General features: G+C 31.9%; 25 protein-coding genes and 1 long non-coding RNA gene across 43 annotated transcripts; 10 read left to right on the top strand and 16 right to left on the bottom strand.

Annotated features, from left to right (window-relative positions):
• Positions 1–2,532: 2,532 nt before the first annotated feature.
• Positions 2,533–4,867, top strand: LOC101209797 (probable L-type lectin-domain containing receptor kinase S.7). Its single transcript, XM_004148235.3, has one exon. It carries the CDS (start codon positions 2,692–2,694, stop codon positions 4,705–4,707), a length of 2,016 nt encoding a protein of 671 aa, XP_004148283.1. The 5' UTR covers positions 2,533–2,691; the 3' UTR covers positions 4,708–4,867.
• On the bottom strand, positions 4,745–8,698 carry LOC101222826 (poly(A)-specific ribonuclease PARN). 2 transcript variants are annotated; one of them, XM_004148204.3, is made up of 7 exons: positions 8,278–8,698; positions 8,002–8,132; positions 7,527–7,855; positions 6,959–7,072; positions 6,531–6,657; positions 6,177–6,444; positions 4,745–5,722 (listed from the first exon to the last, which is right to left on the bottom strand). In XM_004148204.3, the coding sequence occupies exons 1-7, from the start codon at positions 8,652–8,654 to the stop codon at positions 4,966–4,968; spliced, it is 2,103 nt and encodes a 700-aa protein (XP_004148252.1). In that variant the 5' UTR covers positions 8,655–8,698; the 3' UTR covers positions 4,745–4,965. The 2 variants fall into 2 exon arrangements, with proteins under 2 accessions (XP_004148252.1, XP_031738618.1); XM_031882758.1 differs by lacking the exon at positions 8,278–8,698 and having other exon boundaries at positions 7,527–7,836.
• Positions 8,699–17,621: 8,923 nt separating this feature from the next.
• Positions 17,622–34,043, top strand: LOC101223063 (E3 ubiquitin-protein ligase UPL1). Of its 3 annotated transcripts, none has more exons than XM_031881816.1 (17): positions 17,622–17,780; positions 17,958–18,061; positions 19,620–19,715; positions 19,803–20,009; positions 20,245–28,251; positions 28,337–28,654; positions 29,221–29,422; positions 29,498–29,778; positions 29,905–30,188; positions 30,418–31,537; positions 31,623–31,769; positions 31,861–31,941; positions 32,076–32,301; positions 32,406–32,545; positions 32,976–33,082; positions 33,242–33,403; positions 33,519–34,043. In XM_031881816.1, exons 2-16 carry the CDS (start codon positions 18,029–18,031, stop codon positions 33,342–33,344), a joined length of 11,352 nt encoding a protein of 3,783 aa, XP_031737676.1. In that variant the 5' UTR covers positions 17,622–17,780; positions 17,958–18,028; the 3' UTR covers positions 33,345–33,403; positions 33,519–34,043. The 3 variants fall into 3 exon arrangements, with proteins under 3 accessions (XP_031737676.1, XP_031737675.1, XP_011650478.1); XM_031881815.1 differs by having other exon boundaries at positions 20,242–28,251; XM_011652176.2 differs by having other exon boundaries at positions 20,242–28,251; positions 33,242–33,424.
• A 14,360-nt stretch (positions 34,044–48,403) lies between these two features.
• Positions 48,404–51,261, top strand: LOC101203753 (protein NOI4). Its single transcript, XM_004148210.3, has 3 exons — positions 48,404–48,615; positions 49,719–49,898; positions 50,886–51,261. The coding sequence occupies exons 1-3, from the start codon at positions 48,610–48,612 to the stop codon at positions 50,928–50,930; spliced, it is 231 nt and encodes a 76-aa protein (XP_004148258.1). The 5' UTR covers positions 48,404–48,609; the 3' UTR covers positions 50,931–51,261.
• A 3,015-nt stretch (positions 51,262–54,276) lies between these two features.
• LOC101202792 (WEB family protein At5g55860) lies at positions 54,277–57,937 on the top strand. 2 transcript variants are annotated; one of them, XM_031881637.1, is made up of 4 exons: positions 54,277–54,939; positions 55,041–55,106; positions 55,542–55,761; positions 55,899–57,937. In XM_031881637.1, exons 3-4 carry the CDS (start codon positions 55,579–55,581, stop codon positions 57,678–57,680), a joined length of 1,965 nt encoding a protein of 654 aa, XP_031737497.1. In that variant the 5' UTR covers positions 54,277–54,939; positions 55,041–55,106; positions 55,542–55,578; the 3' UTR covers positions 57,681–57,937. The 2 variants fall into 2 exon arrangements, with proteins under 2 accessions (XP_031737497.1, XP_004148254.1); XM_004148206.3 differs by lacking the exon at positions 55,041–55,106 and having other exon boundaries at positions 54,278–54,939.
• A 376-nt stretch (positions 57,938–58,313) lies between these two features.
• LOC101203263 (phosphatidylinositol/phosphatidylcholine transfer protein SFH2) lies at positions 58,314–63,377 on the bottom strand. The gene is made up of 12 exons (XM_004148208.3): positions 63,359–63,377; positions 62,843–63,261; positions 62,711–62,739; positions 61,778–61,861; positions 61,618–61,671; positions 61,199–61,276; positions 60,957–61,010; positions 60,554–60,613; positions 60,376–60,471; positions 60,025–60,126; positions 59,815–59,895; positions 58,314–58,931 (listed from the first exon to the last, which is right to left on the bottom strand). Exons 2-12 carry the CDS (start codon positions 62,895–62,897, stop codon positions 58,611–58,613), a joined length of 1,014 nt encoding a protein of 337 aa, XP_004148256.1. The 5' UTR covers positions 62,898–63,261; positions 63,359–63,377; the 3' UTR covers positions 58,314–58,610.
• Positions 63,378–70,328: 6,951 nt separating this feature from the next.
• LOC101203505 (DNA-directed RNA polymerases I and III subunit RPAC1) lies at positions 70,329–80,899 on the bottom strand. The gene is made up of 10 exons (XM_004148209.3): positions 80,740–80,899; positions 80,408–80,634; positions 79,956–80,141; positions 77,897–78,023; positions 77,668–77,748; positions 77,363–77,559; positions 76,396–76,491; positions 76,234–76,324; positions 71,175–71,291; positions 70,329–70,710 (listed from the first exon to the last, which is right to left on the bottom strand). Exons 2-10 carry the CDS (start codon positions 80,582–80,584, stop codon positions 70,607–70,609), a joined length of 1,176 nt encoding a protein of 391 aa, XP_004148257.1. The 5' UTR covers positions 80,585–80,634; positions 80,740–80,899; the 3' UTR covers positions 70,329–70,606.
• Positions 80,900–85,288: 4,389 nt separating this feature from the next.
• LOC101203028 (oligopeptide transporter 1) lies at positions 85,289–88,761 on the top strand. Its single transcript, XM_004148207.3, has 7 exons — positions 85,289–85,446; positions 85,762–86,207; positions 86,323–86,420; positions 86,505–87,077; positions 87,187–87,451; positions 87,572–87,754; positions 87,902–88,761. Exons 1-7 carry the CDS (start codon positions 85,353–85,355, stop codon positions 88,520–88,522), a joined length of 2,280 nt encoding a protein of 759 aa, XP_004148255.1. The 5' UTR covers positions 85,289–85,352; the 3' UTR covers positions 88,523–88,761.
• Positions 88,762–92,823: 4,062 nt separating this feature from the next.
• On the bottom strand, positions 92,824–96,299 carry LOC101203997 (nucleotide-sugar uncharacterized transporter 2). Of its 5 annotated transcripts, none has more exons than XM_004148211.3 (7): positions 96,023–96,292; positions 95,504–95,682; positions 95,179–95,387; positions 94,586–94,679; positions 94,335–94,501; positions 94,061–94,231; positions 92,824–93,255 (listed from the first exon to the last, which is right to left on the bottom strand). In XM_004148211.3, exons 1-7 carry the CDS (start codon positions 96,099–96,101, stop codon positions 92,970–92,972), a joined length of 1,185 nt encoding a protein of 394 aa, XP_004148259.1. In that variant the 5' UTR covers positions 96,102–96,292; the 3' UTR covers positions 92,824–92,969. The 5 variants fall into 5 exon arrangements, with proteins under 5 accessions (XP_004148259.1, XP_004148260.1, XP_031739078.1 ...); XM_004148212.3 differs by having other exon boundaries at positions 95,504–95,655; positions 96,023–96,291; XM_031883218.1 differs by lacking the exon at positions 96,023–96,292 and adding an exon at positions 95,795–95,997 and having other exon boundaries at positions 95,504–95,655.
• A 1,695-nt stretch (positions 96,300–97,994) lies between these two features.
• Positions 97,995–101,572, bottom strand: LOC101210296 (coiled-coil domain-containing protein 22). 3 transcript variants are annotated; one of them, XM_004148236.3, is made up of 6 exons: positions 101,192–101,572; positions 100,274–100,714; positions 99,898–100,094; positions 99,599–99,745; positions 98,579–98,803; positions 97,995–98,422 (listed from the first exon to the last, which is right to left on the bottom strand). In XM_004148236.3, exons 1-6 carry the CDS (start codon positions 101,453–101,455, stop codon positions 98,161–98,163), a joined length of 1,536 nt encoding a protein of 511 aa, XP_004148284.1. In that variant the 5' UTR covers positions 101,456–101,572; the 3' UTR covers positions 97,995–98,160. The 3 variants fall into 3 exon arrangements, with proteins under 3 accessions (XP_004148284.1, XP_031739326.1, XP_031739327.1); XM_031883466.1 differs by having other exon boundaries at positions 100,274–100,743; positions 101,192–101,329; XM_031883467.1 differs by having other exon boundaries at positions 100,274–100,737; positions 101,192–101,328.
• Positions 101,573–105,477: 3,905 nt separating this feature from the next.
• Positions 105,478–106,394, bottom strand: LOC101204878 (protein TIC 20-v, chloroplastic). Its single transcript, XM_004148215.3, has one exon. The coding sequence runs from the start codon at positions 106,331–106,333 to the stop codon at positions 105,695–105,697; it is 639 nt and encodes a 212-aa protein (XP_004148263.1). The 5' UTR covers positions 106,334–106,394; the 3' UTR covers positions 105,478–105,694.
• Positions 106,395–107,323: 929 nt separating this feature from the next.
• On the bottom strand, positions 107,324–110,930 carry LOC101210545 (inactive beta-amylase 4, chloroplastic). The gene is made up of 10 exons (XM_004148237.3): positions 110,485–110,930; positions 109,872–110,000; positions 109,412–109,661; positions 108,935–109,155; positions 108,778–108,855; positions 108,518–108,677; positions 108,010–108,263; positions 107,855–107,924; positions 107,664–107,732; positions 107,324–107,584 (listed from the first exon to the last, which is right to left on the bottom strand). Exons 1-10 carry the CDS (start codon positions 110,658–110,660, stop codon positions 107,429–107,431), a joined length of 1,563 nt encoding a protein of 520 aa, XP_004148285.1. The 5' UTR covers positions 110,661–110,930; the 3' UTR covers positions 107,324–107,428.
• A 1,199-nt stretch (positions 110,931–112,129) lies between these two features.
• On the bottom strand, positions 112,130–112,708 carry LOC105435067 (extensin). Its single transcript, XM_011654427.1, has one exon. The coding sequence runs from the start codon at positions 112,706–112,708 to the stop codon at positions 112,130–112,132; it is 579 nt and encodes a 192-aa protein (XP_011652729.1).
• A 2,281-nt stretch (positions 112,709–114,989) lies between these two features.
• LOC101204640 (nuclear transcription factor Y subunit B-3) lies at positions 114,990–115,947 on the bottom strand. The gene has a single exon (XM_004148214.3). It carries the CDS (start codon positions 115,728–115,730, stop codon positions 115,176–115,178), a length of 555 nt encoding a protein of 184 aa, XP_004148262.1. The 5' UTR covers positions 115,731–115,947; the 3' UTR covers positions 114,990–115,175.
• Positions 115,948–121,222: 5,275 nt separating this feature from the next.
• On the bottom strand, positions 121,223–130,125 carry LOC101204393 (midasin). Of its 2 annotated transcripts, none has more exons than XM_031881805.1 (12): positions 129,931–130,125; positions 127,297–128,458; positions 127,178–127,211; positions 126,642–126,721; positions 126,384–126,443; positions 126,113–126,223; positions 124,968–125,048; positions 124,775–124,858; positions 123,465–123,957; positions 123,135–123,250; positions 122,166–122,196; positions 121,223–121,793 (listed from the first exon to the last, which is right to left on the bottom strand). In XM_031881805.1, the coding sequence occupies exons 2-12, from the start codon at positions 128,395–128,397 to the stop codon at positions 121,630–121,632; spliced, it is 2,355 nt and encodes a 784-aa protein (XP_031737665.1). In that variant the 5' UTR covers positions 128,398–128,458; positions 129,931–130,125; the 3' UTR covers positions 121,223–121,629. The 2 variants fall into 2 exon arrangements, with proteins under 2 accessions (XP_031737665.1, XP_031737664.1); XM_031881804.1 differs by having other exon boundaries at positions 127,297–128,387; positions 129,931–130,114.
• Positions 130,126–142,325: 12,200 nt separating this feature from the next.
• LOC116402501 lies at positions 142,326–143,217 on the bottom strand. Of its 2 annotated transcripts, none has more exons than XR_004214901.1 (2): positions 143,081–143,217; positions 142,326–142,577 (listed from the first exon to the last, which is right to left on the bottom strand). It is a non-coding gene; the product is annotated as an uncharacterized LOC116402501 (long non-coding RNA). The 2 variants fall into 2 exon arrangements; XR_004214900.1 differs by having other exon boundaries at positions 142,326–142,580; positions 143,081–143,212.
• Positions 142,544–143,479, top strand: LOC101203275 (heavy metal-associated isoprenylated plant protein 34). Its single transcript, XM_004151478.3, has 3 exons — positions 142,544–142,675; positions 142,767–142,842; positions 142,923–143,479. The coding sequence occupies exons 1-3, from the start codon at positions 142,643–142,645 to the stop codon at positions 143,336–143,338; spliced, it is 525 nt and encodes a 174-aa protein (XP_004151526.2). The 5' UTR covers positions 142,544–142,642; the 3' UTR covers positions 143,339–143,479.
• Positions 143,480–143,503: 24 nt separating this feature from the next.
• On the bottom strand, positions 143,504–144,328 carry LOC105434788. Its single transcript, XM_011652168.2, has one exon. The coding sequence runs from the start codon at positions 144,090–144,092 to the stop codon at positions 143,757–143,759; it is 336 nt and encodes a 111-aa protein (XP_011650470.1). The 5' UTR covers positions 144,093–144,328; the 3' UTR covers positions 143,504–143,756.
• Positions 144,329–151,188: 6,860 nt separating this feature from the next.
• LOC101205290 (caffeic acid 3-O-methyltransferase) lies at positions 151,189–164,746 on the bottom strand. The gene is given in 5 exon segments (XM_031882719.1): positions 151,189–151,648; positions 157,803–157,867; positions 157,934–157,948; positions 157,951–158,246; positions 164,201–164,746. Coding segments are annotated over 5 exon segments (1,098 nt in total). The 5' UTR covers positions 164,608–164,746; the 3' UTR covers positions 151,189–151,333.
• Positions 164,747–180,426: 15,680 nt separating this feature from the next.
• Positions 180,427–184,994, top strand: LOC101214916 (caffeic acid 3-O-methyltransferase). Its single transcript, XM_004150887.3, has 4 exons — positions 180,427–180,981; positions 183,791–184,104; positions 184,171–184,235; positions 184,539–184,994. The coding sequence occupies exons 1-4, from the start codon at positions 180,575–180,577 to the stop codon at positions 184,836–184,838; spliced, it is 1,086 nt and encodes a 361-aa protein (XP_004150935.3). The 5' UTR covers positions 180,427–180,574; the 3' UTR covers positions 184,839–184,994.
• A 7,702-nt stretch (positions 184,995–192,696) lies between these two features.
• LOC101214675 (caffeic acid 3-O-methyltransferase) lies at positions 192,697–196,385 on the top strand. Its single transcript, XM_004150886.3, has 4 exons — positions 192,697–193,237; positions 194,601–194,917; positions 195,219–195,283; positions 195,951–196,385. Exons 1-4 carry the CDS (start codon positions 192,801–192,803, stop codon positions 196,248–196,250), a joined length of 1,119 nt encoding a protein of 372 aa, XP_004150934.1. The 5' UTR covers positions 192,697–192,800; the 3' UTR covers positions 196,251–196,385.
• Positions 196,386–211,515: 15,130 nt separating this feature from the next.
• LOC101205528 (proteasome activator subunit 4) lies at positions 211,516–229,172 on the top strand. The gene is made up of 35 exons (XM_011652166.2): positions 211,516–211,994; positions 213,090–213,192; positions 213,281–213,393; positions 214,041–214,163; positions 214,916–215,017; positions 215,105–215,270; positions 216,089–216,205; positions 216,288–216,355; positions 216,459–216,557; positions 216,635–216,851; positions 217,254–217,487; positions 217,571–217,698; positions 217,801–217,918; positions 218,182–218,382; positions 218,453–218,608; positions 218,727–218,803; positions 218,904–219,115; positions 219,435–219,648; positions 219,728–219,807; positions 219,926–220,043; positions 220,191–220,361; positions 222,771–222,939; positions 223,019–223,062; positions 223,142–223,184; positions 223,297–223,442; positions 223,620–223,711; positions 223,799–224,697; positions 225,928–226,182; positions 226,265–226,360; positions 226,692–226,870; positions 227,072–227,153; positions 227,304–227,428; positions 227,874–227,966; positions 228,575–228,728; positions 228,805–229,172. The coding sequence occupies exons 1-35, from the start codon at positions 211,834–211,836 to the stop codon at positions 228,844–228,846; spliced, it is 5,397 nt and encodes a 1,798-aa protein (XP_011650468.1). The 5' UTR covers positions 211,516–211,833; the 3' UTR covers positions 228,847–229,172.
• Positions 229,173–233,683: 4,511 nt separating this feature from the next.
• LOC101211032 (transcription factor MYB80) lies at positions 233,684–235,386 on the bottom strand. Of its 2 annotated transcripts, XM_011652165.2 has the most exons (4): positions 235,072–235,386; positions 234,872–235,001; positions 234,598–234,686; positions 233,684–234,396 (listed from the first exon to the last, which is right to left on the bottom strand). In XM_011652165.2, exons 1-4 carry the CDS (start codon positions 235,202–235,204, stop codon positions 233,987–233,989), a joined length of 762 nt encoding a protein of 253 aa, XP_011650467.1. In that variant the 5' UTR covers positions 235,205–235,386; the 3' UTR covers positions 233,684–233,986. The 2 variants fall into 2 exon arrangements, with proteins under 2 accessions (XP_011650467.1, XP_004148287.1); XM_004148239.3 differs by having other exon boundaries at positions 233,684–234,686.
• Positions 235,387–235,768: 382 nt separating this feature from the next.
• CAX5 (vacuolar cation/proton exchanger 5) lies at positions 235,769–240,709 on the bottom strand. Of its 5 annotated transcripts, none has more exons than XM_031881589.1 (12): positions 240,302–240,706; positions 238,755–238,889; positions 238,596–238,687; positions 238,447–238,475; positions 237,685–237,881; positions 237,380–237,592; positions 237,138–237,272; positions 236,934–237,050; positions 236,801–236,854; positions 236,374–236,490; positions 236,154–236,250; positions 235,769–236,073 (listed from the first exon to the last, which is right to left on the bottom strand). In XM_031881589.1, exons 2-12 carry the CDS (start codon positions 238,869–238,871, stop codon positions 236,042–236,044), a joined length of 1,200 nt encoding a protein of 399 aa, XP_031737449.1. In that variant the 5' UTR covers positions 238,872–238,889; positions 240,302–240,706; the 3' UTR covers positions 235,769–236,041.
• A 2,329-nt stretch (positions 240,710–243,038) lies between these two features.
• LOC101211283 (enhancer of mRNA-decapping protein 4) lies at positions 243,039–254,379 on the bottom strand. Its single transcript, XM_004148240.3, has 12 exons — positions 253,241–254,379; positions 250,349–250,398; positions 250,034–250,193; positions 249,687–249,905; positions 249,201–249,329; positions 247,481–249,091; positions 246,879–247,238; positions 246,683–246,802; positions 246,385–246,555; positions 245,523–245,687; positions 245,319–245,444; positions 243,039–243,917 (listed from the first exon to the last, which is right to left on the bottom strand). The coding sequence occupies exons 1-12, from the start codon at positions 254,075–254,077 to the stop codon at positions 243,612–243,614; spliced, it is 4,254 nt and encodes a 1,417-aa protein (XP_004148288.1). The 5' UTR covers positions 254,078–254,379; the 3' UTR covers positions 243,039–243,611.
• Positions 254,380–263,188: 8,809 nt separating this feature from the next.
• Positions 263,189–263,977, top strand: LOC105434787. The gene has a single exon (XM_011652162.2). The coding sequence runs from the start codon at positions 263,391–263,393 to the stop codon at positions 263,589–263,591; it is 201 nt and encodes a 66-aa protein (XP_011650464.1). The 5' UTR covers positions 263,189–263,390; the 3' UTR covers positions 263,592–263,977.
• The last annotated feature ends 1,837 nt before the right edge of the window (positions 263,978–265,814 follow it).

Below are 265,814 nucleotides of genomic sequence, written 5' to 3'. Positions count from 1 at the left end.
CCACTTCATCTTACAAGCACCTAATTTCAAGTAAATTTTCAAACAATGAGTTACAAATGCTTTGTTTTTTGTATTATTTTAGGGAGTTGTGTTTTTATTAATTTAGACTTTGATGTAGATTGATGCATTGATGAATAAGACTAGGTGATTGTACTGAAAATGAGTATTGTTTGGATCTCACAAGCACCTTATCATTTTTGTCTGTGCTAACTTATGCAACTTAGCCATGTCTTTTACTGTTTCTTTGATAATTGATTGTTGGTTCAAGCGATTATATATATATATATATACATAAATGTGCCTAACGATTTGGTACTGTGATGGATGTTTAGTCAGACTTGCTGTCAAATACACTAGAAGGACTAAAGAAATACGGAAGAGAAGAGCTCAGGAATCAGCAAATAATTAAATGGGTACAAGTGCCATTTGAACCACCATAGGACATACGAGATGGAGTCTTTTTATTTATTAAAGTGAAAATATCAATGTGGACAAGCTTTTTCTAAAGCACCGTGCAAATTTTAAGTGAAACTCTAGATGAACAAGATTGATCTCTAGAAAGTTTGAACATAAAGACCTCTCATTCAATAAAAATAAAACACCAATAAAGTTATCATGGCCAAATTATATATAGTGGCTAGTATTGTCAAACGCAATAAAGTTCTTCACAGATCGAACTATTACGATTCAATTCTTTCGGTATGTTCATAGATTCATCTGGGGAAAAATATGTTCAACCTATGCAGAAGATATAGTAAAGATAGTATTTTAGCTTCTTACAGTCTACATGACCTTTTGACCATCATCTGTATGTAATATGCTTTAATCAATCAACAAAAATAAAAATGGAAAGAAGTTTCAAATAATATACTTAATTCAGGTTGCAGTATAATGAATGAGGAAATAATCATGTTCAAATATTGTATCTCTAATCTCAAAATTTAAATGTGTTTCCTAGGTTCTACAGGAGATGCACATTTGATTTTAACTTTGTAGCTTGATGTAAAAAAGTCACATTCTTAGGAAATATTAAACTAGACCTAGAAACTATTAAGTGGAGTACGCAATCAAACTTTGTGGATGGTAACCCTCTAGCAGCTAAATTGACATCAACCTTGGGATGCAACAACAACTTTAAGGCTCTTGCTTTTATACTAATAATGATATTCAAAACTCAAATAGTAAGTATCATTTGAATTGTACGGTCTTAGGAAATATAACTTTTCAGGCTATCTTCATTAACGCTTGACATTTATAAAGAACAAATTGACTGCATATAAATTTCTAAAAGAGGACTCGATTAAGAATGTATTAGATTTTTTCTCGAACAACTAGCAACAAAATAGTTGAATTCAAGCATGACAAGGACCTTTTCAACATGGGTTATCGATATTTTGTAACATAAGCTAACAGAGAAGTTAGAAAACACATAATAGTGTCTATTAATGTGATCTAAAAAATGAATTCTATTTATTTGTATTTGTTGTTGTTTATAGGTATGAGGTATTTTTAAAAAGAAAAAAAAAAAAGTAAGACTAAGTTTTACTATAAATTAAACATGACCCAAAGTTCCAAATTTGGAGCTAAAGACTTAGATTTATGGAAGAAAATAATAGACATGGGAAAGTGGAGAAATTGCAGGTTGGACCCATTTCCCACAATTGTTCATTTACAACGGCTATATGACCGTACAATTATATTTGCCTTTTGGTCCCTATTGGTATTGCCCTATTGGGTCACATGAGGGATGCCTTTGTAATTTTCTAAAAGTTCCAATTGGCGCACAAATCACTCATACCTCATTTTTTTCTATAAAGATTTTCCACTCACAATCTTTTGGTATTCAGATTTCCATTAACCTAATTAAATAAAAAAAATACATAATTTGGAAGGATTAAATTTAATTTCGCTTAAAGTATTAAATTGAATAAATTGTTAGATAGAAAGATTATGTTTATTTGGCACATGTTCACTCTTTTTTTCTTCCTAATTTTCCACTTCCTTTTCTCCTTTTAGCTGTTTGCCATATTGTGTCATGTTAGTCAACTTTGTTAAATAGACATCATTATTCTCTCAATCTGTTGTCTTATTGGTAAAGATTAGATTGCCCAAAATCATGGTGATAACTAAGTAAAAGAGTTTATCAAGTTTTGAATCTATATAGACATAATCATCCAATTTAAAGACTATATTTATTGAACAATTTGATGACTAATTATCCTTCTAAAGACTGAAATTTAATTTCTAAATTTGGAGGATGTTTGTTAATTTTTTGTTTTCAGATGGACGTAATTGTAAGGACCAATGGTGGATTACCTAAAAGTTTAGAACATATTTTAGTATTTACAAAATTGAAAATAGATATCATCAAAAATGTTTTTTTCTTTATTTTTATTTCCTCATTCAACAAATCAGAATAATTATTTATTACTGACACAAAAAACATTATAATAAAAACTTTAATATAATACATTATTATCACATTGGTCATACTTTGACCCAAACGACGTCGTTTTCCTGTTCTCTTCTTCCATCATTACCGTTGCCATACTCTGCTCTTTTTGCATTATTTTCAAAGCCCCATTTCTAACCGTTTAAACTCCATTTTCTTTCAATCAAGAACATTGAAATTCTTCAATTCAATCCTCTCAGTTCTTGAAAACCCATTTCCGGTTCCTTAATTCCTTTTCAATGACTCCCAAAATTATCCTTCCTCTCACTCTTTTTCTCCTTATCTTCACTACCCCAAGAACAGAGTGTATCGGCTTCGATTTTACTTCTTTCAATATCAGAAACCTGACTCTCCTTGGCGATTCCCATCTCCGAGATGGCGTCATTGGTCTCACTAAAGAGCTCGGAGTTCCTTCTTCAAGCGCCGGCACCGTAATTTACAACAAACCCATCGGATTTTACGACGCCGATGCTAACTTTACTGCTTCTTTCTCTACAAGATTCTCTTTCTCCATCACCAACATCAACCCCACTTCCTCCGGAGACGGTCTATCCTTTTTCCTCTCCCCCGATAATCAGACTCTCGGCAGCCCAGGCGGGTATTTGGGTCTCGTCAATTCTTCCCAATTGACCAAGAACAAGTTTCTCGCCGTTGAATTTGATACACGGCTTGATTCTGTCTTTAAGGATCCGAATGCTCATCATGTTGGCTTCGACATTGAGAGCTTGATTTCGATCAAGACAGCTAATCCTGCTAGTCAAGGTGTTAATCTCAAGAGTGGGAAGTCGATTACGGCTTGGATTGAGTACAAGAATGAGGAATGTAGGTTGAGGGTTTTCTTGAGTAATTCTAGTTTGAAACCTTCTAAGGCGCTTCTTGACGTCGGTATCGATCTTTCGAGCTATCTTAAGGAGGTTATGTTTGTTGGGTTTTCGGGGTCGACTGAAGGGAGTACTGAGCTTCATTTGATTGAGAATTGGACTTTTAATACTTCTGGGTTCGTTTCTGCTAGGCCTAGATTTAACCCTCATAATGTTTCTGATAGCTCTGTGATTGTTTCTCCTAATATTTCTTTATCTGATTCTGGCAACGGTCGTCACAGTAGGCTCGGATTAGGTCTTGGGATCGCCGGACCGGCTTTTTTTTGTGCTGTGATTGCTGTTTTTGGTTTCTTTTCACTTATGAAATGGAGGAGGATTAGGACTCAGAAAAGCATCAAGGCAGAGCTTTTGACAGGTCCTAGAGAGTTTAGTTACAAAGAACTAAAGACAGCCACAAAAGGATTTCATTCAAGTAGGATCATTGGCAATGGGGCTTTTGGGACTGTCTATAAAGCTTTTTGCATCTCATCCGGAAACATTTCTGCGGTTAAAAGATCGAAGCATTCCCACGAAGGGAAGACCGAGTTCCTTGCCGAGTTGTCGATCATAGCTCGGTTGAGGCACAAGAATTTGGTTCAGCTCCAAGGTTGGTGTGTTGAGAAAGGTGAACTGCTTCTTGTTTACGACTTTATGCCGAACGGGAGCCTCGATAAGCTGCTTTACCAGGAATCTAGTGAAGCTAGCTTGTTAAACTGGTCTCACAGGTACAATATTGCTGTTGGATTGGCGTCTGTGCTGACATATCTACATCAGGAATGTGAGCAGCAAGTCATCCACAGAGATATAAAGACGGGTAACGTACTACTCGATGGGAACTTCAATGCGAGATTGGGCGACTTTGGATTGGCAAAGCTCATGGATCATGACAAGAGCCCGGTTTCAACTCTAACGGCAGGAACAATGGGATATCTTGCACCTGAGTATCTTCAATATGGGAAAGCAACTGAGAAAACTGACGTGTTCAGCTACGGTGTGGTTATCCTTGAAGTAGCGTGTGGGAGGAGGCCGATTGAAAGAGAACCAGGTACTCAAAAGATGGTCAACCTGGTAGATTGGGTTTGGGGATTGCATTCTCAAGGCAAGATCATTGAAGCAGCTGATAGCAGATTGAATGGGGAGTTCAAGGAAGACGAAATGAAGAAGTTGTTACTTGTTGGATTAAGCTGTGCAAACCCAGATAGCTCGACAAGACCTTCAATGAGGAAGGTCCTACAGATTCTCAACAACGAGGCAGAGCCAGCGTTAGTGCCTAAAATGAAGCCTAGTCTTACATTTTCTTGTGGCTTTTCACTGACCGTGGATGACATTATAATAGAGGAAGAAGGTGGAGGAGAGTGGGAAACTTCAAGGCCAACCATTGTCCAAATAGACTGAAAAGTAATAACTTTTTTGTATTTTTTCTTGCGCCTGATTGTTAAATTCTTTTATTGGTTTATCACACAAGTGTTGCCAACATGTAGTTTTCAAGTATCTAGAAACTGAAGGGGAGTTCAATACAATCTATTTGAACTCTATATTGGTGGTTTCTGCTTAACTATCCCACTATTACAAATTAGGCTTTCATTTTCCATAAATATGCAATGTACAATCCCAATTTGCAAAAAGAAAAAAGAAACCCGATACATTTTGAGTTTACATTGAAGAAGATCGTAAACTGTGGTAGTTAGTGTTGCTTAGATCATTTGCTTCCACCTCCGTTCCCTGTATTTCAGTAGTTTCAACAGCTTGGTGCATCCGGCTCCTTTTTTCCTCAGATTTTATCGATGTCGTCTTTCGGTTAATCCCAACTGCCTCTGCCTGATCAGAAAACAAGTGTTTGGACATGGGAGAGCTGCAAATTTTCTTGTATGCTTCGTAGCCTGCAGCATGAGTGGTCCTAACATCGAAAAGTTCAGTGAGAGGATGCAAAACTGATAATGGATCATCACGCTTCTCCAGCTTCTCCTTTAAGTCGAGAAATTCGGAAACCATTTCTGGCTTTGTAAACTGCACAAACACAGCACTTTCATCTAAATGGTTGACACTAGAGACATTGGTCTGGCCGAAAGCTTTAGAGATGCAAGCTTTGATCTTTCTTGCAGTAAGGTTGGTGGGAAATCCCCAGATTAGAACAATGTTCTGAAAAGATACTTTCGCTCTATGCTTTCTAGTCGTGAAAGACTCAGTCACTTGGTTACCAGTGCTTAGATCAATAATATCTCCTCTGGCCCAACTCAAATACAGACGATTGATGTGCTTTTGCAATATCTCATTGCCAAGCAAATTTTCGGAAGTTGAACGATCTACAAAATCAATTCCCATAAGATCACATGCTTGAGCAAATACACATCCTGTCATAAAAGCATCGTACCCAGCTTCATGTGTATCTCCGGAGTTCCATTTGGAGGATCTGCATAGAGATTGTAAGAGAAACACACAAATGCAATGAGATTTCAATAATTTTTAATCAGTGTTTAACTTCAGTTTCTAAATAATCCCAGAATGTCACAAAATGGACCTATGTTCTTCAAAGATAGTATATTATATGTTTGAAAGTGATTTTAAAATTATTAAAATAACGTTTTTTATGCTCAAAACCACTATGAATCACACTTTTGATCACTCAAAATTAACTTGATATTCAATTTTACGCTGTTAAGTGCAAGTTCCATTTCATCAAAAGTGGTTTTGAATCATTCAAAACATGTTTCATAATTGTGAACTTAACCTTTTTAGAATCAATCCTAAACCTGCACGATCAGAAATTCAGAATTCATGTTGACAAGTTAGGATTTCACCCATGAGTTTCGGCAGCATTCAATATAGAAAATAGTAGTAATCCACATGTGTTAGGAAAAACCTACCTTAGATCATCTACTTGAACCTCCACTTGCACACCAGAGTTCCAGGCACTAACCCTCTGAGAGCTGAAGGCAATATGCGGGCATAATAAGCCAAAGGCGGAGGATAGAGATGTGTTGGACTTATTCATCCGTCGTATAAGAATGTTATTGCCATTTAAGAGAATTTTGGTATCCATGATGTACGGAAAGTGTTTTCCCAAAGAAGAGACAAATTCTTCAGTGGTTGAAGGAAGTGAGCCAATAAATTTTCTGTGTATGTGAAGCATATCTGGTCCAAAAACAGAAGTGTCAGCTGACAAGGGGAATTGTTCAGTAGCTATTACCTATGAAACCTAAGGATGAATGTCGTCTTACCAAGGAAACAATTATGACCAACAATTAGCTTCTTTTCCGATGAAAGAAGATCAATAACATGACGAAACCCAATTGCAGATTGTATCTTCATTTCATTTACTTCCTTCTGGTCACGGTTTACCTCTTGCTGCAATAATTGTGACAATTCATGATATTAGGGTAACAAACAAGGTTATCGATTTCACATATTGTTTTCCGCTACTGACAGAATATGTAACATACGGATTTCCACAACAATCTTTCAGAAAGCATACCCAATTCGAGCACTTATTTTATGCACTAAAACGCCAAAGAAGCATGGATTTAAATATAAACTAAAAAGTTAGAAAGTAAAGTAACCAAGTCAAGAGAGTTGTTTTCATTTCAACTCCCTCGTTTGTTAGTTTCAAGTCCAAATTCTGTGATGGCATAAAAGGGAAGTGTCTAACCATGAGCAGCTCTTTATCGTCTCTAGAATCCACAAACACGACTAACTGTTGTAGATCTGCATTACCATCATTCACGACAACAAAACAAAGATCCTCAAAATGCTTCTTAATTACCTGCATATGTTCACCTCCACATGATCATCACTCAAAGAAATAACATCAAGTTATCTCAAAGAAAGAGCATCCAATGATTAATATTCACAGTTAAATTAACTAGCATGCTGCCAAACATAGATACAATTGCTGACTAAGTGCAAAATATCGTAATAGAAAAAAGAAATGTGTCAGAGACAGATAGTTTCTCCAAATAACAATAAAAAGAAACAAGTACAGAGCAATATGACCATCTTTGAGAATAATAAAATCACATTTCTCTCTACTCTAGTATTTATAATATTTCAATCTCCATTTTAATTAACCACACAAACTTATGCATTGAAGTTTAAAATTTATGTAAAATATGTAAGGCTTATTTATCGTGACATGAAAGATATATTGGTAGAACAACTTTATCAATATCTGAAAGTTTCAACCTCCCTTGATTGAGGAAAAAACAATGTTATCTTACCAGCTGAATCAATTTGATCTGATGAGAGGTGAAATCACTCAAAGTAAGAGCAGGTCGCATCTTGAAGAAAATGGTTTGAAATTGTCGTTTGTGATCATTTGAGCCTTCTTGGCCTTGAAACTCCATATTTCTTTCAGATAGTAATCTGTCCCGCCATTCATGTAATCTGTTTTTCATTCTTTCCTTGAATAAGACATCAGGAATGCCGACCCTCTTCTTATCCATAACATTAGTCACATTAGAAGATGCATCCAACATTTCATCCCCATATGCAAAATTCAAACGTTTACGTGCTGCATCTTCATGTGCTCTGGACAAATAAGATATTCCTGTGATTAATTGCAATTCAAGTTCTCAAAATCCGAGAGGAACGAAAGAGTCGAGCAATGAAACGACTAAAAGTTTACGATTATGCTTGGAAATCAGACTGAACAATCGTATAAAATGACGTGAAAACACATGAAAACAAAATTACCTTCATATATACAAGCGTTGAAATCAAATTGGTATTTAGCTAAGAATTCCATGGAGGTTGTCTGGCAGAGGAACTCGGAAGAAGGGCCATCGACTTCAATTTCATGGCGTGGGAAAATAAAAAAGTTGTGCCTGCAGCTCAAACAGCGAGACAATGTCAAGTTCCTAGAAGAAATCATTTCCCCCATCACCGTAAGCTGGTATAGGAGGATTCTTCACACGAAATTTCACAGTAATTAAACGAAAACAAAATGAAACAACGAAGAAAAGCAATTACGGGTGAGCGACGAATGAATTTTTGGCGGAGTCCCAGCGGAACGGGCAGATGCCGAATTGAAGAACGGCGAACTTCTCAGCAGAGTCCTTGACGTTGAGGTAACGAACATCAAAGCGATCGAACTCCAACAAGTCGCGCCAAGGGGCGCTGGTGATGCCGGTCATTTCGAGGTCGATGGCAACGAAGTCCGCAGCTCGGACATGGCTTCGAAGTTCCGATAGTGCAGCTTCGAAGTTCGACTTGGTCACGTTCTTGAGGGGAAAACTGGAGTTTGAGGCGGTGGACGGAGCAGTAACGGCGGCGGAGGAGTAGTTTGTAGTTCTGATGAAGCAGAAAAGCCGCCGCTGAAGGGCCCAAAGAGGGTGAGATGGATTCATCGCTGAGTCTACCGGGGGATTTGCATCACTGAGGTTTAAGGGTAACGAGACAACGATGAAATATGGCCAAAAGCCGACTTGTCGTGTTAGCCTCCTGGCTACTCTTGTAAAACGACGTGTCGAACTTCCCTTCCCCTAAACTATTGAATATTTTCATATATACCCTCAAATTAAAAATTAAAAATTAAAAATTATTTTTATTAATCTAATTTTTACCCCAAATTTTTTACTCCCAAAATCATAACAAAAAATTTTTTAAGTTAAAGTGATAGTTTAATTTATATCCATTTATTGATATAAACTTTATTGATATTTCAATATGTTTATATTTACATGAAGTTGATATTGATATTGATAAAGGGAGAAAATCAATATTTTTATTTGCTCGTACGGATATGCACAAATAAAAAAGAAATAAACATCATTAATATAAATACAATATATATAATAGACATATTTACTTCTTTGAACGTAATAAAATATGTATTTATTAACTTAAGTTTATTTTCTGAATTGTTTGTTCTTATAATTTTTTTATAAATATTTCTCTAAAATAAAATTTATGTAAAATTAAGACTTTCGTATACTATCAACCTCCATATTTTAAATATTGGTTAAAATATAAAATTCCACTAAATTCCAAAATGAAAACTTCCCACTAAAACATACTAAAACAATAATTATTCAAATAAAAAATCACTTACTCATAGATCTATCAAGTTATCACTTTGATAATAGTCAAGTACGTTTTTTATTTGACAATTGATCATAAATTAATTACGACAATACTAGTGAGATTGGTTGTGTTCATGATCTATCACTCTGTGTTAATAATAAAATAAATATAAAACTATGGTTTTAACTTAATATTTTGGTTTGTGAGAAAATTGGTCTAAATTTTGGATCACTTTCTAAAGCTCAATAGTATTTATTAAACAAAACTTTAATGGTTTTGGTGTGACAAAGGGCATTGATAGAACTAAAAATGCAATTAAAAAATGAAAACTTTCAAAATAAAACGTTCTCTAGTCTAAGTGGAAGTGCACATTGTCAAATAAGTGGTAATAGAAAAGTGTTTCAAATGTGTAATCATTTCTTAGGGAAATAGACGATGTAACAATTTTTCTCAAGATGGACAAAGATGTTTCTAAAAAGAACAAACAATCTTTAGGTATTTGGTGTGAAAAATGTTTTCGAGGAGTGTTGGCATTTAGAATAATGAAAATATAGCGATATCAAAAAGGGATAAATTGGATTTAATGCCTATTTCAACCTTATATGAAGTATTTTTAGGAGTTTAAGTCATAGACATATATATGTCTATAGTTAATGTAAATTTAAATGAATAAAAACATAGTTCTCAGTCACGATTTTGCCAATGATGAAAAACAAATTCAACAAAGAAACTTTACGGTATGAAAACCAGTAAGAATTACTAGGAAAATTATAGCAAATAGCATAATTTAGAAATTGAATTAAAAATTTATTTTATCAATTTTTATGCTACACATTCAATTATTTTATTTTTGTGTTATATATATTATTATTTTTGGCTTAAATAACATTTATGCATCTTGTCCAAATTACTATGTAAATATGGTAAGTTTATTTTCAATCTTTTTAGGTTGTTTGCCCAATGTATAATTTGCATTACAAAAGTTGAATAATAATGATAAACTTGGTGAGTTTGAGAACTTAACAACATAAATGAATCCCAAATCAAACTGATTTGAAGGACAATAACTATGCATTATTTTAATTTTTATAATATAAAGACTAAATTGACTAAATTGTAAAAGTTTATGTTATTCATATGAGTAATAGTTTATATATAGAAACAAAGTAAGTAGAAAATTATATAGACTTGCATGTGGTGGCCATATTGAAGCTTAGATTCTCTCAAATTCATCAAGTATTTAGTAAAAAAAGTTAATTAGTTTTTTATTTTTTTCCCTTTTAAAAATTGTATGGGAGCTCCAAAGTATGACTTAAATACTAAGAAAAGAATAATTATTGCCTTTATTTTCACCTCTTTCCTTTCCCTTTCTTTTTTCTAGCTTTCTTGTGAGTAAAATGTGAAGAAAAAAATATATAAAATAAAATGGTGTTTCCTCGTGTATAAGAAACTTTTCTTAGGTACCATGGATACTTGTTAGATTTTGAAACGTATCGAGCTTTGACCCTTTCACTCCACAAAATTTGTTTGTTGTAAATAATTTCCAGAACTAAAACCTATCATCCCTTGTCTGAATGAAGGTATACACATAAGTAACTTGCACTTGTATCACAAATAACAATTTTAGGAATAAACTCACGATTGATGTATGAATGAACCATAAGAGGAGAGTCTTTGTTGACAATATACGACTCTTTGAGTTTAAGGTGTCAGTGTCCATAAAGAGAAGTTAGTACATTCTGAGTGATTCCTCCTGGTCTAACCAAGATATATAAATGTGAAAATAAACTTGTTTTTAAGAGATAAATAAATCTAATAGTTGTTGTTTATGCTAAAGTATATGTCTGCTCGATATTTGAAATTGAAAATTTTAAAGTAATTTACGTTGACAAGAAGCAATTGTTTGTGGAAAATTTATATATCATCGAATCTCGATTCATTCATTTGTGTATGAGTGTGATCCAAACTATAAAGGTATAAAATACTATAATCTAACGGTGAAGATGTAACTAAAACATTTAAATTAACATTTATTCTAAACCATGTATGGAAGGAAAGAAGCCAATTGGTTGGTAGACAATATTCTCTTTTTTTTTCCTTTACCCAAAGATTTTGTATTAGAAAGAATAAAAATGAAGTGTTTTTGTTATCTTATTGCTAAGGAAAATATTGAATATATCCTAATTAATGAAGATAATTTTTAAATTTTATTTTAGTTGAGAAAAAAAATATAATGTAGCATTATATATTTAAGTTTGAATTTAGAAGATTCTAACTTTATACCACATTTCAAAATATATATATATATATATATATATATATATATATATATATATATATATATATATATATATATATATCCATTTGTTTTGAAGTCGCATTATTCAAAAAAGAGAAAAAGAAGAATTGAACTAATAATTATAATAATTTAAATTATAAACTTTCCTATCTGTAACCATACATTTTTGTAGTCTTCTTTTGATTTTAATTATTCATCTACTTTTTATCATTTTGTTACTTTTTAATTCTAGGTTGGATATTTACTTGAAAGTATATTCATTACAAATTTAAACCTTACCATCAACAAAAAAAAAAAAATTATGAATTATAATTTTTAAAATTTTTTATAAGATAAATAAGTTGAAAGTTAATTTGTGGGTAAATGTTATTTTAAAAGTTAAAAAATTAGCAAGAGTCAGACGAAAAAAATATTTGAAGTACTTAAAAAGATAAAAGATGTTAATTGTAGTTCATATATCTTATAAAGAATGTAGATTGTGATAACGATAGCATTAAGAAAACAATGTATCAACAAGACAGTAAATAAACACGATCATAATATATATATATATATATATTTAAAGTATTTTTTTTGCATAACTTCAATGTGAAGAAACAAAAGAAAAAAAACGTTCACATTTGAAGGACAAATTTTAAAAATTAGAAAAATCCAAAGTTGTACTTTTTTTGGGTACTTGAATTTTGTTGAACATGTATAATACCAAAATTTCATGTCATGGGGCCAATTCCCATGCAATACTTCTCAATATGACAAATTAAAAAAAAAAAAAAAAAAACCATGTATGATATTGCATCGTGTTTACCAAAATCGTAATAATTGTAATCGAATTTTATTTATGAATAAATGGTAATGAGTTTGAATAATCAAAAATTTAATTAAATTGCTTTTCATTTTGTATACTTGAAATTATAAGTTTTAAGTTTGGTAGATTTACTGTTGTTTTTATTGTTAATTTTATCTTCGAAGGTCAATCATAATCTATATCAATAACAGTAATAGTAAATATGTTAAAATTAAAAAAAAAATTGAATGTAATGTTCACGATAGTGATAGCAGTAATGGTAACTATATCAATAGTGGTAATAATGATAGAACATAATTCTCGACGTAAGTTAATTGATCAGCCTCAACTCATCAATCAATTGTGTTGCTTCAACTTGTGGACTCCATATTTAAATACAATTGGATAACTCAAGTATATGGATTCCATTTTATTTTATTTCCAAAATCTATTGTGTTTTTATTGGAGTAAACGTGATGTTAGTTACCATTTTGCATTTTCAAACTTTTAATAGTAAGACTGAGTCCTCGAAGTAAAACATATGTTAATCTAACAATTTTTTTTTCCAGATTTTTTTGAAAATTTAGCCTATTTCCTCCTCATATCTTACCCTCTTTTGCATATATTTTTTTAAAGTACAACATTTGAATTATTAGTCCAATTCCAAAAATAAAAACAAGTTTTAAGAAGCTAATTTTTGTACTATCTAAAATTTGGCTTGATTTTTTAAACAATTGGTAAAAGGTAAATAGCAATTGAATAAATTTGAAGATGAAAGTAGTGTCTATAGACTTAATTTTCAAAAACAAAATATTTACTAAATGAGTCCTTAATTTTTACCATTCAAATTAAGTTTGATGGTATAATTATAACTATCACCTTATATATATATATATATATATATCCTCTTCAACAAATTATGATGGAGTGGATATTCTAAAATATCAATTGATACCATGTCTATTTATGGGCATTAATTTTACTTCTTCACCTTCTTGACAACTTCTAATTAACAACAATGCTACATTTGGTTTTAGTATATCAACAATCTTCAAAAGTCGCTTGCTAGATGATCTTTAAGACATTTGGTCACAATGCTCTCCAATGTTAGAGTAGAATGAACTTCTTCTATTAAGGTCGTCATCCACTAGCAAAACTCACTCTCTTATGGCTATTTTTACATTCTATGTGTTTGTTTGATTAATAATGAAGTTTTTTTTTTAACAAGAATCTAATGTTTGCTGGAGTTAATTACTTTTGCATAAAAAAAAAATAGAGTTAATTAAAGCTCTAAATTTATTGTCGATTCGAGCATAACTCAAATGATTAAAACATCATATTCAACTTGAAACTTAGAGGTTGGAATTTTGTTTTGACATTTTATTGAGGTAGTAAGACATTGATGTATTTGCTTTGCTTCTTTATCTCATTAAATTAATAAGAAAACTCATAAAAGATTTATAATAATTTGAAAAATAAGCCATTATTACCAAACTTGTTCGTGTTTTTTTTTTGGTAAGGGAGAGAGCAACATGCCTCATAAAAAAGTTCAATGAGGTGATCGACTTTTATTTCAAGTTGTTTCACTTAAAAATATTTTAAGCTCGAGCATGTTAACTCTTATTAAATTTTGTATCGTGTCTTGTGTTCTCTAATTTAAAAATGAAATTAAAAGATGAGAATAGAATAAAAGCTTTGGAATAGTGTTTGTGTAATTGGGGTTGGGAACAATTTATTTAATTTGTATGATTCTAATAATATTTTTTGCATTTTTTCTTCATATGGATTGTGTGCTTTTTTAAATTATATTTGGGAGTTACTTAATTTTGTGTGTTTTCTAATTTTGTTGTATTTTTAATTTTTCTCTATTGTTTTTATGTTTATTATTTTTAGGTGAAGGTGTGTGAGGTTTTTCTCCAAATGTTATTAAAGTTTTAGATTTGTAGTTTCTTGAATGTTTTAGTATGGTATGTGGTTGCAATATTGTCTACATGCGGTTAGAAAATAATTTTTGAAACATTTTATGATATTGTGGATAGTGTGGGTTATTCACTCGTTTTTTACTTGCTAAGAGTGAAGTAAATTTGTTAAACTTTTTTTGTCCATTAGAGTTTGATGTAGACAATTTAAGTCTAGAACGTGTTAATATAGTATGAGCTACACGAATTTTGTTAAGCGCCAATGATGGTAGGCCGGTGGAGTCGAGGGGATTCCAACAAAGATTCAAACAAAGAATGTGTTCATATACTCGATAAGGTGTTTGGAATGTGAACAACCTAAACGAATGAAAAATATAGCACATTCATCCAAAGAACTTTATATTAATGTTGACGTTGTATTTTTTGTTAAGGGAGATAATGACTTATTCTGAAGAAAATGAAATTCATCGGTGTGGTACATTTGGTTTACCATAAAATAGGATATTAGCAGTGTTCTACAAGTATGCATGCAAGCATTGACTTGACTGTTATGCCAAGTGTGTAGTGGAAGTTGTTTCGACGATTGAAGAACTTTTAAGTGAACCAAGAAGATTAAAACTACTCTACAGTCTTCAACAAAATTTATCAGCTTGTGACAAAAGAAGAAAATTTATGAAGTGGTCTATTCTTTATGGTGGAGCGAGTTATAATTCTGTAAGTTGAAAATTATGATTACACGTGAAAACAATGGTTGCACTAGAAGTTGTGGATACTTTAAAGTTTATTCTTTATCTTGCCAATGTAAAGTTTATTTGATTTTTTGACAAAATATTAGAAGAGTTACAGTCTCATTTTAAAACAGGCTCAATTTTGAAGGAAGTAATGGACCCCAAACATTATAAAGTGATCTTATGGCTTTTGTTTCGAGCCGTCATAGTTATAAACACTTCTTAACTTAAATGTGCTAACTCTAGATGAATTAAAACGGTACAAAACCTTATTTTCCTCCCTTATTTTTTTTGTTGTGAAATAATGATTGCATAAAAGCTTTTAAAGTGCTTTATAATTTAAATTGGAAGTAAAATTATTCTATCTAATTGTAACTATTTCTCGCTATTTTATAGTTTTTCATTTAAGTTATCATTATATTTTCTAATTTTGGTGTTTTCTTTCACGTTTATGTATTAGATGATACAATAAACACTTTGAAAAAAAATAATACAAGATTTATGATTGATTTAAAACAAAAATCATGATTTTAAATAAATATTTTTTAAAAATTGGAGAAGAAGAAGAGAGGAAAGAAGATTCACCTTTTGATTTTGTTAGCTGAACGCTAAATATTTTGATGTCTGGTTATATTTATGAAAATTAACCTAATTTAAAAGCTTTAACTTTTAAATTTCTTATTGAAACTTTATTAACTATTTTGTAATCTAAAAACATTACTTTATTTTGGTTCGGACATGGAAAATCTTAACTTATAATTTTTTTTCTATACATATGTATGTCTTTTATTTTTGTATTGTCTTTAGTAATTAATATATATATACACACATGTGTGAGTTTTTTTTAAATATAACAAAACACTAAAATATTAAATAATTTTAAAAATGGCTACAAGTTCACGATGGAAAATAACAAAAGTAAATGTTGTGATTAATTGACATCCAAACTAATATATTTGAAAAACTTTTAGATTTGACTATTTTTTGTCGCGTTTAAATTCGATGAAAATGAAGAGCAAATCCAAAATACTTTTTAAAAAATGATCACTTTATTTGACTTTTCACATGTATATAAATATTTGGACCATTTGTTATATTTATGAAAATTAGTATAGTAATTTGAAAATTTCTTATGGGAAATGACATTTTTCAATTAAGGAAACAAACTAAGCTATGTGATTTTCAATTTTAAATCTCTCTAAAACCATATAGAAGAAGTTACAAGTAGATATATTGACCATGTTTTAAGGACGTTTAAAAAAATACACAAATAGATAAACAAAAATAGATCAAAATAAGGAATATTATTAGAATGACATTATAAAAATACAATTACATAAATAAAAAAGGTAAAAATAAAGTACATGAAAACACTAACCTTTAAGTTATGTTGAATAATCATTTTGTTTTTCCTTTTAAATTAAATTTACAGATACGACTCTCACCTTCAACTTTATTTCTTCGTTATCTTTAACTTATCGATGCTTTTAAGAATTCAAGTCAATTTTTAAAAATTGAAAAAAAAGAGTAGCTTTTGTTATTTAAATTTGGCTAAGAATTTAACCAATTTATTTAATAAATAAGTAAATCGTTGTAAGACTGGAGAGAAAATAGACTTGATTTTAAAAGAACAAAAACAAAAAACGGAATAGTTATCAAACGTTGTCTTGTTTTTTTTTTATTGTGTTTAATTTTTATCTCGAAGAACTAGAGTTGCAATTATGTCTTTCTTTCCGAGATGAATCAAATGTAATATATTTACAAATTTAAAAGAAAAAATTACAAGAACGATAAATTGTATCTAACTACCATAGGGAACAATGGATCAAATTGAAAGTTCATAACAATCACCGTAACAATTTATAGTTTTCTTTTTAACAATATGTAAAAGAGAGAATTGTCATTAAATTAGTAGAAGCTTTAGGTTTTTACCAAATTTATTTGGCCTTGATAAGGTTGAACAAATGCCTTTGGTATCTAAAGTTTCACGAAAGTAACAAGTTAGTCCCTAAAGTTTAGTTAATAACGATTTAATTTAAGTACTTGCAATTCTGTAACAATCTACCGTATAAAATTTAGTATCTATTTTGTATTTTCAAATTTTCGATAATTAGTCTCCAACATAAAAAAAAACTAATCAAAGTTAGATATCAAATTTTTACTATTCTATAAATTAGACCTCTAATTCGTTTAACAATTTATTTATATAATAAAACTCATAAAATATTAACATTTATAATAATTGATACGAAAGGGATAAGTACTAAATTTAAAGTATAGTCCTTAGATGGATTAATAGTTATAAACTAAAATTGAGGGACCTTAGTCGATTTTAACATTTTAGTAAGTTTGTAAATAATATCTAAAATAAAAAAAATTGTATATATCAAAACAAAACCCTTATTTTGCTTAAGAAAACAAACCATATTTGGAGGAAATTAAAAAAGCAAAAAGAAAAAAAAAAGAAGAAAAATAATAAAAACCAAAATTATTCTATAAAACTCTTTTTTTTTTTTAATGCAAAATTCTTCTCTACCTCTTAGTTGTTTACCCATATATATATCTCAACACTCTCAACTTCCTTCTGAGTTGGAATTTCTTCTTCTTCTTCTTCTTCTCTTTTCTCTCTTTTTTTATCTCCTTTTCTTCTTCCGATCTTCGTTCATCTTGATCGTCGCCCTCGAACCTCCAAATTCTTCACTCTGCCCGTTTAAATTTCTGTATACACATCTTCCTTTCTTTTAAATTGATTCTTTTTACGATCTGATCATTGCCTAATTAGATTCAAACTCCTCGTTTTTACTTCAGTATTTTCATTCTATTCACTTCGATTATCTTAATTTTTCCCTTTCAAATCCCTAATTTCATTTTTTTTCTCCTCCTTCTTCTTTGATCAGTTCTCCGTTACTAGAAAAGTGATCGGTCATCTTAGCCGTTTCTCAATTTCTGCAATGCTTTCAGTGCCAATATGAAGATGAAGAGGAGGAGGGCGCTTGAAGTGGTATATAGAAATTTCGATTCCTTGCCGCTTAGGGTTTTGTTTTTTCTTTTATTTACTTTTCCCCCCCTTCTTTTTCATGAATTTAAGGGCTTATCGGTCTAGGGTTTTCGTTATTATTTATATGTTTTTAAAATTTTCTTTATTGTGTTTGTTTTAATTGTTTCGTGGTTGATTATAATTCTTTTTGTTTGTTTATTGGTTTTATGCTTCTTTAAGTTGGTTATAGGACTTTGGCATGGTAGGAATGCCAAGGATTAGGATTGAGTTTGTTTAGTGTGTTTTGGGTGATTATGATCATTCTGATGGTTAATGTTTTAATTGCTTTTACTCCACGCCAGTTGCTGTTTTCGTGATTATGTTTTTCAGTTTTTTCTCATACACTTCCACTGAATTATACATGTGCTCCTACATTTTTGGGCACCTCTGTTGCCATTTTTGTTAGCTACCGAAGTCCTAATTTAGGATGGATTTAGAATATTGCATATGTCTGTTGTTATTGTTTCTAGTGTCACCGTGCATCTGAGTTTACTTTTCGTCAGGATTCCTAATGGATATCTCTTCCGTCTATAACACCTGTATGTACTCGTGCTAAGTAAATAACTTCTCGAGCTCAATGAGTCCGAAAAATAATGGAAAAAGATAAAAAAGGATGATGAAAAAACTATGATGAAGATTTCCAGAACATAAGGAAGAAAAAGCTTATTTTTGAATGTCTATCTCATGTTGGTTTTAGTGTTGACATGCTGAATATACAGGGCTGTGATTCCTAGTGGATTTATTTTCATGTAACCACATCTCCTTTTTTGTTGTTAGTTTATTTCCGAGGCTCAAGAAGAGAAGGGAAAGAAAATAAAGGACAAATACTTATAGATATTATGAATGGCTATGCTATATTGACATGCAACTGTTGAAATTTTATTAGTGTGTCTATAGGGGATTAAGTGGTTATTTTGGTCTAAGAACTGTTTGGCAATGATCATTGGAGTTATTGGCTCTATTGAGAATTGATGTCTATGCCTTATCGAAGCACCTACTGGATTTGTTTTTCAATTCATGTAGTACTCTCATTTTCTCTAAAAATTGATTGAAGAAATCATGAAATTTCTAGTTGAAAAGTTTTAGCATGGGATTTATTGTGAAATCATATTAATCCAATCCTTGTAAGTGTTGTTGTCAGTATTGATCTAAAGAGCCCTGTGAGAGTTTTTATATTAAAGCTTTAGGTGTCGATAGTCTGTTATGGACATACGCTAGTTATTTTAATGGAATTGTATGTCTAATTCTTTCTACCGTTTCGTAACCCTTAGCTTAGTAAAAATTTAAACACTATTAATGTAATCAACTTATGCTATTTTTAGTTGCTTTCTAATGTAAGTTTAGTTGTTTGGGTGTCTACCGTGCATTTAGATTCTAATCTTCTTTTACGTATTGCTTTCTTGTTCCAATTTATTTTAAACGTTTTATTTGTATTTTGTACTGTTTGATTGTTTTGGATCAATTTTTTTGTTTGTTAACTTTCTATAGAACTGTTTGATAATTTATTTTTTTTGTCTGTTAGCCTCCAAAAATTAGATCATTCATCAATAATGTCACGTCCGTTCCGCTTGAGGATATCGAAGAACCTCTAAAAGGTTTCGTTTGGGAATTTGATAAGGTAGCTCTGAAACTGGATCATCATTTTGCTTTATGGTTACCAGACAGAACATTTATGACCTTCTTTATTTTATTTTTTAACATGCAGGGGGATTTCCATCATTGGGTTGACCTCTTCAATCATTTTGATTCATTTTTTGAGAAGCATATAAAGACGAGGAAGGATTTGCAGGTTGAGGATAATTTTTTGGGATCCGATCCTCCATTTCCAAGAGAAGCCGTTCTTCAGATTCTGCGTGTCATAAGAATAATTTTAGGGAATTGTACTAATAAACACTTCTATAGCTCGTATGAGGTTTGTTTCTATTTGTAGTAGTAGTTTTCCATATTTTACTCTCCTAAGTACTCATTGTCTATTGATGACAGTTGCTTATTATTTTAAGTTTGTAATTTCATAGTTCAGGCATGAAGGCACATCATATTCATCTGTACAGAATGTCATTAATACTTTCCAGTTAGCTTCACTATAGCACTCTCTTCCATTAGCATTTCACAAGTTAATGTTTTTCGTTAATGTTTCATTGCAGCAGCATCTGTCATGTCTTCTAGCTTCAACTGATGCCGATATAGTAGAGGCCTGCCTGCAGACTTTGTCTGCTTTTTTGAAGAAATCCATTGGGAAGTACTCCATTAGGGATGCTTCTTTGAACTCGAAGTTATTTGCTCTTGCACAAGGATGGGGAGGAAAGGAAGAAGGCCTTGGATTGATTGCATGTGCGTTGCAGAATGGTTGCAGCCAGGTTACTCATGAGTTGGGTTGCACTCTGCACTTTGAGTTCTATGCTTTAAATGAATCTGGAAGTGACATCACAGAGCAGTCGACCAAGGGTCTGCAAATCATTCATTTACCTAATGTGAGCTCCTGCCTAGAAACTGATTTAGAACTTCTAAGCAAGTTGATTGCAGAGTTCAATGTGCCAACTAGTTTGAGATTTTCTCTTCTGACAAGGATGCGATTTGCAAGAGCATTTCATTCTCTATCTGCTCGGCAGCAGTATACCTGCATTCGCCTGTATGCCTTCATTGTTCTTGTTCAAGCAAGTGGCGATGCTGAAGATCTAGTTAGTTTCTTTAACTCTGAGCCTGAGTTTGTAAATGAGTTAGTCGGCTTATTAAGCTATGAAGATGAAGTTCCTGTAAAAATACGAATCCATTGTCTATTATCATTGGTTGCACTTTGTCAAGACCGGTCGCGCCAACCAACTGTGTTGTCTGCAGTGACTTCTGGTGGGCACCGTGGCATCTTGTCCAGCCTCATGCAGAAGGCTGTCGATTCTGTGATTACTGATACTACAAACTGGTCGTTGCTTTTTGCTGAAACTTTGTTATCACTCGTTACTGTTTTGGTCTCATCATCATCGGGCTGCTCAGCCATGCGTGAAGCTGGGTTTATTCCTACTCTTCTGCCGCTCCTTAAAGATACCAATCCGCAACATTTGCATCTAGTCAGTACTGCTGTGCATATTTTAGAAGTTTTTATGGATTATAGCAATCCAGCTGCAGCATTATTTAGAGACTTGGGGGGATTGGATGATACTATTTCTCGCCTGAAGGTTGAGGTATCACATGTTGAGAATGGTTCAAAGCAACAGGGGGATGATGTTGAATATGGTGGGAGGAATTGGCAAGTTGGCATTGCTGCTGCTTCAGATTTGGATGACTTGAAGCCTTTCTACTCTGAAGCTTTACTATCATATCATCGGCGTTTGCTGATGAAAGCTTTACTTCGTGCTATATCCCTTGGAACTTATGCTCCTGGAAATACTGCCCGCTTCTATGGTTCTGAAGAGAATCTGTTGCCTCATTGTTTGTGCATAGTATTTAGAAGAGCCAAAGATTTTGGTGGAGGGGTTTTTTCACTTGCGGCTACTGTTATGAGTGATTTAATCCATAAAGACCCAACTTGTTTTCCTATCTTAGATGCTGCTGGTCTTCCTGCTGCCTTTCTTGATGCTGTAATGGATGGTGTTGTCTGCTCTGCAGAAGCGATTACATGCATTCCTCAGTGTCTGGATGCTTTATGTCTAAACAACAATGGCCTTCAAGCTGTTAAAGACCACAATGCTTTGAGGTGCTTTGTGAAAATATTTACTTCGAGAACTTATTTGCGTGCCCTTACTAGTGATGCTTCAGGATCGTTATCTAGTGGGCTTGATGAACTAATGCGTCATGCATCTTCTCTTCGTGGACCTGGAGTGGATATGTTGATAGAAATCTTGAGTTCCATAGTAAAAATTGGATCCCCAGTTGATGCTTGTACATCAACTGACCCGTCAAGCTCTTCTACTGCAGTTCCCATGGAGACTGATGTTGAAGAAAGGAAATCTGTCCTATCAGATGATAAGGGAACTGCTAAGATGGGAAACCTGGAGCAAAGTGCTGCTGAGGTATCTCTTGATCAATCTGTGACAAATCCAGAGTCGTTTCTCCCAGATTGTGTGAGCAATGCTGCTCGTCTTCTTGAAACAATTCTCCAAAATGCTGATACATGTCGCATATTTGTTGAGAAGAAGGGCATTGAAGCTGTTTTGCAGTTATTTACATTGCCTTTGATGCCCCCATCCGTGTCAGTTGGTCAGAGCATCTCTGTAGCCTTCAAAAACTTCTCACCTCAGCATTCAGCTTCTCTTGCTCGTGCAGTATGTACATTTTTGAGAGAGCAGCTGAAATCAACAAACGAGTTCTTGGTTTCTGTTGAAGGATCTCAGCTTGCTCTTGTTGAATCTTCGAAGCAAACTAGGGGCTTGAAACTTCTTTCCTGTCTTGAAAGTATACTGTGCTTATGCAACTTTTTGTTGAAGGGGACTACAACTTTGATTTCTGAGCTTGGAATTGCAGATGCTGATATATTGAAAGATATTGGATGCACTTATAGGGAGATAATTTGGCAAATTTCTTTGGATAATCATTCAAAGACAGATGATAAAAAAAGTGCTGATCAAGATCCAGAAAGTTCAGATGCAACTCCTTCGAATACCGGTGGAAGAGAGAGTGATGATGATACAAACATGCCAGTGGTGAGATATATGAATCCAGTTTCTCTTAGAAATGGTTCTCAAACTTTGTGGGGCGGGGAGCGTGAGTTTCTCTCTGTTGTTCGCTCTAGTGAAAGTCTCCATCGCCGTAGTCGACATGGGTTGACGCGTTTACGTGGTGGAAGAAGTGGACGACAACTAGAGCCTTTTCATATTGATTCTGAAGCATCTGGAATTTTAGAGACATCCTCTACTCCAGAGTTGAAAAAGAAAAGTCCTGAGGTTCTTGTCTCTGAAATTTTGAACAAGCTTGGTTCAACAATGCGTGCTTTCTTTACAGCTCTTGTCAAGGGCTTTACATCATCCAATCGTCGTAGAGTTGACTCTGGCTCATTGAGTTCTGCTTCAAAAGCTATCGGGACTGCTCTGTCCAAAATATTTCTTGATGCTCTTAGTTTCTCTGGGCATTCTGGTTCATCAGGGCTTGATATTTCCTTGCCAGTGAAGTGTCGATATCTTGGAAAGGTAGTGGATGATATGGCAGCACTTACATTTGATGGCAGAAAGCGAACTTGTTATTCGGCTATGGTTAATAACTTCTATGTTAATGGTACGTTCAAGGAGCTGATTACAACATTTGAGGCTACAAGTCAATTGTTATGGTCACTACCTTTTTCTGTTCAAAATTCGGCAGTTGATCATGAGAGGACAAATGAAGAAAGCAACTTGTCTCATAGTCCATGGCTATTTGATACGATACAGAGTTACTGCCGTGTACTTGAGTATTTTGTTAGTTCTACGCTACTTTTATCTCCAAATTCTGCCTCCCAAGTACAACAGCTCATTCAACCAGTGGCTGTTGGGCTGTCCATTGGATTATTTCCTGTGCCAAGGGACCCTGAAGTTTTTGTGCGGATGCTGCAGGCCCAAGTTCTAGATGTGTTACTTCCTGTCTGGAATCATCCCAATTTTCCAAACTGTAATTCATCATTCATTGCTTCCATTGTTTCTCTTGTTACACACATATATTCTGGTGTTGGAGATGTTAAACGCAATCGCACTGGAATTGCTGGCACCACTAACCCACGGTTCATTCCCCCACCACCTGATGAAGCTACTATTGCTACTATTGTTGAGATGGGTTTCACAAGGGCAAGAGCAGAGGAGGCATTGAGAAGGGTGGAAACAAATAGCGTTGAGATGGCAATGGAGTGGCTATTTAGTCATGCTGAGGATCCTGTGCAGGAGGATGATGAACTTGCTCGTGCACTTGCACTTTCATTGGGAAATTCATCAGAATCATCTAAAGTAGATAATGGCGACAAGCCTATGGATGTATTGGCAGATGTGGGACATGCAAAGGCACCTCCTGTTGATGATATTCTTGCTGCGTCAGTGAGATTATTTCAGAGCAGTGACACAATGGCATTCACATTAACAGATTTGCTTGTGACTCTTTGCAACCGGAACAAGGGTGAAGATCGCCCCAGAGTGATGTCTTATCTTATTCAGCAGTTAAAGCTTTGCCCCTTGGATTTTACAAAAGATAATGGAGCTTTAAGTATGTTGTCACATATTATTGCATTGCTTCTTTTTGAGGATGTGAATGCTCGTAAAATTGCTGCACAAGAGGGTATTGTGTCTACTGTTATAAATATCCTGACAAATTTCAAGTCTAGAAATGCTGCTGCACCTGAGGTTTTATTACCAAAATGTGTTAGTGCTTTATTGCTGATCTTGGACAGCATGTTACAGCGCAGACCCAAAATTAGTTCTGAAAATACTGATGCTTCTCCAGTGGGGCCTTCACCTGACTTGTCCGGTGGGGGGCAAACACCCATGTCTGCACCAACGTCTGCACCCATGTCCATTGGAGATGATAAATCTGACAAAAATGATAAAATTGCTTTAAATGCTGTTGATAAACAATCTGGGTCAGCATTTGAGCATGTACTGGGAAAGCCTACAGGTTATTTAACTGCTGAGGAGTGTAATGAGGTGATGTTACTTGCTTGTGACTTGATAAAACAACGTGTTCCAGGAGTGATCATGCAGGCTGTCCTACAATTATGTGCACGGTTGACAAAAATTCATGCTCTCGCTTTGCATTTTCTTGAAAATGGAGGTCTGGTTGAACTCTTTAATCTTCCAAGAAGTTGTTTCTTTCCTGGTTATGACACTCTTGCTTCTGCTATTGTTCGGCATCTTCTTGAAGACCCTCAGACACTTCAAACAGCTATGGAATTGGAAATACGACAAACCTTGGGTGGAAGCCGACATGCTGGACGCACATCTGCCCGCAATTTCTTGACTTCAATGGCAGCTGTTATTTCCAGAGATCCCATGGTTTTCATGAAAGCCTCAGCTGCAGTTTGTCAGTTGGAGACATCAGGTGGCCGTACCTTTGTTGTGTTATCAAAGGAGAAAGAGAAGGAGAAAGAAAAGGAGAAGGAGAGATCAAAAGTATCTGGAACGGAAGTTGGTTTATCTTCCACTGAAAGTGTGAAGATGTCTGAAAATAAGATTTTTGATGGATCGGCGAAATGCTCTAAAAATCACAAAAAGATTCCTGCAAATCTCACTCAAGTGATTGACCAACTTATTGAAATTGTTCTCAAGTACCCATTGACACAAAACCAGGTGGATTCTGTTAGTAATGTCTGTTCTATGGAAGTTGATGAACCTAATACCAAGGTAAAGGGGAAATCAAAAGTGGTGGATAAAAAAAATTCAGAGGATGAATCTGAAAAATCTACTGGACTGGCTAAAGTAACTTTTGTTCTCAAATTATTGAGCGACATCCTTCTGATGTATGTACATGCTGTAGGAGTCATTCTTAGACGTGACTCTGAAATGTGTCAACTTCGAGGCTGTAATCATTTGGATGGTGCTGGGCAAGGTGGGATTGTTTACCACATATTGCAACGGTTACTTCCTCTCTCAATTGATAAATCTGCAGGACCTGATGAATGGAGAGACAAGTTATCTGAGAAGGCTTCTTATTTTCTGGTGGTTCTTTGTGGTCGGTCTAGTGAAGGACGTAGACGAGTAATCAATGAGCTTGTGAAAGCCTTGTCTCTGTTTACCAACTCCGAAAGCAACAACTCAAATAAGAACATTGTCTTGCCTGATAAAAAGATTTTTGCTTTTTCTAATTTGGCTTATTCTATATTGTCCAAAAATTCGTCTTCCAGTAACATGCCAGGTTCAGGCTGCTCACCTGACATTGCTAAAAGCATGATAGATGGAGGAATGGTTCAATGTCTGACAAATATTTTACAAGTGGTTGATCTGGACCATCCTGATGCTCCTAAAATTGTTAACCTTATATTGAAGGCCCTGGAAAGTCTGACAAGGGCTGCCAATGCCAGTGAGCAAATAATGAAGTCTGATGGAATGGCCAAAAAAAAATCTTCAGGGTTAAGTGAAAGGCTTGATGATCAGGTAAATACAGTGTCAACTGATGAGACTGTTAGGGAAAATCAGAATGCTGGCAGTCAACAGTTAGTCAGAGAGGCAGTGGACAATAATCAGCAAGAGTTTGCTGCTACTCAAAATGATGGCAATATTAACACTCAAACAAATCGGTCCCTTGAGCAGGAAATGAGACTAGAAGTGGAAGGGACAATGGCTGCAAATGAACACATGGAGCTTGGAATGGAGTTTATGCGTGAAGAGATGGAAGAAGCTGGTGTCTTGCACAATTCTGACCAAATTGAGATGAACTTTCATGTAGAGAACAGGGCAGATGAGGAGATGGGTGATGAAGATGATGATGTGGGGGATGATGCAGAAGATGATGATGATGACGATGACGACGGAGAGGACGAGGATGAGGATATAGCAGAAGATGGTGGAGGAATGATGTCCCTTCCAGATACTGATGTGGAAGATCACGATGATACTAGACTGGCAGATGACTACAATGATGAAATGGTAGATGAAGAGGATGATGATTTTCATGAGAATAGAGTCAATGAGGTCAGGTGGAGGGAGGCTCTTGATGGACTGGATCATCTACAGGTACTTGGGCAGCCTGGAGGTGCTAGTGGGCTTGTTGATGTTGCCGCCGAACCTTTTGAAGGTGTAAATGTTGATGACCTTTTTGGTCTTCGCAGACCTTTAGGCTTTGAGCGCCGCCGTCAGACTGGTAGGTCCTCCTTTGAACGATCTGTTGTTGAAGTAAATGGTTTTCAACATCCCCTTCTTCTAAGGCCATCCCAGTCAGGAGATATGGTCTCAATGTGGTCATCTACCGGGAATGCATCTCGTGACTTGGATTCTTTATCAGCTGGGAGCTATGATGCATCCAACTTTTATGTGTTTGATGCTCCTGTTTTTCCATATGAACATATGGCAAATAGTTTATTTGGAGACAGATTTGGTGGTGCAGCTCCACCACCTTTGGCTGACTATCCTATTGGTATAGACTCATTGCCGTTAGCAGGAAGAAGAGGGGCAGGTGATGGCCGTTGGACTGATGATGGTCAACCACAAGGAGGTATTCAGGCTACTGCAGTTGCTCAGGCTGTTGAGGAACTGTTTGTATCTCATATGCATGGTATTGCGCCTGCTGAAAGACTACAACAGAATTCTGGAATGCATGATAAACAATTGGATACTCTTGCATCCAATAATAATCTAGTAGTAGCAGAATCTGGTAATGCTAGCAATCAACAAAACGATGACCAGAATCCAGATAACTCTGTTGAAGCCTTACACCATGAAACTAATATAACTGTTGAGAGTGGTATTTCCCATGGAGTTAATTCAGAATCTATAATTGAAGAAGCTGGGGAAAACGTGCAAGAGGATGAACCTATGTCTATTCAACCTCATGCACCGGATATTACATTGAATGAGCATGATAGGATGGACATGGGAGAACAAAATGGTGCTTCTGGTGAGCAGATTGAGACATTACCTCAGTTCGACAACCTGGAATGTGATGGAACTTCTGAAGTGCCTGCAGATCTTCATGAAATGCCGTCTCAGGGCATAGACTGTCCTGGATCTTCTGAAATGGATGCTGAGGCTGGGAATCATGTAATATCAGACTTTGGATTAGAGACATCCAATCTTGGTGATTGCCAGGTCTCTTCTGCTGGTGCTAGTGTTGATGTTGACATGAATGATAATGATGCTGAAGAAATTCTTACTGAGCAGCCTATTCTGACAACTGACGATAGTAGAGGTGGGTCAACTTCAGAGCAGAATGTGCTGGTTGCTCCGGATGTTAACCAGGCAGATCAAAGTAGTATGAGTAATGAAGCCTCTGGTGCCAATGCTATAGATCCTACATTCTTGGAGGCACTACCTGAGGACTTGCGTGCCGAAGTTCTTGCTTCACAGCAAGCTCAGCCCATTCAACCTCCTACTTATGCTCCACCCTCAGCAGATGATATTGATCCTGAATTTTTAGCTGCACTTCCTCCTGATATCCAGGCAGAAGTCTTGGCCCAGCAGAGAGCACAGAGGGTTGCTCAGCAGGCAGAGGGACAACCAGTTGACATGGATAATGCTTCGATCATTGCTACATTTCCTGCTGATTTGCGGGAAGAAGTTTGGATCTTGGACTTTATCTCAGTGTTCATTTCTCAAGATGCTTTTGTTTCTGAGTTTGACCATTTTCCTTCTTGTGTTCCAGGTTCTGTTAACTTCGTCAGAGGCAGTTTTGTCAGCACTCCCTTCTTCATTGCTAGCTGAAGCTCAAATGCTTAGAGATCGAGCAATGAGTCACTATCAGGCTCGTAGTCTCTTTGGTAGCAGCCATAGACTGGGCAATCGGAGGAATGGCCTGGGATTTGATAGGCAGACAGTGATGGACAGGGGTGTTGGAGTTACAATTGGTCGTAGAGCAGCTTCTGCCATTGCAGATAGCCTGAAGATGAAAGAAATTGAAGGCGAACCACTTCTGGATGGGAAGTCGTTAAAAGCTTTAATACGACTGCTAAGATTAGCTCAGGTAATGTATTATCATATGGATGATGAATTGAGTGATTTATCCATTGGAGGATTTGTGAACTAAATGCACATTTTATAGTTATGGACCGATTTCTGCTGTCAAGTGTGTATTCTTAACTCAGCCCATGCTAATATCTGCAGTTCTGCTCATAGATTTATTAGTTTTGCGTATATTTGATTCTGATCCTAGGGTTTAAGTGTTTCATGCTTTCTTTTTTAATGAACTGGGGAAAATCAAAGCTATGGCCAAATTGTCTAGGAATTATATATGTAGTTTTGATTCCTGTCACATGATTGATTAATTAGATATTTCTCTTACCGTTTGGTTCTTTTTATGTGGTAACTTAATTGGATTTCCATTTTTTTTCATAAGAAATTGTTGGCTTCGTTCTGTTCCATTTCCTATTGGATAGTTTCTTTCAATTCATGAAAGGAGATAAATGCCTTTTAGTGAAGCAGCCATGTTTAAAATTGTACTTTTTAACTGTATTGAAAATTGTAAATAAAGTGGTCTGCTGCATACATTCTCCACCTAATGTGGCATTTTACTCTTCTTATGTTGTCCAGCCGCTTGGAAAAGGACTATTGCAGAGACTTTTGTTTAACCTTTGTGCACATAGTGTTACAAGGGCAAGTCTGGTTTATCTATTACTGGATATGATCAAATCTGAGGCTGAAGGTTCTGTGGGTGGAGTTGCAACGATCAATTCTCAAAGGCTTTATGGTTGTCAGTCAAATGTTGTTTATGGTCGATCACAGTTATTGGATGGTAGTACTTTCTTCACTTAATTTTTGTCTCCTTTTGTCATTTCTATATTTATACTTTTTATGTATGTCTTTACAGGTCTTCCTCCTTTGATGTTGCGTCGTATACTTGAAATTTTAACTTATTTGGCAACAAATCATTCTGCTGTTGCCAATATGTTATTCTACTTTGATTTGGAGACTGTTCCTGAGGATTTGAGTTCTTCATGCATGGAAACTAAGAAGGGCAAAGAGAAAGTTGTGGAAGGACTTCCAGCAAGTAATTTAAAAACCTGTCAAGCTGTAAATATTCCTTTGGTTCAATTCTTGAAGCTTTTGAATCGACCGCTTTTCTTGCGTAGTGTTGTGCATCTTGAACAGGTATGGACGATTCACAAGAGAGAAGCATTGTAAAAATGACGCACTTTGCAGATTTTGGACATTCTTATGTTTAACATTTATGCTTTTCCCTTCCCCATTTTCTAATTAAGAATCCGTATGCTGCAGGTCGTGAGCCTCCTTCAAGTAGTTGTTTATACTGCATCATCAAAACTGGAGCATCAGTCCCGATCTGAACAGGTAACAGGAAATTCCCCTATGTTACCTGTTGATGAAGCTAGTGGTGCAGTTTCAAAGGATCCTTCTTTGCCGGAAGGAGACTCAAAGCAAGATAATAGTGATGCTGCTGGATCTACTTCAGGTGGAAAAGGGAGTAATGACATACACAACATCTTTTTGCAACTGCCACATTCTGTTTTGTGCAATTTATGTGCACTGCTTGGCCGTGAGGGGTATTCATCTTCCAGTCTAATGTCTTTTGAGTTATCTGCTCTATCCTATTGGCTTATGATGATAATTAATTAGTTACGGGTTCTTTTTTGCTTTTGTATTGACTTTGGAGGAATTATTTTTGAGAAAGATGTTGTAGGTTTTTTTTGGTTTTTTTCCTTTTTGATTTATTTTGTCTTTTTGTTTTTTTCCTCTTGAAGAAACTAAATTTGTCTACTAACTGGTATTTAGGCTTTCTGATAAAGTATACACACTTGCTGGTGAGGTACTGAAGAAGTTGTCCTCGGTTGCAGCACCCCACCGAAAATTCTTCATGTCAGAGCTCTCAGAACTAGCTAATGGGTTGAGCAGCTCTGCTATCAGCGAGCTTGTTACCTTGAAGAATACGAACATGTTAGGTTTAAGTGCCAGTTCAATGGCTGGGGCAGCGATTGTTCGTGTCCTGCAGGCTCTTAGTTCACTTACTTCCCCTTGTGTGAGGGAGACCAAAAGTTCAGAGTGTGATAGTGAATTAGAGGAGCAAGCCATCATGTGGAGGTTGAATGTTGCGCTAGAGCCATTGTGGCAAGCATTAAGTGACTGTATAAGTGTTACTGAGACACAACTGTCTCAGAGCTCCTCTTCAACTACCCCAATTAATGTTGGGGAGCAGCTTCAGGGCACTATCTCTTCCTCTCCTCTACCTCCTGGAGGTCAGAGACTCCTTCCATTTATTGAGGCTTTCTTTGTTTTGTCTGAAAAGCTTCAAGCAAATCTGTCAATTTTGCAACAAGACCATGCTAATATTACCGCAAGAGAGGTCAAAGAGTTTTCTGGAACTTCAGACACATTAAGCACAAAGGGTGCTGATTATCAGAAAAAGTCTGATGGTGCTGTAACGTTTACAAGGTTTGCTGAGAGGCATCGCCGTCTTTTGAATGCTTTTATCAGACAAAACCCGGGCTTAATGGAGAAGTCACTTTCGATATTGTTGAAGGCTCCTAGACTGATTGATTTCGATAATAAGAGAGCTTATTTCCGTTCAAGAATTAGGCAACAGAATGAGCAACATATTTCTGGTCCATTGCGGATTAGTGTTCGTCGGGCCTATGTTTTGGAGGATTCATACAATCAATTGCGTATGCGGCCAACTCAAGACTTGAGAGGGCGATTGAATGTGCAGTTTCAAGGTGAAGAGGGTATTGATGCTGGTGGCCTGACAAGAGAATGGTATCAGTTACTCTCTAGGGTTATATTTGACAAGGGAGCCTTGCTATTCACTACAGTTGGAAACAATGCAACTTTCCAGCCAAATCCAAATTCTGTCTACCAAACAGAACATCTTTCATACTTCAAGTTTGTCGGCCGCGTGGTAATTGACTAAAACTGGGATTTTGATCTTTGCTAGGGATTCTTTTACTGTTTCAATTTGACTTACTAGATTCAATTTTTTGTAGGTTGCAAAGGCCCTGTTTGATGGGCAACTTTTGGATGTTTATTTCACAAGATCCTTTTACAAGCACATTCTTGGGGTTAAGGTGACTTACCATGACATAGAAGCTGTCGACCCTGATTACTATAAAAACTTGAAGTGGATGCTGGAGGTTAGTGGTTCTCTGTGTGTATTAGTTATTACCGTTGACTTGGGTTTATATTTCAACATTTCATTTTCTAACTGTTGGACCTCTCTGTCAGAACGATGTGAGTGACATTCCTGATCTCACATTTAGCATGGATGCAGATGAGGAGAAGCACATTCTTTATGAGAAAAATGAGGTCACAATCTAAAATTTGGCATCTGTCAATCTTGTTTTTGTGTGTGTTGTGCATGTGGTAAACACTTCCTTTTTGGTATGAACTCTGGTACTATTTTTGTAGTATTTTAATATTCTTTCCATTAAACTCTGTAGGTCACTGATTATGAGCTTAAGCCTGGAGGAAGAAATATAAGAGTTACTGAAGAGACAAAGCATGAATATGTAGACCTTGTTGCAGATCATATTTTAACCAATGCTATCCGCCCTCAGATTAACTCATTTCTAGATGGTTTCACTGAGTTGGTGCCCAGAGAACTTATTTCTATTTTTAACGACAAGGAGCTTGAGTTACTCATCAGTGGACTTCCTGAAATTGATTGTGAGTTCTCTCACACAAGATATAATCGTGGCATCTGGTGCTTCAGTTTTATTTTATTTTATATGAGGTTTTAATGTAATTTAATTTTTGTATTGTCTTTCCAGTGGATGATTTGAAGGCGAACACAGAGTACACCGGCTACACAGCTGCATCAAGTGTTGTGCAGTGGTTTTGGGAGGTGGTTAAATCCTTTGGTAAGGAAGACATGGCAAGATTGCTGCAGTTTGTGACTGGAACATCAAAGGTAGTGATGCATTAGTGTGTTTGCATCTATTTTTTCTTGTCTGTAAGATGCCATTGTTAATTTTTATTGTGGTTCCTCACGTTCTTTGCCCCAATCTGATTCTTGGGCATCTATGTCATTGACAATTAGCTTTCTTTTGAATATAATGAGGGTACCAAGAGGGTGTCAACCTGGTCGAGATGTTTGGGTGCCCCTATTTATCCGTTTGGGTGCCCCTATTTATCCATATATACTTATGTATTATCTTTTCATTATATTAACGAAAAGCTAGTTTCTGTTTTAAAAGAAAAATTAACAACTTGCCTTTTGCTTTGCAAGTGATGAACATAACAAATTGATTAAGGAAATGTTGAGTACTCCCATAGTAGGACAGGAACACGAACGCTGAAGGTTTTTTCTTTAAGTCACCCTTTATTTCTGGTTCTTTCAGGTTCCACTGGAGGGCTTTAAAGCTTTGCAAGGTATATCTGGACCTCAAAGGTTTCAGATTCACAAGGCATATGGAGCTCCTGATAGGCTGCCATCAGCCCATACATGGTGGGAATCTAAACTCCATTCCATCTTAATTCTTATTTATGCTTTGTTGTTATGAGCAGAAGTCTACAATCAAGTTTAGTTTTTTCCAATGATTCAATCTCCTCAAAATATTCGTTTCTCCTGCCTTAACTAACAAGATCACACATCTTCTCTCTTCAGCTTTAATCAACTAGATCTCCCTGAGTACTCATCGAAGGAGCAGCTTCAAGAACGCTTGCTTCTTGCCATTCATGAAGCCAGTGAAGGATTTGGCTTTGGCTAAGCCGCCTCCTTCCATTTTGCGTTTTGAGAAAAATGCACATCTGAAATTGCCATGTACATGTTAGTTCAGAATCCACTCAGGTTTTCCGTATCTGATTGTTTGTTTGTTTTTTTTGTAATGCGGCTGGTTTATTTGTAATTTAATATCGACGTTTGTTATTCTAAATTCAACCAGATGAAGGCAAATGCTGCGGATCAAAACATGACACATTTGAAAGGCAGGGGCGTTGAGAAAACTTTGCAAGGAGCAGGTCCTGGAAAATAAATGAAGCTTGCTTGATCTTTAACGGAGCCAGCCGATTACTGTGATTTTTATTGAGGTACCAATGTGCTCCTCCTCCAGAGTGTGACCAATTGGTTTGAGAAAGTGATTCTTTTGGTTGGAATCCTCACCATTCAAATGAGTTTCGATTCGGGTAGAATAATACACAGGGTTGATAACAGAAATGAGCAAAATTCCATTGTCTTGTCTATAATGAGTTTTTTTTCTTCTTTCCTTTGCTAGTTCAGTTCAGTTTAATCACTCCTTTTGCAGCCAACAAACTGCATTTGAGGAGTAAAAAGCCTTTTTTTTTTTTTTTTAATGTTTTTTGTAATTAATCTTCAGGTTGGTTGGTAATAAAACACTGAATGTATATCTTTTTCTGAATGGATCTTTCATCAATTCTTAGAAGCAAAGAGCTTCAATGCTGTTTCTTCATGTGATTCTTTTTATTATGTTGGTGATATAATACTATATAATACTATTGGAGGAGGTGAGCCTGAGGTAAGCTAGATAGATCCTTGATCCAATCAAGTGTAGTTGGCGAATTGGAAATTATTTTGAAACCCTTAACACCTTTCTTATTCGAAGATAAAATGTTTAGGAGTGTCTTTTGGATGCTGCTCAACTAAACTATCTCACTCTATTACTCCTGCATAATAATAACTTTTCTTTTTTTTTATAAACATACATGAAACCATAATATTGAATCTCCTTTCAAAGTAAGAATAATAAATAACAAATATATACACGTACGGTTATAATTATAAAACTAAAATAAAAGTGATAACATAATCCACCAAGGCCTTAGAAACTTCAAATGATACATTATCTATCCAAATTTAAGTGCGTACCCATTCATTTACAATCAAAGTTTGTGGTTTGAAATTTTCAATTCCTGATGTTTGAAGAAAGTCAGCATTTTCAAGTATTTTCTTTTAGAAATTAATTTTTTGAATTTTATGCAGAAAAGAATAATCTTCTCTTAAAAGCACTCCTCATAAAATTATATCCCAACCTAAAATACAATTATATATTAACATATATGGTTAGTTATAAACTTCTTACCATTTATATATCAAACATTAGAGTATATGACTTAATTTACTCTTTCATCACTAAAAGAAAAAGGAAAACAAATGTAAATCATTATAGTTTACAGGTCAGATTTGGTGGATAACAACAGAAACAATAGAGGCAGAATCTATGACAAACACAAATAAAATGATAATAATAAAAAATAATAATAATGAAGCAGCTTGTGCTTGTTCCAAGGTGGAAGATGATCAAATAGGTAACAAAACTAATTAATTATATTGTCAGTTTTTGTCTCCTCTAAACTGCTTTACCTTATTACAAGGGCCATTGTTATTGCCATTGTAGACAGAATCTAGCACTCTTAATATGCCACTACCCATTCCCATTCTTTACATTCAACTGTATATTTCAATCTTATTCTTCCCTTTCTTGTTTTTCGTAATAATGTTACTGTTGTCACACGTACGTCGTGTTTATTTTTTCTTTCCAGATTTTTTCAGATTTTGGCATCAATGTATCTATTTGATATAAAATTGAAGTATGTATCTAGTACAACCATATACTCTAAATCATATCTAGTAAATCCATATACATTTTTGTATAAAATTTTTACTTATTATACATTTTTTTTTGGGTACTTTTTGAAACTCTAAAACCTAAAGACACCCCAATGAAAGTCTAGGAAGCATAAAACGTAATTTAATTTGATGTTTTCTTTATATGTTGCATAAATTGATTTGAGTGGTTTTATTTTTTTCTTTTCAATTAGTGGGAGGTTAAGGGATAATGTTTTTATTGGTTGTAGAACTTTGTATTGATATTTGTAATAATTCAGTTTCTTATTGATTTGAGTTGAGAAAGAGTGACAATTCACAAAAGAGATATGTCCCCCTTGCTTATATCATAAGTTATATTAAAGTACTTACATGTTTTCTTTTTAAAAAATAACAATGGTGTTTTTGTCATTTAATTACATTACTATTTTGAATTAAAAGTGATTATAGTTAAACAATAATAATCGACGTGTATTCTTTTTTAAAACAAGTAGTTCAAATTCGCATAACTTCTTGCATTTTTTAAGACACGTGTCAAATAAGACTATAGATTAAAATTATTGGACATAATTTTCGATCTTCAAACTTCAAGAAAAAGTGAATAGAAAGATAACGTGGATAAATGCATTAAAAACAAAAGAAAGAAAAGAAAAGTATAATTAATAGTGTTATTGATAAGCTTGTCAATTGACTCTTTGAACGATACCCAATGTGTCTTAATAATGTTTTTTTTAAAAAAAAAATGAAATTCACTTCTATTATTAATACTTTAATAAATGAAAATTTTGTTTATCAATAAAATACTTCATTATTTTGTTCCTAATGTTTCAATGTGCTTTTTTATTTGATTGAAATGATTTTGAATAATCAATAATTATTTCTAGAATTAAACTTCTTTAAATAAAAAATATTAAAAATAAAACAAGATAATTAAAATGAAAGAATTAAGTCTAAGAAATAAAGTATATATGTATGGAAAGTAAATAGGAATGGAAGATGTGTTTCACAAGAAATAAAAAGAGATTAAAGGTAAAGTTAGAAAGAAAAGAAAAGAAAAGAAAAGAAAAAAAAACCTTTTTAAGTGTGTGCTTTCCAAGAAAGTGTGTAAATTCAATAAAGAAATTTATGTTTAGTTGAATTATATAAAAGGAAGTAAAATTATTGAAAAAAAAGTTCTAAACCCTAAACTCCAAATCCTAACAGTACATCGTCTACCTACACTACATGACCTCCTCCTTCTTTTACTTCCTTTCGTTTTTCGTCGGTTTCAATATACAGAGGAAATGGATGTAAGAATAAGATAGAGGAAGAAGACGTAAAACAAATAGGATGTTGGCTAAGGGTTATTTTCAAATGGGTTATTTTTCCAACTATGTATTACTTAAAAAAGTATTGACTGTCATGATGATTTTGAAATTTATAATACTTATGTTTGATTATATAAGTTTTAATCATGACCTTCAACTTTACAATTTTTCATTTTTATTTTTAAAGAAACCCAAAATAGTTAAACCTAGGGACCATTTTTCTCAATTACTTTCTATTTTTTAGGATGAAAATTGACTTCAATCATTTTTGTTATTACTATTTTAAATTTTTTTTAATTTACTTAGAACGATGTAAAAAATAGAACCATTGATAGAAATATTTATCCTTCCTACACAAAAATTATACTTAATTTTGTATTTTACTATTTTTGAAAAAATTCTCCAACTCTTTTCTATTTTTCTAAGTAGTTTTTAGGACAAAAGTTTATGAATAGTATTTATGATTTGATCAAATTCTTGTAAGTAGTTTCTATTATGGAAGTTATTTATGAGATTCTTACCAAACTAGAGATTAAATTCTAATTATAAATTATATAGACTAAATTTTAACTTTTTTACAGATCAAATTTACAATTTAACTATTTTCCTTTTTTGTTTACAAATATAATCTCCTTCACGGAGCTTTCTTGCTTGGCCTTTTCTTTTGATTCTTTGTAGTGTTTAGCTTTTTTTTTTTTTTTTTTTTTTTTTACTGTTGGAATTTTTTGTCCTAAAACTCGTAGTTTGTAAATCATATTCTATTCAATAAAGTTGTTATTGAGAAATTAAATATTATAATCTTAAATCCAATAAATCAAAGTTCCAAGGCTATTTTTTGAATAAACTTGAACTTTATGTGTAAACATAAACGTGGATCAAGTTCGAGTATATAGCCTAAATAGTCTATAGTATATGAAATAAAGGTTGGGCGCCTTATTTAGAGAAACTATGGATGCGGCCCACTTTGTAGTACAAACGAGGTGATCCTAATCGTTCATGTAGAGACATGAAAGTGGGGGCATCCTATGTAAAATGTTTACATAAGACTGAACCATGAATTAGTCATTTTTACGTTATAACACCGTTTACTGTTTAAAACTGACTATCTCAATTATTGATGACCTAGGTAACTTAGTCTTAATCCTGAGTTAACTATGAACTCCTGTTCATACGAGATTATCCTTAGATCTGCATAGGTGAGGGCAGCTCATCAGCGTTGGCCCAATAAGCCTCCCATTTCAGGGGTAAGATCGGGTGGATAGCTGGGAACATAGGGTACAAGATGGAATTCACTCCTACCCGCTTTAGGGTTAGTAGATAGGTTGCTCTCTTAAGCACTGAATCCAAGTCTTGAACAAGGGGCCCCACCCTCTCATTGGCCCGAGAGGGATTAAGTTTATAGGTTGAACCTTAAACCAATTGTTCAATAGTGGATTAGTGGGACTTAAGGAGCAAGATGTAATCTTGGGGGTAAAACGGTATTTTGACCCAGCCAAGGTTACGAGCAACCTGTGAAGGATTAACTTACTGATTATGGTTTTATCAAATGGACACAAATATATCTATAGTGAGGGGAGTGCAACTACGGGACTTTAGTGGAATGACCCGTTAGTTAACGAATGTTGATTAACTCGGTTTAAAAGAGTTTAGCTAGTTAATCTTGAATCGTTGGAGCCCATGATCTATAGGTCCATTAGGTTCCTCTGCTAGCTCATATGGATTAAACTTAGAACAGTGTGATGAAATAAGTCGAATTGTTCGAATAGGGAGAAGAAAGGAAAACCGACATATACAGTGATATAATCGTCGGTCTTCTAATTAGAAATAGAGCTTTATGTTTTACATACTATAAGTATGAATGCGGATTCATACTAAGAAGCTCGGAATTGGTCAAAAATAGTAAAAAGTCAAAATGTTGACTTTTGACTTTGAAAAGTCAAACTTTGACCGGCCTTATATTCAAATGTGATTTGAATTTTGGAAAAATGAATGCGGATTCATGCTCGGGAGGTTGGAATTAGTCAAGACGGACAAAATGGTAAAAAGTCAAAATATTGACTTTTGACTTAGAAAAGTCAAAGTTTGACTTTTGACTAGAAAAATCTAATGACCATTTTACCCTTGGACTAAGTTAGTGGGAAAATCCAACATTTTGTTGGATAATCCCACTAACTCTTAGTGGGATATGTGGCTATATGAGATATAGACACCTAGCCCACTAAGTTCCACTAATTGTTAGTGGAATATTAGGTGTTGAGATTTGGCAATTGAATTGCATGCATTTTTGCATGTAATTAGGCTATAAATAGAGATGTTTTCAAATGTTGAAGGACTTTTGCCTCTTTTATCATTTTCATAATCTCAACAAAAGAAAAAAAGAAAGCTTCCAATCTCATTTTATCTCCATTACTTTCTACACCAAAATTGGGTCCCACAACCCGGTTCTTTGTCTAGAGGATAGCAGTTGAGTACTAGTGGTGGTCTCGGGTAGAATTGGTAAGAAGACATCAAACCTTTTGAAAGCTTCAAAGGTAATACTTCTTAAAACCCTAATTTGATTAGTTTATGGTTACATGTTAATTGTGGCAATTAGGGTAGAAATTCGATTCTTTTTCCGCTGTGCATGACTTAGTTCTATCATGTGGTATCAGAGCATGCTTCATTTTTACCCAATTGCATGTGGTGGGTTCATATTTATTAGATAAATTTTGGTTTGAACTAAAATGGATATATTATGATTTTGGCTCTAGATTAAGTGTTTTTGTTCTAATTATTGTAATTAGCCTTGTTAATGGCTTATTTTTATTGTTGCAAAGTGTTTGTAATTTTTTAAAAAAATAAAAAAAGTCATTAGAGTTGAAGCTAGGCTGTAATTGGTTCAACCGGGTGAGAGAATTGAAAAAAATGAAGAAAAGAAGGTCACAGACCCGAAAACCCGGTTTTGACCCGCTTCGCGACCCGCACGCGCCCGCGCGCCCGCGCGCCCTCCTGCGCCCGCGCACCCTCCTGCGCCCGCGCGCCCTCCTGCGCCCGCGCGCCTCCTGCGCCCGCGCGCCTCCTGCGCCCGCGCGCCTGCATGCGCCCGCGCGCCCGCATGTGTCCGCGCGCCCGCATGCGCCCGCGCGCCCGCATGCGCCCGCGCGCCCGCACTTCGCCTCGTGCGCGCCGCCTTCGCCCGCGCGCCTGCCTTCGCACGACCCGTGTGCGCCTGGGCCGGTTCAAGCCAATAAATTTGGTTTTTGGGCCGGTTCAAGCGGTTTCGGTTGGTTTTTTAGCCGGTTCGAAATTTTTGGGAGTGGTTCTGTACTACACCAAATTAATTATGTAATAATTTAGCACTTAGCTTAATTTAGGAGCCAAAAATCAGTCCATTTTAGGGTGTTTTTTTTTATTTATGCATGTGATGTATGATTAAATTACTTTAAATTTGTATGTGCATTTTGAATGTCATATAGATTTAAAATCCCACCATAGGTTAACATGTTCATGCATTAAAATGTATGATATAAAGGTTATATTGTATTGTATGCATGTTAATTGATTAATATGGAAATTAATTAATATGATTAATTAATTATTTAATTAATTAAGTTATTCTTGATTAATAATATGATTTAATCAAATTAATTAATTATTGTTTGATTTAATTTAATTAAATATGATTTAATTAAAGTTAAATAAATTAAAATCCATATTAATTGATTGTTTTTATTATATATTGATAAAATGATTGATTAAGTTTAAAAGTTTTTATAAGTGTTATAAAATAAATTAGACTTTTAAAATCAATAACAAAGATTAAATGCATGCTCACTTAGGTTAAACATATCTTCCATTTTTCATAGAAATAGGTCGATATCTTGTAAAACTGGTTACAAAAGGCTCACCTGGTTCAATCTTGTCAACAAGTCAGATAAGATGACTAAGGTTGGAGGTTCTTAAGTTGACGGTTTACGGAACACCTCCTACCTGGAGATCGTAATCAGTTCTTGAGCCTAGTTAACCTAGTTTTATGAGCATTCGTGAGAGGTGTGAGGTAATAAAAATGGTTTTTCACCTAGACATCATAGGTTAAAATCCTGTATAATGGTTATACTTGGATGTTTTATCTAGACTTAAGATTTGTTTAAGTTAGCCTAAATATAAATCTTGAAGTTTGGATTACCCTATTTTTTTCTTTTAGAACACTTCAACTAGAGAAAAATAATGTATTTTAGCTCTAGTGTCCCTAAGAGTTCACACCGTGAGGTCCATGCAGGGCTTTGTGCCGTGCATAGGAGCGGCCTCCCTTCGGAGAGTGTTTGCATGGATCAAAATCAAGGTGAATAGGGGAAGTAGTTCATAGTAAGTGGGTGAGGGATTTGTGGCAGCACATCCCACGGTCTCTTCCATTAGGTCGCACCGTGAGATTTCTATAATATGCCTGCTTGTCTGCCCTGGAGCGACGTTCCCTTCGGAGGGTTGTATTATAGGATTCGGAACACCGCGAACTCCAAAACTGGATAGGATTTCTTAGATTAGTTTTCATAAATGATTCTAATCTATGAAATCTGAAAATGGTGGGTAACACTTACAAGAATTACTAAGTTGTTAGTATATTCTTGACTAAAGTAGCGATAACTAAGTGCTATAAAGAATAAAGAGTTATTCTTGAGATAGCATCTAGTCAAGATTGTCTTGGTTCAAAGGAGGAATAATCAACTACCCTTCGGAGAAGGTTGTTCTAAACCTTTGAAATATTGTTGCAAAATACAAATAATGAAAGGGTACATTATTAGTAATTGCTAAATTAGATTGGATATTTTTTATGATTATAGTTTTTTTTCCTAAAAGGAATATGTTTGTTTTTCAGCATGAATAGCTCAATAGTTCGACTTTTAGCTTCCGAAAAACTTAATGGCGATAATTATGCGGCTTGGAAATCAAATCTTAACACAATACTAGTGGTTGGTGATTTAAGATTTGTCTTAACTGAGGAATGTCCTCAAAACCCTGCCTCTAATGATAACCGAACTAGTCGGGATGCATATGATCGATGGATAAAAGCTAATGAAAAAGCCCGTGTCTACATTCTTGCCAGCATGTCTGATGTATTGGCAAAGAAACATGAATCCTTAGCCACGGCTAAAGAGATTATGAATTCATTAAGGGGAATGTTTGGGCAACCAGAATTGTCCTTAAGACACGAGGCAGTCAAATACATTTACACTAAGCGTATGAAGGAAGGGACCTCTGTTAGAGAACATGTTCTGGACATGATGATGCACTTCAACATCGCTGAAGTGAATGGTGGTCCCATCGAAGAGGTTAATCAAGTTAGTTTTATCTTAGAGTCTCTTCCGAAGAGCTTCATTCCATTCCAAACGAATGCGTCTTTGAACAAGATAGAATTTAACTTGACAACCCTTCTGAATGAACTCCAGCGATTCCAAAACCTTACTATGGGTAAAGGAAAACAAGTGGAAGCAAATGTTGCTACCACAAAAAGAAAATTTATAAGAGGATCGTCCTCTAAAACCAAAGCTGGACCCTCAAAACCTAATGCTCAAATAAAAAAGAAGGGAAAGGGAAAGACTCCCAAACAGAACAAGGGTAAGAAAAGGTGCAGAAAAGGTAAGTGTTACCATTGTGGCCAAAACGGGCACTGGTTAAGAAACTGCCCAAAATACCTTGCAGAAAAAAAGGCAGAGAAGGAAACACAAGGTAAATATGATTTACTAGTTGTAGAAACATGTTTAGTGGAATATGAAAATTGTACCTGGATACTAGATTCAGGAGCCACTAAACCATATTTGCTTCTCATTTCAGGAAAATAGTTCTTGAAAAAGCTTTCAGAAGGCGAGATCACTCTCAAGGTTGGAACAGGAGAGATGGTCTCAACTTCAGCAGTGGGAGATTTAAAGTTGTTTTTTAGAGATAGATATGTCATACTTAAGAATGTCTTATATGTACCTCAAATGAAAAGAAATTTAATATCTATCTCTTGTATTTTGGAACAAATGTATAGAATATCTTTTGAAATTAATGAAGCGTTCGTTTTCTATAAAGGTATTCTAGTTTGTTCTGCTATACTTGAAGACAACTTATATAAGTTAAGACCAACTAGAGCAAATTTTGTCTTAAATACTGAAATATTCAGAACAGCTGAAACTCAGAATAAAAGACAAAAAGTTTCTTCTAATGCCTATTTATGGCACTTAAGACTTGGTCACATAAATCTCAATAGGATTGGGAGATTGGTTAAAAGTGGGCTTCTAAGTCCGTTAGAAGATAACTCTTTACCTCCTTGTGAATCTTGTCTTGAAGGAAAAATGACCAAGAGATCTTTTACTGGAAAAGGTCTAAGAGCCAAAGGACCCTTAGAGCTCGTACATTCGGACCTTTGTGGACCAATGAATGTCAAAACTCGAGGTGGATATGAATATTTCATTAGCTTCATTGATGATTATTCAAGGTATGGTCATATTTACCTAATACATCATAAGTCTAATAGTCTTGAAAAGTTCAAAGAATATAAGGCTGAAGTAGAAAACGAATTAGGTAAAACAATAAAAATACTTCGATCAGATCGAGGTGGAGAGTATATGGACTTACGATTCCGAGACTATTTAATAGAAAATGGAATCCAGTCACAACTCTCTGCACCTAGTACACCTCAACAGAACGGTGTATCAGAAAGAAGAAACTGGACCTTGTTAGACATGGTTCGCTCTATGATGAGTTTTTCTCAGATGTCAGATTCTTTTTGGGATATGCTTTAGAAACAGCTGCTTATATTTTGAATAATGTTCCCTCTAAAAGTGTTTCAGAAACACCTTATGAGCTATGGAAAGGGCGTAAAGGCAGTTTACGTCATTTTAAAATTTGGGGTTGTCCAGCACATGTGTTGGTACAAAATCCAAAGAAATTGGAACATCGTTCAAAATTATGCTTTTTTATAGGTTATCCAAAAGAATCAAGAGGTGGTTTGTTTTATGATCCTCAAGAAAATAAAATATTTGTGTCAACAAATGCCACATTCTTAGAGGAAGACCACATCAGGGATCATCAACCTCGTAGTAAACTAGTATTTAAAGAAATTTCCAAAAGTGCTATAGATAAAACCTAGTTCATCCACTAAAGTAGTTGATAAGACTAGGAAATCTGGTCAATCACATCCTTCTCAACAGTTGAGAGAGCCTCGACGTAGTGGGAGGGTTGTTCATCAGCCTGATCGCTATTTGGGTTTAATTGAAACTCAAGTCGTCATACCTGACGATGGCATAGAGGATCCATTAACCTATAAACAGGCAATGAAAGATGTAGATCGTGACCAATGGATCAAAGCCATGGACCTCGAAATGGAGTCTATGTACTTTAATTCTTTCTAGGACTCTAGTAGATCAACCAAATGACGTAAAACCTATTGGTTGTAAATGGATCTACAAGAGAAAACGAGACCATGCCGGTAAAGTACAGACTTTTAAGGCTCGACTTGTGGCAAAGGGTTATACCTAGAGAGAGGGAGTAGACTAGAGGAAACTTTCTCTCCCGTTGCCATGTTAAAGTCAATTAGAATACTCTTATCCATCGCCACTTTTTATGATTATGAAATTTGGCAGATGGATGTCAAGACAGCTTTTTTGAACGGTAATCTTGAAGAGAGCATCTATATGTCTCAACCAGAGGGGTTTATAAAACAAGATCAAGAACAAAAGGTTTGTAAGCTTAAAAAATCCATTTATGGATTAAAACAAGCTTCTAGATCCTGGAATATAAGATTTGATATTGCGATCAAAATCTTATGGCTTTGAACAAAATGTTGACGAGCCTTGTGTTTACAAAAGGTCGTCAATTCCATTATAGCATTTTTTAGTCTTATATGTAGATGATATTCTACTTATTGGAAATGACTAGGATATCTTCCTGATATCAAGAAATGGCTAGCTATGCAATTTCAAATGAAAGATCTGGGAGATGCACAATACGTTCTCGGAATCCAAATTGTTCGAAACCGTAAGAACAAAACACTAGCCATGTCTCAAGCATCTTACATAGACAAAATGTTGTCTAGATATAAAATGCAGAATTCCAAAAAGGGTCTGCTGCCGTACAGATATGGAATTCATTTGTCAAAGGAACAATGTCCTAAGACACCTCAAGAAGTTGAGGATATGAGAAATATTCCCTATGCTTCCGCTGTTGGAAGTTTAATGTATGCAATGTTATGTACTAGACCTGACATTTGCTACTCAGTAGGGATGGTCAGTAGGTATCAATCCAATCATGGACGTGATCACTGGACAGCCGTTAAAAACATTCTACATGCTCATGTATCGTACAAAGGATCTGATCCTTACTGGATACACTGATTCAGATTCCCAAACTGATAAAGATGTTAGAAAGTCTACATCAAGATCAGTATTTACTCTAAATGGAGGAGCAGTAGTTTGGAGAAGCATAAAGCAAACTTGTATAGCTGATTCCACAATGGAAGCTGATCATTTTACAAAAGCCCTCACGGCTAAAGTGTTTGAGGGTCACCTACACAGTTTAGGTGTACGATGTTTGTAAACTAGGACAAGTGGGAGACTTATTGGCCATGTGCCCTAGTTTCATATATATTCTCTCACACCACATCTCTCATACCACTAGGAATTTTAGTCCAAGTGGGAGTTTGTTGGAATTTTTTGTCCTAAAACTCGTAGTTTGTAAATCATATTCTATTCAATAAAGTTGTTATTGAGAAATTAAATATTATAATCTTAAATCCAATAAATCAAAGTTCCAAGGCTATTTTTTGAATAAACTTGAACTTTATGTGTAAACATAAACGTGGATCAAGTTCGAGTATATAGCCTAAATAGTCTATAGTATATGAAATAAAGGTTGGGCGCCTTATTTAGAGAAACTATGGATGCGGCCCACTTTGTAGTACAAACGAGGTGATCCTAATCGTTCATGTAGAGACATGAAAGTGGGGGCATCCTATGTAAAATGTTTACATAAGACTGAACCATGAAATAGTCATTTTTACGTTATAACACCGTTTACTGTTTAAAACTGACTATCTCAATTATTGATGACCTAGGTAACTTAGTCTTAATCCTGAGTTAACTATGAACTCCTGTTCATACGAGATTATCCTTAGATCTGCATAGGTGAGGGCAGCTCATCAGCGTTGGCCCAATAAGCCTCCCATTTCAGGGGTAAGATCGGGTGGATAGCTGGGAACATAGGGTACAAGATGGAATTCACTCCTACCCGCTTTAGGGTTAGTAGATAGGTTGCTCTCTTAAGCACTGAATCCAAGTCTTGAACAAGGGGCCCCACCCTCTCATTGGCCCGAGAGGGATTAAGTTTATAGGTTGAACCTTAAACCAATTGTTCAATAGTGGATTAGTGGGACTTAAGGAGCAAGATGTAATCTTGGGGGTAAAACGGTATTTTGACCCAGCCAAGGTTACGAGCAACCTGTGAAGGATTAACTTACTGATTATGGTTTTATCAAATGGACACAAATATATCTATAGTGAGGGGAGTGCAACTACGGGACTTTAGTGGAATGACCCGTTAGTTAACGAATGTTGATTAACTCGGTTTAAAAGAGTTTAGCTAGTTAATCTTGAATCGTTGGAGCCCATGATCTATAGGTCCATTAGGTTCCTCTGCTAGCTCATATGGATTAAACTTAGAACAGTGTGATGAAATAAGTCGAATTGTTCGAATAGGGAGAAGAAAGGAAAACCGACATATACAGTGATATAATCGTCGGTCTTCTAATTAGAAATAGAGCTTTATGTTTTACATACTATAAGTATGAATGCGGATTCATACTAAGAAGCTCGGAATTGGTCAAAAATAGTAAAAAAGTCAAAATGTTGACTTTTGACTTTGAAAAGTCAAACTTTGACCGGCCTTATATTCAAATGTGATTTGAATTTTGGAAAAATGAATGCGGATTCATGCTCGGGAGGTTGGAATTAGTCAAGACGGACAAAATGGAAAAAAGTCAAAATATTGACTTTTGACTTAGAAAAGTCAAAGTTTGACTTTTGACTAGAAAAATCTAATGACCATTTTACCCTTGGACTAAGTTAGTGGGAAAATCCAACATTTTGTTGGATAATCCCACTAACTCTTAGTGGGATATGTGGCTATATGAGATATAGACACCTAGCCCACTAAGTTCCACTAATTGTTAGTGGAATATTAGGTGTTGAGATTTGGCAATTGAATTGCATGCATTTTTGCATGTAATTAGGCTATAAATAGAGATGTTTTCAAATGTTGAAGGACTTTTGCCTCTTTTATCATTTTCATAATCTCAACAAAAGAAAAAAGAAAGCTTCCAATCTCATTTTATCTCCATTACTTTCTACACCAAAATTGGGTCCCACAACCCGGTTCTTTGTCTAGAGGATAGCAGTTGAGTACTAGTGGTGGTCTCGGGTAGAATTGGTAAGAAGACATCAAACCTTTTGAAAGCTTCAAAGGTAATACTTCTTAAAACCCTAATTTGATTAGTTTATGGTTAGATGTTAATTGTGGCAATTAGGGTAGAAATTCGATTCTTTTTCCGCTGTGCATGACTTAGTTCTATCATTTACAACGGTTGATGTTAAGATTTGGGTAGAGGAAAATGCACGTATATTATTCACGTACATCAACAGAAAATTTATAATTAGAAAAGATGTGCACACTAATATTGTGCTCGTGATATAGGCTGTGATTCTATAAGTTAGAAAGTGTATATGTATAGCAAATTGAGAGTTTGAGTATTAGAATGAACTTACTTCTCTTTAAAGCTATCATGATGTATTTAAGGAGACAGTTGACCTAAACCATTTCACTTAGAGTTTTTGAGTTGCATTGGGGTTATCTTTTGATTTATTAGGTTGACGTGCGTGAAAAGTGTGTCTTATTTGACATTTAACCATAATCGATTTAGGCCAAGGCGTACCTCCCTTTTGCCATGTTCCAAGCCTAAGATGATCCATTTGGTTAGGGCATTCCCCATTAGGTGTTTTGTGAGGCTCAACCTCAACCTTGGCTAAGGTTGAACATGCTGATGTGGCCAAGCCTAAGCCAACTTCCTTTTTCTAGGCCCATTTGAGTCTTAGGTTGACACTTTTAGCTTGTATTATTCTATCTTCTTGACTTTGTTATTTTGGTTGTTTGCTAAATGCATATTATTTCATTTGGTCTAAAATCATTCATAACATTAGTCCTACTCCTAAGTTTGAGATTATAGGTTGATTATTTCATAACTCGAGTCATCTTGATACAAAATTAAGGAGTGTATCTCTAAATTTTGTTGCTTCCTTGTGACTTTTAGCCTCATTTCATGACATACCGATCTTGTTGCATTATTATAGTTATATAGAAATTGGTCTTCTCGAGATCATTCTTTTAAGCTTGGGACATGCTTGTAACATTTAACCAAACATTTTGCAAAAGTTAGAAGTTCAATATGATTTAGTTATGAAAGTTTGGGAGTTTACTTAAAACAATTATCAATCTCACCACTTTTATATATATATAATTATCAGTCATAATTTTAGTTGATATAAACTCTAAAGTTTAGTATAAATTGATATTTTTCATCAACATCTTAAAGCTTATATTATCAATCTCATTTTTCATCAACATCTTTAAATTTATATTATCAATCTCAAGATTAGAGGTTCGATTCTTCCATCTCACATATCACTCCTAATTTGTTATTGATGTTTTAGAAAAAAAATTACTACAAATTTATCTGCCTACTATAATTCTTTAAATAGAAAATATTTTAGGTAGATTTATATACATGTAGATTAGAATTTAAAATTGTGTTATATTTGGTAAATGATTTCGAATAATTTTTATATTATTTTTTATGTATTATTATTATTATTATTATTGATGAGAAGACACAATAAAAAGGCGATGTCCGTTGTGTAATAAACACGATTTGGCCCAAACAAAAATCTCATCTTTTTTTTCTTCTTCTTCTTCTTCTTCTTGTCTCTCTCTCTCTCGCTCTTCTCCTTCTTCTGGTGTGGCCATCCTCTTTCTTCCCTTCTTCGATTCTTCGTTTACTGGCAAAACCAACTTCTCCCTTCTTCCAGCTTTCTCGTATTCATGTCGGTATGTCATTCTTCTTTCTTCATTCCTATTTCTCTATTTCCCCCCCTTCTCAATTTATCGCGATCCCTTCTTCTTCTTCTTCTTTTTCTTGATTCGATTTGCATCCTATCCTAATTTTCCCTTCCTCAATTGTTCTTTTTCCTTCTATTTGTTGATTGTTGATTTTCCCATTTCATGATACCCTTTTTCTTTGTTTCCGTTAGATTCACTGTCCTGATTGTTTCTTCCCCCCTTTTTGGAGATTTGCTGATGCTTGTCATTTCTGGATTTTTCTTTCCTTTTTTTATTTTTTTTTTATTTTTTTGTGAATCCCACGTCTTTGATTTATTTGGAATGTTTCCTCTTCACTCTGATCTTATCATCTGGTGGGATTATCCACTGGGACTCACCACTTTTGTTTGTTTGAATTGAGTTTTCATTATATGATTCATGGGGGCAATTTATTTATTTATTTATTTTTATGGAACTGGAACATGATCGACCAAGTATTGTACTTTTGACAGAGTTCTGATAGATAAAGGATGATTTAAATTTAAATCAGTTGTAAACAAACATTGCTAGTTTTTCTGATCTTTTTATATTTCACTTATTTTTCCTATTTCTGATGTCTGCTATCAATCATGGATTATCTTGTTTTTAGGTCATTAATGGAAGAAAGAGGAGTTAGTCCTTCAGTTTTGTACTTTGAAATTCATGATCTATATATTTTAGGAGACCAAAGGTTCAAAAATTGAATCCTTATTTTCATTATTCAGTGTATGACTGCGTTTGATTGACACGACAATGACTTGTTGCGAGGAAGATGGTTTCGTTGGGTTGAATTATAAATTTAGTTTATGTATATTAGCTCTGTTCACTGCTTTGATCTTCTAAAATTTTCTTTTTGGTATGTAACTTTGGACTATGCTTTTGTCTAATCCATGCCATGACATTAGTAATAGATGCTGAATGGGTATGCTATCTAAGCATTCCTGTAATAGTGTTAATTGTTAATGGTTGGAACTTGATAGAGCATAATCAAAGTTTAGACATAATTATTTTAATGTTTAGAATCAGATATGCCTTGAATTCCAAGTATGGGGACTGAATGTGTATTCTAACAGGAGAAGGGTCAGCCATTGCCGAAGTTCGGTGAATGGGATGTTAATAATCCTGCTTCTGCAGAGGGCTTCACTGTGATATTTAATAAGGCAAGAGATGAGAAGAAAACCGGTGGCCAACCTGAATCACCTGGAAAGGCACCTCGGGCTAAAAATGTAGCAGATCCTGGCAAGCCTCAGGCTGTAAGATGCTATGGACATAATTTTTTTCCTTGCCTTGTTTATCATGCTTGATATATAATTCTTCTTGTTCATTGTGATATTTACTGCTCATCTATGCCTATTCCAAATACCATCAGGTTAAAAGGGGTTGGTCATAAATAGAGAGAATTTTGAGAGAATGGATGTTAAGAAAAGGGGGATTGGTTATAAATAAAGAGAATGGATAGAGATGAATGTAAACGATAGTTTAATTTGTTTAGGATGAATTGGAATATTCTTGTGGGATGTTAAAGTGTTGATACAATATTAAATTTACCTTCGCCCATCAACTTAAGCTTTTGGGTTAAGCATTCTTTTAAGCTTTTAAGTCTTTTGTATCTTCTCTCGCATTGACATTATTTTCTATAATCACCTTTTGGTGTTTTTGGCTCCAGTCTTTATTTCATTCTATCAATGAAATGTTTCTATTTAAAAAAATAATAATTACGCTTTTGGGTTAATCAATGATTTAACTTAGTATCATTTATAGCTCTACAATGTTAGTTCCTCCCCAACTTATATTGATGTCTACTTTTAGGGTCTCGTTGCTGTCTTATACAAGTCTATAACACCATAAGTGAGGACAGAGTTAAAATTTTAATGCAATATTAAATTTACCTTCTTCCATCAATCTATGCTTTTGGGTCGATTAATGATTTATTAACAAGAGATGGTCTCTGAAAAGTACCTTGAATATTTATAAAGCCATTGTATTTCTCTACCTTTTATATTTCAATATCATTTCAGTTCTTTGGTTTCTCTCAAAATACAAATGTTCCTTCTAAGAGTTATCTGATAACCAACTGCTCCAATTAACTAGACTTCAGTATTTGTCTGTTCTTGAAAATTCATCAGTATCGAAATGCATTCATTTGTCATTGAAATGCAATAGTGCTTTTGGACTTTGGCATTTCTTTATGAGCTGTTACACCTTTCCCTCATGTAGATTTTTTTTCTGCTGTTTTCCAGAAGAAATGGTTCTGCTGCATTCAGAGCCCGCCTACACAATCTTGATGGTATTACCTTTCTGTAGATAACCACCGTATTGTGCTAAGATCGTCATCACTGGTTTTCGATAGAATATGAGATTTTTAAAGCTGTGATCAGCTTGCTATACTATTTGCTTCATAGTCTGAGTCATGGAGGAGAAAAGTAGAAGAATTTTACGTTCTTTATTTGTGGTGCTGATGTGATGAATTAGCTGAGCTATGCCATCCCTGCTCCCTTTTGGTCCCTTTTTTGTTGTCTTTTTAAATGCATTTTGTTCCCTATATCTGATATTGAATCTATATTATTGTTTGTGAAATGTTTTCTTCTCTACTTTTTACATTCATTTTCCTCTGCAGATGATGTGTTGCAACTCCAAGATAACCCTTTATAGAACTCTTAGACACTGTTGTACAACTGTATAGAACAGTCGTTGTTCAAGTAAGCTCGTCCAAAATAATAACCCTTCATAGAAATACATGCCTCAGTTTGGATCTTTGGGTTGCCAATAAGACTACTTTTTTCTAAAGCTTGAAGTATAGTATGTAGGTTAAATCTAAAAATTGAGAGGTTTAAATTGGGTGTGTAAATTGATATCTGATCTTTGATTTAATATTTGCAGAACACAACATTTCTTTGGATAGGCCCAAAGTTGTTTTGTTGGTACCTTTGCCCTCTTGTTCTGTCTAACAATGTCTCTGCAGTTGCTCCCAACAAAAGACTCAAGTTTTCTGGGAACTAAGGAGAGATTATGAAAATTATACCATGTCTTTGAATTGCTTTATTTTTCCATTGCATATATATATATATATATCTGTTAATTTAGTTATTTAGGGGAATATTATATTTTTAGTCCTCTAAGGTCTGAGGTTTTAAGAATGATTGTGTCTGCGCTCTAATCTTTCACTGGCTATAAAAACTCACTAGATGTGCTTTGGAAGAATCTGATAAGAAAAACCATATAGATGATTAAAATGAAATATTGAAACCTCTCATCGTTTTGAGGTGTTTTGGATAGAATCAAAATCAAAAGTAAAGTTAGAGAGAGAATGTCCATGGAAGTTTGTTTTCTTGAGTCTAAACAACAAGGGTAACACAAGGTTGGTCAATAATGTATGCTTTAACAAGTTGAACATAAGATACTATTTAATTTCAAACACTAACTCTATTTCACTTGTTGGATTTGATAGTGTTGTTTTAAGAAAACAAATAAAAACAAAGTATATTTATGATAACAAGGACAAAGAGTATGATAGGAGAAGTATAAGGTAAGAATTGCATTAAATAAAAATTCTAAAAGTTTGGTTACTCAATTGCCTTTCTGTGCATAAAATGATGGACAAGTTTGCAACTTCAGTGTTAATTAATGAGGTTGATAAATAAAGAGAAGATGGACCCTCTACTTAGTGCATTTTATTTTGGGTACAAACATTCAAAAATAGATTTCAATCCAAACTTCTTAATATAAAATTCATTCTTTCTATACATATATTTTGAGAGATAATTTGCTTCAATGTTTCAGCATTTCAATTTCATCCACATTCATTTTTAGTCAAATTTTGCCTATACAGAATTGTTAAAATTTGATAACAAGTTGTTATTGTCTCATTTCAAATGTAAATATGTCGCTTTAATATCAATGTAACAAAAATTAATTTCTTGCAAGTGAGATATATCCAAGGAGTCCATATATGACAAAAATTCATTTCTACTACCAAGTTTTAACTTATTTTTCTATAACATTATTTCATTTATAAACTTTAAAAAATAAGGGTAGCATTGAGAATTTTGACAGATTAAATATGAAATGTTATATATATATAACATTTGAAAGGTATAAAATCTTTGTTTATAGAAACAAATATTATAAGCTACACTACAACTATAAAGTTAGGGACGAAATGATAGAAACATAATAAAGAAATTATAATTGCAAATTTGGAAAGCAAACACTTTTTCTTTCTAATTTAGAAACTATATTTTTTTTTTAAAAAAAAAATGGTAACTATAGGTTGCTATATACATTAAAGTCAGCATGGGAAGTTTTAAAGACTAAGGATGAAATATAGAACACTTGAAAGAGACTCTTTCATTTTTTAAATTGTAGATAATTGAAATCTTTATATGTCTTCTAAATTACAAACGTGTAACATTCTTAGTTGACTATTTTTATTTTGTAGAATATTTTTAAAAATATTTGAGAATATTAGCATAGTGTATTTGTTTTTTAAGCTTTTTCCTTTAAAATGTCTTAAATTTACATAATGTTCATTGGGTTTATTTTTGTTATTTGTATTAACATGTCAAATTCGTAGAAAAACAAATATGTTTATCTAAATATATTAGACAACCCCAATTTCAAGCATTTGTAAGTATGTTGATTTGAAAATTTAAAACAATAATAAACAACCAAATGTTAGTGTATAACTCACTCCCGCATTTGAGCCACTAAATAATTTAGGCATTGTAAGTTCAAACGACTTAAGATTTTAGTTATCTAAATTTAAAAAATAAAACCGATCACCAACTTGAAGTTAGTACATAACTCACTCGAGCGTTCGAGCCTCTAATTATGGTAGATGGTGTTTCTAACGATTATAACTACTGCTAGTTAAATATTACTATTTTAATTTGACGTTTGCAATAATATTTACTCTTTCTTTGTTACAATAATAATAATCTACTTGTTGTTGTTGTGTTGGAAACGCCTCCTACAAAATTATAAACTATTTGAATATGGAACCTAGGAAATATTAAAGATCTATACCTTAGATCATAAGAATAAATGCTTTATCTCATATGTATGTAATATATATATAATACTTAAACCTTTGTGCATAGAAGACAAGATTGTAAATGACAGCACAACTATAAAGTTAGAGAGGAAAGTGTGGAAAGAAGTAATAAAAACAAAGGGGCAAAAATGGAATGTAAAGACTTCCCACTTAGTTGCTTTATTTGTTTAGTTGTTTATTTATTGTTTAGTTAGAAAGGTAGATGTTATTATTATAAAGAAAAAAATGGTAAAGAATGGCAACCCATATTTAGAGGAAGCGAAGGGTAAGAGAATATGATAGCTCCATGTAATAAAGAAACAAGAGAGGTTTGTCCCATGTCCATGTTGGTGTGACAAAATAAACAAACTCTAATATACAAAAGCAATGGCTCCACTCCATCATCAACAAATGAAAACAAACACTTTTCTTTTCTTTTCTTTTTCTTTTTGCTATATACAATAATCTTTCAAATAAAGAAAAAAAGGGAATTATTATTCAATACAATATGATTGAGATAAAACCAAAATTTCACAAGTTTCTTGCATCTACCTATAAAGTGAAGTGAAAGGGTCCAAGTTTTCAAACAATCCATGGGGAGTTATGATCATGTGAAAGCAAGTGTACCCCATGATCTATGAGCCTTTCTTCTGTAAATCTTGTAATGGCTGAATTGGATCAATGATGTGGGTCATGATTGTCCATTATTAGGTGTAAAAGATAAATACTTTTTGGTAAAATCACAGCGATGATCACGCGTCAGCATGGAGGACATTGTAGAGGATATTGCCTCTTCTTCATTTCTTCCTTTCTTCTCCCCCACCTTCATGCGTCTCTGACTATTCTCTGATACAAAATTTGTCTGAATTTAATTTGAAATACCCATTTTCAATTGAAGCTCCCTTCGACGAGCAACAAAAGAAACTCTCTTCTTTAGCTTCTTTTTCTTCTCAAATCGATACTGGGTTTCACGTTTTGTATCGTTTTGGGAATACCCCATTCTTGTTTTCTTGTGATACGAGTTTTTTGGGTTTGAAATACCTAACGAATCCTTTGTTTTCTAGACCCAGATTTTTTTTTTGGTCGATCTTTTGTGGGTTTGTAGGTTTGATGGAGCTTCTTTATGAACATGGTGGACGATTTGATTCTGTGATGATTAGCTGACTCTTCTTTTGGCGCTTTGGTGTGGTGTTTTGATTGCTTCTAGGGTTTGACGTTTTCTTGGCTTTGGTGTTTTGTGGTTTTGGCTGAGTTATTTTGAGGTTTGTTTCTGGCTTTTTCTTTTGATTTCTCTTCTGTTTTTATGGGTTTCTTTTTGTTGACATGATTTTTCATCTAGTTTCTCTCATATTCTTGTGTGCAGCTGGAAGTTTTTAGTCATTTGGTGCTTGAAATAGCTTTCATGGAAGTTTTTTTGTAGTTTAAAAAGGTTAGGCTGATACGGGGTTTATTTTGACTAAAAAATTAATTGCGATTGGTGGGTGCTTTTCTGATATTGATATTGTAACTCTTGGTCCTGATATTTTCATGAAAAATTGTAAAAATTGTTGTGGATCATTGACTCAAGTTTAATGCAAGCGATGTAGCTCTGTTATTGTCCTAGAAAATTTGGATTTCAGTTTCATAATCTTCTGGATTTCTGTTAATTGATATTCAATGTTGAAAGCCTGGTAAGTTTTTCCAGCTTCGTCGAAATGAATAATGGTCTTTTGAACATGTCCAACCACCTTTCTAGCTCTTAGAGAATTTATGCTTTGGGCATGTCGGAGGATTCAAGTGGATTGGTTGTCTCATGTCTCTGTACCTTTAAGATGCTCGCACATAGTTTGTTCACCCTGAACTTGGTGTTAATTTGTTCTAACAGGTAGAACTTGCATAATACTTGGAAACTGAAAAGTAAAATGGGTGTGAAGGGCCATCAAATTGCGACTCATCATTCACCTAATGCCAAAGTAGAAGTAGGAGAGATTGACACTAGTGCACCTTTCCAGTCTGTTAAAGATGCAGTCAACTTGTTTGGTGAAGGTGCTTTTTCGGGAGAACGACTAATTGTGAGGAAGGCGAAACAACCTCACTCTGCAGAGGTGCTTATTTTTGTGCATCTAAAGAATTTGTTCATCTTGCAGCTCTTGGTTTGAGGATTTGTCATCTTCCACTAGGGTAAAGTAAAACAGCTTGTATTGTGTTGGTAATTTTTTCTTTTTTTGGTTCTTGTCTTCAGAAAGTGTTTGCAAAAGAGACTCAACTCCACTTGGCTGAAAAGGAACTGAGCAAACTAAAGGATCAGCTAAAGAATGCTGAAACTACCAAATCTGAAGCGCTTGTTGAGCTTGAAAGTACTAAAAGAGCTGTTGATGACCTAACCAAGAAGCTGCAATTGCTGAGGGAATCAAAAGAATCAGCCATCAAGGATTCGGAGGTTGCAAAGGCTCGAGCAAAGCAGTTTGAGGAGGCAAATGGAAGTAATCACTCTGGAAATGATTATGGTTGGAAACAAGACTTGGAAACTACACGAGATCAGTACATGGTAGTGATCGGAGAACTAGATGCTGCAAAGCAAGAATTGAGGAAAATTCGTCAAGATTCTGATGCATCTTTGGAAGCGAAAGTAGCTGCATTGAAACAGGTGTCGGAGGCTGAGGAATCAGTCAAAACACACAAGCTGAAAGCAAATGAACTTTCTAAGGAAATCTTGGCTGCACGGGAATCCATTGAAAAGCTCAAGCTGGCATCCCTACAAGCACATAAAGAGCAAGAAAAGATATTTGTGGAGAAAGACATCCAGAGGCAGTCTTATAAAGCGGCTCTTGAGGAGTCCGCAAAAAAACTGTTTTCTTTGCAGAAGGAAATTGACCCTGATCTCACCAGGAATCTCGAATTGCAGTTGAACGAGACAATGAATGAAATTGGGAAACTGCAGAAACAAATGGAAGATAAAAAAGCGTTGGATATAGATTCAGTGAAGAATGTCACCTCAGAGCTTGATGATGCAAAAGAGTCCCTACAAAAAGCAGCTGAAGAAGAAAGATCTCTCCGTAACCTGGTTGAAGCTCTTAAGTTGGAACTGGAAAATGTGAGGAAAGAGCATTCTGAACTCAAGGAAAAAGAAGCTGAAGCAGAATCTACTGCTGGGAATTTGCATGTCAAGCTCCGGAAGACCAAATCTGAACTCGAAGCATACCTCACAGAAGAATCTAAAGCAAGAGGTGCTTGTGAAGATATGCTCTCAACTCTTAACCAACTGTCATCAGAAACTGAAAATGCTAGACAGGGAGCAGAAGAGATGACAAATAAAGCAGAGGATTTGAGGAAGGAAGCAGAAGGCACCAGAATAGCATTGGAAGATGCTGAGAAGCAGCTAAGAGTTGCACTAGATGAAGCTGAAGAAGCCAAAGCAGCTGAAGCTAGGGCCCTTGATCAGATTAAAGTACTATCTGAAAGAACCAATGCTGCACGAGCTTCGACATCTGAGTCGGGGGCTAACATCACTATCTCCAGGGAAGAGTTTGAATCCCTAAGCCGTAAAGTTGAGGAGTCTGACACATTAGCAGAAATGAAAGTAGCTGCTGCATTAGCTCAAGTTGAAGCTGTGAAGGCTGGTGAAAATGAAATTCTAAAAAAGCTAGAAGCATCCCAGAAGGAAATTGAGGATATGCAGACTGCAACTGAGGAAGCTTCAAAGAAAGCCAAAATGGCAGAAGCAGCTAAGAAAGCTGTGGAAGGAGAACTAAGAAGATGGCGTGAGCGAGAGCAGAAAAAAGCGGTTGAAGCAGCATCAAGAATTTTGGCTGAAACAGAGGTGTCTTTGGAATCATCTCCAAGCCACAATAGGATTCAAAAGCAGAGCACAACAGTGAAAAGAGTTGAGTCCAAAAAATTGGAGAAAGATAAAACCTTCTCAAAGAAGGTACTTCTACCAAACCTTAGCGGCTTATTTGTTAGGAAAAAGAACCAGGTTGATGGTGGATCGCCCTCCTACTTGCCTGGTGAGAAATCTGCGTGATGTTTTCTTTTGCTTGACTTTCATTTTACTCTTAGCAGTCAGGTGGGGGAACATAAAATCATTGTGTGTACATTTGTTGCCTGTAAATTTGTGCTCAGGTAACCAAAAATGACCTTGTAAGCAACATGGATGAGTGATTTTGTATATGGGCTGGTTTGTTAGATTATTGATCAAAGCATATATTGTATTGAGATTTTCTATCTGTTATCGGAAATTTGTTTGCCAATCAAAGTATGATTAAATCTCTGAGCTGAAAAGGGGTGGATGATTTGTTATGACTAATCATATCAATCTATTGCCTTCAACTCCCATTGCATAATCTGGAAATGAAGGGCTAGTTTGGCAAGCCAAAAGATCTTGTCAAAAGCCCCAGATCTAGTAGTAATAGTGTTGTGCATAGATTAGTCACAGTTGTTTTCTGTAATAGTGATTTTGTGTATTCTTTTGTTGAAAGTCTCTTCTTTTGAAGAGAGCCTGGTGGGGTTGGGGCTCCTTTAGCCCAGCTGGTTTGCCTCTTGTTTACCGGAGACTTTTGACATGTTCCGGGTTCAGATGGTTGAATAAAAGGAAAAAAAAAGCCCAAAGATCACATTTCAGCTAAAATTCTCTTGGTTTGTTGTTGTACTCAGTTGCTGATGATAAATTTCAGTTTCAATGAAAAATGTCTCTTCTCGAACAACAAAGAAATGTTTTTGGAAATTCTTGATGACCATGTCTGCGAACATCAAAATAAGAGGATTGAATCATTTCATTTTATGGCATCTCGAACAAGAACTGCCTTAAGCATAGGTTAGAGATGTGCACCAATGCAGCAGAGAGTGTAAATAAACTTTCTATTACATGAAATTGGAAGCAGGAGCTTATCCTATGTGTAATAATAGCACAATGGGCTTGTAGTTTCCAAGAGACATGATTGGTATTCTACATTCATCATTCTCCATTGACTTGAAGGCCATTCATAGAATAATTGAGTGCATTGTGATTTTCCAACTTATGGAACTCTGTTTCTATTGTTTTTGCGATTTCGACATCTCTGGGATCTGGTTCAGGGAAATCCACGTGAAACGATCCCTGTTTTATTGGTACGATTGGCTCCCTAACAGCACCTTGTTGCTGAACGTAATTGTAAAGTTGTTGATGGAATGCAGTATCAAAGGAGAAACAGTTTTCTGCATTTCCATTCTCGACACGCCGAGATGATCCTGATCGTTCTTTTCGACAAAAATGTGGTAGTGATGCATAATCCATTATCTGCAAAAAAAAGTTCCAGTCATTAAAACTAAGACCATTGATGGTAAACATGAAATTAATGCACTAAATAATAGCACATAGTTGTTTCAAATTCTACGACTAACATGGGGGTGATGAAGCTATCAAGAGTTGTAAAGCATGAGAGCAAGTAACAAGCGACAGGTCAACTCAGTCACCACTAGAATTATAACTTTAAAGTGGTGCAATGAAGTTTGAAAAACTGACAAGCCAATTGAACAGGCTGGTCAGTTATAATTAGTGTCGGTTGATTTAGTGCCACGCAGCTTGATCAACGTTCTTGGTTACTTTTTATCATTTTTGGCTGGACAGTTAGTTTAGTTTCTAGGAGAATCAATATTTGGTTGACAGTTGTAATCTTTATAAAACAAAGGTATTGTTTCTAAGAAAATTGAGCCGTATTGTCCAGCTTAAACCCTTCAACTTTATGCAGTTTCCAAATTAAAAGAGGCAAGGATGAACCTAGTCAACTTGGAATGGACACATCTATATCAGCAGGCTAAGTTCGGCATTCACTGTATAACCGCCAAGAAAGCAGCCATCCACAGTTGATGACTCAGTTCCATCATAAGGAATCACAGTATAGTAGCATTAGCATATATTATGGAGTAAGAAATACAATGATCATCCATTTTAGATTGAGATTTTCAAGATTCTCTATGGATAGAGAGATACGGTGATGGTGTAGTACCAAACGTGAGTTTCAGCTTAATTGAACTAACTTTCAGTGAGAGATGGTTCTTGATGTCCTTCCAACTAATATGGGTGACTTTTTTATTTTCTAAAAGGAAGGAGAGAGAGCAAATGTCATGTCCAAACGGTAATCATACTGGGGGAAAAGTAACAACAGAGAAAGGAAGCTTGCCTTTAGTAATTCATCTCGCCCACAGTTCTGTAACACTTGGATTTTCTTCCTTGTCCTTTCTTGCAAAAGAGGTTTCACAACCTGTCATCAAGGTCAACAAATCATATTCACATTCCCTTCAGATGGCTTACTGCCCCAGAATTTTTTTTTTCTTTCCGATATAGAAACTATACTAACAATACTTCTATATGACTTAATATAAGTGCACACCTTCCAACAAGCAGAAAATACATATGGAACGTTCACAATGTAATAAGTATCAGTCTTCTCGGGATAATTTAAGTCATCAATGGTAGATATGACAGTCAGAAGCTGCATTAACCGGGAAAAAAACATAATTAGCATTACTAGCTCCAAATGTTTTTGTATATGGAAGCACCAACTGCAAATGCTGACGAAGAAAAAAGATCAAAGAGTAAACAAGCAATTGTAAACTAGAAAATTCATTCTATCAACTGATGTTTGACTAATTTAGGGTTTGACAAACTAGTGAATGTTTGATTCCAAAAAAAGGGGTGAAGATTAAGGAAATGTTGTTAGGACGCATAAAGAACTAGGTACCTTTATTTGATTCAATGCTGAAAGCTTTAAGCCCGTCATATCCAAAACCTTGAGGCAGGTGCTTATATGTCGCCCATGTTTCTTTGTCGCAGCAGGCTATAGCAAACAGAACATGTTATATTGAATAACATTTATAACTTATAAGTCATCGAAATGATAAACAGTCTTGCATACTCACCAACACAACACGATCTCTATATTCATTCATTTGGATGTGCGACTGCACATAATAATGAACCTAAAACGAAAGAACCCTTGTAAATATCCTTTGAAAATTTAATGGAACAAATTTGTTTTTGTAGTATTGTCCTTCTAGCAGATCTGATGTGACAGCAAATAACCTTATCCACGATATCACAATAAATGTAGTGAACATGCAAATTGCACAATTTAATGAATTCTGTCCAAGATCTAGTTAATGTGCACACAGTTGCAAAGAGTTTCATAGGTGCAATTCGATGCATTTGATCTGTGCATATTGTTTGACCATGTTCTTCAAAGTTCAAAACTAGAGTTTCAGTTTTCTAAGCTTTAAGAAAAGGCCAGATAGAGATGGTACACAGAGGAAAGTAAATCCTTACAGATGCCTTGTCAAAGGTGCTTTGACCAACACCAACAGCAATGACAGGAAGACCCTGGAAAAGAAAAATGTACAGTGGAAAAGAGGAGCAAATTAACGAGGGAAGAACAAGGAAGCAGCCTACTCGAGGAAGAAAAACTTGTTCACATTTTGGTAGTAAAATAGAATTCATTTTGCTAGTTGGATAACTGGAAATGTATTAAAGATCAAATATTGAAAGACAAGATGATCTTATTTATGTACCTCTTTCGAGTATCCAGACAATCCTACCAACTGAGAGTCTCTCACTGCTCTGTATAACTCAGTTGGAATTATTGGTTTCTGTGATAATAGGAGATAAATTAAATGTTGCAGAAGTATATAAAGCCAAACATAACCTGAAACATCTTCAAGATATTTGACCTCTCCTCCTGCTTCCTAGTTTATTTTTGTATCTATTTGTAGTGATAATTGCCAGAAACATAATGACCTTTCGGTTCTTTATACATAGTTTCTCTGGTATTTATCATTGCCATTTAAAGTGGTAGAGGCGTATCTCGTAATGGTTGTCTCTACATTTATATTTTACAATTTTCATCTACTAATGAAAAACAAAAATGTATTACAATAGTGATAAAAGATGACACATCTATTTCATAACAGTAGGAGGAAAAAGAACTCACTGCCAATATGTTGTCAATCTCATTTTGTATCCTCCAATGTAGACAATCTATTAACTGAAGATTCCGAAGAAAAAAAAACCAAAAGTGAGTGAAAAAGATATTAAATGCTAAGAGAATTTAACCAAAATTTGAAACAACGAAGTTAACTGACTTATCTAACCATTTTATGGGCTTTAGCTAAATTCCAGTCCCTGGCCTTCAGAAACCGTTCCAAAGTTTCAGCTGGATGACCTTGATGCATAATCTGGAGATATAAGATAATTAACTCAGTTAGTCATGCATTTTAAGTACAATTTTTATTCAATAACAGCAACAAAATGCAAATAATTTCCAATGTGAGGATGTTTATAATCACCCCAGTTACGTTTTGGAATAAAATATTATAACTGAACAAGTTTCTTTCTCATTGTTATTAGTAATCCTCAACAAGCTCAACTTCTTTACCAAAAAGTAGCTTGCATTATCATTTTCATATCCAGAAATCTCTTATCCTTCATCTTTTGTTGCCAATTCAAACTTCAAATCTAACTTGAGTGCCTACAAGTTCCAATCAGCCTAAAAAGCCTGGAGAAATTAACTTGTAAACCTTTGTAAATTACTTCATCCAGAAATCAACAAATCTTCATTCCTCCAGGCAGTTAAGTTAACAACAATTTGATCTTCAAATCTACTCATAAGACTTGATCCCGTATCAACCAAATCATGAATTTGATTCAGAATGATATGGAAAGAAATCAATCCGTTTCTCTGGACTACACAAATTTATTCTAGCTTCAACTGCAAGGCAGCTCCATTTCATACCAAGAATGAATACCATTCGTGATAATAAAATATTACGAAGTCACAGTCTCCAAGAGCCAAAAGAGTAGATTCAAAATAGTGTGAATACAGAAACAGATCTAAGGCTCAGAGAAATTTACGATTCAACAATTGAAGTTGCGATTGAGCAATTAACCGCCAATAAACTAGTATCCCTTCATAAAGCTTTGAGATCGAAAAAAAGCCCACCAATGTCGCAATACATTTTGTTTTATTCACATCACCCAATAAAAAAAACAGATCCAGCAGTAAAGATCAAAATCAAAGAACAAACCTCAAATGTGTTCTTCAGTGATCCATCGACTGTTGGGCGTTACAAAAAAGAAATTAGAGAAAGAAAAATGTTAGGTAACAAACATACATCACAAACCAAAACAAGATGAAACTCCAAGGAAATGGGGATCACCTTCCTCCATTAGCAGCTGAAACTGCTTCATAGCTTCTCGATTAGCAATACCCATTTCCTCCTTCAGCTTCCTTTAGCAGAAACTTAGTGAGAAAGAATCTCAAAATCAAATAATGAGAAGAAAAGGGAAAGTGGGTTTGTTTCAAATTCAAATTTGATGGTCGGTACAAGTGATGCGATTCAGAGTTAGTTCAAAGATGGAGGGATGATCAGAGTGAGAGCAACAACATTGTTTGCTTCGAAGAAGAAGAAGAAGAAGAAGAGAGTGAGATTGAGAGGGAGAGTTCAATTGGGATTTTTGTTTTAAGCTTCAAAAATTGAAATTTCAATTTTGAAGAACAAAAGCGTTTGTTCTACAAAATCAAAAAAATAAACACAAAAATCCTCTCTCAATCAATGCTGATTGCAGAAAACGGAAGCTGCTGACAAAATCAATAAATAAATCAGTAGTAATTTAAATAAATAAGGGCAAATTGCATAAAAGTTCAAATAATAAAAGTAGCAATTAAAGCCTACCGTCAAACTTATATAATTGTCACAGTTTCTAGTTAGATACAAGCTCAGTTGTCATAGCTTCTAGTTAGATATAAGTTTAGGTGGTCTAAACTTATATAACTATATACCATTCATTATATTGACAAGTGCATCTTCAAGGATCGATACGAAGTCTATGGAGAATTCTCTCTAGACGTCTTTAGATATATAAAATTTGAAAAACTTTCGATAATTAAATCACTATTCTCCAAACAAATTAAATCAACTCACAACTACATTACACAACGTTTAAGACGGTGTGGCTGGCTGCCTACCACTCTTTCCACCATCACTTGTCTACTGTTGTTTCGTAGTCTTTGGAGTTTCATACCAAAATAAAAAATACAACAATCTTCATACTTTCCAAAATCAGGCTTCAACCTCATTGACTAGTTAGTGTTTTTTCTCTTTTTTTTCTCTTTTATAAAAAATTAGCAAATGATTGTCGACTATACGTTATATCAGTTGAAATCTATCCTAATTTATCAATTATAGAAAATAAAATTTTATTATCTTTCTAAATATATTCAACAAAATAGCTCTATTTTCTTTTTATAATTTTGAAAAAAAGTATAGATTGATATCAACATGTTATAGATATTTTGGTGAATGTTTTCATAAAATTGATACATTTAACAAATTTGTCGTATCACCATTGACACCTTATACTCAAATATAAACTTTGTTTGTAAGCATTTTCCTTTATTCTTTCACCAAAATTTTGTACCCTCAAAATTACTCATAAGACAGAGATTTGGTAATGCAATTGGGAATCCAACAAATAACAAACACTTAAATATATAATGGAATTGAAGACATAAATATTCCTATCTTCATATCCATATTGATTGAATTGAATATGCTTTCATATATATATTTATTATTAAATTAAAGCACTTCTTTTACTAAAGTAATTTTAGAAAATAATTATAATGAGAGAACAAAATATTCGGAATTTCGGTATAGATACGTTCTTTATTCATTTAATTTCTAGTCTTAACATTGCAAGACTCATTTAAACCCACCAATTCTTTGTACACAACACTAATGCAACTATTCATTACTCTATGTTTTCTAAATTGTTATTTTCAAATATATCAAAAATAAATTACCAATTCTTTGATACATTTTTTTTCTTTTATTGATGAATTGTGTTATGTAAATTTTTTTATGGGAGGAGTGAGTGAATTTGCGTTTTTATTTTATATTTTAAAGAACGTTTTCTCATCAATAATAAAATTGGATTATTATACTACAAGTATTTTGAAAAAGAAAAATTATTGTAAATATAGAGTTGTTGAAAATATTTACAAATATAACAAAATTTCAAAATCTAAGTTTATCAAGACTATCATCGATGGATTCTAGAATTTTACTATATTTAAAAAATATTTTTGTTTATTTTTGTTGTATTTGAAAAAATTCCTATATATATAAAAAATTCTTAGAATCTTCGAGTTTGTTGGTAATTATCTCACAATGAAGTTTTGAATTCTTAGTTAAACTAAAGAAAAAAGCTTTACAAAAACTATAAAATTTAATTGGAATTCTAAAAGCGTTGTGTGGTTGATAATAGAACAAAGAAATTCATAAGTGAAAGCAATGCTTTATAAGCTTAACTTTTTTTATAGGGATTACAAAAATGGTGACATTTTGAATATGTTATTTCGTAGAAATTGTAACAGGTCACATACATTCGATATTTTGTAATATGACAAAAACTTCAAATATTAATTTTAATGACTTTTTATTCTAGATTTGCCCTAAACAATCAATTGATAAAGTGAAGAAAAAAAAAACGACAATTGGTGATCAAACGTGCAACAGACGATGAAGGTAAGTAGCAGGGGAGGTGGAGCAGTGGTTGATGACAAATGATGTGGAGCAGTGTTAGTTGGTGAAAGAAAGATGTCGAGGAAAAGAAAAATATATAGAGAGAGAAGTGGCGACCAACGGTCAACGACCAAAACATTCAGTCCTCAATGAAGGTAGGCAGTGGGTGGCAACAAATGTGTGGAGGAGCGTTGGTTGGTGAAAAAGAGATGTTGGACCGTCCAAGTGCATCATTATCAAATTTATCTATATCCGTAAAGTGTATCAACATTATAAAAGAGTGCATCATATTGTCAAGTTCATTCGTAGTATATCAGTTAAACGTATCATTAACAAGTATATCGCAATCAAGTTATATCAAGTATACCAATCACAAGTACAACATTATCAATCAAGTGGATCAAATAATATATATGAGTGGTGTATCAAGTATATATGAAAAGAAAAAAGATTAACTGGTTTCAAATGAAATAAAAATATGAATTAAATAGATGATTATTTGGAATCAATATTGGGACTATTGAAAAGCATGTGGAGAAAATTTTCCTAATTTCCCCAATTTAGAAGACTAAAAAATTAGAGATTGAATAAGGCCAATGATAAAAGAGACTAAACTCACATGGCATGTTACATGCATCTTGTCATCATCTTCTAACATTTGTCCCCAACAATTCAAATTAAATATAGTTTGGTGCAAAATCTTAGAATTGCTTCCATGCATTTGGACTAATATTAGACTATATATCTAAACTGGTATTATTAATATTCAATAATTAGTGGTTCCTATAGATTTTAATAATAGGTGTGACAATAAGACATACATAAGTGATAGATTAGAGATGTTCTTTTGGTCACTAATATAAAGTTGTTCCATGTGACTATATACATATGGAGTAAAATTTCCATAAAATTTCAATGAAAGGATATTGGAAATTTCATTTTGAGAAACCTCCAAATTTCAAGAAATGTCAAAGTTTCAAGCAAATTTTGTGTTTTCTTTTCCTTTTCTTTTCTTTCCTACATTAAATGTTCATTAAATGTTCTTAGGTGTCTTTTAATTTTGATATTAGACACATTTTACTTTATTTTGCATCCTAATATTTAATTTCTCGTCTGATATTATTTTGTAATTTTTTTTCCATTTCTTTAATATACATTTAAATGGTTGTCCTATTTTATTAACTAATTATAGCAATTTTCTTAAACATATATATATATATATGTTTATATTTGTAAATAACCTCAATTACAATAGATCAATTAGTAAAAAGAACGATCATACATATTAAACAACGAAAAATTCTCTATACGAGCCAACGTGTATGTGTCTGAGTAATATTCTATTGATCTCTTTGTACAAAATGAAAGGTAACAAGATCAAAAGATATAGACAATCTTTTAATTAATTTTATCAACCAGATCTCCAACAACAAGTAGGTTGAATAGATAAGAACCTAGCGTTGAAAGATTAAGGTCCCTATTATATTTTCATAAAATTGTGATTTGATGTTTACAACGACATTGATATTTTGAACCGTGGTATACAACTATCAAAATATACGTTGTTTTTCTCATACATTCAACTGCACACCACTGTTAATTAGAATGTAAGTTGGTCTCTTGGATGATCATATTTTTCAGTGACTTATTCTTGTGTTTGAAAATTTCAATTCAGTATTGTTAATTAATAATATACTTTTTAGGTAATTGAAAGAATATTAATTTTGGATTATTGATGAAAAATCAATTGTTAAGTCTTTGAATTTAATTTCATCCTTCCATTTTAAAAAAGTTAAATTAAATGGTCTTATTCTTATTTACTACCTTAATTAAGTGTTTCTTTAATTAGAATTTAAAGATATCATTAGGTATTTGAATTATAATAAAAAATAAAAATAAAACATCACATTAATCTATAGAAAAAATTAGGTTATGACAAAAAAAAAAATAATCTAAAAAAACGAAAAAATAGTTTCACTTCTAAAAACTCAACGACTAGAGATATGTTTTATATAAACTTAAAACTAAAAAGGTACATTTTTTAAAATTCAGAAACCAAACACCGGCACTCTTCGAAACTTCGAGACTAAAAAGGTAATTTTTCGTTTTTTTCTACCTTTTCTAAAAAATAAGTTTTGAATTCAATACTTTATAATTTTTTATAGTCACTTTTGGATCTATCTATTAATTTACGAACGCGAAAGTTATAATATAAAGATATATTAGAAAAAAGAGAGGGATGGATGGAGAATACATTCTCGAACCCTATTATCAATCATGGTCCCGAAATGAAATCGGAAAAAACAAAAAATTACATACTCAATATCCTGAATTGGATTCCCCACCCTTTGGAAAAAGAAAAAAATGTGCATATGAGTGCCTAAGCTAGATTTGATTTGTTTAAAATACATAAGATTTGTAAATAATAATATTCCCTTTTCAATAATAAAGACAATTGACAATCACTTCATTATTTTCTTGTTAGAATATATGCTCTCAAGTTTGATACTCCCTACCCATCTAAAGTATATTAGACGAAGAAACTCATTCAATGCCTCCAAGAATCCACTTCCCCCTCGCCATCACCTTTTCAACTATTTGAAATACGTTTTTGTTTTATATATATCTATGAGTCAATTCCACGTATCTCTGTTAATCTTAGAGATGACATGTCTAATTTTATACCGTTTTGAGGTTAAGAAAACTAGTAAGATATTATAATTTTAATAAATTTTAAGTGATGTTTTTACCTGAGGTGGTTAAAACGTATTAAGTAATGTATTTCAAACTATATCAATAAAATAATATGATGTGTTTTTATGAGAGAAAATAAAATAATGTGTTTTGATGTTACTTTCTATATATATATATATATATATTAAATTAAAATGATGAACGATAACCGTTGTTAATATAACAGTTAGATTCAAAATAATAATATATTTTTAGTCTTAAAATATGTAAAATATTTGACCTCCACGTTTTCAAGATATACTATTTTTTAGTCTTCAATTTTTAAAAACTTGTTTTTAAAAAAAAAACAATTCTAAAACATATTTATTTTCTACATTATTTTTTAATTTAAAATGTCATAATTAATTTGATAAAAAAAAATTAATTCAAAACCTATTCTTAAAACCTTGAAAACAACGTACATTGTGAAGATTAAATTTAAGAACCAAATATACTTATTATAAATAACTTGAAGACTAAAATAGTATATCTTAAAAACCTTCACAAATAAAATATAACTATGGTTTCAAAACTCGATACTAAAAGATATCATTTTAAAAATATAAAGTTATAAATGATGCTGAAGAAGGTTCCTCATGAATGCAAGTGGGTTCTTTCACTGTTTGCTTGTGAGAGTAGGCCTCAACTCATGTGATCCTTTTTGAAGATTCTTATGTGAGGAAGATTTCCATTAAACCATCAAAATTCACTTCTTCTTCTTCTTCTTCTTCTTCTTCTTTCTTTTTTCTTTTTTCTTATTATATTGGTAAGGAATCAAATGTCACATTGACTTTAAAACTAATGACAATAACAATGATATCATCTTCCCCAATAGACTCCAAAGTCATTGCAACTTTTTCTTTTCTAGAAATACCAAATGTTGTTTTCAAGAATAATCCATCAATTTAGTTTGTCAACTCTATATGTTTTTTTTCCTTAAAATAACTAATTAGAAGAAAGCTTATAGTATCTATTGTTTTAGGCCCCCTTACCTTGTTAGATTCTTTGCTAATATGTCAAATATAAATATTATTTTTCAAAATGGTTAACAAATACAATCTTTATATTCTGTTTTTATTTTTAAAAATTAATTTTATTGACACTTTCTTTCTATTTGTTACTTAGATTTATCAAAGGCTTAGAAAAACAAGCCAAATTTGAAAACTAAAAAAAGTTGATTTTAAAAACTTGTTTTAGTTTTTAAAATTTAACTAAAAAATTAAACATGTACTTAAAAAAAAGATACAAATCACTTGATTTATAAACACAAAATAATTAATAAACACGACTTAAATATTATGAAATGAAGCTTAAGTAATTTTTTTTTATAATTTTGAATCGCGTGAATTGTACGAATAGCATATGTGCTAGAAGTAGTTCCTATTAGATAAACATAAACTTAATAACAATGAAAGAATGTAATTTACGACTGTAAAAGTATTCTTTTTTAACTTTTCGAATCCTTAACATACCCATTCATGTGTCATAAAGCATATTATTGAACTAAAAAAAAAAGTCTGACCTAACAAAGGATAAATCCAAAAAGATACCAACCACTGAAAATCCTACATAAGAAATATAGGAAGAACTCAAAATCTTTATATGCTATACAACTTACCATTCTCATAACCAATTAATGTGAGAGAAACCATGTTTATCTAATTGGATATTAGAACTCATGATGCCCAAATGAAATTTGGCTGAAGTACGTTTAGTGCATAATCGTTGAAGTGTAATAAGTTGTCGATTTTTTAAAATACTATGCAATGTCTAATAAATCTTTAGGACTTTTTTTAGTCAAATAAATACTTAATCTATTTGACATTTTTTAAAATTCACCAACTTATTGGACACTAAATTAAATAAAGACGTATATATTATTATTTTCTTGAACGGTAAAAAGAGAAGAAAAAGAAAAAAGAAAAAGCTAACAACCCAATTTGGTAATCCATTGTTAAGTCATTCTCAAGTCTCATTTGTGAGAAATAGAGAGATCCAATATCCCCACAACTAAGCTTCTTTCAAAAGTGTGAGAGATCAACCCTTTGCTTCACACACACTATTGGCTCCAATTGATTGTTCTTTTTCTTTAACAACCAACTACAAATATTATCATCAGAATTATTCCAAATGTATAGTAGTTAGACTCAAAGTATTGATATTACTGGACTAAGCTTATCAACGATAAGTCTTATCATTGATAAATCATATAACAAATATTGGTCTATCACTAATAAACTATAAGTGTCTATCCACTATTTCGTTAATAGATTTTGTTATATTTGCATTTTTTAAAAAAAGAAATATAGCTATTATCTTCGTTATTAATTCTTAGAATTGTAACCTATTATAATTTATCGCCTGAAGCAAAGAAGAGAATAAAGAGTACCTTAAAAGAGTCTTGAGAGATGCATATCCTTCGTTTCACCGGTTGGCTCCAAAGAAAACAAAAATTGTTCAAATGACAATTTGACAGTCCTAACTTCCTATATCTGTACTTAAATTAATTCAGGTTAGATATACTTTTTTTTTTTTTTTTCCAGTTTCAGTTAAAATAGATTGTCAATTGAAAACAAAAACTTGCTAATCCATTCATATGTTACAAAAATTGGCGACCTATAAATATGATAAAACAATAGTCTGCGACTTTCAGATTAAGAAGAATTAAGACAGCTCGGCAATTAAACGTTCGCACTTATCTTCCAAAATCTTTACAGCTTCAGTGAAGAGAACCTCGGGAGGTAAAGCTCCTGTTGATTCAATCTTAACTGCATAGGAAATGAAAGAAAATATAAACCTAATCTCAACTAAAAGTAACTTTCTTCAAACAATAAGATGATGACTTGAGCGTAACTAAGAGCCAACTTGATGTTAGCTCAATTAGTTAGGAGTAAGACATTATGTCTTTTGACCTAATGGTTAGAGATTCAAATCTCTAAATGTGAGATAGTAATATGATGATAACTAAGTTTAGGTTTTTTTGGTAGCATGTTTGGCACAACTAAAAGGACTTTTTCATGACAGAAATACTTACCTACTTAGAGTTATTAGGTTTAGAAGTAATTTCTAAGTTTTTTTTATAGAAGTTAAAAGGCACTTGAAGTACTATGTAAATAAAATACTAGTAGGGTTCTCATTTAAAAAAAAACATAGCAAGTAGAGTGTTTTGGCCAAAATACTTGTATCAGGCAGTTCAAGCATCTTAAAAAAAGTAGAACCAATCATTACTTACAAATGAAATGGTCTTTCACACGACGCAATGCGACACGTTTCTCCCATGCATCTCCTCTAATGCATTCTCTACACAATGTGCAATCTCGTGGGCGTGCTACGGTTGCCCTTTTCTTACCTACAAAATAAAAATTGTCCATAAAAAGAAATGCAATTTGAGCTCAGTGAAAAAAGAGTAATAGCATACAACTTGGAATCCATCTTTCGAGTATCAGAAACAACAAATAACTCTACTTTTATTCATTAGAAATGCAAGGGATATAACATACACTGAGAGGACAAAATCTTTAACTCTCTTCTCCTATTACCTTTTTTTTATAAGTATTGTAAAAGAAACGAGGAAGAAGAGAAAGCACAAGTTATACGTTAAAAAACCCTAGTAAAGGGAGAAAAAACTACGATAGAAATAAAACTAGGGTAAAATAAATTATACAAATACCCTTAGGGCTATAAATACTCCACTAGCCCCTAATTTCCAACACTCCCCTCAAGTTGAAGCGTAGATGTCAATTAGACCCAACTTGTTAACAAAATAGTCAAAACTCTGCCTCGCTAACCTTTTGGTGAGGACAACAATTCATTGATCATAAGGAATGTACGAAATATAGATACTATCATTGTCAAGTTTCTCCTTTATAAAATGTGTCTATCTCCACACATTTCGTTCTGTCACATTTCTTTTCTTACCATTTGGTGGTCAATCATGTAACTTCCAACAATTGTCTTTCTTATGCCCAAGCTTCTTGCCATGTTCACACACCAGGACAGGCTTCCCATTTTGCTTTTCATGGTCAGAACTGGAGAACTTCGCATTGAAGGTTGCAGAGTCAATATCAGAAACAGTCACGATGTTTATTGCATTTGTGCGATCTTCCTCTAACCAAACCTCAAAACATACATCCATCAATGAAGGAATAGGCCTATGACCTAGTACACGATCACGAACTAAGTCAAACTTGGAATTCAAACTCACAAGAAAACCATATACACGATCAATTTTCTCAATTTTAGAGTACTGATCACCTCCACAAGAGCAATTCCAGATGATCTCTTAACACAAGTCCATCCTTGCCAAATTAGGGACAACTTGTTAAAATATGAAGTGACATCCATTGTCCCTTCTTGCATTTGTGAACCTGCTTGCGCAAAGTATAAAGGAGCACCTCATTTTGCCTTTTTTTAAGAACAAAATTGCTTTTATTGAGAAAGAATGAAAAAATACAAGCGCGTACCAAAAAAACCAGCACACGAAAACACCCCAACTAATAGAAGGAGGATCAACTAAATAAAATGTTACCAATAGAATAACTCCAAAAGTGCTTCGAAATCGAAGCCTAAAGGGAAACATGAAATCTAGTCAAAGACCACATCTCGCTAAGCTCCCTCTCCCAACCTCTAAAAACCCTCTCGTTCCTCACCCTAAATGTGTCCCAAACAATAGCACACACCCGAAACATCCATAAAAAACCTCCTTTATATTTGAAAGGCGAATGGAGGAGAAACTCCTCTTGTCGCTCTGACACTTCTAAAGCTAACAAAATTCACACTAAACTCCTGCAAGAATGAGCTCCACACAACCCTCCATAACAACAGTCCCAAAAAAGATGATCAAAATCTTCCTCCACCTTCCAACAAAGCATGCAATGATACAACAAAAAGGCCCAACAAGTGAAGTCCTCTTCCTAACAAGCCTATCCATAGAGCTTACACAACCAAGCAAGAGTTGCCAGATAAAGAACCTAACTTTTAGGAACCTTAGTCCTCTAGACCACATCAAAAACCGACTCTGTATGGGGGGAGGGATGAAGCAAAAGGCTAACAAAGATTTACACATGAAACCCTACTAAGATTAGGAGTCTAAACCACCGACTCCCCTCCCTGACATTACTCCCCTCAAGCAAAGAAAGAAAATAGGCCACTTCCGTCGCTTCCTTATTTGTCAAATTACAACGGAAATCAAAGGAAAAAGATGCAAAAAATTTTGTACTAACCAAAGAATCCAAAAAAGTATAGTTTTTTAAAGAAAATAAATGAGACGAGGAAATAAAGAGCAGAGGGTATACACCCCTACCCACTGATCCACCCAAAAGTACGTATCCTTACTATCCCCTACTAAGCAACGAATGAACTAAGAGAAGTGAGAAACTCAAAGGAAACATCCTTCCAAGGATTTTGGTTTGTGCCTTTAACCCCTTTCAACGTCCAGTCATAGAGATGGACACCATGATCCTATGACAAAAAGAGCCTAATTCAAGAGAAACAAACCAGAGTCACTTAGCCAACAACGCTCTATTACGAATTCAAAGATTGCAAATTTCTAACTCCCTTTGATAATACCCCACCATCTCCCAACTCATAAAATGGCCTCCATTGCCTTCGTCGACCCCCTCCTCCCAAAGAAAATCTCTCTATGTACTTCTCCAAACTTTTACAAACTAAACATGGGACACAAAATAACGCCATATAATAGTTCAAAATACCACTAAAGACCGATCTAATCAAATAATCTCCTAGCTTTAGAAGAAAAAAAATTCTTTCAACCATTCTCCTCAAAGTAAGCAACCATAATTTTGTCTTTTTTGGTATAACTTCTAAACTACAGTATCCCATATGCCGTGGGCAACATAAAACAAAGGATTCCCAATTTGAGGTTCCATTCTGCTGATTCAAGGTGAGCATGATACACCTAAAAACCAACTCGACCGACCAAACCAAAGTCGGTCGGTCGGAGTTGGTTTCGAAAAGTTTCAAATCGATAATTTCTAAAAAGGATTTTTAAGTGTTAAACTGACCCAACCAACCGGTCCTTACTCATCGATATCGAGGTCGGTTTGACACTTTACTAAACCAACTATGGTCAGTTTGAGATCGGTTTTGTCAAAAAACCAACTGATGATCACTCATATTTTTAATCAACACATACCGAAGAAGAGAGTCCTCCCCTCTCCAAATTCTCTCTTAAGGGTCTCGTTACCTCTTCAGTTAGATAATTGAATTTGTAATGCCCTTCGAGTGCCATCTTAATGGATTGAGACCATGAGAAATAATACTGGCCATTCAATTTCTCCCCTCCAATTACACCTGTAGAATTTCCCATAGAGCTAGATAAATAATTTGCCATAGTTATGGAAGGAAAGGAAGTTACTGGGTTCCCTGAATACATCAGTAAGGCTAACAGAATAACAAAATTGTGGAGGTGGAAGCACCCAAGCTACTCCAAGAGCAGCTACTGAGCAGCTGCAGGTAAAAAAACGATGACATTGTACAGATCTCACGATAGTCGTACGGATGAGGTAGTAGGAAGCGTAAGGAATATTGGTCGACAACAGCTCCGATATGAAAAACGACAGGAGGGGGATAAATATAATGATGCAATGAGACAAAAAATGAAAGATATTTAGGACATCTCCCATAATTTCCCCATGGGCCAAGCCCACTAATTCAACACCCCCCTCAAGTTGGGATGTAAATATCGATGAGACACAACTTGCTAACATATAAATCGAAGTTTGGTCTAAGAAGCCCTTTGGTGAGAACATCAACAACCTATTGACTCGAAGAAATGTACGAAATGCAGATGCTCCCACCGCCAAATCTTCTTTGATGAAATGTCAATCAATCTCAATATGTTTGGTTCTATCATGTTGAACTGGATTGTTGTTAGATACATAGATTAATATAGGGTAGGGGTATAAAGGTAACTAGATTTTTTGGTAGTTAGTTATAAATAGGAAGTTGGGGAGAGAAGAAGGGCATGAGAAATTTGGAGAAGAAATAGGGCTGCAACATTTCTTGAAAGAGAGGAAGGGCAGAGGGTTAGGGTTCTTTTACTTCTTCTATATTATAATTCTGTTGAAGGTATCAATAAAATAGAATAGTGTTCTATCAAATTGGTATCAGAGCACATCGATCTTGGAAGCGAATCTAAAAATGGTTCAGATGCGAATCGAGGAGAGATTGGAAGCACACGAGCAATAACCAATCAAAATAAAGAAAGAACTCAACATGACATCGGCCATGGAAGAGAAATGGCCATCGATATTGGAAAACATTATTACACTAAACGAGAAGACTCAACAAATGATATTGTTGTTTATGGAAACAATGGAGAAGGAAGAGATAAAAAGAAGAGAAATCGAAGAAGCAAAAAAGAGAGAAATGGAAGAAGCAAAAAGGAGAAAAATCAAAGAAGCAAAAAAAAAGAGAGAAATCGAACTAATGAAATATTTTGAAAACATGACTTGTGAGAAATCTAGAACTTCGAGCGAAATAGAAGATTCAATCAGCCAGTCGAGCAAGAAGATATAGAGAAGTTAGAGGATCAAGCTGAAAAACAACCACAAAGATTGGGCGGTGAGGCAGATTCTGACCACTTGGCTGCGTGGATGTCTCTGACGGTAGGCCATTGAGATTGTCAACATCTTCTGAAGTTGGTGGAGCAACTTTTCCATGGCAGCAGCGCCAGCAACATCCATGGCAGAGGCGGCAACAACTACAGTTGTTTCTTATGTCTCTTTTTTGACTTCATCGATAATAGTGTCTAGGGTATCATTTTTACCTTGCTTTGATACCATATTAAAGCTATGAACACAAGAACACCAAGTTACGTGGAAACAGTAAGAAAAACTATGATATATTGTTCTTATTATTTTCTAATAAACACAATAGACACAAGAGGGGGAATAAATAGAAAAACACAATGAGTTACAAAAGGAATCATATTTAGGGCAAATCTCTCATAATTTTCCTATGGGCCAAGCCCACTAACTCTAATGCTAAGAAACAAAGACATTCTTAAATAACCAAAGAACAACCTAAAGGCAATAGGTAAAGATAACCCCACCACTGGTTTTATTGGATAACACACCATTGATGTTTGAAAGGTTACGAGGCTTATAACTCCATCAAGTATATAAACAAGACTCCCAAAAGTAGAAAAATTAGTTATATACATCACAAGAACTTTATTCTCAAGATAACCTTCCCATCTCCCAATCATCAACATCATAGGTCTTCCAAGTATGTACATAATTAATAGCAAATGTAAGAAGGATACTAACCAGCTATGTCTTCAATGTCAAATACATTAACAGGACATTTCTTTTCTAGTTCTTCAGCTAGCTCATCCTCTATTTCTTCCATGAGTACAACCTAATATCATAAGTTTCATCAGTTCAATATACCAATGCATCCTTGAGTAACACGTTAACATATTTACTCACCTCAGGAAGCATCCTGTACCAAGCAGTGGCCACAGGGGACCACTTAGCATGCGTTTTACCCATACCTTTAACAGCATGAGCTTCAAGCTCAATTTCCTATAAACATTGGAAGCAAAAATTAAGAAACTTACTAACTACCAAGCAACAATATCCCATTAAGAACTGAGGCAATTAGCCTTATAGCATAAGCACTGCATTCAGAGGAACTTGCATTATAAATAATTAGTCTTATAGCACAAGTACAACATTTAAAGTGATATCTTTCCTGGGATAAGAAACAATGTTGATGGTACGAAATTTCAAAGGGGAGGGAAACCCCCAAACAAAATATTTACAAAAGACCTCGCACCTCCCTCATAGGAGAGAAGGGAAGAACGGCTATAATGATGAACAAGGGGGGAGCATTTGCTCCAACAGACAACTTTATGAACAATAGCATAAAAATATCTATAGAAAAGAACTTCCTTATTTTGGAAATGATAGCAACTCCAGTTAAAATTTATATATGTCAAATTCCTATTTGTTTTTTAGTCGAAATCTATCTAATGAGGAATTGAAGGAATGACTTGGCATTATGAAACCACTAAACACTACCCACTTGACACGTTTAAGAGATCAGAGGGCTTGGAGGTTGACTACAAAATACTCTTTCTTCAAAGAGCCTTTTGGCAGACCTAGAAAATATTTAGCCAGCAACTATTCACACTCTACATTAAGCGATTTGGATTGATATTATCAAAGTAAAATTATTCCTTCTTTTGTAAATTTAATACATCAATGAAATTTGTTTCTTATAAAAATAAAATAAAGTAAAAAACCTATTCGTATGTAATAGCAATAATTTTACTACAAGCACAAGAACCATTTCAAATTCAAAACATGTTATTCAAAGCATACATCTATCTACCTATGAACACTTCTTCCCTATCTTTCAACAGATAAGAAATAAATTCTAGGGTTCAGTTACCTGACCCGGGCCAAGTCTAGCAAGTATAATATCACTGTCCTTTGGACCAATTGGATTGTTGGAAAATTCTTTCGACAGTGTGTTCTGGCTGCAACTAAAAGAAGTATAGGTTTTGGGTTTTGAATTTGAAACTGATTTGTCTGACACCAAGGGAAATTCACTACCATTTGGCAACCACGTCAATGCTTTTGATGTCACTGAATCACCAATTATACACTCATCATTAGTAATGAGAAAAGAAAATTGTTGTGAACAGTTAATAATTAAGAAAAGTTGGTGAACTCCAAAAGAAACAAGAAAAATACCTGTAAGACGTGGTTTTCCTCGTTCACAGCAAGCATGGAGTCTAAAAACAATGGTATTGTTCTCATTTGGTGCGTCTTTATCTAATTTTAAACCAAAATCATTAGTCAAAGTCCTTGAAAAGTTCAAGGATGATAGTCAAATTTAAAGTATTTGACAACAAGCATTTAGAAGTTTTCACCATCAATATGCATAAGCACATTAAATTTACATATATACACACCGAAATACCTGAGTACTTGAAAAGCCTTGGATCAACACGAATCGGAACGAGACCTAACCTATGGGCAAGCACTTCATCTTGAACTATTGATGTATTGTTGGCAAAAAGAACTTTTTCAATAGCCATAGTGGGAACCTACATAAAAATACAGATCAAACCAAAATCAATAATGGCAATGATGTAAATGATTCAATAAAAAAACAAATATACGAAAATACAAACAAATGGCATATATTAAAACCATTTTAACCATCCTTAACCAAGGCAATGAAAGAATATACAAAGAACACCGTACACAAAAAAGACAAAGACCCGACAAAATTGGGAGTTTGAACCGACAAGAATGCCCAGTGATCAACGCCCACAAAGAAGCATTAAACCTAGCCACCTCCCAAACTTCCTCTCACCTATCTCTTCACCTACGTAAAAATTCTATTGTTCATCTCATCACATGCCCCACAAAACTTCAAAAAAGTAAAAGTGCAAAAAAACTTTACCCTGCTCCTTGAATGGAGAGCGTGAAAGCACCTCCTCCACCAGGGTGCCATCTCTATTCCAAACCAAACAGACACTCAACCAACAACTTCAAGGTGATGAGTAAACTGAAAATCCCAAAACAAAAGAAGAAGTCCTCCTTGTACTGCAGAGAGTGCACTGTTGATGGTTGCATGAACAAAACATAGGAAGAGAGAAAAGAGAGGCAACCAGAAGTGGAATGACATTATAATGCCAAAAGAAACCCCTATAGGGTTCGGAGGACCAAATACTAACATTTCTTCTCCTTGGAATGACATGCTGGTTTCAAAGAAGAGAAAAAAGATCAGCCAATTTCATTGTACCCCTATCATGCTAAGGACGCTAGAACCCTCTACAGGAATCGAAGAAGAGGGGTCTATTGAAGGCAACACTAAGGCCACATAATGCAACCTCATTATTCGAAAGACTATATATATTACCTCCAAAACAAAGAACAAAGAAGTTCAAATCCCACTAGCAATCCTCCCAAAAATAAACCTTCAAACCTTCACCAGCAAAGTGATAAATTGAGAGAATAATGGAAAACAAAGGGGATAGCTTCACTGAAGATTTTGCAAAGGCCTCTTGATCCACCACTTGCACCCACCAGTGGATTTACTATAGGCCCAAGGGGACCTTGAGCCCCCCCGTCAACCTTATGCTATTTATATATATATAATATGTATATAGAAAACTGTAATTATACCAATTCCAGTTGCTAGTCCAGTGGTAAAGCTGTCATCCAGCCCCCTCTAGACCTTGATTCAAGCTCCATTCCTTACATTTTTTTTCAGATTACTTTTACTAAACTAAAACACCCCCTTCAACAAAACTTTTGGATCTGTCACTGCTTGCACCCCAAACAAATGTATGAGGGTCATATCTACACACTCTCAGTTTCACCCTCTACATAAACCACTGAGAATTGATATTTTCTAATGTTCAAGGAAAAAAAAAGTTTGAACTGTCAGTTTTCACATCTAAAGATTCTGAAAGACATTCTCAATATAATCATCATTATAGTTAACAGGGGGTTGTCTCATTCCTAATGTTTGTCACGACAGTAGTGTTTCTTTAAGCCAAAGTAGAAAAAGAAATAATAGGCAATTACAAGACAGAATTCTTTTTCTTTTTAACCAAAGTATGGGCTTGCACCCTGGGCCATGTCTGACAAGAAAAACTCTAAAACATTCAAAGCCATCACCATCAATATCCCCATTTTATTAGCTTTTGATACATGAACAAACTTGCAATTTTTGAACAATAGAAAACAACCATCGTAATTTATAACCATTCATAAACCATAAAGACTACAAACATTCATACATTGTCATCAAAAGCATACATCTTTTCCCTACGAAGCACAAGCTCTATGTGAAGGAAAGAAAGCTAAGAGCTTGCAGCTTGGGCTAAATCTTGAGCGTTTATATATATTGGACACACATAACAACACCAGAAGTAGTGGCAAGGAAGTAAACACCAAGAACTCAGTAAAGTCTCACTAAAATAATCAATTATTATAGTTTCAATTCATTCTGCTTGGTTACCTACCTCGGATATCAGGATTCTTCGAAATGCATTAGCAAGTGCTGGATCAATGCCAATCATGTCAAACTCAATGTCATCCTCTTTCAGATCAATAACTTCAATTTTAAAGTTGTTGCGAAAATTATCCAGACGTAAACTGTTGTCAAAGCCCATGGAAGCAAATGCTCCAGAATACTGTATGGTATCTGTCTACAGAAGTCCACGTTTTCCACAAGGACCATGAGAAGAAAACTAAGGTAAGCTAATTACAACATGAGAAATAGTATGTACACGTACTATGAATAAAAATCAAGTAAAGTAAACAGGTTCCATTAAATTCACTTCTCTCCAGAAGCATGAAACGTAATTTAATAAATTCACATTAAACATACAACTACAGTAAACATACTAAAAAGGATATTTCCCATTCTTAGAATTTGAATAACCAAATTATGGGAAATGGAAACGAAGAGTACATGAATGGGAGCATCGGCTTTGCATTCGACTCGAGTTCTCTGCAATTCGACATGTGGTGGGAGCTTCATGGGCACGTCTGGAAGATTCATTATCCACTCAATGCCTTCTTTGTCAACGCCTTCTTGCTCGGATTCCGACTCCGACATATTATGCAAATTCTTATCTTTGCCGGACATTGTCAACTTCCGATTCAGTGTGCGCAGAGTTATTTAGTCGGTGGGCTCGGCTGTAAGTTTAAACAAGGAGGTGGGAGCAAAATCCGACAGATAAGGGTCAAGTAAAGCTTTAAGAAGCTTTGCTTCGAAGAGAATAAGAACAACAATTAGAATACCTGAGACCAAAACAAGGAAGAAGTGTCCGGCGGAGAAGCAAAATCGAGAAAGACGGCGGCGACGGCACTCAGGAGCACGGCTGAGAAGGTTTTAGACGGGAGGGGAGGGTTTAAGAAATAGTTATTGGAAATAGAATTGGCTAGGGTTTATTATTGGAAATTTAGTTCTAACATTTATAAATAAATAAATGAATGGAAAAAAAAAAAAAAAAAAAAAACTATGGATCCTTTTTACCCCTATATTTTAGGGAGTATTTTCATAAATAATGTTTTCTAAAAAAAACAATGAAAAAAATGAGGTAATATTAAAAGAAATTTTAGATGTAATCGTGAATTTATATTATGGACGAGGATAGTCGAATTGTTTGCAACGCTTAAGAGAGGATAAGTGTTGATGTGGTGTCTAGTCAACACATACTCTAACACTCAATTAGTCTTAGGTTTGTAGGTAATTGGATTCTAAATAAGTAGTAGGTTTTTGGGCTACCTTCAACTAATGACTTTGGTCGCTTTTATAGAGTAATAAAGTATAATGGTCACTTGGACTCATAGTGTCCTTTAACACCACTCAAATTTTTAATATCTGCGTCATGGGCTATTTGTTATGAATGTGGATGACTTCATCTTCAATCACTCAATCGAGTTCTTTGAAGCTCCTATAGATTCCATGGATCCTACAATCTCCTCTAGGCTTAGACTTCTCTAAGCTTTTTTACGCTCCTCGTGCCTAAGCTTCTTAATTAGATTCTCCTAACCTCGCCATGCCTAGAACTCCTTTAAACTTTCCTAAAATGAGCTCTCTTAGGTTGCTCTAAACTTAGGCTTCTTATGCCTAAACTCTTTTAGACTCTTCTAAGCTCTCTAAACGTCCTTTGAGCTCTCTTGAGCTTTATTAAGCTCAACGTATGGATCGCATTGAGCTCCTGATCTCTCGTATGTCATCTTGATATTTGATCTCTTATGCTCTCTAAGCTCCACCTAAACCCTTTAAGCTTCGCTAAGCTTGCCTCATGAGTTGCATTAAGCCCTCTTAGTCTCTCTCATGAGACCTTTGAGCTCTCTCACAAGTTTCTTTGAGTCTCATCAAGCTTAACTCATAGATCTCCACTGAGCTCTCACAAAGCTCTTTTAGGATTCCCATTAGTTCTCTTTGAGTTCTCTCCTAGACTATTATGAACTCCACTAAGCTCACCTCATAGGTCGATCTAATTATCTCTCTAACCTCTCTGTAGATTCGCCCATGGACCCTCTTTAGATTGAACTTTGTTAAGGTCCTTTATTTCATTTATATTTTTTAAAAAAAGAAGGGATAATTGCAAATTTAGCAATTAGATTTTAAATAATTAAGTATATAGCAACATTTTTAAAAATTTGTAAATATAGCCAAATTTGTCAAATTTTATCAATGATAGAAGTCTATCACCAATAGACCGTGTTGTAAATATTGATTTATCACTGATAGATCATACGAGTTTATCAGCAATACAAGTCTATCAACGATTGTTTTGCTATATTTGCATTTTTTTTTTTAAATGTTGTTATATCCTTCATTATTATTCTTAAAAAGAACTAACAATCGATTACAGTTATACAAAAAAGAACTAAAACAATTTGATCCATTTTATTTCATTTCACAAACTCATATATTAAGTTCATTTATCATAACCACCACGATGAATTTTGCAATTTTCCAAAAAGAAAACCCTTAACATTGTCCATGACTACGATTACTAAATTTAATAAATCAAATTAGAATGGGTCAATAATGCGTCAAAAATGAATATATAGTTCAACTAACCTAAAACTAATATTATAATTAGAGATTCGATTCGTCCAAGTATGGTCAAACAACAACAAATCAATGATCAATGGGATGAAAACAAATTCTTAGGGTAGTAGGTAATAAATTGGGTGTAAGAAGGCTAATGCAAAAAGAAGCAAGAAATGGTGTACACAAAATTAATGTTTTTTTATTTTAATTTAATTAAAGAAAAAATATTAATAAATATATTTAATGAAATTAAAGAGTATGGTTGGTCTTTCTGGAAAAAGGTAAAAATAAAAAGAGGAAAAATTTATAAAAAAAAAAACTAATAAAACAAAAATAAAGTATGATTGACATTTTTGTTTAAAGCACCTATTATATAACTTTATTGTAACATGTGCATTGTACAATTGATTTTATCATATTCTTACTCTTCATTGTACATGTATTGTTTAATTGTTTTCTCAAACAACAATGAATACTTTTCCAATTAATTTTCTCAATAAAAGAAAATCAAATTTTAAAAGTATTATTCAATTATGGAGTTCATTTCAATTATAGCATGAACTCCCAAAAGTTTTATATTTAATTTTGATGATGTAAATATTTCGTTCTATTTTTGACAATTTTCAATGTTCTATTTTTTACAATTTTCAAAAATTAAAAATAGTGTATTTCTCGATAAATTTTATATAGAGAGCACTACACACTATATAATAAGTACACTAAAAAAGTATAAACAAAATATCTCAACATTTCAATAATGTTCCAATAACATTTCACTAGCAATAAAAAAAGATCGACATCTTTTACATAATTTTTTGTAAGGTAAACATGTAGATTTAAAAATTGCATAAAAAAAAAGAAAACAATAACTATTGTCAATAAGATTTGAACACATAATCTCATGGTTTTATAAGAAGCACGACCACTACATCACTATAACTAAAATTTAGTTAATTAAGAGCTTTATTTGATATATATTGTAATATGACACTTCAAAATTAATATTAAAATACAAAAATCGAGAATGTGAGGGAAGACACTTGCTCCTATCCTTTAATAAATGGGATAATTGCAAATTTAGTAATTAGATTTAAAATAATTAAGTATATAACAATATTTTAAAAAATTTGTAAATATAGCAAATTTTGTCAAATTCTATCCATGATAAAAGTCTATCACCGATAAACCACGTTGTAAATATTGGTCTATCAGTGATAGATCATACGAGTCTATCAATGATACAAGTCTATCAGCGATAATTTTGCTATATTTACAATTTTTTTAAAAACATTGTTATATCCTTAATTATTATTCCTCAAATGGTCATCAATATTTACAATATGGTCTATCGATAATAGGCTTCTATCATTGATAAAATTTGACAAATTTTACTATATTTATAATTTTTTAAAAAAATTGTTATATATTTAATTATTTTGAATCTAATTGCTAAATTTGCAACTACCATTTATTATAATTTTGTTAAAATGAATTTTAGTAAAACACAATTCTATACCAACGTTAGTTCTACATAGAAAACACACATGAAAAACAAAAGGTAATAGTATAAATAATGATCATGTGTATGTGTTTAACTTATAAGGTAAGTGATTTTAGAAAAAAAGTTCGACTAACCCCTCCAAAATAACTTTTGCATTGTTTTCAAAGTTTATTTTAATTAGTTTCTATTCAAATATATAGTTTAAATAAAACGATTTTAATAATCTTTTTTTATCTAATCTAATATTCTAAACAGACTATGAAAAGCGAACTTATAATTTCATATTATTTTTTGCATAAGGTGGATAAATTTAAACCAAAGTCCCTACCCAGATTAAAACCATACAATAATTGTTTGTGTTATAAATTCAAATTTCCCAGAAAAGCAACGACAATCAATTTCACACGTAGCCATCCATTTCCAAATGGACGATGAGCATTTATATATGCCAAAGTAATGATAATTCGAGGAATTACTCGTCAATTTTGTAAAGATATATTTTGATTTTTCTCTATTCTTTCAATGTGAAACTTTTAACAAATATAAATTGGCGCGAGATAATATTTTTGTTTACCACCTTAGACTTTTGAAACCTTTTTTTTATTATGTTCTTCATTCCAACCATAAACTTTTGATATCATATTAAATAAATGTATATTCTTATTCGAAATTAATTAAAAGTTAGATAAGTAATGATTACGAGGTTTCAATTTCTTTCCAATTAGTTATGATTTGGGTTCATTATTTTTTGGGTGACAAACAAAATCAACAATCAAAGACCAAGCATATAGATAGTAAATAATAACACATAAATTTGTATGATTCATTGAACATGACAAAATTTGTATGATTCATTGAACATGACAATATGTTAGCTATGTGTATAAAAAGAAAAAGATAATAAGGTCAGAAAAATTTGATATAAAAAGAATGGCTTTGCTATGACAAATTATATATGACATGAATGTGACAAAGCTAATAAGGTCAGAAAAATTATATATGGCTCATTTCGAATGATCACTTGAATTTTATAGCCTTTGCTATCGTGTTAATATGAATTGACAACAAAGAGATACGCTTTCTCCCTCCATTTTTCCAAAGGTGGGATGGATGTTTGGGTAAGAAAACTGTGACAGGCTGAACTGAAAAATAGGCTTTATTGGTTATCGATTTCTTTAGAGGTAAATGACAACTGGAGTGTTCTAAAAATAGAAGAATCTTTGTCAGCCATGACATGAATGTGGCCATACTGTGGTTTTTGTGTTCGGTATAAAAAGAATGGCTTTGCTATGAACAATTTGACACAAGGAGGGAGGGCAAGAGAGAGTAACAAAGAGAGTTATGACAGGAAATCACGCTGAGGATGTAGCCCCTCAATCCAAGCTCACAGATGACATGCATGACCACAAGAATCACTCCAGCTTCTCCATTCAAGGTCAACTCTAATTAAACTTTCCATAACTCATCAACCTCTTCAGACGTACCTAACTGATTTATAACAATGTATGATTTTGTGTCATCAACATACGGTCTCTTGTTTTTCATCGATTTTACTAAATCTAGACTCATCAGCTTGAGACGTATGTATTTGATTTACATCGATGTATGATGACTGACTTTGTGTCATTTATAAACTACCGTTATACCCTATGATGACACTCGTCTTCATACATATACAATGTGAAATTGTTGTAGTGATCATCTCATGTTCTTTTGGTATTTACATTGATTGTTGGATATATGTTTGTAGGAGAAGTGGAAGAAAATGATTGTCCGATTGAGGAAGTTAGGCTGACAGTTCCGATCACTGATGATCCATCGGAGGCGGCACTGACATTCCGAACATGGTTTTTGGGGCTGGTTTCATGTTGTCTTCTGGCATTTGTGAACCAATTTTTTGGGTATCGTCAAAACCAACTTTATATTTCATCTGTATCAGCTCAAATTGTGGCTTTGCCTCTTGGAAAGTTGATGGCAACAACTCTTCCAACCAAAGTTTTCAAGCTACCCATCTTTAATTGGTCATTCTCTTTGAATCCTGGCCCTTTCACCTTGAAAGAACATGTTCTCATTACCATTTTCGCCAATTGTGGATCTAGCAGTGTTTATGCTGTTAACATTATCACTATTGTTAAGGCATTCTACCATAGAAATCTTCATCCTGCTGCTGCTCTGATGCTTTCTATGACTACTCAGGTATTGTTTTTGTTCAAGCTGATATGAACTTTTGTAATATTAACCTCGTGGTCTGAGTTTTTCGATTTTCCATTAACTACTAACTGATAATAACAAAAACTCTCTTTTGCAATAGATGCTTGGCTATGGATGGGCTGGAATATTTAGAAAATTCCTTGTGGATTCTCCATACATGTGGTGGCCAGCAAATTTGGTTCAGGTTTCTCTTTTCAGGTTATATATACTTTTCATATTATTTTCTAGTAAAAACTATATTGTTGTGTTACAAAATTTAATGTTGAGCATATGAAAATTCAGGGCATTGCATGAGAAAGAGAAGAGGCCAAGAGGAGGACATACAAGGCTCCAATTTTTCCTCTTAATTTTTATCTCAAGCTTTTCTTACTACCTTATCCCTAGCTATCTCTTCCCCTCCATTTCTTGTATCTCTATTGCTTGTCTCATTTGGAAAGACTCCATCGTTGCTCAACAGATAGGTTCAGGTTTCTACGGTCTCGGTATCGGCTCGTTTGGTATCGACTGGTCAACAGTTGCTGCCTTCTTGGGCAGTCCATTGGCCACTCCTGGCTTTGCCATTCTCAATATCTTAGTTGGGTTTTTCTTAATTGTTTATGTTATGCTTCCCATTGCATATTGGTCTAACGTCTATGAAGCCAAGCGTTTTCCCTTCATTTCTTCTCACACTTTTGACTCCTTAGGCAATCCCTACAACATTTCTAGAGTTCTTAACAGCAAAACCTTTGATCTTGATCAAGTTGGCTATGAAAGCTATAGCAAACTTTACTTGAGTGTCTTCTTCGCCTTTTCTTATGGCTTGAGTTTCGCTACTTTGACCGCAACTATTTCCCATGTTGCTCTCTTCCATGGAAAGTAAGTGACGACACATTAGTTTTTATAGTTTCGAGTTCAGTTATGATTAATCGAGAGATGACATATGGTTCAATAACTAATTCTCATATGATTCTGGTTGTTTTTACAGAACAATTTGGCAACTATGGAAGAAAACCACGACGGCGATGAATCAAATTGGAGATGTGCATACAAGGATAATGAAAAAGAACTATAAAGAAGTGCCTCAATGGTGGTTTCACATTATCTTGATTGCAATGGTTGCTCTAGCGTTGTATGCTTGTGAAGGTTTTGACAAACAACTCCAATTACCATGGTGGGGAATATTACTTGCTTGTGCAATCGCACTCTTCTTCACTCTGCCTATTGGAATCATTCAAGCCACAACAAATATGGTAATATATATATACCTTATATTCACCGGAAACAAATTTAAAACAATGATATTAATTAACAAACATATAACATATAGTCAAATAATTATTCTGATTATTTCACTTAAATGTTTGGTGCAGCAACCAGGATTAAATGTCATAACAGAGTTGATCATAGGTTATATTTATCCAGGAAAGCCTCTTGCAAATGTGGCTTTCAAAACTTATGGTTATATTAGCATGGCACAAGCTCTTAGCTTTGTTGGTGATTTCAAATTAGGACATTACATGAAGATCCCACCAAGATCCATGTTCACTGTTCAGGTAAAAATGATTAAGATCACTTTTGTCATTTTCAACACCATTCAAAAGATGCTTTTAAATAGTATGAAGAAAGGTAATTGCACTGAGTAGCACAATCTACTATATATTTGCAACTGTTTCGATTTTAAACACAACCCACTTTCTCAGCTTGTAGGAACGGTTGTATCGTCGAGTGTCTACTTTGGCACGGCATGGTGGCTTCTAACAACCATACCAAACATTTGCGACACAAACGTATTACCAGAAGGAAGTCCATGGACATGTCCAGGCGACGACGTATTCTACAATGCATCAATAATATGGGGTGTAGTAGGACCATTACGAATGTTCACGAAATACGGCGTCTACGGACAAATGAACTGGTTCTTCCTGATCGGATTACTGGCCCCGTTACCAATTTGGTTACTCTCTCTCAAATTCCCAGAAAAGAAATGGATTAAACTCATAAACATGCCAATCATAATAGGAGCAACAGGAGGAATGCCACCAGCAAGAGCAGTGAACTACATAACATGGGGAATAGTTGGAATATTCTTCAATTTCTATGTGTACAAGAAATACAAAGGATGGTGGGCAAGACATAACTATATCTTATCAGCAGCATTAGATGCTGGGGTTGCATTTATGGGGATTGTTATATATTTTACACTACAATCGAAGGATATTTTTGGACCTGATTGGTGGGGTTTAGGAGCTGATGATCATTGTACTTTGGCTAAGTGCCCTACAGCACCTGGGGTTGTGGCCAAGGGATGCCCTGTTCTTTAAGGGCGTAACAGCACATTATTATAATTTAAACATATTTAAGTTTACTGACCTTAATCTGCTAACAATATAGAACCTTCTAATTATTATGTCAAATCCAAACTTGTACAGTTTATGTTTAGTTTTAAGGATCATATATAATCTATGTATGTAATAAGCTATTAGTTGTTGTTTTTTAAATTAAACTTGGACTTGTGTATTTGTTTCAAAGTGCAATAGAAGACTCATTTGGTTGATTTGTATATAATACTATGTTGTTTAATAACTAGGGACACTCGCAAAAATGACAAAATAAGTTATAATAATTAAATCCATAGTACACACATTTTATTATTTGCAAAAATGACAAAAACGAAGTCTAGCCCACATATCAAACCGTAAAATGTCACTAATGTCCTCGTTACTAATATACGTCTCGTACACCTTATACACGTTTTGTACACCTAATACACCTGATATAATACTCTTTGATACACTCGATACATTTTGATACACACCTGAAACATTACTAATATATGTTTGATACACTGCAGATACATTTAGTATTCTTCACTTATAAAATTGATTGATTAAATACACTTGATATGCTTGAAGTCCTACTTATACATTTTACCAAATTTACAAAATTCTAAAACAATGTGGTGTAATTACTATATCATATTATCAAAATTCTATCATATGCAATTTACCTAGATTTTATACTCAAGATTCTATTATATATACACATTTTTATTTTTGTTTGATTTAATTTTCTTATTTATCTGTAGTTTATTCTCCGATAACTTCTAAAAATAGATTTTAGCAATTTGGAAAAAAATATGAATTATATAAAATGAAATTGAGTTTAATTTAAATATATAAAAATAATTAAATCCAATTTCTACGTATTAATATTTTACTTTCTCTTTATTCTAAAAAGAAAGAAAAAAGATAAATGATCCAAATGAACTAAACCAACCTAACCCAAATGTTTCATGGTTGGGTTGTGTTTGGTTCATTTTCTAGCGAGAGTTATTTGGGTTAAAAAAGCTTAGCTTACAACCCAAACATTCAAGTTGAGTCTAAAAATGTACTTCAACTCAACTTAACCCAACCCAACAAACACGTTTAAGTAATAGATTAAAGAGTTTATCATGTCTAGTATTAATAAAATGCTTTAGGATTGTTTTCTTGTTAGTTTGATTATGTTATAAGTTGGTTCCTATTGTTTTAGGAATTAATTATTTTAGTATTCATGATTTGTAATGGGCAGTTCCTATTGTAGTTTTTGTTTGAATGAATTGACCTGCATTTTTGTGTCTTCAATTGTAAGCTTTATTTTTAGAAAACAACACCTAATAACACTATTTATATAAACAATCCATATGTGAAGATACGTTAAAGAATTAGTGAAACAAACACTTTGTAACCAAAAACTAAAACAGAAAAACAAAGAGTTAACTCACCAGATTTTTGTATTTGAAGAACTCAACCCTCAACGAACGTTATTTTCCTTTCGTCGTGATCCTCACACATGAGTTGTTCATAAAATAAAAGAAACAAGTTAGAAAAAAATGAGTGATGAAAAATGATGCGGAGAAAATTCTCCCTTTAGTAAAAACTAAGAGAAAAAGTAGAAGTCTTATGCACTTATTTCTGTATCGTGAAAGCCTCTGATGAATGAAAACTTTGACGTTCTTGCGTTGTTGAGGTGAAAATTATTGAACCCTAAACTTAAAATTAAAACACTTCTATTCGACAACACAAGAGAGAAAAAGTGTTAAAAGTCGATCGAGATTTCACAAAGAAAGCTAATAAAAAAGAATGGTGGATTGTGGTTGATCAACAAACTTACAAAATTCAAATCTCGATAAGAGAAAATGGAGTGAAAAAAAGAAGACAAAGCCTCAAATCCTTTCGTCGAAATTGAAAGGCAAATAGCTCTTCTTTTATAGTACCGGTAGGAAATGAATTAAAGGGATGTAAAATCAATGAACTTTTATAATTAGAAAGAAAATCACAATCTAACATAAATTATAGAGTTTAAAATTAAAGCAAAAATCATCCACACATACCTTTCAATTATTTACTATATTTATTAATGCTTTTTTTTTTATTGCCTAATTTTTAATTGTCTAATTTATAAGAAATCCCTACACACCACACTAATTCAAAGGTTGGCTACATATTTAGTAAAGTCTATCATCTAATTTGAACCTTTTTTTTATATATATAGATGAACTAATTTATTGATATCTAATATTTTTATCATCAACATTTTAATAATGCTCAATTTTAGTTATTGAGATAACAAAATCATTGATAACTCAAGGAAAAGTTGACTAGGGTGATGACTAGATTAATTTTAAACAAAAAGGTAGGTCACTTTTCTCCCACTTCCTCCATCTTCATGTTTTTCATTCTCAAAATCTCTCATGCACAAGTGGATTTTAGAGTTGGGATGTAGCACTTTTTGCGAGGTTAGGAGTGAAATGGTTAGCCATAGTGACGATACTTCTTGTTCCAAAATGTGGTAAAGTAGCCAACTCAAAATTTTTAAATCATGCATTGAGTTGGACTCAAGTTTATTTGTTTTATTCTACACATTTTTGTTTTGCAATATGCTCAAATAATGTACTAAGCTTCTCACCTCTCAATCTTCCTCAAATGGTCGTTAGAGAGAAGTAACTCAACATGATTCCAAGGAAATTGGGTGATTGGTGGCTACAAAAGAGTCGTGGTGGTTCATCACAATGATCACAACACCAATATACCAATAGACAACTTGTTAGATTCAATATACTCTATTGGAATGTTTTGTTTGTGGTCACGTTTTGTTTATCTAATGAAATTGTATTAACTTCATTTTGTACATATGTTCATTTGTGTACCAAATTTTAGTTTGTCTAAAAGCTCGTAATGATCACCTAATAAACTTAAGAAACATGCATTGAATCACTTTAAATGGCTTGGGAGGGATAACAATTTGATTTTGAAACTCATCCGGAAAAAAAGTAATATGCTAGGAAACAAAAGAATAAATAATATAAGTTCCAAAAAATGGACAAAAATAAAAAATAAAAACTAACCGATTCAATCATCAAATAGGAATGGAAGAAGAAAGAACGGGAAAGAAAGATTATGTGCATTGGATTTAAATCCTCAAAATCTTAATATTAGAACCAAATTAAAGGCCAAAGTTTGGAAATTAGGTGAGATTTCAAAAGAATATTCAATATCAACCTTGACGCTTTTGGACGGAAGCAAGTCTAGAGAATATTCAATATCTTTGCATAGCATGTCAACGACTATGGTGCAAATGCTATCATTTGGTGACACATTCCTTTGAACCATCTTATGGAGAAGTTTAATCACCTCTTCTGATTTACTACTCTTCCAAAAACCAATTTGGTGTATAACCATTTTCTTTCATCTTTTCAAACAAAATATATATTTGCCTTATCTACTTGCCCCACTTTACAAAACCCATTGATCATAGTGTTATAATAGACCACATCTGATTGTTTTGTTTTGTTTTTAGGTTGAAGTTCAGAAAGGAAGGAAAAATGAACGAAGGACAATTTAGACATTTCACACACACTTTATCTCAAAACTCAACGTTTTCAAAATCAATCCTAAAATTCTTTTATTTCTCTTTTTCTCCCCTTTCTTCCTCTTCCACTTCTTTTTTATCATCTCTCTCCTCCATCTCCATGTATTCTAAGAAGGTTTATACTAAATAAACACCCAAAGAGGAAGAGATGACAACGCCCCCTTGCTCTGTTCTCTTAAGCTTTCAAAAATGACCATTTCTAGAGAGTGAGGTATGAAGATGATAATGGCAAAGGAATATGAAGCTTCGTGTTGGTTAGTTGGGGTCTCATGTTCATTCATAAGTCTTTTTCTTAGAAGTTGTTAGAGAGAAGATACGAGAGGATATCGATGAAAAGGAAGAAAGAGATGTAAAAAATACATCTTTTTCAACATTGATTCCCAAGAGTCTATCGAGTTTCTTTTTCCTTTAGAAAAAATCATTCTCTATCAATAAAACTAATCACATCATCAATATATTTTAGTTTAAAATTTGTTAGTCATAGTGTTCTAGTTAACTTCTGTTTAATTACTAACGATTTTGTTATCTTCGACACTAAAATTGAGCATTTTTTAAATCTTAAACAGATTTAAATTTTGAAATCAAAGATCCAAATAGAAATTAAACTCAAAACTTAAAATTACAAAAAAAAATATTTTTCCCGAACATTCACTTCAATAGCTATTCTAAATGATCTTATAGATGTGATTTGAACTTAAATCGTTAAGAAATGTTTTAAAAAGAATAGAAATGCATATCTTTGAATAATCATATATGAAGAAAGATATTTACTACCCTCAATTTACCATTAAAAAGGAAACAAAAAAAAAAAACCTTTAGATCGAACTCATGGTAACTCAAATCGTTCATTAAAAATCTCTATACAGCAACATCAGAATTTTGTACATCTGACTTCGGAGCATCTTCTACAACCACGTTGTTTTCAGGTTTCGGTATCGCCAAGTTATGCTTTGGAAGTTGTTGCTTGTTGTCAAGTTGTTGCTGCAGGTTAAGGGATGTGTAAGCAGACATTCCACCGAGTGCTGTAACCGCTCCGCAAATGCTGACGAACCCGGGATCGGACCCAAAAACAAAATAGCTTCCAAGCAGAATTACACAAGTCTTGAACTGTCCCAAAACAACATGAGATGTTGCAGAGGTTGCACTGCACAAAATTGAACAACAACACTGCTAATGAAGTAAGAAGATTATTGTTACTATATGGAATAGTCTTTTAAACGATGATATAGTATGTTTATTAGAAAAATGTTGGTGATTTGGTACAATTGTCAAATGGTTAAAATAAGTGGGACAGTTTTTATATATAAAAAGAGCTTTGATGTGATGTATCGAGAAAGGAGAGTATATTGCAAAGGCCATGTTGTTCATCTATATGCTATATCGTGCTAAAAAACGGGCCTAAAGAACATATCTTCTATTATGCAATCTATTTTTTAGGAGTATTTTCGAAAACCATACCAAGTTTTGTAAAGTGGGTCTTATCAATAAATAGTTTGTTTTTGAAAATTAACCTTCTAAACCCTACTCTTACCCCAAAATTTCTATCTTTCGTTATCCACTTTCTACTCTTGTTTAAAAAACAAGCATAAATTTCAAAACTAACAAAAGAACATTTTTCAAAAAACTAGTTTTTGTACCTTTGTCTAACAAACCATATCAAGGAAACAAACATAAATTTCAAAAACAAAAAACCAAAACGAGCTCATTGTCTAAACTTGTTTTTGTTCTTGGATTATGACTAAGCATTCAAATGTTCAACTAAAAAGATGAATACGAAGGGAAAGAAATTCAAAAATAACCAAATATTTCAAAAACCAAAAAGTACTAAATGCAAAAATAACCAAATATTTTAAAAACCAAAAACTAAATGGTTATCAAAAGGAATCAAAGATAGAGCAGTCCAAAACAAAAAAGAAGGGAAAGGAAAAACAAAATAACAGAAGTCTCACCCAAGCGCCAAAGCTCCAGACCATTGCAAGAGAAAACCAAGAAGAGCTGATATCAAAATAGCAGTTGAACTACCAAGATCCCATTTAAAAGATAAAACTCCTGGTGGATCCAGCCAAGGCATGAGAGCAAGTAAGAAAAATATTGTAATTGGTGTAGTTTTCCACATCAACCTAACACACACCACAAGTTGAAACTACATATTGTGAAAAAATAGGTCTCCTCAATGGGGAGAGATGAGAGGTCAAATGTAAAGTAATAACAACAAGAACTCACGCTAATGCCGTCCAACTCGCTTGTTGTTGCAGATTCGACCAAAGTATTTTGTTTATGGCACTTGGGATTATCCAAGCAATTGCGATCAAGGCACCAAATAGGTTGAACTCTAAATCTGTTACGGTTGCAATCGCAACACCGATGGAGACGACAGACAAAGCCAATACCTGAACAAAACAAACACATCATGAGGAAGTAGGCAAATTTCTCTATGGATAGATATATATTGTATTTTTTTGTTTTGTTGGGACCTTTTTGAAAGAAATGGTTTTCTTGAAGAGTATGAACTCTGAAAAAACAATTGTGGGAGTTACTGCAATTTTAGCCATCTGGTAGAATCCAACACTGCACATCGAATTCAAAAGTAAGAAACCAAAGAAAACGCTTCCCCTCCCAAGTATTTTAAAAAGCTAAAAGCAACCTTGAGGCTTTTCTTCTTAAAGAGGTGAAGTGGAAGTTTCGAGACTGTATGAGACGTAAACCTCAAATTGAAATGAAAACATTTCACAAATCCGGTATTTGATGACATTTTAATTACACCAGTAAAAAGTAATAAAAGAGTTCAAATTTTCACTAGTATTTTTCCAACCATTACACGAGGTGTAGAGATTTTAATCCTTGATACACTTTTACAAAGGTGTAAACCCCTTCTATGGGAGGCGTAAGCCTCTTATGGTTCAACAAAGGCTTAAATTTCAAGCTAAAAGTTAGAGCCTCGCCTCGAGGCGAGCCTTAAGCATAAGCCTCAATAGCTTTTAAAAACAATATCCCCCCCTCTTGCGCAACCCGACCAACGACTCGTTGTGAAAGACAAAGGAAAGGAAAAAGAATCCGAGGGGGAAACCTGTTATGCTTTAGACTTGTATTGGCAAGACCTGAAGCAAAAGCCATGACAACACCTAAGGAGAAAAGAGAAGAGAAGGGAGTGGTTTTGGTAGGAGGAGAAACAGGAAGCAAAGAAAGTGCCTTGAAAATTGCTAGTAAAAACCATGCAATAGTGTAATGTATTAATGTGAGAAATATTGGAAAGTTAAATCCAACTCTTCCCATTACCTGCAAAACAAAACAAAATAAAAATAATAAACACACAAACGTAAAGAGCCTCGTCTATTCCCAAACACAATAAATATGTTCTAAATATGTTCAAATGGTTAAAACATTTTTCTTACTAATTTGTTTGCCATTATAATTCCAACAGCAACCATGAAATTGAATGTCATTGCCACTACAGGTCCGCAATATCGCTGCTGTTGCCGTTTCGCCCCATCGGAAGTTCGTAGTTCATTATAAAGCGAACCTCTGATTTCTTCGAGCGCTCGGCCTGTGGATTTATAGAGTATGAGAACTTCTGTTCATGAAAAAACATAGATAACAACACCAATGATCAATAGGAAACAGCCAAGGTATCTCATATTTATTAATAAATGAAATCTTCATACACAGAACAATTCAGAAATTACAATGTAAAACGGAACCTCCAATTCCAAATATCAACTACAAGAAGAAGATGCAAAAACTATGAAATCCCCAAATCAAACCAATGAATTTGGATTTGGAAACCACAATGCAATCGATAAGAATAAAAAGGAAAAAGAAAAACACAAGCCCAGATGCCAGAAATCCAAGATTGAACTAAAGAAAAACATATACAAACAAAAGAGGATTAAAAAGGGTGAAAGTGAAATCACCTGCTTCACCAGCATCGCTATCTTTTCTTTTGATAAACTTTCTTGAATCTTTTCCAAACAGAGAATCAAGAAACCCCATTTCTGTGTAAGCAGAGTTGTATTGAAATCACACATCAATGGAGGAAATGGAGAAGCAAAAGTGATGGCAATGTGGCAACCTCTTTTAGAGAAAATCAATGAGGGAAGAAGAAAGAGACCCTTATAAAAGAATTTTTTTTATTTTGAAAGGATGATTGGGGAAATTCACCCAAAAAAGAACACACACAAATTACAAAAAGAAAAGAAATGAAATGATTTGGTTATAGTTTTGCTTTCATTGTGATTGATTGTATGGTTATATTAGGGTGGTGGGTCCAATGGTAGATACCACTTGGCAGGTTCTTAGACGTCCACGTGTAAAGCGTTTGTCACAGTTGGGTGACAAAATCAGAACCGACATTGGTTGTTTACGGAGAAGTTAAGGTTTCATTAATTATATTTAATGGAAATAATAATAATAATAATAACAATAATGATATATTAGTCAATTCGAGCATAACTTAGGAGATGAAAAGATTAACTATCGTTACTAAAAGTTTCATTTTTCTTTATTATTATTGTTTTGAAATTTTAGCATATAAATATAAATTTTACATACGTGCTCGTGCTTCTTTTCTTTCTTGTCTAAGCCAAACTTTAAGACAAAAGAAAACAGTCTTTGTTTAATAATGGAGTTTTTAAAAAAATATAATAAACGAGCCAAATACAAAAAATGACACATGATTAATTGGCTAGATGCGAGTGTAATTCTTCTTTTAAACAATCATGATATGCAATATTATAGGAAACGATACATCATCGCATGGTTCATGATCCACGATTGTTAGTTCATGATAAACGATGGTTTTGAAAAAAGAAAAAAAACTTAGTGAACGATCTTGTGATCATACATGACCATGCGTAGTTCATGATAAGCAATGGTTTTGAAAAGCCCTAATAAACGATCGTGTAAATTATGATACACAACTGTGTATGCTTATGATACAAGATCGTGTTGTGCATGACAAACGATGGTTTTGAAAAGCTCTATGATAAACAATTATATAGTTCATCTGTGTCCATGACATATTGAAAAGAATAATTCAAGATTGAAGATTAATTGAAAATAAAGATAATAATAGCAGAAGTATGATGGAAAATAATAATAATAATAGTAGAACAATGATCGTGATTTCAAAAAAATATAAAAGAAAAATTGCAGAAGAAATCGAAACCATCTAAAATATTTTGCAATTAGTTTTTTGTTTTGTTATATGAACTTATTTACGGTGTTTTGTTATATTTATGAAAACTAACATTTAATAATTTAGCTTTTAATTCCCTCGATTTTACCGTACTTCTCATCTTTTTTTAGGTTAATATTCGAATTTTTGATCAAATTTTCAAGTTAAAAACCAATTTTTTGAAAGGAGCTTTTTCGAATATATCATAATAAACCAAAATAGTTATCAAATATAGAGATAAAAAAAAGGTAAATTTTCAAAGTTCTATCAATAATAGACATTGATAATTAAAGAAACGTTTCTATAATTGTTTAATAAAAATATATGACATCCTTGTAAGCAATTTTAATATAATCATTTCTCCACTTAAAAACTTTTTTTTTTGCAACCTTATTAGATTTCAAACGAGACCTTATTTAATAGAAATACAATAGTGAAGTAATAGTTTTATTTTTAAAAGAATTATCAAGTAATAAATTTTTGGACAACAAGTAAAAACTTATTCCCTTAATCATTATGGAATTTGTTAAGATTCTTCAAGTAGAAGAAGCTTCAAAATGTTAAAAGGGAAGAAAAATGCCTAAAACTGCTTAACCACCAAAGTTCCAGTGGAGTACGTAACTTGAAAATCAAGGAATCCCCTACCCTAAAAATGATGATGCTATCTTCCATTTCAATACACATCTAAAATCACAATAAAAACCCAAAAGTAGAAAACTTATATCATAAGCCATCAAATTCCAACTCATTATTGAAATCCCAATTTAGTAACAGCAGTGCCATTTGTATTGTATCATTCTATCCTTTACACTAGAATGTAATCGCTGCAAAAAGCATGATGAATGATTTACGCTAAACAAAACCCCAGAAAATATTCTACACTTTGTCAATGGTTTTTTTATGGCATAGATGTTGCTCCAGGTGACCATTTTCTCTCCTGATAGCATCCAGATCAGCTTGTAGTTTGTTAAAGTTTAAGCTTCGGGATGCCGAGGCCGCTATCTTCTTCTCGTATTCTGCAGTTTCTCTTCTTAGTCTATCAGTTGAGAGGATTTTGTTCGAGATCTCGCCAAAATTCTCATGGATATTAGTTAAAAGCTTGTGTGCTTGTTTGCCTGTGTCATCTTTTTTTGCTTCCCTGCATAGACATGAATCACTTCAGCTAGTTTTCTCAGCAAGATAAAACCTCGAATTTTCTTTTTCGGGTTGAGAATGAAATGTAAAAGAGGGACGAGAAAGCGAGACGTTAATACCACCACATTAGTCAACGATGCAAGAGTTCTGTGATGCATACCTGAGAACTAGCTCATCCACAACTGCATAGGTTCTATGGAGGCGTTCTTGAATATTGTTACTTTCTAGTTGAAGCTCTCTAGTTTCTTTAAGGATTCGATCAATGTCAGCGTCTTGTTTCCGACTGTTTTTTGTGATCTCTTTTACTCTATTGATATAGGATCGTCTCGATAATTGCTTGGGCTGCTTCTTAAGATCTATTGCGATATTAGAATTTTCTTCCTCCCTGAAGAATGGATAACAATATTTGATCAGGAAGAATTAATATGGTTCTAGGCATGCAAGAAATTTTTATGTTGCATATTATGATCAGGAAATTTTCTTGGAGTTGGGGTAGAAAAACTATATAATCTATCGTGTTTAAACCAAAAAATAAAATATGTAAAACTTGTAAATGTTGAAAAAGACACCATGAACTGTATTTTGAATATAAAATACTAACATAACACACAATAGATCCCTAAAAACTATCTCCACAAAAGTACAGATTACTTCCCGTTATCAGTAACATCAATGTTCATATGCCAACAAACCCACCCACCCAAAAAGGAAAAGCCCTCATTACGACATCACTTTATATAAAGATAGGTTGATACTGATTTTCAAAACCTAGCTTGCTCAGGAAACCACTAATCTATAATGATTAAGATTTAACCTAAGGGATTGATACTTGATGGTAAGTTCAAGATGATTTTTGACAAATATGCAAACCAGTTAAGTACTTCTAAGGACTAGTGCTTACATTTTATAAAAGCATTTTTGTTAATGTAATAAAATACCGAAATAAATTTTAAAAGTAATTTTTAATTAGCTACAAGTACTTTTCACTCTTCAAAAGTAAAGAAAAACTCAATTTATAACTAAGACGTGGAGGGTATTCTCCAAATAACTTCTAATCTAAAACATCTATTTCATGTGACAGTAGTTCATTTTGAAAAACTATTACTAGAAATACTGAGAATATTTCAGAGATTTCAGTAAGGATTCACTTCCTATTTAATATTAAAAGAAAGTAGCATACCGCCTCCTGATTTCCAACTCAATGAGCTTCTTTTCCGATTCAAACTCCCTCAATTTTTGCAGCTTTTCTTGAGCCTTTGGATTACTTGCACATAGTGATTCTTGTAGACTTCGCCTTTTAATTTCTAAAAGCTCCCTCTCTGCATCCCTGTAGAGATCAATGATAAAGAAAAAAACAAATGAAATCTACATCTTTGTATTAGAATTTAATATCTACATGACTTCGTTTTTAAACTAAATATAATGCCAAAGCAGTAGTATAAAAGTTAATCCAGCCATCAAACTGAAATGATGCCCCACCACCGTGACTTCATTTCAAGAAGATCCAGTTTTCTAGAATTTATTTGCTCCTCCAGCTGCCGAAGATGAAATTCAATCGAATGGTTGTCATCAAATACAATACTGGTTACTGCCTTCAACCTTTCCAACTCCACTTGAAAATGCTTTAGTTCAGAAGCATTTGTAGTGACCTCTTCCAATGGTCCGATCTCTTGATCCTGAAATTCCTTAGTCTCAGTTCTCATTCGAAAAAAGAAGATATCATATATTCGTTATATCATCCAATCTAATACCCTTTTCCAAGGGGAAGACCATTTATTTGTTCTCTCATATGTCTAGTTGATGTCTAAATCTAGATTTTAATAATTGTTTGAAGTTAAGAAACATATGTACTTACTTCAAAGGTCTTCTGAATGTAAGTACCAACTTCGTGTCTATTATTCCCCTGCAGTTCAACTGATTCATTTCCAGACACCTCAGACTGATCCTTGGAAGCGTTAACAAGATTGTCGACCATAGCTGCTTCACCCGAACTTTTTCGGTCGAGATGGAAATCAGAGAATCTATCAACGATGGAATCTGGAGATTTTGTCTCTTCAGCAACAATATTGAGATCAGCAAGTTTGTTCTCAACCTTCTGATGGGTAGAAACGGAATCGTCAGTATCGATCTTGTTTGATTGGTTCTCCACATAGTAGCATTTCGAAGTGTCGGCTTTTGTTTCTTTCCTACCATCACCATCTTCCAAAACCTTAAATTTTCCATCTGAAGCTTCAGGAAGCCTCTCCACCAAGAATCTTATCAGCTTGTACAAGTCCTCTTCAGATGGATACAAGAACTGTTGTAAGCAACACATGTAGTCTGTTTCTAAGTACAATTCCAAAAAAGTCTATTAACCTCAGATTCACTACTTCCACATACAGTTTTTTTGCTTTATCACTTACTTTTTAAAACCGTTTTCAAAACCACCCCAAATTTTCAAAACTAAAAAAACTAGTTTGTATAATCTTGATTTAGTTCTTGAAAATCCAACATGTTTAGGATGAGAAAACAAGCATAATTGAAACCAAAAACAAAATGATCATCAAATGGGGTGCCTTAACTTTTGCTAATAATGTCCAAGAGGTACAATACGAAGTTTAGATTATAAATTTATCACTCTCCTTAAAATTTAAGCTGCACTACGATCACCATGAACAGAAATAGAATGCTAACATGGAAAATGTACCAAAATCAGAGCTGAGTAAATTGATAAACGAACCAAATATAAACAGCAACAAAATTAGTTGGTGAAAAAAAGGAAGTAGTGGGATACCTTGTGGAAGCTAATATCTCCGATGAAACCCAGATCCTTAATGGCGGAAGCGATTTCAGAAGATACCTTGAATTGATCGGCGACAGAGTCCGGAAGAGAAGTGGAGAAGGGGGTTTTAGTTTGGGGATGTATTCGATTCAAAACTTGAGCACAGATGGAGAAGAATATGGGAGGGGATAAGTTCCGAATCGAGGAAAGGTCTGTTGGGATTGAAACACCTGATTTTTGGAGAGAATTGAGAAGAATTTCCTGAGATTCCTCCATTGCTCCGGTTGAACTTTTGCCGTTTTCCTTCTCGTTCTTAACACTTCTTGCTGAACAAATCAAACACCCGAAAATGGATTTTTCTTTGGCTTTTTTTCATCAAATTGCAAAAAATTATATATCAAATTGGATTGGAAAAGTTCACATAATTGTATCCTAATAGTCACCTTCAATTCTCATTTAGTTTTTATTATGTTATAAAAATAATATAAGAAAAAATAGTTTTAAATTACAAAATTGAATATTTACACATATATAAAATTTGTTAGTGATTGACAAATGATATATTATAGTAGCCGATTTTACGACCTAAACTACTCTCATTTCCCTCGTCTAAGCTACTTTCATTTCACTCGTCGCTACTTCGAGAATTGCTTTTCCTTTTTTCTTCTCTACTAAGATTTTCACTTCTTCTAGTTGTCTCTTGCCCTATCACTCTAGCTAAATTTTGTAACAAACCTTTTCTTTTTTGTTCGTCTTTTCTTTTCTTTTCCTTTTTTTTCTTGTAAAAATGGTAATTTCATTTACCTTTTCATAGTATTAAAACATCTACTACAACAATTCGAACAATCCAATCCAAAATACAAGAGTTGAGATAGGTTAGTTTTGTTGTTGAGTTGGATTAATAAATTTTTTCTATGTACACGTACATTTTTCTTCGTTTAAAGTTTTGCTAATTGATTAATTCAAAAATATTTAATATTTTCTTTTAAAATGGTTATGATATTTGTCTTTTTTGCTTAAAATTTGTATTAAATATTTGGTATTTTATATTCAAATTTAATAAAATTTTGGTTATTAATCATAAGTTATCCATAAACTTAACTTATTTAAAACTAATAAGAATAAATAAGTTATAACTTAACTATTTTATTCGATATTTTGGATTGTCAACTCAACCAAATCAGGAATTAGTCCCGTCCTCTACACTCTGAACAAAAGAATGATGATGAATAATTATGGTTGACATGTTTTTTTAGCATGTTAATAATTAATATAGATTTAGAAGAAAAAAAATGAGTGTGTTGTTTTAAAAGTAGTATTATGTTTATGTAATGAGTGGAAGTGGACTTAAAAGTTGTATAAGTATTATTGTATTATTCATGTGTTTTCGATTATGTTTGCAAAAGATAATTTTACAAAACAAACTTAATTATCTAATACATATATATAATACAATTTGCTATTGATGTTTAAAAAGAAAATTTATGTACCAAAGCATTTGCTAAAATTTTGAAAATACATTCACATGTTAACTATAAAAAAAATTATTGTTATTATTAAATCAATTGCAATAAAGTAAAAGGGAAAAAATTAAAATTGAACCATTAAAAATATTTGGACTAAAATGGAATGAATTTAAAATATAGTCTAAAAACTTTGACAAAAATACTAAAATTTGTATGAGAAAATTTGATAGAAATGACTATTTAGTAGATAAAAGATAAATCTTCATTGCAAGATAATCAAAGGGGATGATCCAATTTGGTAAGAGTAAAAAAGAAAAAAATTACAGCAGTGAAAATCCCATCCATGCACATAAAGCTACAGCCATGAAATGAAACTGATCTCCACCCTCCACTCTAACCCCAGAGTTGCCATCAGCATTTTGATCCGCCACAGATTCTTCCGGAGATTCTGCCGGTGAATCCGACGATGGAGCCGCTCCCACATCCGATCCCCCCTTTGGCGGAGCCATTACGTCCGCAGTAAACAACTCTTCCGGCTCCAAAACTTTATCTATCAAATAAACAACCAATGGATCCTCATCAAAAACACCAGCCCCATCCACCTTAGCCGTCGTAATGCTGGTTTTAACAGTCACATCCTCACCCTCGTTCTGTACCGTGAAGTCGAATCTAGCAGCACCGTCGGTGGCCAGCGTATTGGTGTCACCGTTATTCGACTTCAGAACCGGCAACGGCATGTAAATTGGGACACCATGGAATTCAAGGAGGGAGGTTTTAGCGGGTGGAGTTAGGTTTTTGAACTTAGGTGAAAACTCGCTCCAAACATCATCGTTTGGGCAGAAAACGGTAAAGCCACCCTCGACTACGTCGTTGAAGGCTTTCTCCGCCGATGTGGAACTTAGGAGGGATAGGGCAAATGCAGAGCAACCATGGGTGGAGAGGATATGCGTGAGATTGAGTTGGGTGGAGTCGAGAGCCAGTGTAGTCGGGGCTGGGGCAGGAGAATTGGTGGTGGTTTGGGCAATGAAGAGAGATGGGAAGAAGAGGAGGAGGAGGAAGAGGAAGAGAAGATTCATTTTTAGGGTTTAGAGAAAATGAGATGAAAATGAGGAAAAGAGGTTTTTGTTTGTAGGATTTGGGAAATGGTGAGGAACATGTGGAAACTAAAGTGAAGTGGAAGCTAAGCTATATGGAGTAATAATGGAAGAGATCTTAATGAATGGATCCTCATGCAATGGGATATAATTAATACTACTAATTATGCCTATTCTGCTTTATACTCTTCAAATTTTTATTCCATTACTCTCAGTTAATTAATAATTATGAATACTTACGATCTTTCATACAAATTCCTAAATTTTAATTTTAATCAAAAATTAAAATTAGTATTAAAATATAAAAGTTGAGAATGTGAAGAGCATCCTAACCTTTTAAGGGATCCGCTCACCCGTAAAAGTGAAAGAAAATATATGAAGAAGAGAGAATGAATAACCCAAGGTCCCATGTGGCTTTGGAAATCACTCCCTCCTTTGCTTTACAATGGAAATGATTTAAGAGAGAGAGAAAACATCATAAGTATAAGATACTCAATTTAAATCCCACCAAAATGATTCAAATTTGTTTTCTTTTTTAGTTGACTTTTCCATATAATTTTTTCTTTTAAACTACATTTGGATCTCAGGTGGTGTTTGTTTAGTTAATAGTTAATACATCTTCAAAAAATTTAATTAAATTAATCCTCTGTTTAATGATGAACATGTGAAATTTAAATTTGGGTGTAAAGATCGAAGGTAAAATTTAAATTCGAGTGTAAAATGATCGAATGATGGTTAGCTAATATCACTTTTAGTTTCTTTTATATATAATATAAAGAGCATAAAGTTGAAAGAGCTTAAGTCTCCTCTATGCTAAATAAGTTGATGAGTTTCCATGATACGAAAATTAGTTCATCTACTTCGGTCCAATTTACATCCTAAATTTTAGGATTGGACATATGGTTAAAAGTGTAAAATTGGAGACTATAGTTAATACAAATATTAAATATTAATTGGTTCTGTTTATACATATTATATAAAAGGATAATTGTAATTGATGACCATTTAAGGAATAATAATTAAGGATATAACATTTTTAAAAAATTGCAAATATAGCAAAACTATCGTTGATAGACTCGTATGATCTATCGGTGAAAGACCAATTTTTACAACATGATCTATCAGTGATAGACTCTATCATTGATAGAATTTGACAAATTTTGCTATATTTGCAATTTTTTAAAATGTTGCTATATACTTAATTATTTTGAATTTAATTGCTAAATTTGCAATCATTCCTATATAAAAACAATCAAGTTGAGGAGAGTGAACCCCTTATGCCTATACTAATGATTGATAGATTCTAAAAAACCTAAAATTTTAGATTAGGTCAATTTAAACATTTAACTAATCATGGACAAATCTATTAATGGGCATGGACCGTATCTCTCACATTTTCAATTTTTATATTTTAATATTAGTTTTGAAGGGTCAAATTACAATATATATTAAATAATTAATTTTCTTTATCTTTGGTAGAGTGGTTCTACTCTGATTGAGATTTTAATAGATACAAATTCAAATATATTGACGTTGGTTGATTCCTAAGTTTAGGTTGTGGGATTAATGTGCGTTGTTGTACCAGTGAGATTAGTTGATTTATGTATAAGCTCCTCCTAACATAAATGGTTAAAAAAATAAATTAATTTTCTGCACTTTTTCACTTATTTATTATTTATCTTTTTTTATTAACATGGGAAGAGATTCAAGAACAAACTAACAACAGAAAAATGGACAATGAACATTGAAGATCATTTCTAACTTGGATTTTTCTTTAACTATTTCATCCTCACAAGTGTGTAGAAATTTGGAAACACGTAATTAATCTACAACTAGGTTTCCCCCAAATGAAGAACAATTTGAGTATTCCCATCCAAATTCCCCCCCCAACAAAATCAGCAAGAACGACAATAATGAAACTGATCCATTTTCGAAGAAGTGAAGAAAAAAAGAATTCACATAACTTGTCTATCAGCAGCATCAGCAACAATGGGCAATCTAGGGATCTGACCCAACAAGCAAGAAGAAGACCCATAAATCAAACAAATCAAAAGAAACAAGAACACAGTACTATCCAAACTCATCACTAAATCCAACCCTAGTCCCCCTCTAGGATTAAAGCTCCTCTCCAAAAGATCAGGGAAAATCAGAAGCACGTCGAGAACAATGGCTTGCATAATATTGAATCTAACATACCGACTGAAATTAGGGTTTCTAACCACGACGAAGTAAAGAGTTAAAAACACCAAAAAGCTATTCAATGGAAAGCTCTTGAAAACACGAATCGCCGGAACTAAAGGTTGAATCAGAACCTGAAATGGAGTGTACTGAGTGATAACGTACTTGCCGTACTGGACGCCGTCGAAGAAGGGGTAGAAGTAGCAGATGGCGGAGATGAGGCGGTCGGGGGCATCGGCAGAGTTGTTGTTGTTGTCGTCGCCGGTGGACCGGACGGTGAGGATGCGTGGTCGGGCTAGCCATCGGCGTGGGAGAGTGGTGGTGAAATTGAGAGTGGTTGTTTTGGGGTTTGAGAGAGAGGGGAAGAAGGGAGAATGGGGGGTTTTGGGAGAGAGATTTAAGATAAGAAACGCCATTGAAGTTGTGAAGAAAAGGATTTTGAAATCCAATCGTGTTGATTTTGGAGCCTCTCTTCGTTTTTATACCATTTCCTTTTCTTTAAACACAAATAAATATCTATAATTTCAACCCTCCATACAAAAAGTATCTATTAAACTAATAACTCCTCTTAATAGCTTCAAAACGTCATAAATAATAAATATCACTCGATCTCCCTCCATTTTTCATGGTCACTCAAACTTGAGGATAAGTTTTTTAAGTATCATCAAATATAACCAACGTCAAGTCAACATTTAACGGTCTTGTAAGCATTTGTTAAATCAAGATTAATTCAGATACTATTTTGAAAAATTTAGAAAATGTAAGGACGACCAAAATGTGTTTTGAAACTTTAAGAACAAAATAGACTTTAAACTTCAAATCTCAAGGACCAAAGGTGCATTTTACTCTTATATCAATTTAAACATTGAAAATTTATAACGGTGTTTATTTAAATCCTAAAATTTTATAATGGTGTCAATTGAAGCCCTCTTTTGTGTTTTATTTAGATAAACTCGCAAAGTCTTACAATAAAAGTTATTAGTTTGAAATTTATAGCGATATAATTTGACATCTGTCCTCCAAGTTATAAATTGAACGGTTAAATTATATATAATAGTTTGTAAAAGCGGTGCATTAATCATAAAATTTTAAGGATAAATATCAATTAAAAGTTATTTAACAATACATTTAAAAGTAACCGATCAACATTATTTTGAAAATAAAATTTTATTAACCTTACTTTGAGAAGAAAATAAAATTAAACCAAACTTATAACTCAACATTTACTAAGATATATTAGCGTGTCGATACAATAATATCTTAAAAAATTAAATTTTGCTAGAGTTCATGAACTTTAATTTCTAAACATTTACATTTTAAAAATATTATAAATGTAATAATTTAATTTCCATACTTTAATAAGAAACAATTTTTCATTATTATTGTTTTTATTTGAGAGTTGAAAAGGCCAACTATAAGATAGATGTTTACTGATCAGGTATTAACAATCTTATTGTAAAGAATTGTTTGAACTTATGTTTCAGCAAAAAAGAAGTGTAGTTTTGAACAATTCAGTAGCTATTAGTGCTCATCATTTTGATAAAGGGAACAAAGTTGATCCAATTTTCATGCCAAAAAAACTGCTTAGTCAATCTGAAAAAAGTGAAGGATTTAACAGCATCGTTTCCTGGATGACAACAATTGGCATGAATTTGCCAGAACCCATCCTGCATTCAATCAAAATTCATCATAATATATCATAAAACTAAACTCAATCCCAAAATGAACAAATTAAACTCCATTTACCTTGTCAAACCTTTCGTTTGTGTTCCTTCCTATCAAATGAACAAAGTTCTGTTTTGATGCGTCCACAATCTAAGTTGGAAAAAAGAAGAAAAAAAAAAACATTCTATTAGATGATATTATGATAGTAAATTTGTTTTCGCTCATTAGTGCGCTTTGGTTTTTTGAGTAAATCAGTGATTTTAGACACCAACCTGTTTGAACAAACGCTCTGGACTACAGTCATATAGTGAGGGTGTTTCGTCGTCCACCATTTCTAAGCAGCTGCAATGAAAAACATGAACGTACAATCTATAAGAGAAACAGAACATGCTGATTGATATGAACATCGAAGAGTACAGAATTTTACGGGAAGTGTAAAGCAGCGCCATGACGGGACAACATCGAAGTTACAGAATCGTAACCGTCCCTGGTTTCAGTATTGTAGTAACCAGCAGTAAGTTCTGCAGGATGAGAAAATGTCTTGTACCACCAGTATATACCACCAAGCTTAGCCACTAATGTAACTGAAGGATGATCCTTTTGTAGATACCTCTTCAATATTTGAGCTGCCTTCCCAAGAATAGCATCGGCATGTTCAATCAATCTCCCACTATACCAATTCTACAAAAAAAAATTCTGCCATATAAGCCCTCAAATACTCGAGAAATAAAATCCAGTTGGTAAATAACAGATTGAAGGAATATAATCCAGTTGGCAAAGAAATCGATTGTTTAGCAGCCGGATAGAATGTGAACATTGATATTTTCCTGTTCGATAAAGGCAATGGTTTCATGCTTTTAAATAAGCTTTTCATTAGTGAGGAAGTTCTAACAAGAAAAGTTTGGAGGCATTTATTGTAAGGTTGTGATGCGTACAAGAAAAAAATGTCCATATTCAGAGAGAAAGCTTCCCTCTCCCCCTTCGAAGAAAGGAGCCCCAGAAGGGGAGCTATTGTAGTCACCAGCATTTTGGGGGCCTCGGTTCCCCCACTGAGGCTTGCCTATTTGGTCTGCAGCTATTTTCAAGTCAGCCAACCTGAAACAAGAGCAACCTCTTCATAAATCATAAGTGAACTGAAGATGACGATTGACTACATTAGTTGAAAATCATGAAAAATGAAAAGCTTCGGACTTACATGTATTTGTCATAGCACTGAAACTCGCCAATCCCTGGAAACATCCATCTTCCATCAGCAAAAGGATGTGCAGGATACCTGTAAAAGGTCCCTCCATGTAAGACCTCAAGCAACACCTTTGAATTTCCCGTTTAAATATCAATAATTGTAGAAGTACCTAAGCTCTCCAGAAGGGCCAAGACCAATGCTTATTTCCTGTATCAAGTCTCCAATTGAGTGACCAAAATTCTTAACAAAGTTGAATATGAAGTCTTCATAGCACTGGAGGGCAGATCGTGTATATAAAACAGGCAAATGATCGACTCCAAGAGTAAGGTAATCACCATTGGTCATTCCCTTTTGATCTTGATAGTATATATGTTTGTTGCGAGCACCAATCTGGCAGAAAAAATATTCAGCATAATTGAATTTCCAAAACCACAAATCAGAGGTAAAGATATGATCTCATTCCAAAAGAGGTTGTTGGATTACAGCATCAATCGAACTTTCAGCACAATGATAGTAGAACAAGATCAAATTGAAGAAAAACAGCTTTGAGATTATAAAAGTTAATCCTTATAGTGTGAAGATCACCAGAAAATCTACGCTGTTTTAAACTTTCTATTAAAAAAAGTCCCGGCATAGAAGAACCAACCTCCATTATCCACAGCGGAAGACTCACACCCTCTTTCCCTTTAACTGTCCAGCGCGTGTCTGAATGAAATGACAAGGCAGCATGCAACTTCAATCCTGCCTCGGATATCAATCTAAAAAGTGCTTCATAGAGCGACCAATCATATATCATCGGAGAGAAACATTCTACAACCCCCCACCAAACCTCAACCGCTACTCCATGTACACCAGCAAGCTTGAGTGCCCTCAGAGACGCCCTTACGGCCTTCATTCTAAAGCAAAAAGTGAGAGACATATTAACTATTTCACAAAGACCCAAAAACCTGAAACATCAACACGGTTTATTTATATTTATGCCTACCGAATACAAACTAAACTCAATTATAAACTCAACTTATCGCCAGATTTAAACATGGTACGTATTTGCAAATCCACAAAGCAATATAACAGATGAGATAGTGACTAACAATACAATGGCTTACTTCGTAAGTGTCACAATCCCAGAGGGACCTCTTTCGAAAATATCAACAGGCAGCATCACATACACTGGAACTATTTTATGTCGTTTGGAGTTGACTATTTTTCGACTCGATTTCTCTCGGGCATCCATGCTGAAAAACACCCATGATTAGATAAGTCCATTCAAGTACAATAGAGAGAACCAATGTAGAAATAGAGATCAAGATATCCCTATTAAAAATCTCATACAACGATGACCATGTTCTTTGCTTCGATGGGATCATGAATTTCTTTGAGAATACTAGTGAACAGTATTACGTTCATTCTAACCAAGCAACTATTAACAATCGAACTAACTTAAACTACGAAAAGTCAGTAACAAGAAGTCAAATAGCAAGAATCAACGTCAAGTAAGTACTTAAACATGAATAGTAAAGAAATCTTCCCCAAACACAAAAAACGAAGCACAATTTGTACATCTATATCCCTTCATTTTTCTCAGCAACAGTAATTTGACTCAAGAAACGCAAAGAAAGAATGCAAGTGATAAACAGAAAGAAACTCCAACCATTTCATCATAAAATTCCCCTCCTCTCACTTACAGAATCCGGGTCCAAAAATGCAAGAATATAATACCTGATAATGCAATTGTTGTTGGAGGAAGTGAATAGGCGTCGATCAAGAAAATGGTTGCTAAAGAATGGAGTAGTTGAAAAAGAATGAAGATTATTAATCTTCTGAAACCTAACTTGCTTGGAAAAACAGCTACCCAGTTGAGGATACCGGGAAAGGAGAGCAGCAGTTTCGGCCATAGCGATGAGGAAGGAAGAGAAATGCAAGAATTGTTGGAAGAAATGGAAGAATTGATTGAAGAAATGAAAATCATGGAACTGATGTAGTATGACAACTTCAACATGGAAGTTCGTTAGGAAGAGAGAAAAAAACCCATCAATTTTCCAAATGAACCATTAACTGACAAATAACAAGAAACGATCATCTCTTCATGAAACACACAAAAAAGAAAAAGAAAATTATCAAAAATAGAACATCGCTTTTTTCTATTTTTAAAACAACCATAAAAAATATTCAATTTGGAATTTGGAATTGTAATTATGTAAAATCTTGTTTTATTTAAACAAAAAGAAACCTTCTACAATATAATTAAATCTACTTGATTCTATGGAATTTACTTGAAATTCAACATTTATGATGGAAGGTGTGTTGTGATTTTATTAAAGATTGTGTCAAGTCTAGAAGTGAAGGGAAAAGGGGTTAATGACTTAGAAACACAAAAGAGAGGGAGGTTAATTACATTTAATATTTTACTTAACCAATAAGTAAGTTTATGATATGGAGGTTAATTTTCAAAATAGGGAAATATAAGAAGGGATGAAGAGTTCTTTTTTAACTTGTGGGTGTTTGCAAGGGAGAGTTTTGTCAAGTGCATGTTCAACGGTTATTTCTTGTCATCTTTATCGTAGTAAACCTTTCGTTGCAAAAGACTAGATGTAATATATTTTTTTACGTTGTTTTGGACATATGGATATTTAATATTTATAATGATGTGTCAAATAATCAATAGAGACCGTACACATTTTTTTCAAAAATATACTAATATATATTATAGAAAAATAGAATAAAACTAAAAAATTATTTAAATTAGCAATAATTGACATAGACTCTTTATCGTCGTATCTTAGTTGGCATGAGTTATCCCAGAAAGATGGATAAGAAGAGAAAGTATCTATGAAAGGTGATGTGTATAATTTGGATGATTGGCCGCATCTCAATCCACGAGTACCATTTTTTTGCCTTATTCTCTCAACTACTCACTCATTCTCAACGAAACAGTATGCCCATGGTGTTTCTAGATATTTTCTCCTCAACCCATACTATAAATATTCATCATCCATTTTTATTTCCTTTTATCAATTATGTTCTCTTTTTCAATAATATTTTAGGTATAACTCTGTCACTATGCATTCCACCTATTAGGTAAGTTTGAATCATTAAACTTATTAGGCAAGTTTGAAGTATAACTATAACTACCACCCTAACCCTAGTTTAGGATAGAGGAAATTTTGTTTCTACTTCAATCGATTGAATATTTCAAGCAATTTAGTTTAACTATTATTAATTTAATAACCCTAAATATACCAAAAACATTATATTCATATAAGAAAATTGAATAAAAAGAAGAACCCCACACGTTGAGTCAAAAAAGAATACAATATAATCTCAAAAACACCTACCACCAAAATTTAAACACATGGGCCTAATTTCAAAAGGCCCAAGCAGCCCAAATAGAAAGCCCACTCAAAATAACCTCCACCCCGATCTTGTACTTTCCTGACGCCGACGCGTCGTTTCCAGGCCTCTCCGCCGTTTCCGGTGCTAAGCTTGTCGGAGTAGCCATCGGTGGGCTACTGCTCGACGGAAATATCGACGGCGTCCCCACGGGAGACCCTCCAGAAATCGGATTTGCCGGGATTTCTGGTTCCACTGGAGCCCCAACCGGAGAAGCATCGAAAGGGAGAGGAGACGGCGGCGACGAAAGCGGAGAATTTTCACTCGGCGAAGAAATAGGTACCGCTGCCGGAGCCTTCGAGGGCGCTACAGATGGTGGGGTAGCCAATGCCGGAGAAATTACCGGAGTTACGACCGGTGGAGAAGCAGCCGGAGATTTAGACGGAGATACAGTGTGACTCGGCGGCGAAACAACCGGAGAATGCGCCGGAGAAGGAGAATGAAGCGTTTTAGGAGGTTTTGGGGAGGCGGCAGGGGAATCGTTAGCGAAAACGAGGCCAATAAATGGCGAAAACAAAAAGAGAAGAGTAATAAACAAAGCAAACTTGGCCATGCTATTGAGGGGGGGAGGGGGATTTCTCTCTGTGTTTTAGACCGGCGGTCCGAAATATGAAGTCAAAAATGGGACCGGAATTGGAAATGAATTTGTTAGTGAATGGTGAAGATATATATATATATAGTGAAGGTTAATAGGTGTGAAGAAAGAGGACGGAAAGGAAAAGGTGACCGTTGGGGGAGATGGGACCGGCTAGCACGGGTAAAGTAGTCGTTAGATGGCAGAGGAAAACTGGTAGAGACGGTCACATTTGATTATTATTATAAAAGAAAAAGAAAAAAGAAAAAAGAAAGGGAGGCTCGTGAACACCTGTCGGTTCTTTTAAATATTAAATGAAGGAATGTTTGGTGTTTTGTGCTTTGCCCATGTGATTCTCTCTCAAAAACCAACTCAATCCATAAATATATAAATGCATTTTTAACTCATTCTAAATCACTACTTCCTTCCTTACATGGGCTACACTACCCATACAAGTATTCGTCCTATAACGTTTTTGAGAAACGTGTTTCTTGTCGTTGAATTTGTGTTGATGTTAATTATGATGTGAAGTGATTCGTTCTCTATTATTTGACTTTCTAATTCTCTCTTTGTGTAAATGTCTATGCTTGATTTAAGAAAATAGAACATATGATCTCCTTAAGTCTTGGAAGAAAACTTACATCTTCGTAAAAAAATTTGGAACTTCATTCTTCACGATGTCCTTGTGAAAACACGACATCATTAAAATTGGTTCATTTATATTTCAAATTTCAATTTGGAATCCATGTTAACTTTTATTTGATTTTAAATTCAATTATTTGTATTTTTAGCCATTAACATGATAAATGACGTGAAACTTCGTGATTGATACAAATTTTTTCGTTCAACACACATTCAAAGTATTATTTTATATGAAATTGGATAAAAAGGAATTTGAAAGTTATATATGAAATTGATGAGTGAATCATATAACTAATAAACATTTGTTTTTTTTTCGCTCCCCCAAAAACCTACATCGAATGTATAATAATGGATTACCTTTTTAAAAAGAGAAAGAAAGATGGTGCAATAATTGCAATGATACAACAAATAATCACCCATCACAAAAAAGAAAAAAAAAGTGAATTACATTTTTTATAAAAAAAATCCAAATATTAATTTTAATACAACTTTTATGTTTTTTTCTTTTTCCTTTTGATTTGGACATGATACATTAAAATAAGCCAAAAATAAGAAAAAGATAAAATGAAAAACTCATATCTTCGATAGTAGATTTCGCATATGAAGTAACCTTAAACTTCTATCATCTTTTTCACTATAAAGTTTTCTTAGCATGAGAGTCATTTTTCTTGTTTTCAAGTTTTCTTTTCCAAATTTCAAATTTACCTTTATCATCACATAAAAGTCAAATATACTACCATCTTTCTCGTACGAGGATGAGAATAATTAATCTATTCAAAGTTGAATGAATTTACTTATGAAAGATGATCAAGGTTTACATGAATACAATTACTCTTACCTCATCTTAATATTTTAACTAAACATTTACCAAACATTATAATATAGTTTTAAATTCTAGATTTAAAATAAAAATTACCAAAGACTAGGCTTATACCAACATATACAATTGTCATCACAATCATTCCAAACTAAACCTTAGTCCATGTATTCTAAAAAGTTATATCTCTAACTCAAACTAGATTACATTAGTTTTACATGCACATAGAGTAACTATAATTTATGTCTAAAATGCAAAGTTGAATTGAATTGCTTCAAAAAGTAACATTTGGAATGAATAGCAAGGCTATATTTTAGTGGCAAATAAATTAGATTGAGTTAAAGTAGTATATGATGCACTTAAATATTTTTGTTTGCTTTACATTTTGTACAACTGTTCAATTACACATATATATATTTTACCAAAATTTCAAACATTCATTTGAAATGTCAATAGCCTAACATATGTTTTAATTTTACAATCTTTTATAGGTAACCATTGGACGTTAGATAGCATTAAAACCAATGGGAGCCTAATTTTAGACTTAATTCTAAAAGTTAACAAATGGTAAGCATTAATTTAGAGTTAAGAAAATGAAATTTATAATTAGTCTCAAAGACAGAAAGTTAAAAGAAAATCATCAATTAAACATAAACCAACAAAAAAGAGAAAACACTGAAACATAATTATAATTGTTATAAAAATTATCAAATGCATATTTATTAAAATGGAAATACATTATTAAATTCATGCTCTATTATTATTAATAATAATAATAATATTTATCTACGTCACTATATATTTTTTTATAAAATTAAACAAAAAGGAAAAAGAAAAAAAGACTTGACCTTTCCTCAGCTACCGATCTTCATTTTACGGAGGATAAAACGGAGATTTCGCATACCCCGTCGCCGTCATAATGAATGTTGTAGTAGAAGTGTTATAGTACTCGGCCCAATAAAAACCCAATGGGCGGATATGGCCCATCTACCTGGGCCGACCGGTAGTACTAAACCCAGGCCCATCCCAACGCGGCCCATTAGAACCATAAACATTTGGAGGCATCGTCGTCGTCATTCCCATCCCCATCCCACTCCCACCCGCGCCCCCAAATTCCCCACCGCCGTCGAAAAACCCACTATTCCCAGCTGCGGCGGAGTTTGCGGCGGAGGAGGCGGAGTCACGTGAGGCAAGCGTGGTCCTCTCGCCTTCAATTTCTCGAAACCGTTGGAGATAAAGCTTGAGAGGATCCACATAGTCTTCGAACCCTAAGGTAGCCATGGCCCAGAGCAAATCGTCGCCGTTGATTGTTTTTCGTTTCTCGTTGTGGCACTTGTCGGATGCTTCACCGGTGACGAAGCTGATGAACTCGGAGACGCATTCTTGAACGGTTTCTTTGGCGTCTTTTGAGATCTTGGCGTTGCCAGGGAGAGCTTTCTTCATGATCCGGCCGACGTTGGCGATCGGGAGGAGTCTGTCGTGTTCACGTGGAGATGGGGATTTCTGGTAACCACCGCCGGAGTCGTTGTCGGAGTCCGCCATGGAAGAGGGGAAGAGGAATTAGGGTTTGTGAAATTAGGGGATGTGGAAGTGAAATGTGTGTGTGTGTGTGTGTGAGAGAGAGAGAGAGATAGAGAGATGTTTGTAAAGGGGATGGGAATGGGAGAGTTGCCAAGTTGCTATCATTGAACAACAAAATTTAATTTAACCAAATTAAAATGCAATATCTCAATGCAAAACCTAATCTTTGATTCCAAAACTTTATATCTATATCTATATATATATATATTCATAATGAAATTTTATATGTATTAGTGTAATAAATATGTATTGAATATACCTAAAGATTTAAAGACTAATACTGGAGTAGGATTTATTTTAACACTTTATTGTTGTTTGAAATCACTCAACTTTTTTCCAAATTGGTTAAAACTATAGAACAAAATATGAAAGGAAAGGAAATCAAAATATATTTTACTCAATCTTACAAATATAGTTAGGTTAATAATTAAAGTAGAGTACCACTATTGGTTATTTCTCTTCTTTTTGTCATTTTTCGTAATTTGGTTTCAACTTTTTAGTGATTTTGAGGATTAATTAGGATTGTGTGAGAATATATGGTTCTTGAATAACATAATTGGGATAATAGTTTTTACAGTTAAAACATATTTTTTTACACATATTTCATTCTATATTTTTTTTGTTTTCTTTAGTTCAAAATAAAAGGCAAAGGATTTGAGAGTAGTTAGGTTAAATTTGAGCATCTAATATCCAGAGAACGATATTCTGTCTTTGACCGTTTTACCGTCTTATAATTTGACATGTTCTTGTATAATATCAAAGTTTTGGCCATCACCTCTCTCACTCCACGCCTCCATTTCATCTTTCTTTCTCCATTGCAACTTAATTTTGCAACCTCTATGAATTAATTCATCACTCCCTCACTCACCTCGCTTTTCTTCTTTTGTTGACATCTTCTTCATTGCTTACTTGATGGCGTTTGGAAGGTTTCTACTTCAATTCTTCACTTAAAACATTTCAAAATTGTTAAGTTCAATTCAGTTGTCGATTTTGATCAAAATTAGACTAAACCGAACCATGCACACCTTTAGTTATCATTAGGTCTAGCTCATTCACCTTTCTTTTATTGATAACTTAATAAATTTTTAGTGTTGGGGACTATGCTTCCCTCTCTTTTATACATATAGGTTTAAGTCAATTTCAACGATTATTTGACCTTATTATTGCTAATCATGGAAAAAGTTTGTTGTTTTGTGTTAGGATTGCTCTAGATAAGTTTGAAAGGCTTTCATTGTTCATGAATTTTTCGTTGGCTTCTCTCACTACAAGGTATTTTGGCTTGCTTTTTATCTTGGACAAACTATCATACACTGACAATTGACCCTCTACTAGAAATGGTTATTACTATGTGAGGAATTAGTCATAGCTAGAGCTTTGAATGATGTTGTAGATTATAACTTATTTATTTTGTATTTTAGAGCTTTCAAATTTATATAGCGAGTGTGTTTGTTTTACCCAAAAAATGTTATTGAATACTCAAATTATCTATGTCACTTTATCTCTAAAAAGAAAAGATGTAGAGTATTGAAAAGACAAACGTTGTTCAGTTGAATGTTTGTCATCTGTAATGTAGGTGTGGCATGTGTATCTGTCATATTCCTTCTTGTAATATTGTAGCTATTCATGAAGATGTTATGAGTTCGAAATTAATTTGTTCTAGATCCTTATAGCTCACAAAGGTCAAGCCCCATAGATAGCACAACGAGAGTGTTTGGGGGATTAGTGCCTCAAGTTCTTTGTCTTGGTGTTGATGATACATCATTCCATCTTAAGATGATTTTTGAACCCTTGGTTAGAAAGAGGGCATAATCGACAGTTGTTTAATTAGAATTGTTGTTATATTGGATTTGATCAATTTCATTCACGTAGGTTAGTGATTTTCTCAATAGAAATTGAAATTGGTTTTCTAGCTCTAAAGAGCTTGTTAAATTTTTTTGAAAAGGTATAATCAATAGAAGGGTGGATCATGTGATTTGACTCCCTATCGCTTGAGAGTCCTTGTGCCTTAGGCATCTCATGGTGACTCGGTGTAACCTTCTTTGGTTTGAAGGTCATATTACAAGACATCATGTGATTTTTCTTTGTTGTCTTTTTAGCGGCTCAAGACTTCTATCGAGAGGACCAAAGTAGGTTGAGACCTCCTTGAAATCTTTTTACTTAGGTTGTGTACGTCTTTCTTATGTATTTAGTTTCTTTGTTTGTTCGTTCTTGTTGTTCTCTTATTTTCTTTGGTTATATGTGTGCTTGATTGTGCTCTGACCTTGGATTGTGAGATGATATATATTTATTTTATGCAATTCAATACATTAGCTTACACACAAAATAAAAGCATTCATGAGAAGGGATGTCTTACAAAATAATTAGTTGTACTCGTGATCAATAAAAAGATGAAAATTGTTCAAATAATACCTATTCAAATGACACCCTAAAATACTTCTACTTTGACTAGCCCTTGTAACAATTACACCTATTCAATCTTTCTTAACGTATACCTACAAAGAATTTTATAAATTGTAGATATTTACTTTTTTTTTTTTACAAACATCTAAGATGATTGTACCAATTTATGTATAAATCATCTCCAACAGATCTTCGTGTCTTGTAGGGCATAACTAGCTTTTTTTCAACTTTACTTGATATATCATAGATAGATTTGAAGAATTGCATCTACCATTAAAGATCAAAATTCGAAATTCACTAAAAAGAGATTATAAAAAAAAAAAACTCTACCCTCACAATTCTATTTATGGGTTATAGATAGGAAATTCGAATATAAAATGGACAATTTATTTTATATAAACTATGACTTATGAATTATGGAAAATGGACATTATACATACTTTAGTTGGGAGCGGAAGTGGAAGCGGAAGTGGAATGAGTTGTTATGTGTAGTGTCCTCAACATTGAGGGCACTACCAAAGTAGACTTTTAATTAAGATATTATAGTCAATAACTCGTCTACCTCAATTTAGATTTCATATTATAACGAGATGAATTTAGTATATTTTTTAAAAAAGAAAAGAAACAAAATAACATCATTCAACCAAGCTTCTTCGTCTCCTTATTGAAAAGAGTGAGAGAATGTTATATAGAAAAACATATTTCTAGATCAAAGAACACCCCACGAAGAAATGTCAAATATGCTAAAACTTGAGCAGATTTGTTCTCCTCCTTTAAAATATAACAAAAAAGAAAAAACAACTACCTACTTTATTCATTTGGCTACATTTGAAAATAGGTCATGTTTGGTGGTATTATAATATTGTTGTGATTTGTATAGGCAATTATTTTTTCTTTTATTAATCATTGTTGTTGAATAGATTTGGAAAGTTGTAAAATGTTAATTATGAAATATGATGAAGAAAGTCATGCGTGTGTGTGTATATATATTATATATAATGATATCATATATGCTTAGATCCCCACCACTTTGAATAACTATTGCTTTTCTTCCCTTTAATTGGTCACTAGAAATCAAGTGCTCCATTACTTTTAAGTGGACATGTTTATCTTTTATCTTATTTATACTTTTATATTTTACAAAATACTATCTAAAACAACTAATAACAATACATAATGCATTATGTTTGATTCCAAAATTCATGTAAGTTGTAGAAAAAGTGTAATTTCACAATAATGGTAGAGATTTTTTTTTGTTTTTTTGTCGATGAAAGGAAGGATCTTATTTCATACATCGACATCTTTAAGTTAAAGAGGGAAAGAATGTTGAAGTTTTAGAAGATTAGGATGTGGTTTTTTCTAACCTTGAGCATGTTTTGATTAGTTAATCGATTTGTTAGCTCTACTCTATTTTAAACTCATTTTTACCCGTCTTTTGACGACATTTTTTGTCCTATTTTGTGGTGTCAAACTTATTTATAACACTTTTTTTTAAGTATAATAAGAGTGGAGGGATTTGGTATTTGGTTATTTGTACATTCAAACATGTTCAAATTGATAAAGTATTTTATTTAAGCCAATATTGTTATATCATAATATTTAAGGAAGAACCAATGGAAATTTGTACTCGATCATAATCTAAAAATTAGGCCCAAAATGCAATATGACGTTTTATGTACTTAGGGAGTGTTTGGAGGAAGGAAAGGAATAAGGAGGAAAAGAATATGAAAAATGAGAATTATGAAAAAGAAATGATTATTATAATCCTTATTTGGAAAAAAAAATACTTACGAGAAATATGGGAGATTGAGATAGTTCTTCTTTGGGGAAAGGAATAGGTGGAAATGATTATGAAAAAAATCATTATTATTTGAAAAAGATTTGTACTCTTGTATTTTTCTTTTAAAAAAAATCGTATTGTAAGTCAAATAAACAAATATTCATATTTTTAATTTGCCAAAATTTGAAATTTTAATTAAAAAAATAAGTTCCCTAAGTTTTCGTAAATACAATGTCAATTTTAAACATTTTGTATGCAAGTTTTTCAGGTCAATAAATTAATTGATATGTTACGTGCTAAAGAAATTATATATATTTATTTAAAATTGATGTTGTAAGTGCAATATTGATTTTTTTTTCAAAAAAAAACGTACTCTTGTATTTTTTAAAAAGAATATTTCATATGATAGGTCAAATACACAAATGTTCGTATTTTTAATTTACCAAAATTTGAAATTTTTATCAAAAATAGGTTCCATTAGTTTTTGTAAATACAATATTGATTTTGAACGTTTTGTATGCAAGTTTTTCGTGTCAATAAATTTATTGATGCATTACGTGCGAAAGAAATTATATCTATTTTTATAATTTTTTGTTGTAAGTGCAATATTGAAAAAAATCTTAAAGCAAATGTCATAAAAGTAAAATAAAACGCAACACCTATAGCTAGATAAAAACAAAATGAGAGAAACAAAATAAGTACATTACATAAACAAAATAAACTTTACAAAATTTAAAATAAATATTCTTATAATAAATAACATGCCCTAAAAAAGCACTTCAAAACAAAATATCTCAAACTTTGAGATGCTAAAATCTTTTTATTTAAAAAATAATATCCATTGATAGTGCACAAAAGAGTGACAATCAAAATCTTGAACACAACTAAGTTTTTAAGTTCTCCAATCGATTAAAAATGAATACCCTAAATTAGTCCTCCAAATATAAATGCAATCCTTCAAAAAGTTAACAAAGCAATCTCATCAATCTGTTAAAACTTGAAAATTCGAAACCAAAGTAAAATAAGATGAGCAAAAAAAATTTAAACGTATATTTTTAAAACCAAGTCCAAATGATTGTGTTAATTAGCACCAACAAAAAAAACTCAAACTGTATTCATTCTCATAGAAGAAACAAAAGTACTATCAAAGCCAAAACTCAAGAATAAAATAGTGAAGTAGATTTTGAAAATCAATAGTCAATCTCTCTAATCAAATAATGAAGAAAGAAGATGTGTTGAAGAGGACAAAGATGGGCAAAACAAGAAAGTGAAGTGAAGAGCATTTAAAAACATGGCAAAGCCAAAAAGATGAAAATAGGGAATAATTTTACAAGGCCTAAAACCACCTGAAGGCTAAGCAACCCCTTCCACTTCCACTTCCACTTCCACTTCCACTTCCACTTCCACTTCCACTTCCTTAATGGTCAGTATATATATTCATGGAATTATTATTCCCAACAGATTTTATATGTCAGTATAAAAAGAAGGTGCAATATTTGCAACACCTATATAAAGTAACAACTAACCTTGTTTTCTAATAAAAACACTAACCTTTTCATTAGCAGTAAACATGATTATCATAAAAACAAATAAATTACATCCACCTTTACAACATGACTCATTTTTTGACGGATTTTTCAATATATTGTTAGACAAATCCCAGGGCCAACACTCTTGGACTCAAGTTTCCACCTCTTTACCTGATGCTCCCTGTTTACCATCCTTCTCAGCATCGCCTCCGTCTTCTTCGTCTTCTGCTTCGTCTGCCAGTTTTGTCAGCTCTTCTTGGATCATGAGTTTTATCGATGACTTTTGTGTGGTGAGATCCATCTTGAATTGCCGAGCTGAGATACCAAAAGCAGATTAGAGCTACCATTTTTGTTGTAGGATGTGGTTGGAAATGGTTTTCAGCATCCTTCAAATGAATTGTTTTTTTAACAAAAAAAATGCTACTGTGTTAAAAATTAATGCATTTCGCTTTCTTTCAGAAAAATGTATTAGTTTAGAACGACTCTCCAAAACATAATTCAAAACCAAACAGATTTATTGAGATTCTCTAGAGAAAGTCCAATTATTTGTACTATTTATTGTTAGATATCTCAATTGGTGGCAAACAAGAAGCTAAACAATCGAGACCTCCCGTGAGGATGAAAAGCAGCACATGTAAATTGTAAACTCAACAAACCACAAAATATGCTAATAGGTAAGAAACGTACCAAGCTGCTTCAGAATGTCCGTGAAGGTGGCCTGCATTATACAAATAACAAACGAGTCATTTGGCAATTGCAAAAGGTAATTGACCGACACTGCCATTCAAAGCAAGCATGAAATGTAATATTTTTCAACAGGGTTACAAAAACTATGGGGGTGGGGTTTTGGCCCACTAGGTGGAGATAATAAGCCATGGGTTAATATGTTGGAGTTAGTAAGTTTGTGTTTAAGGTGTAGAGTTGTAAAGATTGAGTTCCTCAATAATTGCAAAAAGTAAATTAAAAAAATAAGATGGAGTTATTTCGTAAATGTGAAAAGTCAAGATGGAAGGAAAGATTGAATTCCTTGATAAATGTGAAAAAACAATAATAAATAAATAAATAAGAGAAGATTGAGTTACTTGATACTGCAAGTTCAATAGTAACACTACTGAAGTTGAGTTGTTTACACCAACTTAAGAAGTAAGCAGGCCAAATAGTCCCTAAGGTAAGATGAAGGCCATTTTCCAACATATAGAAACTATTGTGTATTCAATCCCTAACTCATTTTCTTGTCTTTCTCCAAACATTAGGCTATTCATCTAATGTCAAGAACAACTGTTGCCTTATCAACCACATTTTGGAAGCATCATTAGGCCTTTTGGTGCTGCTTATTGCAGAACACTAAATACAAACCAGTGAATATGCATGTACTCTACTACGACTGTTAAAAGTTATCATCAGTTGGCATTAACAGAAGAAAGAATCTAAAAGCTCAGATATGCATATATTTAATCCCAACCGTCAACCATCCACTTGAGAAGAGATGAAGTGACTGTTAAAACTTGAAAACATATGATAGCAGTTCTATAACCGATAGAAGCGAATGAATGAAATCCAATAGCCAGAAAACCATGCAGATTTACAACTATCAAGTATAGAAATGAGATTGCCAGCTAAACTTAGTTGATTGGTATGGATAAATTTGATACTTACCGTCGTAAAGTCAACTACTTTAAGAATTTCACATATTGCTTCCCTGAGCTCATCATCACTTGGCCTTGTTTTCTCCTCCTTGGTCTTATTATCTTTCCCTTTCACAACCTTTTTCCCTAAAACATAGACCATGGGTATAAATAAATAATGCAGTGTAGATCGCAGTCTCCATAATCTCTTTAGGGTCCCAAACAGATTATATAATACAAAAAAAATTGGATTTCAGAAGAATAATAATGAAAAGCAACAATTTTTTTTTATTTATATATCCCAGGCAAAAAATGGAACAAAATAAAAAGAAAAGAAGAGGCAATGAGACATGAAAGATACCAGGTTTCTCCTTGTTAGCAGATTTTGTTGGTGTAGAGGCCTTGCTCTCTTTCTCACTATTCTTCTTCCTAGAGAATACCTTTGGACTAGCATCATTATCATCAACCTTAGCACGACTTGCTGATGACTTCTTTGCTGAAGATTTTGCTGATTCAGATTTATTGGAACCTGCAACTTTCTTGCTTCTTGCTTTTCCCACAGATCGTTTCCTTTTTGATGAACTTTTTGTACTTGATCTGGGTCTTTCTTCCTCAGATTCATCAGTTGGGTCATTGATATCTTCACTTTCTGGCTGCTCTGACACTTCATCATCAGATTTTTCTGTGGTTCCATTCTCATTCTCATTCTCCTTGTCATTGTCTTCTTCTGCATCCTTCTCTTCTTCTGCTTCCTTCTCTTCTTCTGCTTCCTTCTCTTCTTCTGACTCATCATCTTCATCGCTTGAATCTTTTGTCATCTCAGATCTTGCACTATTCCCCCTTTTTCTACAACTCTAGAGTCAACCCAGAAATAAAATAACGTAGTTAAGCTATCAGAAATCTTTTACTACTAGATCAACTATCCCAAACTAAAGATTTAGAGTTGTGGTCAGTAAAGAAAGGTCGAGAGGCCTCTTTTATCAATATAAACTAGATAAGAAAAGACAGAACTCCAAGCACTGTGCGAGGAGGCAAGTATTCTCCCGTCTTTCCTCAGAGGCAGTCAAAGGTACTCTCTTAAAGACCTATTGTATGCCCTTCCCTAAACAGACATCTATTTGGTTTAGAAACAATAAGCATCTAAAGGACTTTATTGTGTTTGCTAATACAAAATGAGACCCACATTCACGCACACAACACATTCTACATCACTCACAAGTCCCATGGCATTAAAACGCCACCACCAAGAAAATATTAAATAATAAATAATAATAATAATTTAAAAACTCCATAACAAAGGGATCCCCAATCTAGAAGAGTGAGACCTAAGAATTCATAACGGCAACAATTTTCATAAATATTGGAATGCGAGGACACTGACCAAAACAAATAGTTTTCTTTTAGGAAAACAATAAAAAAAAGAACAAGAAAATATCCTTTCATGAAGCCAACATAACTCACAATTTCCTCAAGCATCATAAAAACAAAATGCACCATCAATTAACCTGAACTTGATATATCTACCTTCTATGGAAGACAAAGGCATAACAGGAAAGTGTTAAAACAAAACCTAGATCCAGAAATGGACAGAGCAGGTGTGATTGGAATTTGGTATAAACAAGGCCAAGAAATAATTCACCAACTGCACTCTTAGAGAGATAAGAATGCCACCTTTGCTGAACTTTTTGAGCCACTGTCTCCAGGAGTTGATATTCCTCCTTTCACTGCTCGTTTACGCTTTTTACCCTTGCTCGACTGCGATTAACCACAGGAAAATTAAAGAACTAGATCCAGACTTGAGTAAATATAAAGGAAGCATTCAATTGCGAAGATTAAGTTCTTTTGCAACCAGGAGGGGTGAAACCTTTTCTTTTTCAGCAAGGAGGACAGTAGTTGTAGAATGAGGAGCTATTAAAAATTCTATGAGCTTGCCAATAATATCTTCCTGAAACAAGTTAAAAAATTAACATCAAACTTATGCAATGGAAAAAATATATTCTATACATGCATTCTATGTTTGAAAAAGAAAACAAGACCTTCTGAGTTTCAATGTTAAAAATCTCCCCAACATTCCCTTCCCCAAATACCATTTATAAGAACAATGCCAACAAAATCTTTCCATCTAGCAATGACACAAGAAATCATTTACTTTAATTTATTCTAGAGTTTATTCATTAGTCTACAGTTTTAAATTAGTGAGTTAATGTGCAATGTTTTTAAACTAAATCAATAAAAGCATTATTGGTCAGCTGTAAAAGTTGGATCAATTTCTTTTTCTTCAATTTTTTTCATGGATGGCCTCATGCTTAATAAAACAAAGTTGTTCTTGTCAGTTGTCATTAAAGAAATTATAGACGTGAATAGTCTTTTAATAAGAAAACAACCCCAAACTATACCCCAATTAAACCTTTAAAAAATAATAAAACCCCCATTTTAAGATGATAAGAACTAACAGATAATTACAAAAGGCCATAATGCCCAAGTATAGTGAATAGTTGAATAATGAACTTACAGATCCTAGGACCTGGTATAACCCCCCCCCCAACTCAATTGGCATACAAGTATCTTAGTAACCGGCAAGGTTTAAGAAAAAGAGAAGAAAAAAAAGGTTGGTGATTGTCAAACTTTGAACCATAACCTAAACCACTCCCACTAAATCACTTTTCCTGAAAGATTCTTTTACACTTTACAGCATGGGTCCAATAGAAAGAAATTCCTAGACTACTCAATAAATAACCGAGGCTAATTATGGAACAAACGTTCCGTATATGAACAATAAGTGATGACTGCAGATGATATTAGAAAACAATGGATCCCATTTGAATTAAATCCTCATTTTTAGGATGCAAAATTTAAAAACTGTTCATGTTTGAATATTACGATTTGAGGACTTATTAGATTTGAAATTTTCACTCAATACTATCTACGAACATCGTACAGAAGAAAACCATCCCAAATGCAGACTAGCCCTTGGGATGCAAGTACAGCAACAAAGATAATTGGACATACCTTCCTTGTGGTGGCCTTCACAACAGGAATATCTAGCACATCACAAAATTCCAATAATTTCTCTTTATTACATTTGTCAAATTTTTCTTTGATTTTATTCTTTTGTTTCTCCTGCAAAGATGATGTAATTTGTATCAACAAAAAATTCCTGAGAAATCTTATTTTACGAAAACAAAAAAAATGAGAAACTGAAACTTCTAATCCTGATAATTACTGATGGCTCCTAGTTAAAAAAAATATTTCATACTGGTAGCACATACAATTTTTTTACCTCATCTCCATGCCACACAAAACCTGAAAACCTGGATATGTTGCTCTTAATCTGAAATGCCTGGAGGAAAGGTAGGAAAGAAGGAAGTCACATAGATTTAGATGCAAGTACGCCTAAAGTACATCACTGAGAAGTTGTAAACCAGAACATCAGAAACACCAAATGGTACTGCTCATAGCATGCATGTGTACCTTCAGGAATTACTCACCATGGAACTAGATGATTAACCTATGAGAAAACCACTAAATCATTAGTTACCTTTCCTCTCCTTCCAAATAGAATTGTATGAAGCAGCCTGAAGATGTCATCTGTCTTCTTCCTTGATAATTTGAATGCCACTAAAACAAAAGGGCTTCTTTCTCAGAGTGCATTAACGTATATATATTATTCGTTATTCATCTATCAGTAAATAAGTAGCATATGCAAGAAGCAAGACAAATTGTGACTTGAAACAGAACATTTTTGTAGTTTGCACTGCCTCATAACTTCAGTTGTAATTTCAGAAAACAATCTAACGCATAAAAATATCTAAAAAAAATGAATAAGGGGAAAAGAAACTGTCCTCATACATTTAGAAAGATAACCTTTCTCTTTAGGTTGATAAAAAGGAAAAAATAATGGATCTGCTAAAGATGGTGACTTAACAATTATTCTTAAAAGAAATCTGAGCAACAAATAAAGGGAATGCCAAACCAAAATAAACAATAGACCATCATAAACATGTTGGAGAAATTATATAAAGCAAAATGGGAAGCACAACAACAAAGTGGAAGATGGTTTCCAATTGCACATACCATTGGGTATATCTTTAAGTGGAGTACCACGACCCTGCAGTTTCCAACAAAAAGAAGTAGACTCAAATACCTAGAAAGCACACTAAACAGTCTAGAAAAGAAATATGCATATATAATACCTTCTCGATATGGAATTCCTTCACAGCATATCTTTCTATAGATGCCACCAACCTTTCAACTGATTTACGCTCACGTACAGGGCGATCAACAATGGGAGTCCTGATCTCTGCCTCCTCCTTTTCATCCTCTTCTTTGTTTCCTTTTGATTTAATAGCACCCTTTCTCCTTCTTCCTTTTTTTGTTTTTTCTTCGTTGGGATCTTTATCCTTCATTTCCTTGTCATCCTCTTCCATATGGCTGTCAACCTTCTCTACCCCATCTTTGGCATCATCAATTACATCTTTGGCATCCTCAGTTCCTTCATCTTTGGCATCCTCAGTTCCTTCATCTTTGGCATCCTCAGTTACTTCATCTTTGGCATCCTCAGTTCCTTCATCTTTGGCATCCTCAGTTACTTCATCTTTGGCATCCTCAGTTACTTCATCTTTGGCATCCTCAGTTACTTCATCTTTGGCATCCTCAGTTACTTCATCTTTGGCATCCTCAGTTACTTCATCTTTGCCACTCTCAGTTACTTCATCTTTGGCATCCTCCATTTCTTCATCTTTGGCATCCTCCATTTCTTCATCTTTGGCACCCTCAATTTCTCCATCTTTGGCAATCTCATTCTTGTCATCTTTGACATCTACACTGTCTGCATCTTTGATATCCACATTTTGTTCATCGTTCTTAGCATTTGGATTCGCATCTTCGTCCATTGCCTGAATTTTAGCTTCCTCCTTTTCATCCTTCACGTTTTCTGCATTGCTTTCCTTATCTTCCTTGATTTTAGGTTCTTCTCCCATTTTCGTGACCTCTGCCTCAACAACACCCTTCTCAATTTCTGTTTCTTTCACTCCATTTTCCTCCCCCTTAGGCACAATCTCGTTGATTTTCTCCAGTTCATTGGTTCCATTTGTCACAGTCTCAATGGTATTTTTCATTTTGTCATCTTCATTTGTTCCATTTTCCACGGTTTCAACACTGTTTTTCATTTTATCTTCTTTACTGTTTCCATTTTCCACAGTCACAGTCTCAACTGTATTTGTTTTTAAATCTTCTCCTTTGGCTTCATCTTTTGTATTTTCAACAGTAATTTTTGCTGTGTCTTCTGCACCCATGATCAATTTAGCTCAAATTTAAATCTATAGAAAGCCAGTCTCTTCACGTGCACATCCTCACCTACTCACATGAATAAATGACAAAAGATATAGAAATATATTACCATTCAATATGAATGCTAAACAAGAAAAGGCAAATATCATGTCGAAGAAAATGTACTATGGAAAGTGAAACTGAAATACATTTCCAGTTTGTTGGAACTAATGCTATTGCTCTTGAGGACACCCAGCTCTTTATAATAATTCTCCAAACAGAAGTACAAAAGGGTAGGTCTATTGTGGAATGAACATTATATTCCATTTTAAGTGAATTCAATTAAACTATTGTGGAATAAAATTGGTTTAAGTGTAAATTGATCCCTACTATTTTTAAAAGTTAGGGGCGCTTTTAGGTTTCTTCTTCTTGTTTTTTTTCTTTTTTCTTTTTTTTTTCTGGATGAAATGTTTTTTGTTCCAATTTGACCTCTACAATTGAATTGAATCTCATAAACCATGGGTATCATTACAAGTTGTTATCATAATGGCAATGTGGCACATTCTCTATCTGGTATTCATATCAGAATAAGCCAACGATGGGTTTACATGTGGAGATAAAGTGTGGTTTAAGGATGACTTGTAAGGTATAGGCAAACCATGAAACGTTTGTTTGGTATCCGAACCAGATTCAATTTCATGCTCTTAAGTTCACTTGAATTCAATGAATTCATATTTAGAAGGTTTACTTATGACAGACAATATAGTCATTGTATTGGTATTCTGTGATTTAAGACGTGAAAAGTTTGAAAATAGAAATTACATATTTTCAATGTTCTCATATTCAAAATCTCCAATCAAAGATATATTTTTTTAAAAAAAAGTAAAAGATATGGACTAAAAGACTGATTCCCACCAAATTCCTAAGCTTTGAGAACACCCCATTGGTAATAGAACCTAAATAAATTTGTGAATGAATACAAGATCCGGATCCATCTTTGATTCCATACAATTTTAACTAAATCATAACAAATAATTCACTTCAAATCTGAACATAAGTACTAAAAGAATCAGTTCAAATGATCAAATCTAATAGCATTTGAAATTGTTCGGAAATACACAGAAAATTAAAAAAAGACAGTGACACAAACTCGAACCAACAAAAAGACAATAACGCACAGTAGTTACACTAGACGAAAAAAAAAAAAAAGACCATAAGCAGCAAAAGCATCACTGCTATCTTCAATTCAAATAAGAAATTCCAACAGTGTGGAGTACATAAGGATGCATCATGCATGACATTCATTCCACAAAAGTAAAACAAAATCGACACAAAGAATTCAGGCTTAGAGCTGAAAGCCACAGACAAAAAAAACAGCTACGGAGACTTAAATCACTCAAAATCCAAAAAGAAAATACAATATAAGCACAGGAACACCTGAAACCCTAATCCTAGAAATCCAGAACATTTTACAGCAGGAAACCCTTAAAATTGAGAAGTTTGAAGCAACACAAAAGCCCTAAAAGAGAAGAGTACATGCGTGAGAAGCTGAAACTTACTAAATTTCAAAGCTTCTGTAATGGATTGAAGCATCGAACAGAGAAAGTCGTCGGAGTTCTACTGTCTCACTGTCGCTCTCTCTCTCTCTCTCTCAGCTCCGTAGACAATTATTTTTGGTTTTTTTCGGTTTCGCTTCGTATTTGGATTTTTTATTTTTTTTCGAAATAAAATAACCGAAGTCTCCTTCTTTGATTATTTATACTTCGGACCTCAACTTCGGAATTTACAAGCAGTTTAATGCCACGTCGGAAACTTTTATCAGCTGACGTGTAAGTTATTTTTTGTGTGTGAAAGAGGAAATGGACGGATGGGATGGAATTTAAATGGCATCGGAATATTGGACGGCTTGGATCTGAAATTCGTTTGTTCCTCGAGGATCGCAGGGCCCACACAACATAGGCCATTTTTGTATGACATTTGGACGATGAGGGCTTGTGTGTTTATGACGTGGCGGAAAGCTAACCGTTGAAACCGTTTATTTCCACTTTAACATATTAGAAAACTGGTGAGTTGAATCACTCAACATACCTTTGTGTGAATCAGGAATTTTGAGGATGAGTTGTATTTTTAGTTTAGACACGATCTCTCTTTCTGCTATTTAATCTGTTTTTGTTTTGATTTGATTTAACACTTAATTTGGTGTTATTGGAATCCGCTTCAATATTTTTCTTTTTACAATTGTTCATTTTTACAAAAATTTACCATTTATGGATGACTGAATGAAACTTGAATTATATTTAACATTACACATATATCCTTTCAATTAGTTTTAATCTAATAAATAATAAATAAATCTAACAATACGTGAAAATTGAGGTATTTCAAATTAGTTATCCATTTTTTGTTATAGCTACTGCATTTTATAATTTATATATATAATAATTATCTTCTTCAAATCTCCTTTTTTTAACTTTCATGCCTAGATGTAAATGGGTATTCTATCTTGTTAATTGATCATTGAAACACAAAGTAATGAATTTTCCATAGTTTGAACTTTCTCTTGGTATTGGAGTAAATTAACACTCGACTTTTTTTTTGCTCTCTGACTTAGATGGTGTTACCCTCATCTCTCTCAACACACTCAAACTCCTCTACTTCACACTCTCTTCTTTCTATTATACGTAATTTGTCTCATAATTTGTCCCTTGTTCACCTTGATTCAATAAGCTATGTTTAATGGAAATGTTGAATTTATACGATCTTAAATGGCTAGGGCCTTTTTATGGTCATATTGACGAGACCACTCGTACTCAACTTCAAACTCTCAGCCTTCATCTAGCGAAACCAATATTTTTCTATCCTAAGAGAAGCTTAATTATCATAGTATATGCAGAGGCTTATTAAGACCAAATTTTAACCACCCTCATCAATGCTACTTGTTCTCCTGCCTTCTCCAACATTACATATGTCTTTAAGACTTTGTAAACTGTGTTTATCTAATTAGAAAATTGTCATAGAGTCCATTGACAATGAACAAAATATGTCAAAATTTTTGTAAACAAGTTGGCCTTAGTGTATGTCACAAAGAAAGATGAAACGTTACTACATAATTTTCAATGATTTACTCTTTACAACTCCCTTTGCACTTCAATAGATACTTAAAAACCAAATCACCATTAGTAGTTCTACTTTAAGCTAAAAGAAATCACAATTCACACTACATTTGTTGTTGAACTCTAATCAATACTTATGACACCTTCTCAAGTCCAATGGTATTCAAAATGGAAAATGCAATGATCAAGGTTTAATTTGTTTTATGCTAATTCAAACTTTTTTGCAAGTTTGGTTAAAACAAGTGGATCAAGAGACGGAGGTCGCAATTAATTTAAGAAAAAATTTAGAGAATAAATATAAAATAGAGTGCAAGGATAAAATATTTAAAAAATAACAAATAAGGTTGACCAATCAACTAGTAAAAATTTTTAAATACCAAGTCATTAGTAGTCATTGATAGTTGCTATCAATGATAGCAACTTCTAGCACATTTTTCAAATTAACGATCAATGATGACAACTATTAACGATGGCTACCATCACTAATAGCTTTCAATTTTGAGAAACCAAGATAAAACCTATAAAATAGTAGTTTGACATGAGCATTTTAGTTTCTTACCAAATTTATATGGAATATAGGTAAGTATGTTATCTTTATGCTATATATAATTACTTTTGCTTAAATGTCATTTATGCAACTTGTTCTAAATTTTAAGGAAATTAGAATGGACAACCATTTCAGCAATAATAATTAAGAATATAGCAAATTTTTTTTAAAAAAACTGCAAATATAGCAAAACTATCAAATACACTTTGTATGATCTATCAGTGATAAACCAATATTTACAACATGGTCTATCCTCGATAGAAATTGACAAATTTTGCTATATTTGTAATTTTTTTAAAAATATTGTTATATACTTAATTATTTTAAATCTAATAACTAAATTTATAACTACCCCTAAATTTTTTAGAAAGGATCTCATATTTTCTTGGTGGACCCATTTTTTTAATTATCATAATATAGGCATGTGGGACTTCTTCTATACCCAATTTTGAAAAAAAATACAGCTATTGCAAAATTTATTATTCAAATAGTGTAATGTATATATGTAATTCACCATCGTCTCTAAAATCAATAGAATATATAACATAAGAAGTGAACGAATAGATCATGGTATTTGAAGAGACGAAGTGCAAGTTCAAGTTCTTTTGTCTATGTATCTTTCAATTAATAATAGTAATAAACTAGACGAAAATTTACTATACTCCATTTTGCTACAAATCCTAAGTATTTTACCTATTTTGTTATTTTTTACCTTTACTTTGATTATATTAACAATATTACTAAAAAAATAACCATTATTTTCTTCTTTTTTTTTTTTTCTTTTGTTGTTCCCTTTTAGTTTATCTTCTTACATTTGTTTTTTTTTTACCCTTCAAACAAAAGTCCAATATATTTTTATTGATTATATATATTTATTTGTTTTTAAATTAAATTTTATTCTAACAGATAGTTAAAAAGAATAATATAATTTTTAAGATTCATATAGGAAAGGTTGGAGAGAAGTTGAGAAATGGAGGGGTTGTTTGGAGCAGAAAGAGAGAGAGAAACTTTTGTTCTTTTGTGGCTTTTTAATTTTTAGTGTCATGTCTTACTATGTGATTCATTCAAAGAGTTTTTCTTTGTTACCAGAAAGTAAATTAAATCAAGAAATAAAAAAATTATTGACGATTTTAAACATATTTGAGATAATAAGTCTAAGATTGATGAGATACCGTTTTTTTCATATAAAAAAGATTTCATATTTGCTAGCAACAAAATTATGTTACTTTACAAGATATGAATATTAAAACTTCCAAAGTTTATTCTTACTAGAATGTAAAAATGGAAAAGAAAAAAGAACATATTGTTTTATTATATTTTAAAAAATATAATTTATTTTATATATATTTTAAGTTGGTGATCTTAAATTGTGAAAAGATATGGAAAATAATGATGATAGAAGAAGAAAAAGGGGGAGAATAATGTGCAATAATTTTACATGAAACGCCATGAGCAAGAAAGAAGAATTTCACTGTATAAAATAGGATTTATATAAACTTATTAAGAAATGCAAAGCTCTCTTTAGAAAGAAACTTTGGAATGGTTTGACAACTCTGGATATCCCCTTTCTGTTTATAGTTAGAAGAAAAATTGTCATTAAGCAAATCCAACGGTTAAATTCATCACTGTGAGTGGTTTATTGATCATATCCTTCTTAGTAAGATGTTGTGTGCAAGGGGCCTCAATCTGTTCATATTAATTATTAAGTTATATATCTATTAATTGAGATATTTACAAATGAACCAAAATATAATAAGATTTCAGAGTTATATAAATTAATTATTAGTCTATCAATTTTGAGACTAGCAGGTATGTTTTATTTTGTAGTTTTATATTTATTTTTCACAGCCTAATATTGTCTATAAATTGTAAATACTACAAGAAATCGGGAGTTTTTTTATGCAGGAAAAATCATCGAAAAATATGACGTTGGTAGAAGCAGCTGGTGTTTTATGATACATCTAGGTGCACGTCGAGGGAAGACATTCCCCCCAACGCAGACACATGAGCGTCGAAACTAGCGAGAATGGTTTAGGGTTCCTCCAACGTGGTGTCAGGTACGTCAGAAAATGGACCCCTATTCCCAACGTGGAAAGTGTAGCATCGGAAGAGAGCAGACAATTAATTGTACTGTTTGACATTTCTTTCGACCTGGTGTCAAGTGCATTAGGAAATGGGTACCTATTCCTATTCCTGACGTCTACAGTGTTGTGTTGGAGGAAGACATCAACAACGTCGGGAATAGGTTTAGGAATTTCCGACGTGTCACTAATCGCATTAGGAATAGGGTGCTATTTTCGACGTTTTCGTAGGACATCAAAAAAGAGAAAGAAAACCGAGAGAGGGAGAGGGTGACCGAGAGGAAGATCGAGAAGAAGAGAGCATTCGTCACTGCATATCCGTAAGTGGTTTAGTTATTGTTTAGTTTTAGTTAATTAGTTTTAGTATTTAGATTTTGAATTAGTTTTAGGTTTTAGTATTGAAATTGAATTTGAAGTATTGTTAGGATTTTGAATTAGTCTTAAGAATTTAAATTTGAAGTGTTGAAGTTGACTTTAAAGTTAAAATTAAATTTAGAAATTAATGGAAGGTAATTTTTTTTTAAAAAAATAGAGGATGTATCGAGAGTTCCTAACATGTGTGTAAGGGGTGAAACTATAAGGAATAAGAAATTTTAAAGTTTTAAGAGGCATTTGAGGCGAGGATTAAATAGGACTATAATAACTACTTCATACTATATTTACAAAAATCTCCAATTAACTATAGTAAATACTATTTAAAATCTACTAATTTGTTACGATATTTATTATTTGACATTATAATTTCTTTTATTTTTTTTTGTACGGGTTTTCTTACCCCTAAACCCTCTTAAAAGTTAATTCAATCTCATGGAGTTTTGATAAACTAATTAGCAATGTCAAGAGGGCATGTTGTTGAGTTTTCAATAAAAATAGAAAATAGTTACCAAAACATATTTCCAAAAGGTTGATATTTTTTTAGAAAAGAAAAATGGTTTGAATCTTGAAAAAGGTGAGGGATTTGAAATGAAATAATTAAATTTAGGAAAAAGGATGTGAAATTGGAAATATGGATGATGTGTTAGATGCTATTTTCCCCCATAAACAAACAAAAACTTTGGTTAATGTCAACAATATACCAAATTCTCCATTATTATTCATCCCCCTTTACCCTATACCCTTTAGGTAGCCTTCCAATTTTTCTTAATTTTCAACTTTTACCTCTAAGTTTTTTTGTCTACAAAGTTTACAAATTCTCTTTTCTTTTCTTAAATAAACTACATTTTTCTTTTTAATCTCTACTAATTAAAATTGTTAGCTTGGTTTTTACTCGGTTTATAATTTCAACCTATAAAATTAATATTTTTCAAAAGATTTATTTTTGTTTGAATAATTTTGATATCAACTCCTCAAAATAAATAAAAATAAAATAATCACACATGTTTGACCTTCAAATAGTGTTTTTATGTAAAAGTTTTGTTATATATATTAGAGGAAAACTCCATTAGATGACAAAAAAAAATTAGAAAAAAACAGTTCATAACATCTCTTTTTTGCATATTGCAAATTTGGCAAATATGACTAGTAATTAACAATAACATCTTTTTAAATTTATCATTTTTGAAATTTATAAAATGTAGATAACATAGACTCTGTTATCATAATTTTTTTGCTATTTTTGCAAATTTCTGTATATTAAAAATGTTTTTACCAATTCAAGTTACTGTAAAAGAATTTGTACAGTAGTAGTCATTGACAGAGGTGATGGTAAGAGATTGGCCACAAACATTTGTCCAAGTTGTTGGTGAGGGATAAAAAAAAATCAATTTTTACTCCTAAACTTTGATTAATAAAGAAAAGCAAGAAAAAAAATCAATTCTTACTCTTAAACTTTGATTAGTATTAATGAATTTTCATCTCCTATACTTTTCAATTTCATCATAATTAAACCATAAATATTTTTGTAAATATTTCAAAACAATTTTGTATTTAAAGAAAAGAGAATTCCACTTGGAAGAAGGACCTATGATTTCCATCATTTCAAATAAAAAAGGGTTAGACAAGAATGGGAAATTTTTTCCATTTCCACTCATTTTAATTTTCCACTCTCCACTATTTTATTTTATTTACTTTTCTTCAAAATCTTATCTTGAATTATTTGAATTTGTCACTCCTCAAGGTAATTAAATTGAAGATACTATTTAATTTGACTTAAATATTGTTGTACTCACATGCAAATACAAAACTACAACTTTAAATTAATTGTTTAACGTACAAATTTGATATATAATTATGTTTATTTTATTAATCTTTAGGTATTATTACGATTGATTTTGGATTAAATGTTGTAATTGAAATATAAAAGTTATTTAAGAAATGTGAATGGCCTAACTCAATTGATTATTATAGAATTTTTTTTCTTTTAATTTTTGCACTAAGGTAAATAATTGGAACAATTTTGGTGGATGGAAAAGGGGTAAAGATTATTGAATATTAAATATAGATAGGTAAGATTGAATGACTAATAAATTGAATGAATGGGAGTTTAAAATGAGTAAAAGGTAGAATAAAAGAATTATAGGCACATGACATTAGATTAAATGCAAAGATTCCATCTTCAATGCATTAATTTCGTTGTGTCCTAAATACACCAAAATCTCTCCTTTCTTAACCTTTAATTATTTAATTAATTACAACATCCTGATAATCAATTATTTTTTTAAAAAAGGATAAGATTAATTATTAATGTATTTTTTTTCAACGACAAATTAAGAGGGGTGAGCTCCAACATTAATGGATCAATTTAGCAACTGCTCATAGAGGCGTACTAATCGACTATGAGCCAGTTGATGGATTTGTTTAAGTCTTTTAAATTTTTAAGATGAAGGATAATATCAATTACGGTTGAGTTTAATCTATAAACTCATGAATAACTAATTTGCGATTATCTTTTTTATCTTTTAACATTACTTCTTTATATTCATTGCTTTTCCTTTATTTAATTATTTCAAATGTAATTTGATAGGAAATTAATTATATTGATGGTTTATTTTTACTTTTTAAAAAATTTGAACTACAAATTTTCTAAATAATAATATATTGTTAGTACAAATTATACCCGATTGGCTGATTTGACACGCATTTCACTTTATTAATATGATCATCTTGTGCCAGAGGCACATGCTACCTAGATTATCGAACATGCATGTTTAAGATTTATTTTAATAAAATAAAACCATAGTTTCAATTTCATCAATATACAATAACAACAAATGTGAGTAGGTGATTTTGAACCACTTTGTTTTTTATATGTAAAGAATGTTATCAATACTTTAAATTATATAAATTTAGTTGGACTCACTCAATCCTCTGTCCCTTTGACTTACTTTACTCCAAATCTACCATCACTTTGAAACTCAAATCTTTTTTAAAAAGCTATACATCAATCTCAACCATCATATCTATAACTTACTATTTTACTTTATTTTTTTAATTAAATATTAAATTATCGATCTTCATCCTCCATAACCTAACTTTCAAGTTTGTATTTAATAAATATATTTATTTGTGTTTACTTAATCCTTGCATTTTAAAAAATGTCAAATGAGTTATTTTAAACTTTCTATTTCGAGTCAAATACATATTATTTCTCTAAAACGTGTCTAAAACTTGTTGTTTATGTCCATTAGTTTCTAATTTCAAAAAAATATTTAGTAAATATTTGAAGTTTCGATAATTATTGATTTTCTTTTATTTAATATATCATTGATCTATTTGACAAAAAAACAAAAAACAAAAAACTAATCTATTCAACAAAACGTGAAGATTTAGGATTCCATTGAACCTAATTTCAAATTTATATCTCTCAAATCAATTATCAGTCATCGTTTTTAAAATCAAAGTTGTCATGGATCTATATCCTAATAAAAAAGTTTAATAGCCTATTAAATATAAATTTTGTAATAAACATGATCCTTAAATATAATGTTTTACAATTTCGCTTCATATATAGCCTTTAAAAATATTAAAAAAAACTTCTAATTATGTACAATAGTTCAAAATATTTATAGAAAAATATTAAGATGTAGTCCACCCCCACACACTTATTGTTTAATTTAGAATCGTTATGCGATGTAAACTTTCATTTTTATTAAAATAAATAAATGATCACTTTCTTATCATATGATAAATAAAAAATATAGAAAGATATATATAGGTACGTACATGATCGTAACCTAAACTATACCTAATCAAGTGACATAAAATTAAAGGTAATTTGGAAGTACGGTATAAAATATTAAAGAAGGTATAATATAATAAAGAGTAAAAAAGAAAAGAAGAAAAAGAGAATTACCCATTTCTCCCTTTCCTAAACAAAACATAACATTTTAGCCTCAACCCTCAGTCAGGGAATCTCTGAACGGGAAAAGAAAAAAGAACAAAAAAAGGTGAAATTGAGTTCGGGTTTTGTTGATCATCGTCTTGATTCTTGATTTGATTTCAATTTGATCCATCCATGGAGATCCCAAGCAAAGTAATGAAGTTCAGATTCCACATTCTGGTAACCCTAATCTTATCCCTAACTCTCTTCTCCCTCTTCCTCCTTGCTCCAAGTTTCCTCTCCCTTCTCGCTTACTTCTGGCCTCTCTTCCTCTCCACTGCTCTCTTCCTCCTTGCCGTTCTCCTCTTCGCCAACACCTCCCTTCCGTCACCTGATAAAGCAGCCGAAGGTCTTCTCAGCTATGTCGCCGGCCACCACGACCTCGACTCCTCCTCTCTCAAATCCGATTAAGTCAATCAAATCCATCATACACGGTTCTTTTTCTCTTCTTTCTCTACTACTTACTACTTACTACTTCTCAATCTAAATCCTCGTAAATCAATTATTATTAATTACTCTAATTTTTCTTTTACTTAATAACCGCTTTTTCTCTAATCCATTCCCCTCCAAATCTCCGATCTGATGTCATGAATATGAACATATATATGTCTCTGTTTTGTACTTTTTGTAATTTAATTTCTTGAGATCCATTACTGGTAGTGTGTGTTTAGATGAATCGCTATGTGGTTTTTTTGTTTTGTTTCTGCTGGTTATGAATTTCGATTGATGATTCGATGAATTTCGATAAGAAGATGAAGTGAAAGGTTGTGCTGAATCGACTTGGAGAGTGAAAGGGGAAATTTGATGTGTTTGTTCTTTTTCTTTTGGGGTTAAATTTATGGGATTAGCGTTTAATAATTTGTACGTACGGATGGGTTTTTCTTTTTTAATATTGCTAAATTTGATATATTATAATTAAACTCATTATAATTTTGCACTTTTCTTTAAAAAATTAAAATCCTTTTCTAAAAGGGACACTTTCAAAATATTTACATTAGTATAAGTATGACGAAAATTAAGGCAGGGGATGTTGATGACCAAAATTATAACTCAAAATATTTTTGGGATCTTTATTTTAATTTTTCTTTCTTTTCTTTTCTTTTAATTTTAGCTCACTTGCATTATTATTATTATGCCTTTTTTTTTTAATGATAAACCATTTACACTCTATATAACAAAAGAAAAAAAAAATCATTACATTTAAAGATAAATATTTTATCATATGTTATATTTTTGACATTTTTTTTAATTAAATTATTATTATTATTTAGTTATATATATAAAAAGAAAATTACCTTTTTAATTCTATATAAAAGTTAGATTTCTAAGCTTTAAAAACGTACCATTTTAGACTCTAAATTTGTAAGAAAGATACATTTTATCTTTCAATTTTTAAATATATCTTTTGAATGTCCAAGTTTTTAAAAATAGGTTTAAACATTTGAGAAATTGTAAAAAAAAAAAATTATATGTCATAAAGGAGTGTTTTTTTTTATATATGGGTAGTAAATAGTTTGTATATATATATTTAAAAAAAAATCTTAAAAAGTTCATCAAATAGCTTTTATACTTTTGGTTTAAATTAGAAAAATAATTTTAACTTAATTAAAACCCATTTCTAAAAATCTAGGGATCAAATAGACTAAAAATGTATATTTTAAAAATCAAAGGATGGAAAGTACATATTCTCAGTTTTTTTTTTTTTTTTTTTTTTTTTGAGAAGGGAAGGTCTAAACAAAAACCTAGTTATTATATATATATATATATATGAGAGAGAGAGAGAGAGTTTAGGGTTTTAAATGTGCTTGATAATTGAGGTGAATGTGAGATACGATAAATAATGATGGGCGATAGGATGAGATTCGGATGCTCTGTTGGAACATCGTGTGGACGAGATTTGTTGAACGTTAATGTTATGGGCTTCTTTTCTTTTGTGGGGTCCAACAACCATTCGTTTTTCTTTTTCTAAATTCTTTTCAATATTATAAATCAAAATATTTACATATTTTACTTTTCAACCTACAAAATGTTCAACAAATTATATCAATTTCTTTCTTTCAAACTCTCATTTTCCTTTCCTTTCATGCAACCAACAATTTCAAGATATAAGGAAACTATTATACAATAATATCAACTCCATAACTCCTCTATTTTTCTCTTCAACCTCAGAAAAAAAAAAGACAAAAAACAAAATTTCACATCTATCAACAACCTATCTCCATTCAAACGTTTTGGTCTATTTTGCTATAAATATTTGAAAACAATTCTCTTTTAAATCATCAACTTTCTCAATTATATATATACATATATGTTTTACTTGAAAGATTTAAAATTTTTCTGTAAAAAATCTGAAAACAAAAACGAAAATCTCAAAACTATATATATTTTTTATAATTTATATTTTTTTAAGTCAAGCTATTGGGAAGATTAAAATTGCCTAAAAACAAAATCCACCCTAAAAAACTTTCTTAAAAAAGAAGGAAAACAAATACTAGCCTATAAAATCATATTAATTTTGCCCAAAAATATGTTTATAATTGAATATATTAAAAAAGGCAATTTTCAAATATACCAAAAATAACAAAATCTTTTCACTATTTTCTAAATAGTTTTAATTTATTTGTTATCAATTCCTCAGTTTTAAAAATATTTTTTTAAAAAAATGAGTTTTCAAACAAAATCTTATTTTTTCGAGATGGCAATATTTGAATAATTTAAGATAAAAGTTATCTTTCTTTTTTCCTTTAAACTTTTACCTGCACATAAAGTAAATTAAAAAATTGTCAAGTTAATGATTAATCTAAATCAAACTAAAAATATATTTAGCAAAGTATTCATTCAAGCTAAATTTAACCATGAAAACTTATTGTTTTAGCTACGAGATTATATTAACGATAGTTATTAAAAAGGTATCAAGTCCACAGAAAAGGAATATTAGATGATCTAAAGAATATTATCATCTATTCATACTAATATATATACATACATACATACATATATCCTGTTTTTATTTAAGGGATGGATAATAATGTTGCTATCATTATGGGTAATTCCATAATTGATTAAGATTATATCTCTAATTTTGGCTAAATATAAGTGAACAATTTAAGGAAGTAGGCTATTTTATCTATACATAATTCATAATAATTAAAAACTCCGATCAAAATTCAAAACTTTTGTAGAACCCACCATACACTAATACTAATAGATAATAACATTGTGATACTATGCTTTGTTCCATATATTTGAAAATATTTCTAGCACGAACTTCATAGTTGCAACTTTGATGCTATAATGCTCTAGACATGGTGAAAACAAACAAAGGTTTAGAGCTGAATTGCATGGTTGGAAAGTTTCAAAAGATGGAGGAATAATGTGAAGTTTTTGTATTAGATTTTAAAAGACGAGAGAATCAATTTTAGCACATAAAAGAATGAGCATTTGCAAAAATAACAAAAAAATTTATAACAATAAAGCCTACGTCATTACATTTGCTAAAGTAAAGTATCGAATTTAAAAATGGATAACCTGTGATTACCGATAGCTCTATGATTATCGTTTGATATCACTAATTTTTTCATATTCGTAATATGCAAAAATAAAAAATTATTGTCATGGACGATTTTTTTTCTAAATATTTTTGTCATTTGATACAATTTCCTTAAAAGAATAAACATTGAAACCAATGCTTTCGACTCACCAAGACCTACCCGTCTGAACGAACACAAAAATTGAACGGTAGATAACACAAACACGATACAAATTGAGTTACACATAATGTAAAAGATTAGTAATTTGTTTTTTTTGGTGAAAATTATTGGTCGACCATAGCATTAAATAAGGAAGGTAAAAGTCTTTTTAAGAACAAGAGGGTAACAATCAAACACATGCTGAGAGTGAAAATTGAAAGTTGAAACTCCTACAAATGGTTAAAATTTGATTTTCACAAAAGAAAGAAAAAGGATTTCAATTGATCTGAAATCTCTAATCATGGAATCTTTCCATTTAAATTTCAACATTTGAAAGAGAGAAATATTAGGAGAAATTGAAGTTGGTGACACTGTCAGTTCAAAAAATAGTCAACTTGAGAAAAGATGACACAATATCCCTCCTCTTTATAATCTCCCTTGTTCTCTTCTTCATCAAACTGCTGCAAAAACACAACTTATAAGAAACCCCTAGCTCCTTCAAACTTTTCAACGATCTCCATTAATGAATTCAATGGATTACTCTGTTGCAGAAATGGTTCACACTCTAAAAAACACACTTCGTTTTCTTTTCTTTCCCTTTCTCCATTTATTTCCATTAAAGCTGAACATTTTTCACTTATTTGCAGAGTTGTGTTCTTAATGCAAGTGTTCAATGTGAAGCATGCAAAGCAAAAATCCAAGAAATTCTACAAAACATCTATGGTTTCTCTCCTTTACTCTCCTCCCCTCCTTATCTACTTCTCTTTCCCTCTGTTTCTTATTTCTTGTTGTTTTTTAATTAGGTATTTACACAATCACAATGGACTCTGATGATGGATCAGTCAGAATCTGTGGAAGAGTGAATCCAAGAACATTCTTGAAAGTGATTGAAAAATCAGGCAAACATGCAGAGGTGAGAAGTATAAGATTTGATGGTGAAGCTGGAGATAGAAGATATTACCCTTCTTTTGGAGACGATGCTTCCAATCATTCTTCATACTCCAACCCTTACCAGAGCTATAATGAACAATCTCATTGGTTTGACAGATGTTACCCCAACCTACAGCGGCCGCAGCCATATCCTTGGCAATTAATGCTACCACAGCCGCAGCCCCAACCTGTGTCATGGCCAATGATGTGGCCGGGATGGCCGCAACCTGATAATCAATTTCTTGACGGAAACCAAAATAATTTTCAGAGATGTTGTACGGTTATGTAAGAGTTTTGAATAAGATTAAATTTAGAAACTATGAACCATTCACTCAATATATGAATGCAATGGTTTCTTTCCTTATTTCTTGAAGAACAATACCAAATTCTTCTGGTTTCTTATACTAGAAATTTACCATTTTTTTGTGAAGTAAAGTTGTTTAAAGCAAGAAAGTAAGTAATAGGGTATTTTTAATATACCATTATATGTGATAAGGTTTTTACAAGATTCATTAGAATCACATCAAGATCAGCAAAACAAAAGCTTTGTCGAAAAAGAAAAAAATATATAACAAAAAAGACACAGCTACTAATATTTCTGCATCTTAAACCAACATCACATTCATTCATAACCTAGCTATACAAACACCTTAAAAACTGGGTCATTTTTTCTTTGAGGAATTTCATCAAACGCACTGTGGATAAATTCAAAGTTGGTCAGGCCATATGAACGTCCCAATAGCAAACGCCCTTTTCTCCTCAAGGGTACCATCAAAACAGAGCCCATATTGTTTGAGAAGCAAATCCAACTTACCTTCCTCCATTTCCTCATAATCCCTCTTGGTATACCTAGGATAATGAAGGGGCATTTGAAACCCACTTTGAAAGTTCAAATCTCCACCATAAAAACAATCTCGCCCCTCCTTCACTTGCTCCACGTTCTTGATTCCTTCTCCTCCTGCCTCCTTCTGATTCTGTTGTTGCTTCTCTGTGAGACCCAGAACTTGAGTAAAGGCAGAATTCAGAATCCACTTCAACCCCATTTACAAGAAAAAGGGAAAAAGTTGAAGAAGAGGACAAAGAGAGAGATGTAAAGCGTTTTTTTTTTCTCTTCTGACTTGGGTATGAAGAAGAAGGGTAGTTGAATCGCTTATATATATATATAAAGGCGTTTGATTGTTGTAATTTTCTTGAGGAGGAAGGCAAAAATGAGGAACAGTTGTTAAGAACTGAGTGGCGGTAATTGGCATTTGTTGCTAGAACGTTCTTCGAGGAGGTTATGGCGAGGCCACGTTAGCCCATTGTTTTGTTTGAGTTGTTTTGCGTTAAACTTATGAACCATCCCATCGGCCCATTGAATGTTAAAGCTAAGATACTTTTTCTTCCAATCTCAACTCTCACTTATTATTATTTCTGCCTTCCAAACTATTCAAGAATCTTCCTAAAACAAAAACAATGCTAACGTTCTCTAAAACGTTCCTAAAACTTCAATCAAACAATTTCGATGTTCGTTTATATTCCATTTTCCAACTCAAGACATTATGGTTGCATCAAGTCTTTGAGTGAGAAATTTTGGCCAATAACAAATGGTTAGGTTTTGCTCTTGTAAGTTAATCAAGAATTTATGAAAGATGGAAATGATGTGTTTCAATTCAAATGGAAAACAAAGAAATGACAAATTTGACAACATGCTATGTGTCTTTATCACCATCATTTGATTCAATGAGGTAGTTTTGGTCCAATTGAGCTATGAGATGTGGTCGATGTATTTATTTGAGTTCAAAAGTAAACGTATGCACATAAATGACAAATTATAAGAAATGGTTAACTAAATTATTTGATGTTAAGAAATGTTTAATGAGTAACGTTGCAAAAATGTGTAATTATATGGAATTGGGAGAGTGAAGATTCTTTTCTTTAAATACCAATTATACCCATGAAAGAAAATTATTAGTTAAGAACAAAATTGATGAAATATTTACAAAATAAAATATAGCGTACATATTTTAATTCGTATTGTTATATTTGAAAACATTAGTTACATGGAAGAAAATGTCAAGGACATGCAGTACATTGCGAGGAAGTTGAAGATTTTTAAGTTAAACCTAATATTTTTTTTTGTTTAGATTCCGTTGTGTGTATTTTGGGTTTTCCAGTTTTGTGTATATATAGAGGGAAGTTTGAAAAATAGCAAATATTATTAGAATTTATATCACTTACATTTTCAAAATTGCAAATGTAGCAAATTTATCGTCATATTATCACATATATAAGTATTTACAGTTTATTTTTCTTAAATTAAGATATTTTAAAGGTGTATTTTAAAAAATAGCAAAATAAATTAAAATATTTACTGGTCATAGCAAAATTTTTGGATTCTATCAATGATAAAAATTGATAGATTTTTATATTTTTATCACTGATTATCAATGTCACTGATAGAATGATATCAATGTCTATCAAATATTTGTTATTGATAAAATCTGAAATTTTGCTATTGTAAATATTTTGTCAAATTTGTTATTTTTGACTATTTTTATTTTTCGTATTTTAAAACATTTTTATTTTCTATCTTCGAACATTTTTAATACATTTATTTTAAAGAAGATGTTTTTGGGTTTATGGCTTTTGAAAGGTGGTTTAGTACTATAAATTGTTACATCCTTCTTACTCTTTTACTCTAAAGTATATAGTTGGTGTATTTATTTTGAGTGAGTTTGAATTGCCTACGAAACAAAATGTTTTATTAAGAATGCAATTTTTAATATTTTTTTTTTTATAAAATGAGTTTAAATTTTAAACACTCACGTGTTTGGTTTGATCTCTTTATAAATGTTTAAATGTAAAATTATGTTTGGTTTGTTCTGAACTAACAATGTTTATACTTATGTCAAACTACCATAAAAGGTTATTAAACGTTATGAACTGATTCTATAAAGAAATTCATACATTTTGAATCATTTTTTCATAAATATATTTTAAAATTAATTGTTGGTTATCTTGAAATTATTAATTTTTTAGTTACTTGTTATTAATTTTGTTGGACAATTCGATTTTTAGAAGCACAAATATCTTAAAATGTAAATACATAACCATAAAAAATTTATTGATTTTCAACAACGACAATATAAATAAGAACAATAATTTTTCCAAAACAATATAATTTCTTTCACATATGTGCAATTTGATCATGTTTCTCATTCATCTTCATTTCATGATGTTGGATCGGTATGGCAACCCTAGAGGGGGGTGAATAGGGTTTAAATAAACTTTTTGACAAATAAAAAGTAAAATCAACTAATTAGATATTTTCTAAAATTTAAATAAAGAACTTTGTAAACTTTGTTAAATAACAAGATTGATAAAAAGATATGAATGGAAGTATGCAATCAAACTCAACCAATAAGAATATGTAACTAAAATTAAATTAAAAAATAATTAGAAAAGAGTTAGAGAAGAAGACACCGTAATTTTATAGTGGTTCGGTTAAACTCAACCTACATCCACTTTCCCAAGCACCCCTTGGGATTTTGATTGAAAATCTTCTTTGGACTCTTTCCACGGATTTGAGCCGAACTGATTCTTGCTCCTTTTTCGGGTTCAAGAGCAAACCCGATCCTTTCCACGGGTTAGGATCCAACCGTTACAATATGATGAAATTTTTAAATCACACAAAAGAAAACTCTCTAAAAGAGTGAGTATACAATTTGAAGCTCACAAATTTAATCCTCACAATACAATAAGAAGCTCTCAAGAATAAGATGAAAAGAATAAAAATTGGAAGCTTTAGAGAGAATAACAATGTTGGCTTTTTGCTTGAGGATTGTAAAAATGTTGTGATCTTGTGTAAATGTGAAGTATTTAAAAAGAGAGGAAAGATAAATTCAAAATCATTTGGGTCATTAGATATAGGTAAAAGAAAAATGAATGGTTGAGATTTAAACTTAATTAGCCGTTAGACACAATACAAATAATAATATAATAATATGTCTTTTCAAAATATTTTGTTTAAAAAGAAATCAATAAAGCAACTTCACCCTCTTTTAAAAAAACTAGCCGTTAGACACAAGAAATAATAATAATATTAAAATCATTTTTCTTTTAAATTCATTTTCTTTATAAAAGCCAATAAAACATAACAAAAAGCCACATTTGTTACTCCTTCATTGCTCCAAGTGGCTTTCTCTAATTGGTTCAAATTGAATGCTTGGTCGCCACGTCACCATCTCGGGTATTTTTTCGTTAAGCTTCTTTTAGCAACATTTTCTTCATTTGAACTTCGATTTGGGTGATTCAAGAGGCGTTAGAATCATTTTTCCAAGCTCTACGATATGGTCTATTCAAATTAATAAAATTGTCAATAAAAAAAATCAGATTTGTTATCATCAAAACATAAATTAATTGAATAATTAAAATAAATTAATTTGAGATTAAGGGCCAAAAAGCCAACACATGAACTGAATGATAATGTTCTTCATTGAAATCCTTATGATTTCTTTCAAAGATGTTAAGGCGAAGTAGATTTGACTGAAATAGAAAAATTTACAAATCCCTATATTTAAATGTATATGAACACGCATTGAAAAAATATTCAAAGTTAAAAAGAACGACGATGGAAAATAGATAGAAAAAATAGACGAAGAAAAATAGATATTTGGAAGGAATTTCTCATTAAACCCCAGATAAAAATTTGTTTTAAAATTTGGTTGAATGTTTTTTCTCTAAAATTTCATGATCTCATTTTTTAAAAAGTTATTTTAAACCAATGCCAAATATTTCAATTTATCTTAAAATGAATTATTTTAAAAATTAAACACTTCAAAAATCAATCCAAACACACCTTTTACGTTAAATGCTGAGTAGGTAAGACCATATGAACACAATTTTCATATTTTAAATAACATAGTATATATGCAAATATTGAATAAATATATATTTTTTTTCTTTAAACCAAAAGGAACTAAATTTTAAAAAACCAATAAGATTATTTTGTTTAGTTTTTTTAAAATGATACTATTGAAAATGAAAAGAAACTAGAAACACAATGACTTCAAATTGAAATGATAATTTTTTAAATTTTTTTTAAAACTAGTAAACAACGCATGAAATGCACCTAAAAATCACACATAAACAAATTATAGTTTTAATTTAACTTTATAAAATTGAAATAGTCTTTCAACATTTTTATATTTATATCCTTTTTACATTCATACTATAATGAGTGGAAAGTGAATAGTAGATTTAGAAATATCATAATATACTAGGGGTGAAATCTAGTTGGTTTTGGGTTATTTGGGTTGAGAACTGGAATAACCAGAATTTAGTTTCCAACCCAACTCCTAAAATATGGGTTGGGTTGAGTTGGGTTGTCGGGTTATAATTTTCTTTTTCTCATTTTGTTTCGTTTCTAGTTTCTGGTGGTTATAAAAGTTCAAAATTGTTACATTTAAATTTCAAATATACATATTCAAATTTTCATACAATAAATTCAAAGTTTATATACGTAATTTTTTTTATTAAATAATATATATATATATTGAAAAAACATAAAGAGCATAAACATATGTACATGTCAACCACGAACAACCAGAAGTTTATGGTTTAAGTTTCCTCAATTTTGGTTGTGTACTAAAAAGAATGAAATATACACCAACATAATTCTATTTTTTAAAAAATAGACAACAAATTTTTTTAAAAAAAGAGAATAGAAAAACATGATTGGTTGTCAAGATGACCTTTGCTCAATTGACACATGTATTTCATGAGTTTAGCTCAATTGACACAAGTATGTTCTTGTGGACAGGAGGCCCCAAGTTCAAATCCCCACTCCAACTTATTACAATAAAAAAAAATTAATAATTTTTTTTTGAACATACAAGTGCTACTTGAGCTAAGTTCATGTTGGCGAAATTCTATTTATAAAACATTTATAAAATACCTTATACAATGCAAAATAAATTAAAATATTTACGAGCCATAACAAAATTTTAGATTATATCACTAATAGCATATATCAATGACTATCAATGATAGAATTTGATATAGGTGGTAAATATTTTGCAAAATTTACTATTTTTAAAATTTTCTTATATATATATATATATTTATATATATATATAAATTAAAACTTCAAGTGTATTATTATGAATTTATCTAATGTTAATTTCTTTTAATATTGATGTATGAAGATCATATTTTTACTTTCTTTTTTTATTTAAATCTTGTGTATCTAATAATAATAATAATTTTTTAATTTAAATTTCTAATAAAATATTTGTCATCTTAAATAAAAATAAAATAAAATTTAAAAATAAAATATGGTATCTCCCGACACAATAATCGAAGCATCGAGAAATGCACAATCTCCTAACGCATACCTTGAAGCGTCAGGAGAAATTAGAGAACTCCCGACGTTTTGTTGAAAGCGTCAGAAAATATAATGGAAATTCGAACACCGTGACCAAAGCGTCAGGAGACATAAGAGAACTCCCGACGTTTTGTTGAAGGTGTCAGGATTTTCATTATATCTCGACCCTTTCAATAAAATGTCGAGAGATATAATAGCTTAATCCAATCCGACCATGGTAGAATATTAAATACACGATCGAGAATAGCTCACACGTGATCCATAGCCACAAGGAAACACACAACCAAACTGAGCTCACGCATACTTAGCACCTACCATAGTAACAATCTTTATATCCGCTCCTATGTGCACATAGAGCCACCCACCACAGGTTAAGCTAGGCCGAAGCCAAAATCACATCCTCCATCCACGTCCTCACCTAGGCTCAAGTTTTCGAATCTCTAGTCACGACCTTTTTCAGCCCTGAAACCCCCTGACAACCATAGGTGACGTTACAAAAACACATTCACGTAGCCTTTCGGGAAATCTCTAACATTATTTCATAAACATCATATGTTTAAAGATTAAACCAAACATGATTAGAAACATATTTTCAAATTATTTTCGATCCTTAGCCACCAATACATATACTTTTAGAACTCCTTCAAGTCTAGTTATAAATCAATGAATGTTTTAGAAACCAGTTGTCATCTAAAACTTACTTAGTAAGTTTGGGTTCAACCATAGTTCTGAAATACAAGATTCATGGAAGTCCAAAAATCATATTTGAAAACATTTCTAACATATAGATCATTGAAACAATCTTACAAGTAATCACAACTGTGGTACAATAAAAAATATGAGACAAGTACTCCACGTTAACTTGAATCGAAGTTCAGCAACACAAGCGAATAACTAAGCTAGTATCAGATTTGTGGGTTTGGTGTAACGACGACGAACGGTGGCATGCAAGCTAGGACTCTTGAGCACAATGTCTCCTACACATGAATACCATAAGATATGACATGGCATGAGTGATCGACGAGGAGTGGCGGTTTGGTCGTCGTCCGACGAGTGAAGCGCCGCAAGGGTGGGTATATATATATCTTTCTTATTGATACTTCTTTCTTTTCTTTCTTATTGTTTCTTATTTTATTGATTTAATAGAAAGAAAATGAAATTACGTTTATGTCCTCGACTTAAAACCAAACTAAATTTGGCTCTTTTTTTTTTCAACACTTAAAAAAATTTGGTTAGCCATCACAAAAGTAGAATTGATTCTAAGATTTCATCATGATCACAAAAACTTAACCTTGAGATAATTTAAAATTGGATTTAAACTTGATTTTCTTAACTTGTAAAATTTTAATACAAATAAAAGGAAAATGAAAGAAAGCTTACACGACGCCTTTTTGTTTCAGAAATGCCTCCTCCAACGCACTATTGTTAACTTCTTTCCTGACACACCATGTACGTCAAAAGATCATTTTCCAACGCTTTTGGGTATATACATCGATGTTGGACAACATCTGGAGACACCCAAGTTCTTGTAGTGTGGAATGATCAATCTGATTGCATTCGAACATTACGTCGTACCGATATTATTATGGTTTAGATTTGTAGTGCGGGATGATCAATCTGATTGCATTCGAACATTACGTCGTACCGATATTATTATGGTTTAGATTTGAGTAATTATGGTTATCATTATTGTTATACTTTTAGAAAAATAAAAGCTAGGTATGAATACACTTAAGAACATACAAACTTTAGAATTTTCAAAATTTTCACCATTCATATTACATAGTTCCAAATCAAATTAAGAAGCATCTCTCTCAAATGCCTTCATTGAGAGTCACATGAAACATAATATATTTCCTCTAAAAAAAACAAACCCTTATTCATCAAACACACCGCAAAAAGCATTAGAACGATGGATCAACCTTCTAGTTGGGAGATTTTAAAAAGCTCTATAACCCAAAGATTATATACACAAGAGTGAAAATTAATATGTTCAAAACCAGCTTTGGTTGCTAGGGCCTTGAATTCATCCCTACTTCTCTCTTTTCCTCCTCGATTTTGAGTCATCATAAACACATCACCTTGAGCAACAACTCTTGCTGCACATGTGGTTTCAGGCACCATTGTATGAACTGCATCAACTACTATTACCTTTCCATCATTTGGAATTGCATCGTAGCAATTTTTCAATAGCTTCACACATTTATCATCATTCCAATCATGTAGTATCCACTGTAATAATTTATGTTAAAAACATCCAATAAGTGAAAATCAATATTAATTCAAAATTGAAAGAGTCTAACATATACCCTAACATATTTAAGCCACATGTTTTTTATACTATGTTAGACTCCGATTGATCCAAAAGCTTAAATTGATACGTGAACGTAAATTTAATATCATATATCATCTAAAATATTATAATTTAAAATACTTATTCAATATAATAGATACTAAACAATTTATTACAGTCTAATTAAGTGAGTTCAAATATTTAGTTATATATATATATATATATATATATATATATATATATTATATTGTATATTAATGTAAGCATTAGGAATAGTTAGAGTTGCTTCTGACTATTTATGACAGACCACAAACTTGTTTGTTGCTATTCCCACCATTATATTTTCATTCAAACCGTAGTCTCCTTTACATAGTTATTGAAAGCATTTTCAAATATTTACAAAAACGAATTAAGATATTTAATATACCAAAAATTTCAAAATCTACGTTACATATATAAATGAAAGTGAATAAATACTATCATAATATATATGTTTCTTATTGAAGTGAATATCACGTTGAGGTTGAAGATTAAACTTTATTTATATATATATAGACACACACGTTACATATATAAATGACAAAGAAAAAGGCCACATGGCAAGAAAATATAAAGCAAAACTAACCTTCATGAAAATAGCATCTCCCTTTGGAACATGCTCAAACATGTCTCCTTCCACATGTTCTACCCCTGCCAATACCACATTCAATATTTCCCTTCTTGACACTCTTTCCTTTTTATAACTTTATTCTTCAATTATCAATCAACTCAAAGTTAAGGTTAAATAACATCAACACACTCTTAAGTATAACATGTGAAAAATAGGATAACAGTATGCACACCCCAAAATAATCATAAGTAGAATATTCATTCACATGTTATTAAATTTAATATCTATGAGATGATTATATATAACAACAGTGGAAACTTTTAAATGTAAAATAATTCTTGAATGATAATCACGTACCGGGATAAGATGGGGCATTCTGAAGGACATGTGGCAAGTCGAAATTGATACCTTTGATTGAAGGGTACGTAGAAGTGATGATTTGGAGACATACACCAAGGCCACCACCAACATCAACTAGTTGCTTGATGTTTGCAAATCCTTTGTAAGATTTGACAATTTCGTTGATGAATTTCGTAGAGTGATTTTTCATTGCAGCGTTTAAAATTTGGTTAAATCTTGGATCCAATCCACAATATTCAAAACAATATACTCCATGAGCCCTCTTGAAAGGAACCCCTCCTTCCATAACCGCGTTCTTTAGCTCACTCCTACAATTTTAATTTCAACCTATTTAGAATTTAGGTTTTGAGTTTAAAATTAAGACCTAGTAACCATCTTGTTTTTTTATTTTTTAAAGATTTAGTATGAAAATATTTTCAACAATTTTACCATTTAAGTCAATTTACCAAAAGATAAATACATGTTTTTGATAAAATCTATTTTTAATACTAAAATAATTAACGAGTCATGACTAATTTACCGAAGCCTCCCTTAATTTTTCTAAATATTGTTGTATCCCTTGTTTCAAAATTTTGAAAAGTAAACTAAAAGGCAATCCACACAACATCTTGTTATTTATTATAAAATATATAATTTATTTTTTAACTTTTTCTAAGAAAAATGATTGAAAATGGAAAAAATATTAGAAAATATTTACAAAATATAATATAACAAAATTTAAGATTCTATCCGTGACAAGAGTTTATCTGTGTTACAAATAGTCATAGCAATAGATCTAAAATTTTGTTATATTTCGTAAACATTTAAATTTAATTTGCTATATTCGAAATTAACTATTTTTAAATAGATTTGAAAATATGTGTATCAAAACATTTTTTAACTTTGTATCTTTTACGTTTTCAATGTATATATGCATATTCAAATTTCTATAATTTAATTTTAGTAGTATCGGATGGTTAGGTCAAATTTATGAATTAAAAAGAATAGTGAAAAATAAATGTAAAGAAGAAGAGAACAAACCAGCTGTGGAGGAAGACTTTATCTTGAATGAATGATAAGTTAAAAGCATCAGATACCCCATCTTTATTACGAACATAATACTTAGAAATTGGATTAAGGCTGTAAAGTCTTTGCATTTTTCCATCTTCATCAAACCCCACAGAGCATCCCACAACCGAGTGGCTCGCAAGAAGCCTCAGCATTCGATCAATCATCGACACTGCGTCCGGATTTTTATGTGTTATCTCATTGGCTATCTGTGTGGCGGAGAGCTCGGCCCCATCCCCGGCCTTCGCTATGATATCAAACACGTCTAGCTCAAACACTGCTTGAAGCGTCATCGGTAGCACCGTTAAGGTAATCAGTTGTCCAGCATAAGCGTAATTTTGTTGTTCATCGTCGGTGACTACGTCAGATGTTTGCTCCCCCATATTGGAACCCATTTCTTGCTCTCAGCTGATATGTGTTGAAGTAAGGATAAGTTGTGAAGTTAATGAAAAACCCCAATCACACAGTTATTGAAGGTTTGTTTTCAAAAGTAAAAAAAGAAAAAACTTTGTATATTTTTATCTCTGAATTATTATTGTTACTTTATTAAACGAAAAGATAGCCATCCGCCCCATCAACTTTTCATTGAGGTTAGGTCAGTGAAGGTCCAACTGGGATAGTTGACACTGTGGGCTGCACCACGTTAAAGTATATTATGATAATCTTTTTAATTGTTACTTTTTGTATTTTCATCACTTTAATTTTACAGTACACATGTTTGTTGAAAATACATTTTTTTCTAATATTTTTCTTTATAAAGAATAGTTTTGTATGACGTTTTTCTTTCAAAAAATTCTAACATAAAATCTAGGCCATAAATTGTAAGATTCTGATTCTACCTGCAACCAAATTTTTTAAAATAGAATAATTAGACAAAATATTTACGGTTCATATAAACTTTTTAACCCCAAATCCAAAACAGATTGTAAAATATAAAAAAAATACCCTTGAAAACCTAAATCCCAAAATGTAATCACAAAATTTTCTTTTCATACTCAACACACAAAATGATATCTTTCTATCGGTGATAGAAAATTGATATATTTTTATCGGTGATAGAAAATTGATATCTTTTATGTGTATAATTGTACACGTTTTACACCACATGTTTCAATTCAAAGATAAATATAAACAAAGACATCGACGAGTTTTATTGATAACAAATTACAACTTGATCTATAAATATCTACATGATTTTAATTTGATTTTATAATAATAATATTGGATAGGTGCTCTTAGATGAATTGTAGTTATGTTTGTACTATTACAAAAAAAATGCTATAGAGGATCAATCACCAATAAAGTTTGTGTAAAAATGGGGTATTTATAACTTTTTTCCATTACAATAAATAATGCTAATAAAAATAAGAGACCTTCAATAACATATCTAGTCTTTTTATTGTTATAACATTTTGTATGATACTTTTTCAATATCATGAAACGTTTTCATAACAGTGAATTAAAACTATAATATATCAATTTTTATATTGTTATTAATAGCTCTACAAAAACCGCTATTAAAAGTCAAAGACTTTCTGCTACTACAACATTTATAAAACGCTAAAAAAATGGTTTATAGCGTTTTTTGTATGTTATTAAAATAGTTGTTGAATGGTTTTTATAACGTTTTTCTGAACGCAATAAAAAAGCTACAAAAAGTCTTTTATAACATTTTTCCAATGTTATTAAAATAGCTATTGAAATGTTTTGATAACGTTTTTCGAACGCAATAAAAAACGCTATAAAATGTATTTTATAGCATTTTTCCAATGTTATTGAAAACGCTATTGAATCATTTTGATAATGATTTTTCCAACGCAATAAAAAACCCTATCCAATTTTTAATAGCATTTTTTTCACGTTATAAAAAGCATTTATAGCATCATATATGTGCAATCAATAGAGACATATTATAGCGTTTTGTACAGCGTTGTAAAAACGCTATGGAAAGTAATGGACTTTCAATAACATCGGGTATGACAACATTACGAAAACGCTATCGAAAGTCAACAATAGCGTTGTTTTGATGCTATCGTAACTGATATTTCTTGCAGTTATTCAAGTGAGTACTAAACAATTTTTAATAACCCAGAAGAGATTCCTTCTAGTATAAGAACTCTTTTTAGTTATGAATAGAAACTAAAAATAATCCAACTCTTCTGAATTGTGTTTGAATCTAATGAAGATAAACTAGACTCTCTTGAAGTAGATGACCCAAAATCAACTAACTTAATCTTCTTTATATCTCTTCTCTCAAATACACTTGAACCAATAATGAAGATATATCAAGAACTCTTCGTAAAATATCAAAGACGGTAAATCGTTTACCATCATACAAATTCTTCAGAAACTGCAGTCGGAAAATAATTCTGATCAATGCCAAGGATCTTCTTCTTTTATAGTGAGAAAAAGCACCGAAGACTGGTAGATCTTCTTTAATAAAATTAAGCAAAGCACAAGCATAAAAGATATTTAAAAAGATTGCTAAAGATAAGTAGAATCTTTTATCTTTTCTTTGATATTTGATCTTGTTTTAAATAAAGAGAAACTATATACATTATTTGTAAAAATGTAACAAAATTAAATCTTCCATCCCCGAAACCACTGTGAGTAATCTTCTCAACACTGAACTAATTTGAGACTTGTGACCTAACAAATCATCTCTAACTTTCATTCATCCTGCTAGCTATGTCGAGACATGTTGAATCAGTTACAAACAGCATCATGAACAAGCAATTTGATAAAATAAATTCCCATTCTCTCTTTGTGAAGTGTTTTTCTAGCAAGTAGGAGAACCTAAAGGTCAAGGGAAACAACCCCAACCACAACTTTAACTCAATATAATTTTTAGAAAATACAAACTATATTCATTAGCTGACTACGATGTCTCTCACTTGTTCTTAGAGTGAGAGATTATATCAGTGAAAAATATAGGAATTGATGTCTCTCACTTGTTCTTAGAGTGAGAGAGATTAGATCAGTGAAAAATATAGGAGATGAAAGTGATGTGTTTATGTTAAAAGGTATTGAATCAATTGAAAATATGAGTGACATGAGCTCTATCATCATAAATATTCTTTTGCTATTTTTTGCAAACTATCGTGTATGTTTACCTCTTATAAATATATTTAATTATGTATTTTTCAAAATGCAAATTTATAGTCATTGTCACGTAGAAGTCAAATACCTTTTTTCTTAAAATTTAACATGAACGAGTTCAAGGTCACTTAAATTCTAACTATACCTTAGTCATTTATTATTTTCTATATTTCTCGTTATAAAAATAAGTATAATTCAGTAAATGAGATCTTGAAGTACAAATAAAATATATGAACAAAACATGTACCTTCAATCAAACAAAGCCATAATTATAACAACAATAACAACTTTTTTATTCAACGTTTTGGAGTGCAGAAAGTTTAGCAACCAAAAGGACATAGAAACATAGAAATTCAATTACAATATATATAAATTAATTTTTAAGAAACTCTATAACCCAAAGATTAGATACAAAACATTGGAATATGACATGTTTAAACCCAGCTTTGGTTGCTAGGCTCTTAAATTCATCTCTAGTTCTTTCCTTTCCTCCTGGATTTTGAGTCATCATAAGCACATCAGCTTGGGCTGTTGCCTTTGTTACATTTGTGGTTTCAGGCTCCATGGGAATCACACTGTCTACTATAATTATCTTTCCATCATCTGGAATTGCATTATAGCAATTTTTCAATAACTTTGTGCAATGATCGTCGCTCCAATCATGTAATATCCACTATAATAACAATAAAGTAAAAGAATTTTGTCATTTCAAGTATGACTTAGTCCATAAAATACTAATTGTACAATGTTAAATGTTGACGGTTTTCAAAGGACAAAGTGGCCTATATCTCTCAACTATAGGTTAATTATTATTGGTTAAATTACAAATTCAAAAGTTAAAAGTTAGATTCTTTTTTATATATAAAATCTTATGAATAGTCTCTAAAATTCGATAAAGTCCTAAAAAAAAATAGTCTCTAGCATAGGAACTATTGTTTATGAATGTTTTTGTTTATGAAAATGAAAAGAAAACTAACCTTCATGAAAATAGCATCTCCATTTGGAACACTCTCAAACATGTCTCCTCCCACATGTTGAACCCCTGCCAATTCATAATCAAAATTCAGCTTTGTAAACTTTTTCAAATTAAATGATTGGAACTACTTACCATTATAAGCAGGGCATCACGGATGACATGAGGTAAGTCGAAATTGATGCCTTTGATGGAAGGATAGGTAGAAGTGATGATTTGAAGGGTGACCCCAAGGCCACCACCAACATCAACTAATTGCTTGATGTTTGCAAAACCTTTGTATGATTCCACAATTTTCTTTATGGACACTGTAGTGTGATTTATCATTGCAATGTTAAATACTTGGTTGAATCTTGGATCTAACTTAGGGTATTCAAATGCATGAACTCCTCCATGAGCTCGGTCAAAAGGAACTCCTCCTTCAATCACTGCATTCTTCAACTCACTCCTGCAATTTTAAAAAACTCGGTTATGTTTGGTTCACAATCCAAATTTTGTTCTCTTTAATGAAAGCTTTTTTTTTCTTTTCCAGATTATGTTATAATCCAAACTAACCATCCAACACTATAAGAATGTTCACTTTTACTCATGAAAAAAACGTCCGCCAACATCCAAAAAAATGTCACCTTAAGTTAATTTGTATCCATAATTTGAATTTTAAAATTATATTAGATAAAGATAGAAATATTTAGAAGCATTTGTTAATCGAATTCAAATATTTTTAAATTAAAAATATTTATTATAAGTTAAATTCCGTTAAATTTCAAGTTTTGGTCTCTATGGTTGGATAAAGTTAATTTGTCAATGTGATTTTAAAATTTAGAATTTAGTTTTTGTTTCAGTATCATTTTGTTTTTTTTTTAAAAAAACTTAAGTTGATTTCCTCCCCATTTCTTATAATGATTTACATTTTTCTCAAATAGATAGTTAAATTCTTAGCCAAATTAAAAAAAAAAATCAAAATTTTAAAAGTACTTTTTTTCGTTGTCAAAATATGGTTTAATTTTTTAAACAATAAGTAAATAGAAGACGACAAATGAAGAAATTTAGAGGTAGGACTAGTATCTATAGACTTAATTTAATAATAATAATAATAATGCTACCAAAGTCTTAGTTTCTATGATTTCATACTACTCCATATAACTTAGTTTCTTATGGTTGGTTAAATTCTCTTAAATAGTCCATACAATAAGGTACTTAGTTATGAAGTTTTTACCAAACCTAATGAGATTAATTTTAATTATAAACCATGAGACATAAATTTTAACTTAGTCCAAACCATATATGCGCTCCATATCTTCCCTCTCCTCTCTCCAAGAATCCCATCCGTCGCAATAGTAATACCCCCTCTCGGAACTTTCATCATGACACAACGCCATGCATCCGCTTTAAAAGGTACACACACTACTTCTTCTTCTCACCTTTCTCTTCAACCTGTTACTACTTTTAGACCTGCAACAACTCTCAATTATGGCGTTCTTCAAGAATCTTCCTTGTTCATGCAAAATAGAAAGAAAAGAATATCTCCTCTCTCCTAGACAAATATTCAAAATCTATGTTGTACTGGCTAACTGAAGTGGGAGCACATAAGACATTCTCTATGGAAGTAACCTCGGAACTAGAATGGGTTAGGAACACACTCAAAAATCTGATTGCTACTCCAAGTATAATACGGTTCTTCCTGGAAACAAGAAATGAAGACCACTGTCTTTGGATCAGAAAAACAAAAAACAGAAAAGGTTACACAACGAAGATGTATAGAGTTGATTATGTCGGAAGAAAGGCATGCATTCTTGTCCCAGAGGGCATCGACAAAAGTGATTGAGTTTCCTTTCTTTCAACGATCACGCCAAAAGTTGAAGTTGAAGCCAAAACTACACCCTCATTCACCCCAAAAGGTACCTTAGATAGCACCCCAAGACGCTCCTATGCTAAGGCAGTTTCAAAAGGCATCAGTTGGTGGCTAACTACTATTTATGACCCTGCAAGAAGAAGAAATCGTGATCTTTTCTGGGAAAACCTTCACAAGCTTAATTCTCTAAATAACTCTCTTTAGCTTTTGAGGGGAGATTTCAATTGTCATAAGATGGAAGAAGGAAACTACTGCAATCAGTTCGTCTAAGTTAAGTATGAAAAAGTTCCAACAATTTCATACAGTTCAATAACTTAATTGACCCTCCTCTGTCCAACATCAAGTTCACTTGGTCCAATCTCAGAACTAATCCAGTGCTCTCCCGGATCAATAGATTTCTTTTCAACCCTTATTGAGATCGAGCTTTCAACTTTAATTTTTCAAGATCGCTTTTCAGAATTATTTATGATCACCACTCTATAGTCCTTGAATCGACAGATATCAGATGGGGCCCTTCTCCCTTCAGGCTTAATACCAACTTTATAAAAGAAGCTGATTTTAAAAGAAACCTAGATATGTGGTGGAATAATGCTAAAGAGGATGGTCATCGAGGTTTCGCTTTCATTTAGAGCCTCAAGGCTTTAACAAAAAACATTAATTCTTGGCAAACTGGCAAAATGAACTCCATGGTCAAAGACAAAACTATGATATTAAAGGAAATTGATGCAATCGATTTCAGAGAAGAATCAAGGTCTATGAATCCAAATGACAGCTTAAGAAGACTGTCTCTTAAGTCAGATCTCTCACATATCATTGTCAAGGAAGCCCAATTTTGGGCTTAGAGAGCGAAAAAGTTATGGATCAAAGACGAGGATGAAAACACCAACTTCTTTTATCGTATTTGTTTCTCAAATCAAAAGAGAAATTTCATTTATAAAATCAAAGACGAGACAGGTACCTCCCATACGACTGATAAAACAATTGCAGATATTTTCATCAGATTCTTCGGAGCTCTCTTTAATAGAAGTAAAAAAGACTTGATCTTTATTGAAAATCTAGACTAGAATCCAATCAACGATTCTTTCCATTACTCCCTTTGTTACCCTTTCAATGAGGAAGAAATAAAAAACATCGTTTTCTCTTGCAATAGCAACAAATCTCCAAGGCCATATGGTTTTCCTTTGCAGTTCTACTAAGATTACTGGCAATCTATAAAGAACGATCTCATGAAAGTTTTCGATGATTTTCATTCAAAAGGGATCATCAACAAAAACATCAACACCTTCCTTGCTCTAATCCCAAAACAGAATGATTGCAATATGCCTAAAGATTTTAGGCCTATAAGTCTCACAACTTCTCTCTACAAGATCATAGCTAAAACATTAGTTAACAGGCTGAAGTCCACTATGCCATATACAATTTTCGAGAATCAGCTTGCATTTGTTAAAGGCCGTCAAATAACAGACGCTATTCTTATGGCCAATGAAGCGGTTGATTTATGGAAAGCTAGCGAAACAAAAGGATTTGTCATAAAACTAGACATTGAAAAGGCTTTCGACAAGATAAGTTGGAGTACTATTAACTACATGATGTGTGTAAAAAATTTCCTTTTCAAATGGAGAAAGTGGATCAAAGCTTGTATTAGCAATGTGGTTTACTCCATCCCCATCAATGGCAAGCCCCATGGGCGAATCCCTGCTCACAGAGGCATTCGTCAAGGTGATCTCATTTCTTCCTTTATTTTTGTTCTTGCCATGGACTATCTAAGTAGATTGTTATCCTAGCTGGAAAAAAGCAACTCGATAAAGGGTGTCAACTTCAACAACAATTATAGCTTAACCCACATTCTTTTTGCATATGATATCCTTCTCTTTGTTGATAATTGGGATATTTCTATTTATCACATGTCGATCCTTTATCTTGGAGTCCCTCTAGGAGGCAACCCAAAATCAACCTCCTTTTTGGAAAAGGTTGATATCAAAATCAACAAGAAGATCAATAACTGAAACTAGTACTCCCAGGTTTTGAAAGGTGGAAAACTCACAATAATTAATTTCTCTTTAACTAGCTTGCCAACATACAAACTGTCTGTTTTCCAAACTCTAGTTGTTGTACACAAAAAGACTGAAAAATACTAGAGAGATTTTCTGTGGAAAGGGTCTAGTGTGACAAAAGGTTCACATTTAATTAGTTGGGCCAAAATAACTACTCCGAAGACAAAAGGAGGGCTTGGGGTATCAAAGATTCAGGACACAAATTTTTTCCTTCTTTCCAAATGGCTGTGGAGATTTCATAATGAGTCAAATGCTCTCGGGAGGAAAATCATTTTAGCTAAATACAAAGAAAGCCTTTTAGGAAAAATTCCAATGTTGGGTAAGTTCAGTACTGCCAAAGCTCCTTGGAAGAGTATTGTTAAATGCCTAGATTGGTTTGGAACGAACATTTCTTGGAAAATAAATAATGGAGAAAGTATTTCTTTCTGGCTTAACAAATAGAGTACAAATGGTCCTCTAGCCACTGCTTTCTCGAGATTATACGCTCTCTCTCAAGCCAAAACAATTCAGTAAACGAGATGTGGAACCCAGTGGATAAGAATTGGGACTTGAAGCCGCGAAGACTGCTAAACGAAAGAGAAATTGACCTCTAAAATCAAATCTCTTCAGAGTTCCCTTATCCGAAAATGTAAACAAAAGTACGTGAAAATCGATTTGGAAGTTGGAAAACAACAAGGTCTTCACCACGCTTCAGTTAAAAAGTCCATCCAAAATTTCCCTCCCAATGGGAATAATGGAGTCGACCTTCAGATTTTCAAAGCTCTGTGGAAATCGTCTATTCCAAAGAAATGCAAATTCTTCCTTTGGTCCTTTCTTACGAAGGTATCAACATAATGGAAGTTCTTGAAATAGGACAACCCAAATCTTGTTTAAATCCAAATTGGTATGTGTTGTGCCACTCTCGTTGCGAAACAAGTTATCATTTACTTGTAAACTATAGAGCGACTAACTTCCTTTGGGATACCTTAATGCAGGCTCAAACTGGGTATCAACACTCGTTCAACAATCTAAACTCAGTTGTGTTGTCCGTTTTACATTAGAATTTTTCAACCACAAGAAACATTATTATCACGAATGCAACGGTAACTGTCTTTGGAGCATTTGGACTAAAAGAAATAGAAGAATATTCCTTAATAAATAAAATAGCTTACTTAATCTCTGGGAAGATTGTTGTAACTACATAGGTTTGTGGTGTAGTCGCCATCACCTATATTTAAAGACTGTTCTTCTAGTTCGTTAGCTCTTAACTTCACCATTCTTTTTCACTAAGAGCATTTGGGCTTCTCTCTAAGTCTTTTGTACTCTCTTGGCTTTTTAATAAATTCGGTATTAAAAGTTTCATAGTCTTGACACTAGTCTCCTTCTCTAAAAAAAACCAGATATGGTCCAAAGTTTTAATTTTAATATATAATCTATAGAGTATTACAAAACAATAAATATACGTTTTTTAACATAAAAAATGTTATGTAAATAAACTAATAATAATTTACTGTCAACTAAATTTGATGTTTACAATTATTTAAATTGGAATCCAATTTTTGAATTCTCTACCACGAAACACATTTATGCATGATGAGAACATGATATACCAACTCTAGTTCATTTAACCCTTTGCTTTTTCGATTAACTACCAAACGTGCCTTAATTAGTTTTTTTTTTCTTCTAACAATATTTAATTTTCTTCTTTAAAAAATTTCCCACTCTTGATATTTTTTCAGTTTTTAAAATTTCCTTTAGTTTCTTAGGGTATCCTTCTCAAAATTCTAAAATTCTAACATTTTTTTTAAAATATTACTATATACTTAATTATTTTGCATCTAATATTAAATTTGCAACTATCCCAAAATTTTAATATTCTTATCAAAGAAATCCTTAAAGTCTGTTTATGTAACTACTTTATTCCTCTTTTTAATTTAAGTTTTTTTCTCAATATGTATATATATATCTACGACATAATTATTTTTAATAACAAAACTATAAAAAATAATTACCCAAGATGTATCACATTCTATTGATGGACCACAATAGATAGTATCTTTGATACCGTCTGTATATATTACTTTACTATATTTAAAAGTATTATATTTCATTTTTCTATGTTTGAAAAGAATACTGTGTTATAATATTTTTTTATTATTTTTCGACTCTCCATATTTCTCAAATTGTTGGAAAAAAAAACTCCATCTAAAATTTTCTAAATGTCCTAATTAGAAAACTTTTCCTTCTACCATATTTTTCTCTCTAAGCTTTTAGTACTTTTCTAACTTTCTTTTTTAATATCAAAATTAAATATCCACTCTTATAACTCAATTTTTTTCCGCTCTATTTTGTACCATTTAACTCTCTAATTTCTCAAACATAGCTGTACTTATATAATTTCTCACTAATATAACATATCTCCATTTATATTTTATCTTCGCTATTCCTACTAATTTCCCTTCTATTAAAAGAAAAAAATATATATTAAAAAGCATAAAGAAATTAAGGAGAGCAAACCAGCTTTGCAGAAACACTTTATCTTGAATCAACGATAAAGTTGGACCCAACGAAACACCATCTTCATTTCGAACATAATATTTAGAAATCGGAGTAAGGCTATAAAGCCTTTGCACATTCCCATCTTTATCAGACGCTATAGAGCATCCCACCACCGAGTGGCACGCCAAAAGCCTCAACATCCGATCAAGCATCAATGCTGCGTCGGGGTTTGTCGTGGTTATCTCAGCCGCTATCTCTGCTGGAGAGAGGTTGGCCCCATCCCCAGCCTTTGCCAAGATCTCGAACACACCAAGCTCGAACACTGCTTGGAGTGTCATGGGTAGGACTGATAAGGTAACGAGCTGTGCTGCGTAAGCATAATTTTGTTGCTGTTCGACGGCGGTGTTGTTGTCGGAGGAAGCCATTTTCTAGCCGGAGATGTGGCAAGCTTTTCTGAGGGGAGGAGAAAAGAGAGGATAATGATTTTGATAGGTTGATTGTTTTGCATACCAACAAAAGTTTTTTGGTATTTTTATAAGAAGCAGGCAAAAAGAAGATGGAAAGGAAAATACTTGAAATGGAGACATTATTCAATAATTCTCTCAATTTTGTTTTCATTCATATATTTCAAATTTTCAACTATGTCATTAAATTATTGTTTTATGACTAATTCATAAAAATCCACCCACTACACACTAACTAAAGCCAATTCCATGATTAATCAAATTCACTTTTCAAAAGTATAGCTATTGCCCGACTTTGTTTAAATTGCATTAATTAATTTGATGCAATTTAAATTGCATTAAATTATTGCCGAGTTTGTTTACTATTGCTTTTGTTTTTCTTGTTTCTTAAAAATGAATGTCTGTGATTTTCATTTTTTTTATTTAAAAAACAATATTAAACTAACAATGAGGCCATGTGCTTGTGACCATGCGTGATAATGACTATCCTTTGAATAAGATTAATTTTGTATTAAAAAAAAGAATTAACACAAATTTTTATTTAGATGCCATTCGACTCCGAAATAAAGTTTTAACAATGTTTTAATAGAAATAGCAAAAACTAAACTTAAGTTAGAATCGTTTGTGTTTAAAAAAAGTGTAAATCGTGCTTGGACAAAATTTTATATTTTGAATTGAAATCATTCTTTGAACAAAATTCCATTAGAAGATAGTAAGGCTAACATACATATCCAAATTAACTTGACAAATTAAGACTTTTAAAATACTGTTTTATTTTACACTGCATTTGTCCCATATTTAGAGTCACAATTTCATAAAATAAATAGAACAATTCATCCATTATGACATTCTTTTATTTTAATTTTTTTAAAATTTGACTTTAAGCAACTCAAGAAAATATTATCATTTTAATATTTTAATAAAGATATTTTTTTAAAAAAAGAAACTAACTAAATTTATTTTTTCTTCCAAATTTACAATATCCTTCCCTCCAAGAATTATGTAAAATCAGGATCTTAGAATTATTAGCTAGATGTTATGTTAGAATTTCTTAAAAGAAAAAGGTCATACATAAAAAAAAAAAGAACTATAAGGAAAAAGAACAGAAAAATCTTTACATCAACAAACATATGTACTTTAAAATTGAAGTTATGAAAATACAAAAAGTAACAATTAAAAATATTATCATAATATACTTAAAATATAGCTAAAAATAACATAAAAACATAAATAGATAAATAAATAAATAAATAAAAAGTAGATGGTTGAGTGGAGGAATGTGGTGCAGCCCACAGTATATCCACTTGCGTTATTCTTCCACTTACATAAAAAGAATGATTAAATTAGAAGAGAAAGTTCATGGGATTGATGGCTCATCTTTTCACTTAATAGTAAGTATGGTGGACTCATATAACCTAAATTCTTATATATGATATTAGTTGAACGATCCAAATTATTAATAAATTTTATTAAAGTTCTAAATGGATTAGTATAATATATAAATGTAGAGCTCAAATTACTTTAATACCTATTTCTATTATTTAATAGATTTATAATAAATATCTAAATAAAAAAAATCGTAGGATATAGTTTTGGAGAAAAGATGGACTCAAATTAATTTAATATCAATTTTTATTATTTAACTGATTTATAACAAATATCTAAATGAAAAAAATAGTCGTAGGTTTTGAAAATAAGTGGGGCCCAAATTAATTTAATATCAATTTTCATGCTTTCCTTCTACGAAAATGGTTGTCTACTTCTTCCAATGTGGATTACGGTTTTTATTTTGAAATTTTAGAGTTCGGAGGTGAAGAATAAGACATTCGACGGCTGACAAATAGAAAACTTCTCGAACATAATCTAGTTAAAATTTTCGAGGTTAGTATTGTTTATATTCAACACATATGAAACATTAGGTATATTAGATATATTTTAGATATTCAATTAAATAATTAATCAAATAAAAATGTAACTTGGAATGTGATACATTTTATGGTTTATTGAGATTTCGACGATGAATAAGAAAACTTTCGATGACCGACAAATACAAAACTTATCCGACATAATCTATCTAGAAATTTTGTGTTTAATATTGTATATATTCAAAACATATGGAACATTTGGTATATTAGGTATATTTTAAATTATATTCAAAACATGTGAAACATTTGGTATATTAGGTATATTTTAGATTATATTCAAAACATATGAAACATTTGGTATATTAGGTATATTTTAGACTATAATCCAAACATATGAAACATTTGGTATATTAGGTATATTTTATATTATATTCAAAACATATGAAACATTTGGTATGTTAGATATATTTTAGATAACATATGAAACATTTGGTATATTAGATATATTTTGGAGTATATTCAAAACATATGAAACATTTGGTATATTAAGTATATTTTAGATAACATATGAAATATTTGGTATATTAAGTATATTTTAGATTATATTCAAAACATATGAAACATTTGGTATATTAGGTATACTTTAGATAACATATGAAACATTTGGTATATTATGTATATTTTTGATATTCGATTAAATAGGCAAACAAACGAAAATCTAGTTTTGAATGTGTTAAATTCTAGAGTTTATTGAGAATTCAAGAAGAAATACATTTTGGCCATCCTATCAAAAAATAATAAAACTATATGTCAGTATATAGTATTATTGTATATAATATGAGGTATATATATACTAAAACACAGAACATAACTATTATGGATTGCGGATATATTAAAGTATAATGTAATCAAATACATTTATAAAGAAAAAATATGTATGTATCATCATATCGTTTACTACTGTTTTAGTAATATTTACTATACAAACAAAACATTTAAATACAAATTCTGTAGGAATTATGTATAAGGTATTATTGTATACAATATGAGGTATATATACTAAATAACATATATAAATTTAGACTTCTTACTGTACATAATTGTATACCCGTAAAATATAATAATATGTATGTATTCACACCATATATTATAGATACATTGTCACCATGTAGTTTACTACTCTTTTAGTAATGTTTACTATGTAAACATATATTTTAATCCAAAATTCTATCATAATCATGTAGTTTACCGTATATTTATTGTAATTAATATGAAATATATATATTAATAAATCCCATAAAAGAACTATTATATTTTATGCGTATATTAAATTATATATTTGTTAATTTAAAAAATATATAAAGTGATAATAAGTAAGTAAGAATTTTATAGTTTACTACTGTTTTAATGATATTTACTAAATAAACATACATTTCAAAGTCAATTTTGGAAGAAATGAAGTTGTTTACATATAAGAATGAAAATTAAAAAATCTTATTTTATACGATTATACAATTATAATTAATTAGTATATTATTCCATATTAGAAAAGATGTACTTTTTACTTAATTAAAAGAAATATTTCTAATTTATTTATGCAATAAAGGTACACATTTAAATAAGGAAGTTATCAAAATCATAGTAAATTGAATGTAACGTGAATAAGGAAATATTTTAAATTTAATTTCGAATATTATATATAATTAATAATGATGATAAGATCATAATTGTCCAAAAAAAATATAGGAATTTCTATTTAAGAAAATAAATTTTAGTTTAAGACATTTATGAAATTTCATAGTTAATTTAGGTCTTTTGTCTAAATCTTTCTTTCAATCCTAAACTTATTTTCTATTTTCGTTTAGTAAACTTTTAAAAGCATCTACGTTTATTCTAAGTCAACGAAACTTTTATATTTGAATGATTTAGTCTATATTTAAGATCAATTACTTTATTTAGAAGCATAATCATCCAAAATAAAATTTATGTTGTCATTTCATTATAAAGTCAATGGAATCTTAATGACTATGATCACCCGAATATGTTTTTTTTTAAGTTTAGAGATGACTAAAAAAAATATAGATCAAAATAGAACAATATACAAAGTTAGTAGGAACCAAAATAGGATTTAAACGTAATAATAATAACGACAATAATAAAATGATATATTCTAATATAACAAAAAATGAATCAATTGAAATATTTACATAATATAGCAAAGTATTCTATTTGCAATAATGGACTGTGATAGACAAAAATAGACTTCTAATTTTGTCTATCTGTATCATGATAGATGCAAACACACTAGTTTATTTTTATCTATATATATCATAGATAGATTATGATATTTTACTATATTTGTAAATATTTTTTAGAAGTTTGGTTATTTTAAATAAATTTTTTAATAATAACAATAAACCAATATATATAATAATAACAAAAATTTTATACTCTTAAGAACTTCAATTAATACACAAAATTTCCAACTTCTATATATTTTTTACTCTATGAAACTTCTAAATTCTTATCAACTTCTTCAACATCACTACTAATTTTCTTTACTTTTTTAAACTTAGCCTTTCAAGTTTATTTTAATTTGTTTAAAGCATAACGTTAACAAATGATGTTCAAAAATCAAAGAGAGAATACCTTAAGTCATAAGATGAGAGTCTCTCTCTAAAATTCCATGGCCACCGCACTGTCGTTTACGATCCCCCAGAAGAACAACTCCACCTTTGAACACATGTTGATCTTCTTCTGCAAAACTACACTATAATTACTGCATTTACTTCACCAGATCTTCCACCCCCAGTCAAATTTACTTACTAACTCATAAAGGTACTTCTAACTCTTCCCTTTCTTTACTCTTCATATCTCTCTGATTCAATCTCTTGTGCTATCTTCACAACAATATGGCTCTTCTTCGACAACTCCCTCGCTCATGCTCCATTCAAAACAAGGACTTTGTGATTACTATTGTTTACCGGTCCAAAGAGCTGAAAATTCTCATAACAGAAATGGGACCCTATAAATCCTTGTCTATCGTTGTCACGCTAGAATCTTTAGACTGGCTAAAGACTACATTCAACACACTGCTGGATACGCCTAGAACGACAAGGTTCTTCTAGGAAAAGAGATTCGATGAATACTGCTTGTGGGTCCAAAAGACACACAATAGGAAAGAATATTTAGCTGAATTTTTCCGAGTGGACAACAGAGGGCGAAAATGCTGCATTTTAGTCCGTGAAAGAACAGACAAACATGGATGGGCCTAGTTCACAAAAATATTGTCGTTAAGGAAGGAAGCACCTCAAAAAAGAAGGCCACTAACAAATCCAAATATCAGGGGTCTAAAAGCACACTCTTGTGATTCATCAATTGATTCTAATAGCCCTCGTCACACATATATTGGAGTGTTGTCTAAAGGTAGTTCATTCGACTCTGACTCCGCCAAATCATATAATACTGATATAAAAGGAAAAAAGAAGGAAGATACAGATACCGGGAAAATTGAAAATTTTAACTACATCAAGAATATGGTGATCACAATGAGATGCTTCCATGACGACTGTAAGAAAATTATGGACAAACTCCAAGAACAGCTGGACCTGAATATTACGTATAAACATTTTCATGCAGAAGAGGCAGTGGTTTTTCTTGAAGAAAAAAATCTGGTTAACCTTTTATGTAAGAGCAGAGGGTGGACAAGGGTAGGGAAATTATATGTCAAATTTGAGGCATGAAACAAAACCAAGCATGCTACACCAAAGCTCCTGACGAGCTATGGCGAATGGGTCAAATTCAAAGGTATCCCCTCCATGCCTGGAATTATTTGTCTTTCTATCAAATTGGGGAAGCATGTGGTGGTTTCGTGGAAGTTGCTAGAGTAACCAGAGATAGATATGATCTTCTTGAAGCAAAAATTAAAATAAAGTACAACTACATGGGATTTGTACCAGCTTTTATTAAAATTGTTGATGAGGAAGGCAACCATTTAACGATACAGACCATAGTCCAAGCTGAAGGGAAATGGATCAAGGAAAGCAACCCAAAAATCCATGGCACTTACACCAATGAAGCAGTAAAAAACTTTGATGAATTCAAACTAGATTGTGAACAGTATCAATTTATTGAAAATGTGGTAGTTCCTGCAAGCTGGGTTTCAACGAAAAATACTCAAAAAGAAGGAAAACAAAAAAAAGTTCATCAAAATAGTTCCCTTCCAAAAATAGTTAAAAAATTGAATTCATTAATGAAAAATTTAAATTATGACGGCGGTAGTAACAGCAGTGGGAGAAGACAAGACAAATCAAATGACAAGACAAAGACTCATTTTAAAAGAAAAAAGAAAAAGAAGTTATAGAGGGGAAACTTCAAAGGAACGGTCTTCCATCAATTCAAAAAGGAAAATTTCATTTACTCTCCCAATGAATAAAATGTAGGGTAATTGTAATGGATGACCATTTGAAAAATAATAATTAAAGATATAACAACATTTAAAAAAAATTGCGAATATAGCAAAACTATCGCTGATAGACTTGTATCACTGATAGACTCATATGATCTATCGGTGATAGACCAATTTTTACAACATGGTCTATCGGTGATAGACTATATCATTGATAGAATTTGACAAATTTTGCTATATTTGCATTTTTTTAAAAATGTTGCTATATACTTAATTATTTTGAATTTAATTGCTAAATTTGCAACTATCTCTAAAATGTATTTCTTTGACCCAAGAAGTGTGACTCTTAAGCCCATCAGGATAAGGAGCCCATTTGAGAATACACAAAAAGGATGCCCGAGCAACCCAGTTATCCTGAAGAAAAAGGGGAAACATATTTACCAAGTGATGAATCCACAAAAACAAACGGGCACAACTAAAACAAGCCCAGAAAAGAACAGTGGAAATAACGTACAAACTAAGACTGAAATCTTTGACATGACAGGAATTAACCTTTTAATCGCTTTGGTCTCATGTGGCTATCTCAAGCCCAGAAAGTTTTTCCCCAATGAGCCATCCTCCTTCACCAACTCAATCTGATATCGTCAACGATAGTGTTGGTCCCATGATGATCAGTGACAAAGAAGAATTCGAAATGAAAGACATAGAATAGGAAAATGAAGAAGAAGCTTTTAAGAAGAAACTTATGGCATGGTTGAAGAACAACAACTTGAAACTTGCTGCAAATGCTAATGTTGAAATTAAAAACAATGATAGGAATGTAAATGTTGTTTTTAATGCTGTGAATTTGTATCAAATAGGACAAACAAGTTATCCATGAAAGTTGTATGTTGGAACACTAGAGGGTTAAGCTCTCCCTCAAAAAGAGCACAAATAAAACGTTTGCTTTCTGTTTAAATTCCCGACTTTGTGATTTTTGTTGAAACTAAATTACAAAGGATCGCAAAACAAATCATAAAATCTCTCTAGAGTTCAATCAGTATTAAATGGCACTTTTCTCTGGCTATTGGTAGTTCGGGTGGGATTATTATTATGTGGGATGACACCAGATACAAAATGTTTGATCATATTGTAAAGAATTACTCCCTTCCCATTGAAGTATCCTACCCTGTTGACATCAATAACACTAATTGGTGGCTCACTGCAGTTTATGGGCCGACAAAGAGAGAAAACAGAGGAGATTTTTGGGCCGAGTTTGATGAGATTAAATCTATCTGCTTACTAGGATCATGGAAGGAAATTTTAATGTAGTTAGATGGCATTCCGAAACTACTGCAAAAAAACTTAGCAACTTCAAGTATGAAGAAATTCAATGCTTTTATCATTGGCTGTGAATTCATCGATCCCCCTTTATCAAATGCAAAATATACTTGGTCCAACTCAGAATACAACCCATCTTATCAAGACTTGATAGATTCAATGATCCTCCTTTATCAAATGCAAAATATACTTGGTCCAATCTCATAATATAGCCCATCTTATCCAGACTTGATAGATTTCTATACACACCAGACTGAAAAATTCTTTTTGCCCCTCATTTCTCCAAAACTCTTCCTAGAGTCACTTCAAACCATTTTCTCATTGCTCTTGAGTCAAATAGCTTAAAATGGAGTCTCCCACCTTTCAAATTCATGAACATTCTCATCAAAGAGGCTTCTTTTAATCAAAACATTGAGGTCTGGTGGAACAATAACTACTGAAGATGGTCACCCAGGTTATTCTTTTATGTGGAGGCTCAAACAGTTATCAAACACTATTAGAAGATGGAGTAAAGGCCTTAAAAGGAATCAAATGAAGAGGAAAGGAAGGCCTGGACAAAAGAGCTTGAGCTCATTGATAAAATGGAAGCCGACAACAATATTATTGACATTCACATCTCTCGTAGAACTTCATCAAAGCTGACCCGAATCAGCTTGCTCTAAAAGATGCACAAACATGGGTCCAAAAATGTAAAAGGTTATGGAATTTGGAAGGGGGTGAAAAGACTCCCTTTTTCCACAAAATTTGCTCTGCAAGGCATTGTAGAAGTTTCATCACAAGTATTTCCACTGCACAAGGAATTCTTTGTACTATTGATGAAGAGATTGAAAAAACTTTCCTCGATCATTTAAGAGACATCTATATTGATAAGGAAAGAGAACTCTGACTGATTGACAGTCTTCCCAGGATCCCCATCAAAACGATTGCACAAGAGGACCTCTGCACTATGTTTTTGGAAAAGGAGATTTATAGCACACTTAATTCCTTCTTAAGTAATAGATCCCTTGGTCCTGACGACTTTACTTTGGAATTTCTCAAAGCTAATGCGTAAATACTTTATTTTAAAAGAAAATGAATTGTTTGTATTTTTTAGTTATTAAGTGGAGAATCATTTTACCACATTGTATAATTTTTTAAAAAATAATATGTTATGCCTTCAATTATTAATAATTTGTTTTTAGGAGCAGGGACGTGGGCAAAAATAGTAAAAAAACAAAAAAAAGAAAGAAAAAGAAAGAAAGAATAATAAAATCCATGATAAAAGTGTTATAACCTGTTTTTTTTAAATATTTTTTGTCATCTGATACAATTTTTTCTTTAAAAAAAAAATGGAGGGCGTTATATTTTTTTATCATGCTAGATGCTTTATTTAAATTTCATATATTTCAAAAGATAATATTTTTTTAAAAATAAGGCTATAATTAAATTAGATTAATTTAGACTTGATAGTTGATTGTGTACAGAAAAATTCAAAAGATTTTTAAAATAATTTACTTTGAGAAAAAAATATATTATAAAATATTTATTGTAATTAATTTACCTCTCATGTCTGAAGTTTAAAATAGGTTGAAAACTACGTACATTATATTAAAATATTTTCAAGAAAATAAAATATATGGAGCCCGCTATATGTACACAACTTAACCTATTTTTCGACTTAACCTATTTTTGTTAGTAGTTTTACATTCATTCTATTTTTTACCCATATTTCAAAATTTACATTATTTAAAAAAAAATCTCTTTGAACCACTACTATACTTGAGTTCCTAGAATCAAAATTTTAGAGATAATTATTAAACCGAATTCTCTCTATCATTGCTTAACCTTTGTTCATTTTATAGCTCTTGTAATTTAATTTGGTCATGGGTGACCTTCAACAATCAATAATGACCATCATCGACCAATCGTTAAATACCAATTGAATATTAAAAAATGATTTTCATGTAATCAAAAGTGATTATAAAAAATTGATGGCACGTTTTATTTTAATTTAATCATTCTAACATTTGTTTATTTCTTTTATTTACTTTTAAACTTATCGTTGTAGCTTTTTGGTTATCTAATTGAATAGTGTGTGTGACACCATTAATTGTAATGGGCAACTAAGAAACTTTTTAATAGTGTGTCGAGAAAGGATGCAATGGACGAAAGAAGTGTTAGCATCCCTAGGTGGGATTACACTCCACGCCTAGCTTATCTCTCAAAACTCACCGCAAGTTCCCATTCAAACTCAAGCCCCAACTTCCACATCCAAGCTTACACCTAACACAACCCACTTTTACAGGTTACCCTATTCCCTTTTCTCACCTAGTTTACAGTTACCCACCCAAATTTAGAATTAATACAAACTCAACTATAACTTTGAAAGAGAGAGAAACGACCCACAACAATAATGAATATTGAACATTTAACTTTATTTTCAAATTATTGAATCTAAGAGTTAAGAAATATTGTCCTATGTGTTCCCTATTGAGATGACCCGATCTTGCCATTTATACCATGTCTGTAGTGTAGATAGCATAATTTTATTTGAAAATTAAAGGACTGTGGGCGTGTCGTCAGGGGACGACCAACTCCAAGCTGTCAATTTGAAAAGAGCTTGAAGAAGAAAGAAAAGCTAAGTTATAAAATAGGTCATGAACTTTATAGTTTGTGTAAGAAAAACCCTTAAAGTTTCAAAAGTTTCGAAAATACCTTTAAACTTTTTAAAAATGTTCAAAATTATTCTTACCGTTAATTTTGGATGAAAATTATTAAAGTTTTGTTTCAAAATTACTCCTCAACTCAACAAACAAAGTTTCATAATATATCCTTGAGGTTAAAAAACAAAGATGGTGGGTTGGTTCTAAAGCAATTTGAGAATAATGGAAAAAGAATAAAGAGCAGGATAGAGAATATCATATCCAAAATATAAAAGGTAATTGCAAATTTCCTATACTTCCCTTCTAAGGGAAAGGCAAGGTTGGCCAAGGATGGCCAAAGATGTTAAAAGTAACCTTGGTCAACCAACATTGAGGGAACTAATTAACATGGACTCAATGAAGTTGTTATAAAAAATCAACCAATATTGAGAAACATAACATTCAATATTGATTTTTTTTCATAAATTTTATGTATAAGAAGTATTTATATACAATCTTTATTTGTTCTCTAGCTCATTTGTATATTACTCCTGAAGGCTAGAGCTTTTGCTCTCGATCAAACTTGGATCTGTTGTGATCTTATACTCGAGATAAGTCTTTGGAGTTCTTGTTCTTGTACATTTAGATCAAAGCTTTAAAGTCTTGAGTGCTTCAAGTGTTTTCAGCTTGTTTTCAAAGTTTTCATGTGCGTTTAAAGAAAATTGATTTTTAAAGTCTTCAAGGTATTTTTAATCTTCAAAAGTTTTAGAGTCTTTCGTCTTTGTGAGCTTTAGAGAGTTTTATGATATTCTATAAGTATTTCAAGGTGTTTGGAGCAATGAGTGAGTTATTGTAGTTCTAGGTTATTTTAGTTAAGTTTGTATTTTGGATGTAGATTATTTTAGTTTAAGTTATAATAGTATGTGTTTGAGGTGTGAAGTTATTTAATTTGAGAAGAAAATAGTAAACATTGTAGCAAAGAATTAAAAGAAATGTAAAATAGTGTTTAAAACGGTAGCTATAAATTTTTTAAATAGTATTTACTTTAGCAAAGAGGTCGTTATTATAACTTATATAACTCTTTGACCCCAAACACCCTCTCGGCTAATGATTGAATTATTATAATTCTAGGTTATTATTATTGAGTTATAATAGTTTATGTTTGGGATGTAGATTATTTTAGTTTGAATTAACAGTATGCATATTGTGGTGTATATTATTTTAGTTTGAGAAGAAAATAGTAAACACTATAGTAAGTGTGGTAGTACATTTGAGGTTTTAAAATAATGTTTACGGTGGCTAATTGAGAAGTTTTAATAGTATTAACAAAAGCTAGAGGTGGTTATTACAATCATTGCCACAAATGGTTAAGTGTTTTGAGTTCAAATTTTTACCTAAACTTAAAAAATGATTTAAATGTATTTATATTGAGAGGCTTCTAGGAGTATGGGGAACTTTGAAAACGAAACCAATTATATTTAGGTTGGGTGAGTTTTTGGGCCAAATTATTCCAATGGTGAACCGGAGGTGTTCAAATAATCTAAGATCGTGAACTACCCAACTCAATACTTACCATTTGGGTTGGGTTGAATTTTTTCGGGTCAACTAGAAGAATAGCAATTTTAAAGTTGTCATTTTGAAACATAGCAAAACAATTTTTTTTTTCTAATGGCAAAATGAAAAAAATACAATAAATAAAAATTTACAAAAGCCCAAAATACCCCTATATACATAAAGTGTAAGCTACTTCCTTAAAGTAAAATAGAATAAATACACTTTAATAAATCTTGAATACATACTTGTTCAATCAAAAACTTATTTTTGAAATAAAAAAGAGTTGAGATTTAATTTTCAAATAAAAAAAAGTTGAGATCTTAATACAAAAACTAATTTTAATTTAAAATTTAAAAATAAATTATAATATGAAAACTAATTTTAATTTTTCAAAATTTAAAAATAAATTAAGATCTAATACGAAAACTAATTTTAATTTAAAGTTATCAAAGGTTGACGAAAAGATTCAGCCTATTTTGAAATAAAAAAGTTGAGACTTAGCCAATAAAAATTAATAATATGATTATTTTGAAATAAAAAATGAATAAAGTTGTTAAAATCTTAACACGATCGTGAAATAAAAAAATGAATAAAGTTATCTATATCTTTTAAATCCCAAGATATTAGAAAGAGGTTATGATAGGGTTCTTTATTAATGCTTTGAAATTAATTACCTACTGATAATTACATATCTCAAATTAATTATACTTTAGAGACTTTGATAAACTCATAACAATAAATTATACATAAAGATTTTTTTATAAGAACACAATATATTAAAATAAGTATATTAATTACACTTTCAAATCAATATTGGTAGACATTATAATTTAATTAATGTTATATCAAATGAATATAGTTTAAAAGTTTTTCTAAATATAATTAATGTAATTATTTTTAAATTTTAATTCATTTACATAATTGTATATATATAATGTTATATCTCTAGAATAAGTTAATTCAATGTTTAAAATTTTCCTAAATTTAAAATAATAATTGTGTTATTTTGAAATCAATAGTTGAGATTGTCCCATTCGAAAATTAATAGTTTGGTTATTTGAAATTTATTTTAAAATAAAATTAATGTTGAGATTCTTTCCATTTCAAAATAATAATTTTGTTATTTTGATATTTTACTTTGGCAGCAAACAAGTTAATATTTTTTTAATTTTGAAATTCAATTAAGGTTATTTTGATACAAAATTTACGGTTAAGATTCTCAAATTCTAAAAAATAATAATTTTGTTATTTTGAAATTCAAACTCAATTGAATTATTTTGAAGTTAGTAAGATTGAATAAGGAACATTTTTAAAATAGTAAAATAAATCAAAATATTTGTTAGATATAACAAAATTTTAGATTCTATCACGGTAACATATCAATAATTATCAGTGATAGAATTTCGTATAGGTTGTAAATATTTTGTAAAATGTATTATTTTAAAAAAAATTCTTTGCTAAAATTTAAAAAATATAGTTTTGCCATTTTCGAAAATGACTCCTAAAAAGTTGTTATATCTTTTATTATATTATTATTTTTTTGTATGTTTTTCTTTTTTAAATTGAATTGAGTTTGGGTTACGTTTAAAAAGATGAACCTAATTTAAACTTAAATTTCTAATTAATCAATCTATAAAGACCACTAGAAATTGAACAAAACTATTTAAAATTAAATGATTGGAACTATTTACCATGATAAGAAGGGGCATCACCGATGGCATGAGGTAAGTCGAAATTGATGCCTTTGATGGAAGGATGGGTAGAAGTGATGATTTGAAGGGTGACCCTAAGGGTATTCAAATGATTTGACCATTTTTTTTAATGGACATTGCAACGTTGAATACTTGGTTGAGGGGGTGATTTTTAAATAATAATAATAAAACAACAACAATAATAGTAAACAAGAACAATAAAAATAATAATAATAAACCAACAACAACAATAATTTATAGCCAGTGGAACTCACCGACAAAAAAAATACCAATTTTTCCTAAATTGTTTTGAACACATCCCTTTTTCCAAAGTTTTTTTAAAATCACCCTTTGGTTGAGTCATGGATCCAACATAGGGTATTCAAATGCATGAACTCCTTCATGAGTCCGGTTATAAGGAACTCCTCCTTCCATAGCTGCATTTTTTTTTATCAATTCACTCCTATAATTTAAAAAAACACTCAAGGTTTTTTGTTCACAATTTAAATTTTGTTCTTTGCTGAATTTTTGTTTTCAGATTATGTTATCCAAACCAACAATGTTATTGATAACAACATTCTCATGTACTTTTCTAATTTTTATCCGTACTTTGAATCTTAAGATTTAAAATGTAAAATTATATTAAATAAAGATAAAATATTTAGAGATATTGTAAATCCAATTCAATTATTTTAAAATTAAATTATGTATTATAAGTTAAATTATTTCGTCAAATTCCAAGCTTCGTCTCAATGGATTGGATAAAGTTAGTTAGTTTATGTGATTTTAAAATTTAGAATTTATGTTTGGTTTAAGTACCATCATGTTTTTTATTATTCAAAATTAAATTTATATCCTCCTCGTTCATTTACATTTTTTTATTACAATTATTAAATTCTTATCCAAATTCAAAATCAGATTTTAAATGTGGGACTTTTTTAGTTATGAAATTTTGACTTAATTTTTTAAACTACTAAGAAGAAGATGACAGAAGGAAGAAATTTAGAAAGATGTAATATATATATATATATATTAAAAAAATAAAACAAAAACAAAATAGTTATGAAAGAGAGTATTCATTTGTAGAATTTGATATAACTTCATATATATATAAGATGTGTTTCATTGAGATTATAAAGCGTTTAATTTTATGAAAGAACTATTATGAAAAAAATGGTAGTATGACAAATTAAAATAATGTATTTTTAAAATTTTATTTATAAAATAATCTATTTTAAAGAAATTTTTAAAAACTAGATTCTTACAAAATTCATTTAGGTGATTGACTGGGAATTTGGGAAAATTTTCAATCTTACATGAAAATTACAAAACTGTTTTTCATACTAAGTCTTTCCTCTCATCTCCTCCCCATTTTTGACCTAGATGCAAAAATCTGTCCTCCAAAGTTCTCTTCTGCTGAAAAATCTCCATAGAAGAAATGGGTCTTTAAACCCAAATGGGCAAAAAGTAAAATTTGTCGTTATAACATGTCAACAGCAACAGCTCCATTTTGGTACGAAAAAAAGAAGAGGTTTTCTCAACAAGGGAAACGTTAGCATTTTTTCTTGCAAAAACAGAGGTTATAAGCAAAACCCACTTGACAATAAACACATTTCCATCAGAAGGAATAGTTGAACAAACCAGAGTTTCGAAGCAAAAGCCAGATTAAGAAAAGGGTAAATGCATTATTAAAACTCATAGAGCTATAAACAAAAATGGGATTTTGGGGCCAAAACCTGAAGTAGAATCCATTGAAAGAAATTAGGAGTTATAATCAAAACCATGCCTAAAACGTGTGGATAAAATATGACTGGTTTGAAGAAAAAGCAAAAATGTGGATCAAAAATGTCCACGCACACTCCTTCAAGTCCATTGAAATGGGAATTCAAGGGAGAGAAAGAGAGAAAAAAAAAAAGAACAGAAAACAGGTCGGAGCCCATCCATCTTAATTGTGTTTGCAATAAATATGACTCATTTTATCGTCGGCTCAATTGTGTTTGCAATAAATATGACTGACTTGATCGTTGTGAGCCATTAAGTATAATAAATTATTAATTTTTATAAATAATTAATTATAAATAATTATTAAATAATTATAAATAATTATAAATAATTATAAATAATTATTAAATAATTATAAAAATTTATTTAAGACAAACCAAATAAATTTTGGTCTTCAACCTAAGAAAGTTTATTATTGAAAAACATTTTGTTCTTAATTCAATCCAAAAAGTTCCTTAGCTTGTTAATATAATCAGTTCAACTCAACATACATCCGTATGTTAGTCTTCGTATCCTTTTGTCGGTGTTCGTATCTATTTGTTGGTATCCATTTCAAGTATTTTCCTTCCCATCTTCTTTTTACCTGCTTATAAAAATACAACAAACTTTTGTTGATATGCAAAACAATCACCCTACCAAAATCATTCTCCTCCCACCAGAAAAGGTTGCCACACCTCCGGCTAGAAAATGGCTTCCTCCGACAACGACACCGCCGTCGAACAGCAACAACATTATGCTTACGCAGGACACCTCGTTACCTTATCAGTCCTACCCATGACACTCCAAGCAGTGTTCGAGCTTGGTGTGTTCGAGATCTTGGCAAAGGCTGGGGATGGGGCCAACCTCTCTCCAGCAGAGATAGCGGCTGAGATAACCACTACAAACCCCAACGCAGCATTGATGCTTGATCGGATGTTGAGGCTTTTGGCATGCCACTCGGTGGTGGGATGCTCTATAGTTTCTGATAAAGATGGGAATGTGCAAAGGCTTTATAGCCTTACTCCGATTTCTAAATGTTATGTTCGAAATGAAGATGGTGTTTCGTTGGGTCCAATGTTATCATTGATTCAAGATAAAGTGTTTCTGCAAAGCTGGTTTGCTCTCCTTAATTTCTTTATGCTTTTTAATATATATTTTTTTCGTTTAATAGAAGGGAAATTAGTAGGAATAGCGAAGATAAAATATAAATGGAGATATGTTATATTAGTGAGAAATTATGTAAGTACAGCTATGTTTGAGAAATTAGAGACTTAGATGGTACAAAATAGGGCGGATAAAAATTGAGTTATAAGAGTGGATATTTAATTTTGAAATTAAAAAAGAAAGTTAGAAAAGTACCAAAAGCTTAGTGAGAAAAATATGGTAGAAGGAATAGTTTTCTAATTAGGACAGTTAGAAAATTTTAGATGAAGTTTTTTTTCCAACAATTTGAGAAATATGGAGAGTCGAAAAATAATAAAAAAAAATATTATAACATAATATTGTTTTCAAAGATAGAAAAATGAAATATAATATTTTTAAATATAGTAAAGTAATATATGGAGACTGTATTAAAGATACTATCCATTGCGGTCCATCCATAGAATGTGATACATTTTGTGTAATTATTTTTTACAGTTTTGTTATTAAAAGTAATCATTTGTGGATATATATACATATGTTTGAGAAAAAAATTAAATTAAAAAGAGGAATAAAATGGTTATATAAACAGACTTTAAGGATTTCTTTTATAGGAATGTTAAAATTTTATGATTGAAAATTTTGAGAATTTTTTTAAAGAAGAAAATTAAATATTGTTAAAAGAGAAAAAAAACTAATTAAGGCATGTTTGGTAGGCATGTTTGTATCGTAGCAGAGAATTCAAAAATTGGATTCCAATTTAAATAATTGTAAACTATTTGTAGTTAACTATTAAATTTAGTTGACAGTAAATTATTATTAATTTATTTACATAACATGTTTTATATTAAAAAAAATGCATATTTATTGTTTTGTAATATTCTATAGCTTATATTAAAATGGAAACTTTGGACCCCATATGGTTTTTTTTAGAGAAAGAGACTAGTGTCAAGAGTATGAAAGTCCCACCACCGAATTTATTAAAAAGCCAAGAGAGTACAAATGGCTAGAGAGAAGCCCAGATGCTCTTAGTGAAAAAGAGCGGTGAAGTTGAGAGCTAACGAATTAGAAGAATAGTCTTTGAATATAGGTGATGGCGACTACACCACAAACCTATGTAGTTACAACAATCTTCCTAGAGATTAAGTAAGCTGTTTTGTTTATTAAGGAATATTCTTCAATTTCTTTCGGTCCAAATGCTCCAAAGACAGCTACCGTTGCATTTGTGATAATAATGTTTCTTGTGGTTGAAAAATTCTAATGTTAAAGGGACAACACAACTGACTTTAGATCGTTGAACGAGTGTTGATACCCAATTTAAGCCCGTAAGGTATCCCAAATGAAGTTTGTCGCTCTACAGTTTACAAGTAAATGATCACTTCTTTCACAATGAGAGTGGCACATGACACACCAATTTGGATTTAAACAAGTTTTTGGCGGTCTTCTTCGAAGAACTTCCATTGTGTTGATACCTTTATGAAGAATGGACCAAAGGAAGAATTTGCATTTCTTTAGAATAGAAGATTTCCAAAGAGCTTTGAAAATCTGACGATCGACTTCATTATTCCCATCGGGAGGGGAAATTTGGATGGACTTTTCAAATGAAATCGTGGTGAATACCTTGTTGTTTTCCAGCTTCCAAATCGGTTTGCACATACCTTCGTCTACATTCGAATAAGGGAACTCTGAAGAGATTTGATTCCAGAGCTCAATTTCTCTATCATTTAGCAGCCACACGGCTTTAAGTCCCAATTCTTATCCACTAGGTTCCATATCTCTTTTACTGAATTGTTTTTGGCTTGAGAGAGAGCGTATAATCTCGGGAGGGTGACAAAGGAAGTAATGGACAAAATCGTGGATTGACTTCCAGTCTAGATTTTCAATAAAGATCAAGTCTTTTTTTATCTCCATTAAAGAGAGCTCAAAAGAATCTGATGAAAGTATCTGCAATTTTTTCGTTAGTCGTATGGGAGGTACCTGTCTCGTCTTTGAATTCAGAAATGAAATTCCTCTTTTGATTTACCGAACAAATACGATAAAAGAAGTTGGTGTTTTCATTCTTGTCTTTGATGAGAAGAAGAAGTAGAAGTAGTGTGTGTACCTTTTAAAGCAGATGCATGGAGTTTTGTGTCATCATGAGAGGAGTAAATGCCCTTAGTTGTTGAATAGTAATTGTGAAACGTCGTCATTTTTCAATATCAATGGCTGCTTCACTGGAAGTTTGGACGGGGGAGTTTACTGTTGCGACGGATGGGATTCTTGGAGAGAGGAGAGAGGAGAAATCAAGCGCATATATGGTTTGAACTAAGTTAAAATTTATGTCTCATGCTTTATAATTAAAATTAATCTCATTAGGTTTGATAGAAACTTCATAATTAAGTAGTACCTATTGTATGGACTATTCAAGATGATTTAACCAACCATAAGAAACTAAGTTATATGAAGTTATATCAAATCATACAAACTAAGACTTTGTTTGGTAATCTTCTTTTTTTTTTTTTAATTAAATCTATAGATATTATTTCTACCTCTCAATTTCTTTATTTGTCATCTTGTACTTACCTATTGTTTAAAAAATTAAACCAAATTTTAACAACTAAAAAAACACTTCTAAAAACTTAGTTTTTTTTTTTTTTTAATTTGACTAATAATTTAACGATGTACTTGAGAAAAAATGTAAATCATTATAAAAAATGGAGAGGAAATATTCTAAATTTTAAAATCACGTGAACAAATTAACTTGGATTGTGAACCAAACATAACTGAGTTTTTTTGAAATTGTAGGAGTGAGTTGAAGAATGCAGTAACTGAAGGAGGAGTTCCTTTTGACCGAGCTCATGGAGGAGTTAATGCATTTGAATACCCTAAGTTAGATCCAAGATTCAACCAAGTATTTAACATTGCAATGGTAAATCACACTACAATGTCCATAAAGAAAATTGTGGAATCATACAAAGGTTTTGCAAACATCAAGCAATTAGTTGATGTTGGTGGTGGCCTTGGGGTCACCCTTCAAATCATCACTTCTACCTATCCTTCCATCAAAGGCATCAATTTCGACTTACCTCATGTCATCCGTGATGCCCCTGCTTATAATGGTAAGTAGTTCCAATCATTTAATTTGAAAAAGTTTACAAAGCTGAATTTTGATTATGAATTGGCAGGGGTTCAACATGTGGGAGGAGACATGTTTGAGAGTGTTCCAAATGGAGATGCTATTTTCATGAAGGTTAGTTTTCTTTTCATTTTCATAAACAAAAACATTCATAAACAATAGTTCCTATGCTAGAGACTATTTTTTTTAGGACTTTATCGAATTTTAGAGACTATTCATAAGATTTTATATATAAAAAAGAATCTAACCTTTAACTTTTGAATTTGTAATTTAACCAATAATAATTAACCTATAGTTGAGAGATATAGGTCACTCTGCCCTTTGAAAACCGTCAACATTTAAGATTGTACAATTAGTATTTTATGGACTAAGTCATACTTGAAATGACAAAATTCTTTTATTTTATTGTTATTATAGTGGATACTACATGATTGGAGCGACGATCATTGCACAAAGTTATTGAAAAATTGCTATAATGCAATTCCAGATGATGGAAAGATAATCATAGTAGAGAGTGTGATTCCCACGAAGCCTGAAATCACCAATGTAACAAAGGCAACAACTCAAGGTGATGTGCTTATGATGACTCAAAATCCAGGAGGAAAGGAAAGAACTAGAGATGAATTTAAGAGCCTAGCAACCAAAGCTGGGTTTAAACATGTCATGTTCGAATGTTTTGTTGCTAATCTTTGGGTTATAGAGTTACTTAAAAATTAACTTTTATATATTGCATGCACCAAACTTATTGATGGTTTAGTTACTACTGTATTGTCATTGAATTTCTATGTTTCTATGTTTCTATGTCCTTTTGGTTGCTGAACTTTCTGCCCTCCAAAAGGTTGAATAAAAAAGTTGTTATTGTTGTTATAGTTATGGCTTTGTTTGATTGTAGGTACATGTTTTGTTCATATATTTTATTTGTACTTCAAGATCTCATTTACTCAATTATACTTATTTTTATAACGAGAAATATAGAAAATAATAAATGACTAAGGTATAGTTAGGATTTAAGTGACTTTGAACTCGTTCATGCTAAATTTTAAGAAAAAAGGTATTTAACTTCCACCTGACAATGGCTATAAATTTGTATTTTGAAAAATACATAATCAAATATATTTATAAGAGGTAAACCTACACAAGAGTTTGTAAAAAATAACAAAACAAAATTTATGATGATAGAGCTCATATCACTCATATTTTCAATTGATTCAATACCTTTTGACATAAACATATATATAAAGATTAAAATAACATATATATATATATATATATAAAGATTTAAATTTGAAGAAATAAATGCAACTTTGGAAGTTGGTATATATGCATGACACTTGAATTTCCTTTAGTAATACAATTTTATAGAGACTTGAAAGTAAGGTTTGTGTGGTGCCCAAAATAGAATTTCATCAAAAGAATTGGACAAATGGTTAGATATATCCACATGGTCATGTTGGATTTAATTAAATTTTTATTTGTGAAATTCTTTTTCTTTTTTTAGTTGGTTAAACATTTATAGGCAAACATTTTTTAGTTGGTTAAACATTTATAGGCAAACATTTTTAATTGGTTAATTTGTAGGTGGAAATTAGGAAAATTGCAATTGATGACCATTTTAGCAATAATAATTAAGGATATAGCAACATTTTAAAAAAATTGTAAATATAGCAAAACTATCACTAGTAGATTTCGTATGGTCTATCAGTGATAAATCAATATTTGTAACATGGTCTATCGATGATAGACTTATATCATCGATAGAATTTGATAAATTTTGCTATATTTGCAAAAAAATTTAAGATGTTATATATTTAATTATTTTGAATCTAATTACTAAATTTGCAACTGCTCCAACAAAATAAGTGAAAAGTTGGCTTACTTGAGTGGAGTTGCTTGAAATGAACGTTTTTCAAAAATACAATTTTATTTAAAGACTTTAGATAAAACATAGAAAAATCTTTAAAATAATAACCCAAGTTTATTTCACAACTCTTTGTAAAAAAAGAAAAAAGAAAGTTTTTATACACTAAAAAGGTTTTTTTTTGTTAATTTCAAATTACTATAAAGAGTTGGCCAATATAACTAAAGATTGTGGTCAGAGGTGGCCAATGGTGGTCGAAGGTTGGCCGAACGATAGAAATCATCGCAAATGGTCGCTGGAGGTTGGCTAGAGGCGTTCATCCGAAAGGGTGACCAGAGTGTTTATCCTAATTAAAATTATTATAAACTCACTTTTCAAATGGGACATTTCTAAAAATAGCAAAATAAATTAAAATACTTACACGATATAGCAAAAATTTGGCTTTAATCAATGATAGAAACTGATAAACTTCTATCACTATCATCAATATCACTTTATCACCACATACTCGAGACGACGTGGAGCGACCGTCATTCTCAAAGGAGTTAGTTTTACAAAAAAATAAGAGTCGTCACCAATTTTTTTCACGGTGTGATTGGATACCGAAATAAAGTAAACAATTTTAAAAATAATAGTCTACAAAAAATAGAGTTGAGTTTGTGAGTCATTTTGTATGGGAAAAGTATTAGCACCCTACAACACCCATTTAGAAAAACGGTGGTCAAATTTTAAATCTTGAATTGAAAATATTTTTAAATTTTATTTTAAAACTAAATCATTACTCCAATATTTGAAGCAATCATCTCACAAAATAATTGTAATAATATTTCATTAATTAAACTATATACCGAGAAAAATTTATCAGCTTAAGAAAATGAAAAATTATTACCATTTCCCCAAATCTATCACACGCTTCTAATAAATATTTTATTTTTAAAACATTGATTAAATTCATTTTTTCTTAGAATCAAATCTTAAACTTTCAAATATATTGATCACTCACTTCAAGAATCTAGAAATTACGGACTCCCAGAAAGTTCTAGATTCTATTGTAAATTTTTTTTTAGCGAAATAGATATGAATTACTTTTTAAAAAAAAGTTGATTAGAAAACCTCGTGAAATATAGATTTATATTCTAAACTTTAAAAAGAACACTAAAAAAATATAGTTTTACAACCAAAATTTTTAAATAGTTAAAAAAGAAAATTTTAAAAAAAATAGGAAATAATGCACAATATAGAATCAGACACATCATCCAATAAATTAAACAAATAAGATAAAATTTTATTTTTTAAATTAATATAGGGGATCGATCTTGAACTTCTAAAGAACTGACCCCCTCACCTTAAGAATTTAGAAATAAGGCACTCTCAAATATTTCTAATTTCATTGTCGAGATTTTTAAAAAATTTAAAGGATAAAATGTAAAGAAAATATTGATGTAAAAAAAAACAATTAACTAATGTAAAATAATGCTGTAATATTGTTAAATAAATTCAATGTAAAACGTAAGAAAACACATTTAACTATATCAATAAATAATTATTATGACTGTAATGTAAATCAACTTTTTATTTAGATTTAAATAGTTAATATATTAAACAAATATTAAATGATATTAAATATTACTGAATATATATTCTTTCTAGAGAAAAAAAAAAGTTAGATAAATATGTTTTTCAAAAACTTTTTAAAAAATAATGCTCAAACTTCAAAATATATGAAGAATTGTGGTTGAATTCTCTTTTAAAAAAAATTTGAAATATGAAAAAAACTCTATAAAAATTACCCAGATGTCAATTGATTAAGAAAAATCAAAATTGGCAAATGAAATATTGTTAACTTTTATTAAAAAAATTATTCAATTGTAATAATTGAACCAACATAAGTAAAAAAAATCAATCAATGAAATTAAAAAGAAATACATTTGAAAATGCACGTTGTAATACACTAGGATAATGCATACAAAATTTAAAAAATTACAAATATATAATAAGATTTATGAAGTAACCTAAATATGCATGCACGGAAGCATAAGCTTCTCGAAGTTCAATACTACTCCGTCCTCAATTATAATCTTATGAAGTAAAGCCCGGACAGGAGGCTTGTGATAGTGGGTGAAGAAAAATAATAGTTTACAAAGTCAAAATAAAAGGCTCCAAACAAAGTGAGGTTTGCTCTAAAGTCCTCAAATTGGTCAAAAGTCATATATGACAATGACTAACTTGAGTGAGAATTTTTCGTGTGCCTACACGGGAGCATAAGCTCCTCGAAGATCAACACTACTTCGTCCTCAATTGTACTCTTATGAGGTAAGGCTCGGGTAGAAGGCTTGTGATTGTGTGTGTAATAATAAAATGAACAATAACAACACGCAAAAAATTTAAACAAAAGTAAAGAATAAAATAATTCAAGATAAAGGAGAAAATGGTCAAACTCTCGAGGTAGAGCCTCATGTCTATAGCGGAGTCGCCAAGCTGTCGCCCTGAGACGACGCAAAGCGGCCGACGTCTTCAAAAGAGTTAGTTTTATAAAAAAATAGGAGTAGCTACCAATCTTTTTTACGGTGTGATTGAGCACCAAAATAAAGTAATTTTTTTTAAAAAAATAGTCTGCAAAAAATAGAGTTGAATTCGGGAATCTGTGTATAGAGAAGGTATTAGCACCTTACAACACTCATTTTTAAAATCGTGACCAAATTTCAAATCTTGAATTGAAAATATTTTTTTTTAATTTATCATTTATTACCGAAATATTTGAAGTAATGATCTCATAAAATAAGTAGAATAATATTCCATTAATTAGACTATATATTGAGAAAAAAAATTCATCTTAAGAAAATGAGAAATTATTACAATTTTTCGAAATGAATCATAAGCTAGTCTTCAAATAAAGTTTTTTGTTAAAATATCGATTAAATTCATTTTTTCTTGAGATCAAATGTCGTACTTGTCTTTTTCTTTCTCCCAACTTTTTAAAGAAAAGAAAAAGGCAAAGAAAAAAATAACAAGAAACTAATAAAAATTTTCTTATATATTTTTTTTTTCTTTCTCTCTATCTTTTAAAAAAGAGAAGAAAAGAAAAATAAGATTTCAAATCGGAAAAAAATTAGTTGTTGGTTGAGGTATGGATCCTGAGAGTAAATCTCTCTCAAATCCAACCTCCAACTAAGTTTATTTTAACATGAAATTGAGTTGTTTAAGATTTTAAAAAAAGACAATAGAGTAATAAAATGAAAATGAAAAACTCACATTTTGCAAAAAAAAAATTCTTACAATAATTTTTTCGTAGAGATTCTCTCTAAAATTTTCTTTCGAATTTTTTTCCCTACGAATTTAAAGAATTTTTTCTCTAAACGATTTTCTCCCTTTTTTCAAATGACAAAGGTCTCTATTTATAAATCGAAATGTACCATAAATAAATAAATTTATTTTTATTTCTAAAATGATAAAAATAAATTAAATAAGATATTATAAAATATTATGTTATTACTACATTTTTATCTTTTTTTAATAAAAAATTAGACATTATTACTAATATTATTATTTAAAAAATATATATGTATAGGATAAAAATAATTAGTTAGGATAGTATAAGAAATCAAATAGTTTGTGTTGGTCTATTGGAAGAGATTTGTAGGAAAAGTTTAAAAGTTTATTGTAATCTCAATCATATTAGAGCTTTCAATGACACATAATGCATTACTCTCTTTTTCTATTCTCATAATCCTTAATTGTTATATCTTATAATTGATAACTTGTTCGGCTCTAATCAAGTTTGAGATAGTTAATTGTACAACTCAATGGAAAAGGAAAACAGGGTCCAGCCATCATCATTCCTTCAATTGATATGGTTTACTTTCAAAATGGAAAGATTCCCCACCATGACTCACATCACCAACCTTCAAACCTTTTATCGTTTTCCTAATCTTTCCACTTCTCCTTTACGTCTAAATAAGTATTTTATGCTCAATAATTACAAAATGGATGACATTTCTAAACTTAATAATTGAAGTGTATATCAAAATCTATCCTATCATTCTCTATTTTTATTGTTAGTGACCTAGAAATGTTTTGGGTAGTTGTAATTCAAATAAACAACTTGACTTTAAAAGACCCATTTGTTAGAAAATCGAAAGAGAGTATGAAAAAATAAGAACATACAACAACTTTTCTACTAGTAAAAAACAACAAAGAAGAGATGTCAACTACTCATTCTACTCGAGGAAGTCGAATGAAGAAGAACGAAGAAAGAGATAATGTTGGAGAAAAGATAGAGAAAGATGAACCAAAAATATAAAATATAAGGAAAACAAATAATACCGACATATTTGATATACTTACTTGTAGAAGTGATTAATTTCAAAAACAATTCTTGAAATATATCTCATTTGAAAAAGAAACAAAAAAATAGGTTGTTGTTTTCTTTGTTTTGAAATATTTTGTTTTAAAAAATTAAGAGAACATATAATAAACTATTGTTGTGCAATGTGTAGAAACAATTTTTCAACTAAAAGAATAGAAACTATTAAATATAAATAAATTTCATCAATAACAATGATATATTGTTGTTTATTTGTATTTTATGGATTCATATACAATACAACGTAGAACAAAATTTAAAAAACAAAACAAAAATAAAATAAAATGAATGGAAAATCTGTTCTTCTTCTTTTCGGGTCAGACAATCCATTCCATCAACTTTTTCACTGACCCCTCCAGAAAAAATTAATAATTCAACTTAAATCTCATCAAATCTTTTTTAGGTAAAAGAATTAATAATTTATATTAGAGATTTAATTCTATGATTCTTCCTTTATTAAAAAGACAATTGAATTGTTCTAATTTTAATGATGTTCCACGTGCTTATTTATTTCTTATAATATATAGTACATTGTAGTAAACTTTTCAACTAATCCGATTTAAAATATATAATAAACAATTGAATTAATATTGTTTAAGGAATTATTTTATAAAATAAAGAAAATTTAGTTTAGATATTCTCTGGATCTTCTTAATATTTAATTTGGTTACTTGAAAATAAATATATCATACAGATGATGACCAAAAATTGTATAACAAAAAAATTAAATTTCCTTTTAAACCCTAGGTAGTCGGTGGTTATAAGCTATAGAACGTATTTCTAATCTTATTGTTTTAAGGAATAATTGCAAATATAGTAATCAAATTTTAAAAATTACAAATATAATAAGATTTATCATAATGTTGTTAGAAAAAATAATTAAAACAAGAAAAAGATTGGTACAACTATAGTGGATTGTGTATCAAGACTTGGTAAGTTTTACTCAATATAAAATAATTGTTAGTTGAAAATTTTGAAAGAAAAAGATTTTAGTGCAAGATGCATTCATCTTTGTGTGGTTCGTGAACCCAATAAAAATGTGTTTCATGTTAGATTTTATGAAAAATAATTGACTTTTTTGTAAAATATTTTTATTAGCTATAGAAAAGATGGGGGATGGATTAATGATTTCTCATTTAGAAATTAAATTATTGAGAGCCAATTAACAATTGAATGTGTCCATTTCTAATATTTCCTCTCTTTCTTTCTTTTGGCCTTTTCCTTTTTAAAAAGTTGAAAACTTTTGTTGGATGTGTGATGTCCCTTCTTTTTTCTTTTGGAGATGTATAGTTTTGAGGTGTGATGGAGGCAAAATACGACTTGTCATTAAAATAGCTACCAATGGTTGTGGGTCATGAAAGAAATCTAACGAAATTGTATTAAACTTTGCTTGCTTTTCTCATTGATAGATGTAAATATTTATATATAATACAATGAGATTGAATATGGTAAAGTATGATGACAATTAATTTACAATTAGAGACTGAACTTCATGAGGAAATTTGAGGTCTTGATTTATTTACGAGGCAAAAAAGAAGAGAAAAAGTATATTTTTTGGTGCGCCTCCTAATATAGTATAGATTTATGATCAATATATTACATGAGAAATGACCTAACTAAAACTTTTGAAATGATTTTGAACCAAATTGGGAGTTGAGTGTCTCTTTCGGGCGTTTCTCTTTTTTATCTTTTACATTTTTACTTATAGAAAATTTAGTAAATTTTATTGATCTTAAATCATTGATTGACCTAGAAGTTTAAACAAACAAATTTAATATAATATTTAACATTTTTTTCTCGCGTGGGTTCGAAATATGAGAAAGATCAAAACAAGCAAAAATGAATATTATGTTAATGGGAGAGGGAAACAATAGAGACTTGAGCATAAGGACTTTCCTAGACCACCTTCTATGATATCATATTAAATCATCAATTGACCAAAAAGTTTAAGCTAGTGAGTGAGAGCAAATTTAGTATAAACTCTCTATAAGATAAAAGAGTTACTTCTCTTATTGCCAATGGATTTCGAGATAGAATCTCATGTTATCAAATACAATATCATAGTCCATAAAGCCCAAACGGGTATTCGGTCCAATAAAATGAAATTGAGATATGATCTGATGCTTAGCGCACTTCTCCTATTCTTGTTTCAACGTTGATAAACCCAAAATAGACATCTTCTTGAGGAAGCATGCATGTTAAAAATTCAACATTATTGAAAAATCAACGAGAGACTTAAACTCTTTATAAGATAGATGATTTATTTCTCTCATTATCAATTAATTTTGATTTGGAACTTCATACTATCAAATAGTTGAGATGTGAAACAATCAACTAACAAAACCATTATATTGCCTTTATAAATACAATACTACTCATTTTCTCTAACTTCATCCACCAAAAAATTTGGCACATCCTCAACTGCCCTCTTTTCATCATCAAACAACTCCGGCAAGAAATGGCTTCCACGACAGAGGAAACAACCATCACTTCCTACAGCGAAGACGACGACACCGTCATGGAACAACAACACTATGCTTATGCTATGGAACTGGCTACCTTAGCGGTGGTGCCGATGACACTCCAAGCAGCCTTTGAACTCGGCGTGTTTGAGATCTTGGCTAAGGCCGGGAACGGGGCCGAGCTCTCTTCGACAGAGATAGCGGCTAAAATAACCACAACAAACCCTGAAGCGTCGTTGATGATTGATAGAATATTGAGGCTTCTAGCAAGCCACGCTGTCGTGGGATGCTCTTTGGCTTCTGATGAAGATGGGAATGTGCAAAGACTTTATAGCCTTACGCCAGTTTCTAAGTATTATGTTCGTAACGAAGACGGTGTCTCTTTAGGTCCACTTTTAACACTGCTTCAAGATAAAGTCCTTCTGCATACATGGTTTGCTTTCTTTTACTCACACGTGTGTTGATTTTAAGATGAGAAACTTAAACTTGTAAACACTAATTTTCTCTTCAGTTTTTATGTTTTCTTTTATTTTCTTTGAAAAATTAAGTCAAATTTATAGATTTCAACCACTCCTTTTTTTTTAATTTATAGATTTTGGCTTCCAATTCTAGTTTCTTTCTTAAGATATATGATAAAGTTGGCATAGATTTCAAGAAAAACAAAAACAAAACCAAAACCAGAAGTCACTGTCAAATGCAACTCAAACAACATAACCATTTCAATTGTTAGTTTTTTGTTAATTTACTTTTTCTTCTTTGATCTTTTTTTTTTTTTTTTTTTTACTTTTAAACAATGAAAATCACCCATACATGTTTCATATATATCGTTATACATTTTTGTTTTGTTTATGTTTGATAACAAAATATATATACGTTTATATAGAGAAATATATGTGAAAAGAAAGCAAAATATATACATGTTAAATTAAAGAAAAATACATGTTAAAAGAGCGACATTAGAGAGACAAAAGTGTTTAAATAGTTAATTATGGAACAAATAAAGGTTAGAGATCAGAAAAAAGGGTTAAAAAGGAGAAAGCAAGTTGCTATTAGCAACATTAGATAGAAAATTACAAAATATTAGAGAAAAATAAATATAAATATTAGGAAGAGAAGATGTTTAAAGTAGAAAAGCTTTTTTTTTTTTTCTTTTAAGAGAAAAAACCAAGATAAGATCCACTAAAGTAAATCAATGGAAACAAAGGACTCAAATTATGTTGGTAATTAAGGACAATAGAGTAGAGATTGAAACTTTTGTTTTCAAGTTAAATGGATATTAGAGAGGAGAATATTAGTGGAAGAAATAAATAGGAGAAAAATATAAGATTCTTATTCAATATAGCAAAATATAATGGAATACATTACTGAATATAATTTTGGGATAACGAGGGCTAATAGGGTACCTATCTGATGGGATGTTTGAGTGCGCCTACTGATCATATCCAGTATCCTTTTCTAAAACAAAATATAGCAAAATATAGGTATATTCAATTTACAATATACAATAGACTAATTTGTGTGTGATCATTTACGTTGCACGTTTTCCTACCTAGTATAATTGAACACCAATTTATTATTAATTTTACCGAACATTGTAACTAGTTTTTTTCTAGTTTAAAATTAAAATTTACTAAACGTTATTTTAGTTCAATTAACCGTTGGTTTTTCTAAAAGTATAGCTACAAACAATTATTTTAAAAGTTACCGTAATCCAAAACTTAAAGATATATAATAAAAGAGAAAAAAACTAACGTACGTATGTCAGACGAAAATAAATAAAAATTTTAAAATTTCAGGAGTGAACTGAAAAATACGGTTATTGAAGGAGGAAGTACTACTTTCACAAGGGCTTACGGGGGATTGAATGCCTTTCAATACCTTGGCACGGATTCAAGATTTAACCAAGTTTTTAACATTGCAATGATAAATCATTCCACTATGCCCATTAAAAAAATTGTCAAAGCCTACAAAGGCTTTGCAAACATCAAGCAACTAGTTGATGTTGGTGGTGGCCTTGGGATCACCCTTCAACTCATCACTTCTACGTACCCTTATATCAAAGGCATCAACTATGACTTACCTCACGTCATTCGCAATGCCCCTCCCTATCCAGGTATAGATATACTATTACCTACTTTTTCAAGAGTTTTAACTTTAGATATTGTCTGATTCATTTACGTTTAAAAGTTTTTAATTTGTTGATGATGTTGTATTTTAATTAGATTGATTAATGATTGACATCTTATGTTTTTGTTACTAGTGACGAGTAACATAGATCAAAATCAAATATAACAAAATATTTGTGAAGAGGATTAGAGAGGGGTAGTATATATATATATATTCTTTTTTCATTTTGAGATATAAGACTAAAAATTAAAAATGATGTTAAGAGGGTTTTGATTTTGATTTGGCAGGTGTGGAGCATGTGGGAGGAGACATGTTTGAGAAAATTCCAAATGGAGATGCTGTTTTCATGAAGGTTGGTTTAGTTTTAATTATTGGTTTGTGTTATTTTCTTGCAATCACTTTTGTTTTTTCTTTCTTGTTTTTAAGAAACATTATATTTTGATCCCATAACATTATTTATAATCTATCATGTTGTTTATGAAAACATTTTAAACTTTTAAATGAATTACACCCAACACCCACTCTAAACTTACACAATTTTAGGATTAAGGCCTTAAATATTGTACAATTGTTACAATCAAACACAATATCTTGATCGGAAGTAAAAGTTCTAACCATATTCTACTTGGTTAGATTAGTATATTTAAAATAAATTTGGTAAAGGATTAAGGGGTCATGAGTTTCCTATGGTTTTTTCTTGAAGTACGCAAATGTTTTAGGAGGAGGATTATTCCCTGCGATTAGTCGAGATGTTTATAAGTTGAAAAAGGCATCCACATTTAAAATGTAATAATCGCATGTTCCTGTTTTCTTTTTTAATTCAATGTTGTGTGATAAGGAAATTCAACCAACATCGACGTTTTAAATGACATATATAGTTTAATATCTTATCCACCGGGCTATATAATATACATACATACTCTCGGATTAATATAGTATATAGTTAAACTTGTGACATTTACTAATTACCTAGAACAAGTTACGTTTTATAATCTCAATATCACGACGTCGTATTACAGTGGATACTACATGATTGGAGTGACGATCATTGCATAACGTTGTTGAAAAATTGCTACAATGCAATCCCAGATGATGGAAAGGTAATCGTAATGGACTCAATACTTCCAACATTACCCGAGACCACAAGTGCAACAAAAGCTGTTGCCCAATGTGATATGGTTGAGATGACTTTATATGAAGGAGGCAAAGAAAGAACTAGAGATGAATTCAAGGCCCTTGCAGCCAAAGCTGGCTTTAAACGTGTCATATTTCAATGTCTCGTGGCTAATCTTTGGGTTACTGAGTTTCTTAAAAATTGATATTACACACACCAAGGATTTGTGATGGTGTGATTATCAAGAGTTTCAAACTATATAATTATATCTATGCTATTTTAGTATTTAAACTTTAAACTATATAATTAATTAGGCTTTATTTCTAATTTGTACTTTTCATATTAGTACTCTTTTCTTTTCATGTTTCTTTCCTTTATTTAGTTTGTTGAAATCTATTTATTTATTTTGTAATTGATTGTATTTCCATAAACTAATTGGATTATTCAATAATATTATACAAAATTGTTGCCTAGCTAGTAAATGTTGTTACTTTTTTTATGTATCTTGTTTCCCATATGGAAATTGTTGATATATCCTTTTTGTATGTTTACTTGAAGAGTGTAATTAGCTTTTTACATGGACAAGTATTTACTAAGAACTATTTTTTAAAAGAAAATTACTTGTGGGTGTTGAAAAAACTCGTAACTCTATTTAAGATCTAAACATGGATAAAAAACCAAAACCTATAAAATGTTGAATTATCAAAAACATAGATTAAAGAGATGTAGTTAGTGGTCTTCGATCCTTAAGTATGCAACTTCTAGACTAGAATGGGCAATAACCCTTACTAGAAATGGGAGGGTAAAAAGGCATAGTATTTGGTACCATAACCTTATATTTTATAAGTTGATGCTAGAGTTATGTAATTCCCCTATTATCAATGGGTTGGATTTCTACTCAACAATTCACACTTCTATATGGAAATTAAAGTTATATGCTCATAAATAAGATCACAATCCTTTAAATAGCTAAAAGTTGAATTATGACTTCTTCTTTTTTCTCTAAAAAACTCCATTGATGGTTATACCTTTCGGCAATGTTGGCTAAAATGTAAAGGAAAGTGATGTAATCGTAGTGAAATATCATGGATGGATCAATGGTAATAAGCTTGAATCGTAAACGTAATTAAATTGTTTTTTCATCACATATATTTAAAATTATGAATTCTATAAAATTTGTTGTTATTGTTACTGTATCTCTACCTCTAAGCGATATCAATATTGGTAACGATAACAATAAATATGTCGAATTGAAAATTTTTCAGCGGCAACGAAAGCAAATAATTATAGTTGTAATGGTAACTATATATCGATAACAACAACAATATAGGACGTAATTCTCAAGCATATTTGAATTGAACAGTCTCAATTGCTCATCAATCGAATTGTGGTATTTTATTATAGATTTGGATGTGAAGTTTTAGTAAGATTCCATAACACAACCAAAATAATCAAATTGATTAGATTTTTTTGGTAGAATTAATATAGCTTTTAAAAATAATGACGAATATAAGATCGGAAAATCTTGGACCTATTTTTTTAATATTTAAATTATGTTTAAAAGTGTTGAGTTTTAAAATAGATTCATTTTTTTTATTTAGAAATTTTATTACAATACCTGTCATGCATTCACATTACTATTTAAGTTTCGTTTAGTAACCATTTTGTTGTTTTATTTTTTTATTTTAAAATTTTAACTTATTTTCTTTCTTCTTCTTACTTTTTGGTTTGTATCAATTTTTTAGTAGAAAATTAAGATTTTAGTCAAATTCAACAAATAAAAACTACTTACAACCAAAAGATTAAACTTATAAATACTTATTTCAATTCTAAATTTCTTACCTTTTTATCTCCGTTTTCCAATGTTTTAGAAAACAAATCTAAATTTCCAAAACTAAAATGATGTAGTTTTTTATTTTTTATTTATATTTATTACTATTATTATTTGAATTTGGGTAAGAGTTCAAATTTATCAAGAAAGATTGAAATCACGATAAAAAAATTGGAAGAGAAAATAGGAGAAGAAGTAGGATTACTTTTCCAAAACCAAAATAATAATAATAACAACAACAACGCTACTTGGGGGAAGAAAATGAAAGGAAAGAAAATAATTATCTTAGTCATTTTCTTGTTTAGCACACGGATAAAGGAAAGGGTAAATATTAAACTTAATCTAATTATTTCTTCTCTTTCTTTATTTATTACCCGACTTTCTTTATTTACTCAATGCCATTTTTCAATATAATCATTTCATTTCTCAACATAATCATTCTCTTTCTTCATTTATTTCTTCTCTCCACATTAATCCTCTTATTTCTTCTCTTTCTCAAATGAATTAATCATCTTCTCTTCTTCTTCATTCATTGGGCACCAAACGAATTAATCATCCTCTCTAGTATGTTGTTTATTGTTCTCATGAAGAAAAAGAAATCTTGAAAATGAAAATAAAAAATAAAAAACGACGAAATACAATCTTTTATTGTATAAGATTGATGATAAAAACTTAAAATACAAATTTCTTTTTATATTCTATTTTTTATACAATTTGAAGAAACATATTTTACATAAATGAAATAAAATAATACAATTTTTTTATATTGTGTATTGTGTGTACGATCCAAAAATTTTTTTATACAAAATCAACTTAAAAATTAATACATATTTGCCGTGTGTTGGGGTTACAGAAATATAAACATTATTTTAATATGATTTTTCGTCATTTTGGAAAAAAATGTATGAACAAAATAAATAAGTTTAGACAAACGTAAAAAAAATTAATACAACTTTTATTTGTATTTGGTTTAGGAAAAACATTTCATAAACATTTCTTATATGAAAAAATTTGTAATTCAATTTTTTCTCATATGGGTTGTGGTAGAAAAAACAAATATTTTTCGTAAATTACGAAAAAAACATATTTTTTAATGTAGGGTAATTATAATTCATGACCATTTTAGAAATAATAATTAAGGATATAGCAGCATTTAAAACAAATTGCAAATATACCAAACTATCGATGATTGATTTGTATCGCTAATAGATTTGTATGATCTATCATTGATAGATCAATATTTATGGAATGGACTGTAGCCACCTATTTTATCCTACCAATATTTTTTTAAAAAAATAATATTAATAATAATGGCTAAACTTTTATTTATTTATTTATTTTTGAAAAAAAAGGTAAAAAAGAATAGTAATAATATCTTATAATATCTCATTTTTATTATTTTAGAAAATAAAAATAAACCAATTTATTTTAAATAAAATAGTTTAATATCACATTTATCTTATTTGTACTATTTTAGGAAAAAATAAATGAATTTGTTTTTAAAAAAATTCTAATATCAATTTTGACTTACTTAAATCATTCTAGAAAAAAGAAAAAATAATTTTAAATAAAAGTATTTTAATATCCATTTGATGTATTAATTTATTGTTCACAAAATCTCAAAATATCTCATTTAATTTATTTTAGAAAAATGAAATTTTGTTTTATTAACATAATATCAAATTTTGATATTATTCTTATTATTTTTTTCCTAACTTGTGGTAGAGAGACCCTTGTCATTTGGAAATTGGGGAGAATTTCTTAAACAAAAAATTCTTTGAGGGAAGAAAATTTCTTGGAAAAAAAAAAAACTTCTTTAGAGGGAGTACTTAGCAAAACTTTTATTATTTAGAGCCAAACTCTACGGAAAAAATTAAGTAAAAGGTGAGTTTTTTTCTTATTTCTTTTCGTTACTTTATTGTCTTTATTTTTTCTTTTTACTTTATCTTAAGCAAATCAAATGTCACGTTGAAATAAACTTAGTATGAGGTTGCATTTGGTAAAGATTTAATCACAATGATCCGCATATCATACAACAAGTAATTGCTTTGGGATTCAAATCCTTATTTTTCTTTTCTTCTCTTTTTAAAAGATAAAGAGAAAGAAAAGAAACTGTAGGAAAATTTTAGTATTTTTTTACTACTTTTTTCTTTTAGCATCATTTTAAAAAAGATAGTTTTTTTCTTCTTTGTAAAAAAATAGGGAGAAAGAAAACGACATAAATAAAATGTTCGTATTTCTTTTTTTTTTTTTAAATCCCAACTCTTAACATTTATTTTCTTTTCTCTAAAATATAGAGGGAAAAAATAAGGATAAAGAAAATTTTATCATTATTATCATTATTACCATTATAATTGTTATTATCATTTTATTATTATTATTATTATTATATTTTATTACTATTATGGTTCTTATTATTATTATCATAATTAATATTTTTTTATTATGATTATTATTTTTATTTCTTTTATGGTGCCGTCACACCTCTACCATTTTTTTTCTTTATTTGTTATTATGTTTCTTTTCTTTTATTTATTCACGTTACTATCATAATACTTATTGTTATATGCACTTAAAGGTAACTCTTCCTATTTAATCTTTTTAATGTTTTAAAATCTTTCTAATTTAAAATTCTTTATGTTTTAAAATAAATGCTTTTTTTTAAGCATTTAGCAAATTTGTCTCTAATGTTATAAATGTTTTTTGTTTTTCAGAACCTTCAAAACTAACCTATCATTTCATAAGGTTTTCCTAAATCAGTATTTTCTAAAAAAACTTGTATATTTTTCCTTAAACAAAATCCTACGATGGAATCTAGAAAATTTGAGAGTATGATCTTCTAGAATTCTTAAGGTGTGGAATCATATCTTTGGAAGTCCAATATTTATGATCCTAAGAAAAAATGAATTTAACCAATGTTTTTTTTAAAAAAACTTTATTTGAAGACTAGCCAGATTTTGAGAAATTGTAATAATTTCTCGTTTTCTTAAGGTAAAAAACTTTTCTCAGTATATAGATCATTGCTTTAAATATTGGAGTAATGAGGAGTAAAATAAGACATTAGTTTTAAAATAAATTTTAAAATATTTTCAATTCAAGATTATTAATTTGGCCACCGTTTTTCTAAATGGGTGTTGTGGGGTGCTAATACTTTTTCCACACACAAATGACTCCCGAACTCAACTCTATTTTTCACAGACCATTTTTTTTAAAATTGTTTACTTTATTTCGGTGTTCAATCACATTGTAAAAAAGATTGGTGGTGACTCCTATTTTCTTTTCAAACTAACTCTTTTGAGGACGTCGGCCGCTTCGCGTCGTCTCGAGCACGTGGCGACATGGACACCAAAAACAAAAATAGGACACAACAAATAAGAATAAAATCAAAATTGGATATTATGTTAATAAAAGATATTTTCATTTTTTTAAAATAAATTAAATGAGATATTTATGAGATTTTGTGAAAATAAATTAATAAATTAAAATGATCTTAAAAGCTTTTTTTATTTAAAATTGATTTTCTTTTTTTGTTAAAATGATATGAGTAAGTTAAAAGTGATACTAGAATATTTTTATTCTAACAAATTTATTTATTTATTTCTAAAATAAATAAGATATAGGGGGCATTTTTAAAAATAGCAAAGTAAATTAAAATACTTACAAGTTAGGACAAAATTTTAGATTCTATCGCTGATAGTGTTCTATCGCTATAGCATATTAATGACTATCAATGATAGAATTTGCTATAGGAAAATCTACTATTTTTTTAAAAAAAAAACTATAAGATAAATGTAATTAAAATATTTTATTTAAAATAAATTGATTAATTTTTTATTTCTAAAATAATAAACATAAGATATTATAATATATTATGTTATTACTAATTTTTTACATTTTTTAAGAAAATAAATAAATAAAAGTTTTGTCATTATTAGTAATATTATTTTTCAAAAAAAATATATGGGAAGGATAAAAATAGGTGGCTATAATGGTCTATCAGTAGTGATAGAGTTCTACTATTGATAGAATTTGGCAAATTTTGTTATATCTGCAATTTTTTAAAAATATTGATATACTTAATTATTTTACATTTAATGGCTAAATTTGCAACTATCCCTTTAATGTATTGGATTTACGGATCAAAATGAGCTATAAATTGAAGACAAATAAAAAATTAAATAGTACAGTTTCTATGTGAATTGAATTTACGATATAAATACCATAAACATATTTTACACAACAAAAAAAAAATCAATACACTTTATTTTGTGTACTGGATTTGATGTTAAAAAAGAAAGAAAAAACAAATGTAAAAATGTACAAATGAAAAAAAAAATACTTTTGAAAGTGTATCAGGTGTATGTTAGAAGTAAAAAAAAAAATATTTATACAAAATCAACAAAAAAAAATTAATACAATTTTGTTGTGAACGCTTTGATTACAGTACAACCTAAATAAAAAAATGAATTTGAATACAATTTTTGGTTGTAGAGATTTACGGTAAGAACAATTTACCAAAAAATATTAGTACATTTTTTATTTTGTATTGGGTTCACAGAAAAAACAAGAATTTTATTTTTTTAAAAAAAGTAATTATGTATTTTTCTCATATTGTGGTTGACGTACAAATAAGAAAAGTAACACAAATGAAAAAGTATTTTTTGTCGTAATCCAATTATAATAATCCTCGTAATCCTTCCACTTAATCCTAAACCCAAATAAGGATTATAATAATTATTTTCTCCATTTAATCCTCCATTTTTTCTATTCATTTTCCCTCTTATTCCTTTCACTCCCCCAAATGGCCCCAAACTATTGCCAAATTATGGATAATGATTGTTTTTCTTTCCTACTTTTTATGAATAGAAAACCAAGACTTATTCGGTAACTTTTACTAGTTTTTGTTTGGGTAATTGTAATGGATAACCATTTAAAAAATAATAATTAACGATATAACAACTTTTAAGAAAAATTGCAAATATAGCAAAACTATCGTTGATAGACTTGTATCGCCGATAAACTCGTTATGTCTATCAGTGATAGATCAATATTTATAACATGGTCTATCGGTGATAGAATTTGACAAATTTTTCTATATTTACAAATTTTTTAAAAGGTTGCTATATACTTAATTATTTTAAATCTAATTGCTAAATTTGCAACTATCTCTTTTAGTTTCTTAAAAACGAATTACTTTACGATTGCATTTTATTGTTTGTTTTTCTACAAATTGAATAGAAATTATGGTTGTTCAAAGTTCAATTTAGTTCATTTTACCCAAAATCGCCAGTGGCCAAATTGAACATGCTAGTAATTCTATAGTATTTTAAATCGAGAAAAAGAAAAAAAAGTCTCGATTTCATTTAAAAATTGAATCAAATGGTTTTGATTATAGTCGGTTCATTTCAATTTTAACAAAGTTTTCACAAACGGAACAAAAAGAAGTAGAAGAAGATGAAAATAAAACGAATGGTAACGAAGAGTGAGACAATAATAGATAATGAAATGAGTAGCGTATAAAGAAGTAAAGAGTGATAAGAAAATAAGGGTATAAAATAAGGAATGCAATTTTCAAAGAACGACAAAAATGAACAACAATGATAACAAATGTACGATGAAAAACAAAAACCTACTATGGTATGTGGTCATCAGGGAGAGATGATGGAGGCAATGAGTCTAGAGATAGAAAGAGAAGAACGAACACTAGAAGTTGGCGGCAACGGTTGAGGTGGAGAGAGAATTGAAAGCTTTTTTATAGTATCAAATGGAGGCGGAAGATTCAAGCCATAGACTTCTGGATCCTGAGCACATATCAGTAGGGGTTAGCTGTTGTGGAGGAAGAGAACTGAGAGTGAACTTGAAGGAGAGAAAGAGGGATGGGAAGAGCAAGATTCTTCAACGTGAGTTTGTGAAAGAGAGAGATATGTTATTACTTTAAGGCTTGGAAGTGAGACTATGCATTGGGCTTTTGGGCTTTCTATTATTTGGGTGTGAGCTAATATATTGATGCTTTTTATAAAAGAAATGGTAGGAAATGTCTACCATGGAAGGATAGTTTTGTAAAGTGTCTATTTTAAACCATAATTATAATAGACCGTAATTTTAGAAATAATATTAAGCATACATCAACATTTAAAAAATTTGTAAATATAGCAAAATCTATCGGTGATAAAATTCTATTGCTGATAGATCAATATTTGCAACATGGTCTATCTGTGATAGAATTTGATAGATTTTGCTATATTTATAAATTTTTTAAATCGTTGTTATACACTTAATTATTTTGAATCTAATTATTATATTTACAACTATTTCCATTTTAAATAATCTAATTTGCATGCTTGCTTTTTTTAGGATTCAATCTTACAGACAAAGGTTAAGTCAATTTCATCAAGCTAAGCTCACTTTGTCTAATCATAAAAGTGTCTCAATATACTCATCGTAAAATTCTCAATATATTCCTTATAAAATTGTCTCATCCATATTCTTGTAAACAATTTATCATAAACTATTAGTTCTTCAATACAATATTACTCCTTAATCACAACACTGTTTATGATCATTAACGTTTGTGTTTCATGCTACTATAAGAAATTTACATTCTTTAATATACATCAGATTATTACAAATATATGGTGAACATTATTATTTATGTGTGTAATGTACACTTTAATTCAAATATACTTATAAGAAGTATAATGAACATTTTATCTCCATTCAACCAATATCTCATAAAATCCTATGAACAATGAACACGATAGTACGATAATATATTGCATCCTATTAAAAATATATGCATATAACATTTCAGTACATAACAATTAATCATAATCTATACTCGTAATCACTATTGTTTCAAACATAACTTATTATCTATACATATAATATGAATATTTGAAATAAAATACATGAGTCAGTTTAATAATTTGATAGCATAACCTTTCATTTATAAAATATACAATGTGTATTCTTCCATATATACTATTCATAAACCAATTTAACATTCAACTACTTTTTTCATACAATTCTCTAGATCTTCAATTCTTTTATTTAAGTCCCTACATTGCAAACATATTTAATTTTTCTCAACATTACATGTAATAGAGAACAACTAATATTTTAATGACATATATTGTATACTCATCATAGTTTTTTCTCATTCATGTTTTTGTGAACATGAACAACTTTCATACATAATTACTATTATTTCAATTTTAGGTCAATCTTGTAATATAGTATACAGTTTTAGGTCATCTTAGTTAAAGATCTTTTTAACTAATTCAATCCAATCCATATAATATGGGTTGTGTAGTTGGGGTTGTTTGGTTAGTCAAGTTATTTTTACATCCCTAGTTTTCAATTCAGCCCTCTTTTGAATGTTTTTAAACTTCATAATCTAATTCTTATTTCTTCCACAATCTCCACGCATTACAATACTTTTATAGTTTTCACTAATCTCGATTACATTCAAACTTTTCATACAACGCTTAAATACAATTTATATAACAATGACACCTAAAAGATTAAATAGATGGAAAATGGAGGTTTTGAAAAGTTGACCCTTCCCAAACTTTGATGATCTTAAAACGAGTGGGCCATTAGATGGTAGTTCCCAAAAAGGGAGAAAAGTGAGATACAAAATGCCTTTGCTGAGTCCTACATGACTCAGATAAAGAATTAAAGAAAATGAGAATTAAAAAGATTTTCATTTCTTTTTTTATCAAAAAGTTTTTAACTATTTATTCAATTAAACAACCAATAGAAAATCAGGAATCCACGTCATCAAGGCCACCATCTTTTGTTATATTTTGCCTTGTCACATCCCAAACTTACCAAAAAAGTTTATACTTGGAGTTGGAACTCAACTATATGTACTCACTTTTTATTTATTTTCTTCTCTAAAACAAACAAAATATACATAATATTATTTCTTTATTCAACTTTTTTTTTGCTTTTTCTTCTTTTATGCAACTTTTAAAGGCTTATGCGTCGGCTTGAAAACGAATATCTTAGATGAGAATTTTATATGAATCTTTCCTTTTAAAAATATTATTCACTTTAGTTTCTACATTTTTACATGACAAATCATCTTGCTTTTTTGTTTTTTTTTTTAGTTTTTAAAAATTAAATCTATTTCCACCCCGACTCATGTTATACAACTAGTCGGAACGACGTGCACATGCACAAAGCTTCTACAATTAAAAAAAAATTGTATCAGATGACAACAAAATTTAGAAAAAAACAGCTCGTAGTACCATTTTTTTTTTTGCATATTGCAAATATGACTAATATAACAAGTAATTAGATGTATGACAACTATCAAAGAGCTATTCGCTTCTAAATTTGTTACTTTTGCAATTTAGAAAATGTAGTGACATAAAACGCACCGATATAAAACTTGACGAAGTAAGTGTTAGCATAATTACTTTATGTCCATATAATAGATTTAATTAACTCTTCATATCATTAACGTCAATTTGTCAATAATAAATTACATAAATGATTTCAATAATAAATTGACGATAGTTATAAGATGGTTATTGTCTTCCTAAACTCTGAATGTATTTAGTGAATTATGGATGAAAATGTCCTTAGTGGGATCTTGATGGAATACAAGAGCTTATTATTTTGTTGTATTGAAAATCGTAGCTCTACGTCTCTTTATATAGTAGTACAACTAGAGTTCTTATTAAAGGACTCTAATAAATCTAGGAATATGTTTCAGATCACATAATATAGAGTATAATATAATAAAATAATTAATATGATAAATTTTAGTTCACATACATAGTCCACATCTTAGTTAAAAGTTTGCTTTTATAATAAAAAAAACATTAATACGTTCAAAGAACTTCTATATTATAGCGTTGACAAAGTCAAAGTTGATAAAGAGATCATATAAACAAAAATCAGAAAAATAAATAGATTAGATAAACAAAGAAAACTTATGTTCCAAAGAGCTACAAAAGGAAAAAATATATATAATGAAACGTAAAAATATAAAGGAAAAATATAACAAACGTACTACAAACAATTCTAAACATAATTTAGATTCAAAATTTAATTCATTTTAATCTAAATCAAATCTCGAAATTATTAAATATAAGGAAATTTAAAATTGATATTTTTTCTTAAATTAAATCTCCAAATTATTAGAGATAACCAAATCGTACCCTAATAATTTATTTGAAATTTTTTAATAAAAAATTTTGGAAATCAGATATTAAAAATAACCAAATTTTAAACCAACTATAAAAGAATTTTTTACAAAATATTTACAATTTAGAGCAGATTTTATCATTAATAGTCATTAATATGCTATAGTGATAGAAGATTATCAGTGATATAATCCAAAATTTTATTATAGCCGATAAATATTTTAATTTATTTTACTATTTTTAAAAATACCTCATTTTTTAATGATAAAAGTTATGGATTTTATCACTATAGCATATCAACGACTATCAGTGATAGAATTTGCTATAAGTTATAAATATTGTGTAAAATCTACTATTTTTAAAAATTACACTACATTTCTAAGTTTTCGTTGGTTCGAAATATATGAAAATTTTAATATTTAAATTAAATTAAAAAATATATTTAAACGTAAATATTTGTTTTTCAACGTGAAACTATAGTTTTTTTAAAATGTTTTTTTTTGTTCCACTTAAATATATCTATAATGTATTGTTTTTTTTTTAATTTTAATGTAAAATTAAATAATATATAACCTTACCACAAATCACTATAGTAAACAAATATATCTCAATGTTTAGAATATAAATCCCTTGCTTTTCATAAAAGTAATAAAAAGTAATTTTGGAGTCTCTCTTGTAGAAAGACTATAGTCTAGTCAGAAATCATAAACATAAAATATATCTCATAAATGAGTTCCATTCGAAATAATTATATGAAATCTATTTCATATAATATAAAAGAATATCACCCTTTTGTTGAAGAGTACCGTACAAAAATCTTTGTCATGTTCGAGATAGTTAATATGAAGATTAATTAAATAATCTTAGTTAATGTAAAGATTAGTTAATTAATCTTAGTCCAATTGACATTGACAAGTTAATATAATTATGTACGGCCCTTACTTTATGATAATAATGTAGGTCCAAATAGGCAACTTAGAGTGGCTTTGCTCTAACCTTTTCTTTATTTTTTTCTATTTTTATTTGGAGATAATATTTTCAAACATTCTTTCATAGCTCGATTGGATCGATGTTTGGAATCAGTTACAAACGTCTATGATTGTATATTAGTAGGTGGTGTATGCCCTAATCTTTCACTAAATCACTCGTTAAGATACTAAACTCAATTGGATTTTCATTTTAATGCAGGTAATTAATAGAATGAGGCATAAGGTCTGAAAAGTTGTCTCTTGGCGTGTTGTTATTTATCATATTTGGTATTAACTTAATATTTTATGTTCATTGAGCTAGTTTGCTCTCGTCTTATGTGAACAGACGTTAAGTGGTATAGTTCGAGGTTTTCTTTGTTGCTCTTAGCAGCTTGAGGCTTCTTTCAAAGAAATTGAGACTTTAGGTCTTTTTCTTGAAGATTTTTTCCTTTTGAGTTGTGTTTGGTATGAGTTTGCTTGGTTACTTTTATTTATTTGGTTGCGTTGGTCCATTTATAGTTTGATCATGATGAGGTCTCTTATTTCTTCTTTTGTAATTCTATATTTTTTTAAAAAAATTATTGATTAAATTATTTATCATCCTAAGAAAAAATAAACATATATACATAGTGCAAATCTCAACATCCTTAGAATTTGTACACATTAATTCTCATATTAGAGATTTGACATAAAATTTTGAGTTTAAGGTTTGATTATCCTATCTCACGTATTTTATTTAAAAAAATATTATTCTAATTAATGTCGTAGTTATTTTTTCTTGTTTGCCTAAAACATTCTAGATCTATTTCATCAATTTCTAGTTAAAATACATTTTGGTATTTGAACTGTTTTCACTTTTAGTCTATATGTATTTTCAAATATTCAATTTCACTGATTAAGTTAAATGTTTAGTGAAAGGATAAATATTAAACATTTAAATTGCATTAACTAAGTTCAAACGAGTTGTGCTTTCACTATACCAAAATAGTATTTACTCGGGCTAATAATCTTACCATATTGTCCAAACAATTTTACCAATACATTGTATGGTTGTAGATATGGTAAAATTTTCACCAACATGTTGATTTTTTCGTGCTTTTAACATCAAGATATGGTTTGAATTTATATTTTCACTCTATCATAAAAAATCCATAAACATTAAATAGATAAACAATAAAATATCACTAATGCCATTTTTTTCTACTAATATCCATCAACATATCTTCAGCCATAGGTTCACACATTTCTATGGTTTTGAATCAACATTTTCAATGTGTCATAAAAAAAATCCATAAATATTAAAGATAAACAATAAAATATTACTAATGCCATTTTTTTATACTAATATCCATGGACATCAATATTTTCATCGATCGAAAATGTTTTTAATATTATGGAAGCAACAATAATTAAAGTAATAAAAAAATGTAGAGAAATCGACACATAGATATATGTGGTTTACTAACAATATGTTGCTACGTCCATAAGACAGAATAAAAACAATTTTACTGGAGAAAATTTTTCAGAATACAATGCACCGTTAGATATCAAATTCAAGACATTCCAACATTTAGTAAATATAATTGAAAATCCTTTCAAGAAAAACACCTAAACTAGTCCAATTGCACACAGTACAAAAAAAAATGGAAGAATTCCAAATCATTTTCGAAGGGAATAGTTTTTTTTTTTTTTTTAACAAAATTTAAAATTAACATGAATTTTCTTGAAGATTGTAACTATGGTACAAACAAAAGAAAAGAAAAAAAAAAAAACAAGCCTACATTTTAATTCAAAACTTAGATGATTAAAATTGTAATTAGTTGATTCTAAAACTTTTTCCCTAAACCTAGAGCGAAAAGCAAGTCTCCTATTTTTTAGATTGTTTTAACAAATCTAAATCTTATCGAATGTACCCTTGCTATATTAAATTCAATTTTTGTATACTAATTTAGGTAACTGATCTAAAACTAATAATGTAAACTCATATCATCAATGAAAAGAAAGCATGTATATTGAGATTGTGCTAAAATACTAACATCGACATGTTAGACTTGTTCTCCTTGTCTTTAGAGTATCCACATGATTGAATCCCAACGAGAAGGTTAGCTCATAATGAAAGAGAAAAATAACAAAAAAGAAAGAAAGAAAGAAAGAATTTTCATAGAAAAAGAGAGAAAATAAGTAATAAAAAGAAAATGGCATGCAACAATGAAAATGGGTGAGGGCTAAAGATGAGATATATATTATACATTGAAATAATTGACATAAGTTTACTGAAAATAGAGGCTCAATTGCCAAAGATTGAATCAAGAAAATCGTTGAATTTATGCCAAAATCGAATTTGGAAATTCAATTCTATGAGATAGATTTTGTTTCACCTTTTTAGAACTTGTTTTTTCCAATTTGCTTATCATCATCATCTATCAACATTACCAAATTACCTTTAACCTTTTATTTCTTTGCCCTTTTCGTCTTCTTCATTTCCTTCTCTTTCTCCACTTCTGAGACCATATGTTTTCATCTCACCAAAAAGAAATTTGTGTGGTTGTCGAAGTGAGAGCTAGAGGGGCATGAGTTTGTGGAATTTCCTTGGAAAAGGCACAAGAGAACCAAAGAGAGAGAGATGATATAAAGAGTGAAAGGAAATGGAGAGGGGAGCAAGAAATGAGAGACTCAATTTGCTTCGAAATGTTTCATTTTGGTAATTGAGAGATCGGAAGCTCATAAAAAAGGTATCTATATAGGTTGTCCGTCATCAAAGCTATATATATATATATATATATATATTATACTTACGTTAGTTTGAGCGAAAATCACTTACTATTATTACTCTTGCTCTCATATTCTCACTAGTCATACTCCTCTCCTTCCTTTTACTTTGGATTTCTCGTTCCTCTCATTTCTTCAAGTTAAAAATTTCTTGCTCCTCTCTCTTTGTTTTTTATCTCTACTCACTCTCGTTATCGTTATTTTCATTATAAAGGAGAAAACAACAATGGAGGTAGAAACTCTAAAGTGAAACAAACTTAGTTTGGATAAATTGTATGTTAGATGACATATTGTAATTTTTTTTTCTTCTAAGAAACATGTAAATGAGAACAAAACATCTTGACAGGATCTATGTTGGATTGTGGGAATAGTCTCTCCTCTTTGTAGCAGTTTAAGACAAGTAGATAATAGCGTTAGATCGTGAGGATGCAAAAAAAATGTCAAAATTCGAATTTGAATCATGGTTTGAATTCAAAACATATGAGCTAGGATGAATAATATATATATATATATATTTTAAAGAAGTAATATTTAAAACCAAAGTTTAAATGTGTTATTATTTTTTTCTACAAAGGATAAATTTAAAATTATACCAAAAGACAAATAAGTAAAAAGGAAAAAAAGAACAAAAAATTATTCCACAAAGAAAATAGAGATATTTTGTAATATGAAAGAAAAGAAAAAGAAAAAGAAGAAGGAAGAAAGAAAAAATAAATACAAAAGATGTCAATTTCTTATCTCTCTCCTCTTCGTCTCTCTCCCATCTTTGGCTAGGACTCTGTGTCAACGTGTATGTTCCTTCCCACGCTTCGCTAAAGCCAAGCCTAAGAAGTCACAACTTTCTTGTTGAAAAAGAAACAAGAAGGTCGAATTTGTATAACCCATTTCTCAAAATTTCATTTTACATTGCTCCTTTCCCTCACTCTGTTTCATTAGCTTCTTTCCTTCCCACAAAACCCACAGAAACCTTCTTCCTTTCATTCACTAATTTATCCATTTCGTAAGATTATTCCGAATCTGGACTTCTTTCAGCTTTTGAATCTTCGTTTTTGATTCTGAAAAATGCATCTCTACAATGCTTGGCTTCCACCCCCTGTTGCTCTGGAAACCACCAAAGAGAAGGAATCTTTCGCTCTTGTCGTCAATTCTCTCAAGGATTCTTATCGCCCTGATGATCTTGATTCTGTTTATTCCACTCTCAAATGGGTCTCTGTTATTGACCTGTCAGTATTTCTCCTTTTCCTTGATTCTGATTCGGGTGTTGCTTTTAACGGGTTCCTTAAATTTCCCCCTTTTTTGTTTTTTTTTTTTTCAATTACTGTTGCTTGTGATTGTTCTGCCTGTCTACTTCTTTAAGTTTGTATGCCTTTCTCTGTCTCTGTCTCTGTCTTTCTCTTTTCTTCCTCCTTTTCTCTCTTTTGGGGATTAGCTTATTAAATAGTAGGAGGATTTATCATTTAATCAAGGTTTAATGTCTTTTAACCATGATTAAACTCAGTTATCTGAATTGAGTTGGGTTTTAGTTAGAAGAACCCGTTTCCCGTTGCTTTTGATAGTTTAACTATTTCATTGGATTCTGTATCCTGGAGTTGGAAACTCAGGATTGGTATGTCTCCGAAAGTTAAGGAATTTTATTTTTTTTACTAAGCATGGTGTGCCTGGAGCTGTCCTGCCACCCGGATTCTATTCTTACTGATGATTAACATGAACTTTTTTTAATTTATAATCTAATTTAATTTTAAAAATCTCTTTCATTCAAAGATCTCAATTTTCTTGTGTTCTTGGATGGACCACTATTACATGGCAATATCAGACGGTTTGAAGATGACCATGTTCTGATGAAAGTAATGGGTTCAGGAAAATGGCTTTTTCCAAAAAGGTGCTCTAAGTAGCTTGAGTTGGCCGAACTTGACTTGATGAATATGCATCTCATGTCTGCTTCAATTCTCTTCAGCGGCTAATACCATTAAAAATATGTCAACGTAATGGGACTACTTCTTCGATAAATTTGATTTAAGATGAATAGGATAGACTAGGAAATGCTGTCTAGAATGTTATTTGATCTTTTGGACTTTATTCGCTTTGTTGCTTCTGTTGGAGTGATCTTGCTTTAGTATTTGTAGCTACTCTCCATCCCTTATTTGCTGTAGTATAACTGCAATTATTATTGCCTTTTGGTTCTGGTAGGCTGTTTTATCTTCTCATCTCCCTTTCCCCAACAAAATGTTATTAGGATGTTGGATGCTGCCAATAATTTGTTTCAGTTTTGTTCATTGTCTTGAATCATGAACGTAACTACTTAGATGCTTATCATGTAGTTTTATCAAAGCCAAAAGCGAAGTATCATTGGAAGATGTGGCTGCTATTGTGGATATTGGGTTAGAACTATTCCACATGTCACAAGACAAGCTTTATGCACAGGTGCTAATTTTTACATTTGAAAGGCTATATAATTCTTGTGTCTATTTCTTTTTCCCTTCCTAAAAGAAGATTCTATTTATTTTTATAGGTCAGATGGGGCAATATCCTAGTCAGAATACTAAACAAGTATTCGAAGAGGCTTTCCTTGAAAGTTCAGTGGCGACCTCTGTACAACACTCTGGTTCATACACATTTTACTAGGTCAGCCATCCCAGCAAGAAACGGTTATGGTTATTAGAGCATGTAATATGTTCAATTATCTTGCATATGATTTTTCATGTTACACCAAACACTTCATGTTGTTGCTGTCTGGTCAAAACTCATGCTTTATCCATGAGTTTTTAAGATTCAGAGTGATGGCTTTCAATATTTCTTGATCTTAAATTTCATGAGATTATTGGCGTGCTCTTTGGTAGTAAATCCTCTAATTTCTAATTTGGTACGTGTGGATTTGATCACTCATTTCTAATTGAGTGTTTCGTGATATTGAGAGAGACTCTAGCGAGGTTTGGTCTTTGGTGAGATTTCATGTTTCTCTTTGGGCTTTGGTTTCAAAGACTTTTTGTAATTATTTCCTAGGCAATACTTCACTTAGTTGGAAACCCTTTCCCTAGGGTCTTTTGGGCTTGGTTTTTTGTTGCCCTTGTAATCTTTCTTTCTTTCTTTTTCACAATGAAAGCTGTGTTTCTTAAAAAAATCGTGGATTTCATCATTACTTTCAGACTGATCATTTTAGTGGGTAAAGTTCTGACCCTGGTCTTTAAACTGTGAAATATCCTTGACTGCTTTTATTTGTTGGTTAATTTGCTTGGTAATCTGTTCTGAGTTTTTTTTTTCTTTCTTATTAGGAACACTGGTCCTGAAGGTTGGAGGTTAAGGCAGCGTCATTTTGAAGCAATAACCTCTCTTGTTAGGTCTTGCCGAAGATTCTTCCCAGCCGGTTCTGCTGCTGATATATGGGCCGAGTTTAGGTGGTGATATGACTATTTTATAGTGTTGCCTACTAGTCTAAGTTCACTCTAATTACAAATTTTCTTTGCCTTCTATTTTTGTTTTGCTTACATTTTACTCCTACATTCTTAAAGTATATGAAGTACCAGGGAGTGACATAGTGGTGAAAGAAATGAGCTGTAGATCTAAATGCTCAAGGTGGTGAGATTGAGTTGGTGGTAACTCACTAAATATTAATTATTTAGTTTTGGTTAACTCTAGAAGTTGTAGTATCGGAGAATAGTTGAGGCTTGTAAAATTTCACTTGGAAACCCTCAGTTATGACAAAGTTTTTGCATAGTCTTGGTCATGCAAAAAAGAATATGTTCCTAAACTTTTTACATGGCTGCAAAAAAAAAAAGGTGTTCTCATTTTTATCTTGGATTAATTTATAAAATTGGTTATTATGGATGCTTAACAGATCATATAAGGACCAGTCACCAACATTTGGTTTCCGATTTAAACAAATCCTCTTTGGTCACTTTTGTCATGCTTTTGATCTTTAATAACCCCACACTTTCCACATATTATCACTATTGTAAATTTATAATGAGAGTAAGATATGAATGTTTGACATAGATGGAAATATCCGTTTTCTTATATTAAAATATTTATCCATCGTCTTCACCATACTCCTTGCACACTTCTTTTTTTTAATACAATGGCATTGTTTCTAGCCCCACCCCCAAAATGAGGACAAAGAATCAGTACAACTAATGGATGGAATTTGCAGATCTATGCTGGACAATCCATGGCATAATTCATCCTTTGAGGGTTCTGGTTTTGTCAGACTGTTTCTTCCTACCAATTTAGACAACCAAGACTTTTTTTCACAGTAAGGAGTACTCACATGCAAGAATTTAATTTGAAGTAGTTTTCTAGCTCAATTATCAAATTATAACTTCTTTCCATTTTATGGTAGCAATTGGATTGAAGAGTGTATGAAGTACTGGGACTCAATTCCAAATTGCCAGTTTTGGAACAGTCAGTGGGCTGCCATTATAGCTCGTGTTGTCAAGAATTACAGTTTCATAGACTGGGAGTGTTTTTTGCCTACACTTTTCACTAGGTTCTTAAACATGTTTGAGGTGAGTATGTGGACTTTGCTAGTTAACTTTAATTATGTTAAGTATTAGTTAGAAGTACCAGGTTGTTTTCTAAGCGGTAGTTGAGCACTTGAGCTTCCATGAACTGCAATTTAAGGATCATCTTAAATGGGTGATGGTTGGATTCAGTTTTAGAAGTACATTCGGTGGATTCTGTTTGTTAGTTACTCAGTTGTAGTTGTGCATGAACCTTGTCCTATGAAGCCATTCATAAAGTTTAATATGTTGATCATATTAGAAGCCTTTTCTCGTGGTTCATTTTTGTTACAAAAAATGATTCTGTTAACCTTTGTGGAAATTTTAAAGGTTTAGGGCTTACTTGAGTTGCAATTGAAACATGACAGTTTGGAAACATTAAGACAAGGAAATTCTTTTTGTTACAACCTGGTTTGTCTTTCACTCTCTCAAAAATAACTTGACGAACTTAATAAATGTTCTTCTGTTATTTCAAGTGAAATCATATTTTATTTTATTTCGCTAATTTGTTATATAATTTTGATAGTTATTAAGTTATATTTTTCAATGGTGAAGACAGACAGGTGATAATGCAGACAGATCAATTATGAAACTAACATCAACTTTTTGTTGTTTCTAAAATTTTCATAAATCTTTTTAATTTTTCTATATATAATGCTGTATCTTGAAATAAACATTTAGGTTGCGGTTGAATCAAATGGGCATTGATTTTATCTAATTAAATTAATTAATTAATTTATTTTTGTTATCCTGAATAAAGGAATAATGGAAATTAATTGAAATTCAACCACCAGAAACTCATCCTTCATGTGAGAAAATTGTAGGTTCCAGTGGCAAACGGTAGTGGATCATATCCATTTTCTGTGGATGTTCCTCGAAACACCAGGTTCTTATTTTCCAATAAGATGGGAACCCCATCTAAAGCCATTGCAAAATCAATCGTAAGTTAATTGGAAGAAGCCTTTATGTTATGATACTTACCGGGAGATACTATATAAATGTGCATTAATGTTTAAATTACAGGTATATCTACTAAAGCCTGGTAGTTCAGCACAGCTTCACCTTGAGAAATTGGTCAACCTTCTCGAACAGTTAGTTCATCGTCATTTTAAAGCTTGCTGCTATTCTTAGGTCTATCAAAACTTATCTTTCTGTTTTTTTCAATTAAATCCCTCACAAAAAATTATGTCACAGATACTATCATCCTTCTAATGGTGGGCGTTGGACTTATGTGTTGGACCAATTTTTGCTTCATTTGGTTTTTACCTTCCGGAAACGACTTCAGGCAGAGCAGTGAGAATTTCCAGTAATTGGTTAGCAAAACATATTGTTATCCATTATGGCTTTCTAATAAAATACTGTTATTCCAGGAAAGCAGATGAGAATAATCAGAACAAGCTGTATTTAGGACCATCAGAAAGAAAATCGTTTGTCAAAACAATCCTAAAGTTAATTGATCGTGGTCAGTATAGCAAAAATGAATATCTTGCTGACACAGTTGCAGCTGCAACCTCTATTTTATCTTATGTAGAACCTTCTTTGGTTCTTCCCTTTGTGGCCTATCGATTTGTTATGGCCTTGGAGACGGTTAGTCATATTGCCTCTTCTTAAAAAATGTTTAGATCCCTAAATTAAGAATCTGTCTTGTGGTGGGCGTTTTGACTAGTAATTGAAAGTTATATTTCATCCAAAATAAAGAAAAAAAGAAAGACTAATAATTGACACCAAGCCAAATACGTTGGCTTCCTATGAAGGAACCTGACTAAAACTCATGGAAATTGATAAAATGGTCTTTTTTATGGGGTGTGGTTAGTTCTTTTATGCCTGAAAACTAAAAGAAGGAAAGGTTTTAGTTGTGGGTTTCAACTAATCAGTCATTTGAGGGTTTCTCATGTAAAAATAAATTCTTAAATTCTGTCTGGCTTTTTATTTGGTTGCAAGTGTTTTAGTTGCATGTGATTAGTTTACTTGTCCTATTTGTTTGTCCAGATGACTGCTACCCACCAGTTGAAAACTGCTGTTATGTCAGTAGCATTTGTTGGGCGTCCATTATTTCTGACATCTTTGTCAGCTTCAACTGTAAGGTCATCTGATCTTGTTGCTGATGATAAGTTTGATGATCTTCTCATGATTTCACTTTCCAACGCCTTACTTGGTATGGATGCCAATGATCCTCCTAAAACGTTGGCCACCATGCAATTAATTGGTTCTCTATTCTCCAATGTGAGTAGACAAGTAACAACATAAATTCATTTGTCTTTTTTCTCCTTAATCTTTCCTCTGATGATCACAACTTAAATTTGCAGTTAGCTTCTTTGAATGATAACTCAGATGAGCTGTCTATTATTCCAATGATCCGATTTTCCGAATGGTTGGATGAGTTCTTATGTCGCCTATTTTCCTTACTTGTGGACCTGGAACCCAGCAGTGTTCTGTAAGTAATGGCACTGAGTTTTATCTTTTTGGCCAAGTCATTTTCTTAAATCCATTTTTAGTTGCAAAATCAATATTCAGGCATTAAAAATTGCTTTGGCAGGAATGATGGCCTACTTTCATCATCAGCTTCAGGAACTTTTCTTGTTGACGAGGGGCCTTACTACTACTGTATGCTTGAAATCTTGCTTGGAAGGCTTTCAAAACCATTATTTGCTCAGGTTTCATAGATATCATTGCTGCTTCAACTTTGTCTTTCGAGCAACTTAATAGGCTTTTTACTATCGTTCTTATGTCCCTTGGTGCGAATTCTGTCCTTTATTTCTTAGATATAGTATTGCTGCTCATATACTTCCTTTGGCTAAGGGTTTATCTCTTCTTTACCCCTTCTTTGTATCCTACCATCCCAAAATGAAGGAATTGAATGTTCCTCATAAATTTGTTTTTCCACAGGGTATAATTTTATTTCTTTTATCACTTACAGGCCTTGAAGAAAATTTCGAAATTTGTCAAGACAAATATTCTTCCTGGTGCAGTTGCAGAGGTTGGACTTCTTTGTTGTGCATGTGTTCATTCTGATCCAGAAGAGGCAGTTGCTCAACTTGTTGCGCCAGTTTTGTCATCTGCTATGTCCTCTATGAAAACAATGCCTAGTACAGAATTTGGAGGGGGAGGAAAATCCAAGGTTCTTTTAGCTTCACACATTTTGTCTCAATAATTTGATAGCCTGTGAAGTGTAACAATTTTCTTTTCAGGAAAAAACAGCACTTTCTCCAGCTCTTGAAACCGCAATTGACTATCACTTGAAGATGTTATCTGTAGCCGTCAGTTTTGGAGGCCCAGCACTACTTCCTTATAAAGACCAATTCAAGGAAGCTATTGCATGTGGTTTTGATTCTCCATCATGGAAGGTCAACGTCTGCTTGCTGTTTCTTGATAATCAACTATGATCTCAAATGACAGTTTGAACTCCTCGATGACTAAGTTTTTTAGTCTGTTTTGAATTTTTTTCTTATGGATGTATAACAGGTGAACGGGGCTGCTGATCATCTTCTTAGGTCTCTCCTAGGGAGTTTGATTCTCTATTATCCTATTGATCAGTACATGTATGCCCATCTCTTTTCAATAGGATTCTAGTTGATCTCCCTACATTCATCTCTTTACTCTTTTTCCCAATTTAATTGGACTTTGAAATTTCTGGTATAGGTGCACGGTACGTCACCCTGATGTTTCAGCATTAGAGGAATGGATCAGTACAAAAGATTATTCAAATGACGAGTCACCATTAGTTATCCCCAAGTGGCACATTCCTAATGATGAAGAAATTCAGTTTGCAAATGAATTATTGGATCTTCATTTTCAATCAGCTTTGGATGATCTGTTAAAAATTTGTGAAAGCAAAACCCATGCTGATCCAGGTGCTCTACATTCTTGTTCCTCTCAAGCAGTGCTTGCACAAACCTAGGTAGATTTTATCAGGAAGGATATGAGTAGTTTTAGGAGTTCGCTGACCTTTTCTGTTTATGTTTTTGTTTTTGTTTACAAAACAAGGAGTCTACTAATTTCAGAGATCCTTATTATAGTTTTTCTTGCAATTATCTGAATGCATGTGATTTTTATTAAGATTATGAGTAGCTCATGACATTCACGTGTTTGATTGGTGTTTTTTGCCTCAAGATTATGGTTATGCAAGAAACTAACTACTAACACCATACTGTTTGCTATTTGATCATGCAGGAGATGAGAAAGATCACTTGAAAGTGATTCTATTGCGCATTGATTCTTCCTTGCAAGGTGTTTTGTCTTGCTTGCCTGATTTCATTCCATCCGTGAAGAATGGGAAGGTTGGAAGTTCAGTTCATTCTTTCTTCATAGCTGGGGCATCAGGTCCAAGTGTTGGTTCCACTAAATTAAGGGAAAAAGCTGCCGAAATTATACATATAGCCTGCAGGTACAGAATGAATCTTATTTTTATTTCAGTTTCTCGTGGTCTAATAAGCTGATTGCCACTTTCATCATGTGGTGAGCAGGTATTTGCTGGAAAAAAAAGCTGATGACAATGGTTTATTGATGCTCATTATTCGCATAATGAATGCTTTGGGAAATTATGGTAAAGTATATGTATAAGTTTTGTTTTTATTGTCCTGGCTACACTTTTGTGTTTTTGTCTGTCTCAACTTTGATTCGTATCCCTTCATAAAACAACTATTGAATTTTATTTCATATAGGTAGTCTGGAATATGATGAATGGTCCAACCATAGGCATGCTTGGAAGTTGGAATCCGCTGCTATTATTGAGCCTCCTACAAATTTTATCATGTCCACTTGCTCTAAAGGCAAGAAAAGGTAGTATTTTCCCCTTTTTTTCTCTTTTTTTTTTTCCTTTTTTTGGACTTAACACGGTGATGTTATTGTGGTTAGATATTATATTGGTGTTTAACTTGAGTCCCTCTCTCAATTCTGAGTATTATTTTTTTAAAAATAATTTATCAGGCCAAGGTGGGCACTTATTGACAAAGCATACATGCACAGTACGTGGAGATCATCACAATCGTCCTACCATTTATACCGAGTTTCTGGAAATTTCTGTCCATCAGAGCATGTGATTCTTCTGGTGGATGATCTCTTACAGCTCTCCTTGCACAGTTATGAAAATGTTCGTGTGTAAGTCTTCTAAGACTCTACCCTGTAGCTAGACATGAAACTGTTCATGTGTAAGTCATAACATTTAATATTAATGCAACCATTTAACCTTGTTCTGCACAAGAAGTGAGCCTTTTGATGTAAAATTTCCCAATTTTGTGCACGGTTGGATGAAGCAAAGACTAAATCACTTGAGGGAGAAGGATTAATCAAACAAATAAAAAGGATCTACATGAGAACCCTTGGTATGAACTAGGGTTCCAAATGTGAACATCTCTTTCTCCCTAAGATAACAAAACTCCCCAAGCTAAGAAGGTTGAAAATATCAAACATTTCCTTGCTGAACAAAGCACATTCGAACAGCAATAAATGCAGGCATGGGGAGAGACAAACTAGCAGCCACCAACTGATTCTTCATTGTGGATTTCCCAACTACTTACCCTCCCAGAAAAAAGTGTCCTTGGATTAAAAAAAAAAAGTGTCCTGTCCATCTCAACTGAGCAACAAACAAAAAGAGAGAAAACAGAAAGCTCCAAGTGAGAATGCGATCAAAGTCCCACCTAGGTGGGTTTATAAGGGAGGACAACCATCTCTAATAAAATGAGGCCAGGTATATGCCCAAAATGGATAATATCGTACCATTGTGAAGATATCAGAAGGTATTTTGTTCCTAACAAATTGGTATCCTTGCAGGTAACTGGTTGATCAACCACTTAAAAATACTTTTAAAACCCAGCTATACAGTAACATAAGATACATCAGACCTACTACCACAAGGTATTGGTCTCATGATGAAAAGGCCAAAGTCATTTAGCCTGAGGAGCCTTGTTATGAAATCTCAAATTATACCAATACCTATACCTGCAAAGTCCACGGGGTTCAATATAATTTTCCAGTTATAAGCCTTCTTGCCCTCCTTAACTGCCTTCTATAGGAAGTGCTTCATAGGGCTTTCTCAGATAACTCATTGACATAGAAATCCGAAACAAAGGTCAAGTCTCCCCGCTTTTGGGAAAAGTTCCTTTTCCAGGATTACATTGTTTCACCCCTAAATTGATGGGCAAACTTTATAAGGGATTGGAGACGGATCTTCAGAAGCAGAGTCTCCCCCCTTTTTGGAAAAGTTCCTTTTCCAGGACTACATTGTTTCACCCCTAAATTGATGGGCAAACTTTATAAGGGATTGGAGACCTATCTGCGCCAATGATATAATGTAACAACTCCGGAGTTGTGGTTTGTTAGTTGAATGTAAGCTTGTTAAATCCTTTTGTACTTGGTGCTTCTATACCTCTTCTTTTCCGTTGAGTTTTTGTATGGAGACACACCATCTCTAGTTTTTTTTATTCCTGATGCTACTTCAATTATTCTGCTAGTCACTTGCTAGGGAATCATGATGTTATGTTAATTGAATGAAAGTTTACCTTTAAGATGCTATTGCTGGCTACGATTGATCATTACTTCCAATAGAAAGCTCTGTAATGTTCAGTTACCTATTGAGGAATTGGCTATCTGAAGTTAATTCCTTCCATATAAGCAAGGCATTTAAATAGAGTGGTTGAATGCTAAATAGCCCAGTATGTATTTGGTTCTGTTGCTTTACTGTGTCTATTAGTTTTGTCTGCATGCTTTATTATTGCCAGTCTTCCATTCATCAAGTATTTCGTGGGGTTCAGCTTACTAAGTCATTAACAGTACTTTTCTAGTTGTTAAGCTCTTGACTACTTTCTAGTAACACTGTTTTGTTAGATTTGCCAGTTAAGGTTTTGGGCTCAAGTACAATAATACATCCCTAATGGCTAATACTTTGTGGTGGTGGGGGGTTACTGATCTTCTTGCAAGATGCTTTTTCTATGATCGTATGTGGGAATTGGCAAGCACCATTGTTACCTGATTTTCTGATTTCCACATTGCAAACAGGATGGCTCTTTAAAGGCCAGATGACGATTGAATGCCTTCCAGTATTCTTGTCTCCCGAAAAAGGAAGACTAAGGAGTGAATGTGGGCTTCTTTCATAACTGAAAGTTAATCAAATTGAGGATGATATGAACTTTAGGAGTTGGTTCTTTTTGGTATATTTAGTCATTGGCATCGTATTGGGAGCCTCTTGGATCTTTCCTAGAGATTTACTTCCAATATTTGAATGATAACACTAGTCGATTTTAATTACTTTTCAACAGTACAAAAAGTCTTAAGATTTTCTGCAGATTTTAGTTGTGTAGAGTTCCCTGGTAATTGGCAACTTTTTATTACTTTTCTGCTCATCAATATGGTATCTTATTCTTTTCCATTATTATAATGTTATTTAGTGACAGTTCTTTACATTGATGTCAACTCTGCATGTTTTTGGTTTGTCAATTTTATATATGATTTCCAATGTAATATTATAAATGTTTTAACAGTTCTCATTTAAAATTTTGGCTTGCTGCACAGCCATGCTGGGAAGTATCTTATAAAGTTGCTAAAGAGGTGGCCATCTATGATTTCAAAGTGTGTTCTCTCTCTTTCTGAGAATTTAAAGAATGCTGAGTCACCTGAATATGCTGTACTAGGTTCCTGTACAATTCTGGCCACCCAACCAGTTCTGAAGCATATAACAGTGGTAACTATCATAACAGAGGTTTTTAAACAGATTGTATTAGTTTTAAAATGTTCATGATATATTTTTCTTTTTGTACCAGAATTCAAAGTCGTTTTCATCATTTATTTTTGGAATTCTTTCAAGGTAACTTACTTTTCTTCTGCCTTAAGTTGATATCTTTTAAATATCTGCCATGTGCACTTACTCTCCTTTTTGCCTGAAGCTCCCATCATGAATCACTGAAAGCCCAGAAAGCAATCAATGAGGTAAAGCAACCTCCAAAAAATTTGATGGCAATTGTGATTTTATTCTATTTTTAAATAATATCTACCTCATCAAAGAAGAACCTTCAGTAATATCTTATGTGACTTTCTGCAGCTATTTGTCAAATTTAACATCCACTTTTCTGGAGTATCTAAGAGCATTTTCTTAACATCCGAGAAACAAATGGATGAAATGGATTTTGCTGCTTTGGTTTATAAGCTTAGGTCCATGAGTTTTCATTCTACCAGCTTACACTGGAGGTAAATTTCTTATTTTGCTTTACTTATTGTAGTTTAAATGTTTATGGTCTGTAAGATCAATCAAACTCTTCATTGGACGTTGAGGAACAAACACACACAATGATGTAACTCATTGCTGTACTGACTTTGACTTGTGTGATTTTAAAATCGGTTAAATGTTCCTTTCCTTCTTTGTAGGTACAATTTGATGGCTAACAGAGTTTTACTTCTATTGGCGATGGCATCTCGGAATAATCCAAGCTCCTCAAATATCCTCAGTGAAACTACCGGTTTGATCAGTCAATTTTTTGATGACATTATGCACTGAATGATTTTTTCCCTATTTCTTGAATTTTCTATCCCAATGCTTTTTCCAGGTCACTTCTTGATGAATTTGAAAAGTCATCTCCCCCAAACTAGAATACTTGCAATCTCGGCCTTGAATACTTTATTAAAAGAATCACCTTACAAAGTTTCGGTTCAGGAGGAATGTGACTCGCCTGTGGAGATGCAAATAGATTCAAAGTCATCCCTTGAAGGCGCTTTGACACAAATTTTTCAGGAAGAAGGATTTTTCAGCGAGACTTTTAACAGTCTCTCTCATCTTCACATAACTGATGCTGATGCTGCAGCCTCTGGTGGAAACCATCGAAACTCTTCTTTCCAGAGTCATGCCGACAAATCAATTACCCGTTTTTATTTTGACTTCTCAGCTTCATGGCCCCGCACTCCTAGTTGGATATCATATATAGGAAGTGGTACTTTTTACCCAAATTTTGCTCGGATTTTCAAACGGTTGATACAGGAATGTGGGGTCACTGTACTATTACCACTAAAGAGTACGTTGGAAGAATTTGCAAATTCAAGCGAGAGGTCTAAGCAGTGTGTTGCTGCTGAAGCATTGGCTGGCATATTGCATTCTGATGTCAATGGCCTTTTAGAGGCTTGGGAAAGCTGGATTATGGTTCAGTTACAGAATATTATTATGGCACAGTCTGTAGAATCTACACCAGATTGGGCAGCTTGCATTCGTTATGCGGTCACTGGAAAGGGGAAACATGGAACAACAGTTCCTTTCTTAAGGCAACAAATTTTGGAGTGTTTGGTTAGACCTTTAACTGCAGCAGCAACTACCACTATTGTAGCCAAGCGCTATGCTTTTCTATCGGCTTCACTTGTAGAATTATCCCCTTCAAAAATGCCATCAGCCGAGATACACATACATATTAGACTTCTTGAGGAGCTACTTGGAAATATGTGTCATTCTTCTTCCCAAGTAAGCATGCGTTTCTTCTATGAAACTGTATTTTGATATGCGGGAAAGATTTTACTGTGTAAACTCAAATAAATGTCTTATTGACATCCGTTCTAATTTTGGTAGTCATCCATCCAGCACATTAATATTCTATGAATTTCATACACTAAATATTATAGGGTCAGGAGGTTATTCTGTTTAATTAATTAAGAGATAGGGTTCTAAACCCAAACATCTTAAAGAATTATGGGGGGTTACATAAGGTGTGGGCTTTGAACTCAACTTTCCAAATAAGTATGCCTACCTGGATCACCTTAAATTCCTTATCTGTTATTTCTTCTCTTCCTTTTTTGTTAAATCACAAATTTGGTCCCTATGGTTGGGAGAAGTTAGAATTCAGTTCTTGCAGTTTTAGAAGTTAGAATTTCGTTCTTATCAGTTGATAAAGCCCTGTAAGTAGTCTCTATGGTAAGGGTTTTTTCAAACACCTCACAAATTTTCTGTATGGCAAGGTTTTTATCAAATGATGAGGACTAAATTCTAACTCTCCAAACCATTAGAACCAAACTGGTTTTTTTTCTTTTTTTCTTTTTTGGGTAATAATTTGACCTTTTTTCCTTTTGGCTTTGAGATTAGAAAATGCAGAGTGCTATCTTGTATTTGAAAATATTTTTTAGAATAAGTAATTTTTATAGTATAATGGGAAAATGCATCACATGAAATTTTTGTATCATTATTTTTCGGAAGATGTGCTTATTTCCACCTTTGCCCTTTAAAATCATCAAGTGAGATTAAAGAAAATGTTGATGACATATGAATATAAGTGCATCAGCGTAGTAGATTTTGGAACTTAGAACTTTTTAGTATGTTTACCTCAATGTTAGTGAATTTTTTTTATTGATATCACAATTTCAAACATAGGGTTGCTGGGTTTGTTGACGTATTTCAATAAAAAGAATTTGAAAAGGAAACAAGTCTCATTTATTAATAACAATAATGAGACAAAAGCTCAAAGTACAAGTGAACTATTCAGTAATCAAAAGAACCTAGGAATCCATGTGTTCCAATAACTTTTATTTTCTCTATTTTACTTTCTAAAGACATCAAATTCTGTCTTGATGGTTCTTATCTTCATTTTGGTTGTGCTTTATAGAGCACGAGAAATTTGTTATTGAACCAATTAAGTTGGATACAAGAAAAAGAAAAAAAGAAGCCAACTATCATTAATCTTCGTTTTGTTTTCTTGAACAGGTAAGGGAAGTAATTGGTGTGACTCTTTCTGTTGTTTGCTCAAACATTAGACTTCTCACATCTCATCCTCACGATCATTCACTTGAAGATGTTGATGTTGAACTTAAAGAGGAAAGATGGGCTAAGCTCTTAATCGAACGCACAACTCAGGCAGTAAAGAACATTCAAAACTCAAGCCATTCTTTTAAGTTGGACACAGCTCAAAATGGACACTCAAATGTTGATTCAGAAGATGATGTCAAATGGATGGAAACGGTAAATATCATAGTTATTTGTTATGAACTTTCAATTATATATCATTTTATTTTATTTTATTGAATCTCTTCCACTTTTGCAGCTATTCTATTTTCTCCTATCATTAATGAAGTCAGGAAGATCTTCTCAGTTGTTAGATGTTATTGTGGGTCTTCTATATCCTGTAATTTCTTTGCAGGTATGCAAAACCCAACTTCACTATTGCACATACTCGATTTATTTAATTGCAAGTTCCACAATTTTAATCCAGCTAATGGAACCTTTTGTAATCAAACATTTAGAGAGATTTGATAGACTTCTTACCACTTTTCCTGCATCCTCTAGTAAAATAGCACAATAGCAGTGTATATCTTTTGACTAAAGGGAATCGTGCATTTTGTTTCTTGGGTCTTTTTGCTAACTTACATGGTTTATTACAGCATGGCTAAAAGGGTAACTCTGCATATATGGTAACTCATAGTCGCTGTCGTTATTTATTATTATAATTATTTTATTCTTTGGTTATGAAGGAGACATCAAATAAAGATTTGTCAGCATTGGCAAAGGCAGCTTTTGGATTGCTTAAATGGAGGGTCTTCTGGGAGCCCCACCTGCAGAAGGTTATATCTGTAATTCTCTCTTCAGCTGGTGATTCTAACTGGAGAACAAGATCTGCTACCTTGACATATCTTCGATCATTCATGCACAGGTACACTATTAGTTGGCTGTTCACTAACTTTACTTCCAAGCAGTGCCTCTGTTCTTTAAATTAGTTCCGGTTGGAAATCATTGTCCCCTGTTCTGTGATGACATTCTCTTTACTTTTAGATTTATTCGATTAAACACATGATATTGGCAACATCATGTGGTGCGGTTGAATTACTTTTTTTTTAACCTTAGTTTAATACAGGCACACGTACATTCTCAAAAGTTCAGAGAAACAACAAATATGGAGAACCGTTGAGAAGCTTCTAACTGACAACCAAGTGGAGGTAAGTTCCTGATTCCCTATTTATTTACAAGAAGTATGCAGCTGTACCATTGCATTAGGTTTTGCTGCTAGATGATTTTGCTACTTTGACCCCTTGGCCGGTGACTGGATTTGTATCTTCTTTTGATATGATACCTAATTTTTTGTTCAGATAAGAGAGCATGCTGCGACTGTTCTAGCAGGCCTTATGAGGGGTGGGGACGAAGATCTAGCTAAAGATTTCCGTGAGCGAGCATGCAGAGAAGCAAATGATCTCCAAGGAAAGAGAAGAAAAAGGTTAATTTTAAGTCTCATGTCATCTAATCTACAATCTAAAAAATCATTGATTACTTTTATGGTTATGTTTTTAACCTTTTATGAATAGAATTGAGAAATGTGAATCAATGTCTTATTCTTGCCACGCCTTCGACTGCATTAGGAATGTGGTTTCAAATTTGCAATAGCATCCATAGTAATGAGTCTAGCATGTACATACTATATATTTTAGTTTTATGAGAGAAATGTGAAGTGAAATGAGAATGAATACGTTATTCTTGCTGTCAAAGCTTTCATTAGGATGAATGGAAGATGACTAGTGTGAGCATTCAAGTCTTGTATGCTCCACATTTTTTACTAGAGCCTTAATTTAATATTAGTAAATGGGAGGCCTCGCACATATATTTTGTGCTTGTTTTGCGTTTATTGCAGACTATTTCAAAAAAATCTATGTTGTCAATTTCAGAAATTTAAGTTCGGGTCAGTCGCTAGCTACGGTTCATGGTGCCGTACTTGCTTTGGCAGCTTCTGTCTTGTCAGCTCCTTATGATATACCGGGGTATGTTTACTCATTCTTGACAGATTCTTTCTTCTGTTTTTTTTTTCCATGAAAATAGTTTATAACCAATATAGCCGAGCATGATAACCAACATAGCGAGCATTTTCTATTGAAAGTAGAGAAAAGAAGACACAATGTGGAAACCCGAGTACGGGGAGAAAAACCACAATATTTTTCTTATTATTTTCTTATAAATTTTACAATATGTACAATGAGGAGAGTAAATAGAATACAAAGAGAATAAAAAAAGGAAAAGATTTAGGAATTGGGGTAAATATTTCCATAATCATTCCATAAATACCCCAAGGGCCAAGCCCACTAATACCAACATTTTCTATTATAGTTATCCTCATTAATTCAAGTCCTCTCCATTCTAAATATGTTAGCATTCCAAGTTAGCTAAGGTAAATGATTATTCAACCTAGCTTAGCACATCCATGAGACAGCCTGAACAGCTTAAGTTTAGGTTTTCTTTCTGGGAAGTTCATGATGAAATATGATTTGTATGGATCTTCTCTGGGATTTATATGGGGAGTTTTGCTAGTTGAACCATCTGATGAACTATTTGAACAATAAGTTCATACCATTTCCTGTATCTACTATTTTAGTTGGCTGCCAGAGTGTGTTACGCTGCTTGCTCGGTTCAGTGTGGAGCCATCACCTGTGAAAGTTACTGTAACAAAAGCTATTGCAGAGTTTCGAAGGACTCATGCTGATACTTGGAACATTCAGAAAGATTTATTTAGTGAAGAGCAACTGGAGGTGGGTTTAGCTTCCCGTCTAATGCTTGATATAGATGATCAAACTTTGTCTAACCCGTTGTTCTTTTGTTCTGCAGATTCTGGCAGATACATCCTCTTCATCATCATACTTTGCTTGAACAAATGGTGTAAAATTTGGAGGAAAAGATAAAGTTAAAGAATGTAGTCAGTTGATATTCTTGTATAAACATTATCGATCATATTCTGTTGTAATCGATAGTATTGAGCTGCATCGGTTCAAAGTGTTGCATTTGCATTGTTTGAAGCTCATAATTTAGTGAGGAAATGAAGTGCCATGATCCCTACTGCCTCATCTAAATGAAAGCTTTTCTTTTGGTAGATTCAATAATTTACTACTGTCTAAAATGAATGTTCTTAGCCACATCTTTCTATTGTTTCGACACAAATTTGCTCATCAGTAGTTGACATGAATTTTCTCTTTGAAGGGCTGAACTCTGGTCTCATATCATGAAATTCTTGGAATGGTTACTATTAAACCATCAATTCACCCAAAAGCTTAAATCAGTTGTTGAAGGTAAATTTAATTATATATCACCAACACTCCTCACTTGTGGGCTAGAAATATTTTAAACGTCCAACAAATGGAAATCAATTTTAATTGGAGAGAAAATGATAACGCAGAGGCTTGAACACATGACTTTTTTGGATCACTTGTTCTGATACTATATTAAACCATTAATTCACCTAAAAGCTTAAGCTAATAGTTGAACGTAAATTTAATTATATATCACCGACTATTATATTTTAGTCACCTAAAAGCTTAAGCTAATAGTTGAACGTAAATTTAATTATATATCACCGACTATTATATTTTAGAAAAAAACACAAGCTTTAGGAATTAGAAAATCTTTTTGTGTTAAATGAAGCAATCTTGTAGAATAAGTACGAGTCAAGTTTCTGTTAGCAGTTGAGTTCACTGTTGTTTTGTATTTTTTCATTTTCTTCTCAAGATGTTTAAATGAAAGTAATTGAAAATCCAAAGAGGATCAAAGTGAGGGCCAAAGCAAGAATCATTCTCTTCATACTCATTTTTACTAACTTTGTCAACTTCATCATCTATATTAGAACAAAAAACAATTTTTATTCAGTATACTACTGTTCTCTCATTTTAGTGGGTCCTAATATTTTTATTTATTTTTGACAGATTTCACATTTCAACAGTACGATGCTCTTAACTTTGATACCCACAACAAAATAGCTGTAGTTGATATAATTGTTGAATCTTTGCTCTTATTGCACAAATTTCCATTGATTTCATTCTAATATGGAACTAACTTTTAGGAATCTTGCAAGTAGTTGAGCTAACTATTTTGTTTTTGTGTGAAAACGAGTCATCTGCTACTGCTAGCATAAAAAATGATTTAGTGTGCATTTTACTTTGGCACAATTTGGCATGGAGCTATCGCCTAAATTAAATAAACCAAAACCACTATTGAGTTTGAAATTTATATGGAGGCATCTACTACACATTAACAATGTTTCAAATATTGTTACGGTATTTCACAAAATAATTGCTAGCAAATGAACATAAAAAGTGCACTAGAGATTGGTAACTCAATTCAATGAATATTACCTACGTCTTGAGGGCAGTGTGCTTAAGAAAGATATTTTTACTAATATGAATGATAAATGATTACAATACAGTACTTATCTGTAATTTTAATACAATTATAGTGACTCTCAAACAACTCAATCACTCAACCTTTCACTTAGACTACCCTAGGTGTGAGATTTCTCTTCACAATAACTTAGGGATAGGATCCCTTTAAGTTGTAGTATTTTTGAAGAATGTCTTAAGCTTTCCCTACGACGGAGACTCACTCCCCACCAAATTAGAGCTCCGCCCCTCAAGTCGTGAGATTCTCTCACTTGATCTTTATTTTTTCTTCTAGAGCAAAGTCTCCTTCAATCGGATAGATTCGACTCCCTCTATGTTTGAGAATTCTTCACAAATAAACCACAGTTCTAACGCAGTGAATGGCTTGGAGTACATCTACTAACAGTACAAATGACTCTTTTCTTCCAAAGATGAACACTATTGTCACAACCTAATACACATCAGATAGACAGACAGACGAGCAACCCTGACTTCCATACCAGTCATGCACAAAGAAGGAATGAGATATACAAAAATACCAATAGTAAAGATTTATGAAAAGAAAAGTTATATATATACATATATATATATTTTGCAGAATCATTATGTTCAGAAAACACCCCTTTGTCAAACAACCACAATGCAACATATAATTTCTAAAAGAGTTCAAATAGTTGAACAGGAACAGAGCTATTGAATTCTAATAGACTTAAATACACTTCAAACTCAGTCTTATCTAGCAATTTTCCATCTTTCTTCCCTCACAATGCACGTCTTTAAGTGATTTGTCGGAATGATCACTTAAGTCCTTATACTTAAACATAAACTTTAACAAGCAACGAAAAAAATTATTAAACTTCAAATATAACTGATAAACAAACCATTTCTTATTACTTAAATCAAGCGTTATGCAATTACACTTTTCTTACTCTCTCTGTGCAAGAAGTAAAACAATTAAAATTAAACTTAAACGCCTTGCCTAGCTCCCATAAAATTGATATGCAGCTCTTTTAGTACAAGGATTTTATACACAAAATAATTTCCGACTCACAAGAATTATAAAGTAAAAGAACTTAGATCTCTTGCTTTCCATGCATAGCAACTCATCTAATTCTTTCTTACTTGGTCGAAACACTTGATCACCTAGGAAGGAAAAAACTTAAAGCGTAAATAAAAAACTTAGTGAGTGATACTTTTTAAAAAAAAACTTTTTTTGACATACAAAATGTCTAAAACTTTCATCAAATAGATTTCAACGCTTCCTTTATAAACCATAAATACACATTTCTTTCTCCGAGAACATGAATCATTCCCACACATAAACTAATGTGATGTTATCTTCAGCAACACCATCCCTTGGAGATTTTTCTAGTTCATTTTCCGTTGCTCAGGTCGCTAAGCTCAATACGCTCCTTTTACGTAATGGCCAACTTCACTCTACCATACAACCTTTTCTACATGGCTGCCTTTTACTCTTTATGTGCACATAATAGTTAAACTTCGTTGATAGAAATATGACTAATGGTTTACAAACAAACATAGCATAAACACAATACAATCTTTCTTTAGAAATTATATCTTTCATAAACTTTAACATGTAAAGCAACTTTACATAATAACATAAACTTAGAAGAAAAACTTTTAAATTATTAAACAATTTTTAGAAAAATCACTCACAACATTAAGTCTCCTCTTTGGAACGCTTGGCTTTCTTCTTTTTCTAGCAGAATAACACCGATGACTTTTGCATAATAATTCTTTTACTGACCCCCTTCTCCTCTAGTTATACTAATCCCAAATTGGATTAGTCCTCCTTAATAACTTGTCAACTCCTACTTGGAATTTTACTCGTGTAAGCTCAATGTTTATCTTAACTATGTTTAACCTTAACATTACACGTAAACAGCTAACAAATCAAGATTAGACGTTTTCTTGCCTAGCTCCGTTTCACGTTGAACTTGAGAACATCTAACTCTTTGTATAAAACGTGTACTTCTTCAACGCATCGCCTCCCTTCAATGCTAAATTCAAAATGTATGTTTCCTTACAAAATATCTTTTCTTTATACTTAGTCAAAATGATCCTCTTACTCTTACTCTCACTCCTCTTTTTGTTAACTATTTGACACTTATCTAAAATAAATAAAATTGCACAGGTTGATTAAGGTATATGGAATGTAATAGTAATAAAGATAATAAATAAACCACTAAATGATTTTAAAACTTAGATATTTTAACTAATTTGTGAAACAGTAGTGGTGTGTTTTAATACTTACCTACTTTTTTTATTTGACTATTTATCGTTTTGATTTAAATTTTTGTAAAATTGGTGGGATTTTATGTTTTAACTTAAAGTTTTGATTCGATTATGACAAACGAATTTCGTCGTCCAAATCCATGTCAAATAACTACCAAAATACACACACCAAACACTAGTCTTAGCGGAAAGTTCAAGTCGAACTTTAAGAGCACACTATTTTCTCAAACAAACTAATTTCTAACCACATAACTAAATGAGCGGTTTTGAAGTTGAATTTGAATTGCAAGAAAGCAAAGAAAGAAGATTGGTAAAAATTTACTAAAAAGCGGTCTAGCTTGGGTTCGATGGAATTTTCCAATTTTATGCATTTGATCATACTTTTATCGTTACTAAATTTCTAGATTGATTACACCTAAACAATTCAATTGGAAAAGCTAATTGACACTAATAGAACCAACGAAAGACATACAAAATTCAAATTACTATCATTTGCATTAAGTTCAAGGGAAAGTTATTTCAAACACCATCAGTATATGGTACAACATCATCATTCATGTATGATCTCAAGTATGCCATTAGTGTGTCAATAACCTATCAACACTCGTTTTAAATATAATTTCAAGTATATAACTGATAAATATCATTTATGGTCTTGTTTAGCTCTAATAACCTAAAATTTATTCACTCCATCTCTAGAGTTATATATTATTAATCTAATATAATAGTCGTTAACACTATATACTCCCCAACGTATTAACATAAGCTGACAAATGAGAGAATACTCTAGTTGTACTTAGTTATGGGAAAATGATTATTATTAGAAGTGTGAACAAAGTTCCTAAGGAAAAGATTCTTAATATATAAGTTCGGAAGTATGAGACATTAAAGACCAAACAAAAACAAAGTCAGAAGGGATTTGTCTCAAAATAGGTTTAAATATTATACCATACAAACCATTGTGTAAATTCGTCTTGGTTTTGTTGTCTTCTAAAAAGAAAAAAAATGAGAAATTACATTACTCAAAATCAACAAGAAATAAGAAGGCAATTATTTCAAATATATAGAGTTAAAATATCAAATTCGAAAACATGAGGATTCGTATTCAATCAAACCCTTGAGGGTCAAAAACGTTTTTTCCCTATATTTTATATTACTTCTTTGTTCCAACTCAACTCATTATGAACAAAAATATGCTCGGTTATATTGTTGATACAACTAGAAAGAAGTGAACTAAAAAAAAAATGTTGCAACCCTTTGTTGAGTGCATTTTATTGTAGCCCATAAAGTGAGCTCTATTCACAGTTGCATCATTTAATGTGATAGAATTTATTTTTTAGATATTCTCTTTTGTGGCATCTTAAATTTCTTTGGTTTCATCTTTCTCAAACAATGGGATTCATCAGATCATCACAAGGTAAATCCCACAACACTGAGTCTGAACTGAATATACTTGTCCCATTTCTTATCTCTTTTCCACCCTCTGATAGCCCCTCTTCATTTTCTTCAAGGATTTCATGTAGTTGCCCTTGCTGTTCTCCTGCTGTGCACGTGCTTCCGGTACATATACTCTGGCTCCACGACGACCCATCCCCCTCGCTGCCGAACGTCAATGGAGCATATTGAAATCCCGATGTCGATTGTGGGAAACAATTGCTTGTCCCTGCTGCATCAGCAGAACTCCAAGGCTTATAAGGGGGGATGAGATCAGGCTGTTGAATGGCTCTTGACAAACCAAGTTTGATATTCTCAACAGTACCATCTCTCTCATTTTCTTTGCCGTGGATGTAAGTTCCTGTGGAAGTTCCGGGTGGTATGTTAGCCTGTTGAAGCTGGAAATCGACACGCTTCTTAGTCAAAAGGTGAAGCATTTCGTCTTTGAAACAGCCAAGTGCTGCTTCAGCAAGATGGGCAACTTGTGGTGGGGCCAGAGTGGTGGCAATTTCAGCCATGAGATGGGAAAATGGTTTGTGAGTGACTGGATCAATTCCCATACCTGATAGCTTCTTCTTCAGCTTAGTGTTCCAGTGATTCTTGACGTCATTGTCCGTGCGACCGGGTAATTGAGCTGCAATCAGTGACCACCTACAGAATCGAAACCGATCCTATTATATACAAGAAAGTAATAATACCAATTTTTATTAGTATAGTTGTGGGTGGAGATCCAACCTTCGACCTCTAGGGAGGAAGACCATGTCAACCATTGCTAAACTAAGTCTACTTCCTTTTGTTGATAGACAAGCAATATTGATGTTAATAAAATGGTGTACCTGTTGCCAACAACAGAATGTAGCTTGACAATAGTTTGCTCTTCAATGTCCGAAAACTGGCCATGCTTAAGGTCGGGGCGCAGGTAATTAGTCCAACGTAGCCTGCAGCTCTTCCCACATCTTTGGAGACCTGAATAACATGGAAGCATTAGCCATTTAGTAACTTAATAACTTCAAATGATATAGAGAATGTGTGATACCAGCATTCTTGGGAATAAGGCGCCAGTTGCGAGTGCCATGCTGGGCAATGTAGGACGAAAGCTTATTATCTTCTTCAGGAGTCCACTGTCCTCTCTTAACATTTTCTTTCTCACAGCATGGAATTCTCCCCATTTTTCTTTCCTTTTCCTAATTCCTTTTTTTGTCTTTTTTTTCTTCTTAACCAAGAGCAAAAACAATAACAAAAAGAAAGAAAAGCCAAAGAACAGATACGGTAAGGCAAAGAAATGTAAACTGTTAAAAGAGAATGCTTTGCTGCTTCACTATCTGTCTTGCTCAATACTCTTTTTTTTTTTTTTTCAAGACAAAGAAAAAGAAAAAGAGAGGCTGTTTTTTCTATTATGGGAAGAGAGTAGATTGGCATTGTTATATATAATGGACAGTAGGAAATGGGAAGTGATTGCATGAGGTTGGTTATACGGTAAGAGAGAGAGAAAGAAGCATCAAAGCTGCATGATTTTATTAAAAAATTCAACGCCATTGAGCGTGTGAGAGATGGGTCGGTAGCTCACTCTTCAGACACCTGGTCAACTCCCACTCTCCCTCTCCCTATATTTCTCTCTCATCCACTCGTTGACTCTTTTGTGGGGTTACGTGGCCTTCTGTTCGTTTTCGATAGCCACCTAAGAAATAACCTCTTTGTATTTCTTCAACAATGGGCTCACAATGCTATTGTAATGAGAAAAAGAAAAAAGACACGTTCTTATTCATAAAAGCTGTAGATCTAGGATCTGGAATTGACCAATATTTACAGTTCAATTACACACAGAATTAAGTTTCCTCCTAGAGATAAGAAAGTCCAAGTTAGAGCAGCACTGCTTAGGTACATACAGTACCTCTAGCATTGTAACAAAACTTCAAAGCATTTTCTTCAAGTAAATCTTCCTTCCCTTTTAGTCGTACATGGTTTATCTTTGAGCTAAGTTGTTTTCATGGAGAAAGCTCTTCTGCTCACTCCGCTTTCAAACTCTCCAGTTTATTCTCTGAAAAAAGTAGGAAAAAAAGGGGGGGAACGTTTCAGCCACTACAAGTGTGAAAATATTGAGCTATAGTTGGTACTCACCGGATAAAGGAGGATCGACGTGTACGAAAAAGCTAGCTGCAACTATCAGATAACAAAGGATAAGCATCAGTCCCTTGAAGTAATTTGAAGTTCCTTCCTGCAGAAAAACGTAACGTTTACATGAATGGTGAATAAGTTTTAAGTTTTTGATTATTCTGAAATGGTAAGTAAAAGAAGTATTTATATTTCCAGATATGATTAACGGGGTTTGATTACAAACCTGGAGCAAGAAAGCTACGACTATTACAGTTATAAAAAGTGTTGCCGTCTCAAAGAGTTGAAAGTTCAAGTCCATTGGTTGTCCCATAATCCACCCAGTTACCACACAGAAAGGAATCTGCATTTATTTTCCGAACAAGATGACTTAAGTCATAAGTTGAGAAGGTAAACAAGGCAATTTTACGACTCTGAAAATAACCTTCAATACATCATTCATTAGCTACGTGACACAAGGAACAACAAAACAGTTGAATGACATCGAGATGCAGATCCAAATTCATGGAAAGTAGAAACGTAACAGGCCTACATCAGGCCTATTTACAATGACAAAGTGGCAAGAGGACAGTAAAAGTAGACTTTTTAGAGTACAGCAAGTAGTAAGAAATAAGGGCTCCGAGCTATCGTGTTCTAATGGATACAACACTTACCCCAAACATAGATATCTGAGTTGATGATCCGATAGCTACACCAAGAGAAATGTCCTGCCAAGAAACTTGACATCGCATCAGTCCATTTTTCCATTACCAAAAATTTGAATGGACAATGAGCTCTGGAGCTTACTAGCTTATCTTTCATAGCAAACATAATAGCGCTTGCATGCTCAGCAGCATTCCCCACAATCGGAAGCAGTATAACACTAATAAAGGACACTGGGATTTTCAATGATTCAGATGCAATCTGTAAAAGAATCATTTAGTAAGCAAGGCTTATTAACAAAGGACACTCTTCCTCAGATAATAAGAAGGTGATAAAACAAAGTAATACTTCGATTGCATCGACTAAATATTTTGATAGAACAGAGATCCAGACAGTCAAAATTGATAGCCAGATAACTGATTCCCACTTGGAAATCTCAGGAGCTTCATCTTCATCTGAGCTTTCTTCACTGTGAGTTTCTTCCTGAACTTATAGCATATTATGCAGAAGACAGCACAAGTTAAAAGTAACATCTACCATGATAATACACATCATAAAAAATAAATATAACTGAAGGAAACGTCATCAACCTCATAAACAGAAGAATAAAGATTCATTTGACTCATCAATTGGAAGAAAAGATAAGCAGCATAAGCCAGAAGCATAATGCAACTGCTGAATCTCGAGAGTGCCAATTCCGACTTCCCAAAATGGGCTTCACTGTGGGTGTAGTGAAGAAGAGCGGGAAAGAGCAGGCCCATGACAGCCATTAACAACAATCCTGAGTTGACAACAGCAGTTGCCTGTTGGGGATTTCAGTTGAGCACAAAAAGTAGCTTAAGAATTAGTAAGGAGAAAGAGAAGGCATTCCTGAGTTACGGTGAAACCTTTATACCTTGTTAAACGTCTGTTCCTTTTTATTGAAAACAATCCCACCACAGAAGAATGCACAACCAAGCACCAGCAACATGTTCGACAGAATTGAGCCTAGCAATGACAGCTGAACAACACGTATCATTTGACTTCTCAGTGCAAAAATAGATATAATCAGTTCTGTTGCATTTCCAAAAGTAGCATTTAGAAGACCACCAGCTGCAGATTCATTCGTCAGGTCAGCGGAGAAAATTGAACAAAAGAAAACAGAATATAAATGAGACTGCCTAAGGAAGAATAGTTAATTAAAAAATAAAATTTTGCGTATCCAGAATATGAACAAGTTTACCAATTTCTTGAAAGATCGAGAGTGCACGTGCACCAGTCCCTTATACGGTTGTGTGCATCTTATATTTTTCCTATCAAATGCACTTAAGTTTTTCACAACTATGATAAATTGATAATTTGTATATAGTAGTGCATTATAACATCAACTTCATTTCCCCTCCCCTTTTCAGGAATCTATTGATTCATTAGACTAGTGGCAACGCATGAATCAGCAACCCAGAGTTATAATGCAAAAAGAACCTCCATCGTGAGGTTGCTGATATTTTACAACACAACACCTAATGCATATCGACAAACATACATGCATCTTAAGTTAGCCCATGTCAAAAAAACAAGTTATATCAACTCATGAATATCCCATGAGCAGTTTTCTTAGTTCCAGATATCAAAAGAGATTGAAAACTGTAGACATGTAAAAATATGAACGAGACTTTACCTGTAGGTCCAGTGTAAAAAGCTAGCTGCCTGTTTCAAAGGAAAAATTAACTGAGCTGCAAAAACCTTTTTTGATTATAAAAATAAAACTAAATAAATAAATAAAATGGGAAAAAATTAGCATAAGATGAGAGATAGAGAAGTCCCCACTCTGTGGCATAACCTAAGCGCTCCGCCAACGGTATGATACCCAATAGACTCAGGAGGAAGACCCAACTCTGGAATCCACATAAAGACCTCAACTAATGCATAAATTGTAATCAATAACTGATATTAATTCATACGCAGCAGTGACGTCTCTAAACTTACATTGTGTCCAGCCAACTCATCCACAAGAATTGCTATAGGCCCAAAAGGCATAAGGAAGTTGAGTTTATTTGTGAAGATTACAATCTTCATGCTCTTGTAAGCAAAACTATCCAACATCTTTTACCAACTTGAAACCTTCAAAGAAAGTAATTCATTTTCAACAGCATTAATAGACTCAATCTTTGAAACCTCAATTAATGAACCAGTTCAATTATCATATTTTGAAGCTATATGTAACAACATGAAACCTCCAGTTCAAAATCATTGTACAATTAATTTTAAAAGCACAAAGCTGTCAACTGCGATGCAACGTAAAGAATAACCCATCAGAACAATAGAATAAAAAATGAAAACTACCAAGAAGTGGGAATTGTTACGTTATAATCTTGTCATACGTCTCAAAATAATGATAGAGAGAGAACCGATCATGATTCCTGATTATCTAAATGCCAAAGAGAGTTTAGATCTCAACCACTGTTGTACTAAAAAAAAAAAATACATGATCATGGCCTATCTGTATCTTTGTGCTGATATTAATGCGACTTCCAAATATCAGAGCATTAACGCAGTAGGTTGATTCGAATATCCCATTAATACAAATTCGGTAAATACATCCATGCACTAGTATCAGCCTGTGCAGAACCATATTTGTCTAAGGCCACGTTACTTTGGGAGAAATGTATACCATTTAAACAATCAATGGTAATCTCAAAAGTGGCCACATTCGATTCCGTTTGTTGTTGTGTTGTTTACATGTGTTTAATAATTGTAATGAAATATGAGGACCACAGCCAAGTCTGTATTCAACAAACATAATCTATTTGAGGAACTAAGGGTGATTAATCCAAATTACACAAAATCTATTAGGAGATACCGCTATCATTAGAAATACTGTTGTTGTAGAAGAATTACGAATTTGTTACCGTTACTGCTATCCATTGACCCAAGACGGTAACGATAATGGCAACAAGAAAATGGTACTGAACAATGTAAAGTAAACCGCCACCATCGTAATTAAATTATGTTTGCAACATGTACAAGTAAATAGGATAAAAAAGCAATTCAATTATGCTTGGAATTGAGACTCATTACCATTGATTCATCAATTTTGATTACAGATTGGTAAACATGGCCTAAATTCAAGAGTGTATAAGAGAATCAAAGCCCACAAATCTATTTGAATCACAATGAAAACCTCACTAGAACCTCGGACAAAACTTAATTACCAAATATAAAAGAAAAAAACCCACAAATTCATTTGAATCACAATTCAATATAAATCACAAAACCTCACCAATCCAAGTCAAACACGAACAGATGAATCCACATGAACTAAAATAAAAAATAAATAAAAAAAAAGGAATTCAGAATCTAAGCAACCAATTCACCAGTCCTCTGCTCGCGGCCGGAACAAAAAGACAAATACAAAGAAACAGAATATATGCAAAGACAAAGAGTTGTATGTACTTCTAGCAAAGAGTATCCAGCTCGGTAATAAGAGAAAGACAGAAAAAATTTAAGGTAAGGCATCGTTCGTTGTGTATTACCGTAAATAGCAGAAAAAAGGCTACGCAAAGAGGTTGAAGAAACTTAAAGCCAACTCAGGGAAGAAAATTTTTCCGGAAAACTTGGCGTGTAGTGGAAGAAACCAAAAGAGAATGTCCGGTTGTCGTCGATGGGGTAAGAAGAAAAAGGAAATTGTGGGTTTTTTAGGGAAGCAATGGTATGGCGTGGAATGAAATTGGAAGGAGGTGAGTGATGATGAAGCCATGTTTACACGACAGAGAAGAAGAAATGGAACAGCGAATTGGTCTCAAGTTTTGATGGTTTCGTCTTCTTCCGACGACTGTCCTCTCTCTGCTTTTTCACTCTTTCAAACTCAGCATTCATTGCCACTCTTCATTTCAATTTTTGCTATTTCTTTCTCTTTTTTCTTTCTTGGAACTGCTTTTTCGAAGCAACCATTTGAAAATTTTTCAATTAGTTCAACTGTCAACATTCATTCACATTTTTACTATATCGATCATAGTCAGTTGTGTGGTGGTTTAGTTAGGAAATCAACTATAATTGTCCTTACATTTAGACAATAGTAAAGCTTAGTTCAATTGTAGTTCATCTAACTTTGCTACTACTTAGCACTTATCAGGGGATATTTGGAGTATTTGGAATATTGGAAGAAATGAAAATGAAATCTTGAAGTAAGAAATCAGTCAGAGAATTGTTGGAACATAACGAATATTCTACTACAAATCAAACAGAAAACGTTCAATCCAAACATAGATTTTGGATTACGTTACATTACAAACTGGGTTTCATTATGAACCAACAAACACTCCACGAAAGTCAAAAGTTCAATTTTCAAATGTGTACCGTTGTTTTTTAAAATATTAATAAAAATTGGATATCAAAATATTAATAAAAAGAGTTATTAAATGGAGGCTTTAGTTTTAAACTTTTTTAAATTGTTTCAATTTTTACCCAAACTGTTTTTTAAAACAAAATAAAAATCTTACAAATATATACTTTACTTTAGCAATTTTAAATATTAAAATACAAAAATTAAGTTATTATATATTGTTATTCATAAACTAAATTGTTATAATAACGAAAGTAGAAAGTTTATTGCCTTCAACTAGGATTTAGGAGCTATAGAGGTTGCTTACAAAAGGTCAAAGAAAGAAAATTTCATTCTCATTTCTTACCCATAACAAAAAGGAAAAGACTTGAGTGCACTATGGATGTGATGTACTCATCTACATGCTTTCTCGTCTTACTATTATTATTAGAAAAATGATAAAATTGTATAAAATGGAATGAATTTTTGTTATTTAATAATTTTTTTTCATTAAAGGTAAATATTTTTGTTTTTTAGTTATTTAAGAAAACTCTTTCACAAAATATCACAATTTATTATGTTAGGACTAAAATAGACTACTATTTATGTCTATCATGATACGTAGACATATATAATGATTTATGTAGGACTATCATGATCCATATTCTATTGTAGATAAACTCTTATATTCGGTTATACTATATAAATATTTTGATTCATGTTTCTATATTCAAAATAACCCTTATTATTATTCATCTTTTTCTTGTTTCTTTGTTTGGAGAACCTTTTTCGTGATGCTCGTGTTCACACCACAAACTTTTCATACTAATGTAGTATTAGAATTTCTTTCCATAATTTTTATATTTAGTTGTTGTAAATATAACATAATAGATTATAGATATCAATACTCTAACATTTTATTGATTCATTCATTCATCCGTATAATTAAAGAAAATGAATGAATACAAGAACAAACAAAAAACCAGCATACAAAAACCTTTGAATAAAGAACGAACTGAGACCAACTTAGTAAAATCTAATCAATAACTTGAGTTATAAGAATTATCCTTGAATATAGAAACAAATTGATTATAGCTCAACTAAATACAATATTCGTTTTATATATTAATAATGTGTGTCATTGCTTGTTTTTAACAAAATCATTACCAAGCAAGATCAGTTGATAAATACAATTACTCCCACGAGGTTGAAGAGTTCATGGTTTTAGACATAGAAATTGATTAAAATGTCATTGTTCTTTTTCTTCTCTAATTATGTTTATAGATGTATACGTTTTTTTCTCTCTAAATATGTTCATAAATAGATGTTTTTTTTTCTATAAATAGATAAGATTCGATACACAATGTTGTATATGAAAATATTTTAAACCTATAATAATGCGTCTATCCCAAATAAATAAAAAATTAAACACTCTCCCACTTCCATGCTCTAGGAAAAATAAACATCCAATTTCAAACTCTACAAAGTTTTGGATTGCATAATCAAGTCAAAGAATTTTGAAAAAAAGGTGTGACATGAAAGGTCATTACCATTATTACTCGATATTACAAATTTGACAATAATAATAAGATACAAATTTGACAAATTTATTGATTTTTTTTTAATGATATACATTAATTATTAACACAAGTATGGATCTAAATCAACACTCAAGCTCATAAATTGATGGACCTTTCGTTTGCATCATGAGTGGATTGAAAAGAAAGGGTATCAACAACAGAAACCTCCAAATACAATATGATGCTTATTTTTTTTCTCAAGTTCTTAAACCCATAGTCGATAGATTCTTAAAATCCCAAAAATGTATAGCAACCATACTGACATTACAAACTTTATTATTGCAGTGATAGTTCATTATTGGAATCTACTAAATTCAAAATTGATATTAAAGATGAAATAAAGTTAGAGAAACAAAAAAGATCAAACAATAGAAATAAGACTGAATACATTGAATGGGGGTAGAAAGATATGGTTTTGAAAAGTTTTAAAATTTGGACAAAAACGAAATTAAGGAGGTGGAACTCTTCTATTTCTTGACCTCTCAACCCACCCCCCCACGGGAAAAAATTGATTCTCCTGGTGCTGAAAAAGCATTTATTTTCTTTCTCAGCACTTGACAAAGAAAAAAAGGTGCTACAAAATCTTTCTTTCCCATAAAGGTTGTTCACAAACCTTTGGAGGAATCAGAAAAAGAAAATGAAAAATGCAACATATTCCAACATGTTTTCATCTGGAAGATCTCTAGCACAAATGACAACAAAAAAAAAAAAAAATCACCCGTAGAAAGGGAAAAAAAAAGGAAAAAGAAAAAGAAAAAAGAAAAGAGAGCGAGCCTATGCTACGCCTATTTCACAGATTCGACAATGGATCTACACGGTTTTGGTGACTTTTACAGAAATAAACATGAAAGAGGAGATGTGTATCTATGCTCCATGCTCTATATCTGCACATTAGGGTGTTGAAAAGCCAGAACAAAATTACATACGAAAAAGAGGGAAGAATCATTTACAAGTTACCATCATGGAGTTGACAAGATGCATGATTATGCGAATGCCAGTGAGCTCGACTGGAGAAACAGTTGGCAAGCTCCGTTGATGGTTCAAAATCTGATACACCTGTTCAAAGATAGGCCGTATGTGCATCGCTATCATTGGGTCTGCAGGATTTACAGCAGCAGCCACTTCAGTCATCCATGCAATTTTCCGGGATCTATCCTTATTGATATCACATGCTAATTGTTGCAAAAGTGACAGCAGTACTCCTTGACTCAAAGCAAGGGGATTTGCCAAAACGGCTCTAAGATCGACCTGTCAAACAATACAATAGAAGGATAACATCATATCTTGTCCTACTTTAGTGGTTAAAATGCGAATCAGTATTAGCAATTACCCACTGCGGATCACATTCATGGCAAGATTGTAAAAAACAGTGAAATAGATGCAGCGATGGCAATTCTAATTTGTCTATATTCATGTAACCACGAGCTTGTCCAACCATACCAAAAAAGAAAATACCACAATATGAGATCTTTTTCCTTGGGAACAATTTTATACATCATTTTATTAGCATGCTATCAATTTGAGGACATCCAGAAGTTCAAAACCAAAATTAATTTAATTTATAGTAGTTTTGCCAGACTTACAGCCAAATATTCAGCTTATGTTTTTCCCTTTTTTCTTGAAACAATTCAGCTTAAGCTTTTATCCAGAAATGGCTCGTACATGAATAACATAACTAACAGACTCTCAAGTATCTTCTATGGATACCCAATCAACAATCTTCCTTTCTTTTTTTCTCCCCAAATTGTAAAGAATACCCGTGAACTTTGTCCTTTATTTCAAAAATATCCATGTACTCTAAGATAAGTTGCAATATTGCTCTTGAAATTTCATAAATTTTTCAAAACAGCCTCAAATACAATTTTTTTAGAATTTTGAACATAAATTGGGACTAGAAAGGATGTGGTAATGATCAACAATATAGTGTGGCGACAGGTGAACGGTGATACAATTTTCTGTTCTAGGTGCCACACCATGCAGGTGTCAATTAATGTAAAAAGAATATCTTAAGCATTTATACTACAAGGATATTGAAACTTTTTAAAGTAGAGGTATTTTTTAAACTTTTTTAAGTATAGGGGTATTTTAGAAACAAAAGGAAAAGTCTAAGCCTATTTTTCTTTATTTAAGGTTCTTTCCCACAAACTATTTGAAGAAAATAAAAAAAAAATTAATTGATTTTTGATCAATTTAAGACTTCAGTTATTGTCTAATGTTTTGAGTTAATGAACTAAATGTTCCCTCCTTCACTCCAACCCTGCTTCCGAGTTTAGCATAAAAGTAAACCCAAAATTATTAAGATGCCACTCCAAGCATTATATGGTATGAAAATTATATGCTGAACAGTACCATATATGAAATATAAGGATGTTGCTTTACTTGATTAAATGTGAGAATTAATATGCAAGAGCAATATCACTATGGATAGCCAGAAAAAGGATCCATCCTACAGTAAGCTTGTAAAGGTCCATGCAGTCCTAAAACTGCTTTCGAGAATATACATTCCGGTTTGAAGGACATTAAACATGATAATAAGAGTCAGTGGAAATTTCTGTAACAAAATTAATAAATTTTGAAGATAACTTTTGAAGAATGAAAGGCAAACACAAGAAATATTGAAAAATAAACAAAAACATGTTACCACATTACCTGAGAACATAACCAAGATACAATGTTCACATCACTTCTCTGTAAAGCAGCGGTGAAAGCTTCCTCGTATTTCCTTTCAGATAACAATCTCGACAGTTCTTTTGTAGGATCCAAAGGAACCTCAACCTAGTGCATGTGTTGAGAATACATAAGAGACCAGGCCAGTAGGAAATATACAAGGAAGAAAAGTAAAACAATATAAACCTTCTCATGAAGAGCACCCAATGGCCCATTGCTTAGTTGGCTAACTAAAGGATTTAATGAACTAGCATTTGCTCCTGCAGTCGCAAGGGCTATCAGTTTTCTTTGGCCTTCAGCCAATTCTCCACTCAAGGACTGCGCAATTGTTGAAGCTGAATTTATAGAATCCTGTATTCCATGCTTGAACCAGTTAGCAAGTGAAAAAAGTAATAAACAAACAACAGTCAACAAAATTACAAGACGCTAAGGTTATTTAAAGATGGTGTCAAATCATACGCTAATTTAATACCATCACCTTCAACCTTCAAATGTACCTAAAAGTTTAACTTTGAATTGAACAAGATACAAGAAAATCAAAAGAACTTAAGGAACTCCACCATCCAGATATCCAAATAAAATCTAGAATAAATGCATGGCCTCATCAAACAAAAATTTCAAAATATGACTACAAAACAGCTTTTATCTATGAATCATATAGCCAAAACTGATCCTTCTGCAAGTAAAACAGATGGATAAAAGTCCAGCCATCCTTTGAAAAGCAAATACCAATTTATTTAGATAACCATTTTGTTGAGATATTGTGAGTCCCACATTGAAAATCCCAAGGAGACTCACGCTCCTTATAAGATAGATGGGCTACTCCTCTCATTGCCAATTGGTTTTGAGATGGAACCCCATACTATCAAACACATTTCACATACTGCTAAAAAATAATTTGGAACATCGCATTTAACTACTTGGTCAGCACATTCTTAACAATGCCGTAAGACAAGATAAGTTACACCATCACTAAAAAAATGAAACACTTATTTATAACTAGGAGTAAACCTATATTCTGTCAAAAGTTTAGGCACAGCAATTGTACCCTCAAAGCATGTGCCAATGGAGAATGTGAAGAGTCAAAGTGTTGTTGAGCTGCAGCTGAATGTTCAACCAGTCCTTTCTGAAAGGTAGAATCTACTTGCTCAAACATGGTTTTGCACGACATTTCAAAGGCTGGAATCACTGATGCTTCAAAACTAGATTTTAATGCATCCTGCAGAAGAAGATTATTATTCTAACAAAAATCTCAACATCCAAGAGCTGCAAAGAAATCTTGACAATGAATTCTGATAGAAGCAAATAAACTGAAGAAACAGAAACATTTATCAAATCAACTCAACCTGCAGAGCTTGCTTGCCAGATGTTTGAAACTGCGCTTGGATGTGCCTAGCAACAGTAGCTTCAAGCTTTGAGCTAACAGATTTCTCTAGTTGATTTACTGCCTTATCACCTACTCCTCTCTACATCACATAAGACATGAATAAGGTCCAATGATGAAAACGACAAGAGAAGAACAGCATGCGAATGAATTCAAACCTGGAAAGAATCAGTGATGGCAGAAGAAATTGTTTTCTCAATAGCGGGTGTTATTGTGCGAACCACAGCAGGTCCAATGGCAGACATTTCCTTCTTCATAGCTTTCTCTAAAAAGGCAGGCAAGTCCTTGTTCACAAAGTTTGCAACTAAACTAGTTACTTTTTGTGTAGTTTCTCGCAACAATTTCTCATTTTTAGCACTTTCTTCCTGAATCCGAGCCCATAATGCATCATGATTCGCTTTCAATGCTTTCTCCATGCTCCGTCCAAGAGCTGCTTCCAGCCTTTTACCTTCTTTCGTGACTGGAACTGAAAATGTCATCTGCATCTGCTTTTGCATTTCTTTCTGAGTGCTCATTATCTACACAAAAGTATTTGAAATGATCGGTTCAATACAATTAGGCAGGCCAAAGGGCCATGTAGAATACAATAACTCCAGCAATCATCTCAAATTGTGACAAAATGGCCATAAAAAAATTATTTCATCAACAAGGATGGCAAAATTTCTAAAGTTGAGTCCATTGTGGAATTAAATATTTTCCTTTCTAGAAATGACAAAAAAATGGATATTGACGACATGCACAAAAGCCTACTGATAGTAACCTGATTCAACGTATCTTGGATGGCCAGTAAAGGAGGGAAAGCTGCATCGCTTTGGGGAAGGCTTGAACTACCACAAGGTTCAATGGACGATTCATTAGAATTGAAAGCACTTGGAGATGGAGAAACAAAGCCTGAAGCTTGAGAATTTTTCCCCTTGTTCTTTTTCCCCTTTGAACTAGGAGTTGGAATTTGCAAAGTCGTCGACATAGATGATTCAGGAAGCTTATCAGACACATCTTTGCCGGAAGTTCTATCTCCCTCACCAGCTTGGGAATCAACCTCTGATGCTATTATATTACCATCAACTTGCGGGGCTTCCTCAATGACATAAGTTTCAGATGATAGTGCACTACACTCCCGGGCCACTTCCATACCAAGATCTGACGCTTGTGAGCAGAAATATTTTTCCTTGTTCTCCAGAGAAAGGTTTTGAGGCTCACCTCTACTACCATATTCACCATTCTGAGGAGACTTCATTTCACCCACCTCTTTAACCTCCAGCTCCGCATCTTCATTATCATTGTTAACCACTACATCCTGGATATTTGTCTCACTATCACTCTTACCACCTTCAATGATATTGGTTGTTTCAGACGAAGAAACAGCCATCAGTATCTCAGAGGGAGTAATAAGATGAGTTGGATGCTTAAACACGATAGGAGGACTGAGGACATTAGACAAATCTTCCCGTGCAATTTTCTCCTCATTGTTTCTGGATTCATCATCCAAGGAAGACACTTCAGACAAATTTGTGTGCATGGCATCCAATTGTCGGTTGACTGTATAATCATTACCACGTCGGTCACCGGCATGATCGCTAACTGCACTAATAGGGTCAAAGGCAACCACTGGACTTCTAAAACCAGACAGATTTCTGGACAAGCGGGGGCTCAGAGGAAGTGGAGGTGACGCAGTAGAGACAATGTCTGTGTTACTAGGTACGGGCGACAGTGTAGCAGGTTTAGATTCCGTATTTGCAACCAACACTGCATCTTGAGAATTGGTGCTAGCAGGATATCTTTCTGCAATAGCACTTTCAGGGCCATTGACCAGCACTGAACCCCTGGGTGTAGAACTAGTGAAGGGTGTGTCAGTTGGTTTGCTCCCAGAAGGAAACAATGCAGCCAGACCTTCCACACCAGCAGAATCCTGTGAAACACTAGAATCTGCCTTCTCTAAACCTACATTGTCCAGTGGTGGAGGTAAGCACTGAGACAAGTCCAAAGCATACTGCTGAATCGCTTGTGTTTGTACGCAATAAACCTGGACAATATGTGTTAGACGGTCTAATATTTCACTTGTTCCAGTAAAACTTAAAATGGGCATCGTGACAGTAAACTCTGCTATGTAATCCATCCGTGTCGAAGCTGGATTAAGACCATAATCCAAGTGAATTGCATATATAGCGTTTTTCTTAGCATTAGCAAGCAAAAGGAGGCCAGCTTGAGACAGTGCTACAATTTGATTAAAGAAAGCCTCTTCAACTTGGCTTTCAGCTGAACTCTTCAATTCTAGGGTCTGGGTGCATTTCCATGATTCAGCGTCACTAGGAAGCAGCCAACCTTCCTCACTTGCGGATGACCATATTTTCACTTCCCGATTCAAAGGCCCCTATTAAGAGTTGTAAATAAGAGAAAATGCTTAGCCACCATAGTTAGTGCAAGCACAGACAATTTTCAACCAAATTGAAGTAAGAAAAAGAAATTATTGTATTACTTACAGCTGTTATGAGTACAATGTGATCTGGTCGATTAGGAGCAGTCAAGAAAGTGGCTGCATTAACCGGTTGGCCATCATGTGGTCTCAAAACCAGCAAAGGTGATGTCTTGCGGTCTTCCCAGATTTTGATCTATAATGTACACGATCAAAAAAAGAAACAGTACATCATAAAGCAGCTTTTCTTGTAAATAAGCATCCATAACTAGAAAAAAAAGAACAGCCCTTTTCTTCAGTTATTTATTGTCAGAACAAGATATGAAGCTGTAAACATTTTGCAAAAATTCAAAGCAGAACAATATCCTTCAAAACATCTCATTTGATAGGAAATAAATGCTTAATTAGTAGACTAAAAAAAGAGGGCAATCCTTTTCTTTGGTTATGTGAGCAAATACTCGTGAGTTTTAGCAAGTGCATGCAAAATGAATAAAAATACAAGATAAATCAGTCAAACAGAAAGATTCAGAGCTTCAAAAAGATAAATACTAACCGTTCCATCCATAGAAGCAGAAACCAATCGTGAAGTCATCCACTGGCACATGGACAACTCAGTCACCTCTCCATCATGCTTCCCAACAAGCTGGACCCCATCAATCAACTTATCAAGAGAAAATTTGAGAGGAGATTCAGCAGAAAAGCTTTCACCCTTCCCAACTTTGGTTGTGTCAATCCTGAGAACAGCCTTCCCAAATCCAACTACCAAAACTTCCTATACAAATTCAGACAACATTCACATATGGGAGGTTTGAGCAACTATACAATGATAATTATTTATAAACCACGCAAAAAATTATTTATGAACCACATATAGGTGTTAGCATTAAAAATAATGATTGCCTGTTTGTGACAATGCCAGCAAACTCGTGGATGCACAATTTCTCCTTCTCCTCCTTCCATGTGAAGGGAGATAACAACTTTCCCAGTGATTTGCGGCTTTGTTTCTTCATCAGGGCCCTCAGAAATCTTCCAGACATAAACTCGTCCACCTACGTCAACGCTGCGTAAAAGAAATGGTCCATAACCAGGTTAAAATCAGGGTGGTAATGGGGAAAGGTTAATTTAATTATGGAAAACCACTCTATAGAGACAAACAAAAGAAACCCATAGGCCAAGCTGAAACAAAAATGAACTTGAGATGCTGTAAATAATTACCTAGCCAAAAGGTGAACATCTTCAGCAAAAAATGCCATGTCAGTGACCCTCTGCATGAATAAGACATTATTCAGAAATAGGAAGGGGAGGAAAATAAGTGAGGAAGAGGATTTACCCACCACAATTTACCATAACCCAAATAAATAATAAGAATAATATCAAAACCGCCGTTGGTTGTTCTCGAGGCCAATAAGACAAATATAAATGGGCTTAGAGGAAGTGGATTCAAGTGTTCTTTTTTTTTCTTTTACTCGTGAGGGTTGAGTAGCTTTGACCAATCTCACAGGACAGCCCACATAACCATATAACACTCATAGGCTATTAAATCCTAGGTACCTAGGTCATAGGTGGCCACTATGGATTGGACCCATTCCCTTTACCCTCTTTGATCACTAGGTCATCAATCCATGATGGTTGAAGTTGTGGCATCCATCCACTTAGAATTTTAATATCCTATGAATATTCCTGATAACAATGTCAACAATATGTGTGATAATAGTCATGATGGCAAGCATGTCACTTACAAATGTTAAATAAGCAAAAAGGAAAACCAATAATTTGAAGAAATTACCAAACCAAGGAAATTGTTGCCACCTTGTCTCTTCTACAATGGAATTTGATTCTAAATTGGTCCCTACCCTTAGTTTATAGTTAACTTTTCTAGAAAATATATATATATATAGTCTCTCTCAACCATCCTTCAAATTATGCAAGCATGATCACTTTGTTTATTCCTAAATAGAAATTCTTATTATTATTTTGTGAAATAAGATAAATGAACTTCAAACTAAAGGCAATGGCTAAGTTTAAGATTAATTGAAGTACTAAAACTAAATTTGAATGTTTGAAAGTATAGGTAATAAAATAGAATGAATCCCAAAGTACAGGGACCAGAAAAGTGTACTAACCAAAATACATTTTACAAAACAAAGTTTTGAGTATTGTTCATTAACGGGTTCAAAGAGCTTCAACTTTGTCATTACTGTTGGTGAATTTTAGATTCACTAGCTCTTTAATAACATCGTTGGATTAGATCACTTAAAGGTTTTCTTCTTCATTTTAGGACACTATTCCATGTAGATAAGCGAGGAGGGCCATTATGAGAAATGTTGTTGATGCAACCTTGTGGTCAAACCTCAAAGGAGACTAGGTTTTCATACTATATGAGTTTACCAAATGGTGAAAGAGAAAAGGGTATTTCTGGTACAGAGTTCGAGAAGCCAAGCAACGGGGAACCAATTTTTTGTTGAGATAAAAAAAAAAACCAGCTCAATATAAGGGTTGGAATTAAAACTAGGAGAGGAACAATGATCGATCTAGAGAGATAGTTACTTGAGTTTGTTCAAAAAAAACTATTGGAGGTAAAGTATTCTAACCTGGTAATAGACAAAAAATTTAAATGGATACACTCAATATTAAAAGAACCAATTTACTTGTGAGTGTATCTTTGAGCATTAGTCTTTTTTCACTATTTCAATGAAAAGTTTTACTTCTGAAACAGAAAAAATGAATAGAGAAGAGAGAGTTGCTATGGTTGCCAACTATCTTTCTTTCCCTTAAAATAAAAGGCCTCTCAACTAGGACTACCCTTGAGAGTAAATCCAAGGACAGGAGATTTTTGGAACTTAGTTGTTGAGAAATCCAAAAAAATAATTATAAACTGAAATAAAATTCTCACATCTAAAGAAGAAAGACTTGCTTCAATCGAAGTCATCAACTTATTGCCTATCCGTCTTTGAGGCTTCTAGTTGCATTACTAATGAGGTTGATATGTTTTTAAAAAAATATCACCAAGCAAGGGGCAAATTTGAGGATATTGTTGCCTGTCAAGTGGAATGTTATTGACCTCAATGCCCTTCCTCTGAATTCAACCTATAAAAAGCCAAAAAGGTTTGGCATTGCGCATTGGAAATATGGCTAGAAGAAAACTGAACATTTTCCCACAAATAACTTTAGAGGAGAACTTTCAAGGTAGATTCTCGATGGCATGTAATGATCAATAGAGAAGGTTTGGTAAAGATTTTGAATCATTGACCCACAAGAGAAACAAGAACAGCAGCTCAAATATCAAAATTCTTTGCCAATTGGCAAACGATGACAACTTCTCAATGGCAAAGGTGATATAGTTAAACTTAGGGAAGTCAATTAGATCTTGGCAAGGCCTCTAGCAACAACTTCCCAAGGAAGTGCCCTATTATAAGCCTACAACAGAAGATAAAAATCACATCTGTTAGACAGAATTAGGACCAATAAGATGACGAGGCTAAGGGTTTTACAGCAAAAATTCATTGATGATGGAATAGGTTATGTTTAGTGCAGAAGACAAAATAATTCAAAAGTTGGAACCTTCAGGATCTTTTTTCTTAAATCTCTTATCCACAAGTTCACTACGACTAATACCTTCACATGAAATGGAGAAGGTCCTTTGGTAAGATAAATTTTCCAAGAGGATAAAGAGTCCTCTTTGGAACACTTTGGCCTACCGTCTTTAGAGCTATTCTGTAGGTGGTTAGGCTCAAACGAAATGGGATGTTATTTGCAAGAACTATGAAGATATTTCAAAAGCTATGGAAAATATAACTTCTGCAGCTTCTCTTGGAGCTCTTGCTCAAACCATTTTGTATCTATTTATCCTCCTATATTAACTCAAATTGGAGCAGCTTCTCATGAGCTCCCGCAGGTTGCATCTTGGTAAATCTCCATACATCAAACGGAGGTACTTGTTTCCAAAGAAAAAAAATTAAAACTATATTGCAATATTCCAAGTATTAGAATGCAAAACAATGATTAATGAAAAACCAACAAAATGATGAAATCCCCAAGAAAACAAAAAAAAAATCGAAGCAATTAAATCAAATTAAAGAAACACGAAACAAAAATTGTAAAACAAACCTTTTCGTGGCCTCGAAACAAAGATCTTAGAGCGGTATTGATATTAAGAACTCGAATATTCCCCTGTTTCAATCCGTAACATATATATGTCTTGTTAACTGCAATTTGACGTCCCAACACAAGCTGAGGATCTGAACCATATTTGGTAATTGGCGTCACTTCAAGCTGTGGCTGGATCTCTCCTTGCAACCTAACATTCACATCATACACCACATGATCACCAATTAAATGCCGCCCTTTCGGAAGCTTACTGCTCGGCATTCGAACAGGCCCAGTAGGCGAAATCCCAGGATTAACCCCCTGCATCATGGGAATGGTAGTCATAATAGGAACATTAGGGGGAGGCGTTGAAGATTCAGGAACAGCCGAAGAAGGAGATGGCATCGAACCCAATGGAGCAGAGGGTTGAGGAAATTGTTCGAGATTAGAACCAGGAGCTCTAATCATGGCCATTATCCTCGCACCAGAGCTCTGAGCCGGATTATTCTGAGGAACAACAACATTAACCGGAGGAGGAGAAGGCTGAAGGGGGGGAGTGGGGTAAGAAAGAGAACGCTGATGATGAAGATTAGAGAATTGGTCTTGAGAGTAAGGAAGTTGATTGGGATGGTGGGGAGAATGATAAGGATGATGGAATGGGGCGTTTTGAAGTGGGTAAGAGAAAGGACCAGTGGGAGGAGGGTAAGATGAAGAAGGAGGTGGAAATGGAGGTGAATTCATGAGGGTAGGGTTTTGGGAAGTCGGTGTAGGGTTTGAAATGGTGGTGGGTTTAAAGAATTTCTGGACATCAAAAGGTGGGTTTGTGGGATTTGGGTTTGGATTCCCAGGGGAAGCCATGAAGGAATCAGATGAATTCGACAAAACCCAGATCTGCAAATCCTCGATTTCAGATCAAAAACGAGGAATTTGGGATCAATATTTGGAGTGGAAAATGAAGAATTGAATACGATCTGAAGAGAGGAAAAAGGAAAAAAGAGAGATAGAAAAGCAAAGAGAGTGAAGAAGATAATCGAGTGAGAAAAAGAGATTAAAAGAAGAATAAAAATAAAAGAAATGAAAATATAGAGAAGATTAGAAGATTATGTGTATGGAATTTGGTATCTTAAGAAACCCAGAAGACCAGAAAAAAGTGAAGAGCCAAAGACTAGAGAGACCCCAAATTATATACCCGATGAAGATGGATTGGAAAATGCAATACTTTTTTAATTGGAATTTTTTCCTTTTCTTTTCTTTTATCTCTTTTTTAGAGTTTCAAAATAAGTAAATAAATCAACTAAAATATTTGCAATATAATTTATGGTATTAAGAGATTCACATATTTTATTACCTTTATAATTTTTTAAAGTTTCGATATATTTGTTAATATTTTTTAATCCAATTGTTAGTATTTGTAAGTTTTATTATTTTAGCTTCTACAATTTTTTTTATTATCTATTATTACAATCTTTACTATATCATTTTCAAACTAAATTAAAATATAATAATTATTATAATTTAACTACAATAAGAATCAACTCTAAATTATTTTATCCAATAATCCTTGGTTACGTATGAATTTTTTTTTCAAACAAACAAAATACTTTTGTTTTTATTTTTATAGTTTTTGGAGTATATAGATATTTGAAAAACTAATGTCAAAATCAAGCATGAGATTATGACTACGTGGTGTGTGACTAATTTAGTTTAACAAGTAAGAATACTAATTTGAACTAAGCTTTGGTTATCAGATTTAGTAATAAACACATATAAATACGAATATCTATCTAAATTTATTGCATTTTATTTAGAGAGTAAAAAATAAAATTTTATTATATTTGTGATTATTTTTAACAATTTTGATTTTAAAATAATTTATCTACCAACCATAAAAATATATTAATGATAGATTTTTATGGTTTACAACATGGTGGATTAATGATGTATTATGTTTAATTATTGTAACAGTAACTATTTGAGGGTAATGGGTTATTTTGTTGTGTTAAATCATGGTTTTTTAATTTTATTTTAATAGTAAAATTTGGGTACAGATCTCTATCATATAGTTTATTGTTTGGATGTAGTATGCATATAAAAATTTCTTATAGTTTTACAAAGAATTGTATTTTCTTTCACTTTTGAAGTTTATAGTTTGGGAAAGCAACAAATCTTTTTCTTTACATAAATGCTAAACTATATGTCTCAATTTGGTCCTCTTGGTTGCTCTAATTCTAGCAATTATCATAGCAAGATCTAGAAAATATATTGCTGTGACTTTGAGGTTTATAATATATATATCATTTTTCTCTTCTTTCACTTTTTTAGGATGGCATCGTAAGCAAACATTCAATAATTTAAATATAAGAAATAGGCTTTTTATTATTGTCGTGTACTACGCAAAGTATATAAATGGTGACATTCCATATTTTTATTGCACTTCGCCCAGAAAGAGTTGTAAGTTGAGAAGCTTTAACGCCTAGACTAAACGAGGATTTTTTTGTCTTGTATCTCGCGCGGAGTGTACTGGTATCTCGCCTGGTGAAGTCGCCTAATGGTAAAACACCAAATGTCCTCGCCTATTGATTACCTCGCCAAGTGGTCAAAACGCCTGGTTAAATCGCTTTGTCATAATGCAAACTGCAAAATAAAAACGTGTTACGAAATGGCTGAGTCGCAGATCTCGCTCTCTTTAAGACGTTTCGTGACTCTGCTCTTTTTGTGCAAACAGTTTGATCGTTCTGTCACCCTTAAGACAAGTAGGAAATGGTTGAGTCGCATATCTTGCTCTCTTTAAAACGTTTCGCGACTCTGCTCTTTTTGTGCAAACAGTTTGATCGTTTTGTCACCCCTAAGATAAAATAACATCGTTCTTCAATTAATTTTGCAGTAGAATTAATCAAAATTCAAAACACTCATATAGACACTCAAATACTTGTAATACTAATAAGATAATTTCTGGGAGAAAAATCGTTTCTGTATTTGTTAATTAAAAATAAAATTAATGACAGAATAAAAATCGATCGAAAAATACCATTTAATTTGAAACAGTTTCAATTTGGACAAAGAAAAACATAACATTTGAAGATAGTTGAGATATAGACACATCTATATTTATCTATCTTCTCACCTATTTCAAAACTTGAGTGCCCTTAAGACCTAAACTCATAAGTAAATGTATGAGTTTATAAAGGAGACTTCCACATTGTTAAGTTAGCAACGTGGAAATGCATGTGTTAAATAAAATAATAATAAATATTTGCTTACTCAAATTTTTCATTTAACACACAATGATCCTTTTCTAAAGAATGATTTTCTGTTATTTCCTTGATCACTTCAGTCAAGATCAAAGATTTAGATACGTACTTTGAACTAATTATGTTGATCTTTCTCTTTTGTGTAACCATTTACTTAAGTGGCATCGTCAATTTGCTAACTCATATGACAATTAAGGTTTTCTAATAACTTATGAAATTTTCTCTTTTGATTGTTATACTTGAATTGATTAATGTGAAAAAAAAATATTGTATTCATAGAATCAAGAATTTTGTATAAATTCCATATCGAAAAAGAGGCAAATCTATATAAGGTTCAAAAAAAAAATCTAAAATTGATATAAATAGAAAGTTGTCTCGATCGTTTAACCGAATTATATATCATAGTTGTAAATAATATTTGTTCTATTAATTACCTCTTTGAAAACTATTTTGAAGCTTCAACATTATGTCCAATATAGTCTCAACGATCATTTGCCAATATTATTCAATTTTGTTGTACATAATGTAGATTGTTTGTGACCACGCACCATCCACTCAATATTTTTTAGTTTCCATTAGCCATTAACAAACTCACACGTACAAAACTACCATCATTTTATTTAGTCGTTAAAACAAAATTCATATTGATATGAACCGTCAACATCAATTAAATTGTATTTAATAATTTTGATGTGGTTTTTTCATTTTTAATGATGTTTAAGTAGAGTTAATTTAGTCTTTTTACGATGCATTAGGGTTTTTATTGAGATACTATTTTAAGCCCGCTATTAGGTTATTTTAATAAGTTTTGACGTTGAATCAAATTTAGCCTTTGTGTTTGTTTCAATTTTACCTAGAGTGCTTCTTGAATTTAATTTCAATTCGTATTTTGAATTGAATGCTAGAACATTCAAGTGGAATTGATCGTCCTATCTTATGGAGTATTCGAATCTTTGGTGGAGAATTTGTTTATTTGAATTCGGAGTTCTCATCCCGAAGGAGTTTCTAATTCTAATTTGATGAGGTTTTCATATCACATCTTAATGTCAAGTAGCACATATCTACTATCTTTGCACTACACCCCTCACTTCTCCACCATTGATATTTTGGACACATATCTCTAATTTCTCTTATCTTGGAGGCTATTACAATAAAAAAGAAAAGTATGTAAACAATTTGCTATCTAAAGATACATGTATATGTATGCACGAACTCTTTAAAAAAACGTGTTTTATGGAGTTGAAATTGTATTTATATCAATTTGTGTGAATGTGTTTCATGGAGTTAACTTGATTTTAAGAAAGAAAACATGTGGATGTTTTTGAAGTTTAAATCTTGAAAAAATGTTTATATCTTCACATAACTTTTAATAACTTTTGACTTTAGGTGTAATTGATCAGTTTTATAAGTTAGCGACTATCGTGATTGTTTATAGGCTTTTCCAGTCTTAAATTGTTTAATCCTTGAAAGCTCTTATTTAGACTCTATGAACTTCGGTTTAATTTAGTTGGTGTATAGTTTAATTTGTTGATTTTTAGGTCAAATCAAGTTTATAGTTGGAGTCAATTAGACATGAGCTACCAAATTATTTTATTCAACCTAACAAATAATCTTTGAGAATTTCAAACCGTTTATCTTAATTAATCATCATTTCATGTATTTCTCCATCCTTAATTTAAGTAAAAGATTATTCCATAGTTAAATGATAATTAATTTCTCACCTTAATTAAACTTAGTTTGTTGAATAGATTTATGGAACTAACTCTCAGTTTATATGGAAATATATACATACTTCAACCATTTGAATTTTAAAAACAAAATTAAATTCCTAATAAGATTGTTAGGATTATTATGACATATAAAGTATTTTATTATTTAAGTAATTATTTGATTGATTTTAGTTATTACAAAAGTCATAATAATTAAATGTGAAAATCTTGGAATATCAGCATATTCTGTGACATAAATGAAGATCATGTTCAATAAGTTTGATATAGAAATGAATTATTTATCCTGAAAGACTATGATTTTATTCAAAATTAAACAAATCCATGGTTACAAAGAGGGGTAAGGGAATTCTTCTTTAAACTCTTAATGCTCTTTTGCTCCTTTTTCCTTCTCATGAGAATCTAAAGAGACTTGGACTGATACATTTCCAGCTAATTTGAATTGCTTTAATGATATAAATTTAATTAATTGAACTCATTAATCAATTACTTCTTATTTATTAGCTCAATGTCATTAGACTATAGACATTCAAGTTCTTTATGCCTCCATCTGCATGGTGGGTTATTACAGCTATTATATGTTTGGGACTCTAATTATAGTAGTTGATGTTTCCAGTTATCATAACTCACTCTTAGTTATAGTATCATTATTTCAACTTCCTCTTTGCTACATTGTTTACTATTAGTTTTCTTCTCATTTATTTTCTTTTTTATTACAGTGTTTATTGTTTCTTACCTAGATTAAAGTGGTATGTAATTCTAACACATACTGTATAATGACTATAGAGTTTAAGTAAGCGCGCTGACAAGTGTCATATTGATGTTGGATGCAACATACCAAATGTCTAGACTATTTTTTCTTTATTCTTTTATAGATGGTGTGTTTTCAGATTAAATAGGTTATTGTTGTGCTCTTTTAGCTAAGGTGAGATATTCGCGATCTAGATTGACACATCAAAATTAAAAATAAAAAATAACTTTTAAAAAATTTAGATTTGTCACCGTTTGTATTTGTAACATTTTCACTTTCCTTGAAAATACATTTGAATTTTGAATACCATGTAAAATTCAAAAGTACAAAATAAAAAATTTGAAAATAGCTTATTTGAAGTTTTTAACTTTTGGCTCACGTTTTCTAAAATGTTTGTATATAAATAAGAAAGATTTAGACAAAAGATCGAAAATTTCAGGAATGTCCTAAATTAAAATTATTTTTTTATTAGGATTTTGTATATTTTTTTGGACAATTATAACTCTATCATGATTTTTAAAATTAAATTTGAATGGTTTCCTTATTCACCTTACATGCAATTCCTTATAAAATGTTAACTTTCTTAACTATGTATTTAGTTAATGTCTAACTTTAGTGTGGGAATAAGTTAGATATATTTTTTAATTAAGAATAAAACAAAATCAAATAATTCCATAATCAACTATAACGGGATATCATATTGTTAACCATATATCATATTATCCACACCACGTTAATAATCTCAGTGCTTCCATTCGTCGCCGACAATGTTTCATCCTTCAATTTATTCGGTCTTTTCGTCCGACAATGACGACATATATTTCGTTCATGTTTCTCCTAGTTTGTTTAATTTTATACTTTTTAGTTCATTTTTCTATCATGTTGGATATACCACTCCATACATGGATTATACATTCGTTCTACATTTTCTTTTACACATGTGTTACTGAATAATACATTTATATTTTGTGTTCTATTTCATATATACTACTCCATATATTCAATAATACATTCACAGCTGTTTTTTTAGTTATGTATTTTTTTTTACTGAAATTATATACCACCGCATACATATATTATGTTACAAATCAGTATTTTTTTTTAATTATTACATATAGATACTATTGTATAATATATATATTTTATATATATTATTCATAAACTAGTTTAACAAATTGATGACATAACATTTCATTCATAAAATATACAATTTATTATTTCATAAACCAGTTTAACAAATTGATAGCATAACCTTTCATTCATAAAATATACAATACATTATTTCATATATACTATTCATAAACCAATTGTTCATTCAACCATTTTTTTTATACAATTCTATGGATCTTCAATTCTTTTATCAAAGTTCCTACATTGCAAACATATTCAGTTTTTCTCAATATTACATATACGGGAGAACAACTAAAATATACACCTTATTATTAAATATATACTATAGTTACGTGTGATATATGAAAAACAATGCAAAACGAAAGAAATAATGGACGAAGAGAAAAATTGGAAAGTGAGAGAGAGATTGGGAGGAAATATTTTTTTAACAAAATCACAAGAAAAAATAAATAATTAAGGGACAATTTTTATTATAATATTACCATAATAAAATTATTCACTTATCGTACTTACATAGGATGTCTAATAAATGCAAATCTAAATCATGATCCACTTTCCTTTGTCATTTTTCTATTTTTCTAATATATTATTAATAATAAAAATAGATAAATTTATCATTTGAATCATATATTTATGTAAAATATTAGTGACATTTCTCAAAATTTTAAGAAATTTAGGTCAATTTTGTAATATAATATACTATTTTAAGCCATCTTAATTAAATACTGTAACTAAACCAATACAAACTACGTTATCAAATCTTGTTTTCTAGAGAAAATCCATTGCAATTCATTGGGCTTCAATGGACTCGAACAAAGAGCCCTCCAAGGCCCATTAGTGGAAAAGAGGAGCCCATGAGATTACAGGGAGGGTAGTGACAAATATAGAAATAATTAAGTATACAACAACGTTTTTTAAAAAACTGTTAATATAACAAAATATGTCAAAGCTTATCAATGATAAAAGTCGACTTTGTTGTAAATATTAGTCTATCACTGATAAATTTTGCTATATTTGCAAATTTTAAAAAACGTTACTATATACTTAATTGTTATTTCTAAAATTGCTACCTGTTATAATTACCCTTATACAAAAGAGTCTTTTCACGTACTAAATCAATAATAATTTAAGGTTTGGGTTATAATAGTTAGTAGTAAGTTATAATAATCTACATATTTGAGGTACAAACTAATTTAATTTGAACTATAATAATATACTCTTAATGTAACTATTTTAGTTTGGATAAAAGGACAGTTAAGCAGAAAAAGAGAGAATAAATAAAAATAAGTAAATAAATTTGAAATAGTAAGAAAAAGAGAGAATAAATAAAAATAAGTAAATAAATTTGAAATAGTAGGATAATTCAGTAGTTTTTTTAAGAAGTAATATTGTAGTTAACGATAGGTTGTTAATTATTATAAATGGAGCTCTAAACACAAAGTTGATCAATGGCCCGCTCCAATTCCATTTTCTCAAATGACAAATGATAGCACCATCTAAAATTTGTTTGGAGGATAGAAAAAAGCTTAAATTTTACGTATTTACGTGGAAAATAGTTTTTTTTACATGCTTAGAGATGTCCACTTATCTCGTGGATACCCATCCGAAATGAGAAGAGAAATCTCCAATTAAACGGAGAATGAGAAAGAGAGCATATCTTAATTCATTGCCCTAGTCTTGTACTTACTCTTTTGTCTTCTTATTATATGTCATCTTCTCTCCATCACCTTTGGTTTCGTCTTACGTACTATGTTACCATCTTGTTATATCTAACAAATTTTTTTACACAAATATGATGTACTGTATTTGCTACTATGTACTGATGGTTTTGTACACTTTCATACATTATTCTTCCGATTGCTCATGGTCAACTACTTTTTTTCATTTTGTTCTGCTAGATTTTGAATCACATGGATTTGATCCAAATGTTCTCTCATCATCAATTGATTTTCATACGAACCCACGTAGATTTGATTCAAGAATCATGAATTTATAAACACCGTTATAAAAAAATACAGGTTGAAGGCTGATTTTTTCTTCAAAATAACTCTTGAATGCTCACGTACTTATGCTTTGCTTAATTTAATAAACATAATCGTACTTATGCTTTGCTTAATTTAATAAACATAACCTTCAACACACAAGCAAATTTGAGGTTTAAGATTAACCTAAAAATCATTCATGAACAATCAAAAAAACAAAAGACTAGAGACGTGAAGCCCACCACAACATGCATAGTTCACATAACAACTAAATTCGGAATAATTAAATATATAGCAATATTTTAAAAAAATTGCAAATATAACAAAATCTGTTAAAGTTTATCAATGATAGAAGTTTATTACTAATAGATCATGTAGCAAATTATATTGATCTATCTCTCATAAACCGTAAGAGTCTATCAGTGGTAGAAGTCTATCGATCACTCATAGACTTTATTATATTACTATATTTGTAATTTTTTAAAAATGTTGCTATACTTACTAAATTATTTCTAAAATTGTTAATCATTATAACTACTCCATATTAACCTTTATACATAAAAACACGTACAAACCTTTTTATCTATAAATTTAACTACGAATTTAGAAAAGTTGTTTTGAAAAAAAAAATATATATTTGAAGTCTTTGTGTACAAATTGTTTAAAAGATAATTCAAAAGTTGCAAAAACTCTAATTTTCTTCTAAATGAAAAAATACTTAAAAATGTATTTCAAACAAATTATTTATGAATAATCGAACAATACAAATAAAATAAAAAAAAATTACATAAAATGGCAAAATTTAGAAATTAAATTAGAAATATAGCACAAAATAAAACATCTGCAAAAATACCAAACAATTGTGACCGTTATCGATGATAGTTTTTAATATCGAGAAATCAAAAATGATAATTGGATGGAAATTTTTTAATCTATTACCAAAAATAATAATAAATGTTTTGAGAAGTGAAAATTGGGCTTTAAATGAAAGGAAAGTATTGGTTGAAAAGCCCAAAAAAATTTGTGACGTGTGGGAAAGTACGAAACCCGAAAATAACCTCCAAACCTAATCCAACTGCCACGTCTTCTTCTTCAAAAGCAAAACACCTTTTTATTTTAGTTTAATAACAAAAAGAATATAAAATTACAAAAACCTCACTTTCCCAACCAAATCCCAAACGCCTTTGAAAAAACTACTATTGCCTTATTTTCAAGCCAATTCACATTCCCAATCTTCCTTAATTCTTTCTTTCTTTCTCCTCTTAATCCCACAAATTCACACCAACCCAATCCAAGATCTGGACCTTGGAGCCACTATCACAATTCACAATGTGCTGCGTTGGAAAGGTTTGCATGCTCTGCACCTGCCTCATTCTCGTCGTTGTCGCCATCGGTTTGCTCTTTGGATTCGGAGTTTTCAAAGATGGATTTCATAAGATTAAAGATAAAGTCGATTTCTGCGATGGAGGTCCCTGCGGCGGCGGTGGACACGGCTCTTTCTCCCCTGCACCTCCGCCTCCTCCGTTCTAGGGTTTCGTTTCTGTGAATCTTTGTTTTTTTTTTTTTTTTTTTTTTAATTTTAGAGATGTTTTGGGATTGGTTTGTTTGTTTGTTATATGGTTGCATATATAATCTCTCTCTCTCTCTCTCTCTCTCTCTCTTTCTTTTTTCTTTTGCGTCCTCCTAATATGATACATTTTCGATTCTTTCTACGATAATATGTATGAATTTGGATGGAATAATGTGAAAATTCATTCATGGATTTGAGTTGAGGGGATCGATTGGTTTTAGGTATTTTGAAGTTCTTGGATTAGATTTTTGGTCATTCAATGTCCTAAAGAATTGGTTTGGATATATGTTCATATGGGGATATGGATATTAAATGTAAATGTGAATCCAAAGCCAAAGGTTGGTTTGGTTGGGTATCAATATTATTAAATATCTATGCATTTTGTAAATGCTGTTTAAGTAATTTGTTTTTGAGTAAAAATAATGTAATTATTAATCTAAATTAAAGTAAACAAAAAGTAATAGTTTTTCTCTTTTTTAAAAAAGGAATTATATTTTATAAAGTTTGCCCTAAACAAAATGCTTTGTAAATTTGCAAATATTTTACTTTTGATTTCTGTTATACTAAAAAATATTCATTTAAGTATTAGTAAAAAATATTTTGTATTTGGTCTTCAATTCTTTTAATATATGCTTGTAAAAAAGTATTGATAATAGTGTTCATACAACTTATAGCTTGGGTTGAGATTTCTTTTTATAAATATTTTGTATGGGAATAATTAAATTTTTTGTTAATTTTCATAAATGTTATAAAACACAAAAGTAATTACGGTACAATATTTTTTACTTCTTCTATCTTCTTTTTCATATTTTGTTTAAATCTCCTATTTCACTCTTTTTTGGCAAGATTCTTTGAAGCTAATTGATATTCGAGAACAAAATATGTCTTTTAAAAAATTGCAAATATAACAAAATGATAGACTTTATTATATTTGTAATTTTTGAAAAGCGTTGCTACACACTTAATTATTATTCATAAAATAGCTACTCGTCATAATTATAAAATACATTTTAGTCACCTTTGAGCTTTGTCCAATCGTGAAGGTATTCTTCATAACAATATAAAAAAAAATTAAAAATGTTAAATAACGAGAGTAGAAGAAAATATACATAGTTTTAATTTAAAGTTACGGAAAACACTGGTTCAAAACAAAATAGAGAGTAAGAATAAAAAACAATATACCAAAATCTGGAAACCAAACCATTTCAAATAAAAGGATTTCTTAAGTGTGCAAACATCTATACGAGCTATAAAGTCACTAAGAAAGTGTTTTGTTAGACTGCACATCCACCAAAATTATAATACTAAACCCATACTGTTCTTACAATAAATTTGTTGTTCTTTCTTTTTATTCTTACATCACAATGTTACACTAATGCACATAGTTATCAAAACAATTTCGCCTTTTATTTTTTCTTTTTCTAATCAATTGAGATTTGTTTTTTTTTTTTTTCTTGGACTATTTATCTAACAATAGGTCAACCATACCACCTATATTTAGCCTTTTGACGTGAAAATAATAATATAATTTTTTTTGACCATTTTCAAATATACCAAAATGAAATTGGATAATCAATAATCAATAATAGAATTTGAAGATTTATACATTGTAAATATTTTGTCAATTTTGTCATTTTTCAAATCCTTTCTATCGAGCATGACAAAAAATTATAATCCATTTATATTAAAAACCACCTTTCTCTTTTTAATAATTTTTGTATTATAAATTATATTGTGAGGCATTTAGTTTACCTTATGCTCATAAACTTTTACTAAATCACAAACTTATGATGATTTTTTTTTTGTAAAAATTGATTTGTTATTATTAGTTTGATAGTAAAATAAAATGGTTGCAATTAGCCTTTAACCATTTGTATTATCTTATCTGTATTGCCTTAAATTGAGAAGACAACAAAAGAAAAATGGACAACCCTTTTCACTAATCATGGCCAAAAGAAACAAGTCAATGTCTAATTTACATCTAAATTTAGATACTACAAATACAATGCCAAACTTTTTGAAATCAATCAAACAAAAATCACATGGATTTCTTCAACCTTTCTCCAATAATCCTTCTCATATTTCTTCTTCTCACTTTGTTACAATCTTGCACCATTGCCACCAAAAAGGCAAGCAATCACTTCCCTTGTATCATCATTTTGTTTCCGACTCTATTTTCTTTT

This window comes from Cucumis sativus, chromosome 3, assembly GCF_000004075.3.
Source record: "Cucumis sativus cultivar 9930 chromosome 3, Cucumber_9930_V3, whole genome shotgun sequence".
NCBI classification, from domain to species: domain Eukaryota; kingdom Viridiplantae; phylum Streptophyta; class Magnoliopsida; order Cucurbitales; family Cucurbitaceae; genus Cucumis; species Cucumis sativus.
The sequence above is the reverse complement of the archived record's forward strand: the minus strand, read 5'-3'. Positions and strand labels throughout refer to the sequence as shown.

Coding starts and splice junctions, on each gene's coding strand:
- LOC101209797 (XM_004148235.3), top strand. CDS start 2,692: ATGACTCCCAAAATTATCCTTCCTCTCACTCTTTTTCTCCTTATCTTC.
- LOC101222826 (XM_004148204.3), bottom strand. CDS start 8,654: ATGAATCCATCTCACCCTCTTTGGGCCCTTCAGCGGCGGCTTTTCTGC. Junction 6,658..6,958: donor ACGATAAAGAGCTGCTCATG/GTTAGACACTTC, acceptor CAATTATTGCAG/CAAGAGGTAAACCGTGACCA. Junction 6,445..6,530: donor TGGTCATAATTGTTTCCTTG/GTAAGACGACAT, acceptor TTTTTGGACCAG/ATATGCTTCACATACACAGA.
- LOC101223063 (XM_031881815.1), top strand. CDS start 18,029: ATGAAGATGAAGAGGAGGAGGGCGCTTGAAGTG. Junction 31,538..31,622: donor TCAAGTTTGTCGGCCGCGTG/GTAATTGACTAA, acceptor AATTTTTTGTAG/GTTGCAAAGGCCCTGTTTGA. Junction 31,770..31,860: donor ACTTGAAGTGGATGCTGGAG/GTTAGTGGTTCT, acceptor CCTCTCTGTCAG/AACGATGTGAGTGACATTCC.
- LOC101203753 (XM_004148210.3), top strand. Junction 49,899..50,885: donor ATCCTGGCAAGCCTCAGGCT/GTAAGATGCTAT, acceptor GCTGTTTTCCAG/AAGAAATGGTTCTGCTGCAT.
- LOC101202792 (XM_031881637.1), top strand. CDS start 55,579: ATGGGTGTGAAGGGCCATCAAATTGCGACTCATCATTCACCTAATGCC. Junction 55,762..55,898: donor AACAACCTCACTCTGCAGAG/GTGCTTATTTTT, acceptor TCTTGTCTTCAG/AAAGTGTTTGCAAAAGAGAC.
- LOC101203263 (XM_004148208.3), bottom strand. CDS start 62,897: ATGGGTATTGCTAATCGAGAAGCTATGAAGCAGTTTCAGCTGCTAATG. Junction 60,614..60,956: donor GCACCTTTGACAAGGCATCT/GTAAGGATTTAC, acceptor CTTTCGTTTTAG/GTTCATTATTATGTGCAGTC. Junction 60,472..60,553: donor ATAGAGATCGTGTTGTGTTG/GTGAGTATGCAA, acceptor TGTTTGCTATAG/CCTGCTGCGACAAAGAAACA.
- LOC101203505 (XM_004148209.3), bottom strand. CDS start 80,584: ATGTCCGGCAAAGATAAGAATTTGCATAATATGTCGGAGTCGGAATCC. Junction 77,749..77,896: donor AAGGCTTTTCAAGTACTCAG/GTATTTCGGTGT, acceptor GTTTAAAATTAG/ATAAAGACGCACCAAATGAG. Junction 76,325..76,395: donor GGTACAGGATGCTTCCTGAG/GTGAGTAAATAT, acceptor TTATGATATTAG/GTTGTACTCATGGAAGAAAT.
- LOC101203028 (XM_004148207.3), top strand. CDS start 85,353: ATGACAGGAAATCACGCTGAGGATGTAGCCCCTCAATCCAAGCTCACA. Junction 85,447..85,761: donor CTCCAGCTTCTCCATTCAAG/GTCAACTCTAAT, acceptor ATATGTTTGTAG/GAGAAGTGGAAGAAAATGAT. Junction 86,421..86,504: donor GTTCAGGTTTCTCTTTTCAG/GTTATATATACT, acceptor ATGAAAATTCAG/GGCATTGCATGAGAAAGAGA.
- LOC101203997 (XM_004148211.3), bottom strand. CDS start 96,101: ATGGGGTTTCTTGATTCTCTGTTTGGAAAAGATTCAAGAAAGTTTATC. Junction 95,683..96,022: donor TAGCGATGCTGGTGAAGCAG/GTGATTTCACTT, acceptor TTTCATGAACAG/AAGTTCTCATACTCTATAAA. Junction 95,388..95,503: donor TTATAATGGCAAACAAATTA/GTAAGAAAAATG, acceptor TTTGTTTTGCAG/GTAATGGGAAGAGTTGGATT.
- LOC101210296 (XM_004148236.3), bottom strand. CDS start 101,455: ATGGAGGAATCTCAGGAAATTCTTCTCAATTCTCTCCAAAAATCAGGT. Junction 100,095..100,273: donor ACATTCAGAAGACCTTTGAA/GTAAGTACATAT, acceptor AAGGAATTTCAG/GATCAAGAGATCGGACCATT. Junction 98,804..99,598: donor GAGTTGGAAATCAGGAGGCG/GTATGCTACTTT, acceptor TCCATTCTTCAG/GGAGGAAGAAAATTCTAATA.
- LOC101204878 (XM_004148215.3), bottom strand. CDS start 106,333: ATGGCGTTTCTTATCTTAAATCTCTCTCCCAAAACCCCCCATTCTCCC.
- LOC101210545 (XM_004148237.3), bottom strand. CDS start 110,660: ATGGCCGAAACTGCTGCTCTCCTTTCCCGGTATCCTCAACTGGGTAGC. Junction 107,925..108,009: donor GGCGCTGCTTTACACTTCCC/GTAAAATTCTGT, acceptor TTTTCATTGCAG/CTGCTTAGAAATGGTGGACG. Junction 107,733..107,854: donor CAGAGCGTTTGTTCAAACAG/GTTGGTGTCTAA, acceptor TTTCCAACTTAG/ATTGTGGACGCATCAAAACA.
- LOC105435067 (XM_011654427.1), bottom strand. CDS start 112,708: ATGGCCAAGTTTGCTTTGTTTATTACTCTTCTCTTTTTGTTTTCGCCA.
- LOC101204640 (XM_004148214.3), bottom strand. CDS start 115,730: ATGGCGGACTCCGACAACGACTCCGGCGGTGGTTACCAGAAATCCCCA.
- LOC101204393 (XM_031881804.1), bottom strand. CDS start 129,964: ATGCTTCAATCCATTACAGAAGCTTTGAAATTTA. Junction 128,388..129,930: donor TACAGAAGCTTTGAAATTTA/GTAAGTTTCAGC, acceptor TCATGGGTGCAG/AAGACACAGCAAAAATTACT. Junction 125,049..126,112: donor TGAAGGCCACCACAAGGAAG/GTATGTCCAATT, acceptor AACTTGTTTCAG/GAAGATATTATTGGCAAGCT.
- LOC101203275 (XM_004151478.3), top strand. CDS start 142,643: ATGAATTCAATGGATTACTCTGTTGCAGAAATG. Junction 142,676..142,766: donor ATTACTCTGTTGCAGAAATG/GTTCACACTCTA, acceptor ACTTATTTGCAG/AGTTGTGTTCTTAATGCAAG. Junction 142,843..142,922: donor AATTCTACAAAACATCTATG/GTTTCTCTCCTT, acceptor TTTTTTAATTAG/GTATTTACACAATCACAATG.
- LOC105434788 (XM_011652168.2), bottom strand. CDS start 144,092: ATGGGGTTGAAGTGGATTCTGAATTCTGCCTTTACTCAAGTTCTGGGT.
- LOC101214916 (XM_004150887.3), top strand. CDS start 180,575: ATGGCTTCCTCCGACAACGACACCGCCGTCGAACAGCAACAACATTAT. Junction 180,982..183,790: donor AAAGTGTTTCTGCAAAGCTG/GTTTGCTCTCCT, acceptor TTGAAATTGTAG/GAGTGAGTTGAAGAATGCAG. Junction 184,105..184,170: donor TGATGCCCCTGCTTATAATG/GTAAGTAGTTCC, acceptor ATGAATTGGCAG/GGGTTCAACATGTGGGAGGA.
- LOC101214675 (XM_004150886.3), top strand. CDS start 192,801: ATGGCTTCCACGACAGAGGAAACAACCATCACTTCCTACAGCGAAGAC. Junction 193,238..194,600: donor AAAGTCCTTCTGCATACATG/GTTTGCTTTCTT, acceptor TTAAAATTTCAG/GAGTGAACTGAAAAATACGG. Junction 195,284..195,950: donor GAGATGCTGTTTTCATGAAG/GTTGGTTTAGTT, acceptor GTCGTATTACAG/TGGATACTACATGATTGGAG.
- LOC101205528 (XM_011652166.2), top strand. CDS start 211,834: ATGCATCTCTACAATGCTTGGCTTCCACCCCCTGTTGCTCTGGAAACC. Junction 215,271..216,088: donor GGTTCTTAAACATGTTTGAG/GTGAGTATGTGG, acceptor AGAAAATTGTAG/GTTCCAGTGGCAAACGGTAG. Junction 223,443..223,619: donor TCTACCAGCTTACACTGGAG/GTAAATTTCTTA, acceptor CCTTCTTTGTAG/GTACAATTTGATGGCTAACA.
- LOC101211032 (XM_004148239.3), bottom strand. CDS start 235,204: ATGGGGAGAATTCCATGCTGTGAGAAAGAAAATGTTAAGAGAGGACAG. Junction 235,002..235,071: donor CCTTATTCCCAAGAATGCTG/GTATCACACATT, acceptor CATGTTATTCAG/GTCTCCAAAGATGTGGGAAG. Junction 234,687..234,871: donor CATTCTGTTGTTGGCAACAG/GTACACCATTTT, acceptor TCGATTCTGTAG/GTGGTCACTGATTGCAGCTC.
- CAX5 (XM_031881589.1), bottom strand. CDS start 238,871: ATGTTGGATAGTTTTGCTTACAAGAGCATGAAGATTGTAATCTTCACA. Junction 238,476..238,595: donor CGCTTAGGTTATGCCACAGA/GTGGGGACTTCT, acceptor CCTTTGAAACAG/GCAGCTAGCTTTTTACACTG. Junction 237,882..238,446: donor TTTTTACACTGGACCTACAG/GTAAAGTCTCGT, acceptor ATGAATCTGCAG/CTGGTGGTCTTCTAAATGCT.
- LOC101211283 (XM_004148240.3), bottom strand. CDS start 254,077: ATGGCTTCCCCTGGGAATCCAAACCCAAATCCCACAAACCCACCTTTT. Junction 249,330..249,686: donor CTGCTTCTATGGATGGAACG/GTTAGTATTTAT, acceptor TGTACATTATAG/ATCAAAATCTGGGAAGACCG. Junction 245,688..246,384: donor CATTGGCACATGCTTTGAGG/GTACAATTGCTG, acceptor CATGGAATACAG/GATTCTATAAATTCAGCTTC.
- LOC105434787 (XM_011652162.2), top strand. CDS start 263,391: ATGTGCTGCGTTGGAAAGGTTTGCATGCTCTGCACCTGCCTCATTCTC.